At 49.2% G+C, this 216,509-nt stretch overlaps 12 protein-coding genes across 20 annotated transcripts; 7 read left to right on the top strand and 5 right to left on the bottom strand.

Annotated features, from left to right (window-relative positions):
* Nucleotides 1–17,513: 17,513 nt before the first annotated feature.
* On the top strand, nucleotides 17,514–43,063 carry WLS (Wnt ligand secretion mediator). The gene is made up of 12 exons (XM_058842420.1): nucleotides 17,514–17,750; nucleotides 28,669–28,941; nucleotides 34,078–34,202; nucleotides 34,622–34,783; nucleotides 35,553–35,689; nucleotides 36,008–36,176; nucleotides 36,343–36,440; nucleotides 36,920–36,983; nucleotides 37,196–37,339; nucleotides 38,624–38,707; nucleotides 40,161–40,314; nucleotides 40,924–43,063. Exons 1-12 carry the CDS (start codon nucleotides 17,645–17,647, stop codon nucleotides 41,031–41,033), a joined length of 1,626 nt encoding a protein of 541 aa, XP_058698403.1. The 5' UTR covers nucleotides 17,514–17,644; the 3' UTR covers nucleotides 41,034–43,063.
* A 4,279-nt stretch (nucleotides 43,064–47,342) lies between these two features.
* DIRAS3 (DIRAS family GTPase 3) lies at nucleotides 47,343–48,750 on the top strand. The gene is made up of 2 exons (XM_058842422.1): nucleotides 47,343–47,480; nucleotides 47,636–48,750. The coding sequence occupies exon 2, from the start codon at nucleotides 47,721–47,723 to the stop codon at nucleotides 48,315–48,317; it is 597 nt and encodes a 198-aa protein (XP_058698405.1). The 5' UTR covers nucleotides 47,343–47,480; nucleotides 47,636–47,720; the 3' UTR covers nucleotides 48,318–48,750.
* Nucleotides 48,751–57,501: 8,751 nt separating this feature from the next.
* GNG12 (G protein subunit gamma 12) lies at nucleotides 57,502–74,638 on the top strand. 4 transcript variants are annotated; one of them, XM_058842426.1, is made up of 5 exons: nucleotides 57,545–57,608; nucleotides 63,131–63,197; nucleotides 64,055–64,112; nucleotides 72,973–73,092; nucleotides 73,612–74,638. In XM_058842426.1, the coding sequence occupies exons 4-5, from the start codon at nucleotides 72,997–72,999 to the stop codon at nucleotides 73,735–73,737; spliced, it is 222 nt and encodes a 73-aa protein (XP_058698409.1). In that variant the 5' UTR covers nucleotides 57,545–57,608; nucleotides 63,131–63,197; nucleotides 64,055–64,112; nucleotides 72,973–72,996; the 3' UTR covers nucleotides 73,738–74,638. The 4 variants fall into 4 exon arrangements, with proteins under 4 accessions (XP_058698406.1, XP_058698408.1, XP_058698409.1 ...); XM_058842424.1 differs by having other exon boundaries at nucleotides 57,554–57,608; nucleotides 72,976–73,092; XM_058842423.1 differs by lacking the exon at nucleotides 63,131–63,197 and having other exon boundaries at nucleotides 57,502–57,608; nucleotides 72,976–73,092.
* Nucleotides 74,639–77,481: 2,843 nt separating this feature from the next.
* Nucleotides 77,482–78,917, bottom strand: GADD45A (growth arrest and DNA damage inducible alpha). The gene is made up of 4 exons (XM_058842421.1): nucleotides 78,751–78,917; nucleotides 78,567–78,668; nucleotides 78,281–78,494; nucleotides 77,482–77,758 (listed from the first exon to the last, which is right to left on the bottom strand). Exons 1-4 carry the CDS (start codon nucleotides 78,792–78,794, stop codon nucleotides 77,645–77,647), a joined length of 474 nt encoding a protein of 157 aa, XP_058698404.1. The 5' UTR covers nucleotides 78,795–78,917; the 3' UTR covers nucleotides 77,482–77,644.
* Nucleotides 78,918–93,279: 14,362 nt separating this feature from the next.
* SERBP1 (SERPINE1 mRNA binding protein 1) lies at nucleotides 93,280–110,553 on the top strand. Of its 4 annotated transcripts, none has more exons than XM_058842441.1 (10): nucleotides 93,280–93,781; nucleotides 96,784–96,946; nucleotides 97,992–98,129; nucleotides 98,268–98,339; nucleotides 98,909–98,983; nucleotides 100,695–100,872; nucleotides 104,738–104,785; nucleotides 108,147–108,320; nucleotides 109,246–109,284; nucleotides 110,127–110,553. In XM_058842441.1, exons 1-10 carry the CDS (start codon nucleotides 93,421–93,423, stop codon nucleotides 110,181–110,183), a joined length of 1,305 nt encoding a protein of 434 aa, XP_058698424.1. In that variant the 5' UTR covers nucleotides 93,280–93,420; the 3' UTR covers nucleotides 110,184–110,553. The 4 variants fall into 4 exon arrangements, with proteins under 4 accessions (XP_058698424.1, XP_058698423.1, XP_058698426.1 ...); XM_058842440.1 differs by having other exon boundaries at nucleotides 98,244–98,339; XM_058842443.1 differs by lacking the exon at nucleotides 104,738–104,785 and having other exon boundaries at nucleotides 93,288–93,781.
* A 4,273-nt stretch (nucleotides 110,554–114,826) lies between these two features.
* Nucleotides 114,827–130,316, bottom strand: IL12RB2 (interleukin 12 receptor subunit beta 2). Its single transcript, XM_058843081.1, has 16 exons — nucleotides 130,192–130,316; nucleotides 127,722–127,787; nucleotides 126,506–126,820; nucleotides 126,030–126,144; nucleotides 125,668–125,843; nucleotides 125,328–125,467; nucleotides 124,593–124,737; nucleotides 123,011–123,090; nucleotides 121,157–121,373; nucleotides 120,516–120,716; nucleotides 118,132–118,233; nucleotides 117,899–118,054; nucleotides 116,880–117,017; nucleotides 116,538–116,625; nucleotides 115,822–115,921; nucleotides 114,827–115,553 (listed from the first exon to the last, which is right to left on the bottom strand). Exons 2-16 carry the CDS (start codon nucleotides 127,777–127,779, stop codon nucleotides 115,218–115,220), a joined length of 2,367 nt encoding a protein of 788 aa, XP_058699064.1. The 5' UTR covers nucleotides 127,780–127,787; nucleotides 130,192–130,316; the 3' UTR covers nucleotides 114,827–115,217.
* A 5,546-nt stretch (nucleotides 130,317–135,862) lies between these two features.
* IL23R (interleukin 23 receptor) lies at nucleotides 135,863–152,856 on the bottom strand. The gene is made up of 18 exons (XM_058843080.1): nucleotides 151,983–152,856; nucleotides 151,760–151,900; nucleotides 151,187–151,657; nucleotides 150,551–150,740; nucleotides 149,507–149,583; nucleotides 148,434–148,721; nucleotides 148,224–148,347; nucleotides 146,998–147,167; nucleotides 145,919–146,064; nucleotides 145,295–145,454; nucleotides 144,629–144,708; nucleotides 144,255–144,462; nucleotides 142,438–142,635; nucleotides 140,452–140,520; nucleotides 138,983–139,018; nucleotides 138,530–138,623; nucleotides 137,406–137,496; nucleotides 135,863–136,806 (listed from the first exon to the last, which is right to left on the bottom strand). The coding sequence occupies exons 3-18, from the start codon at nucleotides 151,485–151,487 to the stop codon at nucleotides 136,210–136,212; spliced, it is 2,829 nt and encodes a 942-aa protein (XP_058699063.1). The 5' UTR covers nucleotides 151,488–151,657; nucleotides 151,760–151,900; nucleotides 151,983–152,856; the 3' UTR covers nucleotides 135,863–136,209.
* A 2,679-nt stretch (nucleotides 152,857–155,535) lies between these two features.
* SLC35D1 (solute carrier family 35 member D1) lies at nucleotides 155,536–164,988 on the top strand. The gene is made up of 12 exons (XM_058842173.1): nucleotides 155,536–155,776; nucleotides 156,413–156,446; nucleotides 156,519–156,605; nucleotides 157,073–157,140; nucleotides 157,531–157,602; nucleotides 158,242–158,310; nucleotides 158,575–158,677; nucleotides 159,088–159,180; nucleotides 161,644–161,711; nucleotides 162,029–162,107; nucleotides 162,286–162,368; nucleotides 162,883–164,988. The coding sequence occupies exons 1-12, from the start codon at nucleotides 155,562–155,564 to the stop codon at nucleotides 162,989–162,991; spliced, it is 1,080 nt and encodes a 359-aa protein (XP_058698156.1). The 5' UTR covers nucleotides 155,536–155,561; the 3' UTR covers nucleotides 162,992–164,988.
* A 321-nt stretch (nucleotides 164,989–165,309) lies between these two features.
* MIER1 (MIER1 transcriptional regulator) lies at nucleotides 165,310–197,164 on the bottom strand. 2 transcript variants are annotated; one of them, XM_058842172.1, is made up of 14 exons: nucleotides 197,013–197,164; nucleotides 196,795–196,887; nucleotides 185,039–185,063; nucleotides 184,059–184,204; nucleotides 180,692–180,859; nucleotides 177,957–178,089; nucleotides 176,242–176,306; nucleotides 175,848–175,920; nucleotides 173,965–174,116; nucleotides 173,275–173,356; nucleotides 171,626–171,720; nucleotides 170,887–171,014; nucleotides 169,199–169,335; nucleotides 165,310–168,347 (listed from the first exon to the last, which is right to left on the bottom strand). In XM_058842172.1, the coding sequence occupies exons 4-14, from the start codon at nucleotides 184,155–184,157 to the stop codon at nucleotides 168,022–168,024; spliced, it is 1,458 nt and encodes a 485-aa protein (XP_058698155.1). In that variant the 5' UTR covers nucleotides 184,158–184,204; nucleotides 185,039–185,063; nucleotides 196,795–196,887; nucleotides 197,013–197,164; the 3' UTR covers nucleotides 165,310–168,021. The 2 variants fall into 2 exon arrangements, with proteins under 2 accessions (XP_058698155.1, XP_058698154.1); XM_058842171.1 differs by lacking the exons at nucleotides 196,795–196,887; nucleotides 197,013–197,164 and adding an exon at nucleotides 195,983–196,495.
* Nucleotides 197,165–197,477: 313 nt separating this feature from the next.
* On the top strand, nucleotides 197,478–211,140 carry DNAI4 (dynein axonemal intermediate chain 4). The gene is made up of 17 exons (XM_058843373.1): nucleotides 197,478–197,559; nucleotides 199,058–199,175; nucleotides 201,406–201,479; nucleotides 202,151–202,233; nucleotides 202,395–202,542; nucleotides 203,181–203,320; nucleotides 204,031–204,180; nucleotides 204,719–204,883; nucleotides 205,182–205,390; nucleotides 206,467–206,550; nucleotides 207,205–207,356; nucleotides 208,235–208,380; nucleotides 208,563–208,684; nucleotides 209,270–209,368; nucleotides 209,714–209,940; nucleotides 210,564–210,717; nucleotides 211,004–211,140. Exons 1-17 carry the CDS (start codon nucleotides 197,528–197,530, stop codon nucleotides 211,046–211,048), a joined length of 2,148 nt encoding a protein of 715 aa, XP_058699356.1. The 5' UTR covers nucleotides 197,478–197,527; the 3' UTR covers nucleotides 211,049–211,140.
* A 529-nt stretch (nucleotides 211,141–211,669) lies between these two features.
* On the top strand, nucleotides 211,670–214,300 carry INSL5 (insulin like 5). The gene is made up of 3 exons (XM_058843167.1): nucleotides 211,670–211,721; nucleotides 212,525–212,830; nucleotides 214,065–214,300. The coding sequence occupies exons 2-3, from the start codon at nucleotides 212,656–212,658 to the stop codon at nucleotides 214,298–214,300; spliced, it is 411 nt and encodes a 136-aa protein (XP_058699150.1). The 5' UTR covers nucleotides 211,670–211,721; nucleotides 212,525–212,655.
* An 82-nt stretch (nucleotides 214,301–214,382) lies between these two features.
* On the bottom strand, nucleotides 214,383–215,968 carry DYNLT5 (dynein light chain Tctex-type family member 5). Of its 2 annotated transcripts, XM_058842917.1 has the most exons (3): nucleotides 215,926–215,968; nucleotides 215,723–215,847; nucleotides 214,383–215,263 (listed from the first exon to the last, which is right to left on the bottom strand). In XM_058842917.1, exons 1-3 carry the CDS (start codon nucleotides 215,960–215,962, stop codon nucleotides 215,060–215,062), a joined length of 366 nt encoding a protein of 121 aa, XP_058698900.1. In that variant the 5' UTR covers nucleotides 215,963–215,968; the 3' UTR covers nucleotides 214,383–215,059. The 2 variants fall into 2 exon arrangements, with proteins under 2 accessions (XP_058698900.1, XP_058698898.1); XM_058842915.1 differs by having other exon boundaries at nucleotides 215,723–215,966.
* Between the last annotated feature and the right edge of the window lie 541 nt (nucleotides 215,969–216,509).

Below are 216,509 nucleotides of genomic sequence, written 5' to 3'. Positions count from 1 at the left end.
TTTAATACCCAAAGAGCTTTTAGTTGGGTTCTGACCATGGTGGCCTGGAAATTGAGCTAAATTAAAGCAGGTTTTGTTTGTTTACTTAAAAGTGCTAACAGTCTTGGACAGTCCTGCAGCGTTTTTCAGGACTTAGATCATTCTAAAACAGATTTGATTCAAAAGAAATTTGATAAGAAGGTAATTCTCACTTGGTGTGTTTGCATCTAGGAAGAGCTGAGCCTGGGCAGGTGTGCTGAGGGAGAATCTGGATTTGATATGAAATATTAAGAAGCTTATTTATTTTAATTGCTGGAAGATCCAAGAGAACACAAGGAGTTAAATGAAGCAGTTGGAAGATACAGGAGAAATTGGGAGTCTGATCCTCAGTAAATAAATGGCATTTCCACTGAGGGTGTATCAGATGCTCCCATACTGCTCAGCTTCTTCTTTTGGGTGGTTTGAGGGTTCATAAATCCCCAGACAGAGAGCCAGGGATGTCTTTCCAAACTGTGCCAAAAGATGAGGGTGATCCATTGAGTAATGGAAGTTTTGTGCACATTTGTTCATCACAGCTGTGTGAGACAGCAGCTGTATTACAACACTTCTGAAAAATTATATATTAGCATCAAACCCTTAGCCACAATTATTTTCACAGAATTTAACAGTATCACAGTATTTTTAACTCTAGTTTAGCCTTCCCTGCTTCTCAGCCTGCTGCCACAAAGAGTTGACAAACCCAAGAAAAATCCCATAATAACCCCAAATGTGGAATCACAGCTGATTTGGGGAAGACAAACAATGTGTCCTGTCATTTCCATCACTGAGAGATGTGAGTTTCTAGTTTACCTTACTCCTGGAAAAAATGCACAGAGTAGAAAGAGAAGAATTATCTTAGAGGAACAGAATTATCTTCTGATAAAGGCTTAATTAATAACGTGTACATAACTAACAGTGTGTACATAATTAATAGTGTGTACAATTCCCTGTTGCAGGGCCAGTCTGTCCTAAATTGCACTGGTAAGAACTGAAAAGAACAGAATTTTATTCTGAGAAAGCAGGTAACTGGTGATGACACCCAAACCAGAAGAAAAATCACTTTCATGGGCCAAAAGCTGTTTGTTTTACCTGCACAGGTGTGTGAAACCTCTGAGCGCTGCTCTTGTACAGTTTGAAATGCAACAACTGCGTGCAGATCTGCTGCTTCCCGTTTCAAAGGCCTAACCAAGAGCGTTCTGAGGTAATCCAAAAGCTCTTTGTGGGTGAGAGGAGATGCAGATTCAGTTGCAAACTCCAGGAAAGCGCTGATGGATTTATTCCCCTGCGCAAACCCCTGGCACCGAGTGCTGACACCAAAGCCTCAGCCTGAGCCCGGCTGCTCCGAGTGCCTTGCCCATGGGTTTGTAAGGCCATTCCCAGCTAGTAATTGGTGACTGGATGTGGTCAGGGCAGGCAGATAAACACTGGAGGAAGGGGGTGAATCACTGAGTAAATATCCTATCGATGCTGTAGGAGCTGCTGTTACTCACTGCACCTTTGGGGGGATGTGACGTGTTTGTTTTCAGGAAAATGTTACTTGAAAGAGGAATTGAGGTTAGATGTGTTCCAAATCCGCAGCTCCACACCTTCCTCACGCACCTCTTGTCTCCTTCAGAGCGGTTTAACATCCCCCCTTCTTCCCACCCATCCCCTTGGAACTTGATCCCTCACCCTGAGGTCACAGCAAAGTTTTCATTCTGTAAATGCCAGCGTAGTTGCATCATTAAAAGCCCCCAAAGCAGATGGTCTGGGTTAAAGCAAAAAGACTTTTTTTTTTTTGCCAATGAAGCAGCATTATAGTGATTAGAGCAGCCTGTTGGCAGTTTCTGTCAGCGATTTTTGCAAGCATGTAATATATAAAAGGATAAAAATACCATTTACTGTGATTTGCTCACCACAGAAAGAGGCCAGAGTGGTACAGTACCAAATTCAGGGGGAAAAGCCCTGCAAGTAGTTTCCTGTCCTCTCTTCTGCACTTTTCCAGGACCCTGGTGGATAAATTAGTCTAATTGAAGAGCCTTACCCTCCTCGTGGGTGCTGGGGCACCCCATTAGCCCACAGCCCCACTCTGTGACAGCAAAGTCCTCAGCAAAACTGGATAGTTCTGGAATCATGGAGCACATTTTTGAACACAAAAACCTCATTTCTGTGCTTTGAACTCCATGAAATCTGCCATGATTTGTAAAAATACCTTGAGTTATGGTACAACATTTCAGCAAAAAACTGAATATTGACAAACAATACACAGAAAGCCACACTCAAGATGCTGCAGTGACACCAGAAAATCCTCCTCCAGTCCCTGCTCTCCTGATCCACTTGGCCTGAAATGTTTTCTTGACTTCTACTTACTATTCTCATAAAAACCACAGGGGTTTCTTCTCACTGCTACTTGTTTTGTCCAAGATCCAGTAATTGGTACCATGTGAATTCACATTTTGCAGTGGCAGAACAGAAATGGGGTTCCAAAAAATCACTTCAGCATCTCAGCCTCTGGCAAACACCGGGGCTACAACCCCCCAGCCTCTAAGAATCCATGGATTTACACATCAAGTAGCTTGTTTTACTCCTGCTGGTAACCCCTATGTGAATAATTACAGCTCAAATAGAATCATGATAAAAAATTAATAGTTTTTAGATTTTCGTGAAAATTCAGTTGCCTTTTTAAACAGGATTTTTTTTACCCTTGGTTTGCATGCGCTCCTTTGCTATATTAATAATAATTTTAGTTATTGGTAACATATCTAGCTAAGTTTGGTGCACTAAAAATTATGTCTGGGGTATGAACCAGTGAACAGTTAATGATGCCAGAAAAAGAGGGGAAAATTAAAATCAGAGTCAGAGCACCCTGTGAAGTGTTAAGGTACATTTTAAAGGCTTGGTGGGAGGGTTTGGTTTCTCCAGGGTTCTTGGATCATCTTCCCCCTGATAGCCTTGGTTAATTGAGCTGTGTGTGAGAAACATTCCCTCAGCAGGGAGCCCTTCAGCTGGGCTGGGATTCTCAAGGAAAAAAACCTCCTTGGAATCCCTAAGGCACGAAAGATCCTTTGATTCAAAGCCTTTCTGAGCTGGGCTCACCTATTGCAGCTCTCAGCCTTGTTGGTGCACAAAAGAGACTTTCAAATTTCCCCATTTGTCTGCCTGGATCCTTTCCCCAGCCTTGATGGCCACAACTGAATCATTTCAGGTGACAAAAAGCCCCTAACAGTGAGTTCTGTTCTTCCAAATCTTCCAACAGATTTCCAGCTGTACCGTTTCTAACTTTGAAAATACAACCAAAATTTTCATTTTTTTAGGTCGCTGTTATCTTCTGGTCTCAGCGGAAGAGCAGTGGTGTAATTAACTGCTTCATTAATGCCAGAGTAATAATTATGAACTGCGGGAATGGCTGTTTCATCAGGAATTCTTCTTGTAGAACTGCAGCAGCTTTTTGCTTCTTCAGAATTCAGGAGAAACACATAAAGGTAAAAGAAATAGTGGAAAATATTATTTAAACTGAATCTACAAATATCAATATGTTTAGAAAGAAAAAATATTGTAGGTGGATTACACACTGCCTGTACATAGATTTCCATTGTAACAGTGTTTAAAATGATTAATTTTCATTTATTTCCTTGCTACAGCATGATCATAGTGTGTCTGCTGTGAATTTTTTCAGCGCAAAATTCAGAATTGTGTTTCATATTTATAATTGGTCAAGTAACCCAGATGCCAGTTGCTGTTTGCTTTCTGTTTATTGCATTTATACTTATGGATGAATTATGTAAATATTCTCAGAGTCACCACACTAGGTTTCAGAATGAGCACCTTCACAGAATCATGGAATAAAATCTGGAATGATTTGGGTTGGAAGGGACCTTAAAGCTCATCCAGTTTCATGGGCAGGGACCCCTTCCATAGACCAGGTTGTTCCAAGCCCAGTTCAACCCGGCCTTGAATAATCAGAATTTCCCTGCACATTTCCACATAGTACCTGGTCAAGATTCCTGAGTGACTTTCCAAGCCTGAGATGAGTTTCTGGGGAGTTCAACACCTCCAGAGCTTTCCCACCGCCCCTAGATTTGCCCTCATTTTTAAAAGAACGCTATAATTTGATATTTAATTATTGGCCAGCCTGGAAAGGAGGGAGCCGGGGAGGGAGGTTTGGGGCAGCTGCTGAGGAGTTGGAGCCTGGAATTTCCCTGTTCCTCCGGAGCCCAGCCGGGAGAAGGAGCAGGGAAGCGGTGGGGCTGAGCTGGGGGGCTCTGTGCCCCCTCTTTGGGTCACTTCTCCCCAGCAGCTCCGAGGAACCAGCAGCGCTCCCCAGCGCAGCTCCGCATCCCAGCCCAGCTCATTGAGGCGCAGCGGGACCTCCGGGATTAATCCGAGCGGGAATGCTGCGAATTCCTGCCGGCTCTTTCTTCACCGGGCGCGGCTGGGGCTGGGGAGCTGCCAGAGGAGAGCAGGGCTGGCAGCTCCCGGCATTCCAGGACTTGGATTGTCCCCAGCGGCTCGCTCAGGTGCTGCTCCCTCTGCCAGGCTGGGCACAGGAGCGATCCGAGCTCAATGCGCCTCCCTCCTCCCTGCTTTTAGGTTGTTTTTTTGGAGTTATTGAATTCCCTGAGGCAAAATGAGAATGGAGATATTTTGGAATATTGGGCCTCAGCATCACAGAAACCAGGGCTTGGAGAATTCAGCATTGTCTTACCACTTGGGAGTTGCTCTTTTCCTGATCTTAAGGTCTTAAAGAGATTTCCATGGGGAATTCTGTTTTCTTTAAATTGTTTCTTTACTGAGACCCTGGCACAGGGTGCCCAGAGCAGCTGTGGCTGTCCCTGGATCCCTGGCAGTGCCCAAGGCCAGGCTGGATGGGTTTGGAGCAGCCTGGGACACTGGGAGGTGTCCCTGCCATGGCTGGGGTGGCTCTGGGTGGGCTTTAAGGTCAATTCCAACCCAAACCATTCCATGAGTAACTGCTACTCATGCAGCAGGAAGTAAGAATTGTTCATGGTCCAGGACTCCACCTGATAGAAAAGTCACAGAAATAAATGCTGCTTCCTGTGCAATGACATTTCCAATGAATTTGGCTTTTTTCTCCAGGTATATTCACCACTGATGGCACTGAATTGTTCAGCACAGTGTCCACCACAGTTAGTTCATTAAGTCTTAAGCTCAGCACTGATCTTTAACCCAAATCTCTCATTTTTTACCGTACTTGGTGTGTGCAAAAAGAGAAATAGGAATAGGGAAATTAATTTATTTACAAACATTTTAAAAGCTTATGATACTTAGTTTTGAAGACTTCATCTTCTGGGTCCTATCAATACCTCTCTCAGTCAAGAGGAAGAAGGGAAATGAATTTTTACAGTGGACATTCATCATCTTTAAAATAGAACCGTCACTAAGACAGACCCTTGCCAAGAGAGCTCCATTAAAAGTACTTAAGATTCATAAAACTTTCACAAGGAAAGAGCTCTAATAAGCCCAGAGAGGTCTGTTAAACAGGGAGAAATCAGAGCTCTCCTGGTCCATTTGCACCCTCAGCTGAGTTTCTGGGGTTGTTTCAACTTGCTGGTCCCTCCTTGAGTTTGAAAGCCTGCTCAGTTTTAATTAACATGTTGTCTGTTCAAATTTGGAACAAGATGGGAGGTTCAGGGTGAAGTTTCAGAGATGGAGAAACCTGATCTGAGAGATCCTTACTGGGAGAGGAACTGTTCCTCCTCCTCCAGCATTCCTGGAGCTTATCATGTGCAGGCTCTGCTTGGGCCCCTGCAGCTGCAGACCAAGCAGAAAACACAGTTTTTATCTGGCACAGCTGACAGCTCCTTGCCAGACAGAGAATTTTCAAAAACTCTAATGAGTGCTATCCTTGGAATATCAGAGTGGAAGCAGAGGCACACTGGAGCCCCAGGCACAGGAGACTGCAGGGCTTTCCAGATACCTCTGCTCCTGGAATAAGGAATTCAGGGCGGGCACAAATCCCTTCTGCGAGTTTTGCTGGGCTGGGAAAGCTCCTGGTACAATTGGTATTCCCCAGTGGTGGTTCCCACCCAGTGCAAAGCCAGCTGGTTCAGATTGCAGGAGGCTTTGTTTGTGCCAGAGGTCTCCTCCATCCCTCTGCCCTCAGGAACCGGAGCCGAGCACCAGGGCTGGGACATCCCTGTGCCTGCAGGCATCCGAGAGTGCTGAACAGGGAAAATGCTCCCAGCTGGAACAACCTTTACAGAAAAGAGGAGGAAAACAAAGCACAGTGGGTGCTGCCTGTTGAACAAAGCAGGGATTTCTGACTGATCCCCTAAACCCTCCCCAAACAACCCCCTCAGCTCATGCCAAGAGCTCAGAGGGCTGACGGGACAGCCCCTGAGCAGCCAAACCAACCTGCTCTGCATCTTTCCCACCATTTCTTATCAAAACACTGCCCTGATACAGGGAGGCTCTTACAAAACATAACAAAGCCTGCTGCTGCTGCCAGGGAATGATTGCTGCTAGCATTTATTTTTCCACAATTATTTTCAGGGTTGTCCTTTCGAGGCAGACCAGATCAAGGAGTGGTGCGTGCAGTACCTCATCCCAGGATAAATCCAGGGAGGCTCTATGACTCAGGAATGACTCACTGCTCCTCCTCTGTTCCTTCCAGACTCTTGGGGGTGTGCTAATTTATTGTCAGTCTGTATCTGCAGTCAATTATTCCCCCCAGCTCAGCTCTCCCGTGCAGAAGGAATTCGGGCACGTTCTGCTCATTCCTCACCTCCCAGAGAGGCAAACAGGTGAGCAGACAGTGTCACCTTCACCCTGGCATCCAGACAAAAGGGGGAGGTATTTTTCCTTCCTTGAATAACATGTCCAGGTTAATGATTTGGAACTAGAGTGTTCCTACCAAACCCCCCAAATCCCAATTACTAAACTAAGATTGACCTTTCAGAGAGTTATTTCTAAAAACTTGGATAAAACAAGGTGGGTATGACTCAAACAGCAGGAGGAGAGTGTCTGCATCACAGTTAAGGCCCACAAATTGCTTTCAGTGTCAGAATCAAGCATTCAGAAGAAAAAAAGCACAAAACAAGAATGATTAATCTATTTTTTCTCTTTAGCAAGACAGATTGAAGCATCCCAGTGGAGCTGCAGGGGAAGTGTTTAAACAATGCCTGCTTAGTCTCCAGCAAGTCCCCACTGGTAGGAATAGAAGAGAAGAAAAAATAACTGAAATATGAGATTTTTTACATGTGCATATATAAGATACATAAGCCCAGAGAATCAGAGAAGCATGAAAAACACTGAGTAGCAAATAGGCCTTTTCAGCTCTTCCCAGCCAAATTTTGTGAGCCTCAGGACACAACAGATACAGCAGAAATGCATTAAAAAATATTTTTCCAGCAGCAATGCTGATTTAAAAATCCCTTCCCCCACGTCATTCAGCTCACCCCCATCTGATTTTTGCACCTCCCTCTTCCCAGGCTGTTTTGTGAGACATTTTTCAGTGGCAGCACTGGCTGGAGATTCAGCATCTTCCAACTGTTTATTCCCAACCTTGTGTTATCCTGGCACGAGGGGCTGTGTGGTAAATGCTTGTCCTGCACAGATTGGGGCTGAAGTGGCCCTGAAGCTGGCCTTGCAAACCAAAGAGAGATTGAAAACAAAGGTGCAGAATGACAAAACAGCAATGAAATATAATTTTGGAATGATATACTTTAAAATCTAAACAAATCCCCACATCCTAAATTCACAGAATTATAGAATCCTGGAATGGTTTGGGCTGGAAGGGATTTTAATGATCTTGTCCCAGCCCTCTGCCAAACACCTCTCATTAAATGTTCTAATCAGCCAAACCTTCTGAGGCAGTAACGAGCTCTCAGAAACCACATGATGCTGCAACTTGACATTATTATATATTCAAATAATTTTATTAAGCACAGTGTGGGAAGCTTGGCTGTTTTTCAAAATATCTGCATCCAAAAGAAGTCCCTACACCTACAAAAATAGCAGTTGCAGACAGACTCCAGATCAGAGTGTTATTCACAACATCAGACTTGTGATCAATAGCTGGGAGAGTGTTGCCAGAAATAGTCCTGCCCTGGGAAACGCTTCCTGCTGCCTCAGAACAGGTTGTGCTCCTGTCCTTCTGCAGCTTCTCCTGGATTTTATCTCCAAGTACACAGAGAGGAGGCAAAGCTGCCTGACTCTGGAGCTGTGAGTCAGGCCAGAAGCACCAAAATCACCAAGAGCCAGCGCTCCCTGCGTATTTCTGACAGGGGTGAATCCCTCGTCCCGTTCCCCCCACTTGCACAAGAATTCACACAGCCTCTTGATGAACCGGATGGGAAATCGATCCAGCTGGAAAAGCAAAAATCCACATCCCCATTCCAACACAAAAAAGGCTCTCCCAGCCAGATTGCTGCTCAGTCTGTGCTGTGTGCAGACAGGACAAAGCGCTGAGTTCTGCCCCAAGCAACCCAGCCTGGGAATGCGAGACAGTCTGAGGCTCCACCTGGAAACAATTTTCCCCCCATCCCTTTTCCCCTCTCTCCTTCCCTGCAGCGTGCCTGGGTTCCCCTGTGCAGCACCACAAACAGCTTCAGCAGCACGGAGCAGGGACCGCTCCTGTGCCCAGGGCTGGGGAGAGCTGGGGCTGCTGCCAAGGAAAAGTCTTTGCAACTGGGGCCAACTAATCAGGTAAATGCTTCCAGTCTGCCCAGGCCAAGCTGTGTCCTTTGCTGTTCTCCAAATATTTATGTCTTGGTGAAACACATAAACATTTCATCAGAGGTCTCTTGTTCCCAGCATTTCATGTGAAGCTGTTGTTTCCATGCTCCTAAACCCCCTTTGACATGACTAATTCACTCTGGGGGAGTTCTTGATTTGGAAGCTCAATCCAGAGCTCCAAATCCCCAGAATCCAATCCCAGGGAAGGGATGGGAAGTGCTGGCAGAAACCTCTGCACTGTTGTGTGTTCCCTACCTGCAGCTGAAGTTCCTTATCCCTCTTTTTCCTTCCTTTTTTCCTCCCTTCCTCCATCAAAAAGTGTTTGCCTCTGAACTTTCCAAAAGGAACAAAAACACAGCAGCAGTTTGGGAAGTTCATGTAAATCAGCTGGTGAATGTAAATTTAGTCATTCACTTCATGTAAATTCAGCTGGTAAATGGCAGCTTGGTCTTTCCTCTACTATTTACTAAGAATTTACACACTTAGGAAATCTCATCTTAAAATTCTGAGCTCCCCACTGATCTACACCAGCAAACACATCAGAATTTTCCCAGTTAGGATGAGTAATTGAGGAGCTGAATTATTCAGCATTGTGTGGTCTGTGGCAGCCGAGAGATAAAATTCCCAAGTCTCTGTTACTTCATTTACTTTCTGCAAAAAGCCTTCCCTTGGTAATTTTAGAGCTCAGAGCACACTCCCCAAAAGTTTGCTGCTTCCTTAATGTTTATGAATATTTCAGGAACTCTGCTGAGAGGTTTTGGTGCATTCCAGGACAATGATTCCAGGTTTCTCTTCTGCCTGGAAACGTGGCTGGACTGTGCCACCCTCTGCATTATTCTTTTAGCCAGGATTGATTGCTATTACAGAATCAGATCCCCTGAAAATACATGAAATTATATGAAAATATAATCCTTGATATGATATGGACACAATTTTTGGCTGTTGTGGGAGCAGAGTTCTCTCTAGAAATTTGCTCATTACATTAAACCATGAGCAGTGCTGGAGTTAAGAAACAGAGTTTGCTTCTTTTTTTACCCTCTCAGCTCATTCTTTTCCATTGCTTGAACTGGTAAAAACACTTGGATAAAAATCTGAAGTGACAGCAACACACAAGGCCAGCAAATCAATCTTTTCCAGCTGAAATTTGATTTATTGTAAAAAAAACTACAGTGATTTGCATCAGCATGTGGTATAATTTGGGATACTCAATTGTGGTACAAAAGAATTGAAGTATTTAAATGTAAAGTTCCATTTATCTTCTTTTGCTTATATTGATGCACTTTCAATGTACCATAAGACTTCTTAAAAATAATGTCCTGTTTAACATTTGCAGGTCTGTGTTCTCAGAAATCTGAAGGAGCAGTTAAATAACATAAAAAATCCGTGTCAGGGTGTACAACACGTGCTTACCCTGAGTGCTTTGCCTTTAAAGAAATGCTGACAGCAAACCAAGGAAATTATTCACATTTTCAAGCCCAGAATGTGAGAGAAGCCAATAATAAAAACTATCTGGGTCATTTCCCTCTGCAGTTAGAGCAGAGAGCTCACAGAACCTGAGAATCTGAGTTCACAGATTATTCCCCCTAAATTCATGAGCTGCTTCAGACTGGGTGTGAGAAATAATTACTTCTTAATTAATTTATTTTTTTAAGTTTAATAAGGGATAAAAGGGCTGAGGTGTTTGCAAACTACCAGAGGCAAGCTTAGGTAGCTTAAAACAATTTTTATATATATATATATATATATATATATATATATATACTATTACATTGGTAAAATGCATATTTATGAGGATTATACATATTTAAATATCCTTGTGAGTTTACATGTTTTGGGAATTCTTTTGCTTGTTTTGAATTTTGACTCATTTTCTTAAAATATATATTATCTTGCAGATGAAATTTATATATTTTATTTTTTCAAGGCTTTGTTTTGTTGTTTGATACTTTTTGATAACTTGAGGGTCATTAGTAAATTTTTTTTTTGCATTTTTTCTCTTGGTGTTTATTTTCTTAGTTTTTGTTAATGTTATTATTTAGATAAGATATTCCATAGGTATATTAAATTAACATAATTTGAGTAATTCTTACTATTGTTACTTATATAAATAAATACATTTAACATTATAATGTACAATACATTGCTTTTATTTTAATATTTTAATATTAAGCTATAATATATTTATTACACGAATATATAAATATTTATATATTTATAAACACATAAATATAAAAATAGTATAAATATAAATATAAAATAATAGAAAATAAATAGAGATATAGATATAGATATAGATATAGATATAGATATAGATATAGATATAGATATAGATATAGATATAGATATAGATATAGATATAGATATAGATATAGATATAGATATAGATATATATATAGATAAATATAAGATTTTTTATATTTATAATATATAAAATACACAGGGAATTGGCTACAAAACCTGACAGATTATATTATATTCAAATAGTTAAAAGTGATCACAAATTACACTGTATTAAAATTGTTGTGATTAATAATCATTTGTAAAAGCTAATATATAGGGATGGAAAGATTTAAGAAACACAACTCAGTGAATGCTTCAGCCACCCCACCTCAAACCAGCTGCTCTTGAAGTACAAACCCACTCTCGAGCTCAGATGGAAAATGTCTAATAAGAAAACCATTTTTCTTTCGAATTTTTTAGCAAATTAGAAAGAAAATGTTTCATGCACATATTTTTATTTAAGAGGACAAAACCCCTGACTTGCTAATTTTGAATCCCCAGTCTGTGGGGCAGCTTGCCTTGATTACACTGTACTAAATTACTCATCCTGGACTGATCCTTCTCTTTATTTTCTCCTCCAAAGAAGAGCCAAAATATGATATTGCTTGGCAAGAGGAATGTGCATCTAAAATGTCAAATTACAGCTCGGAACTATTACGGGGTAGTTTTGGCCACAGCCCTCTGTGACTGTTCCAAAAGAGATTTCTCTTTCTAGGAGATCCTAAAAACTAATCCACGTTTCATGTTTGGGTTTAGGTGGCATTTGGGGCATGTATTGCTTTGGTAGAACTTGAAATTTCTGATTTCTCCAGACTTTCAGAGTTTCAGATTGCAGGAACTGATAACTCTGTGTCCACACAGTGCAGCCACTGAGAAATGCAGATCATTGCTTAGCAAATCCAAAATAGCCTCCTACAAAATGCATATTATTTAACATAACAGAAGAATAAAATTAGGTTCATGCTGGTCAACTTTTCATCTGAAACTTGATTAAATCTCTGCCATTAATTAACTGATATCAGCATTCACTAAAATTTAATGAGAGCCAGTTTCCTGGTGTTATAATTCTAAACCAGGTGCCACCAGTACAAACAGGCCCCTGGAGTTCACTTTTCATGGGAATATGAAGAAATGGCTTTGTTTTAATTGACTTTATTTTATTTTTTAGTTTAGCATCTGCTAATTTGGTCTTCAGTGCCAAATTTGGAATAGATTGGATTCATGGAAACATAAAAGCTTAGCAGAGAAATAGAATTCAGTCTCTGTATTCTGAGTGATGGCACCATGAAGATTTTGCTATAAATGTTTGTGCCATTCAGCTTTTACTTTTGCTAACCTTGCTGTGCTAAGACAGGATGCTGGACATAATTTTAAATATTAAAATGCTTGTTAACAATACAAGTTTCATTGCTTGCTTTTGAGGAGGTCGTGCTCCAGGGAAAGGCAGATTCCAGCCTGAAACCATCCTGATATTCCATGTTCCTGCTTGGGACACCTGGCTTTGTATAAATGGATTTTGTGGAGGTAAGAGGTGTTGGAGCCTGGGATACAGAGTGTGTGCCCTTGTTTCTGATACTTAGTTCTGAGATCCAGAAAAACACTGAATTTCATGCAATATGAAATTCATGAGCATGTTTTCATGGTGATACATGTGTAAGTATAAATATATATATTTATATATAATATATATAATATATAATATATAATATATAATATAACATAATATATTTATATATATATAAAGTGTAAGTGTGTAGATTAGAAAGTTTTCTTAAGTCACTGGGTGAAAAAGTTAGTTTAGAGAGCAGAAGACAAGATGGAGGATTTAGGGTGTTGTCTCTTGTCTTTCTTCTTTCTTCTTCATGTTCTTCTCCTAGAGGTTTTTGGGTGATAGTAAATGATTAGACAGAAAATGCCTCAGTGTAGCACAGAGGTGATGGGTCATTGGGTCATTAAGAAAAATAATATATGTGTCTATTGTTAATTGGGTAAAAATAGGTATAAAGATAAAAGCACTGTGGAATTCGGGGCCATTTTGTGCTTCAGACACAAGGTGAGCCACAAGGCCTTGTTTGTATCATCAGAAAAAAGAAATATATCAGATTATAGTGATTTGGACTTGTGCAGTCAGCCTGGAGAGAACTGCCAAGGTTTGTGATCACCTGTTAATAAACATGAGAAACAAGATTCTAACGAGCTGAGGAGTTTTCTTCAAATTATAAGAACTGAGATAAGCAGGGCTCCCCATGAGGGAGAATCCCAAAAGAATTCAGTCCAACGGAGGCTGAGAGGAAGAGAAAGAAAAATACAGAAGAAATGCAGCAGAATCAGAGAAAAAGGATTTTTTAGAGAAAAGTTACAAGAGGGACCGATGGGTGGAGAGGGGAGTGTTTGGAGTGGTTCTGATGAGACAGAATTTAGGGGCCTCCAGATGATTGCTCAATCAAACTGAAGGATTCAAGCAGAGCTGCTCCTACTGCCAGATGATCATTATGTTATGGAAGAGGTTTGGATGGAAGAACTTGGGAATTCAGTGATAGAGTAATGATGAATCCTCCCCAGACTTGTCAGATATCCCATCGCAGGAGCTCTGCCTGCTTGCTGATGATTGAAAAAGACATCTTGGCAGACCCAAATCAAAGATTTCCACAGCTTTGGAGGGCTTGAGCCTTTTAACCACATGGTAATTATAAAGACTATAAATAACACTGAAAAATCCAGTTCAAACAGCCCTCAATAAATTATTTTAATGTGCTGTTATTGGCCCCCTCCTTCAGGATATCACAAGTCTGCACTGTCAGTGTGACAGGATGAAATGTGCTCTGTCAAATCAACAGCTCAGCTCTGTCTTACAGACTGAGGGAAGCCTTGATTCCCTGTTTGTGGCATTTGGGGACACGGGGCACTTCTGGAGGAACATTTGGACTCAATGATCTCAGAGATTTTCCAACCTAAACCATTCTGTAACTCCATCAAAGCTTCACCCAACATGAGAAAAGCTTTGTCACCTGAAAGGATATTAGGGAAGAGCCACCAGGAGAGTTGTCTGGGTCTGTTCTCTCCGTGTTTGTCAGATGAAAATGATTCCAGGAACCCTTGAATTGTGGCTTTTCTTGCCCAGTTCCTTGCTGAGGGAGCCCAGGGCAGCTGAGAGCAGACAGTGGCTCTGAAGGACCTGAGCTGGGCAGTGTCACCCACCCAGTGCTGCTCTGGTGGTCACAGCTGGGGCTCAGTGGTCCTGGAGGTATTTTCCAGCCTCAGTTAATCTGGGATTCTGTGAAACATTAAGTCTAGCTCTGAGTTCCCAAATGTAGAAACAGTGGCAAAATCCAGCTTTCCTGCCTCCCAATCAGTGATGAATGTTTGCCTTGGAAATCTCTCCAAGTATTTACACTCTGGAGCAGCGCTGCTTCAGCTGGAGCACTGCAGACCTGTGGATTTTCTTCCTACTCCCAGCTGCTCTGCTCATTACCAGGTGTAAATATCTGCTCACCAAACTCAACCCTCCATGCTTGTTTTGATGTGTGCCACATTTGAGTATCTTTGCAAACCATGGAAAAGGTTTTTCTAACGAACAGAAAATGTTCCCCACTATCTGTGTGCTGGAAATGACATAAAACACCCTTTTCCTGTTCAGTGAGAAAATGTTCCATGTTGTCAGTATTTGCAGGAGAACAGAACTAAGAATTCACCTTTTACTGAGAAGTAAGCAGGGCTCTTGAACACTTTTAATCATCTTTAAACTGCACATTGGAGCATCTTTTTAATGTTTTAGGTGCATGAAACAAACAAGAACCTGCGTCAAGTAATACTAAAACCCATCCTGAAGACAGAGCTCACAGCGCCAAAATCTGGGAGTGTGTGGAAACCCTGCTGAGCCCTTACTGCACCTTTAGGCAGCAAAATCCTTTTGAAAATCTGGGCTTTAGGCCCAACCCTGCCAAGAGTTCTCTGTGGAAAGCTCCTCCTCCTGCCTGGGGCTGGCCTTGTAAGGGCTCAGCTTCCCAAACAGCCTAAAGCAGACAGGGAAAAATCATGTCAGAAGTGGCAAATAGATGAGTTCCCAGATGATTGATTCAGATCCTTTCAGAGACAAGAATTCTGATCTGTGAACAGCTGGAAAGCACTGCTGGCTCCTCTCTGGTGCCAGTCTGTGTGTGGTCACTGTGGAATGTGCTCCATATGCCCTTTGGACACGTGTCAAAAGTCACATGCCATTAATTTCTCCAAACCTCGCAGTATTAAAGGTGTAGAAAGGTTGTAGAAATGGAAAGTGCCTTATAAATGTGAAGAATTGTTTCCTGTGGTTTAGTTATTTTACTTTTTCCAGTGCAGATTTTTTTCCTGATGGCACAATTTGAGCTCTACCTCTGAGATTTTTGTCCCAGAATTAAATGGCTCGGAACAAAAGGGACTTTTAACAGAAGATTGCAGCGTGTAACTTTTGTAGAGTCGTTAAAGGCAGATTGGATTCAGTGGCACTCGTGGCTCCAAAGATGCTGCCCAGAGCAGCTGGGGCTGCTCCTGGATCCCTGGAAGTGCCCAAGGCCAGGTTGGACAAAACTTGGAGCAGCCTGGGACAGTGGAAGGTGTCCCTGCCATGGCAGGGGTGGCACTGGATGGAATTTAAGGTCCCTTCCACCCAAACCATTCCAGGATTCTGTTTGGTCACAGAGATCCCTGGATGGATAAGCAGGACCTCAAAGAGTGGCTGGGACTTGTCTGACTCTCCTTGTCAGCAGTGCTTACACACTGTGAGGGAACAAACACAATTCCAAGGCTTGTTCCATTCCCAACAGAGAAAAGAGCAAAAATCATCACTCAGAATCAACACTGTGTCAGACAGACATGCAAAAAATTATTATTAGATATTTCAAAAGAAGCCTTTTTAATAGCAATTGTTCTATGTGGGATTTTTTTTCTTTCCTTTTTTTTTTTTAATTTCAGTATAAAGTATTTGGTATTTGAAGTCTTTAATTGTGTTGGCAAAAAGCCACTAAGAGGCTTTGATTTTTGGAAACAAATCCATGTGACTTATCCGAGTGGGATCATAATGGCTACAAGTACCCATCCATTAGAAGCTATTTTTAACAATGAAGTCAGAACTGGAATGTGAAAGTAAAGCTAAGACTAAACTACAAAAATGTAAAACTTGCAATATTCTCAAAGATTAAACTGTTCTGCAGTTACAAAATAGCTAAAGTTACTCCTGGTGCCTGTATCCCAACTTATATTATCCCAAGTTACATTATTCCTAAACATCTACCAACAAAACTCTGGGTATGGACAGTGCTCCTACACTGAATGGTCAAGGTGTGTTGGAGCCTTTCCCAGCTTTTTCCCTGTTACTTTTTGCTTTAGTTCATTACTGGTTTGTGCTTCTGCATCTTTGACCTTTCATTTTGTTCCTGTCTGTATTTTTGTTACCAGTTGTCTCCTTTCATGGTTTATTTGTCCTCGAGTGGTTTTGGCAACTCCCTGTCTAGTTTTGATCACGCAGGATGATCTGCATCCATCATTCCATGTGCAACAGGCAGCAGAGTGTGGATGGATCCTTGATGTACCCAGTAAGTAAAACCAGACAGAATCCCAGACTGGTTTGGGTTGGGAGGGACCTTAAAGCTCATCTCATCCCAGGGACACCTCCCACAGTCCCAGGCTGCTCCAAACCCATCCAGCCCAGCCTTGGGCACTGCCAGGGATCCAGGGACAGCCCCAGCTGCTCTGGAAATTCTATTCCAGGTCTCTCCACCCTCACTGTAAAACTCTGCCTAATATCTGACTGAAATCTCTTCCCCTTCAGTTTAAATCCATTTCCCCTTGTCCTGCTGCTAGAAGGTGATGGCAGGAGGGGGTGAGCTCATTCTGGACCATGCAAGGACTCTGTGAGCACACGGAGCTCAGAGCAGGAGGCCGGCAGCTTCCAGAGGGTGGGATGGGTACACAGCATCCTGCTCTGGGAAACGGGGATTGATGGAGGGGAGCAGAACCGGGAAAAGTGCTCAGTGTGAGAATCCAAGGAGTGCTGGGGGAAGGACAAAGCATTGCCCAGAGCCATGGGGATGGGAGAGCAGTGGGGAAAAGGTGATGGTGAGCTCAGGTTGGAGAAGAGAAGGTTCCAGGGAGAGCTCAGAGCCCCTTGCAGGGCCTGAAGGGGCTCCAGGAGAGCTGGAGAGGGACTGGGGACAAGGGATGGAGGGACAGGACACAGGGAGTGGCTGCCAGTGCCAGAGGGCAGGGCTGGATGGGATCTTGGGATTGCAGGAATTGTTCCCTGGCAGGGTGGGCAGGCCCTGGGATAGAATTCCCAGAGCAGCTGGGGCTGTCCCTGGATCCCTGGCAGTGCCCAAGGCCAGGCTGGAAGCGGTGGAAGGTGTCCGTGTCACGGCTGCTGCCCGGGCCGGCGCCGCTCCCGGTGCGGTTCCCGTTCCCGGTGCCGCTCCCGGTGCCGTTCCCGATCCCGATCCCATCTCCGCTCCCATTGCCATTGCCGTGGCGGCCCGGGCGGGGCGCGGCGAGGGAGGGGCGGCGGTCACGTGTGGCCGCCCGGTTAAAGCGGCCGCGGGCGGCGGGAGCGGCACAATCACGGCTGGGGCGGCGAGCGGGGCCCGCCCGCTGCCCGCGGCCCCCGCTCCCGGCGCTGCGCCCCGGCCCGCACAGCCCCGCCAGCATGGCCGGGGCCATCATCGAGAACATGAGCACCCGCAAGCTCTGCATCGTCGGGGGCATCCTGCTCGTGTTCCAAGTCATCGCCTTCCTGGTGGGAGGGCTCATCGGTGAGTGCCGGGGGCCGCTGCCTTCCTCCTCCTCCTCCTCCTCCTCCTCCTCCTCCTGCCCGCTTGTTTAGCGCTGGTTACAGTATCGCTGACTCGCTCCCATGATCTCATTATCCGCTTTTGTAGCCGAGCGATCCCGGCTCCGGGCCCTTTGTGCCCGTCCCGCGGCTGCTGCGGGGGGAACCGGCCAAGGAAAAGTTTTTGTGTTGCTTTCTCCTTTTTTTTTTTTATTTATTTTTTTTTTTTTGGCCTGGTTTCAGCCTGGATTTAAAGAAAGAGGGAAGTGGGAAAGCTTCAGTATGGCGACGGAACGCGCAGGGAGCCTCGCGTTTCAAAGTTGGCTTAGAAAAAAATAATAATTTATTTTTTTAAAAGGATTTTTTCCTCCCTTCTTGGCGCTGCACCTCCCCGTGCCTCGGCCTCCGAATCGACCGCGGGAGGAAACCTCCCCCCTTACCAGAATGAGAACAAAAAAATATTAATGAAAAATCTAGGAGGGGGGAAAAAAGGAAAGAAAAAAGGGAATGACTGGTGGGAGGGGGGTGCCGGCTCTGGGGTTTTTTTAGGACTCGCGATTTGTCCGGGCTCGTTTCTGCGGGGGATCCCCTCCCGATCCCGTCCCAGGAGGGGTCCCCTGTCCTCTCCTCCCTCCCACCTCCCCAGCTCTGTCAGGACGGGTCCCCTCCCTTTCACCTCCCCATCCTCTTCCAGGAGGAGCCTCTTCCCCTGCACCTCCCTCTCCAGGAGGGACCCCCCATTCCCGACCCCCTTCCAGGAGCAGCTCAAACCCGCGTGGGCTCGGCCTGGGTTTGTTCCTGCCCGTGGAAAACCCTCGTGGCTGCCCAGGGAGGGATTTAATCCCTGTCCCGGGGCCCCCCGGCTCCGCACGCCAATCTCCGCACCGGGCACTTTAAAGCCCAGATTGTGTTTATTTACCCCCGAGCATTCCCAAAGGCAGGGAGATGGGAACTGGGTTCCCTGGGGGATGGAAGGAGGGAGATGGAGGAGAGTGAGTTTGGGGCAGTCCTAGGATTTTTAAAATATTTTTCTTTTTTTTTTTTTTTTTACTAGAAAGCAGCTGAGTTCTGCGCCGGCTCCTTGGAATGATGGGCGCATGGATGTGGCTGCTTTGGCCATTTCCAGGGTGGGAATGTTGCCTTTCTGTCCGGGAAGGACTGTCCAGCCCTGCGGGGCAGCCCCCACTCCCTGGGCAGGGCCATCCTTTCCTCCCGGGCACGATCCCTGCAGAGCTCGGGGGCGTTTCAGGAAGAATCGGGGTCAAATTCACTCTGAAACTTTGTTGTTCTTTGTTGGGAGAATAAAGTTGGGCTGTTCTGTCTGGGAGGGATTGAGGGAATAGCCCCAGCCACTCCTTGGGAAGCTCTGTGCTCCTGGTGCCTATCAGGGCTCTGCCTTCATGGCCTTGAATTATCAGTCTCTAATAACCTTAAAATTCCACTAAACAATTTTGGAAAACTTCAGTTTCCCTTATTCTCTTATTTTCTCAGCTCCATCACAAGGGAGTCACTGGCACATATAGACTAAAACTCGTTTTTCCTGCTCTTGCAGGCCTGAAACCACACAAAGTTTATCTGGATTCATTTTTTTCCTTCCATTTTTTTCCTCTTTAAGAGCTGGTTCAAGAGCAGGTTACTGAACCCGCTGCTGATTCCTGAGATAAAATGTCTTGGCCTGTGCTGTGCAGAGAAGCCAGACTTCATCTTGAAAGGGCTTTTCCAGCAGTTTCTTGCTGCTAAACTGAAATAGTTGCTTGTTCCAAAGGCTGGTGTGGCTCAGAAAGCCCTGTTTGTGCTGGCATCTGGGGACAGATGTGACAAACAGATGTTTATGGTTGGCTTTACAGGGAAAACACAAATGTTTCTGCTCAGTTCTGAAGGGATTCAGAGATTAAAGAATTTAAATTATGTTAGTTCAACTTTCCAGCTGGTTTATGCCCTGCTTTATTGGCTGCTGCTGCTGGGCATCCTCCTTGGGCCCTCCCATCCCGGATGGGTCTCCCAGGTGGGGCTGGAAAGCTGCACGGACAGGTTGGATGGGCTGGGGCCAGCATGGCCAGGGATTTGGGGCTGAGTTCAATGCCCTGCACAGGCTCAGTCGCTCCAATCCTGCTGGAGTAAATGCATCTTCTATCTGTGGTCAAGTCCCAGAAGGAGCTGCCCCAAAAGTTCTTTAATTCCTGGAAATCCCCACTTGGATCTTCCCTCAAATCAAACTGCTCTAATCAATCATCCAAACTGTTTTTTCCTCTGCAGCATTTACCCCTTCTGATGCATTTAAGGAGTTTAGAGGCTCCTCCCTGAGCCAGCAGCTCCCAGCCAGCCCTCCTGGGAGTGGAAATCCAGGGATATTTGGTGCTTGTGAAACATTAAGTTCCATGTGTAACCTAGGTGTGGTCCCCAACATCTGGCAGGGTGACACACGGCCTGGGAGGCTGAGCAGCTCTCCCCAGGAACCTGCCTTGCTTTGGGCTCCCTGTATCCCTGGAAACTGCTCCAGGGGCTTGGGACTGACCCCTTCAGTGATCCCCAAGCACGTGGTGTTTCCTCCAAGGAGACTCCTCGTGCTGAGCCCTGGCTCGGTGGCCGGCGTTCCGAAGGGATCAGAGCCGTGCTGGGAGAGCTCCCGGGGGTGACAGCAGGTGGGGAGGGAGCAGAGGTGGCACTGACACAGTGACCCTGCTCTGGTTTGATCCAGTGCACCCAACAGACACCAAAATCCAGTTATTTTGGTGTGCCCAGGTCTAGACAACCCAAAATACGTACACGAGTGGGACAGGGCTGCAAAGCCGAGCCAGCCTTTCCCCTCGCAGGCACTTAGGTCATGTTTCAAAACAATGACTAAGTGCTCTATTTTAACAGATCCCTCGTGCCAGTCCAAAACACCCAGATGCAGCAGGTTGGTACCTGATAAACCACCACAAAGCTGGTTTTCCTCACACTGGGGGCTTTCTGCCACTGCTGCTTCCCAGCTCGCTTTTGGGCAGTCAGTGTGCGATGCCGGAGTTTTAATGCGACTTCCACATTTCTCTTTTATTTAGCAGCAGGAACCTTATCAGCTCTCAGGTGGGATTTGCTCAGAGCTGTCTGTTGGCAAAGCATGAGATGCACATGGACAGGAGAAATTCCTGTGGCAGGAGGAAGCTCCAGTGGCAACAACTCCCTGACAGGAGCGTGCAGCCAGATGGGGGACAGGCTCTGCTCCCAGGGAACAAGGGACAGGATGAGGAGAAATGGCCTCAAGTTGTGCCAGGGGAGTTTTAGGTTGGATATTTGGGAAAATTTCTTTGTGGATAAGGTTGTCCAGCCCTGCTGCAGGCTCTTCAGGGCAGTGGTGGAGTCCCCGTGCCTGGAGGGAGCTTTGAAAGCTCAGAAGGGAGCAAACACCCCAAAAGCGAATTTTATTGGTTTGTTTCTTTGCTGTGCTATGGTGATGAAGTGCTGGCTCCAGAAAGTGGGGCTGTCACTACTTGAAACCCCACAGAATCCCTGGTGTCTGCTCTCTTTGTAGAAAACATCTTGTTTAAAGGTCACGCTTCTGGGCTGTGTGTGATGTGTTCGCTCGGGATGCAGCAGTGGGAGATAGAACATGATCCACAAAATTAATCCTAATGCAGCCTTGTCTCCACTATCCCGCTGTAAATGATGGCATGTGTGGATTACAGGAGAATGGGATCACCAGGAATGGTTTCTGTTATCGTTTGTGAGGGATGAGGCTGATGATGATTTACAGCCACGCCGGCATTCCCGGGAGCCCCTGCCTGCTCTGCCTTCCCTGGATCCAGTGTGGTTGTCCTGGGATGCCACCAGGCTGGAGCTGGGACAGCCCTGGACAAGGCATGAGGACAAACCTTGGACCTCCAGTCCTGGGGCAGCGTTGGGTCCCTCAGGACAAGACAGACTCTGAGGGGCTGGAGTGTGTTCAGGACAGGGGAAGGGGCTGGAGAATCCCTGAGGGAGCTGGGAAGGGGCTGGAGAATCCCTGAGGGAGCTGGGAAAGGGCTGGAGAATCCCTGAGGGAGCTGGGAAGGGGCTGGAGAATCCCTGAGGGAGCTGGGAAGGGGCTGGAGAATCCCTGAGGGAGCCGGGAAGGGGCTGGAGAATCCCTGAGGGAGCTGGGAAAGGGCTGGAGAATCCCTGAGGGAGCTGGGAAGGGTCTGGAGAATCCCTGAGGGAGCTGGGAAGGGGCTGGAGAATCCCTGAGGGAGCTGGGAAAGCTCAGCCTGGAGCAAAGGAGGCTCAGGGGGAATTTCTGGCTCTGCACAAGCCCCTGGCAGGAGGGGACAGCCGGGGGGATTTGGGATCTGCTCCCAGGAACAGGGACAGGAGGAGAGGGAATGGACTCAGGCTGGGCAGGGGAGGCTCAGGTGGGATTTTAGGAAAAATTCCTTCCTGGAAAGGGCTGCCCACCCTGGCAGAGATGGAGTTCCCATCCCTGGCAGAATTTAAAGCCCTGTGAAGTGGGACATGGGGCAGGGCTGGCCTTGGCAGTGCTGGGAAATGTTCAGTTCACTGGCCTAAAATGGCTTTTCCAGCCTAAACAATTCCATGATTCCCACAGCTGAACCAGCTGCAGCATCCACCTGGCTGTGCCTGTAGCTGGGAATTTTGACTGGGATGTTCCAGTGGAGTTCAGCACAAGTGCTCCAGGCCAAAGCTGACTGGGACACAGTGGTGTGTGCAGAATCTGACTGGATTTATGTGGGTTTGATGCCTCTTGGTTGTTTTGAAAACAAAACTTTTGATTACAAAATTATCTTTGTGGGAACCCTTTTTAGTTGCCTTTTCATCCTGAAATTTTTTTTGCATATAAAGTATTTTAAAAATGAATAAAAACCAAGCAGATGTTTGTGCAGCAACATCCTAGTTTTGGAAACATTTTGAAAGGGAATTTTTAATGACTTATTTTATGTGAGTTACTTTAAAGGTCCCTTTCCAACTTGAACTTCTTCTGCCTTATCCCAAATCACAAATCTCCTTGGTTCAGACAAGTGCAGGGAGTGCAGAAAAACTCTGAGCTCCAGGCAAACCCAGAGCAGGGAAATGCTGGAAGTGCCCACCCGTACACTTGACAAATTTAACTGATTGGAAAAGTGGAGGGATTTATTTAGCACATGAGTCCTCTGGGTTGAGAGGATGGATTTAAGGAGGTGCAGGTTCACTGCTCCCTTCCCTGGCTTAGGCTGGAAAAACAGAATTGTTGTGACTGGAGGAGCTCAAACTTCCTTGTGTGTCTGGCCCGAGAGATAATGAGTCATGTGTGGCCATGGCTGAGCAGCTCTCCACAATCCCAGCTCATTATCTAAATGTCTGATTTGGCTCTTGAGCCCCGAGTTTCCAGGATTTCATTTCCTTTCCTGGGATTTCATTACCTTCCTCGGGCTGAGCCCATCTTTTGACAGGGAAAGCGCTCGGATTTCCAAGGTATGGATAGGAAAGAGTGTTTCAGGCTGGGGACAAAGAACATTTTTGTGTGCCTGACTTCCTTTCATCCAGGGCCTCTCCAGGAGCTGCTCCGTGGCCATGAATGCCAATGGATCCTCTGTATAGACACATTCCTGCAGTGCTGCAGCCTTGGCAGAGGCGCTGGGAGCCCAGGAGAAAGCAGACACCAAAGGTCATTTCTGTTTAGCTTAGGTCTGCTCAATTCTTCTTTTGAAGAGCTGTAACTGTAGCTGAATGGGCAAAAGTGCCAGAAATGGAGAGTTCCCAGGCAGGAATGTCAGTGCTGGGGCCTGAGGAGCTGAGGAATCCTCGGAGGTGCTGGGATTTTATCTTTTCACTGCTGCATCACTTCCAAACTCAAACCTGGGATAGCTCTGGTGATGAGTTCAGTCCTTCTGCTGGATTTGGATGTGACCAAATGAATGCTCACATTTCCCAAGCAGAGCTCCCGCTGCCTCCCAGCCCTTTGGGAGGGAAAGCCCCTACACAGGAAGCCTTTTCCTTGGCAAATAACATTTATGGCCTTTGAAGTCAGGCTAGAACTCCCTGATAGCCTGGGAAAGCCTTTGAAGAGCTCAAGGTGTCCAGTGGGGAAGGGCCTGGGCCGACCCATTCACATGGAGATGAAATTCCTCACATATCTGAGCACAGTTTCCAAGGTGTCTTATCTTGGGGAGTGTCAGGCTCAGGAGAAAAGCTGCTGGATGCCAACAGCTCTTCCTGCTCCTTCGGATCTGTTTGCAGGGATTTCATACCTTGGCTGAGCATTGCAGGAAATGCATCTCATCTCACTGGAAAACCAATGGGGAAGAAGATCAGGCTCTCTGTGGCAATTAGCAAATCAGTCTTACCTCTTTTTTTTTTTATTATTATTCTTTTAAATAAAATATTTTTGAATATCCATTTCTGCATTTAGGGAGTTCTGCTCATGCTCACCTCATTTGTATTCGTTGCTGCTGTTGAATATGGATGTGAATTATGGAGATCATTCATTCAATTCTCCCAGCAAGTTGTGCCTCATAAGATTTCCCTGCTTTGTGACTTGCCTGGGGCTGAGGGAATAATTCCTTATCTCTGTTCCCCAGGAGCCCTTTGGCTGCTTCTCAGGGAGCTGGGAATCCCCTGCAGTTGTGCTGCTCTCAGGAGGCTTTGCTGCAAAAGGAGAACAAACCTTGAGGAAAAACACAACCCCTGGGACATGAGAGTGCCCAGCAATCTGTGACTGGATTGTAGAGCCACAGAATCCCAGGATGGTTTGGGTTGGATGGACCTTAAATCCCATTTTAGCCATGGCAGGGACACCTTCCACTATCCCAGGCTGCTCCAGGGATCCTGGGGCAGCCACAAACAGTTTTCTGTTCTGATCCAGCAAACTTGGGTTTGATGGTTTGGACAGGTTCATTCTTAGGGTCTAAAAAAGATAGAGAAAACCTGTAGTACTGAAAAAAACCATCTTGGAAATAACAGAAATCTGGGTGTTGCTGCAACAGGATATCTGGGAACTCCCACTGTAAATCAGGGTGGAATTGGTGCCCTGGGGCTTTAAAGGATTTTGGTCTGGGTAAGGCTTGAAGTCAAATATAAGGAAGAAAAACCTTTTCCAAGGGGAGTGGGCTTCCAGTAGGCAGTGTGGTTATTTAAATATACAATTATTCTGCATATAAAAGCTGCTGCAAAGCTTTGTGAAATAAGAACTATCAAAGAAATAGCAATTAAAAGTCTCTGTGTCACTCAAAATTTATTAAACAGCGAGGTCAGGAAAGAGGGAGGCAGAAAAATTCACGCTGCAATAAATACATCTTTATAATCCCGAGTGTATATATGGTGTTATCCAGGTTCTGGCTGTTCCAGTTGGAAAAGCTGGGTCTGTCCATGATAAATTAGCTTGTTTATTCCTACCCTGCAGTCGCTTAGGGTAATGAAGCAGAAGCCCTTTGTGTGTGCTCGCTGGGAAGTGCTGGCTGGCTCCGAAGGGGGTAATTGAGTAGAAAAGCAGAATGCTCCCGGTGCCGGGAGAAGTTAAATCCCCCCGAGGTCAGGGGGATTCAGGCTTTAATCAATGTGGACACAATGCAATTGAGAGTTTCCAAAGGGCTTGTTTATGGTGCTGGAGCAAGGGTCGGTGGTTAATGGGAGTGCTGGAGGTGCTGGGATGAGAAGGTGCAGGATGTGATTCCCAAGGTGAGGGTGAGAGGGGATGGAAATCCTGTAGGAAGGAGGTGATTGAGGCTTTTCATCACGGGAGCTTTGTGAAGGTCTGCTTAATTTATTGAAATTAAAATACTGAGGGATGGTGGCTCTTACCCAAACCTAGGTGTATGTAATATCCCCCCAAAAATGCTAAAAAATTGAGCTCACTTGTCTCAGTAATATTTCTTACCTAAAGATTTAAGTCTAAAACCAGAGAAGCAATGTGGTTTGTTTTTTTCCTTTGAGGACCAGCTCCTGAGGGAGGCCCCTTGGACTTTATTTCCCCCTGTCCTGGTGGGATCAGGCCCTGAGCACCTGGCTGGGCAGAAAGGATGGAATTGTGTGCAGGAGCTGTTTCAGTCAGTGAGACACAGCTGAGGTGGCCCTGGCAGTCCATGGGAAGCCCTCCCTGGGCAGTGGTGGCCACAGTGATGAAGGTGTCCAGCTTTCCAGGCACTTGCTGGCTGAATCCATCCCAGGGAGCAACAGGATCTGCTCTGCCCCGGTACTTTGGGATATGTTTGGGGTTTCTGCAGTGAGCTGGGCACCTTTGGAGACCCAGCTGGAGGAGATGCAGAGACAGAAATTTCAATTAGATATTGGGCAGGAATTGTTCCCTGGCAGGGTGGGCAGGCCCTGGAATAGAATTCCCAGACCAGCTGGGGCTGTCCCTGGATCCCTGGCAGTGCCCAAGGCCAGGCTGGATGGGTTTGGAGCAGCCTGGAACAGTGGGAGCTGTCCCTGCCATGGCAGGGGTTTGGAATGAGACAAACTTGAAGGTCTCTTTCAGTCTGTGATCCTGTGGCAGTGCTGGCAGCCCCAGCACCTCCTGCCCATGGCACTTGGCACTGCTGCTGTCCAGCCCCCTGGCTCCAGGGGTCTCTGCCCCATGGCTGCTGCCAGTCCTTGGGGCCAGGACCCCTCCTGGGGGCTCCCAGAGAGCTGCACTCCACTGGCTCCTGCCAAACCTTCCTGGGGATGCTCTGCTCCCCCCTTACCCCGAGTGGTCCCTGCATTCCTGCAGTTCTCACAGCAGCGAGCAGCCCGGAGCACGAGGCTGATCCACTGCCTTGTGCACACAGAGCTGCTCAATAATTCACAATAATTCACAATAATTTACAGGCTGACAGAGATCCTGGGATCTGGGGAGCTGCTGCATCCCGGGGCTGGGGGCAGCCCCTGGCACCGCAGCACAGCCCAAATCCCTCGCTGCGAGCTTTGTTTTGCATAGCACTTTGTAATGCTGTTGGCTGGCTTGGCTGCAGCTCCACAAAGCAGGTTTTTTGTTTTTTTTTTTCCACTTGGTTCAACGCTCACTTGGATTTAATGGGCCAGGAGCCAAATCAGTAATGGAAGCCAAGTGCCGACGTTTGTTTGGTGCGCGATTCCCGACGAGGAATATGTATAGTAATTGTCTCATGCTCCTCAAAGCTGTAACTTTGGCAGAGGGGAGGCTGCAGGGAGCGTGCCAAGTGTTTAAAATCATAATCAGGCAGTGATGAAAACATGTATTTATGGCTATAATGAGTTGCATCAAAGCAAGAAACATTCGGCTTCTCTGTAGAGGGAACGCTGTCTCTTAATTCAGAAATGCCTTCGAAATCACCCAGAATGTGTCAGAGTTAAAGAGCTCAGAGAGCTCAGCTGAAATGCCTGGCTTATTTCACAGCAATATTCCTGATATTCCCTTCCAGCTGCAGTTTTAGCTGTGGTTACTGGGCTCTGCATCGATGCACGGTGGAGGAATCAACATTTATTGCAGTGTTTTATGCACTATGGGCACGTCACGAGTGCTCTGTAACCCTGCGCTCGCAGCTTCGTTTGTGTGTGAATGCTGTGTTTTATTCCACTTTGCTGTTTCTTGATGCAGTATTTATGCTGGATTTTGGGAAAGGTTCTTCCCCCAGAGGCTGCTGGCACTGCCCAGATCCCCAGGGAATGGTCCCAGCCCTGAGGCTGCCAGAGCAGCTCCAGGAGGGTTTGGACAGTGCTGCCAGGGATGCCCAGGGTGGGAATGTTGTGGGGTCTGGGCAGGATCAGGGGCTGGATCAATGATCCTTGTGAGTCCCTTCCAATTCAGGATATGTCCTGATTCCGACATCAAGAACTCACTTAGTTTTGGGGTTGCTTTAATGTCTGAGTGTGGTGTGATTCCTGAGTGCAGCAAGGGTTTGGGATGCAGCAGTGCATCCCAGAGAGCTGAGATGAATCTGGGGGTACTCCTGGAATCCTTTCAGTGGGAAAAGCCCTCTAAGGCCAGCGAGTCCAGCCATTAACTCAGCACTGCCCACCTGCTCGTGCCAGTCCCCTGGAGCCCACCCTCACCCCTGTGCCTTTGGAGCTGGAAGAAACTCAGTGCCGTGAAAAAATGGAAAAAATGCGGTTTATAAACATTTGGCTTTAGAGCAACTTCCTCCCGCCTGGCGTTGAGTCACCTCTCCCTGCCCGTGGGAAGCCGTGTGGATGTCACCCTGTGCCGAGGTGGCACGCTGGGCAAGGTGCTCCACAGGGTTCCTGGCTGCCATCCCAAACAGCTCCAGAGCTGCTGGATGATCCTGCTGTGCCCAAATTACAACGGAGCCGGGGCTGAATCATCAGCGCGGGGCTGGGGGCAGCGGGAGGGTGAAGCTCCCTCTGGGGTCATGCTCCTCATTGGGATATTGGGAGTTTGTAGGGTGGTGTTATTGCTGCTGGAGTTTTTTTGGGAGGGCTGGGATCTGTCCTGGATGATCAGAATGAGGATGGTGACAACATGAAAACCTGCAGAGTGTCATTTGCCATGCCACTCACTGCCCTGGAGGAAAATCTTCCTGCCCAAAGAGATGTGTGGCCTTGCGTGGTGCAAATCCCCGTGGTAAATCCTGCCCTGCCCTGCAGGACCACGAGGTTTGGGATTAGTTTATCATTCCTGGTTTCTCTGGGCACATGCTTTCTGTGTGGATTTGCTTGAGTGAGCACAGGAAAAGGAAAAGATTTCAGTAAATGGGGATGATTTTGTGTGACTGAGGTATCTGAGACTGAGCCAGGAGATCCCAGCTCTTCAATTAATCCTAATTTGATCCCACTACAAAATCAGTAATACATCTGTGGATGTAATAAACTTAATTACTTGACTGTGAGATCAAAGAGCTGTGAAGGAGCAGCACTGGGTGCATTTGTTTTAGATTGCCTTCAAAGAGTGGAGCGGGGAGCTGCGAGTTTTGGTGGGGAAACCGCTGGGTCAGATGTCTGCAGATGCTCCAAGCGCGGTTCTCTTGCCTTCCCAGCTCCCAGCCCCACGACAGCCGTTCCCTACACGTCAGTGAAGTGCATTGACGTGAGGAAGAACCACCACAAAACCAAGTGGCTGATGCCCTGGGGACCCAACCACTGCAAGAAGCTGAAGGACTTTGACGAGGCCGTGAGCCAGCAGATCGAGGCCAACGACATCGTGTTCGCCGTTCACATCCCGCTGCCCAGCAAGGAGATGAGCCCCTGGTTCCAGTTCATGCTCTTCATCATGCAGCTGGACATCGCCTTCAAGATGGACAACGACCTCAGTAAGTGACTGGCACCGGGAGGTGCCTCCCCTAAAGGGATTTTCACCTTGTGCCCTGAGTTGTGAGGTGGTGCTGGAGCACTTCCTGAATCTGGGAATTGGTGATCCTGGGTTGGTTTGGGTTGGGAGGGACCTCAAAGCCCACCCAGAGCCACCCCTGCCATGGCAGGGACACCTCCCACTGCTCCAGCCTGGCCTTGGACACTTCCAGGGATCCAGGGGCAACCACAGCTTCTCTGAGCACCCTGTCCACCCTCCCAGGGAACAATTCCTGCCCAATATCTAACTTTAATTTCCCCTCTTTCAGTTTGAAGGTAATATATAAATACTAAATAAATATATAACACCCTTGCCCCCACACACAAAACACACAGCTCCCCCCACAAACTCAAAAATAATCCTGCAATAAAACCTGCAAAATGATGTTGAGAGCAGCAAGGGTAGAACTGCCCTGGCCCTTCCTGGAGGGAAGTTGTCCATGTGTTTGCATGTTTTAAAGTGTTTAGGGAAAATCCCTCTCTAAGCTCCAGTGAATAAACAATTTGCTTTCCAGACTGGTTGAGCTGGGGTGTGTGGAGCTCCTGCCCTGGCTCCAGCCTGGCTCCATGCTCAGGGATCCGTGGGGTGGGATCAATTCAGGGAGTTAGTTGGGGTTAGGAGCTTTTTTAGCCAGCTTTGTGTCCTTGACCCCCTTCCTGCTCAGCGTGGGACTGTTCCTCCAGCCATTTATCCCAGAATCCCAGACTGGTTTGCGTTGGGAAGGATCTCAGAGCTCCATGGGCAGGGACACCTTCCACTACCCCAGGTTGCTCCAAGCCCTGTCCAACCCTGGGCACTTGCAGGGATGATTAAATGCATTATCATTAAGATAAGCTGGAAATGAGATTGTAGAGAGCTTTCACCTGTGTTCTTATCCCTGTAATTATCTCTGAAATACAGAGAGAGCAGCTTTGTGCCTCCTTCCACTTGGATAGGTGATTGCATTAGGGAAACAGCTCTTTATTCCAAGGATTTTCAAGTTGAAGCACTGTGCTGGAGTGAGGAGCAGGCTGCTGGAATGCTAACCCAGCGTCTGGCAGCGTTTCTGCTGCACGAGCAGAGCCTTTGCTTCAGCTCTGTGCCCTTCAGGGACTGAGTCCTGCAGAGGTAGGAGGGGATTTTTGAGATCTCAAAGCAGAAAAGCTCATCTTGGGCTACCCCCTGGCTAATAAAAAGGAGGTTTGGGGGTTTCCCAACACTCTGTGCCAAGTTGAAGGCAGGTTAACTGTAGAATCTCAGGAACTGGTAACACATTTCTTGCTTGCTAGATTGTGTCCTAACAACTCTTGAAGAAATAAACAGAAGACTTGTTAAGCTGAATTAATTACGTGTGTGTCTGTCCCCTGCTGTTAAATGAAAGGGCCTCATTGATCAGGTGATTGGGATCAGCTCCTCTAAAGGCACGGTGACAAGGATGTGAAATAACCTCAGTTCTTCTTTTAAAGCAACAATTCAAGTTTCTTCTCTCTGGAGCCCTCCAGGTCTCCTGCTGCAGCTGGTGCCAAACCAGGGCCACTCCTGGAAGGTGCCACAGCTGCTGGAGCCTCCGGTCACTGTCCTGAAAACAGTCTTGGAGCTGCCTCAGATGATCCAGGAAGGCAGCCCTGCTGGGAACTGCACAGGATCTCTCCTCCTGCCTGGAGCACATGCTGCTCTCCCCTGGAGCTGCACTGCAGGCTCTGAAGGTGCTGTGCAGGGTCCTGGGCTCTGCCAGTTCCCCTTGGCCTTCACCAGGGATGTTGCTGAGCCACATCAAACTGTCTCTTGCTTTTTTCCTCAAAGGCCCCTGCCAACATACAGAGAAAACCTGCATTCGGTTTTTTTCCAGGGTGCTGGGTGCCAAAACCCTCCTGGGGCAGGGGCAGCTGGGCTGTGCCTGTTGGGAAATGTCAGTGACTCATGGCTGGCTCCTCATCCACTGAGAGCTGGAGTCAGCCCTGTGTCAGCTCTCCTCATCCAGAATCTGTGTCAGCTCTCCCCTTCCATGGCCTGGGTCAGCTCTCCCCTTCCATGGCCTGTGTCAGCTCTCCTCATCCAGAATCTGTGTCAGCTCTCCCCTTCCATGGCCTGGGTCAGCTCTCCCCTTCCATGGCCTGTGTCAGCTCTCCTCATCCAGAATCTGTGTCAGCTCTCCCCTTCCATGGCCTGGGTCAGCTCTTCTCATCCATGGCCTGGGTCAGCTCTCCCCTTCCATGGCCTGGGTCAGCTCTCCCCTTCCATGGCCTGGGTCAGCTCTCCCCATCCAGCCAGAAGGGTTTTGCTGGGGCAGAGGGGAAGGGCAGCCCTGCTAAGGTGCCCTGAGAGAGCCTGGCAGGGGCTGAGCCTCCTGGAATACCCAGTGGGATCTCACCTTTCAGAGGAGCAACCAGCCCTAATCACCTTCACCTTGGGAACCCCCTCTGGACTTGCAGTTGTTTTGAAATACAGATTTTTTGGAATGCAGATGTTTAGAAGCTGAGCTACTTCCCAGCGTTTATCCTTCCCAGAAAGCTGGGAGAGACTCAGACTGTTCCTCTGAGGAAGAGGCTATTTCTGTGCTGTCCCTTTCCTTTCTTGATGCATTGTGCACTCAATTATTAAAACCCCTTCCCAGAACAGGGAAAGGAGGGGGCCAGAGGAAGGAGATGGAGTTGCTTTGCAGCTGGAAAGCAACTGTGTACAGTGAGAGGGCAGAGTGCTGCAGCCTCCTTTTCTAATTCATCCAGCCTTGGGCTTTTTGGTAGGTTTTGTAATTTTAGGGAGTTGGTGAAGCATGGAATTGTAATGGAAATAATTCCAGCATTTCTGCTTGCCTGCCATAGGCTTCTCCCCAGCCAGCTGTGTTAGTGTGCAGCTGGCACAGAGCCCCCTCCTGAAACAACTCCACTATTTTTAGGCCATTGTAATATGAGCAAAGATATCCCGGGCAAGCATTGTCCTGTAAAGTGATTCATGGAAAAGCTCCTGGGCAGTAAAATGCCAGTGGGAAAAATGACACTGGTGGTGCTTGGAGCATGAGCAGGGAGTCCCTCAGGGGGAGTCACAGAGCTCAGGGCTGGGAAACCTCCAGGAGTGTGTCTTGTCCTCATCTGGGCTGGAAGGACCTCAAAGCCCATCCAGTGTCACCCCATGCCATGGCAGGGACACCTTCCACTGCCCCAGGCTGCTCCAGCCTGGCTTTGGGCACTGCCAGGGATCCAGGGGCAGAAGGATTTATCCCTGAGCACCAATCTGATCCTGCTCCCTCTCTGTTTAAAGCTGTGCAGGAAAAGGGCACCCTCCCCTCCCCAGAAAATTCTCTATTCACCATCTGATGAATGTGAATAAGGCACAAATCTTTAGATTTGGTTCTCTGTCACTGTCCTCCTTGGTTTCCCAGGGACAAAGGGAGTTGCTGATGGAGGGCTGGCGTAGGATTATCATGGAATCATTCAGGTTGGAAAAGACCTTTAAGATGGAGTCCAACCACTAAGCCAGCTCTGCCATCAGTCTGCTGTGCTGAGATATATGGGTATATGGATATGTCTGTATTTTATGTTGACAGCCCTGAAGGGTCTTTGCACAAAACTCATTTCCAAGGGGAGGTGTCGCCCCAGCGGAGAGACTGATAGAATTCCAGAGGGAGCCTCTAATCCATTGGCCTGGAAAGGCACGCAGCAGTTCATCTTCTGCCTTCTGCTTTTCATACTCGATGGCAGCAGCAACATTTGGACTGCAAAGATGAAATACTGAAAGCTGTTTTTCTTGGATTTAATCCCAAGCATTCCAGTTGGTTTTATGGCTTCTGAAATGGAGTTCATGGTTCTTTTTAGCCGGGCCAAGTTCAACCTTATGTTCCCATTTATCTGTTTTGCTGGTCTCCTAAACAGCGGATCTGAGATGGCAAATTCGTGTTTCATGGAAACCCAACTCCTGGCAGCTCTGGAAAGGGACTGGATGTGGATCTGGATGGTGCAGATCACGTGCACCAAAAAATGCTCAGAAAAATCCTGAGGTGTCCACATCAGATGCTCAACCCAGCCACCTCCGAAGGGCGTAAAAATAGAACCGCAAACCGCAGATCCCATCCACACCCCTTCCCATCCGGTGGGATGAGTGTGCCACCACCTATTCCCAACAAAAATACAGCTGAAGATGGGTTCTGGAGCCATCTCCCCACACTTCTCCACAGTGGATGGATTTGGAGCCATCTCCCCACCCTTCTTCACAGTGGATGGTTCTGGAGCCATCTCCCCACACTTCACAGTGGATGGATCTGGAGCCATCTCCCCACCCTTCTTCACAGTGGATGGATCTGGAGCCATCTCCCCACACTTCTCCACAGTGGATGGATCTGGAGCCATCTCCCCACCCTTCTCCACAGTGGATGGATCTGGAGCTTTTCCAGCAGCTGTGGCTGTCAGAGTTTGGTGCCCTACAACAGGAGGCTGGGCTGTAACATGCACATGCTCGTTTTGGAGCGTGTTCCTCGTTCAGCGCCTTCCCTGGGATCCGTGCCTGGTAATCAGGAGGATTTTCCAGCTGGTGGAGCTGGTAGAGACTTGCCTGGGGTTTTTAACCACGTTGATGTGCTGCTCCTTGGCAGCCTCAGCTGCAGCTCCAGTGCATGAACTTGCTCAGTTCCAGCTCCTCAGTGAGCCTGTCCCAGCCTGATCCAGCCTGTCCCATCCTGATTCCCCCCTGGCAGCAAGGAGCCCCCGGCAGTGCCCAGCAAGGAGAACCTTTCCAAGCAGCTACCCCAGGCTGTCACTGCACACACGGCCAGGAGGGGACGAGCTGCTGGCCCCACATGGGTGTGTGACCTTGTCAGGCCACGAGCTCTGCGTGTGTCACAAGCTGGAGCATCTGCAGAGGCAGGAACAAGTCAGGGCAGGTGTGGAGGAGCAGGGGAATGCTCTAAAATGTTCTCTAGGTGAGGAAAGGAGAGCTCCAAAAACTTTCTGTTGAACAACTGACAAGACGTGCAGAAAACATCAATGCTGTTGTGCGTGGTTGGTTCTGAGGTTTTTTCAGCACAGCTCAACTTCAGTTTGTTAACTGTCTTTGTAAAGGAACTTTGTGTCGTGTTTTTTAATTGCTCTGGGAACCTTCTGAGCCTCCTGTCTCTTTGCTGTTGCAGAGGAGAATGCAGAGATCACCCTGGATTTGTCGCTGGCCTATCGTGACGACATGTTTGATGACTGGGAGGAAATAGCACATGCCATAGAGATCAGGAAGCTGAAGTGCACCTTTGGCTCTCCAAAAGTAAGGAATTTGAATGACCCTGGTGGTGGGGATGAGTGGGAGTTGTCCTCTTCCAATCACAGAACCATAGGATCGCCCTTTCCATGAAAAAATATTCCCCAATATCCAATATATACAACCTGAGACTGTTTTCTCTTTTATCTGGGAGAAAAGGCCAATCCCCAGCTGGTTCCCACCTCCTGTCAGGGAGAGGGTTTATCTTGGAAGGTCCCATTAAAGCTTGAAATGTGAACCTGTTTGAGGTCAAACCTTACTTATTGATCCTAAACAATCAAAAACAGGGGAAGCATCCCTCAGCCACTGTCCCCACGGGCTGGAATTTGCAAACAGGCTCTGGGTGCTCCCAGTGCTCCCAGTTGGAGGGTTCTGTGGTGTGCTGGTCCCAGGGGCTGAGGTTCTGCTCCCTGTCCTTTCTGCAGACGGTGGAGTCCGAGGGCCGTCACTACGACTGTGACTTCCTGCCCTTCATGGAGATCGGCAGCGTGGCACACAAGTACTACCTCATCAACATCCGCCTGCCCGTCAACGACAGGAAGGGCATCAACGTGGGCATCGGCGAGATCAAGGACATCCGCCTCGTGGTGAGTGTCCTGTCCCTCCCCTGCCACCCAGATCTGTGCCTGGGCTGCTGCAGCTCCTCTGCTGGAGCTCCTCTGCCTCCAGGGGACTGTCCTCCTCCCTGGGAATGCCCTCTTTGCCTGCTCTTCTGAGGAGCAATCCTAAGCCTCCAGAGCTGGCCTCTTCCCAAGCCTCTGAGCTCCGTGTCCTCACCTCGGTCTGCCTGGGGTGCAGAGTCCTTATGGGCAGGAGCTAAGGAGGAGCAGGAGGGTTCAGAGGGGGCCTGGAGGGTTCAGAGGGGGCCTGGTGTGTGCTGGAGTTGGCTGTGGCCATGTCTGGGAAAGCTGTCAGTGATACTTGCTCTGCCCACCCTCGAGTATTGGTGAGCAGGGATGCTTTTCCCAGCTGGAGACGCTCCCAGCACGGCTGTGGTGGCTGCAGACAGCGGTGGGAGGACGCTGGAGAAACACATTAATGAGCCCATGCTCTTCCCACCGAGGGGCACTTGGCTCCATGAGGATCTCCTTGTCTGGGAGTCATTCCACCAGCTTTTCTCCATGCTGTGTCAGAATTCCCTCTCTCCCTCGCCAGGGAAGCCGTGTCTGCTGGCATTTGTTCTCAGACCTTCTGGAACCTGCCCAGGTGGCCTGGGGGCTCAGTGGGCACCCATTCTCTGTCCATCATTGGCCAAACCATGGTTGGGATGCACTTCCACGTGTGTGCCTCTCCTGACACTCCATGAGGAGAAGCACAGGGTGATGATGTTAAACCCTGTACCCTGGTTTTCCTCAGGGCATCCATCAAAACGGAGGCTTCACCAAGGTGTGGTTTGCCATGAAGACCTTCCTGACTCCCAGCATTCTGATCATCATGGTGTGGTACTGGAGGAGGATCACGCTGATGACACGCGCTCCCGTCCTGCTGGAGAAGTGAGTGGGGGGCCATGGTGGTCATTGCTCCCAGAGCCCGTGGTTGGGATATAGGAATTGTCTCTTCTCCATCCCCTCCCTCCACCCAGGCACTCTGGGAGCTGGAGACCTCCACAGCTTCTCTTTCCTTTCCTGTTAAACCCCTGGAGAAAAAGGAGCTGCCCTGAGGGGCTCAGTCCTAGGGGGTTTGGTGGCAGGAGGTGACACTTCCCAAACAGTGCTGGATTTCCTTCTGTTGCTCTCCATGCCCAGCTTTGGCTTTGGGGGCTCTGTCCTTCCCTTGCACACCGGACAGAGATGGTGTTTGTGCCTCTCCAGGGTCATCTTTGCTCTGGGAATTTCCATGACGTTCATTAACATCCCTGTGGAGTGGTTTTCCATCGGATTTGACTGGACTTGGATGCTGCTCTTCGGAGACATCCGGCAGGGCATCTTCTATGCCATGCTGCTCTCCTTTTGGATCATCTTCTGCGGGGAGCACATGATGGTGGGTACCACACCCATGGCAAGGTGGTTTCCAGCCCCGCTTCCAGGAAATCCTGGCAGCTCCCTTGCTGGTGGTTGGAAATGATGCTGTGGGGACTTGCAGCAGCTGAGGGGATTTCAGGCTAACTTGCTTTTCCTTTTTCTCCTCCTCCCCACCCGGTGATCAGGACCAGAACGAGCGGAATCGGCTCTCGGGGTACTGGAAGCAGGTTGGACCCATCGCCGTGGGCTCCTTCTGCCTCTTCATCTTCGACATGTGCGAGAGGTGGGTGCAGCTGTGCTCCCAGGCTCGGCCATCCCACAGCAGAGGTTCCTGCAGCAGGGACCCCATGGCTGGGTGCACAGCCCCATCTCCCAGAGCCAGGAGAGGCTCCTGCAGGAGCTCTGAAGTGTGCTGGCCGTGGAAACAATTCCCTCCTCACCCACATGGGAAAGCAGCACAGCCAGCTTTTCCCCTGCAGAGCCCTGGGAAAAGGTTCTTCCCCCAGAGGCTGCTGGCACTGAGCAGATCCCCAGGGAATGGGCACGGCCCCGAGGCTGCCGGAGCTCCAGCAGCGTTGGGACAACGCTCTCAGCTGCAGGGTGGGGTTGTTGGGGTGTCTGTGCAGGGCAGGAGTTGGATCAATGATCCTTGGGGGTCCTTCCAACTCAGGATATTCCCTGATTCTATGATTCCCAGGCTGCAGAGCGGACAAGGGGCCCTCTGAGCCCTCTGACAGTTGGTGTTGTCTCTCCTTTCTGCAGGGGAGTGCAGCTCAAGAACCCCTTCTACAGCATCTGGACCACCGAGGTGGGCACGGAGCTGGCTGTATCCTTCCCCTGCTTTGTGGGAGAGGGAGGTGCTCCCTCCTGCCAGGTCCCTGGGAGGGAGGTGTGAGCAAACTCCTGCTTTTAGGGGGCAGGGAGTGCCTCAGGCACTGCAGGAGACCACTGAGGAACTGAATATGGGAATCACCTGGATCACGTTTTCTAGGATTTCTTGTTGGTTTGTACCATTTTCCCTTAACTTCCTCTGCACAGATGGCCTTTATTATAGTAGCAGGGATCTGCCTGTGCCTCTATTTTCTCTTCCTGTGCTTCATGGTCTTCCAAGTGTTCAGAAACATCAGTGGGAAGCAGTCGAGCCTCCCTGCCATGAGCAAGGCTCGCCGCCTTCACTACGAGGTAAGGGTCCTCCTTGGGGCACAGATTATTTGTTTCTAAAACACATTTTGGACCTCAAAGTCTGTTCTGAGACCCCCCTTTAGCTATTTCCTCATACTTCCATTTCTCCTCTAATATTAATTTATGTGTTTAATGGGAGGTCTTGCTAAGACCATCTGGTTTTTCATGGTATAAATTTGGTATAAATTTGGATTTTTGGGGTTATCATTTCCTTATGAAGTTGCTGAGGGTCAAAGCACAACCCATTATCCCCATTTTTAGTCCATAATTTTGTATATTTTTCTGTCCTACCTGATTTTCCTGCTGCCAAGCCCAAGGGGCTCACTCTCAGTGCTTGACCTGCTTCTACAGGGGTGCAAATATTTATCCCCAAAGTTGTTCTGTTAAATTATGGTCACTTCTTTAAAGAAGTCCTAATCACCCATCAGAAATGCACATAAAAAATTAGAAAATTGGACTTGAAAGAATTTGAAGCAGATAGTGAGTGGTTTTTCCCTCTAGCAGGAGGCAGAGGGGTTCAGCTTGTGGTGCAGAGCTGCTGCTGCCACACTCCACATCCAAACACGTGGGGAGCACAGAACAGGTGTGGAAGAGTTAAATTAATAGTCCTTTGTTGTCGTGGTGTGGCAGGGTAATTACGCAGACACTGACATTTCCACCTAAATTCCAGAACCAGCTTAAAAAAACCCACGTGCTCGCCCAAAACCAAAAGAATTTGTAAGTAAAAATGTAAAAGCAGTGAAAGCAGGGGCGGTGGGCAGTGGGGTTGCCAGCCAAGGAGTTCATCTGGGAATCTCCATCCCGTGACAGCCAGCCAGGTTTTCCAGACGTTGGAATCGCTGCAGCTCCCTCCCAGCCGGGCTGGGGGTGAGGATGAGTGCGGTGAGACCCGAGCCCACGCTGAGACACCACCAGTGTTTGTTTTACCAGAGCTGTCGGGCCATCCCCCCCTGCAGCCCGGCTCACACCGACGTGCCACCTCTTCCACTTAATTAAGAGCTGCTCAATCAGTCACCGGGCAAATGTCATGGAAAGGCAGCGCTGTCCAGACGTGCCCACCCCGCGCGGAGCTTCCGGCAGGAGCGCAGACGTGTGGGGAGCAGAGGATATGGGCTGTGCTCAGCACGGCACAGGAGTGGGTGGAGGTTGTTTTGCTTTGGGGTTTCGTGGGTTGGACCCTTGTTTTATTTTTTATTTTTTATCCTCGTGTCTTGTCTATCCTAAAACCAAAAATGGGTTTTGTGGATTTTGTTAATGTGACCAGTGACATTTCTCTCTAAACAGGGGCTGATTTTTAGGTTCAAGTTCCTGATGCTCATCACCCTGGCCTGTGCAGCCATGACCGTCATCTTCTTCATCGTGAGCCAGGTGAGGGATGGCTCTGGGCTTCCCAGGAGAGCATCAGCTTCCAGCCGCTCCCGCCGCCGGCTCATCGCTGGTCAGGCAGGACTGGCCTGTTCTGAGCACCTTTGATAACAAGTTGCTTTTGAAGAAGTTGTTTTCATTTATTTGAAGCTCTGCCATGCAGTTGTTGAGGTTGGAGCCGGCACAGAAGCCCTTGGCTCCTGGGGAGAGTTGGGGCTGTGCTGTGGGAAATCGGCTTTAGTCATTTCTGGGAACACAGCAAGGGGAAAATGTTCTGTTCACACTGAAACACCCAGGTGGCTTTGTGTGCCCACGGAGACATGAGAGCATCCAACCTTCCCTGGGCTGACTGCAGCCCTGCTGTGGCCAGCAGCAGCTGTACCTGTTCGTCCTGAGCTCTGATGTCACCTCTGTACAAATGAGCTTTTATCGCTGCTTGAATCATGGAGTCGCAGTCTGGCTTGAGCTGGAAGGGACCTCAAAGCCCATCTCATGGGCAGGGACAGCTCCCACTGTCCCAGGCTGCTCCAAACCCATCCAGCCTGGCCTTGGGCACTGCCAGGGATTCAGGGACAGCTCCAGCTGCTCTGGGAATTCTATTCCAGGGCCTGCCCACCCTGCCAGGGAACAATTCCTGCCCAAGATCCCATCCAGCCCTGCCCTCTGGCACTGGCAGCCGTTCCCTGTGTCCTGTCCCTCCATCCCTTGTCCCCAGTCCCTCTCCAGCTCTCCTGGAGCCCCTTCAGGCCCTGCAAGGGGCTCTGAACTCTCCCTGGAGCTTCTCCTCTCCAGGTGAGCACCCCCAGCTCTCCCAGCCTGGCTCCAGAGGGGCTCCAGCCCTGGAGCAGCTCCATGGCTCTCTTTTTAAACTACTTTAGTTTTCTTCTTGGCCTTTCTGTTGCTCTTTAACAGAAAGCAACATTGCAGATTGAGCAGTCTGTGTATCTTGAAGGAATATTAATATTGATGATATATTCATGGATGTTGACAGCCCTCAGCATGTGGCAGGTTGGTGCTGTCAGCCTGGCCCCTGCTCAGCCAGCTATGCTCAGCACATCGATTCCCCCGTTATTCACGCTGGTTTTCCTGCTATACAAGGTCTGTTTTTAGCAGTGGGGTATTTTGGGATGTCAGTGGTGTCCCCAGGTAGGGAGTGCCCTTCATGTGCCAATCTGTGCTGTGGCAGGAGTACCGCAGAGCACAGAGGTTCAGTCACAGCAAATGAGACATCAGAGCTGAAGGAGTCCTGAGGGAATCATTTTCTCAGGAGCATTTTTTCCCTGCAGACTGAGACTGAAGAGGAGAATCCCAGCCTGACTTCTGCCTCACTGAACCTGCTACACTCCATTTTCTCCGTCCACTTGAATTGACTGTTCTCACTGATTTGCTCCAAGGCTGTGTTTTTATGGTATTTGCTCTTCCTGATGGCCTGTCCGTGTCTGTTTTCTCTGGACAGGTGACAGAAGGCCACTGGAAGTGGGGGGAAGTCACAATCCAGGTCAACAGTGCCTTCTTCACCGGCATCTACGGGATGTGGAATCTCTACGTGTTCGCCCTCATGTTCCTGTACGCGCCATCCCACAAGAACTACGGTGAAGACCAGTCCAATGGTAAATGTCCCCAAATGACCTGAGGGCTCTCATGGAGACAAAGAGGCACAAAGTAGGGGATGCCTTCTGTGCCTTTTTTTTTTTGGCCCAGGTGCACACTCAGTGCCTTGAAAAGTTTTGCAAATGATGGTTTGGGTTTCCAGGCGGGTATTTGAATTAATGGCTGGGTTAGACAGGTTTGACTTTTAGGCAAGGCTGGCTGGAGCCTTCAGGATGGTTTTTGTGCCTTTTAGCACTGCCCAGATGGAACTGCGTAGCTCAGATGGAGGGATGAGGAGTGGGGAAAATAGATCTTCCTGGCAGGGAGTTGTGCAGAGCCAGAAGGGCCCCCCTGAGCCTCCTTTTCTCCAGGCTGAGCCCCTTTCCCAGCTCACTCAGCCTCTCCTGGTGCTCCAGACCCTTCCCAGCTCTGTTCCTTTCTCTGAACATGCTATGTCCCCTCAATGTGTTTCTTGTGCTTCTGTTTAAATAACTGTATATAAAATAATTGATAGGAAAGTTGCTGGTCCGTGGCTGAAAAAGCTGGAGGGAATAAACTGGATCCTTTCCTTCCGAATAGTCCCATATTTTATTGTGGGACCGCTCTGATGGAACGCGTTTGTTTCTCAGGTGACCTGGGGGTGAACAGCGGGGAGGAGCTGCAGCTCACCACCACCATCACCCACGTGGATGGGCCCACAGAGGTCTACAAGCTGGCTCGGAAGGAGGCTCAGGAGTGACACAGAGGTGCCTCAGCAGGGACCAGCCTGGGGTGGGGAGCAGAGGACACACGAGTCCCTCTGGCTGGAGAGCTCTCCGGCCGCATCCGCTCCTCCAGCACCCCGTCCCTGGTGCGTTCACAGAGCAGCGACAGCGAGCAGAACATTTGTAACTCTTTACTATGGTGTAGTTATTCCTGGGGGGAGGGCTGTGTATATTGTGTTACACTCGGGCACGTAAAACCCTGCTGGAAGGGCACTGAGGTTGCAAAGTCGCACGTCGGGATGTGGGGCCGTGGTTTGATTTTGCTGGGTGTGCTGGTGCATAAAGGTGCTGCAGGCAGCTCAGGCAGGAGCACGTGCTCAGTACTCTGGGTTTGCTCCTGTGTGCAACTTACACAAGGTGTTGGTTGCAGGAGGGAGCCTTGTAAAAACATTTAATTCCACCACTGTAGCTGTACTGACCCTTGTCTGAGTGTTTGGTGCGGCCCTGCAGCCGCTGCCGCTGGATGAAGCGCAGCTGGGAGAGGAGTAGGCTGTTAGTAAAGCTTTAGTAGAAGCAGTGACTGCTTTCTCAGCAGGTTTTGCAGCTGTTTGCTGAATACAGGGAATGTCCAGCCTGGATGCTGAGCTGAGTTGCAGGAGAACAGAGCGCTCCTGACCCGAGTTCCCAGCTGGCTGATCCCACAGCCAGCTCCTCCCTGTTCTCAGTCCCTTTGGCTTCCCGTGCTCTCATGGCTTCCTCCACCTTCCCCTTTTGTTACAGCGCATCCCTGGGAGCTGGGCAGTCTCGCTGTGTGCACTGCCAGGCTGGAGCAGAGCTGGATTCTTCCAGGGATTATCAGACTTGAAAGGATCCGCTGGTCACGCACTAATGTGGATCTGTGCTTTCCCAGAGCAGATGCAGGCGCTGGGCTCGCTCAGCCCCGCGCGGAGAGGCCTTGGGCAAAGAGAGGGGAGTGGGAACTGACCCGGGGTGGAGGCTTGAGCTGAGCCCTACTGGGACCAGTTCACAGAAGTGAATGGTGGGGAAGGGCCTGCACTGCTCTGGGCACAGCTTCCATCACCTGGAGTGTCCAGGGAGCCTCATGAGCTGGCAGGAGTAAATGTCTGTGTTAACTGCTGGCACATATAACTCACCCTCCCAGTTCTGGCCCTGCAAGGTAAGAATCTGCTGCTGCTGTGTGTTGCTGAAGGGTTAGAGAGGAGGCAGAGAGGGGAAACTCATTCCTGTCAGCCCAGGTACCATCACAATTCCCATCCCAGAATTTATTCATTTACCCTCATCTATTTATTAAAGCTCAACACTATGAATTAAGGGAGGGTGGCACCACAAGGTCACCTTGCATGGGTTTGATTGCTGGACACCCCAAGTTGTGCACCATCACATGGGGCTCCTCCAGTCAGGATGTGCCACACCAGGCAGACCCCTCTGCCAAAGGCCTGCTCCCCCTGTATTAACTGGAGCTCCTATTGGATTTTTCTTAAAGCAATTCCATTTGTTGTGTTTGCCCTCCCTGGGATCCCCAGCTTCCCCTGCCCCTGGAGGCAAAGCAGGTCCAAGCAGTGTTCCTACTTGTAGTAGTTACTCCATTACAAAGTTAATTAAATCAACGCACATCCCTGTAACCCTGGAACGTTCCCAGCTGAACACTCGACTTTGCAACTTTACCATCCCTTTTCCCTTGGGTTCTTACGTGATATTTATGTTGTCCCCATAGCTGTGTCCGTGGGTTCTTTTCCAGCTTAGACTTTAGCATTGCGTTTTGTAAAGGCTCCCCACGAACGGGGAGCTGCAGCTTTCAAACCAAATTTTGTGTCAAACACTAACAATTTGTTTACGGGGCGCGTGTATGTGTGCGTGCGTGTGTGGGTTTTTTATTTCTTCCTTCCTCAGCCCTACTCATATGTCTCGGAAATAGTCCCTGGGTCTTATTAAAATATATCCTTTTGTTTTTTGTTTAGGTTGAGTTCAGTTTTTACAGAATGCTTTCAGCAACCTGGAAAACACGTAGTTTTGTTAATTTAAATAAAATATACAATATTGTGGATTTGTTGTTGGAATTTCCTCTCATCTCCAATCTCCTCTGGCAGTGGGAAGCCAGTCCCCCTTGTCCTGCCCTTCCAGACCCTCACCCAAAGTCCCTCTCCAGCTCTCCTGGAGCCCCTTTAATTGTGGGAAGGGGCTCTTAAGGTCTCCCCAGAGCCTTCTCTTCTCCAGGCTGAACAACCCTGCAGGGTTTTCCTTCCTGTCCCTGCTTGCCAGCCCTGGAGTTGTCACAGCTGTGCTGTGACCTTTGTGTGTTGGCCATCACCCCACTGCAGTGTTGATTTAGGCATCATCCTCCATCTGCTGCCCGTATTTCAGGGTGCTGCTGCCTGTCTTGCTGTCTATAATCCAGGGAAAATAAATTATTAAAAAAGTGTTGGTCTGTTCTCCCAGGGAACAAGTGACAAGACAACAGGAAACAGCCTCAGGTTATGCCAGAGGAGGTTTGGATTGGAGATGTGGGATTTTTTTTTCATGGAAAGAGTTGTCCAGCCCTAGCACAGCTGCCCAGGGCAGGGGTGGAGTGCCCATCCCTGGAGAGATTTGAAAGATGTGTGGATGTGGCACTTGGGGACATGGAGAATGACTGGACTCAGTGGTCTGAGAGGGCTTTTCCAACCTAAATAATGCCATAATTCTTCAACTGGCACTTAGGGAGTAGTGGAAAATTTGATGCAAACAGACAAATTTCAGTATCAAAGGCCTGCAGTCCCTTTGCAGGAGGGGCTGCCCTGATAAAACAGCACCTAACAGAGGGTCCGGGTGTGAGCTTTAGGCAGAACCCGTGGCTCCCTTCCCGCTGCAGCCTGGCCACAGGCACTGCAGCTCTTTGGGACCAAAAGGAGCGAATTAAATGAGATTTCGGTGCCTGTAGAGCCGCCAGCCGCCGGCACACGCTCCTCTCCCGGCTGCATCCCGTCCTGGCAGGGCTCTGCTGCCACCTGCTGCCACCAGAGCCCGGCCCCCGGCTGGACAACACAAACCAGCGAAATGGGGGGAATTCGGGGATGCGGAGAAACCACAATTGCCTGCAAGGTGCTGCTCGGGGTCCGGGCTGGCCCTGGAGCTTGGTGAGTCCGTGTCGCCGAGCGGGGACACAGCGAGAACAGGCAGCAATGGGCAAAGCCACCTGAGAGTGTCAGCGCTGGCTGGGGACAGGGAGCTGCCGGGTTTCCCTCCTCGTCCTCTTTAAACCCATTTCCAGCAGCCCCCAACCAATTCGTGTGTTGTGGGACACTGAGTGTCCCCTCTCCCACCCCCAATCCTGCGGCCCAGAGCTGTTTTCTGGGATTTTTTTAGGATGCCGGTGAAGGATTGGGTGCATTGCTGGGGACGGAATGGCAGGAGATGAGCTCCAGCTCTGCTTATAATGACAGTCACCTGCTCTCGACGGGACACTTTTTGGGGTAAAATAAGCAATGAGCAGCAACAGATTTATTTTTGGAAGGTTTTGATCTGTGGTGGGCACATGGAAGTGTCACGGGTCTGCTTCCCACTTAGCACCTGACACCACGCTGTGCGAGAGCTCTCCGAGTTCTTCCCTTGTCAGAGCCTATTATAGGAAATCAATCCCAGCTCCAGGCTTTAGATCTGGAGGTTTAAATAAAACACCTCTTAGAAAGAACCATTGGAAAGCTTGGGAAATATCTGAAAATGGGATAACCGAGCAAAAGTGGCTAGCGCAGAATTAGCTACTCATTCCTAACCAGCATTTCATTGTGGCTAATAAATACCTCATAAACACCAGAAATGATGGTTTAGAAATACCCCATAAACACCAGAAATGACGGTTTGTAAATCTGCTCTGAAAATCCCCAGTAATGATGGGATTTGGGCAAAGTCAGTGGCTTGCAGGTTGTGAGCCTTGCCACAGGCAAGTCAGCCAGCCTGGAAAGATGGGAACCCTAAAAGCAAATGTAAAATAAACAGGAATTTTTTTCCAACAGAACGAAGGTGAGGGGTGATCCCTGACCCCATGTTGATCCCATTAATGTTGATTAGTGGATTTCCACAATTCTGCTTTTTTCATTATTATTAATTCAGACAGGAACTTTCAAAGCATCTCAGGACAAATGGGCACCCTACTGGCTTTAGAGTTGCCATTTCTTTTTTAAGGTCTTGGGTTTAGTTCCCCCTGCATGGGGATGGATTTGGTCCAAGTTCTATCTCAGGTATTTTGGCCTCATGTCAAGATTGAAACTCCTCTGGATTTTTTGTGTTAGACAAAAAAACCTCCACAGCTATATAAAATAGATCTAAAGGGATACTTTTTGTTGGTCTGGGATAGGAGCATTAGAAGGCTGATAGAAGTGGATTTAAAACAGATACCACAGTGTTAGGAATGCAACAAGGATCAGAGAAATAAGAAAGGATAACCCAGAAAACCACAAATGGTTTGGGAAGAATGAGCTTGGGGAAGGACTGGGAAGTGTTCCTCCACAAGTGTTGATTTCAGCACAGTTACTGAGTTGTTTTTTATTAATTTCTTCCTCATCTTGGGAGTTCTGCCAGATGTCCTTGTGGTCCATAAATCCTGCATTCCCTGTACCCACTATCAATGGTTTATCCTTCTTCCCAAGCTTTGTTTAACTCCCCCAGGTCTGAGAGCAGAGAAACATGTCCAGCTCTAACCTTAACAATTCTACCAACAATTCATTTAAGGTTTTTTTAATACACGGGCGTCAGTTAGAGCTTGTTGATTGCTGCTTCACGGATTCATTCTCACTTCTTGTTGATTAGGTTTGAAGATCAACCATCAAAGAACATCCTTTCTTAAAGAAATTTTACACATTCCCCATTTTGCAACATGACCAGCCTGTAGATGACCCACAAACAGAAACACTTCATAAAATACTTTAATTTCGGACCGAGCCCCTCAGAGGTCGACGGCCATTTTGGGGCGTGAGGGCGGGCGGTGCCTGGGCGGGAACGCGCGGGCGGGAAGGGGCGGGAAGGGGCCGTGAGGGCAGAGCCGAGCCCGGGACGGGAACCCATGAACGGGAGGGGCCGTGAGGGCAGAGCCGAGCCCGGGATGGGAACCCACGGGCGGGAAGGGGCCGTGAGGGCAGAGCCGAGCCCGGGATGGGAACCCACGGGCGGGAAGGGGCCGTGAGGGCAGAGCCGAGCCCGGGATGGGAACCCACGGGCGGGAAGGGGCCGTGAGGGCAGAGCCGAGCCCGGGATGGGAACCCACGGGCGGGAAGGGGCCGTGAGGGCAGAGCCGAGCCCGGGATGGGAACCCATGAACGGGAAGGGGCCGTGAGGGCAGAGCCGAGCCCGGGACGGGATCCCACGGGCGGGAAGGGGCCGTGAGGGCAGAGCCCAGCCCGGGATGGGAACCCACGGGCGGGAAGGGGCCGTGAGGGCAGAGCCGAGCCCGGGATGGGAACCCACGGGCGGGAAGGGGCCGTGAGGGCAGAGCCCAGCCCGGGATGGGAACCCATGAACGGGAGGGGCCGTGAGGGCAGAGCCGAGCCCGGGACGGGATCCCACGGGCGGGAAGGGGCTGTGAGGGCAGAGCTGAGCCCACGGCGGCGGCCGGGACGGAGCGGGGCGAGAAGGAACCGGGGATGACTCTCTTCCTCGGCCGTGCTGGAGATGGAACAGCGGGGACACACGGCCGCCTGCTCCTGTCAGGCACCGGGTGGTGCGAGCTCCGGTGTACCCGCATGAGGGCGTTTTTGGAGAGACTGCGCTGGGGGAAATACCTAATAAACGAGGAGAAATACTTGTGATTGTGACACACAGCTACTCTATTTCATGCGGCGGTGTGAGAGAGACAAACCAAACAGTGGAATCACAGAATATCCCGAATTGGAAGGGATTACACGGATAAAGTCCTGAGTGGACCTTGCTGGCCGTGGCCCCAGGGCTCGGTGGCTTACCCGGCGAGGGCTGAGAAGCTGCTCAGGGCATCCCTGCCCCTATTAATGTCACTGGGGGCGAAAACCTGACCCGAATTTAAAGTTTTTAAATTAAATCAGCCCTAAATTTAAGCTGAGAGACGCGCAGGGCGAATGAAAGACGGCAGAGCCCGGCAGTTCCTGCGGGTCTGCGGTGCGGGGAGCTGAGGGAGGGCGAGACTCGCCTTTGTGCGTGGGGCGAGGGATGGAGCAGCACAGCTCGGCTGCGGCGGCTTTAATTCAGGCGGTTGTGTTGATTATTTATTTCTTTTCACGGGGAGGTTGAGTGGAAGGCTGGATTTACGGAGGTACGGAGCCTCCCCTCCCGCGGCGGCGGCGGCCCTCCGGGCGAGGGTGGTGCCGCTTTCCCGGGGGCTGGAACACGCCTTCCCGGGGGCAGGAGCGCGGCTTTCCCGGGGCTGGAGCACGGCTTCCCGGGAGCCCGGATACCCCTTCCCCGCGGCTGCCAGGCGGTTTCAGCCCCGTTTCGCTGCTCGGTGGAGCTGATGGCTGCAGGTGAATTCTTATTCTCTCCTCGTAGCGTTAAACGTGCATGGGCTGCATGGCTGAGGTGGGGAAGGAATAGTGATTTATTTCAAGGGAAAAGGATGGGAGTGATTTATTAATTGCTGATTTCAATAACGCACCCTTTCCCCCCTCCCTCTCCGCAGCCCACCTCTGCATAGGGCTGTGTAAACTTGGTGGAACTCGGGCTTTTTGGGTGAAAAGCTCCCCTGACGTCTCGGCGCAGCGAACATGCCTGAGCAGAGCAACGATTACAGGGTGGTGGTGTTCGGAGCAGCGGGGGTCGGCAAAAGCTCCCTGGTCCTGCGCTTTGTAAGGGGCACTTTCAGGGAAACCTATATCCCCACCATCGAGGATACGTACCGGCAGGTGATCAGCTGTGACAAGAGCATCTGCACCCTGCAGATCACGGACACCACGGGCAGCCATCAGTTCCCTGCCATGCAGCGGCTCTCCATATCCAAAGGGCATGCCTTCATCTTGGTGTACTCCGTCACCAGCCGGCAATCCATGGAAGATCTTCACCCCATCTTCGATGAGATCTGTCAGATCAAAGGCGACATCCAGAAAATCCCGATAATGTTGGTGGGGAACAAAAGCGACGACGCGCAGAGGGAGCTGGATGCCAGCGAGGGGCAAGCGCTGGCCAGCAAGTGGAAGTGTGCCTTCATGGAGACATCTGCCAAAATGAACTACAACGTGCAGGAGCTCTTCCAGGAGCTCTTGAATCTGGAGCAGAGGAGAACTATCAGTCTCCAGGTGGATGGAAAGAAATCCAAACAGCAGAAAAAGAAAGATAAACTGCAAGGCAAATGCTCTGTTATGTGATTGCCTTTGGCTGGACTTGCTGCACGGCACAGCTGGAGTGTGGACTCCCACAGAAAATACATTTCTGCTGGAGATTTTGGAGGAATCCACGCCTTGCAGGGTTGTTGCTTTCCTCTAAAATCCCAACTGGGTAATTGTATGTGTTGTTTTTAAGGAGGATGGCTTCTGCATGTTTATTTTTTTAAACCAATAAATGTTCCATGTTAGCAATTACCTGTGACTAGAAGTTTTTAATGTAAGAAGTTTTTCAGATGCAAAAAAAAAGTCTGTCAGAACAAGCCTCCCTATTCTTGTGAGTACATGCCAGTTTTTAAATATCTCCAGCCTGTTAACTCAGAGGAAATAATCTATAATGCGTAGAGTTAAGTTGTTTTCAAGAATCTATTGACCAGAGCAAATCTCTATCAAAGTGAGGCATTTGCTCTAAAAATGAGCACGTGTGTGTGGCTCTGGGTGCCTAAATTTTTGATTGACAGCCTGGCTTGCCCACCAAAACTGCAGCTTTTGCGTGGCAGAAGTGAAGTTTTCCTGTGTGCTGTGCAGTTCCCGAGGGCAGTTCTGGGACTGATTACAGCTGTATCTGTATAAAATCAGGCTTTCATTCCTGCTTTACTCCGGCTTCTTCTGTTCACTGAGGCAGGAGACTCCATGTGCTCTCATTCCCAGTCCAGCAGCGATCCTTGGTGTCCCTGAGCAGGAGCTGCCTCCTAATGAAGGTAACTGGCAGGTTCTAAGTGCCCACTGATGCAGAAGCTGCTTATCTTTTCCTTGCCCTGCCATTGCCCTGGTTTTGCTGTCTGAAGCTCCTTTTCTCCTGGAATTCTGTTAGACAGTTCTTTTCCCTGCTCCATCCAAGTCACCCACGGTCTAGTTGAGACCTGGGACGAGTCAGTTCAGATGACACTGCCTGGAGAAGGAGCATCTACACCTGGAAGCAAACCCCTCTCTGATGAGAACATTCAGCAGACACTTCATGTGAATGAAGGGACTGGAGGGATTGAAAAGCTGTGTTGATGTGGCACTGGGGGGCGTGGGTCAGTGCTGGGGAGCAGTTGAATTCCATGGACCTTAGAGGGCTTTCCAAAGCTAAATATTTCCATGATTCTGTCTCCTATTTTGGGTGTGTTTTAGCCCAAGTGGAAGACTGTAAGAACTCAGTGTTGCACCGTAGGTTTGGTTTTTACACAGCACCGTGATCTTGACGCATGAGACACGGGAGGAGTGGAATTGCTGCTTTTTATAGCACTTTTCTAGTGAAGTGATTTCCTTGTTGAAGGTGAACACAATATGGAGCAGGAGGTGCTGGAGGCTTTCAGGCTCTTACTGTGAAAGTGGGATAAGGATGAGCTTTAAGGTCCTTCCCAACCCAAACCAGTCTGGCTTTCAATGGAAGGTGCTGTAGAAGGACCTTTTCTCCCAGACCCCTTTGTTCCTTTTGCAGGCTAATACACAAACCCATGAAATTTTTATCCATGTGAACACAAGACATTTGAACAGCTCTTGGCACCTGGTGCTCCCTTGTCTCCTGTGCTATCCCTGAGCTGCTTTTCCAGTGTCCTTAGGCTGTCCCTACACACTCATGGGGTCAGATGGCTCCATGTGTGCCGGGGGTTTGTCCTGGTTTCATCTGGAGCCATCACACCATTTGATTCAGCAGGAAAACCTATTACTTATGATTTCAGAAACCCAGCTCCTGCAGGAGGGTTTGGAGCTGTCCAAAAGGTTAGGCTCACTCCCCAAAATCAGCACAGAGATTTTCCCTATTGGAGAAGGGACCCACCAAGCTCCCAGTGCTGGACCTGTGGTGCTGGCTGGTGTTGCCCCCTGTGTGTGACCTCTCCTGGGGCAGTCAGGGGGCTGTGGGAGCAGCCCTGATGGCTTTGCCTGGACAAAACTCTTCCTTTCTCCTCTCTGACTTTGTGCATGGATTTTCTCTCTCTGTTCTCTCATGTCCAAGCAGTTACACAAAGCTCCTCGTGGGTTGTTTGGTTATTATTGCAAAAACTATTTCAGTTCCATCGCAGCCTTTGAAACCCCCCAAAGACGTTTTCTGTCTAAGCCTTTTTAAAATGTCAGGAGACCTAATAATGTCTCTACAACTCCCACTGCCTTCATGGAGATGCCTGTGCGAAGGATCTGCAATTACTCACACAGCCAGGATGTTCTGGAATGTGTCATTAGCACTGCTGTGTGTTCCCTGTGCGGGGTGTGGAGGTCTCCAAGGGATCTGTCAGAGCAACAATCCACTGGAACAAAACAGGCCCAGGCATTCCTGCACCTGGGAGAATCCCTGAGGGAGCTGGAAAGGGGAGCAAAGGAGGCTCAGGGGGCCCTTCTGGCTCTGCACAACTCCCTGACAGGAGGGGACAGCCAGAGAGGATTTGGGATCTGCTCCCAGGAGGAGAGGGAATGGACTCAGGCTGGGGCAGAAGAGGCTCAGGTTGGACATCAGCAGGAATTTCTTCATGGAGAGAGTGGTTAGACATGGGAAGGGACTGCCCAGGGCAGGGGTGGAGTCCCCATCCCTGGAGGGATTTCAAAGCTGTGTGGATGTGGCACTTGGGGACGTGGGCCAGCGGTGGCCTCGGCAGTGCTGGGGGGATGATTCAACTGGACCATCTCAGTGGACTTTTCCAACCTGAACAATTCCACAATTCAAAGCTTCCTTTGCTTGCCACGGGACCAAGACTGTGTGGTAGTGGAGATGCTGGGGTGCTCCTGAGGGTGTCCCAGTTCAGAAACCCAAACCAGAAGGGGTTTAAGTTAAATTACTTGTTAAATCACTTGTTAGGCAACACCTGCTGTGTCTGCCTTTCATGCTCTGTAACTAATCTATGCCTGGGGTGTGCAGCTCAGTTGTACTGTATTAATAAATAAATTCTATTATTGGCTGTTTCCATATGAACTGAACTAACCTGGTTTGGGTGTGTGCCATCTATTGTTCCTATAGGAAGGGAATTTCATTGGAGTGGATGCTGTGTTTTGTGCTGAGGGTATATATTGGAAGGATTGAATAAGTGCAGTTTAGAAAAGCAGCAGACCTGTAGTTTTTCAGTTATCTTTTGATGAAGGACATTGAGGTGAAGCCGTCTGTCAGCGATGAAGCAGCAGCTCTGCTGTCTGAGGGAGCTGCTCTGGCCTTACCTGATGTTTCCAGCAGTGCTTTTCCCAGAGCTGGTGACAATGTGTTTTTTATGGAGCTATTCACTCATCCTGTAAACCTTTCATCTTGGAGACATACCCTGACACGCTGTCCGTGTCTGGAGAGCTGGATGGGAACTCACTAATAATTCTCAAGTTGGTTGTTTTATTCCCTTTTTCATTTTGTTCTACCCCAGAACTCTCTGGTTTTCTGGAAGTTTCTTCATGAGATCAGATGTGGTGAGACAAGGTGATAGAAGATGCTGACACAGCTTGTTGAGCTGCTTTTGATGCCTCCATGGTGTCTTCTTGGGATCATGAGTTGAACAGAGTGGTCTCTGAAAATTCCCTTTGGGATATCCTGAAGGAATCCTGAGACCCACGGCTGCCTGGGTGGCTGCTGAAGGCTGGGACTGTGAGGGCAGTGAGTGACTTTGAACTGAATCACAGAATTGTGCAATCACTGAGCTTGGAAAAGCCCTCCAAGACAATGAAGCCAAATCTGTGCTGAATCCCCACCTTGTCACCCAGCCCAGAGCACTGTCACTGTCACAGCCCTTCCTTGGATGGCCACTCCACCACCTCCCCATTCCAATGTCCAGCCTGACCACCCTTTCCATTCCAAGAGGAAATTCTTTCCCTCTCTGTGAAATTTCTCAGTTAATGCTCCTTATTTCCATACAACACTCGTTGACAGGCTTGAGGCAGTTCCCTTCCCGAGTTCCATGAACAAAATCAGTGTCAAGAGAAAACACTGGGGAGGAGAATCACGAACAGCTCTTCTTGCGAGAGAAAAATGTGAGCAGTAGCTGGAGTGTCCACCCACACATGTATTTTAAAAACAAGCAGACAGAATATTGCTGTATTCCAATTCCTCTTCCCAAAGCAAAGCAGGCTCATGATTAATGGAACAAACAGCTCGGAATAATAAGCAATATTGCTTTATATGCAGGGTCCGTAGCCACGAGGTACCCGGAGCACTCCAGAAGAGTAAAAGCTCATCTTAATCATTGTCTGCCTCCTCTGCAGTGTCTGTGGCATAAATTAGGGACATCAAAAGCTTTGGAGAGCTAATGAAAATGCTAAAGAGGCTCCAGACCAACGGCAGCGTAGCAGCCTCCTGCTCAATGGTGGTGCTGCGTGCCAGGCTAGACCTGCCTAATTGTTTTTTTCCTTTTTTCCCACTTTGGGGAAAAACTTTGACATAAAATCCTATTAGATGGGAGTACACTTAATAATGCAAAAAGGATGGAGGAGAAGAGGAAGGAGGGGAACCCAGCAGTGCCATGGCTTGGTTGGGTTTGTTCACAGTCCTGTGGTGGTGGAGCCAAACCTCGCTGGCAGAGCTGGGCACCAGAACAGGGTCTGGCTTGGGCTGCTGCCTCCATCCCATTTGCTGCTCTTTGTCCTCTTCACGCTTGCAGCAAGTCTGAAAATTAGAGGGAAAGGAATGATTGTGTTTTCCTGGATTAGCACAGAACCAGAGGCTTCCAAGCCAGCCATGCCAACTGCTTCCACCATTGCCCTCAGCTCTTATCCGGGTGGGAAGGGGCGTGTGGGGTCCCACCAGAGCCCATCTCTTCCTGGCAACTCGTGTTGAGAACTTTCTCCAAGCCTTGAGCAGAGGGCAAATGCAGCTGATCTGCTGAGAGGGGCTTTTCCCAAGGGGGATTGGATTTAAACTGAAGAAGAACAGGTTTAAATGGGATATTGGGAAGGAAATTCTTCCCTCTGAGGGTGGTGAGGCCCTGGCACAGGGTGCTCAGAGAAGCTGAGCTGCCCTGGATCCTTGGAAGTGTCCAAGGCCAGGATGGATGGGGCTGGGAGCAGTCAGGGATAGTGGGAGATGTCTCCTCCAGCTAAAGGGATGTGGTTTTCCTGTTCCTGGATACAGGTGCCCAGGCAGAACACTGCTCTGAAGGCTCTGACATGGAGAGCAGCGGGGAGCTTTCCTTCCAGAGCTCAGTGATGCATTTGTGCCTTTCAGACTAAAAATATCTAAGGATGGAGATACGAAAACTCTTCTCTCCTACGTTATGGTTTTCCTTTGTTCCTACATGTTTTCCTCCAACCCCTGCATCCCATTATCTGCCTCAGGCTGCCTGTGGGTGAAGGATGAGCAGCTCACACCCAGGCAGTGAAAATCCCTCCTTGGAGGGAAAAACCCACCCATCACACCGAGTCCTTGGATCAAGACCAAGGTCTCATCTGGGATGGGAGTGATGAAAAGGCTTCTTCTGCCAGTGCTGGCTGCCCACATCCTGCTGCCCACATCCTCCTGACTGCTTGGAGCATCCCTGGAGCAGGGATGGAGCAGATCCCAGCCTGCACCCACGTTCAGCCCTCTGTGGGTCCATATGGACCGGCTGGGATCGATATGGAGGTGAGGGAACAATGGAACTCACTCCTTGTGCCCCTGAGGGAGAGCACAGCCCAGCTGCAGCACTCAGGTCTGTCCCTGGGCACTCCTGCTGCGTCATTTCAACAACACAAAGCCCAAAAATAGGGAAGGAAATGAATAAATAAGGGAATGTTCATGCTCAGATTGTTTTAGCCATTCCTGGTGTCAGCTTTACCAGCTGGCCAAGCTGGAACTAGGGGAGAGTGGTTTTGTGATTATCTGGAAAGATAAACCAGAATATGGTTCAAAAATGGGAAATATTTCTATGAACTGTAGGAAATTACTCATTCCCACAGGCGTAATTCCAAGCATTGATTCATTTGGTTAATTTTTAGTGGAAAAATAAGTCTTTACACCCAAGAAAGAGGATGCTGAAGGGTGGCTGGCGTTTGTTATGGGGAACACAAGGATATTTGGTGTGTAATCGTTTTTGTTGTGTTAATGATTGCTCTAAACAGCCTTAGCAAGGCTCTTCCCAGGGGTGTCCACTCAAAATGTTTATCACACGTGCTCCTTTTGGGCAGCCTTTTCCAGGGGAGGCTGGCTCCAGCAGGATGGGATCCAGCCCCAGGGATGGGGATTTAAGTGAAACAGGGATTTAAGGGAATTAAATTCCTTCCTTTTTGGAAGGAATACATGATAAATAGTAAGGGAAAATAAACATTGGGGGGGCTCAGACCATATGCCTGGGGGTTGGTTCTTTGGGATAAGGGTGGGAAAAGCCAGGGGAGCCTGGGTTCCCATTCCTTCTCCAATGACATTGGAAGGAAAGGATGGCAGCTGCTGATGTAGCAGGGATGGAGCTGGGGGAGCTGCTCCTGGCCAGGGACACGGTGACAGGCACTGCAGAGAGGAGCCACGAGGGATGGCTCTCCTGGAAATCCCATTGCACTGGCTCCTGCACCTCCGCTTCTCCCACACGGAATTTGATCACTCCTGTGCTCCAGGGAGAGCCTTCCTTGGCTGCTGGCTGTGCACAGCTGGCTGTGTGTTTATGAGGTCCCTTTCTGTGGCTGTCACCCTGGACTCCATGCTCAGGGATAATCCCAGGGTTGCTGAAAGGCAGGACAACAACCTCCACCCTGCACCAGCCTTTAACCAGGAGCGAGCCCCTGCCTGCTCCCAGCTATTTGCAGGATCATTTTTTCCTGGTTTTCTGGTTAAATACAAGCTCAGTAAAGCCAAAATTCCCACCCTGCAAAGATCCTGGAAAAACCGTACCAAAATTCCGGCTCTGCACATATTCTGGGGAAAACTCATTGGGTTTGGAGGGGGAACATGGTATAATTTTGATGATTTTGTCCAAGAAGTGAGTTTTTCTGCTCTGCCTGCTCCTGTCTGGCTCCTGCCAGGATCATTTGGGCTGGAAGTGATGTGGCTCATTTTCTCCAGCATCCCAGATTTCCATGATCCATCTGGGAAAGCCCCCTGAGTTCAGTGAGTGAATTCCCCCCCTCCTTGGAAAGGGATACAGAGCATCCAAGGTGGGAAGGAGCAGCAGTGTCAAACAGGCAGAAGAAATCTGGATTTGCTTTCTCTGACCAAAGTGCACCCTGAGAGCAGAGCTGCTGCAGAACCTCCCAGGCTGTGCACTGCAGGCAGCCCTTGGCTGAACTCTGAACCCAGTTATGCAGGAAATAGCGAGAGTTCACAGAGATAAACGGTGCTGGGGGACAGGATTCCACCCTGGATACTGCTCCCAGTCCTGCTCCCAGTATCTCACCTCCAGACTGGTTTGGGTTGGGAGGAATCTCAAAGCCCACCCAAAGCCACACCCCAGCCATGGCAGGGTCACCTTCTGCTGTCCCAGGCTGCTCCAAAACCTGTCCAGCCTGGCCTTGGACATTCCCAGGGATCCAGGGATCATAATAAACATTTCCATATATATTTGTGTTTCTAGGAGACAGGGAAACCTGTGCTTATATCACCAGGATCCGAAGAACTCAGTCCTGCCTTCAGACAAAGGTGAGACATCCACTGGGTCAATGTCTGGGAGGGAACAAAAGGAAGGAGAAACAAGAGATCCCCTCTTGCCGAGTCTTTATCCCACCCCTGGTGGAAAGGAAAATAAATGTTTAATAGAGAAAAGACAAAGTTCAAAGCAGTGTGCCCTCCCAGTGCATGCACTGCATGTTCCCAGTATGCACAGGACAAGCCCCAGTGCAACCAGTGTGCCCAGTTCATAGCCCAGGGTGCCCTCCCAGTGTGTCCAGTGTGTGCCCTGTGGCAAACTGGAACGGGACAGGAGCCCCAGCAAAGCCCCTGGGAATCCCTGCCAAGCTCCAGGGAACCCAAGGAGGAGCAGGGTGCTGCACTGTGAGGCCACAGGTAGTTAATTAACGCCGGTAATTAAGCACTCGGTTAGGGCTGAATGGTGGGGAGCTGCTGCTTCAGCCCACGAGAGGGCAACGCTTCCCGCCTGGCTGGGGAAAACTGGGGAAAACTGGATTCCTGTCTTTTTAATTAGGAATGGAATGAAGAATTCCTTCTCTTCCTAAAGGTTTCCTTTGGGTTGTTTTTTTTTTATATTGGGGCATAAAGCAGGACAAGGTCCTCCCGTGCATCCCTGTGTTCCCAGCTGGAATGGCAATAAAGAGGAGCAGAGCAGCCTGGTGATCCCATCTCCTCTCCCATAAAAGCTGCTGTGGAGCCAGCCTGGAGCCAGGGACAGCAACAACCCGCCCGTGCAAAAACCATGGAAAAGAGCAAGGAGAGTTTTCCTGGAGCTCTCAGGGCAGGGATGCTCCGGGCAGAGGTGGTGATGGGGATGAGCACAGCATCTTCCCCAGTTTTCCTGGAATTTCATAGAATCCCAGACCAGCTGGAGTTGGGAGAGACCTTAAAGCCCATCCCATTCCACCCTCCCACTATCCCAGGGTGGAGCTCCAAGCCCCACTGTCCAGCCTGGCCTTGGACACTTCCAGGGATGGGGCAGCCACATTTTCCCTGGACAATCTGTTCCATGGCCGTCATTTTCCAGCCCTTCCCCCTCCTGCAGCTCGCAGGCAAGAACCCGCATTTAAATTTTAATCCACACCCTCCCCTGCCTCTGGAGACAAATCCCAGGTGATCCCAGGATCAAAGCCCCACAAGCAGAGGCTCGCCGGGCTCGTTCGGGCAGCAGACAAGCCTCTGCAAACACCAAACCTGCCCCTCCCTGGCGACACCCACAACCCCAAAATTCCCAGGATATTCATGCTCCAACCTCTCTGATTTAGATATGGAATTCCGCGTGGCCACGCCCACCCCCGGTGTGACCACGCCCACCATTCTCCTGGCCCCGCCCATCCCCGCGTGGCCCCGCCCCGCCCCGTTCGGGGCGGGGCGGGGGCCACGCGGGGATGGGCGGGGCCGAAGGAAAAGGGGCGGGGCCGAAGGAAAAGGGGCGGGGCCGAAGGAAAAGGGGCGGGGCTTCGCTCGGTGGGCGGGACCGAAGATAAAGGGGCGGGGCTTCGCTCGGTGGGCGGGGCCGGCGGAAAAGGGGCGGGGCTTCGCTCGGTGGGCGGGGCCGTAGGGAAAGGGGCGTGGCTTCGCTCGGTGGGCGTGGCCGGATGAAAGGGGCGTGGCTTCGCTCGGTGGGCGGGCCGAAGGAAAAGGGGCGGGGCTTCGCTCGGTGGGCGGGCCGAAGGAAAAGGGGCGGGGCTTCGCTCGGTGGGCGGGGCAGAAGGAAAAGGGGCGGGGCTTCGCTCGGTGGGCGTGGCCTCCGCTCCCGCTCCGGTCGCCCGTGGAGACACCGGGAGCGGCGCTCGGTGAGTACCGGGACACCGGGACCCCGGGATTCCGGGTCGGGAGGGGATTCCCAGCGGGAATACCGAGCTCTGCCTCCCGGGATAGCCCGCCCGGCCCCGCGGGGACAGCGGGAAAGCGCCGGCCCGGCCCCTTTGGCTGCCGGGCCTGGTGGGGCGGGCCGGGCCCGAGCGGTGCCTGGCTGGTTTTGGGCTTGGTTTGGAGCTTTTGGGGTTTTTTTTTTAATTAATTCATTTTTTTCCCCCGGTTTTTTTGTTGTTCTGAGGAGGATTCCCGGCGGGAGGCAGCGCAGAGCAGGTGTGATGTGGTTCAACAAGTGGCACGGGAATGAGGCAAAATCTGCTTAATTATGTAAAAAAACCCAATCTGTTTAATTAGGCAAAAATAATTCTAAAATAGGCAATTTTTTCTTCCATTCCTTCTCCTTCCCTCCAGACCTTCCCCATGGCACCGATGGATCCCCAGAGCTGGCAGCTCCAAATACATGGAGGCCACCCCAGTTTTCTGCTAAATCCTTTAAAATTTTATCAATTTTCCCATTCCCAGCCATCAGACCTTGGGTTTTCCTTGGAATCCCGGAGCTCTGCTTGACGGAGGAAGTTTCCCACGTGCGGGGAGTTGTGGGATGAGTGTGGGAAGGAGGTTAATTAGTGGGAAGCGTCATTATTCCAGGAGGTTTCGTGTTGATACTGAGATTACACACCCTGTTGCAGTAATAAGTTTGCTTGGAATTGTAGAATTGCAGAACATCCTGAGTTGGAAGGGATCATGGAGCCAAACTCCTGGAACTTTTTTAGTTCCTTTAGTAACTTTTAAATTGAGATTCTCTATTGCAAGCTTAAATTCTTTACTATTTTTTGGGGAGCTGGGGGGGAAGAGGGTTTTGAGTGTATATTGTGATTTTATCCTGGTGTTTTTAGGAAGGAGCTGTGTCAGGAGGGGTTTAGGTTGGATTTTAGGAAAGGTTCTTCCTGCAGAGGGTGGTGGGACATCCCCAGGGAATGGTCCCAGCCCTGAGGCTGCCAGAGCTCAGGGAGGCACAGGGTGAGAATTTGGGGTTGTCCTGAGCAGGGCCAGGAGCTGGACTTGATCCTTGTGGGTCCCTTTCAGCTCAGGATATTCTATGGTTTAATTAGTGGGGCACATCAAATGGAATTAACAGCATTTTCCAGGTGATTACCTGGTGTTTAACCTGGTTTAGAGCCCCCAGGATCAGGGACACGTTCCTTGTGTGTGTTTGGGGTGTAAATTGGTTTAGAAATGCAGTTCTGGGAGTAAAGGGCAGGATTCTGTGCTGCTCAGTGCTGCTAAATGAGATTGAGGGATTAGTATGGAGTTAATGACTCCTCAATCCCTCATTTCACCCCGGTGTGGGACTCACCACAGCGTTTGGGATATCTCTAATCAGGGAGCAATCAATTCCAGAGAGGAACTGTGCATGGGCTCATTCCATAATCACCCAGCTGATGGAGGATTTTTCCTTGGAAGATGAAGTTCTCTTGTTATCCTGGAGGAGTTTCTTGGGCTCCCAGGCAGCAGAGCAACTGATCTCTCACGTCTTGCTGGTGTTAAATCAAATTATTGAGTTGTGCTCTGGGCTTTAGACATCTTTCTATTTCAAATATAATGTTTCTTTGGCAATATGATGAGTTTTTAAGTACTGGAAGTTCTTAAGTTTTTAGGTTTCTACAAAGACTTGGAATATTTGAACCAGATTCACGTTGAGTTCTCTGTAGTAGGGCCTGGGGTGACACTGTAGGATTATGGAATCCCAAATGGTTGGGGTTGGAGAGGACCTCAAATCCCATCCAGCCATGGCAGGGACAGCTCCCACTGTCCCAGGCTGCTCCAAACCCATCCAGCCTGGCCTTGGGCACTGCCAGGGATCCAGGGACAGCCCCAGCTGCTCTGGGAATTCTATTCCAGGGCCTGCCCACCCTGCCAGGGAACAATTCCTGCAATCCCAAGATCCCATCCAGCCCTGCCCTCTGGCACTGGCAGCCATTCCCTGGCTCCTGTCCCTCCCTGCCTGTTTAAAAAGTCCCTCTCCCTCCTTTTCCTGTGGCTCCACCATCCCTGCAGGAGATGCTGAACCCAACAGCTCCATGGGGTTGGGAACGTGCTCCTTCCCTGGACACAGCTTCCCAAATCCCAGTGTATCCCTGTCTGAGTGTGCTGTGTTGCGAAAGCAAATCCATATTGCTGCAGAAATCCGTGCTGCAGCCCCATAAATCCTCCCCTCTGCCCTTTCCCTTTGTCCCCTTTGCCAGAGCAGAGATCACTGCAGGGGGTGGAGGGAATCATTTCCAAAGGTTTATGGATATCAAGGGAAACACCAGCACAGCCTTGGCCGAGCCACGGAGCCGTATTCCAGGGAGGATTGAGTTGCTGCAACTCCATCTGTGCTTACACAAACCATGGGAATGGGGGGAAGGCTGCTGGCTCCTGTGTCCTGGCACAGAAATATCCCTGTGCAGGGGCAGGAATTGGAGTGCAACTCCATTGATTGGGATGGAACACCCCCAGTTCTCGAAAGACTCGTTTTTTCTTGGAAAATGGGAGCTGCAGATGTTTGGTGACCCTTGGGATTCCTGCACTGCTGGAACTGTGCAGCTGTGTGGTGAATTTTGCAGTATTACACAGTTTGGGCTCATTTTCCCAAAGCTCAGTGTTCATCCTGCCCTCGGTGTCGGGAGCTCTTGGACCCACATCATTTCTGCTCTCAGGAACAAGCTGGGGGGGAATTGGGAAGGGTGAGACAACACTGCAGAAAGTTTCCATTCCGTATTTTGTGAGGATTGAGGAGAAAGAGCCATGACAGAAGTCCTCAGGGTGACTGGGCTGTGGTGGGGTTGTCCCTGGGATTTTAGGGAGGGAGGTGGGGGTGACACGGGGATCCAGCATTCCCAGGAGATGTGACATTCCTCACTGGGGAGCTGCTGAACCCCTTCCAGCCAGGTGGCCCTGGGGAGGAGAGGATCCACTCCTGGAGCTGCTGGGAGGGTCCAGAGGAGGCTCCAGGATGAGCAGAGAGATGGAGCAGCTCTGCTGGGAGGAAAGGCTGGGAGAGCTGGGATTGTTCACAGGAGAGGAGAAGCTTTGGGGTGACCTCACTGTGGCCTTGCAGGACCTGAAGGAGCTCCAGGAAAGATGGAGACAGACTTTGGACAAGGGATGGAGGGACAGGAGCCAGGGAATGGCTGCCAGTGCCAGAGGGCAGGGCTGGATGGGATCTTGGGATTGCAGGAATTGTTCCCTGGCAGGGTGGGCAGGCCCTGGAATAGAATTCCCAGAGCAGCTGGGGCTGTCCCTGGATCCCTGGCAGTGCCCAAGGCCAGGCTGGATGGGTTTGGAGCAGCCTGGGACAGTGGGAGCTGTCCCTGCCATGGCTGGGGAACAGAACAAAATGACTTTTGAGATCCCTCCCCACTCAAACCAGTTGGGATTCTGGGAAAGCCAAGGCTTGGGGTTCAGTGTGCCCCAAATCCCTGGAGCCCCAGGCAGCGTGGCTGGGGGTGGATCACAGCTTTGGGATGTTCCCGGGCACCAGCAGCCGAGTATTTTTAGTTGTGTTCCTTTGAATATTTGGTAAAACAGGCAGCGTGTTTATATTCAGCTTCCTGTGTCCGTATCAGCGTCTTGGCATGTGATGGAGTTCCAGAGGGAGGAGGGAAAGGGAAAAAAGTGTGTTGTGAGGATTATTTGTACTGCAGCAGCTGAGGCCGGCAGGACGTGTCTGCTGGGATCAGCTCCTTGTTTAAACATTCTGCTCAGCTCAGGCAGGAGCCAGCCTTGCTTCCCCTTCTTTTTTACCCCCTTTGTCTTCCCATCCACTCTCCTGTGTCTTTCCAATCCTGCTGTGCAGGGACAGGGTTTATTTTTTGGCACACTTTGTTTTGGGATGTGTGATCCAAGCCTTCCTGCCCGGCTCTGGCGTGCGGCACCAGCTCTGAGCCCTGGCTCTCTGGGTGGGTTTTATCCTCCAGTGAGGCTCTCCAGGGTGTTGGGAGGTGGAAAAGCCCATCTCAGTCCTGCTGGGAAGGGAGCATGAATTTCCAGCCTGAATTTCCAGCCTGAATTCCCAGCCTGCTTTTCCAGCCTGAATTCCCAGCCTGCATTCCCAGGCTGCTGCTCTGTGCCATCCCCCCTTTGCTCTCCAGAGCCATTCCCTGTGCAGAACCGGTGGGAGCACATTTTGTCTGGTTTTCCCTTCCAAATGAGGGCTTGCCTTGTGCCCAACCTCCCCCAGAGCACATAACCAGTTTTCTGCTGCTTTTAAGCTGAGGGGAGAAAATTCTCCTTCCCAGATTGCAAGAGATGCCAAGGGGATGCCCTGGGACCCAGCCCTTGCTGCCTGAACCAGGAACACATCAGGGACTGGTGGTTGTCACAGAAAGGGGAAAACAGGAGAGGTTTGGATGAGATTTTGGGGATAAATCCCTCTCTGGGAGGGTGGGCAGGGCCTGGCAGTGTCAGGTTGGGGTTTGGAGCAGCCTGGGACAGTGGGAGCTGTCCCTGCATGGGTGGGATGAAGTGAATTTTGAGCTCCCTCCCTACCCAAACCAGTCTGTGATTCTGTGGTTGCTGGGAATAATTTTGAGCAGATCCCAAATGACATTTGCAGCTCTGTTTGTTGCTTCAAGCCCCCTCCCAAAGGCAGGGGTTTTGGGATGAGCAGAAAGTGTCCCTGGCTTTTATGGGAGAGGAACCATCCATTTCCCAGCTGAATCTGGTTCCTGTTGCTGTAAAACTTCCCTGGGATTCCTCCTGCAAAGCAGGGATGCTCCAGCTGGAACTGGAACTCCTGCAGTGCAGGAGGACCTGCCTGGTGCTGCCAGCCTTGGCCAGAGGGACTGGGACCCATCCTGCTGTGGAATTTCCTCATCCCACGTGCCCTTCCCTGATTTATTCCTTCCCAAGCGTGGCCTGGCCTCTGAGTGGAGGCTTTTGCAGGGGGTGCATTACAGCAGCCTCAAACTATGCCAGCAATGCTGGCTTTGTGGGTTTTTATGGCTGCTTTGATAGGAGCTTTGATTAGGCAGGAATATCAGCGTGGCTCTGGGGTGGAGGGCAGCCCCAGGAGCTGGAATTACTCCTCAGATGCATTAAAGATGGGGTTGGACTGGCTGATCCCTGAAGGTCTCTCCCAACCCAAACCATTCCGTGTGCTCCGTGGTTGTTTTGACTGTGTTTTCATCCCCCTCAGGATGCAGGAGTCAGTTCTAAATTTCTTCTCATTTTTCCCTGACAATTGCCAGGGGGTGTGAGCTGATTTGGATATTGCACAGATAAGCAGAGCAGCAGCTTTTCCATCCCAGCTTTGATTTCGTGCAGCGCTCGCACATCCGTGGAGGAGGTTATGTGTCACATTTATTTATTTTGCTTTCCCTGCTGGATGTGGACAGGACAAGCCTGGCACAGGGACAAGGACTGTGGCAAGGCAGACTGTCCTTAACACAATTTATTTCCCTCCTCCACACAATGATTTGAGCAGTGTTCATTAAAAGCCTGATCCCGTTTCCAGCAGGGGATTATAACAGGAATACTGTGCTGCCTGTGCCTTGCTCAGGACCGGCCCTTGGGAATTTCAGGTGGGTTTTTCCCTCCTTGTTCCTTGGGAATGAGGGAAGGGGATGGCTGTGGCTCCTCCAGGGCTCGGTGCCAGAGCTCCACCAGCCCTTGGCAGCCGGAGCTGGGATTCATTCCAGTGGCAATCCCGGATCCGGCCGTGCCCTGGCTGTGCCCGCTGCTCCTGATCCCAGTTCCACACTGGGATCTGTCTCTGCAGGGCTGGGAAGATGCCCTGGGAGCTGGAATTGTCTGGGACTGGAATTGCCAGTCCCTGCTGGAGGTGCTGGAAGCTGCCACATCTGTTTGCACCCCTGTGTGTGAGCAGCCCTCGCGCTCCCCGCAGCAGCACAGCCAGGAGAACGAGAGCAGAGTTTTATGGTTTTATTTGTAAATCCACTCCCTGCTCACAGAATTCCCATCACCTGATGGTTTTCATCACCCTCACAGAGCTGGGGGTGCTCACCTGGAGAGGAGAAGGCTCCAGGGAGAGCTCAGAGCCTGCAGGGTTTGAGGACTGACACCATTCCAGGTTTCTTTCTGGGTGTGTGAGGTCTCCATAGGGAATGGGAGCTCTCAGATTTGTTTGGGCAGTGATTTAAACCCAGCTGTGAGAACCCATCACTGGAGGCTGACAGCTCTGAGTCTCCAGGGACAAAGTAACCCTGGAATGGTTTGGCTTGGAAGGGACCTTAAATCCCATCCATGGGCAGGGATACTTCCCACTTTCCAAGCTGCTCCAGGTTTGAGGAATTGAGATTTTCCAATCTCAAAATATGATTTTTGTGCATTAAACCACAAGTGCCAACCCCCCCTCCCCCAAGCTTTGGCTTTCTTGCACTGTGAAATCCTTATAATTTTAATTTTATTCTTGTTTCAGGATCATTGCACTGATAAAATCAAGGCAAGCTGGTCAGGGAGCAAGTCTGCCTATGTAGGTGAGTTTCCAGTCCACTCTGGTTCTTTTGTTTCGTGCAAAATGCAAAGCAGCACGACAGGTCCCAAACCCTGGTGATTTAATTTTATTCTGGAGCAGAACAAATATAAAGTCCTTGGCAGGATTGCTGACACTTTTCACCTCATTCTTTTAACTGCCTGACTGCTTTTGTGTTGAATTTAGGGGGCAGAAAACCTACTTTTCCCACAGAAATTAAGGTTTTCCTTGTTTATTGCCCTGATTGGGAAAGACCAGCCTGCAAATCTTCATCATTTCTGTCTTTGCTGTGCTACCTGTATTTTGTTTGTCCATCAAAAAATGCAAATTATTCTATATTCCCTTCCCCCATCCTTAAAAATAGGCACTTGGATAAATTTCTGCAGCCAAGGAGGTGAAATCCTTCCCACCTTCCCAGTTCTTGGAGCATCCTGAGCCAGTGTCCTGGGCTTTATCTGCAGCATTTTCAGCCTCTTTTGGCATTTGCAAATGTATCTTTGGAGTTTTTCCCCTTTTTTTCCCAGTGGGAATGAGGAGCAGGGATTTCTTCTGTGGAGAAACTGCCCTGCAGCTCGTTGCCTTTTCCAGTCACTTCAGGCTGGTGTCTTTAAAATAACGCTGCTCAGATGTTTTTCAAAGCAGCCTTGATCTGAAAGTCACTTTTTGTGTGTGCTAAAGGTACAAAAAGTGAAGGCAGAAGGAATGCAGAGGAAAGCAAAAGCAGGTTTTTCCACTGCTCCTCACCCAAAATGTACATTGGGCTTGACAGAACCCCACAGTGGAGGCTGAATTTGAAAATCAAAGGGAGCTGCAGCCCAGGTTTGATCAGCAGAAATTACTTCTGAAGTGCAGGTTATGAAGGAACAGAGCTTTAATTAAACACCCAGAACACCAAGTCCAATTGAAGATCTTGGGAACTGTCTGCTTCCTTCCATTTCGCATCATTAAGGATTTTAATCTCCAATTAAGACACTGGCAGCATTATTTATAATTAAAAAAAATTCTCCAGTGTAGAATCTCTCAGTGCTCTCAAGTGTAAATCCTCTGAAGGAGGAAACATCACAAATGGGATGTTCTGTGCTTTAAGGGGCTTTTATTCTCTATAATTCTATAATTCTATAATATGATTATATTTTGCACTGAGCCTGTGCAAGCCAGGTGTGTCTGCATGGCCAGAATTCCCATTCCCCATCCAGCCCTGGCTGCTGCACCTCCTCCAGGAGAGGCATGGGACCAGAGCTGGGCTTTGCTGCACCTTTTCTGCTGGAAAATTTGGTTTAAAATCTGAGCTGCCCCAATCCCTTCAGCTGTGGAGCAGCCCAGAGCATCCCCATTCTCCCCAAAACCACTGCAAGTCCTGCAGCTGCCAGGTGTTTCAGCTTTCCTTTTCCAGAGTGTGATCCTTGGGGGAGGATCTTGTTTGGGGAGGATCTTGATTTCTTTCACCAAAACCTTTTCTAGCACATGTAAAATATTTGTGTCACTGCTGTAAATCTCATCTGATTCCTGCTTAAAAACCCAGTCCTGCTTAAAAAAACCCAGTCCTATTTTATAAACCCAGTCCTGTTTTAAAACCCAGTCCTGTTTTAAAACCCAGTCCTGATTTAAAACCCAGTCCTGCTTAAAAAATCCCAGTCCTGCTTAAAAAATCCCAGTCCTGCTTAAAAAATCCCAGTCCTGCTTAAAAACCCAGTCCTGCTTAAAAAATCCCAGTCCTGCTTAAAAACCCAGTCCTGCTTAAAAACCCAGTCCTGTTTTAAAACCCAGTCCTGATTTAAAACCCAGTCCTGATTTAAAACCCAGTCCTGATTTAAAACCCAGTCCTGCTTAAAAACCCAGTCCTATTTTATAAACTCAGTCCAATTTTAAAACCCAGTCCTGTTTTAAAACCCAGACCTGATTTAAAACCCAGTCCTTCTCATGTGCCAGGAACCAGGGAGCTGCTTCTCACAGCTTGGTTTGGGGTAGGTGTGGAGAAATCCTTCTCCTGGCCACTGGTTCCCTGTGGTGGGATCAGGGAGGTGGTGGATGATCCCTTTTTTTCCTGGGAAGTTTGCCCTGTGCATTTTGTGTTTCCTGCACTGTTTGCCCTGTGCATTTTGTGTTTCCTGCACTGTTTGCCCTGTGCATTTTGTGTTTCCTGCACTGTTTGCCCTGTGCATTTTGTGTTTCCTGCACTGTTTGCTCTGTGCATTTTGTTTTTCCTGCACTGTTTGCTCTGTGCATTTTGTGTTTCCTGCACTGTTTGCCCTGTGCATTTTGTGTTTCCTGCACTGTGGATGTTGTGTTCAGTCTGCAAAGCGCAGGAGCGGCTCGGGGTGCTCCTGGAAATCTGGGGGATATTGCACCACTCGTCTCTCTGCTCGTTGTGTGGGGAATGAGGGTCCCAGATGGATTCCAGATGGATTCCAGATGGATTCCAGGATGGCTTGGGAGGGACCTTAAAGCCCACCCAGTGTCACCCCTGCCATGGGCAGGGACAGCTCCCCCTGTCCCAGGCTGTTCCATCCTTGCCTTGGACCCTTCTGGGGATGGGGCAAAAGCACCATAAAAAGAGAAACGGCCCCAAAGCATCTCTGATCCCCTTTTCCCTTCACTCTCAGTTCGGTTTCCTGGCTGAGGGCAGGACCCTGGTGTTTTCCTGCTGCCCAGGGTTTGTTTTCCATTCTCTTTGGCAGCGCAGCAGAAGGAAAAGGTTCAGCTCTTCCACTGGGTGTCAGCACGGCCCCACAGCGGGAGCTCTGGGCTTTCCCTTGGGCTGATCCAGCTGGAAAAACCAGGCTGGCCAGAGCAGGGATGGAGCTGCTGGCCTGGAATCTCCTTCCTCCTCCCAGCAGGACAGGCAGTGGGAGCAGGAGCGCTGTGAGCTGTCCCTGCAGTGCTGCTGATGGAGGTGACAATGGGGACAGAGGGTCCCTGGTGCTGCTGATGGAGGTGACAGTGGGGACAGAGGGTCCCTGGTGCTGCTGATGGAGGTGACAGTGGGGACAGAGGGTCCCTGGTGCTGCAGATGGAGGTGACAGTGGGGACAGAGGGTCCCTGGTGCTGCAGATGGAGGTGACAGAGGGGACAGAGGGTCCCTGGTGCTGCAGATGGAGGTGACAGTGGGGACAGAGGGTCCCTGGTGCTGCAGATGGAGGTGACAGCGGGGACAGAGGGTCCCTGGTGCTGCTGATGGGGGTGACAGTGGGGACAGAGGGTCCCTGGTGCTGCAGTGCTGCAGATGGAGGTGACAGTGGGGACAGAGAGTCCCTGGTGCTGCTGATGGAGGTGACAGTGGGGACAGAGGGTCCCTGGTGCTGCAGATGGAGGTGACAGAGGGGACAGAGGGTCCCTGGTGCTGCAGTGCTGCAGATGGAGGTGACAGTGGAGACAGAGGGTCCCTGGTGCTGCTGATGGAGGTGACAGAGGGTCCCTGGTGCTGCAGTGCTGCTGATGGAGGTGACAGCAGGGACAGAGGGTCCCTGGTGCTGCAGATGGAGGGGACAGAGGGTCCCTGGTGCTGCAGATGGAGGTGACAGAGGGGACAGAGGGTCCCTGGTGCTGCAGATGGAGGTGACAGTGGGGACAGAGGGTCCCTGGTGCTGCAGATGGAGGTGGCAGAGGGGACATTGGGTCCCTGGTGCTGCAGATGGAGGTGACAGAGGGGACAGAGGGTCCCTGGTGCTGCAGATGGAGGTGACAGAGGGGACAGAGGGTCCCTGGTGCTGCAGGAGCAGCCAGCACAGGGCAGGGTTTGCTCTGAGGTGGGGATGGGAAGGGCAGCGTTCCCATCCCCAGGGAATTCCCATTCCAGGGGTGTCCATGGACAGCTCAGGGCTGCTCCCCCTCCACGCCCACCCTTCCACTCCTTTTCCCACTCTGAATAAATATCCAGGCTTCCTGAGTCCATCCCAAAATCCTGGGGCCTGCCAGGGCAAGGCACCTCCTGCAGCCCCTGCCTGTCAGTGTTGGGGGGAGCAGCACCCCCAAGAGCCCTGAGGTTTCAGGTGGGCAGAGGCATCCTTTGGATGCTCCTTTCTCCCAGGAAAGGGGACTCTGTGCCTCTCCCACCCTTCCTGTTCCATCCATCTGCTCTGGGGTGTGCAGGATCTGGGGGGCCTCCAAATCCTCTGGCTGAAAATAGAGCCAGGCACCCCGAGATTCCTCCAACAGATCCTTCCATTGGAGGCCTAAAAACATCAAAAATCAAAGCTAGGGAATATCACAATTGCAGAGATTTTGTGATGCTGGTGGGGAATTGTTTTATCTGCTGCTGGAGCCGGCTGTGCTCCAGTGCACGCTCAGAATTGAGTTGTTTATTCCTGCCCCTGCCTTGAATGGCAGCAGTGGCCTCCTGGCTTGGACTCAGAGCATTTTCAGGTTCTGCAAGTCATGACAAACCTGCTCCCAAGGGTGCCCTGTAGGAAAACCGAGCTCCAGCATTCAAGTCCCAACCAGCCGCCGGCCCCAAGGCTCCCACGGAGCTCCTGGGAGAGGAGCACGTGCAGAGATCCAGCCTTGGGATCCATGGAAAGCTCTCCCCACGTCCTACCCTGCCCCTGGAGTGGGGCTGTGCCTCAGCCCAGCCTCTGCCATCACCCCCTGCTTGTGCCACCCCTCCAGGGTGGGCATTGTGCCTCTTTTTCCCTGTTCTCCATGAGGATTTACCTCAGCTTGGTGCCACTCCGTGCATCCCCCTCTTCCTCTTCCTCCTCCCTGCCCGGCAAATCAGAAGCAAAATTTTATTTTCAGAAGCAAAATTTTATTCTTTTTATTCCTGTGAGCTCTGTGGAGTGTGAGTGACTGAGAGGAGCAGCTGGATTTGGGATTTGGGGTTTGCTGTTGTTCCCAGATTGTTTGCCAGGTCCCAGCTGAAGGCAGTGGGATGAAGGGATGAGGAGGAAGCAGAAGGGATTTGCAGGCAGGGCTGTGGAGCAGCAATCAGAGCCTGTGTTAGTGCTGGTGACAAAGCAGATCCAGCTAAAAACTCTCCCAGCAAAAATTCCCAGGGAATTGGGAACTTGGGAACCTGCAGCACTTGTGGTGGAATTACCAAAACCCTCAAGCTCAGGGCTGGGACTGAGCTGGGAGCAGCAGCTCTGAGCTTACCCCGCTGCTCATTTCCCTCTTTTCCCCCTTTTCCTGAGTTTTTGGGAAAGGTGGGATCATTCCCATGGTGCTGATTGTTTCTGGTTTATCCAGAACATCCAAACATTTCCAGGCTGGAGCTGCTCCAGCATCGATTCCCTGCAGCAGCAGAACTTCAGATCCCTGCTGCCAGCCCTGGATCATCCAGGGGTTGGATCATCCAGGGGTTGGATCATCCAGGGGTTGGATCATCCAGGGGTTGGATCTCCAGGTCTGGATCCCCAGGGACTGGATCTCCAGGGGTGAATCTCCAGGGGCTGGAGGGGTTTTACACTTGTAGGTGCTGTTGTTGTCACTGGAGTTGGTTTGTGTTTTGCCCAACCTGCTCTGTCGATCCAAATTTTGAGTTATTCACCTCAAAATGTGCTTTATTTCAAAAGAAACAGTTCCAAGACACCTTTGAGCCTTTCTCCAGCTGCCAGCCAGGCTTTGCTGCTCCAGTATGAGCTGGCTTTGCATAACTGGAGCAAACTGGGAGCTGTTTTCCAGAGAGAGCTGCTGGGATTTCCAGCAGATCCCCAGCCCTGCTTTAGCAGTGCTGATTTAATTACCTTTCACTCAGCAGGTGCTTCACAAGTCCTGGATCTAAAAGAGTAAATAAGACAGTCCAGAGTTTAATTATCCCACTGGAGCTGGAGTTTGGCAGGCAGCCCGGGCGGATCCGGGGATCTGCTGCATGGCAACCTCCTTACCTAAAGCCTGAGGAAAGAAAATGGGGCAAGGCCTGGAAAAATGGAGCTTTTCTGTGCAAGAGGGGCAGCTCCAGCTGTTTGCAGGTGTTTCAAGAGAGGATAAAGTGCAGGTGTGTGGCTGCAGGAACCTCACTGGAGGTTTCCTGTGGTTTTGCCTTTCCCTGGCAAAGCGCAGCGGGTGGGAATCCTCCTGTGCAGGGCTCAGGGTTCAGTGGGTGAATGAGAAAGAAATTCTCCCCTGGCAGGGTGGGAAAGGGCTGGGATGGAATTCCCAGAGCCCCTGGATCCCTGGCAGTGTCCCAGGATGGTTTGGAGCAGCCTGGGAGAGGGGAAGGTGTCCCTGCCATGGCTGGGGGTGCCAGGGGAGGCTGCTCTGGGTCTGATCCTTTTGTCTGGTTTTAGGCTGAGTCAGACCCCAGGGAGAGTTGCAGCCCTGCCTGCAGCTGCTCTGGGCTTTGGGAATCTCTGTCAGCACCACCCTGCTGTGCCTTGTCACACCCAGGGCACCCAGGTTGTCACCACGTGTTCCTCCAGGGAGCCCCCTCCGAGCAGCAGAACCAGAAAATCCTGGGGTGCTTTGGAAAGGACCTCAAATCCCACCCAGAGCCACCCCTGCCATGGCCAGGACACCTCTCACTGTCCCAGGCTGCTCCAAACCCATCCAGCCTGGCCTGGCTCACCAACCACGTTTTATTTTAGGTGCTGAATGGAAAAACTTCTTGAAAATGGATTTTTGGGGCATTTAGGAAGGAGGAGCTTCTGGGACACGAGAGATCCCAAAGGGAAAGTGTTGGGATGAGGGAGGCTCTCAGGGCTGAGCACCAGGGATCATTTCCTAGAAATCAGAGCTGTGCCCTCTCCAACTGAGGGAGAAGAAGCAGCTTCTTCCTCTTCCCTACCCCAGAAAACCCTGCCCAGGGTTCAGAACCCCCAAGTTCTGCAGAATTCTGACACCTCCAGTTTAAATCTGGGGAGTTTTGTCAAGTCCAGGCTGCCCTGTGAGAAATCCCATGGCTGCAGCAGCTCGGATCCGTTGCCAGGAACTGGGAAGAAAAACAGATTTATTGGGAGCTGACCTAGTTGCTGTAAATCTCCCTGTAGAAGAGATTTAGTAATCTTAGGAGGGCTATTAAAGCTCGTGTTTGTTTGGAGATGGGCAAATGCAGCAATTTAATTTTCAAATCTTATGGTTTGGGTTGTTTTGGTTTGTTTTTTTCCAAACATCTCATTAATTAACAAAGCTAAGCAGCTGGGAAAATAAGCACTGGAACTTTCCTAAGGAGGTCAATCCATGTAGGGTGGGAATGGATCCAGAGAATCCAACAGCTCCAGTGGCAAAGGGGGGTTTGGGGCTGGGGCAGGCAAGGCTGAGTGTGGCCTTCCCCCAGTTAAATGAGAGGATAATTATTTATCTTTTAATTTTTTTAAGCCTTTTAACTTTTTTAACCCTTAAAAAAAACCCAAAAAGTACTAAAATTACAGAAACTCCTGAAATGTCCTCTCAGAGCTGCCGTCGTTACTGGATAAAAAATGAATTCCATTGGGTTGGGTTTGGAATATTGTGAGGGGAAACTGCAGGGACTGGATTGGGAATTTGGGCTCAGTTTGTGGTGGATCTGTGCTTTTGTGTCCATGATATTCCAGAGATGATGAGTTTGAACCCAGCAGCTCTGGCTGTGCCTGCTGGAGTTCCCTGCTTGGAAGATTCATTTTTCATCCAGAGGGGCTCCAGGAGAGCTGGAGAGGGGCTGGGGACAAGGGATGGAGGGACAGGACACAGGGAATGGCTGTAAGGTGAAATTGGGAAGGTTTAGGTGGATATTGAGCAGGAATTGTTCCCTGGGATGGAATTCCCAGAGCAGCTGTGGCTGTCCCTGGATCCCTGGCAGTGCCCAAGGCCAGGCTGGATGGGTTTGGAGTATCCATGGATCTGCAGGGGAGGATTCTCTTGCTGTTTACTCCAGGAAAACAGTTTTTAGTGACAGCAGCCCTAGGAGGGAATGTCCCTCCTGTGCCTGGACAGGCATTTTCTGTCTCTTGGGAATTGCTCTGCCCAGAGCTTTTCCAAGGAATATCCCCTGGAAGTGAGGACTCAGAGCAGGATAACGCTGCTCCCAGCTGGCTGGGCTGGCAGGAGCACCAGCTGGAAATCATCCCTGCTGCCAGGCTGGCTGAGGGAAACCTGAATCCTGCAGGAGCTGCTTGGAAAGGTCACGGAGCTGCCTTGGGCTCAGGGCAGGGGCAGGAGGGATCCGCAGGCAGCAGGGTCCTGCTGGAGACTGGGACACAGCTCAGGGACAGGGCTGAGCTCCTGGGCTCCCTGCAGACCTGGATCATTTGGAATCCCACACTGCCTTGGGTTGGGAAAGAGAAAATCCCACCCAGGGCCACCCCAGGCATGGCAGGGACACCTCCCACTGTCCCAGGCTGCTCCAAACCTTGGGCACTGAGGACTCAGCCAGGGATGCTGGGATCAGCCTGTGCCAGGGATTTTATTTCTCCCCAGAAAGGGTTTCCAGCCCTGGCCCAGCTGCCCAGGGCAGTGACAAATCCCCATCCCTGGAGAGGTTTAAAATCCCTGGGGATGTGGCACTTGGGGACGTGGGGCAGGGGTGGCCTTGGCAGTGCTGGGAATGCTTGGACTCCATGGTCTCAAAACACTTTTCCAACCTCAATATTGTGTGATTCCATCCCGGTTCACTCCTTGCTTTCACTCCCTGGTGGGCTCAGGACCTTGTCCCCTTCCTTGGGGCAGCTCACAGGGAAGTTGTGGCTTTCCAGCATCCTCTGGGATCCCTGGAATCCCAGGGGAAGCTGGAGATGGGGGGGATCAAGTGGCCAAAGTTGGTCCACAGGCTCAGAAACCTTCAGCTCCAAGCTTTTAGCTGCTTGGTCCTGTTGGATATAATAATAATAGTAATAATAATAATAATAATAATTTTTAAAAACCCCTTTTTGCAGTGTGTAGTGGCCACCTCTGTGTAAAAGCAGTTCAGGGTGCTGTGCTGCCCTCTGGAATAACAACCCCCCTGTCTTTCCAAGCAGAACTTCCCTGCTCCACTGAAAATGTCTGGCAAAACAGCCACCACCACCAACAACATCGCCCAGGCCCGCAGGACCGTGCAGCAGCTCAGGATAGAGGCCTCCATCGAGAGGATAAAGGTGAGGGCACAGCCTCCTTCCCCCTCCTTTTCCTTGTTTTTCCCCTCCTGGCTGTAGGACAGTGAGATAACGGAGTGTTTGTGTGTGTTTTGTGTCTCTGTGCACACACAGCTCAGCGCTTCCCCCTCTCAAAGCTCAACAAATCCAAATAAATCCACTTCTTGTGGCCCAATATCCCAGCCAACCCTGCCCTCTGGCAGCAGGAAGCAGTTGCCCCTTGTCCTGTCACTCCAGGAGGGATAAAAATTCCTCTGGAATTATTTTGAAGCCCCTCCTGTTGGTTTCCAGTTTCCTGTAGGAGCCAGGTGGAGCCTTTGCCTGGTGTGGGCTCCATCCTTTCCTTCACTCCCCGTGGATCAAAGCAGCAGACAGATCCCTGGAGAACGAGTCCATCTCCCAGCACCTCTCCCATCCCACCTGGCTCCCTCCCAGCCCTCAGCATTTTCACCCCATTTATGGAAATGAGGGAATTTATGAGGAAAACCCTTTTTGATTCCCATTTTCCCCCTGCTGCCTCAGGTGTCCAAGGCCTCGGCAGACCTCATGCTGTACTGTGAGGAGCACGCCAAGAAGGACCCTCTGCTGATGGGAATTCCAGCTTCTGAGAACCCTTTCAAGGACAAGAAAACCTGCATTTTGTTATAGGAGAGGGGCAGCTCCTCCTGGCCAGCCCCTGCAGCCCAGCGGGGCCGGGCCGAGCGCCGCCGCTCCTCCAGGTACCTGCACCCCTGGACCCTGTCCACACCATTCCCTGAGCTTCCCAAGGCATTCCTGCTCATCCCTGTCTCTGTCAGGAGCTTTCTGACTCAATCCCTGCCTTTCCTGGCCGAGGGAATGGGCTCCAGGGTCTCTCTGCATGGAGGGGTCCTGGTGGCTTTTGCCAACTCCATCACGACCAAAGTTGCCTGAGCTTTGCAGATAAAGCAAAGTTGTAGAGATGGAATCACTGGGTTTACATTTTTTAAAATTATGGATTTTTTTTTTTGTTTTTGGTGGGGGTGTGGGGGGGTTGTGCCTGTGCTGGCAGCACCTGTTTGTGCCCAGGCAGGCTTAAAGTGCATTTTCTAGCCAAAACTACCTTGCAAAATGGTTGTAGCAGCTGCTGGGGAGCTCCAGGGAGCTGTGCCTCAGCCTTCCTCCCGCTGGCCTCTCTTCCCAGAGCTTTGAAAGGATAAGAGTTGGGAATCAGAGATGCTTTCCTTGCTTTCCAAGAGTTGAAAAAGCAGAATTTCCACCTTGGATTCTGTTGCATTTTCTTCTTGGATAAAAAACCCTGTGTTGTTATAAAACACACCATGGAAGAAATGCCAGAACAGGAGGCTGGAAGTGCCCTGGCAGAGCTGGAGGAACGCTGCCCTCACTCCCAACCCCAGCTGGGTTCTGTGCAGGGAGGCAGAACTTGTTTTTATAAAAAAAAAATAATTCATTTTTAAACAGGAAAAATGCCAAATTATCTCCAGCTTGTGGTTATGCATTTATAATTGGAGGGCCTATCCATCTAGTATATATTTTATATATACACATAATAAAAAAGTCTTTCTGTGTGTGTGTGTGGAGATATATAAACCTTTATATATTAACAGTAAATTTTGAAGGGTTCAGAAATTGTCCTGACTTCAGCTGGCTGCAAATGTCCTTCTGTGCAGGCAGCTGAAGTGATCTGCCATAACCCTGCATTTCTGGGAGGATATTTGCAGAATTTATGAACCACTTGTCATTTACATATTTGTCATTTCTGTATGAAATAATAGACCCACTTTTGATATAGATTAAAAAAAAAAAAATTAAAAAATCAACTTTGTTTAACAAATCTCTTTGGCAGAGCTCCAAAAATCAGCCTGATAGAGAAACCTGCTGCTTATCCCGTGCTTGTTGTGCAAATTATTTTTGTAATCAGAATATTTTTTCTAGTGGCAGTGGAGAAAACCAACAATGTGGCTCTGCCCTGATTGTTTTCCTGCTGTGTCTGTGTCTGTTTGTCACACACCTGGAGAGAATTAATGAGCTCTGTTAATTGCTCGGTGCAGGGTTGTGGGGAGGGAAGGAGCCTCGTGCTGTTGATTGTTGTTTTTCCAGGAATCTGGGAAGGAGCTGGAATTTTTGTTTGGTTTGAGCTCCCTGTTCCCCAGCCCAGCTCCCTGGTGTGGCTGCAGGGATGTTCTTGGTGTTTGCCCTTAAATAAAGCTTGTGGTGCTGATCCTGGGTGGAGATCCAGCACCACTGCCCAAATCTGACAGCATTTTAATCCAGAGACTTTTGGTAAACTCATCATTTTTAAAATACAATTTAAATTTTTTAAAATGCAGCGGTTACGTTTGCACTTCACTTTTTGCCATCAATACCCCCAGAAAGAACAGGGATTGTAAAATCTGGGGGAAATACAGACTCAGAAAAAATTCTGAGAATTTTTCACAGAAAAATTTCACAGAATTTTTTACAAAAGGAGAAGTGAGAGCATTGCACCCACAAGTTCTGGGAGAAGCCCACGGTGAGACCCCATCACTGCACTGCCCCTCTTGCCCCTGGCCAAGCTGCTTTGGGGAGAAAAATGAGAATTTGTGTGCAGGGCCAGGTGCCCCCCTCCACTGTGTGGTGTGGGGACAGGGCTGGGGTGACACTGGCAGAGACCAGAGGGGTCTGGATTGGATCTGAGCTTGGAGAAATAAATCTGGTGCTGCTGCCGTGTCCCTGGGCACAGGGTGGGAGCTGCCTGGGCTGGGGACAGGGACAGGGACAGGGTGGCCTCTTTGGGACCTGCCTGTGCTGAGACTGGGCTGGACACGGGGACAGGGACAGGGTGGCCTCACGGGGACAGAGACAAGGACAGGGTGGCCTCATAGGGACAGGGATAGGGACAGGGATAGGGACAGGGTGACTTCACAGGGACAGGGTGACCACTTGGGGACCTGCCTGTGCTGAGCCTGGGCTGGACACGGGGACAGGGACAGGGTGGCCTTGTTGGGACAGGGTCACCTCTTTGGGACCTGCATGGGCTGAGCCCTGAGCTGGACACAGGGACAGGGACAGGGTGGCCTCATTGGAACAGGGACAGGGTGGCCTCGTTGAGAGCTGCCTGTGCTGAGCCTGGGCTGGACAGGGGGACAGGGACAGGGTGGCCTCATCTGAACAGGGACAGGGTGGCCTTGTTGGGACCTGCCTGTGCTGAGCCCTGAGCTGGGGACAGGGACAGGGACAGGGTGGCTTCTTTGGGACCTACCTGGGCTGGGAACAGGCTGGACACAGGGACAGGGTGGCCTCATTGGGACCTGCCTGTGCTGAGCCCTGAGCTGGACACGGGGACAGGGACAGGGTGGCCTCGTGCTGGAGCATCCCAGGAGCAGGAGAACAGGTCCAGCCTCCCCTCCCAGCAGGGCTGGGGACAGAGTGACCCCGTGCCACTGTCCCCAGAGCCCTGGGCTCGGGCTGGGTGCCCTGGGCAGTGCCAGCAGCAGCAGCAGAGGGTGTGGATGTTCCTGTCCCAGGATGCCACCTGTGCCACTGCCTGTGTCACTAAAGAGCCTGGCACCAAGAGCTGGGGGTGCAAACAAATCCCAGGGCTTTGCAAGGAAACACCGGGACAGGTTTTGCTCCTCCAGGGAATCGCCTTTCCCTGCCAGGGAGGAGCTGCAGGAGCGTGGAAACCTCGGCAGCAAAACCCTTTTTTTTCCTTTTTTTAAGCTCCAGTTGTGGCAGCATTCAAGCCAAATAAATAAATAACAAACATTCCCAATATTTCCTGCAGCACTCGGCTGCTTTGGCGTTTAATTGCTTGGGAGGGGCCGGGAATGAACCCACACTGGAGCTGCACAACAGGACCTTGCCCGTGGCCAGGACAAGGAAGCAGCTGCTGCTCAGCCCTTGTGCCTGTGCACTCCTGGAGTGAGGAAATAAAAACCTGGGCCAAAGGTTTGATTTTACACTTTATTTCAAAAAAAAAAAAAAAAAAGAAAGCACAAAACAAGAACACCAGAACCCCAAAAAACACTCGAATTTCAGACAATTATATTAATGGTGCTGCTTTTGCAGCCAACTGGGAGATTTGTGGTTGCAGACCAACTGCACGAGGGCACTTCGGTTCTCAGACCTCCAAGTATAAATAATTTTTTCCATCAATATCAGAAAATAACTTATTATTATTATATATCTTAGCATAAAAACGTGAGAATTAACATCCCAAAAATACAACAGCATTGCTGGCAAAAGGCCTCGATTAACCTTGTTTGCTCGTTAAGGTGTTTAAAGCAGGAACTTTAAGTGGCACTTAAGGACAGAAAGAGTGAGGAGGATTCTCGTGAGGGCACCCTGGGCACGTCGGGCTGGGCTCATCCCTTGTTTTCATCCCGACTCCCACGCTCTGCATCGCTCCACTGCAGCCAAACCCCCCCCCACGACATCAGTTTTAACTTTATTATTTTAGATCTATTTTTTTTTTTTTTTAAAAGTTGTTATTGTGTTTTATTTTTCCTCCCTCCCCCGGGGGAATCCTGGAGCCGGGGCAGGGAGTTCCTTCCTGAGCAAGTGGCAAAGGCTGGCAGCGGGGCCGGGCTGGGGGTCACCGCTCCGGGAGGTTGATCACCGGCACCCACTGGTCCAGGTACCGGCTCTCCCGGCAGAAACACATCAGCTGGCTCAGCGCTGGATCCTTCCACTGCGACGCCTGCGGGTTCTGGAAAAGAGACGGCAGAAAAAAAAAAAAGCTTCAGCACGGCAGCAAAAACAAGCCGAGCGTGGAACGAGGTGGGGGGAGGAAAAAGCACAGCAGAAAGCCCAGGAGTGTGAATCATCTTAAATTGCTGGCGAGGCGAACAAACAAGTCAGGCCTGGAAGCGCGTGAGGAGTTTAGCTTTGGACTTTGGGGCAGAGTAGGGAAGGGGGAAAAAAAAAATAAATAAGAGGGAGAGATAAAAGGGTGGAAGGGAAAGAAAGAGGGGGGGGGGGGAAGAGGAAAAATAAAGAGGGAAGGGGAAAGGAGGAAAACCAAGTAAAGAAAGAGCAGAACAAGAGGAGAAAGAGGGTGAAAACAAAGGAGAAGGGTGGGGAAATCACAGCGGAACGAGGGGAGAAGGCAGCCCCGCTGTCCTCGGGTCCACGGGTTCGAGCCCCGGGCGCGGCGGTTCGGGGAGCCCGCGGGAGCGGCGGGGTGTCCCCCCCCGGGGGAGCGGCGGGGTGTCCCCCCCCCCGGGCTCACCGTGACGAGCACGCAGTGCAGGTCCGCGGGCGGCTCGGGGCCTGCTGCCGGCAGCAGCAGCTCCGCCAGGCGAGCCGGGTTGCTGACGCGCAGGATGTTGATGTCGTTCTCGCAGCAGAAGGCCCGCAGCAGCGTGAAGTGGATCTGCAGCGCCGCGTCCCCCGCCTCCTCCTCCTCGGCCGCCAGCAGGCACAGCACCACGTTATCGGGGTCCCTGCGGGGCACCGCCGTCACCGCGGGCGCACCGGGCGCGGGGCACCGGGGGGTACGGGGAGGGGACACTCACACGTTGAGCAGCTTGGCCGCCTCGTAGACGCCGAGGGTGAGGCTCCGCTGGCTCAGCGCCTTGCTCAGCACCTCCTCGAGCGCGTCCCCCGCCTGCTCCATCCTGCGCCGGGACACGCGGCACCGGCCGTCACCGGCCACCCCGCGCCGCTCCCCGCCCGGCCCCGCCGCCCCCCCGGCCTCACCTCCCGGCGGCGCGGCGCTCCCCGGGCAGCTCCTCCAGAGTCATCACGGGGCCACGGCCGGACAGCGGGCTGGGACAGCGAACACCACCGAACACCGGGCTCGGACACAGCCGGACACCGGGCTCGGACACCGGACTCGGACACCGGGCTGGGGCCGCTCCGGCCGCTCCGGCCCCGCCGCCTGTGCCGGACAAAGGCGCCCCGCGCGCGCAGCCCCGCCCGCCCCGGCCAACCCGCGCCGCCCTTATTTGCATACCACGCTCCCATTGGCTCATGCAAATGAGACCACGCCCACTTGTTGCACGGCCCTGCCGGGCCTGAACTCGCTCGGAGCGACCGGGACCGGGAATGGAACCGGGAGCAGGACAAGGACACGGACACTGTCATAAACCAAACTGCTCCAAACCCATCCAGCCTGGCCTTGGGCACTGCCAGGGATCCAGGGACAGCCCCAGCTGCTCTGGGAATTCTATTCCAGCCCCTGCCCACCCTGCCAGGGAACAATTCCTGCAATCCCAAGATCCCATCCAGCCCTGCCCTCTGGCACTGGCAGCCATTCCCTGTGTCCTGTCCCTCCATCCCTTGGCCCCAGTCCCTCTCCAGCTCTCCTGGAGCCCCTTCAGGCCCTGCAAGGGGCTCTGAGCTCTCCCTGCAGCTTCTCCTCTCCAGGTGAGCACCCCCAGCTCTCCCAGCCTGGCTCCAGAGGGGCTCCAGCCCTGGAGCAGCTCCAGGGGCTCCTCTGGATTCTCTCCAGCAGCTCCAGGTCCTCCCCAGGGCTGGGGCAGCTCTGCAGGTGGGTTCTCACCTGAGATGAGAAGTGGGACACAATCCCTCTTTCGATGGATGCTGTTCTCTGCCTCCACAGGGATTGCTCTCTTGGAATGATTCTTGCAGGGAGCAGCGCTGCTCCCAGGACACAGCTCCACCAACCTTCAAACACAGGGACAGAGTTTGCCACAGGAAACAGCTGGGGCTGCCCCTGGACACCTGGAAGTGTCCCAGGCCAGGCTGGATGGGTCTGGAGCAGCCTGGGACAGTGTGAGGTGTCCCTGCCATGGCAGGGGTGGCTCTGGGTGATCTCTAAGGTCCCTCCCAACCCAAACCAGTCTGTGGCTCTGTGATCTCTCCCTTTGCAGGTTTCCAAGAACTCGGTGCTTCTCCGGGAAGCTGCTCCCGCTCCAGATGTCCCGTGTCAGCCCTGCAGACCTCCGGGGAGGATTTCTCCTGACGGCTGCTGTGTCAAAGCTTTCTCAGCTGTTGCACCCAAAGCCCTCCGTGCTCCCACAGCCGGTGCCAGAGCTCTTTCCCAACCTGGCTGGCACATTCCCAGCGGCTCCACGGAGCGGGGCTGTGCTCGGGACCCTTGGTGGTCCCTCACGGAGATTTTGGCAGTGTTTTCCTGCGGCTCCTGGATGGCAGGAGCCAATTTCCACAGCAGAAAGCACGATGCCAAGCTCCACGGCCCTCCTGCCAAATCCCTGAATTGGCCATTTGGGAAATGGGATGTCACAGAATCCTGGCACGGTCTGGCCTGGGAGGGACCCCAGGGATGGTTTTATTCCACCCCTGCCATGGCAGGGACACCTCCCCCCATCCCAGGTTTCTCCAAGTCCTGTCCAACCTGGAACACGCCAGGGACACATGAAAGCGTTTGTGCAGCCCAATAAAAGGGTGATTTCCTTATCCCCCTGTTGGGAACCTCCCGGGGGTTTGTTCTACAAGTGCCCCCGGCCCGGCTCTGCCGCCTGATGAGCCCCGACACGACTTAACGAAGCCCACGGCGCCGGGAGAAAGGGGGGAAAAGCCCTTTTTGCATCAGGTGGAGGGGTGGCAGATGGCCGGACCGCAGCAAAACAGGTGGGAGCATTGTGTGGTGACCCTCCGAATTAAGTTCGCTTAATTTGCTGTATCTCTATTAGCAACTGCAGACTCCGGCTCCGCCCGTGGCTCCGGCCCCGCAGCCCCATCTGTGCCGGCCCCAGAGCTAAATCTGTCTCGGAGGCAGCTGGGAAGCAGCTGAAGCCTCTTTTCTCTCTCCTGGGCAGCTCCCGGAGCGGGCAGGCGATGCTCTGGAACTGCGCTTTCCCTGCAGCTTTCCCGGCCGGCCGCAGTTTTGCTGTCTCTCGCTTTTCCCCGAGGAGCAGCAGGGCTGCTGGGGACCCTGGGGCTGCGGGGACAGTGGGTGGCCGTGCTGGGGATGTGCTGGGCAGCCCGGGATGGAGCCGGAGCCGCAGTTGTCCCTCCGTCAGCTCCCAGCTGGCAGCTGCTGCTAAACCTTCCTTTCATCGCCTGCCAAAAGCGGCCGGGGTGTTTTGCTCTCCCCCTGCCCTTTAATCCTGACTTTCATCATTCTCCGGGCTGTGCCTGCCCTCCCCTCCGCGTTCGGCATCACCGAGGGGTCGGGAGCTGGGCCGGGCTCAGCCCCCCCAGGCTCTTCCTCCCACCTGCCACATCCTCACCCCAAAAGTTCTCCGGGCTGCGGGGTTGGGCTGCCCGTGGTGGGAGGCGGCTCGGAGAGCAAGGGGTTAACCCCCAGGGATGTGGGAGATGCCCACTGGAGCCCTCGATGGGGGAGAACGTCTGGGCCAGCTGGGGAGGTGCTTCCTGCACGTAAGAGCATCGAGTTGTTTAATTTGGGTTTTTGGGAATGAGACCAAGCATCAAACAGTGCCGCTGAGGGGTGACAAAGCCCCGTCCCTGCCGGGGCAGCCGGCCAGGGCCCTTCCCAGAACTGCCTCCGGGTGGTCCCTGAGCCCCCGGGCCGGTGCCGGGGGCTTCTGCTCCCTTTCCCCTCGGCTGCTGTCCTTGTTCGGGTGTCCCTGGTTCTCTCTCTCGTTTCCCTGCCTTGGCCCGTCCCTTGGGACCTCTGTCCAGCCCCTCTGCTGCAGCAATTCCTCGGTGTCCGTGTGCCGGGACAGCCCAGCCGTGCCCCGGGCACCCCACGCTGCCCGCGGAGCGTTCCCGGTCCCCTCTGGATCTGCTGGATGCCGAGGGCAGCAAACGCCAGCTTGCACATTCCAGGGGCGGCCTCTGCTCCAAGAGTCGCTGTTTTCCCAGTGCCACCAGTTCCGTGTCACCGAGCTGACCCCAGCGCCCCAGCTCGCCGCTGTGTCCGGGCACATCCACCTGCCCCGAGCGGGACATCCCGCCCTGGAGCCCTGCAGGAGCGGACCCAGCCGGGAAACCTCGGCTTTGCCTCCCCGTGGAGCGGGGCAGGAGCCTGGGATTGTCCCAGGATCCGGGGCAGTCCGGGATTGGCACTCCAGCACTGGCAGCACAAGAGCAAAAACACATTTTCCGCCTGTTTTCCTTGGAGTTCCTCCATCCCCGCCGGAGCTAAAAGCGGGGTTCAGCTGCGGCCACCCCTGCTGCTGTTGAGGGTTTGACTTTGGCCAGACCTGGGAGCGCTCGGGGCAGCCGGGAAGTCTGGAGCCGGCTGGGTTTGGCTCTGGAGCTGGGCACGGTGCCAGCAGCTTTCCCAACCTCCCGGGTCACGGGAGTGCAGCTGAGCCCGGCTCGGTGGCACCGACCCCAAAACCCTCTGCAGGCTCCTGGCTGGGGGGAACCTCTCCCAAAGGTGGGAGGGGATTGGGGGGGATCTGGGATGTGTTTATCCCAGATTTATCCCGGCCGCTTTGCCGGCACTCAGCACATTCCTGCTGCCCTCCGAGCTGCTGGAACGCCGCTGGAAGGGAGCTGGGGCTCCCCGGCACAGCGAACACAAGCGGGAGCCTGGGAATGCTTGGATGGCTTTAAACTGAAGGAGGGGAGCTGGAGATTGGAGATTAGGAGGAAATTCTTGGCTGTGAGGATGGGGAGAGCCTGGCAGCTGCGGCTGCTCCTGGAAGTGCTCAAAGCCGGCTTGGACGGGGTTTGGAGCAGCCTGGGGTAGTGGAAGGTGTCCCTGCCTGCTCCCCAGGGAAGTGGGACTGGATGAGGTCTGAGACCCCTTCCAGCCCAAACCATTCCATGATTCGGTGATTTTATGGCTCTCCCACACCCTGGGTAGCTGCTGGAATCTCTTTTCCTTCCCCAGCCCGTGAGTTGCTGCCCCAGTAAATCCCTGCTCGGCTCCCAGCAGCTCCTCATGCCCCTGAATTCAGGGCAGCAGAAACCTGAGCTGCTCCAGGCAGGGACATTCCCTGTGCCTGCTGCCCCTGGCCCTGGGTGCATCCCTCCATCCCTTCTCCCGGCAGGATCAGGCGGATTTCCCAGCCTGTGCACGCCGGCCACACGTGGCTGCTGTGGGAATCACCCGGCCGGGCAGCGCCGGGCGAAGTCCGGGATCGGGGCACAGAGAGCTGCAGTAAAACGAAAACAAACTTTGTCCATTTAATGGCAGCGTGGGCCATAAACCAACGCACGAGAGGCATTTCCGTGAGGGAAATCTCCTACACCAGGAGGAATCATCTTCCCCCATCCTGCCTCCCGCGGGGAGGTTCCCAGTTCCCATTTCCCCGGGATGGGCAGGGGGAAGGTTGGACCCTCCCAAAGCAGCTCCCAGTCCTGCTGATGGAATCAGGGGTGGCTCGGCCTCCAGGCACTGTTACCTCCACTGGTGCTCCTGTGGGCAGCGGGGAGCTCGGGGGGGGATGTTAAATCATTAATCTGAATTAATTTTGTCTCCTGTAAATGCATGGAGGGGGAAGAGTGTTTGGAAAGCAAAGGGGAAGGACCTTGGAGTGAAGCCCAGAGTTTGGTGGTCATTGCAGTAAAGATAATGAAAGTGAGGTGTTTATTTGAGAGCAGATTTTAAAATATAAATCAAAATATAGAATTTAAAATGTATATAATGCTTATGAGACCCTATTTCAGAGCTGCCTCCAGCCCTGGGCTCCAACAGCAGCAGCACCTGGAGCTGCTGGAGAGATTCCAGAGGAGCCCGTGGAGCTGCTCCAGGGCTGGAGCCCCTCTGGAGCCAGGCTGGGAGAGCTGGGGGTGCTCACCTGGAGAGGAGAAGCTCCAGGGAGAGCTCAGAGCCCCTTGCAGGGCCTGAAGGGGCTCCAGAAGAGCTGGAGAGGGACTGGGGACAAGGGATGGAGGGACAGGACACAGGGAATGGCTGCCAGTGCCAGAGGGCAGGGCTGGATGGGATCTGGGGCAGGAATTGTTCCTTGGCAGGGTGGGCAGGCCCTGGGATAGAATTCCCAGAGCAGCTGGGGCTGTCCCTGGATCCCTGGCAGTGCCCAAGGCCAGGCTGGATGGGTTTGGAGCAGCCCTGCCTCGGTTTGGTCCCTGCTCACACACGGACACAGGGACACGGACACAGACGGGAACGGGGATGGGGACAGGGACACAGGGACAAGGAGACAGAGACAGGAACGCAGGGATAATAACACAGGGACGGGACGGGGACACAGGGACACACAGACACAGGGATAGGACAGGGACACAGGGACAGACACAAGGACAGGACGCGGACACAAGGACAGGACAGGGACACAGGGACACAGGGACACAGGTACAGGGACACAGGGACAGGACAGGGACACACGGACCCAGGGACACGAGGATAGGACAGGGACACAGGGATACACAGACACAAGGACAGGGACACACAGACACAGAGACAGGGACACACAGACACAAGGACAGGACAGGGACACAGGGACACAGGGACACACAGACACAGGGACAGTGACACAGGGACACACAGGGACACAGGGACAGGGACACACAGGGGACACAGGGACACAGGGACAGGGACACACAGACACAAGGACAGGACAGGGACACAGGGACAGGGACACAAGGACAGGGACACACAGACACAGGGACACAGGGACACACAGGGACACGGGGACAGGGACACACTGGGACACAGGGGACACAGGGACACACAGACACAGACACAGGGACACAGGGACAGGGACACACAGACACAGGGACACAGGGACACAAGGACAGGACGGGGACACACAGACGCAAGGACAGGGACACGGGGACAGGGACACACAGGGACACGGGGACAGGGACACGCTGGGACACAGGGGACACAGGGACACACAGACACAGACACAGGGACACAGGGACAGGGACACACAGACACAGGGACACAGGGACACACAGGGACACGGGGACAGGGACACGCCGCTGCCGCTGTCGCTCCGGTGCCCTCTGGCGGCCGCAGCCGGGAGCTGCCGGGGACATCGCGGCTCTCCCGCGGCCGGAAAACGCCTCGGGAAAATTTTATATTTTAAATGTAGTTTTGCAGTAAGGAAAAAGAGAACGATGCTCCAGCCTCTCATCCCGGGATCCTGGCGTGGAGAGCCTGGTGGGAGCAGTGGGATCGGGCTCCGTTTGTGCTGAGCCCCTGCCGCGCTGTGGGGCTGCAGGCTGGGGGCCACCGACACCCCAGGGACCCGCTGGGGATGGAGCAAGGAGAGGGGCAAGGGTGGGAAAACATCCCACGGAGGATGGAGGAGGCGGCAGGAGCGGTGGGAGCAGGCTGCGATGGAGCTCAGGACATCCCATCCTGGTGGCATCTGCACACCAAACCCGTCCAGCGGCGCAGGGAGCCCCGGGGGAACGCGGGGTTTGTGCCCAGAGCCCAGAAGCTCTTTAGGAGGAATTAGAGGTGATGAAAGAAGCAGAAAAATGCAGCAGCAGGTGCTCCGGGGCAGCTGCAGGGAGCTGCTTCCTGCCTGGCCTCATGGAGCAGCAATGTCCCGTGGGGCAGGAGCAGGGCAGGGGATCCCAACATCCCTGGATGTCACCGTGCCACTGGGATGGGGGTGACACTGCTTTCCACCTGCCGGGGAGGGGTGAGCACCTGCCAGGCCAAGCCTTTAACACGAACCTGTAACCAGGATGATTTCTATTTCTTGAGAAAATTCACACATTTTTTCTTTTTTTCCCCAGTTTTCTAATTCGAATGAGGATTATCTGGAACGAGGTGGCCTTTAAGGTCCCTTCCAGCCCAAACCATTGTGTGATCCAATGACTGCGAGCACGGATTTGTGCCGTGGATGGGATGGGATGCCCGCAGTTCCACTGGGGAGTGCTGCCCTAGCAGAGCTGCCAGCCCTGACACGAGGCTGAAGCACTCAGGGATGAATCCTCAGCGTGGGGAGGGCTTGGGTGGGGTCCAGGAGGGATGGTGGGATCCAGGTAAAGGTTCACTTCCCTGGCAGGAGCTCTCCCAAACACATCCCAAACCTTTCCACCTCCTCCTGAGGCATTTCGAGGCCGAAGCCTTGGGGACCGTGTGTGATGGAGAGCCGGGCTGTGGATGCTCAGCCTGTGAGAGCCTCCTGTGCTCTGCCCTGAGCTCCAGCCCCTCCATCCCCCCAGAACATCCCTGGAAAAAGCAGCTCTCTGCACCCCAACATTCCCAGCTGTCCAGCCCTTTATCCCCCTGGAACATCCCTGGAAAAGGCAGCTCTCTGCACCTCAGCATTCCCGGCTATCCAGCCCTTCTATCCCCTTGTAACATCCCTGGAAAAGGCAGCTCTCTGCACCTCAGCATTCCCGGCTATCCAGCCCTTCTATCCCCTTGTAACATCCCTGGAAAAGGAAGCTCTCTGCACCTCAGCATTCCGGCTGTCCAGCCCTTTCATCCTCCCGGAATATCCCTGGAAAAGGCAGCTCTCTGCACCTCAACATTCCCAGCTGTCCAGCCCTTTATCCCCCCGGAACATCCCTGGAAAAGGCAGCTCTCTGCACCTCAGCATTCCCGGCTGTCCAGCCCTTTCATCCCCCCGGAACATCCCTGGAAAAGGCAGCTCTCTGCACCTCAGTATTCCGGCTGTCCAGCCCTTTCATCCCCCCGGAATATCCCTGGAGAAGGCAGCTTTCTGCACCCCAACATTCCCGGCTGTGCATCCGCTCCGGGCTGAGGATGCACACAGAGCCTGCCCGGGCTGCAGGGCACCTCCCGGGATTTGGGATCCCCTGTGGAGGGCAGGGGATTGGGATGGGCTGGGGCAGTGGGGACACTTCCCAAGCTGCCACCCGAGCCCCAGCTGAGCCGAACGTGCAACAACAGCCCCGGGGCTTGTTGGAGACGTGAGGCTCGGGCACGCCGCTCGTTAGCTGTAATCAGCCTAATGAGTGGGTTCGTGGCGGAGCAGCAGCAGAGGCAGCTCCGTGACCTCCTTTGGGGCTGTTTGATCTGCCCGGTTCTGCATTTCCTCACCCGGGCCAGCTGCTGCTGCAGCAGCTCCGGCCGGGCACGCGTGGGGCCAGCGCTGCCGGGGACAGCCCGTGGGGCTGAGCCGGTGCCCTGCTCGGCTCCTGGGAATAACAGCCTGGGAATAACAGCCTGGGAATGATAACAGCCTGGGAATGATAACAGCCTGCTCCGTGACTGACGGCAGGGATGGCTCTGGCTCACGGCCCCAGCCGGGCAGGGTGGCACAGGCGGTGTCGCCTCCATGCCCGCATCGTGTGGGGTTTCTGTGCTGGAGCTGCCGCTCCTGCTCTGCCCCAAAATCCCACCGAGATCCTGGAGTTTGTGCCAAGCCCGTTTCAGTCGAGCACAGCAGAGAAAGGGGGGGCTCAGCTGAGTGCTGGGGAGCTGATGATGGGGTCACTCTGTGAACCCCTCGGGGGGATCTCCCCTCTTCCCCGGGGTCCTGCGGGGCCGGGCTCCTCCCAGAAGAGGCAGGAGAAGCAGGCGGGAGGATCAGGCTGGGTAAGGAGAGCTGGGGGCCCTGCCCCATGTGCAAACAGCACATGGCTGGGTGTTCCCAGGCCGGGCTGCTGGCTCGGAGGGCTTGGCTCAGGTCAGGTTTGTGTCAAACGCATCTGCAGGGACAAGAAAAACCAAACACCGGGGCTGGGTGGTGTTTGGGACAGGTCCTTCGTGTGAGGAGGGCTTTGGGTGCCAGAGGGGATGGGTTGCACTGATCCCTGCTCCAGGAGGGTTATCCCAGCGCCACGAGGCTCAGGGTTCAGCGGGTGCGGCAAAGAGCTCAGCCAAGCTCCGGCTCCTCGCTCTCCTGCAGCTGCCAGGTGGGAAACTGCATCTTCCTTAACTCAGCCCTGCCTTGGCCGTGCCCCAAAATAAACCTGCACTCCTTCCTGCCCTGCCTTGTGCTCCATAAAGCAAAAAAAGACCTTTTTTATTTGTGTGGAAGATGAACTCTGTGCTCCACACAGTCGCTGGAGGGGCAGGCTGAGGATGGTGAGGGTGAGCAGGAAGGATGAGGATGGTGAAGGTGAGCAGGCAGGATGGTGAAGGTGAGCAGGAAGGATGGTGAAGGTGAACAGGCAGGATGAGGATGATGAAGGTGAGCAGGCAGAATGAGGGTGATGAAGGTGAACAGGCAGGATGAGGATGATGAAGGTGAACAGGCAGGATGAGGATGATGAAGGTGAGCAGGCAGGATGAGGATGATGAAGATGAGCAGGCAGAATGAGGGTGATGAAGGCCGGGCAGGGTTGCTGTGGGGTGACTCAGGGCGCTCCAGCTCCGCAGCAATTCCCGTGGATCCAGCAGAGCTGCCGGCTCAGCAGCCCGGCCCAGCTCCCTTGGCCACCCTCCACACCCCGCGGCCGCTCGGAGCTGGGTGCACAAACAGGACGGGCTGGTTCCCAGCACGGAGAGAACGAGCTGGGCTCGGGGACAGCAGTGCCGAGCACAGCTCCATCCCCACCATCACATCCCCAGGGCCACCGTGGCTGGATGAGGGTCTCCTGCACAGCCCTGGTGGCGGTGTCACCATGGGACACATTGACACTGGTACCCCAGATGTTTCCAGTGCCGCAGGGACAGTGACAGCCCGGATTTTGGCTGGTGAGGGTCCAGGGCAGCGAGTCAGCCTGCGGCAGGTGCTGGAGCTCCTGTGCACATTCCATGTGTTCTCATCCCTGGCAGCCCCGTATCCCTCTCAGGGACCCGATTCCCTCAGCACCGAGGCCTGTGGCAGTGGGTCAGGGTCAGCAGGAGCTGCTCCAGGATGGGCAGTGGGGAAGGAGTCTGGGACTCCCAACACCGAACACGCACCCGTGGGCTGCCCCACGCCCGGCTGCGATCGCGGTTTAACGCGTTCCCTTTTCCTGCCGCCCACAGGGCTGCGACACCGGCACAGCCAGCCCAAAATAAAGTGACACGGGGGGAAAAACCACGGCATCTTTGCCTTTGGCAGGCAGAGCGGGCTCTGCTCCAGCCGGTGCATTCCCGTGGCCGTGGCGGTGCCGGTGGCGGGTGCGTGGGAGGTGGCAGCGGGCACAAGTGCCGTGTCAGCTGCCCCTGGAAGCAGAGGCAGCTTGAGCTGGCAGGGAGGAGCAGATTTCTGCTCAGACAGTTACCAGCCTGCCCAGCAGGCTCCACCTGGGCACGTCCCGGTCCTCCCAGCACTGCTGCTCTTGGCCCTTGGCTGTTTCGTGGAGACACCTCCTCGTTTTTCACCCCTAGCTTCCCCTAGGAATGACCCTGGGAAGAGCTGCTGTGGGTGCTGGAGGGGCTCGGGGGGAGCACCTGGTGCCCAACAGGAGCTGAGCCCAGCAGTGATGGGTGCTGGGATGTGGAGGCTCCCCTTGGTCCCACATCACTGTGATCCCAGAGTGCCTGAGCTCTCCCGAGCTTCTTAGGAGGGGAAACATAATTTTCTCTTTGTTTTTTCAGATTGGGAAGGCAAAGCCTCTCTCCTCCAGGGCAGTTTCCAAGGGAGGTGTTTGATCGCTGCAGCCAAGGAGGCTTCTGCGTGCCCATCCCTGGAAGTGTTCAAGGCCAATTTGGAGCATTGTGGTCTCGTGGAAGGTGTCCTTGCCCATGGCAGGGGGTGGAATGGAATGAGCTTTTAGGTCTTTCCAATCTGACCCGTCCTGTGATTCCATGATTCCATCCCCCAGCCCCTCCTGGCACCAGCATTCCGCAGCTTTGGGAGCCAGGGAAGGGGTGGCTGGAGCTCACAGGAACCAGCCCAGCTCACAGAAATAGCAGCGACAGAAGGAGTGTTTGGTGTACCCGACCTTCTGCTTTGTACAGCTCCAGTGCTGCTTTTCCAAACTAAAAATACCTCTTACCTTGACTGCTCCGAGGAGGAACACTTGCTCTGCAGGTTGTTTAGGATTCTGGGGAAGAAAGTTCAGGCAGAGCTCAATTAGTCTGCCTCAATTTACAAGCCAAGTTCTGTGTCTGCATGATTTGCTTCGCTTGTCTGTGCACATTTTAAAGCACAGAGCAATGCCGTGGGAGGGCGTTTTTCACTGCACGTACTTAGGGTAGAAATGCTGCTGTTATTCACATGTTTACAGCCTCCTCATAATGAAACTGCTGCGTTTTCTGCCATATTAAAACAAAATAAAACCTCAAAAAAAGTGATGTGCTGAAATGAGCAGAATATGTGGGAGGGTAAAGATGTGGATCTCCTCTTGAGCTCTGCCTTCTGCTCGTTCCTGTTGTCCAGCTGAGCAGTGCTGGTTGATTCTGGGAGTTCTTCTCAGACTGGATCCATGTGTGGATGTGAGCTGAGAAGTTGTTACATTTCTCTGTGATGTATGGGAATTTTTTCATACTCAGAAGTCATGGCCGTACTTGACTTTATTTGGAAGCAATCCCTGTATTTCCTGTGGCCTAGAACCATTAAAGTTGGAAAAGACATCCAAGACCATCCTAACCTAAGGGAAGATTCATGTCAAAAAAACCTCCAAGCAACATCTTCCTTGTCCTCATATTGCCCACGCTGACAGCGAAATAACCGAAACCCCCACAAACCAGATTTACAAAGTCAAAAAATGAGGAAAACCGTGGTTTTGGAATGGAACAAGGACCCAGTTGAATGCTTTTTCCCCCTGCTGTGAACTTGCTGCATTTCCTATTCCTGCTTATTAAGCAGGCAGCTGACAGCTGCTGGCAAAGCTTGGGAACAGCAGAGGAGTGTAGCGTGTCCGAAGGCTCTCCGGGCCTCTTTTGGGCAGCAGCAGCTCAGGAGCAGCTCCTTAGGTGGGATATCCACAGGCCATGGAGAGCTGCATGTCCCAGCCAGAAATAGCACTGGGAATCTGCTCCTTTGGCTGCTGGGAATGCTGCTTTGCTCCAGGGGGAAAGGAGAACACAGGAGTCTGCCGTGCAGGGGGATGGAAGAAGCCAGCCCAGATTTTGTTGGCAGCTCCTGGGAGAGCTCTGTGTGTTTTTTAATCACTGCCTCACTGTCTGCTGGTGTCTCATGAGCGCAGAGCTCGCCATCCAGCCTTCCCTCGGCTGGCTGATCTGTGTCCAGTGTGGGACGGGATTCCTGCAAGGCTGTGCCTGTCCACTGGGGAAAACTTATCAATTTCACTGTGCTAATTAATGAGTTGCTTTTCAAATTAGGCCTAAATAAAGGTGACTTCTGGTCCTTCACATGACCAAGGACTCTTGTGTGGGTACAGCGCTAGGATCTTCCCTTGGTGTAAAGGCTTCTTTTCAGTTCAAATATTTTAAACACCCTTTTTTAAAGTTAGGAATGGTAATGTTGTCTTGAGGCTGGAAGTGCCTGAAAACTGAATTATACCCACGGACAACGTTGTCTCGTGGAGTTTTGGCCGTTTTGACGCAAACAGGAACGTGCAAGCACAGAGTGTGACACCCCAGAGCAGGGCTGGAGCTTCCTGCAGGCTGCAATTCCTGCTTCCTGCTGCACAGAATGCACAGCCCTGGCAATTGTGTTCACGTGCTGATCCATTTCCCTGTTCCTGTTAAATACTTCGAGTCTGTTTTCATCAGAGTACAGAATGGTTTGGGTTGGAAAGGACCTTTCAGACCATCTGGTTCTATCCCCTGCCATGGCAGGGACACCTTCCACTATCCCAGGTTGCTCCAGCCTGGCCTTGGACATTCCAGGGATCATGGGGCAGACACAGCTTCTCTGGGCACCCTGTGCCAGGCCCTTCCCAATATTGGAAGATGGGATATTGGGAAGGAATATCCCTATCCCTGCCCTCTGGCAGTGGGGAGCCATTCCCCTTGTCCTGTGTTTGGCACGTGTTTAATTCAAGGTGTCCCCCCAAACCTTTTATGCCGTGTCTTGGAAAATGATGGAATACTGAGGGGGAGCCGGACGTGCACAGCCCTCCCAAAACAACAAAAGGCAGATGCTCTGGCTTCCCTTGGAGCTGCAAATCCCAACCCTTGGAGACAGGCAGTCCATTTCCCTGAGCAAATCCCCTCCCAGAAAGCTGCTGGTGCCATCTGGCAAAAGCTCGTCAGGGATCCGAGCGGGAATCGTTTGTGTTTTGTCCGTAAAGTGTGCGAGTGATGCAACGCGGCCTCGGAGCGCGTGATGGGGCAGCCAGGATTTTCCTGGAGTTTTAATTAAGTGCTGCTTGGTGCTGTTTGATTCATCCCTAAAAGGCTTTGAGAAGAGAATGTTTTCGGTTCTTAGGGTATAATTTATGGTGATTATTTGTATCCCGAGAAGGGTTGGGGGGTGCTGCTCCAATCCTCCCCAAATCTCTGAGGGGTTTCCTCGAAATCCTCCCAAATGTGAGCACAGGGACCTGTGGGACTGAAGGAAAATACAATGAGGAACAATCCATGAAACCAAAAATTTTCCATTTATGTGAAGAAACTAAACCATGGAGTTTTCCAAACCGGTTGAGTCTTGAACTTATGAGCAATACGTATTCAAGAACTGAACAAATGTAATTAAATTAATTTTTAAAGCAATTATTTCAAGCTTCTTGGAGCAGGCAGAGCAAATATTGGAAATAACATCCTTGCTGAGCACAAAGTTTATTTTATAGCAGGTGCCAAAATGTTCTGATGACTTGGAGATATAAACTGTGAGCAATCAAATTGTGTTTTGAAGGACATGGACAATCTGTGCCTGTTTATTATGTTTTTTATATATATGTAATATTTTATATCTATCTTTTGATATAAAGTCTTTTGGTTATAATCAGATACAAGTTTATATATATTTGTTATATTATGTCAATGTTATAATAGTGGTATGCTGAAATAATGACATAAATAAATTACTATTAATATACAATATTTATTAATATTAATATTGTGTTTTGCATGCCATGTATTATGCATGATGTGTTATGTTTTTATATATGATACGTTACCTTGGGTACTATACTATATATTATATATTATTATAGATAGCAATATGCAGTATTTATTTATACAGTATATTGCTATATTAATAGTATGCTAATACTTATTAATACCGCAAAATACCTCCACTTGACACTACCTGCTGCGCCTGTCCGCTAATTAGACGAGCAGAAATGCCCACGAAAGAGGGAAATCTTGTTCTAACTTTCAGATCAAGGCCTGGAAATCAACTTTTATTAGCTAATAACGGCAAATCTCTTAATTCCGTTTTATCTCGGTTTTATTTCTGAGGGAGCCCACACGCGGGAGGTACCATCGGCGGGGGAAGCGCGGGGGTCGACGGGGGAGGCGGGGGGGGCGCGGGGCGGGGCTCCGCCCCGCCCCGCGTCCCCCCCCCGCCTCCCCCGTCGACTCATTCCCCCCTCCCCGCTGTCGCCGATGGTAGAGTCCACGGCGGGAAACCCCGCGCCCGCCCGCCTCACACAATGCGCGCGCAGTTCGCGGCGCGGCCGCCGGCGGCGCTGCAGCGCCCGCCCGCCCTCCCCGCGGAGGTGCCCGGATGTGGCCGCGCCGGAAGAGAAGCGCGTCTCCTCAGGGCCCGCCATCTTGTGCGGCAGCGAGCAGGGCGCGGGGGGCCCGGTAGCATCCGCGCAGGATCCCGCCGACGGGGGCCCATCATGCCCGGACACCTGCAGGAGGGCTTCGGGTGCGTCGTCACCAACCGCTTCGATCAGCTCTTCGATGACGAGTCCGACCCCTTCGAGGTGCTGCGCGCGGCGGAGAGCCGGAGGAAGGAGAGCGGCGGCGGCGGCGGCGGGAGCCAAGCGGGCGGCGGGGCCCGCGGCCCGGCGGGCGCCCAGAGCGGCTCCTCGGGCGGGGCCGGCGGAGCAGGCCAGGCGGGCGGCGGCGCGGGCAGCGCGGCCAAGCAGCTGCGCAGGGAGTCGCAGAAGGAGCGCAAGAACCCGCTGCCGCCCTTCGCCGGCGGGGATCGCCGGGAGGATGGCGGGGGCCAGCCCGGAGCGCCGCTGCGGAAGGAGGGTGAGCGGGGTCGGCGGGGAGGGTCGGCCCGGCCCGCACAAAGGGGGCCCGGGCAGGGCCGGGCCGCACGTGGGGCCGCGCATGGCGGAGCCCGCCCGGGGCGCCCGCGGGGCCCGTGGCGGCGGCCCCGGGCTCGCCTGGCCCCGGGCTCGCCTGGCCCCACGTGTGCCCGGCCCGGCCCGCGCAAAATGGAGTCGGGCGTGCGGGGCGGCCCGAGCTGCCTCGGTGCCGGCGGGAGGGAGAGGGGTAACGCGGAATGGGGAATCCCAGCAATGAGGAGAATCGTGGAGTGGCTCCTGTTGGAAGGGATCTTAAAGGCCATCTCGTTCCGTCCCCTGCCACAGGGCACCTTCCACTGTCCCAGGCTGCTCCAAGCCGAGTCCAGCCTGGCCTTGGACACTTCCAGGCATCCAGGGGCAGCCACAGCTTCTCTGAGCACCCTGTGTCAGGGCCTCTTCACCTCACAGGGAACGGTTTCTTTCCAATATCCCATCTAAACCGGCACGTGGAGTCCTGGAATGGTTCGGGTTGGAAAGGCCTTTCTCGTTCACCCCCTGCCATGGGCCGGGACACCTTCCGCTAGACCAGGGTGTGCTCCAAGCCCCGTCCAGCCTTGTAGCCTGAACTTGACTCGTGTTTCAGGTGGTCCGATGGATTTGTCAGGATATCTGGAAGTTCCTGGCCTTTCCAAAATCTGTTTGGGTCATTTTCTAGGGGGACAGCGTTGATAGCAATTTTCTTGTTTTCATATATATTGAAATAACAACCTGCACGAATTCGTAGCTTCTGTAAATTTCGAAGACATCCTACACGAAAAAACTTTGGAAAAAAGACACGGAAGTGTAAACAGACCGAGGAATCTGCTTTGGGAATTAGGAGGCCAGGTCCCCACATGGGTAGGGAGGGATGTGGGCACATGGCGTCCCGTGCAGGCAGCTCCACCGCGCCCAAACTTCAGCGCTCGGCAGGTGGGTCACAACTCGGGTTCAGAGGAATCCTCGAAAATCATCAGAGTGTGCTGACAGCAGGTGATGTGGGAGCAAGGGAATAACAGGTTTACTGCGATTTCAGCAAGCTTTTCACAGGTGCTACGTGAGAGCATCTTTGTGCTTCCGCATTTGTGTTCCAAAGTGATGCTGGTTCTCCACTGTTTGGTGCTGTTAAAGAAAGAAATAGTTTTAATGTATTGTTTTCGAAAGTGGGTGTTATAAATGTTATTCGAAAGCACCTTGTGAGAAGACAAATTTAGGAGCTATGTTAGAAATATTCTTTGCTTGTGGGTCTCTCACTCATTAATGCTTAGGAGTGTTTTCTGTGGGAGGGATGCAGTGAGTGGCTTGTCCGGGGTCCCAGTTCGCTAATCCAGTGTCCTCTGAAAGCCTTAGTGAGGTTCGGGGTCCCGGTGCTGTCCCTCACGAGATGCACCTGGGACCTGACCATGTCTTTGGCACCGCAGGAGGGGTTTGGGCAGGGCTGGCAGCCCCTCTTCACCTGCCGAGTTTCACATCTTGGTGTCAAGAGCAGTGTGAAAAATAAATATTTTGGTGGTTTGTTATGGTAGTGAAAGAGAGAAAGTCGGGGCTGCTGTTGTAGCAGTGTAAACAAAGCCAGTTTCCACTTTGAAAATGTCTATTTTTGTGCGTGGCTGTTTTTGCAGTTCTGGCATCAGAAAGGTGCTCGATGCCAGGGTTTGTTTCCTGTGTGAATGTGTTTTAAGCTCTTCCACTACTCCATAAGGCTGCAAGAGATTTGCCTGCTGAATTAGCAGTTCAAAGCTTGGTGATGATGAGAAGTAACTCGTATTTTGGGTTAGGTTTCAGCAGGAACCGGGTTTTTCTGAGTGCAGGGTGTTGAACTCGAAATTCAAACTTGAATGGCTGTTCCATTCCAGTTCTGCAGCATGCCTGCTCCTCTCCCTGCTTCTCCTCCTCATATGGAATGCCTGTCCTCATTGGAGAGCCCTGCTCCAAGTGCTGAGTTTAACCCCTTGTTTCCTCGGGAAGTTGGGAATGCTTAGGGAGCTGTGTGTGCCATGCAAACTTCATGTTAAGTACAGCTTGGAAAGGTGAGGGAGACATTGTTCATCTGGGTGTGTTGGCTTGGATATCATTACAACTGCAACTTCTGTAGCCCCACCCAAATTTGACATTGCTTGCTAGGCAGGAACCTGGTTCTTTAAAAAAAATAATTAAAAATAAGCTTTGAATTTAAAAGCTGGTTCGATAGTTTTGAAGCCAAGTTAAGTTTTGGCAAGAAAGTGGTACAAGAAAACAGCAATGTGTCCTCATCTTTTAAAGAAGAGTAAACAAGGCCTGTCACATGAGTGGAAAAGAAGACTGTGTTAGATCTTTAAGAGGGCTTGGTAAAGAAGGGAATGTCCATGGGAGGTTTTTATTTGCAATAAAAACCCTTTTAGGAGGCCTAGGCAGGGAGGAAGAACGCTGGGCAGCTCGGTGGCACCGTGGATCCTTAAGCTGTTTTGAGAAGTGCACCAGAAGGAGAATCTTTGTCAGAGAATGTTGGGCTGGGAGGATCTGTGAAGGTGAGGACCCCAGAAGTGTTTCCAAGAACAGAATCACGGGATCATTTAGGGTGGAAAAGACCTCCAGGATCATGGAGTCTGTTGGAACAGCACTGTCTCAGGAGCACAGGACTGACTACCTTAGGGCCAGTGAGGTGATGCTCACTTCTTTTGGGTGTTCTTCAAATGAAACTCACTTGTTTTACCTGAAAAGCACCTTTCAGTGAAAAAAAAATAGTAATAAAATCTTGCTTACCTTGATCTTTGGAAACTGCCCCTGTCATTTCAGCAGGGATTATGTTTTCAGTCAAACACAATTTGAAATCCTTGGTAAAAATGTGACTGAGGAGAGTCGGGTGAAAGTGGAGCCACTCAGTTTCTGCAGAAATAAAACTTCTCTTCCCTCTTGTTTGCCTGGGGGGGTCGGTATCTGTCCTGGAGCACTCCACATTCCGTTGATGTGCCTGGCCTGATGTTTCAGGGATAAGGAGGATTGGCAGGAGGCCTGATCAGCAGCAGCAGCAGCAGCAGCAGGGCGAAGGCAAACCCATCGACAGGAGACCCGAGCGACGACCTCCCCGCGAGCGCCGCTTCGAGAAACCCGCCGAGGAGAAGGGCGAGGGAGGAGAGTTCTCTGTGGATAAGTAAGAGTTTTGTCTTGATGATAAACAGCTTTCCTAACTTGGGCAGGACAGGGCTGTCCTGCCTTCTGCTGCTCAGGCAAAAAAAAGCTGATTGAATCAAGATTAAATTCCTCTCATGGAGACAATAACACTTCCCTTTTCCATGGTTTTGTTTGCAAACTTTTAAGTTTTAGCCTGGGAGTGATCTACATGACCAGGTTCCCAGGTAAAACTGAATTATGGTTCAAATTAAGATACTCACCGTATTTCTGTGCATCTATAGCTCAGGAAGGGAACCCAAGCATAGCTGTTTCCTGCAGGATGAGATTTGTTTGCTGTTACAGCTGTAGCTTTAATCTGCACAGCTGAATTAAAGCCAGCTAAAGTTTGTCCAGTAGGTGTTTACACCCTGGCTGCAACTGGAAGTGGTGAAGCCATCTTAGATCTACATGAAATTTAAATTGTCTTGGGTATTGTAAGGCAGCCAGAATTCAAGTAATGGTCAAATATTAAAGTTTTAGTTGCTAAAGTTAAAATCCTTTTAAAAGTTGGATAAAAGAGAGTTTAGTTGAAGTTGCAGCATCAACTACATTCCAAATTTTGGAATTGATGGCAGAAGATGTAAACAAACAACAATCTTGAGCATTTGTTTCTGGATCCTAAAATCATGGAACTCACAGAATGGTTTGGGTTGGAAGGGAGCTTAAAGGGGGTCTGGTTCCAACCCATACCACGGGCAGAGACACCTGCCGTGATCCCAGGTTACTCCAAGCCCTTCCAACCTGGCCTGGGACACTTCCAGGAGTAGGGGAGTGACTTCTTTTAAATCAGAGCCTGAACCCAGCTACAAACCAATTATAAAAGGAAAACCAAAAAGAGTTCTCAGAGGGGAAAAGAACCACAAAACCCGCTGTACATTTTTGGAGGCGAATCGCTTGACCCATCTCAAAAACAGTAATTACCAAAGCAAAACCAAGTAAATAAAATCCTCAGAGAGGACAAGACAATGAAATGCTGTCCATTTTTGGAGTGAGTGAATCCCTGACCTGTGGCTGTTCCATGGCAGACCCATCCTGGAGCGACCCATGCGTGGACGTGGAGGCCTGGGCCGGGGCCGTGGCCGCGGGCGCGGGATGGGCCGAGGGGATGGCTTTGACTCTCGTGGCAAACGGGAATTTGACAGACACAGCGGCAGCGATAGATCGTGAGTCTTCACCTTTCCCTGTCCCTTTTCTCTGCCACTCTGACCCCTCCCATTTAAAATTGATCTGTTGAATTTCTGTGTCTGGACACTATAATGTTAACTCAGTTTTGTTAGTTCTGTTTCACATTCACATTTCAGCGGCCTAAAGCACGAGGACAAGCGCGGTGGCAGCGGATCACACAACTGGGGAACCGTCAAAGACGAGCTAACGTTAGTAACCTGTCATTGCTCACAAAACTATTAGCACTGTGTTAATCAGCCCTAATTATGGCTTGCAGAACAGCCAGATTTAGCTGCCTTTTTAGCTTTGATCTCCATGATTTTTGTCACACTTCTGCAGGGTTCTAAAACCCCAGCGATTTCTTGTAACATAAGAATGGCTTCACTGTTCAGGCAGAATTTTGGGGAAGTTTTGGAGGTCTTGTGCTGGTTTTGTAAAAATTCTTTGTTAAAGTGAAACTTCTGTTTCTAGTAAATTTTGATCAGGATATGCATGCATTTTGTATTACAAAAACTCAGCCATCCCATTGGAATCTATTTTTAATGTCCAAACCCATTTTGTGTTTTAAGGGACAGTGGGAGCCTTTCAGGAGGGGTAGTGGGAAGCATTGAGGAAAACCATTATTTAAGTGAAAAGCTGAGAATTTAAAAGGCACAGAGAGCATCAATCCTCATTGAAACAGTAAATCCACCGTAGACCTTGACTGTTAATCTTACGTAGCTTTAAGGAGGGATGAAGTTGTAAAAAAGCCCCAACTCCCAACATTATGTAATTGCAGTGAATTGGATCAGTCAGCTGTAACTGAGGAAACGCCAGAGGGAGAGGAGCATCCGCCTGCTGATTCTGAAAATAAGTGAGTACCACCCCTCTCCGTGCTCCTGGCTTGCTTCAGAGGTGCTGTTGCATTACCTTTAACCTCTGCTATTTATTCCCACATCTGTGTGGCCAAACTCAGATTATCAGTAGATCATCCACAGTGCTGCTGAGTGAGTCTCCTTAAAAAACCACATGTCTGGAAATGTTTGTCTTTAAACCATTCCTTGGTGTCCTGCAGGCTCTTTCAGATTTATTTACAGATAATAATTTCTAATACACTTCTGGTCTTGGGATTGCAGCTCCAAATTCCAAACCCAAAAGCATCTGTGCTTCAGACTAGGTAGAAACACCAAGTAAATGTGATAAAAATGCCAGTGGGAGGCAATTTTTTAAACTTCATTTTGGAAAACAGCCTTGGAGAGGGAGGTGACTGAGCTGTAGGAGAAAGGTTGTATCCCTCATTCTCCTGGCAGTTTTCAAAGTTACCTGGATCTCTTCCCATCACACTTGGACACTGTTACAGAAGCAACCAGGGACTGGATGAATGAAAGAGTAACCAGAGAAGCAGAAGCAGCCTGAGTGATACTGAGTTGATGTAAAAATACAATACAAATTTTTATGGTAGCCTAGTGTGACTAATGTCGTATTTTAATGAGGAGTGGGCTTTGTAAAGGACTCAAAAAAATTACCAAACAGAATTTTGAAATACTTGTTCCTAATGATTCCTAGTGTGGTGTTTGCTATGGCTTGATTGCTTCACTACAAACTTTATATAGAAAAGCATCTCTACGTATGTAACTTTTTAATTGTCTGGTTTTATGTGGATCTTTACCCTCAGTGTTTCAGCAGAGGATGTTTTACTGCAGGAAAATCTTTGCCTTGAACAAAATAAATTCTGATTACATCCCATGTCAAAAATCATCCTCTCCTACACAGTGAGAAAAAGCTGAAATACAGCAATTTTGACATAAAACCTTTGCATTATTGTTCAAAATTAGTGGCTGCCAGATGAAAACCTTTGAAATCGAGGCTTTCATGATCTCCTTGCTGCACATACACGGCATTGGTTTCCTATAAATCAGAAATTCAGTTGGATAAACACACTGAACAATGACCAGAGGCTTCCAGTAGCTGGAATATGATCCTGTTATTGAGCACAGGGGCTGTTTTACTTAAAAATAGCCTTTGGCACAAGGTAGAGCTGCTGTATCTCACAAATAAGGTGTGTGCTGTTATTTTTTCAAATTACCTGGAAGTAAAAGTTGTTTGAATAATTGTCTTTGGTTCGACAAAGGAAGCAAATTATCCCAAGCTGCTTAAATTCTGGTTTTTAAAATACCAAAAAGCTTGAAAAGTGTGGGAAGAACAAGTTCTCACTGCCTTGATTTGAATGTTTATGAGAGATGTATTTCAAAAAGCGGGGAAGGAGCTCCGAACGAGTCACGACAGAAGTTAGGCTTTCAGTTTTGGAAATAAAATTGACAGTAATATGGAGATTTGATGACATGGGTCAGTTTTAATTTTCACATTTTGCTGTGCTCAGAGGTGGCTGGGTGTAATTTTGTTTGGCACTCCCTCTAAAGGAGATGAATTTTCCTTTGAGTGTTTATATTTTCACCTCTTAACTGCCAAATCCTTGGTGAAGTTCGATTTATAACCTGGTACCAGCCAGCAAATGATTTCGAAATTGCATCCAGAGTGTAAATCCTCAGTTGTGATCATAATCTCCCTGAATTCTCTCATTACAGAGAGAATGAGGTTGAAGAAGTTAAGGAAGAAGGCCCTAAGGAAATGACCCTGGATGAGTGGAAAGCCATTCAAAGCAAGGATCGTGCAAAAGTCGAGTTCAACATCCGCAAACCAAACGAGGGAGCTGATGGGCAATGGAAAAAAGGATTTGTGCTCCACAAGTCAAAGAGTGAGGAGGTAAAAGTGCCTTTCCATACTTGGGAGTGTCCACTTTGTGAAGGTTTTGTTATTGATGAGCGTTTTTTAGAGTGGCAGCCCCAGTCTGGGAGATGCTGACCTGTAGCTGGAAGTTTAGAAAGTGGGAACAGCATTTTTTTTCAGTTTGAAGTTCATTCTTGTTTATTTGAACAATGTTCTTTTAGCAGAATTGAACTTCTGCAGTAACACAAGTGGCCATTCTGACTGTGGTGGGGTTTAGGAGCTGAGCTGTGCCCTTAGGTTTGTCAGAGCTGCCTCTTGGTGAGAGTTTTTGGGGGAATGTTGTCAAGTTTGCTTTCTAAAAAAGGCAACTCGTGTTATTTAGCATCTGTTGTGCAGTACACAGATTCATGGTGCTTGTTAAGTGATGTCAGCTTGAAGGAAGACTGGTCATGCCTCAGAGACCTTCAACCCAAACCGTGCATCTTAAATTGGAGACGTGGGTGTCTCCTCACTGAGAGCTGTGACACAGACAAGCTCTTGGGAAAGCTCTTGAAAAGGGTTCTGTGCTCCAGTGGCACTCAGCATAGCTGCTGTAGAATTGTTTTAAATTCATAGTTTCTCATTTCAGGCATTACATAATGCTCATTATTCTGTTCCAAGAGTGGCAAGGGGAGATGCACAAGGGAGGGAAGTGCTGAGAGCTCTTGTTTTGTAATGCAGGGCTGTGCTAATCTTTAGTTTTAATCTTTGTTTTTAACACTCTGTAATATGTTAAGTAGCTGACTTAAGAGATTGGTGGCTTCAACTTTGTGTATTGATGGTGCTGAGTCCTTTGAAGTGGCTGGGTAGTGTGTAATACTCTGTTTGCTCTCCTGAAATGTATTCCTGCTTTTTCACACCTTGCCAGTTTTTATCCTGGGAGCTGGGATGTAAAAGCAGGTGGGGGGCGCTGCTCAGTGCTCCAGTGAAAGTCCCATTTCTGTTCTGATTGAACTCAGAGTTTGACTTGGTCACAAATCAGGCTGTTTTCTTGCTGTGTGGGGTAGTTCAGTTCTTGAACTGATTGCATGGCTGTGTCTCCTTTGAGCTGTTCACTGAAGTGTTTGTTAAATGCTGAAATCCTTTATTTCATTTAATCTGAAATCCTTTCTCTGGCTTGGGTAGAAAAGGGAATTTGAGTTCCATTCAATGTTGCTGTTTACTGAAAGAATGTATTAAACAGAAGTATTTATGTACTTCACCAAGATTTACTAAACCTGTAGTTCTTCAAATTCCCTCAGTGTCTCTGAATCAGATTTATTTGACCTTTACTCATCTGAGGACACTTTTTTTTTAACATGTGAGCATATGTGATGGAAAAGGTGATGCTACTTGTGAGAAATTTAGCAGTTAGAAAGATCCAGCTTGTATTTTCCATTGGAAAACTGAATCAGTGAACTAAAAAAAAACAAACCCAAAAAAACAACCAAGCAAAAAACAAAGAATCTGAACAAAACCTGTGAATAATCAAATTACTCCCATGGAAGACCTGACATAATTAGTAGATTGTTCTATTTAAGAGGTGAACTTCTCAAATAAACAAGTTGGATATTTTTAGCACCATCACATAAGAAGGTAACAGCCTCTTGCTGTGTAAGCATGAAAGTGAGGTATTAACAAATCTGCCTTTAAATTGAGCTGCTTTTAGCCTGCTTTATTGTACATCCAGCAGATGTGTCTCCCCATCTCCCTTCTTCATTGTTCTCTGATCCCATGGGAAGCAGTGTGGGGATTTTCTCTCAGGATTATAGGAGAATAGCTCTATAATACAGGCGTTAGGAAAGCTTCCACTGCAGCTCCTTTGTGAGCAGCTTTAGAAGGCAAAATATTTTTAAAAAACCACCAATCACCTGCTGTTTCCTCTCTTTGTCCTCTTGGCTGTACTTTGGAGTCAAGAAATTAAGGTTTCTCTGATTCTCATTGGTAAGAAGGGAGATGATGATGTGTGGATGTGATTTGGTTTCTAGGTAAATTTTGGTTTTCAGCCCCAAATCTTCTGTACTCTTATGGCTGAGAAACAGTGTGTGCCCCAACAGATGTCTCAGAAATTCGAAGCATTGTGGTGAACACCTGCATTCCTGTAGCTTGAGAACTCCTGGGAAAACTCCCCCCAGGAGTCTGGGAGAAGGGAGAATGAGGAATCTGATGCTGCTCATCTGCCTCAGTCTTGGGAAAGAGCTGTCCTCCTTTTCCTCCTGCTTGTCCTCCTCTCTGAGGGCTGAAGTGCTTGGCCTGCCTGAGGCCTTTCCTCTTTTTCCTATTTACTCTGCAGGTGCTGGTAAAATTCTCAGTTCTGTCTCAGATTCTTGCTGCTTTAATCTGAAATCCAGGGGCATCAGCAGCCCTGGTCCAGTGAGCCTCTTCCCAGGGCACAGGGTTATGCCATAAACCAGAGTTCCTCTTCTTCTCTGCAGCTGGTTTGGTGGCTTCAGTCTTCAGTTCCTGCAAAAAACAGGAACAAGTTATACAGATCCTAAAATTTATCCCAAAAGCAGAATCCAGGAGTCCTGGAAAAACTGATACCCAGGAGATCTCTGTCCCTGCTGTGCCTCTCTAAACCTCCTCACTAATCCAATCCCTTCCTTAGAGGAGGTTGCAGTGGGAGATTAGAAAACATATTTTGGAAAAGAGTAATTCATCTCCTCGGAGTTGGGAGGAAAGACTCTTGAATGAAGGCTCTGCAGGAAGATTTCCATGAGCAGTGATTGAAACATCCCAGCTCTTGTGTCTGACGTGTGGCCACGCTGGAGACTGGCCTGCATGTGTGGTCAGCCAGGGCTTCCACACCTCCTGGGCAGCCTTTTGGTGTCCATCCGTCCATCTGAGCCTTTTTTTGGTGTCCATTCATCCATCTGGGCTTTTATGGTGTCCATCCATCCATCTGAGCCTTTTTTTGGTGTCCATCCATCCATCTGGGCTTTTTTGGTGTCCATCCATCCATCTGAGCCTTTTTTTGGTGTCCATCTGAACCTTTTTTTGGTGTCCACCTGAGCCTTTTTTGGTGTCCACCTGAGCTTTGTTTGGTGTCCATCTGAGCCTTTTTTTGGTGTCCATCTGAACCTTTTTTTGGTGTCCATCTGAGCCTTTTTTGGTGTCCATCTGAGCCTTTTTTTGGTGTCCATCTGAACCTTTTTTTGGTGTCCATCTGAGCCTTTTTTTGGTGTCCATCTGAGCTTTCTTTTGGTGTCCACCTGAGCTTCTTCTGGTGTCCACCTGAGCTTCTTCTGGTGTCCACCTGAGCTTCTTCTGGTGTCCACCTGAGCTTCTTTTGGTGTCCACCTGAGCTTCTTCTGGTGTCCACCTGAGCTTTTTTTGGTGTCCACCTGAGCTTCTTTTGGTGTCCACCTGAGCTTCTTTTGGTGTCCACCTGAGCTTTTTTTGGTGTCCACCTGAGCTTTTTTTGGTGTCCACCTGAGCTTCTTTTGGTGTCCACCTGAGCTTTTTTTGGTGTCCATCTGAGCTTTCTTTTGGTGTCCACCTGAGCTTCTTTTGGTGTCCACCTGAGCTTCTTTTGGTGTCCACCTGAGCCTTTTTTGGTGTCCACCTGAGTTTCTTTTGGTGTCCATCTGAGCCTTTTTTGGTGTCCACCTGAGCTTTTTTTGGTGTCCACCTGAGCTTTTTTTGGTGTCCATCTGAGTTTTCTCTTGTCTCCGCCCTTGCCCCGTCCATCCTGTGCTGTCTCTGGCCGCTTGCACGGCTGTTCCTCGTCCCTGTGCTCCGTGTGCTCGGTGCCATCTGTCCCCAGCAGCTCGTGTGACCTGATTACCTGGTGTTCCTGTACCGAGTTGAGTCTCATTTCTTCCTTTTGTTTTCTCCCTTTGTTCCTTTTGTCACTTTGGCGTGGACACACAACTGTCACCAGACAAAGGCGATGACAGAAATGCAGGGGAGTCTGCTGGATTCAAATGAGGTACTGCTCCTTTCTCTCTGATACCTGGGTTTTAACATCAGCCCCTTCAGCAGGGAACGTTTGGCTGCTAGAAACTCACCAAAATAGAGAATTTTATTAAACACAGAGCTTTTCTGTCCGTGCCTCTTGTCTCACTGTGCACCATCCAGCACCCAGCATGGTTTTAGAGTCCTCTTGCTCCTCATCCTGCTGATTTCAAACCTTATCGTAAAAGCTTCTACCGTGAGTCTCTGTATTTTTTATTGCTGCTGTTCTTCCATCTCTCACTGTCTGCTTTGGCTCTCTTGGTAGTTTGTTTGTAATTTTTGACAGCCTTCCCCAAGACCCTTAAGCACAGCACTGCCTTCAAGAAATGATCAGTTATTAAATCAGAGCACTATTGATTTATAGAAATTTAATGTTTCCCAGGATTATTCAGGATGAGCAACTTGTTCAGTGTGTCTGACTTATCACCCAAGTGATGGAAGAGGCTGAGGAGAATGTGCCAGGTCTTTTGTTGGATTTTTTTGAAAGAGCTTTAATTACTTTGGATAGAGAAATTATCAGGTTACACAGGGCATTTGCAATTTGTTGGTTCAGTGGTTATACCAAAGTCAAGTTGTGGAAATACAAATGATTTTTGGTAAACTGTAGCAATTTGTTTTTAAATAAAAAGAGCATAGGGATAGAAATGAACAGAAATCTTGTAGAAATCCACTGAACCCACCACTCAGAAAAGGGAATTACCACATGGCTACCAGTAGTTGGAAATAGATTCTCAGTCCCCTGCAGTGATAAAAACTGTAGATAAAAAATGAAATGGTCAGAAAGGAATTTAAAACATCTCTAAGGAGTTTTGTAGTGTTTTACAGAGTGTTGGTGTTAGGTTTGAGTAGTGCCATGTCAGGCTGAGGCGTGGAATGGCTTTTCTTTGTTGAGACAAACTTGCCAAGTTTGGCAGATGAGATTTCCAAGGGAAAGGTGTACAATGAAATGAATAAAATCAGGAGTGAATTAGGGAGCAGCTGTTCTGTGGGATACATCCCAGTGGAATGTGCTGGAAATCAATCAGCATGGAAAGGGTATTTTTAATTAAATTGGAGGGACAGGACAAGGGGGAATGGCAGGGATAGATGGGATATTGGGAAGGACCCATGGAATCCCTGACAGCAGCTTCAACTCCAGACCTCTCCATCCCCTGGCAGCCTTGTGAGGGCTCCACAAATGGTAATTAAAGAGTACAGGGCTTAATTGCACAATGTGTTGCTTTTGAAAGTCCAAATGTTGTGTAACTACAGCAGAAAAGTCAGTTGGAGTTGGGAAGCTTGAGCCTGCATGTGGCATTTGTGTAGGAAAACCAGGAAATTGCTGTGCCAGGAGTTGGGGGCTTGGAGGGAAGGAAAGTCTTGGATGTTGTTTCCAAAACATGGTTGAGCTGTAATGGGCAGGTTTTTACATATTTTATATTATCCTAGATGCCAAAAACCTGCTTGCACATGGGAAAAACACTTGTGTAAAATAAGAGGAATAATTGCTTTAAAAACACCCGGTGGGGTTCAGTGTGTAACTGAAATTTTCCAATGTTATTGAAATTTCCAATAATAACATTGTTGGTGTTTGTAACTCCTGGGAGCATCCCTTGCTCCTCCAGGCTCGGGTTTCCACCAAATGCACTGGGAGCAAACCAGTAAGAGAATATCATGGCAAAGGTGCTGAAATCCCCATTTTCCAGTGTCACTGGTGATGCAGTTCAGCTCCTTCCGTTGTGTTTGAGTTTTTTGTGTCTCATTTGATGTTAGTGAATGCAGAGCACTGAGGGATTGTCTCTCAGCAGATCCCTGGTCTTAAGGATTTATCAAGGGCTGAAGTAAATAAAGTGTAAATCCTCAGGGAGCAAAATAAGGATGAGTGATCAAGAGTGGAGAAAGAATGGAACTGATGGAAGAGGGACACAAAAATGAGAATTGCTGCAACATGACATTCTGTATTGGCTTGGTAATGTCAGTCTGGTCTGGGATAAGGACACACTGATGGAATTTTGGGAAGGATTTCTCCATGGAAAAGGTGGTCAAGCATTGGAAGGAGCTGTCCAGGGAGGTTTGGAGTGTCCATCCCTGGGGGTGTCCAGGGAAGGACTGGTGACAAGGTGGGGATTGGCTGCAGGTTGGACTCAGTCCTGGAGAGCTTTTCCAACCTCAGTGATTGTGTGAACTCATGAATTATCCTGGAAGGGCAAAATACTTGGGTTGCTGAGAAATTCCAAGTTCCCCCAGTCCCTCCAGGGAGCGGGTGAAGGCGTTGTGTGATGGGAGGCGAGCTGCAGTGGCCAGAGCTCAGGTGCACTAAAGAGGATTCTGGTGTTGTTCCCTTGGAGGATTTTGGTGGTGTTCCCTTGGAGGATTTTGGTGGTGTTCCCTTGGAGGATTTTGGTGTTGTTCCCTTGGAGGATTTTGGTGGTGTTCCCTTGGAGGATTTTGGTGATGTTCCCTTGGAGGATTTTGGTGTTGTTCCCTTGGAGGATTTTGGTGTTGTTCCCTTGGAGGATTTTGGTGGTGTTCCCTTGGAGGATTTTGGTGGTGTTTCCTTGGAGGATTTTGGTGTTGTTCCCTTGGAGGATTTTGGTGATGTTTCCTTGGAGGATTTTGGTGTTGTTCCCTTGGAGGATTTTGGTGGTGTTTCCTTGGAGGATTTTGGTGGTGTTCCCTTGGAGGATTTTGGTGTTGTTCCCTTGGAGGATTTTGGTGTTGTTCCCTTGGAGGATTTTGGTGTTGTTCCCTTGGAGGATTTTGGTGGTGTTCCCTTGGAGGATTTTGGTGGTGTTCCCTTGGAGGATTTTGGTGGTGTTCCCTTGGAGGATTTTGGTGGTGTTCCCTTGGAGGATTTTGGTGTTGTTTCCTTGGAGGATTTTGGTGTTGTTCCCTTGGAGGATTTTGGTGATGTTCCCTTGGAGGATTTTGATGGGTGTTCCCTTGGAGGATTTTGGTGTTGTTCCCTTGGAGGATTTTGGTGTTGTTCCCTTGGAGGATTTTGGTGGTGTTTCCTTGGAGGATTTTGGTGGTGTTCCCTTGGAGGATTTTGGTGATGTTTCCTTGGAGGATTTTGGTGGTGTTCCCTTGGAGGATTTTGGTGGTGTTCCCTTGGAGGATTTTGGTGTTGTTCCCTTGGAGGATTTTGGTGTTGTTCCCTTGGAGGATTTTGATGGCGTTTCCTTGGAGGACTTTGGTGATATTTCCTTGGAGGATTTTGGTGGTGTTTCCTTGGAGGATTTTGGTGGTGTTTTCCATGGAGGATTTTGGTGTTGTTCCCTTGGAGGATTTTGGTGTTGTTCCCTTGGAGGATTTTGGTGATGTTTTCCTTGCTGATGGAGAAATCCTCCTTGCAGGCTCATGCTGAGGACTCGGTAATGGATCACCACTTCCGCAAGCCCGCCAACGACATCACATCCCAGCTGGAGATCAACTTTGGAGACCTGGGCCGCCCCGGCCGCGGCGGCAGAGGGGGCCGGGGGGGCCGAGGGCGTGGGGGCAGAGCCAGCCGTGGAGGCAGAACTGACAAGGTGAGCTCTCATCCCCAGGGAAACTCATTTCCTGCTGGGATCTTCCTTTTTTTTTTTTTCCTGGGGGAGATGCTCTGACAACAAACAGGACGTTTTAAACACAAGTGAAAATCTCTTTGGGCAAAGTTTGCTTTAAAGCAGCCCATTAGGACAAAAGTATGGATGTTTGAGCAGTGTTGTCATCAAACACTAAAAAGGGAGGGTGGATTTTTTTAAAAAGTGCCTGTCTTTGTGTCTAAACCTGAAAAATGACTTTCCAGTGTGGACAGATGTGAATGTAGCATGAGCTGCCTCAGTTTGGGCCAGAGCAGAACCACAAGTGCTGGGCTGGTTATTCCCAGCCCCAGCCAGGACACTCTGTGTGTGCACTGTGACCTGCTGGGGGTGAGGGACTGGTTGTACAGCTGCATGTCAGATCTTGAACCTGAGAAATTCACATTTTCCAGTTGGAAACAGGGCTCTTCCTGGTTTTTCTCTAATGTCCAGTCATGTTTTTCCCTTCTTTGGTGATAAGGGGAATGCCCTGGAAAAATACTGAATGGGGTTTGGGAGAAAATACATGAGGTTCAGGCACTGTAGAGTAGCTGCAGTGAAGATTTGATTTACTATGAATCACTTTCTTGCCTTAAAGGCATCAATCAAATTGTTACTGATTGGAAAATGAGCTCAGTCCGTGTTCTGTGGTTTCCTTCACACAGATTTGCTCATTTTTGTCCCTTCCAGCAGACACAGACTTTACAAATTCTCGTTTATTAGTTGGGAAGCTCTCTCCTGACAACAATATCAGGATATTTTAAGGAATTGAAATTAAACAGTGCTGGTTTGCTCTGACTTGTTTCACTAATACTCCTCAAGAATGCTGCCATAAAGTAATTCCAAGCTTTCCTGCAGCTGATTTTGTGTTGTTGCCTTTGTTTCCTTGCAGTTGGTCAAGGAGTTTGATGTGATCCACACGCCCAACCAGGTGGGTGAGCTCTGCATGTGCATTCCCTGGGGTCAGGGATCAAAACTTCCCTCCTTTTCTTGGCTGTTTCTGCTCTTGTGTGCTGAGCACCTGGAGATGCTGAGCCTGTAGCTGAAACCCTGCTGTTCCCTTTTAATTCTGGTTTGTGGTCTGTGGAGTCCTAGGCAAGGCAGAGACTCTGCAGCTACAGGTGTTGATGCAACTCTCATTTTAAAATCTGTTTCTTGATAAATTAATATCACAGCAGGAAGTTTCATTATCTTGGCTCTTCCCATTCTTCAAGGACCAAGGGAAGAGTATGAAATTCTTAATTTCTGCACTGGTTTTTGGATGTGGTGCAGAGCCTTTCAGAAAACTCTGTTGGTAACTAGTGAGGAGAACCTTGGCTAATGCATGAACTTTTAGGGCTAAAAATCTGGCACAGAAATTACTTTTATTAACATCTGGTTTCTGAGTGGGAAAAATTAAGCACGAAAAACTTAATTTGTGCTCCAGACAGGGCCTTTTCTGTAACATTTCACTTGTGTCCCTCAGTAAGGATTGGTCCACAGGGAAGGATCTGCCCATGGCAGGAGGTTGGAATTTCATCTCTTCAAGGTCCCATCCAACCCAGACCATTCTGAGATCTCTTTAAAAAGAGAATTGTGCAATAACAATGCGCAAACATCAATTTGCCTACAGTTCCTCTCCAGATAGCTTGGTTTAAAACCAAAAACAATTATGGGAGGCTTTGTAATCTTTGGAATAAATAAAAAAAAGGGTTGTTTTTGTAGTAATTCTCCATCCTCAAAGTGCTGCCAGCTCTGTCTCAAGGCAATAACTCTGTGATGTTTCTCTTGCAGTCAAGTGCTTCTGCTCCTGACGTAGATGACCCAGAGGCTTTCCCAGCTCTGTCCTAAACTGGATGTCATAAAGCCAACCCTGCCCTGGTCGGGCCTTCCTCTCCGAGGCTTGCATGCTTAAGGATCCTAAAACAACTAAGAAATTGAAAAAAAAAACAAAACAAAACAAAAAAAAAAGAGACTGTCATTCATACCATTCACACCTAAAGACTGAATTTTATCTGTTTTGAAAATGAACTTCTCTCGCTACACAGAAGCAACAATATGGTAGTCAAGTTTTGTATTTAGAAATGTAATGGTAGCAGGGATGTTTTCATAATTTTTTCAGAGATTATGCATTCTTCATGGATACTTTTTTGTATTGCTGCTTGAAAATATGCGTTTCCAAACTTGAAATATAGGTGTGAACAGTGTGTACCAGTTAAAAGCTTTCCCTTCATTTGTGTTCATTTTTTTTAAATTCAGGATTTTAGACTTTTCCCCACCCCCTTCCTCCCCCCCAAAAATCCAAATTAGGTTTTAATTATTGCACACTACTTCAGTTTCCTTAATTCCTCTTTGGCAGGTTTTTCTCAGCCCATGGAATCTGTGGAATATTAATTTGGCAGACTGTTAGTGCTGTATGGAATGAACTCCCGGAGTACTTTAAAACAAGTTTTAATGCTTCATTTCCAACATGGAAAACCAGTCATTTTTGTCATCTCTGTTGGGTAGTTTTGTTTACACAAACCTTTCTAGAAAATTGAAAGCAGATACTTGAAATCAAGATTCAAAGCACGTTGGTTTTACGATTCAATACCTGTGTATGGATCCAGCAGTGGGTAACTGGTCTGAAAACCAGTTTTTTTTTAAAATTCCTGTACCCCACCTTTCACTCCCCCTTTGGACCTTTTATTCCTTCCTCCTTCCCTTCAACAGAACAAAATGCTTTGTTGGCAAAAAAAAAAAAAAAAAGGAAAAAAAAAGTTTTTAAATTACCTTTGCTTTTTGTTTGAGAGGATAACCCTGAGTTTGGGGCAATTCCTGTCCTTGGAACTGGGATACCCCAAGCTGGGGATAATTCCTGCTGTTGGAGCTGGGGTTGGGGGGTACCAAAACCATGAGTTTGGGGTAATTGTTGGAGCTGGGAGTGGGAGGAAGGTGGCAGCTGTGGCTCTGGAAGCCCACACGGATTCCAGCTGGGATGTGGGATTGCCACACAGGCACAGCAGTACCTGAGGCATTCCCAGGCTGCATTCCCAGGAAGGAGCAGGGCTGGCTCAGGAGGGAGTTGTGGCTCATGGCTTCAGACTGGGACAATGACCATCTGTGCCTGAGACACCAAAAATTCAACCCAAAACCTCAACACTTCACCTCTCAATCCAGATGCAGCTCGGGCTCAGGATCTGCTGGGGACAGCACCAAGGAATGTTTTTCCAGAGAATGATTTTAAGAAATTCCTTCTCTCCCATGGAAATCCACCATAAGTTCAATTTCATCCCCATGTATCCATCCCTTCAATACACAAAAGGAGTTGAGTGAATGACTAATAAAGAGGATTTCTTAGGGGTTTTATCCAGCATTTGTTAGGAGAATAGGAACAAATCTCTCATTTTATTTAATGTTTTCCTCTTTGGCCAGATTAGAACGTATTTGTAGTTTCTTAGGTAGTTAGAATACGAAAGGTAACGCCCTATTTTTATAAAAACTGTGCAGGACAGTCAAAAAGTGTTGGAGAGCTTGGAATATGGAATCCCAGCCTGCTCAGCTGTGGTGTCAGCAGCTGCCTTTGCTTTTCCTGAGCTGTTTTCCACGAGAGCTCGTGTCGTGACCCACTGTGAGTATCACAGATCAGTTCCCTGGCCTGGATTTCCAGCCCCAGGCGGGAGGAGGAGGCCAATTTTCCATCAGAGGGTGGGAAAAATCTCCTGCTTCACCTCTCCTGGCTGCTCTCAGTGTGGGGCTGGTGTAGGAACAGAGTTGTTCCTTTCCCTCTCCCGTTGTTTGGTGGGATGTGCTGCACTTCCAGCCCTAGGGACACCCTGGATAGCACAGCAAACAGAAACATGGAGCAGAGCTTTCCCTGGAGCACAAACCTTCCCTGATCCAAACTCTATTGGCTGTTCCAGGTGATCTTGCCAGCTGGATTTCCCCTTTCCCTGCTCTAGACCATTCCCAAGTGGCCCAAAGAGTGATTTTCAACACAGCTTGTAACTTAGAATTGGTCCTTCTGCTGTTCTGCCAGATGTAAATTTTCCTCTTTCATTCCATTTGTGTCAAGAACTAAAACTGTGAACATTTCTCTTTAATATTGGTGGGTGTTAACTGAAATAAAGGTTTATTTTCATGCTCTTTTAAAAAAAAAAAATGTCCTGAAAACACATGGAAGTGAAACCACTTGGGTTCCTTGTGGCTCATCTAAGGTCTGTCCCAGGAAGTCCAGCTTGCATTCCCATTCCCAGGATGGATTTTGCCTTGGAAATACGTCTCCCAAGTAGGTTATTTATGATTAATGAACTTGCTTTTACTAACACTTCTGTGCTCTTGCTCCTGCTGTCACACCAAATCTAGGGCACTACAACTTTTAAATTGTGATCCTTTGGAAAAGAGAGCAGGAAAAGTTGGAAGCACGGAGCAAATTGACTTTGGAATGACCAAGGGCAAGGTTTGAGCAGGGAAGTTGATCTGGGAGGGAGCAGGGGGGGACTGATTGATCCATTCAGGAATTAACTGTGTGGGAAAGGACATGGATTCTCCTGGAATGTCAGGAATCAATTGGAGCTGAGCCCAGGCTCACCTGAGCCAGCTCTGCCCACTGGGATGGGTTTGTGAGAGCTCTGCCTCTTCCTTCCAGCTGTGCCACCCTGCTGCTTTCCCAGAGTCATTCCAAGGACCAAACTCCCTGCCCTGGGCACTGCTGGCTGCTCTGCCTCAGCTTGGGCTGTTCTCAGGAAAGCCAGAGCTGACATTCCTGCTGGAAGGGGTGTCCTGAGGGGGAAACACTTCCTGGGATGCTCAGGGCCACTACTGGGAGACTTCACCAGGCTGGAGTTAAAAAAGTGTGTTCCTTGTCTCTTGGAAAGACTGGACATGAAACCCCACATTTTGATTGATCTGGAGATTTGCAGAGCAAGGAGAAAATGAATTCCAATGTTCCCTTATCCTTATGTGGAGATCAAAAATCAACATGCAGAAAAAGATGATTGGTAAAATAATGCTTTATAAATAAACTCCTTTTTTGGCATCTCATCTGCCTTTCTAGTTCAATTTGATTTGCAGAGCTGAGTTGTGGGGCTCAGGCAGAATCCTCTTGCCAGGGTGGTTCCCAGGCAGGGTGTGGAGAGCAGGCAGCAGGTTCTGCTTTTTTGGATGTGTGACCCAGTTGTGAGGGAGATGTTTTCCTTTGATGACACGCAGCCAGGTGACACAGGTGGGACCAGACCTCAGAAGCCCAAAGTGAAATGGCTGAGCTGGTGTTTGGCAATATCCAAATCTGCACTTGAATGGTGGCATCAGCATCCTGGGGAGGCAGAGGATGCTCCAGGTAAGTTCATACCTGGACTATTCCATCTCTAACTGCAACATTTCAGCTTTATTTTTAATTTTTAATTGTTCTGTGTAAAGCTGGAGCTTGACCAGAGAAAACAACAGGAAGCCAAGTTCAGATTTCCAACATTTTATTTATATACACACATCTGGTAAACAAAGTCATTAAATGTGTAACACCCTTCCAGCCTGTAATTAGAGCACTCCAATAAATCACTTAAATTCCTCTTGACAATCCATTTGGCTGAGTACAGATGCTGCCTGCTGCTTTTAGTTCTGGTCAGGAATTTTCCTGCCCTGAACTGAGGCAAGGAAGGTGCTGTGTCCCTCGTGGGTCTGGTGTCACTGAGGGCTCTGTGACTTGGTGCCAGGGGAGGAACAAGAGGTGCTGAGCTGTTCCATCCCTCCCTTTTGCCTTTCCATCCCTCCCTTTTGCAGTTCCATCCCTCCCTTTTGCCTTTCCATCCCTCCCTTTTGCAGTTCCATCCCTCCCTTTTGCAGTTCCATCCCTCCCTTTTGCCTTTCCATCCCTCCCTTTTGCAGTTCCATCCCTCCCTTTTGCCTTTCCATCCCTCCCTTTTGCCTTTCCATCCCTCCCTTTTGCCTTTCCATCCCTCCCTTTTGCCTTTCCATCCCTCCCTTTTGCCTTTCCATCCCTCCCTTTTGCCTTTCCATCCCTCCCTTTTGCCTTTCCATCCCTCCCTTTTGCCTTTCCATCCCTCCCTTTTGCCTTTCCATCCCTCCCTTTTGCAATTCCATCCCTCCCTTTTGCCTTTCCATCCCTCCCTTTTGCAATTCCATCCCTCCCTTTTGCCTTTCCATCCCTCCCTTTTGCAGTTCCTTGCTCTTTCAGGAGGAAATGATGATTTCCAGCTCTGATCCAGCCAGGCTGAAGCACTCATGGGACAGGGCTTGAGGCAGCCCAGGCTGCAGCAAGGGCTCCCAAAATCCCCCAAATCCATCTCTGGCATCCCCAGCTGTACCTCTGATTCCAGCTCTGGTGAGATGTGACTGGGGAAGGGTTTTGTCACTTTTTTGAGGTGTCACATGTGACTGGACTGGCTGTGCTGAAACACTGAAATATTTCGTAAAGTACCAAAATCCTGGCTGGGCTCATATCAAAACTGAAATATTCTGCAAAGTACCAAAATCCTGGCTGGGCTCATATCAAAAATGAAATATTCTGCAAAGTACCAAAATCCTGGCTGGGCTCATATGAAAACACATTGAAATATTCTGCAAAGTACCAAAATCCTGGCTGAGATCACATTGAAACACCAAAATACTCTGCAAAGTGCCAAAATCCAGGCTGGGCTGACTGGGAGCAGCCTGGGACAGTGGGAGGTGCCCCTGCCATGGCAGGAGTGGCTCTGGGTGGGATTTAAGATCTCTTCCAACCCAAACCATTCTGGGATTTAATCCCTCCCAACAATCAGCCCGGTTTTATCGGGACACAGCCGATGGATCCACTCACACTTTCCTGGCTGAGAGGATGAGGAAGCTGCAGACGAGCACCAGAATCACCCACAGTGCCCAAATTCCTGCCGGGCTCACATCGCCACCTGCCTACCTCGGGAAGGAGCTGCCGCTGAGTTTCACTCGATCCAGGCTCAGATTCCCTTGGCAGCCGGGGCCGGGAGGGAGGAACGCGGCTGGGAAGAGGGGAAGGGGCTCGGGCTCGGGCTCGGGGCTCTGTGCAGAGGGGCCGGGGCTGGAGATGTACTCGGGCTCCAGCAGCAGCCTCTGGTAGAGCTGTGGCCAGTGTCCCCTGCTGCCAGCGCTGCCCACCAGCAGCTTGTCCCCAGGCTCGGGGGGCTCAGCCCAGCTCTCCTCCACCGCTGTCGTTTCGGGCTCTTGGAAGCCGCTGGCCAGGAAGGGGCTGGAGGGAGCGCTCAGCTCCGCCTGCGGGGGGAACACGGGATAAATCCCGGCTCCCGGGACTCCACAGCCCCTCATCCAGATAAAAACAAAAGATCTCTGCTTTCTTGTGGCCTTTAATTTGCCCAGCACATCCTCCAGTCTCCTCCAGCGGAGATTATCTGCTACCAGAGATTGCTGGATTTGCTGCTTTAGGAGATTACTGCCTGCCGTGGCTCCAATTGCTTTTTATTTTTTTGGTTGTTTTTTATGAAGGTTTTGGGATTAGAATGAAAAAACCCCTCTAATTTACCTTGGTAGCCGTTAAGCTCTTGGCCCACGTGGCGTTGGCAGGGTCGGGAATGGCTTTGCTCTGCCACTGGGGCAGGAGGAGGGACAGGAGCCGCTGGAATCTGCAATTAAAAACATCAGTGGTGAGACCTGCAGCACCTTTGTTCTCCTTGGGTGTGGAATTAAACCAGGTGTGATCATGGATCTGCCCTCAGAGGGACCTGCAGAGCTCTTGGCTGGGTAGGGTTAATTCCCAAGGATTGCTGCCCTTCTGCTTGGTTTTATGACCTGGTTAAAAATTCACATTATCCGTGGACTGCAGGAGTATTTTAAGGTCAGAGCCTGATTTTACTATCATTCATGTACTCTGAAAGCTTCATTTTGGACAATCCTCACCGTTCCACGCTCATGAAGGGGCACAACCATCCCGTAGGACAAGGGAAAATGGCTTTAAACTAAAGGAGGGTTGATTTAGATTAGAAGGGAGAAAAGGTTTTTAAAATGCACTGGCCCAGGGTGCCCCGAGCAGCTGGGGCTGCCCCTGGATCCCTCCCTGGCAGTGCCCAAGGCCAGGCTGGATGGGTTTGGAGCAGCCTGGGACAGTGGGAGGTGTCCCTGCCATGGCAGGAGTGGCTCTGTGTAGGATTTAAGATCTCTTTCAACCCAAACATTCTGGGATTTAAACCCTCCCAACAAGCAGCCCGGTTTTATTGGAACACAGCCGATGGATCCACTCACACTTTCCTGGCTGGAGGCACAGAACAAACGCAGGCTGAGAGGATGAGGAAGCTGCAGACGAGCACCAGAGTCAGCCAGTCCCCAGCACCTGAAATGCACCAAAAAGATGAAAAAAACCTCAAATCTTTGTGTGCTCCATGAATAAACCACCCTTCAGCTCCGAGGAGACATCTCTGGGAGCTCAAAGCCGAAGAGATGCCACGTCTGAAACAACGAATCTTCAGCGACCAAGAGATCAGAAGGCTTGGGGAGCTCCAGGGATTTCAGAGGAGCAGGAAAAGCATTCCCAGAGTGTGGAAAGGAGGATCCAAGGGAAGGAGCAGCCTGGCACTGGTTCCTTACCCTCCAGGCAGACGCTGTCACTGTTGCCCCGGGGACCCTCCCCGGCCGCTGTCGCCGCTGTCATCCAGAGCTCGTGGTGCTCCCCGGGCTGCAGCGCCGGGATGTGCAGGGAACGAGGAACATTCCCAGCGGGAACGGCTGGAGGAAAACCGGGATGGACATGGAGAGCCTGGCACGGGGCTTTGCTGCCTTCAGCTGGGCTCTGGATAAAGGGAAGGAGGGGAGGAGAGGAGGAGGAGGGATAAGGAAAAAGAAAAGGAAGAAGAGGAAAAAAGTGGAGGAAAAAGAAGAGGAGGATAAAGAATAAGAGGAAAAAAGTGGAGGAAAAAGAAGAGGAGGAAGAGGAATAAGGAAAAGGAAGAAGAATAAGAAGAAAAAAGCAGAGGAAAAAGAAGAGGAATAAGGAAAAAGAAAAGGAAGAAGAGGAAAAAAGTGGAGGAAAAAGAGGAGGAAGAGGAATAAGGAAAAAGAAAAGGAAGATAGAAAAAAAAGGAGGAGGAGGAGAAAGATGAATAAGATGAAGAATAGGAAGAAGAAGAAGGAGAAAAGAAGAAAAAAAGAAAGGAGGAGGAAGAGAAGATGAGGAAGAGCAAGAAGAAAGATCAAGAAGAAAAAGAAAAGAGGAGGAAGAAAAGAAGCTGAGGAAGAGCAAGAAGAAGAGGAAAATAGGAGGAGGAAGAAGAAGAAGAAGAAGAAGAAAAAGAAAAGAGGAGGAGGAAGAAGAAAAAGAAAAGAGGAGGAGGAAGAAGAGAAGATGAGGAAAAGCAAGAAGAAGAAAAAGAAGAAGAAGAAAAAGAAGAAGAAAAAGAAGAAGAAGAAAAAGAAGAAGAAGAAAAAGAAGAAGAAGAAAAAGAAGAAGAAGAAAAAGAAGAAGAAGAAAAAGAAGGAGAAGAAAAAGAAGGAGAAGAAAAAGAAGGAGAAGGAGAAGAGAAAGAGGGAGAAGAAGCCAGGATGAATTCCTGGAGACCTTCAGTAATGGAAGGGGAGCAGGAGGAGCATTTCCAGCCCCAGGAACCCACCATGGAGCTCGGGCTGGCCCTGCCTGGAGCTCCTGTGCAGGTAGATGTGGTAGGCAGTGATGCAGCCCCTCTGCTGGGGAGCTGGGATCTCCTCCCAGGACACCAGGACACCGCTGGCCCAGGGCGTTGCGAACATCTGGGGCCCGGCTGATGGGGCTGCAAGGCACAGGATTGCGTTTAGAGCTGAGTTTAAACTGGTTTAGAACCAGCTGGGAGGGTGTTCTGGGGCTCACCTTGTGCTGTGGAGTTGGCCCTGACGGAGGCTGCCCGGCCAGCCCTGCCCTGGTAGAGCGCGGACACGCGGATCCCGTAGCAGACGTTGTCTCGGATCTGCTCTGGGAGGAGAAATGACACCTGCAGAGCTGCTCCTGCCAACATCTGCACAAATACTGCAGCAGCTGCTCTAATCTGAGACAAATCCAGGGATTATTTATATTATTGGGATTATTGATTGATCTTTCATAAAGAAATTTTCTCTGATTTACTGAGCTTGGCAGAGCCATACTGGGAATTGAACTGGAAATTAATGGTTTCCCAGTGCCAGAGGGCAGGCATGGGTGGGATCTTGGGAAGGAATTGTTCCCTGGAAGGGTGGGAAGACCCTGGCACAGGGTGCCCAGAGCAGCTTTTCTTTATTAGTAGTAAAAAATAATTAGTTAAGTTAATACAATAAATATAAATATAAAAATATATGAAATAAATAAAATTTATTTTATATTTTATATATAAATAAATATATACATAAATAAATATGTAGAATATATTAAATATATATAAATATATAAATATGTAAAATATCTAAAAATATCTAAAAATATATAAATATATATAAATATGTAAACTATATAAAATATATAAAATACATAAATATGTAAAATATATAAAATATATAATATATATGTATATAAAAATACATAAAATATATAAAATATATATATAATATAAAATATTTTATATATATTTTATATTTATGATATATATAATATCTAAAAATATAAAAATATATATAAAATATATATATTTATATATTTATATATAAAATTTATAGAAACATAGGAATATAGAATCACAGACTGATTTGGGCTGGGAGAGACCTTAAAACCCATCCAGCCCAGTGTGACATTTACCTGCCATTGCAGTGTGACATTTACCTGCCATTGCAGTGTGACATTTACCTGCCATTGCAGTGTGACATTTACCTGTCATTGCAGGTGACATTTACCTGCCAGCACAGTGTGACATTTACCTGCCAGCTCAGGGTGACATTTACCTGCCAGCACAGGGTGACATTTACCTGCCATTGCAGGTGACATTTACCTGTCAGCACAGGGTGACATTTACCTGTCATTGCAGTGTGACATTTACCTGTCAGCACAGTGTGACATTAACCTGTCATTGCAGTGTGACATTTACCTGTCATTGCAGGGTGACATTTACCTGTCAGCACAGTGTGACATTAACCTGTCATTGCAGGTGACATTTACCTGTCATTGCAGGTGACATTTACCTGCCAGCACAGGGTGACATTTACCTGTCATTGCAGTGTGACATTTACCTGTCATTGCAGGTGACATTTACCTGCCATCTCAGGGTGACATTTACCTGTCATTGCAGGTGACATTTACCTGCCAGCACAGGGTGACATTTACCTGTCATTGCAGGTGACATTTACCTGCCAGCACAGGGTGACATTTACCTGTCATTGCAGGTGACATTTACCTGCCAGCACAGGGTGACATTTACCTGTCATTGCAGGTGACATTTACCTGCCAGCACAGGGTGACATTTACCTGTCATTGCAGGTGACATTTACCTGCCAGCACAGTGTGACATTTACCTGTCATTGCAGGTGATATTTACCTGTCATTGCAGGTGACATTAACCTGTCATTGCAGGGTGACATTTACCTGTCATTGCAGGGTGACATTTACCTGCCATTGCAGGTGACATTTACCTGCCATTGCAGGGTGACATTTACCTGTCATTGCAGGTGACATTTACCTGCCAGCCCAGGGTGACATTTACCTGCCATTGCAGGGTGACATTTACCTGTCATTGCAGGTGACATTTACCTGCCAGCCTGGTGTGACATTTACCTGCCAGCTCAGGGAGACATTTACCTGCCATTGCAGTGTGACATTTACCTGTCAGCACAGTGTGACATTAACCTGCCATTGCAGGTGACATTTACCTGCCAGCCCAGGGTGACATTTACCTGTCATTGCAGTGTGACATTTACCTGTCATTGCAGGTGACATTTACCTGCCAGCTCAGGGTGACATTTACCTGTCATTGCAGGTGACATTTACCTGTCATTGCAGGGTGACATTTACCTGCCAGCTCAGGGTGACATTTATCTGTCATTGCAGGTGACATTTACCTGCCAGCACAGTGTGACATTTACCTGCCAGCCTGGTGTGACATTTACCTGCCAGCTCAGGATGACATTTACCTGCCAGCTCAGGGTGACATTTACCTGTCATTGCAGGGTGACATTTACCTGTCAGCATAGGGTGACATTTACCTGCCATTGCAGGTGACATTTACCTGCCAGCACAGTGTGACATTTACCTGTCATTGCAGGTGACATTTACCTGTCATTGCAGGTGACATTTACCTGCCAGCACGGTGGAGAGCCGGCTCGGGGGCAGTTTCCTCCAGGTGTTCCGGGGCTGCCGGTGCGGATCCGTCCGGGGCTCGGCCCATTCCAGCAGGTACCCCCCGACGGGCAGGGTGGGGGTGACAGGAGGGCTCCAGGTCACCAGGATGCTGCTGTTGCCCAGGGCAGCGCTGGACACTCGCTCAGGAGGGGGCAGATCTTCCAGGGGACAACAAATCCCACCCAGTTACCGCGACCTGGAGCCCAGCGCCGCCATCCCCGCGTGGGTTGTGCCACGGAGGGTAAAAATTAATTGGAATTACACAGAAGGGATGGAGAGGGGGCTGCTGTTGGGAACAGTCACATTCCCAGCTTTTCTCATGGATTGGGCACCCACAGCACGGCTCAGCTGTGCCATCCCAAACCCCCTGCCCCGATGGGACCACCAGGAATGATGTGGGGCTGCTGTGGCGATCCCAGAGGAACAACGGGGATATTCCAAGGGCTGGAGCCTCTCTGGCCAGAGCCAGGCTGGGAGAGCTGGAAAGGGCCAGAGGGAAAAGCGGATCCAAAGTTCTGCCGGGAGGAGCGTGAAGGGCAGAACCCTGAGCGGGAAGAGGAGCAGGATCCCGGGAATGCCGGGGCAGCGGGAGCCTTACCCAGGCTGCCCGGGAGGATGAGGATGGCAGCGGGGCGGGAGCTGCCCCGGGGACCCTGGGCAGTGACCGTCACCCTGTGGGCCACCCTGGGGGTCACCCTGGAGAAGCTGGTCTGGCTGGTCCGGTGGGATTGTGCCGGGAGCTTCCCCTGGCCCAGGGCTTCCAAGGTCACCGTGTATCCCAGGATTCTCCCTCCTGCCTCCGACCTGCTCAGGGCCTGCGGGGAAAGCGCAGCTGTCACCTGGGAATGCCAGAGAGGGGCTTGGGGTGAGGGATGGAGGCACAGGACACAGGGAATGGCTCCCAGAGGGCAGGACTGGATGGGATCTTGGGATTGCAGGAATTGTTCCCTGGCAGGGTGGGCAGGCCCTGGGATAGAATTCCCAGAGCAGCTGGGGCTGTCCCTGGATCCCTGGCAGTGCCCAAGGCCAGGCTGGATGGGTTTGGAGCAGCCTGGGACAATGGGAGCTGTCCCTGCCATGGCTGGGGTGGGATTTTAAGTCCATCCCAACCCAAACCATTCCAGGATTTCTTTTTCCCACTCAATTCCAGTTTAGTGAAGCTCTTTTGCTGTCAGATGCTGATTTTTCCAGCAGCAGCACAGCTGGGGAGAGCAAAACCCTTCCTGCCCTGAGGCTGAATTCAGGAAGGAAAAAGGAGGGGAAAAGAGATTATCAGCTGCTCACCTGGATCTGTCAAAATGAGCAGGGTTTGCTTGGGAGGAAAAACCTGGATTTTACTTAAAACCAGTGTAAAGAATTATTTAAACTGAACCACTCAGAGCACACATCTCTGACAGTCTGTGGAACACCACACCCTGCTTTTAACTCCCCTCTGGGTGCCTGCAGTTGGACTCCCAGTTTCAGTTTCCTGCTGTTTCTGTGACATTAATCCATTTGTTTGGCTGATTTTTGTCATAACAAAACAAAGCACGAAGCACAAACCAAAATGTTTGCAGCGCTGGAAACCTGCTGAAATTAAATTTTCAACCCTTTTCTGGTTATTTGTCAGAGAGTAAGAGCACAGCCTTGGTAGGAAGTGATCCTGAGTCTCAGTCTGGCTGTGAAACCTCTAAAGGCAGTTTATTACTCTGTTTCATGAATGATGCTGCAGGAAGTCACTCCTGATAAAGAAAATGCTGCAAGATAAAGGTCCTCAAGTTAAAGCCACAACATCTGGGCTCACAGAATCTCATGAGAATTTCTGCTTTCACTTGCATGGTGCCTGGTGGTGTGTGCTGGGGGGAGAGCACAGTGAATTTTTTTACCTAATTCTGGTGGGTTTTAAACCAAATTCTGTCTGGAATGTTCCCTGTGGGGTCCCAGCCCCCAGCTCTGCCCACCAGACCCCAAAAACGCTGTGGAATCTGGAGAGGGGTAAAGGGAGGGAGGGACAGGACACAGGGAATGGCTGCCAGTGCCAGAGGGCAGGGCTGGATGGGATCTTGGGATTGCAGGAATTGTTCCCTGGCAGGGTGGGCAGGCCCTGGGATAGAATTCCCAGAGCAGCTGGGGCTGTCCCTGGATCCCTGGCAGTGCCCAAGGCCAGGCTGGATGGGTTTGGAGCAGCCTGGGACAGTGGGAGCTGTCCCTGCCATGGAATGAGATGAGATTCAAGATCCCTCCCAATCCGAGGAATTCCATGAAATTGTAGGTAGAAAAATGGTGATGGATCTCCTCCCAGGGAGGGAGCCCTTGTTCCATGTCCCTGGGAACTGCTGAAACCCTTGTGCTCTCCCAAGGTTCAGTCCTTGCTGCAATCCTAAAAATCAGAATTGCTCCTTTCACCTGGCTCTGGTTTCCCCTCTCACCTGGCTGGGTTTTGCTGCCTCTGCTGGGGTTTCACCAAACTCACCTTCCAAAAAAGGGAGAGGTTCTGGTGCCCAGGGCCCAGCTCCTGCTGCCGGTACCAGACATCCAGGATCCCAGCTGGCACTGCAGGGGAAGGAAAAGCAGAGCAGTGGGCATGGCTGGGGCATAAAACCAACAAATGAAACAACAGGGAGGTAAAACCCCTGAGAAAAACTCAAATTGCATCTTTAAACTGTCCCTGAAATGCTGCAGAGTGGGATAATCCATTTCTGCTGTGGTTTGGCTGCTTTGAGGATGGGATCACGAGGAGGATAAAGCCAAGGAGAGGAGTTTGGATCTGCTGAAGCTTCATCCTGACCTCAACAATCCTGATGGCTCCCAAGGAAACCCACACATCGATGCACAGCATTAGCTCCTGCCTTTGCATAAATCTGAGGATTATGAAGGTCCTTGGGCTTGGCTCCATCAATCCCAGATCTGGATGAGGGTGTCTGTGGGATGTGTTGGATTTTCCTGTCAGGTTCTGGGCAGCAAAGGCCTTTAACAGCTCCTCTGAGGCAGCTGAAACCCCTGGTGCCTCCCACAGTTCTGACTGGAAACTCTTGCTGTTTTAAAGAAACCTCCCCAAATGACATTAAAGAATTCTGGAAATCCAGAATCAGAGATGAATAAGTCAGGAAAGTTGAGGTGACAGAGCTTGCCTCCTCAAGGACCCTGACCAGCATCAACTGATTAAATTAAATTAGCGTTTGCTAATTATTAACAGCAGGGGGCAGCTGATGGGACAGCAGGGCTGGAGCAAAGACACAAAACCTTTCACATCAGCGATGCTGGGAGCAGTTTGTCCTGCATTGACTGCAAAGAGTGACTGGAACACAAACAAGAAGCAGCAGCAGGAACAGAGCCAGAGCATTGAGTGTGAGCTCAAAGCAGCAAAATTCAAATGTGGGATTGCACCTGCTGCCCTCCAGCCTGGATTTGAGAGCATGTGAAGCCCATGAGCAAGGTAAGATTTTTGGCAGTTCACAGGAAAAGGAATTTCTCTGTGAACAGGTTTGATTGGAGACAATTTGTGGAGGATTTCAGCTCCTGCAAGGCAGAGTGGGGATGATGAACCCAGAGCTCCTCGATCAGCTGAAAACCTTCTGGGGCTGGTGATGGCCACAAACCCAGGGAGAAAGCTGTGGAGAGGGAGGGAGGTGTTCACATCTCCCCATCAATGAATGCAGAAAGTGCTGCTGTCACTGGGGAATGGGAAATGGGCTGATCAGAACAGCACCAGCCCCACCAGCTCCCAGGGATTCACAAAAATTCAAAAAAAGAGCAGCCCAAGCCAAGCAGAGAATCACAGAATTAGAAGAGTTGCATGGCACCTTAAAGATCATCTCATTCCAACCCCCAAATCCTTCAGCTGCTCTCAGTGAACTCCGGAAATTCCTGTTTCGAGAGAAACACCAACAGCTTCCACCTTTGGTCATTAAAAAAATGCAATTTTCTTACAGAAACCTCTGTCTCTCTCGGATTAGGGTTGGCACAAAACAAGGCAGCAGCACTTTGAGCCTCCAGAGCTGGAGTTTCCCGTGGGATGCAGAGCTGGGTTTAGGGCAGGAGGGTTCATTCTTTACCTGCTGCTGGAGTTTGGCTCTGGGTGCTGCTCCAGTCACTCCACAGCCCCCGGCCGGGCAGGATCCTGCAGCTCACCTGGAACTCGTAGGCTGTGTCAGGCTCCAGCCCCTGGAGATGATATTTCTCCCTGCTGAAGATTTCCACCTTTGGTGGGGATGAGGGAATTGATATTAAACTCCCAAGGAAATGAGAGGCTGGATTATGAATTCAGGAGAAACCCTGATCAGGGAATGATGTGAGGAATCATCAGGCCTGCAGGGCTTCAGCTGAGAAATCCCTCATTTTTGAGGGATTTGCTCAGCTCCCAGCAAAACCTTCTTTTTTCCACTTAAAGCAAATAAAACTTCATGGAAATATGGAATGGTTTGGGTGGAAAAGAACTTAAATCTCATCCAGAGCCACCCCAGCCATGGCAGGGACAGCTCCCACTGTCCCAGGCTGCTCCAAACCCATCCAGCCTGGCCTTGGGCACTGCCAGGGATCCAGGGGCAGCCCCAGCTGCTCTGGGAATTCTATTCCAGGGCCTCCCCATCTTCCCAGCCAGGAATTCCTTCCCAATATCCATCTAAATCTATCCATTTCCAGCTTAAAGCCATTCCCTGTGTCCTGTTCCCTCCATCCCTTGTCCCCAGTCCCTCTCCAGCTCTCCTGGAGCCCCTTCAGGCTCTGAGCTCTCCCCAGATTTTCTCTTTCTCCAGCAGGTCCAGAAGTGCCTCATTCCCGGAGGGAATTACCGTGCTCCAGGTGCTGCTGCTGAGGGGGCGATACCTCAGCCTGTAGTGCTGTGCTTGTGCCTCATGGTGCCAGGAAAGGCTGCAGCTGGTGGCAGAAGAATCATCAAATTCCACCAAAAAGTCAGGAGGATGTGGCTTCACTGGCACCAAAACAGAGAAACAAGGAGGGCTCAGAGAGGCAGCACAGCTCAGGACGGGGGGGTTAGGTGGAAAATAGGATTATTGGTTTAGGCTGGATGATTTTTCTGAGAGGTTTAATGTTTTTCCAAGAGGTCCTGAATATTTCCAGGTTTTCCCTGAGGATCTGGGGCTGACTGGGAGGTGAGGAGTGGTGCTTTACCTATGTCTACCAGCATGAAGGTGAGTGGCTGGGAAGAGGCATTTCCTAATTGATTGGAGGCAGAAACCACCACGGTGTAATTGGAGTTAAAATCCAGCTTGCTCAGAGCCCCAGAGCCAAACACCAGGTTGGGAGTTTCTTCTGGAAAGCAGAAGGTGTCAGTCCCATTGGAGAGCCTGGAGCAGAAGGAAAAGTTTGGTTGGATTTCTGTGGAGCAGGGAAGGTGTGGGGGGACAGGTTCCCTTCCCAAAGGGATGGATTGGCACAGCCTCTTCCTGACCCCCGAGGGAGCTGAGGGCACCATCAGAGAGCTGCTCCAGGGGATAATTAGGCATTAATTACATTTACAGCCCCTCACTTACTCTATTCCATAGGCAGTGTCGAGGTAGGTGAACCTTCCTTTGTGCCAGGTGCAGGTGGGACGGCCCCGTGTCCCAAACTGGATACAGGACACATTCCTGGGCTCGTCTGGAGGGTCTGGAACAGAAATTCCTGTCAGTCCTAAAACCACAGCCTGCTTTGGGTTGGACCTTTGAGGATCCTTCAGTCCAACATCCTCAGGCAGAGCAGATCAGAGCCTCATCCAGCCTGGCCTTCAGCGGTTCCTCCTCAGAGAAGTTGGCAGGAGACATTTTCAGGGGTGCTGGGTAGGGAGGACGTTGTTTACAGATTTAAGGAGCCTCTCTCCCTTCAGGAATAACAAAGAGCTGCACAATTCCAAGCAGGAATATTCCCAACAGGAAAATCCCCTCACAGCCAGCAGCAGCCCTGGCCAAAGCCACCCCTGGGAGCACCTCCCCTGTTCCCCAGCAGGGATGAAGAAGCGATTTTCCCTTACTCCCAGCCAGGATATCGATGCCACAGACGAGTTTTGCCTTGTCCCCACAGATGCTTTTGCACGTGAAGGTGTGTTTGCCGTGGCTGCTGAGCAGGAAGGTTTTGCTGACGGAGCCTCCCTGCCCTCGGATTTGCTCGGAGCTGTTGAGGAAGATCGCTGCCCAGCACCAGGAGGCTCCTGGAGGAGCTGCCAGCCTGCAGGACACGGTGATGTTGGTGCCAGGTGGCACGGCCTGGCCACTGCTGGCTGTCACCGTCCCCTTGGCGCACACCCCCGAGGCTCTGGGGGCACTCACAGCCTGAATCCTGCAGGATTCTGTGGGGGAACACAGAAAACTCCAGCTGGAACCCCCCTGGTTTCCCTGCAGCACGAGCTGTGCTCAGCCAGGGGGTCCCCAATGCCTGCTGGAGAAATTCCGGGCTCTGCACAGGAACCCCTGGGATGTTCTCTGGGAGCAGCAGCCGTGGGGCAGCTCCCAGTTCCCAAAAAACCCAGACAGCCCCAGAAACCTCCTTTCATCGGGGATTAGAGAAGTGCCTGTGGCAGCAGAGCTGTGGCAGGAGGCACAGGAAGGACCTGGAGCTGCTCCTGGAGCCCCTCTGGAGCCAGGCTGGGAGAGCTGGGGGTGCTCACCTGGAGAGGAGAAGCTCCAGGGAGAGCTCAGAGCCCCTTGCAGGGCCTGAAGGGGCTCCAGGAGAGCTGGAGAGGGACTGGGGACAAGGGATGGAGGGACAGGACACAGGGAATGGCTGCCAGTGCCAGAGGGCAGGGCTGGATGGGATCTTGGGATTGCAGGAATTGTTCCCTGGCAGGGTGGGCAGGCCCTGGAATAGAATTCCCAGAGCAGCTGTGGCTGTTCCTGGATCCCTGGCAGTGCCCAAGGCCAGGCTGGATGGGTTTGGAGCAGCCTGGGGCAGTGGGAGCTGTCCCTGCCATGGCTGGGGTGGCTCTGGATGGGATTTCAGGTCCCTCCCAACCCAAACCATTCTGGGATTCTGTGAACATGAATTTTTTCCTGTTTGTGAGCTCTGCCTGTCCCAGTGCCTTTGCTCACATAACCACCTTGAACTAAAACCCAAACAAACTCCCTGCATCTCTTGTGAACTCCAGAAAGGGAGATGCTCACTGGCACTTGGAGTAGAAGCTGGGAAAATCCTAATTAGGCTGAGTGCTTGATTAGAGAGCTAATTGCTCTGTAGGAAGAAACCCCTCTTACCTGCTGTGAAGTGCAGCACCAACCAAATTGCTGAGGGCACGACCCATGAAAATGCCATTTTGGTGCCTAGAGAAGAAGGATTTCCTGTTACCAGCTGCTAAAGAGTGATGTTATGTACAGATCTTTGTGTTTTTCTGTTTTACTAATTGAGAAAATCCCAAATGCTCGTTTTGTGAGACTTTTCTCATGAAAAGTTTCATTTAAATCCAGAGGCTGTGACTTTCAGGCTCTCAGCTCACCCAGAACTTCTTCATGTGGTGCCTTCTGTAGGTGACTCGTGAGTGCCAGGATGAGCAAGCTCAGGTTCTTCAGGGAAATGTTCTGCCTTCCACTAAATGGTGTGAACAGCAAACTGCCCTGCCCTTATCTCCCATACCTGGCTCTGACATCCAAAAAAACACTGAATTTTATACAACACCATGAAAACAACTGTTAAACTTCCATAGAACAATTAAGAGTGATTAATTAAGTGTAAATTAGAGAGTTTTCTTGAGTCACTGAGTGAAAAAGTTAGAGTTTAAACTAGTTTAGAGGACAGAAGACAAAATAGAAAATTTAAGATGTTGTCTCTTGTCCTTTCTTCATCTTCTTCTAGAAATTTTAAAGTAGTAGTAAGTGATTAGATAGAGAATGCTGCAATGCAGCTCACAAATATTGAGTCATTAAGTCACTTAAAAAAAATACATGTGTCATTAATTGAGTGAAAATGAGTGTAAAAATTAAAAAATCTGCGTATTTCAAGGCCATTTTGTGCCATTCCAACCAATTTGAGCCAGTCAATAATAAGTTAAGCAGAAAGTCCAAGTAAGACTGCCAAGTCTTTTGATAATATATTAATAAACATAAGAAACAGAAACCTAATGAGCTTTTAAAGTATTCTTCCTAACACAAAACTAAAATAAATGTGAAAGAGTATCCCAAAAAAACTCAAGATCCAGCATCACTGCCCCAAATACCTGGGACAAGGGGAAGAAAAACCTCACCCCAAAGCATCTGCTCAGAGCTGCCAGAGATTTAAACTGAGATGGGAGAAAAGGATGAGAAACTGCTGAGGAACCACCTCCAGCTCAGAGCTGAGAATGGAAAATGAATGGAAACCCCCTGGATTCCACATCACTGTGATGCCTGAAGTGTTTTAACTTTCATATTTTCCAGATTCTGCCCTGCATTGGTGCCTAACTCTGAACTTCACAGAAAGCCCCAGCGAGTTCTTCTCGCAGCTCAGGCAGAAAAAATTGCAGCTCCAGGCCCACAGAGTCCAACCAGCAGAGAATTGATGTGAGGGTGAGGAATGCATCACCTGGAGCTGGAATTGGACAATTAATTCATGGAGCAGAATTTATCAAAGTGTGAAACTCAGAGCCCAGCTCGGGTGGAGCCACGGCCGGGCTCTTGCACTGCCCAAGGTGCTCCTTGGAAGGGATTTTAATAAATCCCTGTTTTATTCCTTTAACCCAGCCTCTGCTCCAGGAGCCTCTCAAGGCATCAAGAGAGGGAAATCAGCACTGCTGGGTGTAGGGGATGAAACACAAAGGGAATTGTCCTGTGCCAGGAGGGGGAGAAGCCTCCAGGTGTCTGTGGGGTACCAACCTGCGCCTGGTTTTGTGTTTTCTTATCCCCCAAATCTCCTCTGGGAGCACCAGGCTCACAGGCCACGCTCTCTGTCACCCCATGGATGTGGCACAGGGATTCTGGCTGTCCCCTCACCCTCCAGCTCTGAAGCACCACAGCTCCAGGATTGGCTTTCAACCCCACTTCTCCCGAAAAACCTCCTCTGTGCTGTCCTGGAGCTGCTGGAGGAACATCTCGGACATTCAACCCCGCTTTTGTGCCCCAAATCTCCCCAAATCGCTGGCACTGGCTGAGGTTTTAGGGAAGATTTCCTGTACTTTGGCTGTCCCCAGGCTCTGTGAGGACAGTGACACCCCAGGTCATCCCAAACCTTATCAGAAATCCTGGGGGATTTCATCAGAGCCCAGGGAATGACGGGAGGGGTTGTTCAGGATGGACCTTTGGAGCTGCTCTCCTTGGGCTGCTCCATCCCAGGGTGCAGGGAATGTCTGGGATAGTGAGCATTTAACAGAGCTCTAAAATGAATTTAATCTTGCTGTTATTGTTCCTTCTCTTTTCAGGCCACCCATGACATCAACTCAGCTTTTCTGGCTGTTTGTGATCAGTTTTTCTTCCCTCGGACACCTCAGCACAGGAATTTCAGGCACAGCTTCAGAAATGAGCCGACACAAAAGTTTGCAGCTTCCAGGAATCCCAAATTTTACCTTTGAGCCTCCCTCAAAACCCCTCAAAATTTTGCTTTTGAGCTGCTTTTCCTCCCTCTCAATGCCAGGAGCAAGGCCTGGGCTCCTTTCCAGAGCTGTCAATAATTATCATTAATTAATAATTAATTTCCTGGGTGGGGAGGAGGAGAGGGAAATACCTCACAGAATTCCAAATATCAAAAACTTCTTTTTACCTCTCGTTTCTCCTCTGCCTTCATCGGTTCCCGTGACTCTTCCCCTTTTCCAGGGCCCTTCCCAGCTCCACGAGGCTGCCCCAGGATTGGGATGAGCTTCAGCCAGGACAGCACCAGGAGTTCTGTGGAATCCAATCCCGTTTTTCCTGATTTCCTGGGAATGTTCACTCGGTTCCCCTCATGCAGGAGGTGTTGAAGGGAAGATGCTGCTGGATGGCTCAGGGGATCAGAGGTTGTAGTGACAGGCAGGAGGAAATCACCCTCCTTTCACTTCTATTTTTTTCTTATTTCCTTTTCCTTCTTCTTTTAAAAATCTTTTTTTGTTTTTTTTTTCTGATTTTCTTTCCTTTATATATTTATTTTCCACTTTCCTTTTTTCTTTTCCCCCTTTCTCTTTTCTCCTTTTGTATTTTTTTCTTTGCTGCTGTCTTTTTTTTACTTTTTCTTATTTCTTTTTCTACTATTTTTTCTTCCTTTTTCTTTTTCTCTTTTTTTTGGTCCTTTTTCCTTTTTCTTTTCCCTCTTTCTTCATCCTTCTTTTCTTTTCCCTTTTCCCTTTTTAATATTTATATATTTATATTTTTTACATTTTTATAATTTTTGTTTTTACCTTTTTTATATTTTTAAATCCTTTTTATCTTTTTTATCTTTTCCTATTTTTTATTTTTATCTTTTGCATCTCTTTTATAGATTTTTTACCTTTTTAATATTTTTTAATTTTTTTTTTCTTGTTTATATTTTTTAATCCTTTTTATCTTTTTAATCTTTTCCCCTTCCTTTTTTCTCCTTTCCTCCTTCATTTTAAACACTGAACTCTGCTTTTCCCAGGCTGCTCCAAACCCATCCAGCCTGGCCTTGGGCACTGCCAGGGATCCAGGGACAGCCCCAGCTGCTCTGGGAATTCTATCCCAGGGAACAATTCCTGCAATCCCAAGATCCCATCCATCCCTGCCCTCTGGCACTGGCAGCCGTTCCCTGTGTCCTGTCCCTCCATCCCTTGTCCCCAGTCCCTCTCCAGCTCTCCTGGAGCCCCTTCAGGCCCTGCAAGGGGCTCTGAGCTCTCCCTGGAGCTTCTCCTCTCCAGGTGAGCACCCCCAGCTCTCCCAGCCTGGCTCCAGAGGGGCTCCAGCCCTGGAGCAGCTCCGGGGGCTCCTCTGGAATCTCTCCAGCAGCTCCACAACTTCCCCCTGGTGTCCATCTCTGCTTCCTTGGAGCCTGGACCATGGAATTGTGGCGTGGCAGAGCTGAACCCCAGCAGCAGGATGAGCCACCCCCCTGCAGGGTGGCAGTTTCAGGGTCCCCTCTGCAGTGGCTCCGTGTTTTCCATCCCTTTGTGTGCCAGGGGCTCTCGGTGACTCTGCCTTCCCCAGCAGGATGGGATGAATCCTCCAGCCTGGAAAATCCCAGTGCTCTGCTTCCTTCTGAGCCTCCAGCCAAAGCTGGAGCCACGGGGAGAGTTTGGTGCTGTCCCAGGAGAGTTTGGTGCTGCCCCAGGAGAGTTTGGTGCTGCTCCAGGAGAGTTTGGTGCTGCTCCAGGAGAGTTTGGTGCTGCTCCAGGGGAGTTTGGTGCTGTCCCAGGAGAGTTTGGTGCTGTCCCAGGAGAGTTTGGTGCTGTCCCAGGAGAGTTTGGTGCTGCTCCAGGAGAGTTTGGTGCTGCTCAGGAGAGTTTGGTGCTGCTCCAGGAGAGTTTGGTGCTGCTCAGGAGAGTTTGGTGCTGTCCCAGGAGAGTTTGGTGCTGCTCCAGGAGAGTTTGGTGCTGCTCAGGAGAGTTTGGTGCTGCTCCAGGAGAGTTTGGTGCTGCTCAGGAGAGTTTGGTGCTGCTCAGGAGAGTTTGGTGCTGCTCAGGAGGGTTTGGTGCTGCTCAGGAGGGTTTGGTGCTGCTCCAGGAGAGTTTGGTGCTGCCCCAGGAGAGTTTGGTGCTGCTCCAGGAGAGTTTGGTGCTGCTCCAGGGGAGTTTGGTGCTGCTCCAGGAGTTTGGTGCTGCTCCAGGAGAGTTTGGTGCTGCTCCAGGGGAGTTTGGTGCTGCCCCAGGAGAGTTTGGTGCTGCTCCAGGAGAGTTTGGTGCTGCCCCAGGAGAGTTTGGTGCTGCTCCAGGAGAGTTTGGTGCTGCTCAGGAGAGTTTGATGCTGCTCCAGGAGGGTTTGATGCTGCTCCAGGAGATGATGATGCACAGAAGACACAACATCTGTATCCTTTATTGGACTGTGATGTTTTCTGTGTCCCTGTGGCAAGGTTAACTCCTGGCTGTGAGGAGAGAATCTCCCCTCTTACATCACCTCTGTAATTCATTGCTCATTCCCTGTGTTCTGCTCTTCTCTTCCATTCCAGCCCTGCTCCCACGGCTTTCCCGGTGCCGTTCTCATGGGATTTATCCTGGGAAGATGACATTTGGGGCCCAAAGCACAGCCTCAGCTCTCACATCCTCTCCTTTGGTCTGTGCCCCTGAGCTCAGCCCTGTCAGGACTCCTCCTCCTCCTCCCAAAACCCCTCAAAGGCTCAGGGAAGGGACAGGCTCCCCCAAATCCCATCATTTTTAATGATTTCTCCCAGTTTTGTTGCGAGGCCGCCCCAGCTGCCGCTGCCTTAGCCCCACCACGTTTTCAGAAGGCTTCTGCTGACCCAGGCACTTCTTTGCAGCTTTGCACGAGCCTTGGCCACAATCTGGGCTTTGATCTCCTCTCAGTGCACTCAGAAATCCCCCAAGGTCTCGGGGTGTTACTGAGCTCTGTGAAACCTCCCAGCCTGAAATCCAATTTTAGCCCCTGCAGCGCCTTTGTCTGCCACCCAACCTCTCCCACAATTCACTGACGGGGCGAGCAGGGGGTAAAACCCAGCTGCAGGAGGTTCTCAGAGGATGTTTCTGTCACCTCCTGCTCCTGCTGCTCCTCCCCAGGGGTTTAAAGCACTTTTACCTTCCCTCCTGAGCCTTCACCAGCTGCAGACTCTGCAGATCAGAGGCAGATGAAGTCACACCATCAGTTGGTGACTAAGCTGAGCCTAAACCCAGCTCTCTGTGCTGCCAACCTGAAACCAGAATGAATTCCACGTCCTCCTGCATGGCAATGGCACAGAGGGTTCAAAAGCCTGACTCAGACGAGCGTTGAATGCGTCATTTATTGTGTGTTAAATTCATTTATTGTTTCTTTATCCTCGTTTCGCTTTAAATCATTTCCAAGCTGACTTTTTGAAGAGGTGAACAGGTCCCACAGGGGAGTCTCTGGCTGAGCTCTGGTGGTGGTGGGATCTCCTTGCAGCCCTGAGCTGCTCCCCATAGACACATCCTGCTCTGATGGGATGGAGCAGGAGTGGGTGGATCTCTGTTCTCCAGCCCCCCTGAACTGTCTGCACCCCATTTCTTGTTTCTTTCCATTTGTTCCCTCTTTCCTTTTGTATAAAAAGTCCTTTTTTTTTTTTTAGTGTGGTTTTGTTAGAACCTTGGCAGTGATGAGGCAGCACCGTGGAGCATCTCTGTGGGTCGTGAAAATCATGGAATTCATTCCTGAGCTGATCAACAACAAGTGGGAATCTCTGGCTCTGGATCTGACTGCCAACAGTAAAAAAAGAGCTTTAAACAGGGGATAGAAAAACATGAGAGCAAAAATACAAAGGAGTTTGTAATATTTGAGGGAAATGGGGAACCCTGAGATGTTAAATCAGTCCAGAGTGACTTTGTGATGGGATTCATGGGATGCCCCATCCCTGGAAGTGTTCCAGGTTGGATGGGGCTTGGAGCAGCCTGGGATGGTGTTTGGGATCACAGAATCCCAGAAAGGTTTGGGTTGGGAGGGACTTTAAATCCCATCCAGAGCCACCCCTGCCACGGCAGGGACACCTCCCACCTGCTCCAGCCTGGCCTTGGGCACTGCCAGGGATCCAGGGGCAACCACAGCTTCCCTGGGCATTTATCCCTAAATTTATCTCTCTCTCTGTGTATTTGTGCCCTTCCCAGCCCAGATTTTCCAGCTGAACCCATGGAAAACAGAAATATTTCCTTTTACCTCCCGAGGAGGGCTGGCACCGATGGCTCTCTGCCCATGGTGGGAGCTGGGATCGCTCCATCCCTGCTGGAAGAGCAGGAATTGTGCTCCTGGGGCTGCAAATCCAGCCAGCAGCTCCCTGAAATGCAGCAGCAGCTCTCTTTCCAGGCAAGAGGAGCATTTCCCCCCTCGAGGTTTGGCAGCACAAGCCTCAGGATGTGGACATTGAGAAAAAATAAAAACCTTCCCCACCTCACACTGATGAAAGCTGCTCATGTACAATTTCCTTCCTGCACGGGCAGCACTCACTAATTTTAGGCTCCCTGCAGTGCCACACTCACATTTCTGAACTTTTTGTGCTGATCTGAAGAAGAATCCTCACCCTCCTTGCCAGGTCACTGCTCCTCTGGAAGCAGGGACAGATTCCTGGGGGTGTAAAGGAACAGGCACAGCACCCACCAAGGTGCTTTGGAACTACTGAGAGGAAAAACAGCAAAATTAATCCATTTGTGCCACAGCTGGTGGAGAAATGCTCACAGTGCTTAGGAAAAATTGGGGGAAAAAAATATAAATTATTTGGGAATGTTTTCTAAGTCCCAGAGCACCTGGAAATGTTTTCAGGGCTGCTGGGGGAAGGAGGCTGCTGTGTTTCACCTTCTGGGTGTCCAAATTCATGTTCTTGTGCCTGATAAATCCCATTTTTCTCCCCACAGCGTGATGAAGAACTGTGGGATGAGAAATCCCTCACCCAAAGGGAAGGATTTGGCCAGTGAGAGATTCAGAGGGATTTTAAATCAGCCTGGCAGGTTTTTTTTGGGAATGGGAGGAAAATGAAGGACAGAAAAGGCTCCATGTTCTTGGCACCCGTGTGAGACAGAAATTGGTACAGAAATCCTCCTTGGTGCTGTGTCTGCTCCTCAGGAGCAATCCCAAAATATTTTCCACATCTCTGCCAGGATGTCTGAGGGATTTTTTTTTATCTGTTTTAACTGCAATTAGCTCCAGGAATGAAGTGCTCTGAACATTTGGGAATGAAATGGTTCAAATCTTTGGGAATGAAATGCTCCAAAACTTTGAGAATTAAATACTCCAGACCTTTGGGAATTAAATGCTCCAAACCTTTGGGATTGAAATGCTCCAAACCTTTGGGAATGAAATGCTCCAGACCTTTAGGAATGAAATGCTCCAAATCTTTGGGAATGAAATGCTCCAAACCTTTGGGAATGAAATGCTCCAAATCTTCAGGAATGAAATGCTTCAAACATTTGGGAATGAAATGCTCCAGACCTTTGGGAATGAAATGCTCCAAATCTTTGGGAATGAAATGCTCCAGACCTTTGGAATTGAAATGCTCCAAATCTTCAGGAATGAAATGCTTCAAACATTTGGGAATGAAATGGTTCAAACCTTTGGGAATGAAATGCTCCAAAACTTTGGGAATTAAATACTCCAGACCTTTGGGATTGAAATGCTCCAAACCTTTGGAATTGAAATGCTCCAAACCTTTGGGAATGAAATGCTCCAAACCTTTGGGAATGAAATGCTCCAAACCTTTGGGAATGAAATGGTTCAAATCTTTGGGAATGAAATGCTCCAAACCTTTGGGAATGAAATGCTCCAAACCTTTGGGAATGAAATGCTCCAAATCTTCAGGAATGAAATGCTTCAAACATTTGGGAATGAAATGCTCCAAACCTTTGGGAATGAAATGCTCCAAACCTTTGGGAATGAAATGCTCCAAACCTTTGGGAATGAAATGCTCCAAACCTTTGGGAATGAAATGCTCCAAATCTTTGAGGAGAGGACGATGTTGAGCAGTAACTGAAGTTATTGCACCCTGCAGGAATCTCCTGCTCAGCATTCCAGGAATCCAAGCTTGGTGGGTTCTTTGCTTCTGCCAGTTGAGCTGAGGTTAAAACTGGGATTTCCTGGCCCAAGATCCCCAGGCAGCCCCAAGAACCTGCAGCGAGGTAAGAGGGCAGAATTCCAACCCGGAGCTTTGCTCTGCTTCTTCCACTGGCAATCCCAGTGCTCCAGGGCTTTATCCCAGTTCCAGCCTCTCTCCAAACAGCCCTCCCATGCTCTGTGGGAAGCAGGGATTTCCATCCACAGGCTCCCTGTTGACAGCTCTGAGGCAGGACAGCAGCTCCTCAGGTACCAGCATCTGCTCCGGGACATCGCTGGGCGGCCTCTGCTCCCAGCGCTTCTCCGGGAAGGATCCGGGTCCCACCGGCTCTGGGAACGCCTGGCTGCTGTTCAGGACCAGGTGGATCTTCTCCAGCAGGCACAGCTGGGCTGGTCCCCCCTGCTGCTGCCACAGCTGGGGGACAGGGTTGCTGTAGTCCTGGGAGAAGATTCCCATCTCCGCTGTCGGAGCGGCCGCGGGCTGCGGGTGAATCCCGGCGGCGACGTATCCCGGTGTGGTCCCGATGGAGAGCTGGGGTTTGTAGGCTCCGAGCTGCTCTGGGTTTGGGCTGCTGGGGGTCACCACCACGCTCCTGGGCAGCTCCCCGTGCTCCTCCCTGTCCAGCTTCTCGCTCCGCTCCTGCGCCGGAACCTCCTGGAGCTCCGTGACCGCGGGGTCACCGCAGGCTGGGAACGGCTCCTGGGGGCTCTCGCTGGGGAAATCGCCCTGGTCCTGGGGAAAGATGATGGATGTGGCAACAAACTGGAAAAATCTGTTCTAGGAGAGATGGAATTAGGGCTCGGAGCAAACCTGGCCCAGGGGATGGAGTGGGATGAGCTCCAAGGTCCCTCCCAGCCCGGAGCTGTGGCCATACAGGGAATGTGGAATTAAGGTTTAAAGACCTCAGCTAATCCAGGCTCCCACACACCTCCAAATGCCTGGGAAATGATTCCTGAGCTGTTCCCAGCACCTTGAACCTCCTCCCACCCACGCTGCTCACAGTTCCCAGCGAGCTGCCCTCTCCCAGGGAACAAGGAATTACCGGGGGAAATGACCTCAGGGGAGGTTTAAGCTGGATTTTGGGGAAAATTTCTCTGTGGAAAGGGCTGGGCAGCGCTGGCACAGGGCTGGAGTCCCCATCCCTGCAGGGATTTAAAATCCCCGTGGATGTGGCACTTGGGGACACGGGCACTGGTGGCCTTGGCACTGCTGGGAATGGTTGGGGACTCAACGATCTCCGAGGGATTTTCCAACCTGGATAATTCCGTGATTGTGGGAATCCAAGCTTTAACCTGAGGGGAAGCAAAGCCAGGAGAAAACTCTGCCCTCACCTGGAGTGACTTCACCACTTTGCTGTTCTCCATGCGGGGAAAGTCTTCAAAGAGCCACTTGGGCAAGAGGGACACAAGGGTGGCCTTAGTCCTTCACCAGCAGGGAGAAAACAAACCCCAAATTTAAATCAAATTTATTGCCCAGATATTCCTCCTGCAGGATAAAACTGTCTGGGTAGGAAGGACAAAAACAAACCCCAAATTTAAATTCAATTTATTGCCCAGATATTCCTCCTGCAGGATAAAAGTGTCTGGAAGGACATGTGAATAACACCCAGCCTTTGAGAGGGGCTTGGAAACTCGGGGTTCCCCTTTCTCCAATCTCACTAATTTAATTTTCATTTTATATGAAATATATATATATATATAATATAAATAAAAAATAATATAGTATATAATATACATAAATATATATTATATATATATAATAATATATATTTTATTATTATATATATTGTATAGTTAAAATATATAATTAATATATATTTTAATATATAATATTTTATTATATTATGAATATAATAATATAATATAATGAATATAATATAATATAATAATATATATTTTAATATATAATATTTCATTATATTATTAATATAATATAATATTATAATATAATATGTAATATAAGAATAATATAATAATGTATAATATAATAAATATAATCTAATATAATAAATATAATAGAATAAATAGAATAGAATAGAATAGAATAATATATATAATAATATAATATAATAATATATTATATGATCAAATTATATATAATATATTATATTTTATATTATATATTATATTTTATATTTTATATAATTATAATAATATAATATATAATATATATAATAAAATTATACTAATTTTATTTTACTCTTGTGGTTGCTCTCTGCCTTACTGTAGAGCACCAAAAAGTCTTCATACAACAACCTGAAACACGTGTGACATTGACCCCAGGCTGAGGTGAAAAGGACCCTGTAGTTGATTTTAAAACATCCCAGAAGAAATTTTATATTTCTTCTACATAAAAAAAAAAAAAAAAAAAAAATTAAAAAAATAAGATGAATTGGAAATAATAATTAGTAAATAATAAGAAATTAAGAAGAAAGATATGGGGGAGAAAGGAATACCTTTTCCTGACTGATTTTTTGAACATCACAATTGCGAAAAGAACCGACAATCCCAGCAGGCTGAGGCTGAGTCCCAGGAAAACCCTGATGTCATCTGTGAGGAAGGGGGTGAGAGGGAGGAGGTCACTCCTGGGGCTCAGGGATTCACTCTCTCACAGGTTAATTTGATATTTTCCTGGTGCTGGAGGTTATATTTGAACCTCACTAGAACGCAAAACTCAAAGTTTTTGCTCTGTGGGTGTTGCTCATCCCCGAGAACACCGCGGCCTTTCCTGCACCACTGTCCCCACGGAGTGAAAATGTCTTTTTTTTTTGGGTTCTGACCTCCCCAAAGTATTTGGGAGCTCTCAATTCCCACAGCCAGGAGCTGCTGGGGTTAAACCTCCCCCCTGAGGCCAAGACAAGCTGGGCTTAGCAAGGCGGAGCTGCCCTCCTTACCCTGGGACATCTCACCTTGAGCGCTGCCCAGGAGCGGCTCCTCCGCAGGGACTGCAACACAGAGAGGGGAAAATGTCTGTGCTTCATTCCCAGGGCTGTGGCTGACACAAAACCTGCCCTGGCTTCATCATTTTAGGAAAATAAATAACGGCATGATGAGGAAAATGAAGCTCCCCAAAGCTGGAATGACTCCAGCTCTGCCTGGGCTCTCCACAATCTCCCATTTCCCAGAGATCCAATTAAACAAAATGTTGATCAATATCTGTCCCAGTCTACAAAACCTCTTCCCTGCACATCCCTCCCCTCAGCAGCCAAACCAAGGATCCAGCCCCTCTGGGGAGCTCCATGGTTTTTCCTGAGCACTCCCAGGCTGTGTAAAGGTTTTCCAGAGAAGTTGTGGATCCCTGGAGTGTCCAAGGCCAGGCTGGATGGGTTTGGAGCAGCCTGGACCAGGGGAAGTGTCCCTGCCATGGCTGGGGTGGCTCTGGGTGGGATTTCAGGTCCTTCCCATCCCAAACCCTTTGGGATTCTGAGATTTCCCCCAGTGCCTGAACCTGGGAATTAATTCCCCCATTATTTCCATGCAGAGAGGGAAGATCTGCAGCTGAGGACCCTGCCAAGGTCTTCTTCTTTCTGCTAAAATCAGTGGCCAGCTTGGATCCTGACCAGGTTCAGCAATTCCCTCGGGATCCCTCATCCTTGACAAAGTTTTGGTGCCACAGGGAAGGGTCCTGGCCTGAGGACAGTGCCCAGGAATGGCACAGCCAGCCAGCAGCGCCTGCTTCCATCCCTTGGGAAGAACTTCCAGCTCCCAGAGCTGCCGGGCAGAGCCACGGAGCCCTTTGGGCACAGGAGGAATCCCTGGGCAGCTGCAGAGGATCCATCTCCGAGGGCACCAGGGCTGGGGACACCCTCAGCTGTCACCTGCAGGTGCCTCTGGTCCTGCCAGCCCTCAATGGCCCTGCCCAGCCTCTCCTGGCCCTTCCACCCCCTGCCCTGGGGCTCTGGTTAATCCTCAGCCCTGGGAGGAACTCAGACCCTGCTCTGATCTCCTGAGGACACCCAAAGCCACCCCCAGCCATGAGGATGATGATGATGATGATGATGATTTTCCTTCCCTCAAGCCGTTCCCAGCGCTGATCCAGCTGAAGTTGTCCCTCCTGTGGCTCCCACTCCAGGCTGGCTCTGCCCAGCTGCTCCCTGGAAAAGCTCTTTGCTGGATTTTGCTTTATCCCCAACATTTCCTCGGGAATTCTGCATTTGCAGCCTCACTTTTCTGCCAGGGAAAGAGACAACGGCTCCACTGGTGAAGGAAAATGTTCTTGGGTGTTTTGGGTGTGTGCAGGGGAGCAGAGCCTGGCTAGAGATGGCTTTTATACAAATCCATGGATTAACCCCTCTATTTTCCAATCCTGCTGGCTGGGGAGGGTTTATCCTGTTCCTGAAGCTGAGGAATCCCTGTGTGAGGATCCCATCCTGCTCACCTGGGCTGGAGCCGGCTCTGCTGATCCCGTCGGGATACACCGCGTACAGCCACACGCTCAGGGGAGCTCCTGCCGCCGGGAAAAATGAGATTTACCCTCAAAATGAGCTTCACCCTCAAAATGAGCTTTTTTATCTCCTCTGAAGCCTCTGGGCTTGCTCAGGGGTTTGGGATTGAGCAGCCAGAGGATGCAGATGGATTTACCTTGGTGGGTCTGCTGCTGTTCCCGTTCACCTTGACTTCATTTTCCTCACCTCCTTTCCCTGTGTTCCTCACCAGAGACCCAAATCTCATTTTTTGCCCTCAAATCTCCGATTTCTCCCCTCCTCCTCCTCCTCCTCCTCCCCTCAGGGCTCTTCACAGCCCCACTCCCCAAAAACAAACGGGCAGGGGCTCCAATTCAAATGAAGCTGCCTTTATAATCTCTATTTTGGGGTTATAAATTATATTTTGGGGTTATAATCTCTATTTTGGAGTTTTAATCTCTATTTTGGGGTTACAATCTCTATTTTGGGGTTATAATCTATTTTGGAGTTATAATTTATATTTTGGGGCTACAATCTGTATTTGGAGTTATAATCTATATTTGGAGTTATAATCTATTTTTCGGAGTTATAATCTATATTTTGGGTTTATAATCCATATTTGGAGTTACAATCTCTATTTTGGGGTTACAATCTCTATTTTGGGGTTACAATCTCTATTTTGCAGTTATAATTTATATTTTGGGGTTATAATTTATATTTTGGGGTTACAGTCTGTATTTGGAGTTATAATCTATATTTGGAGTTACAGTCTATTTTTCGGAGTTATAATCTATATTTTGGGTTTATAATCTATATTTGGAGTTATAATCCCTATTTTGGGTTTATAATATCTATTTTTGATTTATAATCTATATTTTTGGATTTATACTCTATATTTTTGGATTTATACTCTATTTTTGGATTTATACTCTATTTGGATTTATAATCTACATTTTTTGATTTATAATCTATATTTTGGATTTATAATCTTTATTTTGGATTTATACTCTATATTTTAATATATACTCTATATTTTTGGATTTATACTCTATTTTTTAATTTATACTCCATATTTTTGGATTTATACTCTATATTTTTGGATTTATACTCTGTTTTTGGATTTATAATATACATTTTTTGATTTATAATCTATATTTTGGATTTATACTCTATATTTTTGGATTTACACTCAATATTTTTGGATTTATACTCTATATATTTGAATTTATATTTTTGGATTTATACTCTATATTTTTGGATTTATACTCTATATTTTAATTTATACTCTAATTTTGGATTTATACTCTATATTTTTGGATTTATACTCTGTTTTTGGATTTATAATATACATTTTTTTATTTATAATCTATATTTTGGATTTATACTCTATATTTTTTGATTTATAGTCTATATTTTTGAATTTATACTCTATTTTTGAATTCATACTCTATATTTTTGAATTCATACTCTATATTTTTGAATTTATACTCTATTTTTGAATTTATACTCTTTATTTTTGGATTTATACTCTATTTTTGGATTTATACTCTATTTTTTAATTTTTACTCTATACTTTTGGACTTATACTCTCTATTTTTTTAATTTATACTCTTTATTTTTGGATTTATACTCTATTTTGGACTTATACTTTATATTTTCGGATTTACACTCAATATTTTTGGATTTATACTCTATATATTTGAATTTATATTTTTGGATTTACACTCTATATTTTTGGATTTATACTCTATATTTTTGGATTTATACTCTATATTTTTGGATTTATACTCTATATTTTAATTTATACTCTAATTTTGGATTTATACTCAATATTTTTTTGATTTATACTCTACATTTTTGGATTTATAATCTCCATTTTGAACTTACAGTCTATATTTTTTGGATTTACACCATCTCGATGAGCCGCACCAAGGGGAACAGGGATTCCTGGGATGTTTTACCTTGGATGTAGGTGTGTGTTTGGTGCTGTGGGATTTTTTCCCAGAGGAGCAGCTGGTCCTGGCCGTGCTGGGAGCTGGAAATCCACTCCAGCACAAACCAGAGCGGGGAGCTCCGGCTGTGCCGGGGGCGCTGCCACCAAACCAGGAACCTGCTCTGATTCTCAGCCTTCACCTCCACAGCTCCTGGTGCCGGGAATTCTGTGGAGAAAGAGGGAAAGGGAATGTCAAAACTCATCCTTGGAGAATGGAGAGTCAGCCAAGCCCAGGGGAAATGTGATTTTCCTTCTAAGGGTGAATAGGAAATTACAGAATAAGGTGGGTTTATATATAAACAGACAAAAAAAAATAGATATTAATTTATCTTTATGTATTGATCTGTATTTCATGGAATTATTTAGGCTGGAAAAGACCCTAAAGATCAAGGGCACCTCTGATCTGTGGTCACACATCCCTGTGGCTTTTGAATTCCTCCAGGGATGGGGATTCCACCCCTGCCCTGGGCAGCTGTGCCAGGGCTGGAAAAGTTTTCCATGAGGGAATTTTCATGAAATCCACCCTGAGCTTCCCCTGGCCCAGCCTGGGATCGTTCCCTCTCCTGTCCCTGTTCCTGGGAGCAGATCCCAAATCCCCCCGGCTGTCCCCTCCTGCCAGGGACTTGTGCAGAGCCAGAAATTCCCCCTGAGCCTCCTTTGCTCCAGGCTGAGCTTTCCCAGCTCCCTCAGGGATTCTCCAGCCCCTTCCCAGCTCCCTCAGGGATTCTCCAGCCCCTTCCCAGCTCCCTCAGGGATTCTCCAGCCCCTTCCCGGCTCCCTCAGGGATTCTCCAGCCCTTTCCCAGCTCTGTTCCCTGCCCTGGACTCTCTCCAGCCTCTCCTGGGCTGGCACTGCCCGCGTGCCCTTGGCCCTCCTGGCCAGCTGTGCTCATCCCCAGCCAGATGTGGAGTTCTGTGCTTGCAAATCCCAAACATCCTCGGCTCTGTCACGTTCCTGAAATGTTTCACCTGTCCCTTCTTACCAGAAACGTGCACGGTTCTGATAAACACCAGAGCTTAGAGAATTTTTTCCACCTTATTTCTCTTCAGTTTCTTTTTAGTCATCTATTTGTCCTCAGCTCGAATGGGACTTTCCCCTCCCATTGCTCATTCAAAGACGTTTTTCAGACCTAGGAGAGCGTGGCTGTGGGGAAAACCACAGCCCGGGGCACAGGGAGCATGAGATGGTCCTAAAATGATTTAGAAAGGATTTTTTTTTTCTGTTCTTTTCCAGTTTGGAGGGGCCCAGCTCAGAGTGGGGGCTGGCAGAGGGAGCAGCTTTTGCACCCTTGGCTTTGCCAGCCGACAAACTGATTTTTTACTTTGCTGCTGCAGCCTTGGGAGGTGAAGGGCTGAGATTCCAGAGCCTAAAGGGGCTCCAGGAGAGCTGGAGAGGGGCTTGGGATCAGAGATGGAAGGACAGGAGCCAGGGAATGGCTCCCAGTGCCAGAGGGCAGGGCTGGACGGGATCTTGGGCAGGAATTGTTCCCTGGGAAGGTGGGGAGGGGCTGGGATGGAATTCCCAGAGCAGCTGGGGCTGCCCCTGGATCCCTGGCAGTGCTGGATGGGTTTGGAGCAGCCTGGGACAGTGGGAGCTGTCCTGGAACAGTGAAATGAGATGGGCTTTAGGGACTCTCTCAACCCAAAGCACCCCAGAATTCCTTAAACAACTGTGGAGCATCTCCGGGGGACTCTGGATTTGTCCGGAGGATTTTGTGCTCTCTCGGTGGCGCGGGCAGAGCTCTGCCGGCAGCATTTCCCGGTTCCCCGGGAGCTGCCATCCTACCTTCCCGAGCCTCCCCCCGCTCCAGGGGGATGCTGGCAGGGCTGGAGCTCCCTTTGGAATTGCGGGCGGTGACGAGGAGGCTGCGGGCTCCCGGCGGCACCAGGACCGAGCACTCGGAGCCGGAGGTGAAGCACAGCAGCCGCCGCCCCTCGGGGCTCTGCGCGGACACGGCGAAGCTCAGGTTCCTCCCCCGGGTATCCCGGGCAGGCTGCGGGACACGGACACGCGTGGGTGACACCGAGCCACCACCGGGACACCGAGCCCTCGGCTGGGCTCTAGCCTGGAGGGGATGGAGAGGTTTTGCTGCCGTCCGGCTGCTCGGGGAGGAGCGGCAGAGCCGAAAATTGGCAGAGGCTGCCCCAAAAGCGCCTTACCTTGATCAAGATCGTCACCTCGTGGCTGCCGTTCGGCAGGGCCGGACCCAGGCGCCGCCACACAGCGGGAGCGGCGGGGACTGCGGAGGAGGGGACACCGTGACACCCCCGGGGGGACACCGGGACACCCCCCAGGGGACACCGGAACAGCCGGGGGGACACCGGGGAGACACCGGGACAGCCCCGGGGGGACACCGGGACAGCCGGGGGGACACCGGGACAGCCCCGGGGGGACACCGGGACAGCCGGGGGGACACCGGGACACCCCCCGGCGACACCGGGACACCCCCAGGAGGGCACCGGGACACACCCGGGGGGACACTGTGACACCCGGGGGACACCGCAGGGCACCCCAGGGCTCCCACACACCCGCAGCCCCCGGGAAGCCCCTCCCGACCGGCAGGGGAGGGGACATGGGGACAGGGATTTGTCGCGGCCCCTCGACTGATGTGATTTTTCCACCCAGGGGAGCAATCAAGCCGGTAAAAGACCGCGGAATCTGCTCGGAAAAGCCCTCAGAGAACATCGAGCCCAACCATTCCCAGCCCCGCCAAGGCCACCGCTGTCCCTCGTCCCCAAGTGCCACATCCGCAGGGTTTGAAACCCCGGGCAGCCGTGCCGGGGGTGACAAACGCCACCCATGGGTGTCACCGGGGCTGAGCCCACCTGTCTCGGGGGTTCTGTAGAGGAAGGGGGGGCTCCAGGCGCTCCAGGGGTTGCGGGCGGTGCGGAGCCGGCACCGGACCTGGAACACGAACTCGGTGTCGCTCTGCAGCTCGTGCTGCCAGCGGGGACCCGCCGGTGTCACCGTGTCACACAGCTCCACCTGCGGGGGAAGGGAGGAGCTGGAGGAGCGGGTCCCCACCGCCCCCCTCGTGTGTCAGAGCCCCCCACCGCCATTCCTCCCCCGCCGGGATTTTGGGGCTCCTGGGATCCGGGCTCGGTCCTGCTGGAACTCGGGGATGCTCCCAAAGGGCTCCACTTGGAGCTGCCCCGCTGGAGTTGAGTGTCCCAGAGGATTTTGTGCCTTGTCCTTGCAGAGCAGAACGTCGGGGAATCTTTGGAATTCTGTTTTTTGGTTTAAAAAGCCGGGATAACCCTGCCCACGAGGCCATCTGCTCTCCTGGTCCCCAAAGCAGGATCTGCCTGGTGCCCATTCCCCACCACCCCCCGGCACAGGGGGCACCTTGGAATGACCCCAGAATGTTCCCATTGCCCAGGGGGTCTCCAGCAGGAACGGGACACCCATCTCTGGAACAGGGACGTGTGGGGGACATGTGGGGCTCTCACGTGCCACACTGGGGTGCCCATGACTCGGTGCCTCTCCTGGCACTGCACGTTCTGCAGCCGCGTCCGGCTCCTCCAGCGCGTGCTGGTGATGGCAGGGGACGTCTCCGAGGTCTCGGCACCGATGATCACGGGCAGAGCGGGAACCACTGCGGGGAAACACGGGAAGGGGTGGGGTGGGGACTGTCCTGGTGCTCAGGGGGGTCCCCAAAGTCCCCAGAGTGACACTGCAGGGCTGGGCAGTGTGGGTGGCCATGCACAGGCACAGCACACTGTGGTGATCATGGATGGATGGATGATGGATGATGGATGGATGGATGGATGATGGATGATGGATGGATGGATGATGGATGGATGATGGATGATGGATGATGGATGGATGGATGGATGGATGGATGGATGGATGGATGGATGATGGATGGATGGATGATGGATGGATGGATGGATGATGGATGATGGATGGATGATGGATGATGGATGGATGATGGATGGATGGATGGATGATGGATGATGGATGGATGATGGATGGATGATGGATGATGGATGGATGGATGGATGATGGATGATGGATGGATGATGGATGATGGATGGATGGATGGATGGATGATGGATGATGGATGGATGATGGATGATGGATGGATGGATGGATGGATGGATGGATGATGGATGATGGATGGATGATGGATGATGGATGGATGGATGGATGATGGATGATGGATGGATGATGGATGGATGATGGATGATGGATGGATGGATGGATGATGGATGATGGATGGATGATGGATGATGGATGGATGGATGGATGGATGGATGATGGATGATGGATGATTTATGGATGGATGATTTATGGATGATGGCTGATGGATGATGGATGAGGGATGATGGATGGATGATTTATGGATGATGGATGGATGGATGGATGATGGATGGATGGATGGATGATGGATGGATGGATGATGGATGGATGATGGATGGATGATGGATGGATGGATGGATGGATGGATGGATGGATGGATGGATGATGGATAGATCATGGATGGATGATTTATGGATGATGGCTGATGGATGGATGATGGCCATACCGATCTCCTGCAGGCTGAGGTGCTGGGGGCCCGAGCGGGCAGTGCCCAGCGCGTTGCTGGCCTGCACCCACACCGAGTAGAGGCTCTCATTGTTCAGCTCTCTCAGCGGCACAGGTGAGTCTGCAGGGAAGATCTTCTCTTCCTCATCCTCCTCATCCTCTGCCACCACCCTGGAAGCAGATGCAGCCCTGTCAGTGCCCATCCCAGCTCCACACACCCGCTGGCACCACCACCCCGGTCCTGAGGTGTCACCAGGCCATGGCCATCCCCAAACCCGGAGTTTGCCACCGCTAAACCAAACCCCTTCCCTTCCCTGCACTGCTGTTTGGATTTTCAGAGTGGGAAGGGAACTCTGCATGGTTGGATCCCAAGCAAATTCAGGCAGGAGCTTTGTCCCTGAGCTTCCAAATGATGGGATGAAGGTCTTTACATGGAGCCAGGGTAGCTGAGAGCCTGCCAGGCTGGTGCCGTGGGGACTGGGTGGCAGGGAGTGTCCCAGGGCAGGGCTGTGGAACAAAGCCAGCTCCTCTGCTTCAGCTTCACACTGGAATTTTGGTTTTGGGGTTTGGGCAGCGTTGGGCTCGTCCTCTCTTTATCTCTCTTTGTATTTAGAGAGCTCCCAAGCCGCTGGGAGCTGCTGGAATGTGAGCGGGGTGACCACTAGAGCTCTTGCGGTGGAACGTGTGGTTCTCGGGCAGGAGGTGACAAAACGTGAGCTGTAGGAAGTGGAACTGGGGCACGGCAGCTCTGCAGTCACCAGGGGCTGTCACCAGGGGCTGAGACCCAGAGCTGTGACCCTGAGCTGTCACGCAGGGCTGTGACCAGGGACTGTAACCCAGAGCTGTGACCAGGGGCTGTGACCAGGGACTGTAACCCAGAGCTGTCACCAGGGGCTGCGACCAGGGGCTGTGACCCAGGGCCGTGACCAAGAGATGTCACCCAGAGATGTCACCCAAGGCTGTCACCCAGGGCTGTCACCCAAGGCTGTGACCAGAGATGTCACCCAGGGCTGTGACCCAGAGCTGTCACCCAGGGTTGTCACCAGAGGCTGTCACCCAGGGCTGTGACCCAGAGATGTCACCCAGAGCTGTGACCCAGAGATGTCACCCAGGGCTGTCACCAGAGGCTGTGACTCAGGGCTGTCACCCAGGGCTGTCACCCGAGGCTGTCACCCAGGGCTGTGACCCCCCGCGCCCCCTCCCCTCCGCGCTGCCCCGGGCTCTCACCTGCGCAGGTGGAGGCTGTGGCGGGTGGGCAGGAGCGTGTCCTGTCCCTGGTCCCAGCTGCACTCCAGGCTCCCCGAGCCCTCGGGTGTGGCGCAGCTCAGGTTACCGGGGGGGTCCGGGGGGTCTGCGGGGCGAGGCTGGTGAGGGCACGGCCGCACCGGGAGGAGCCGGAGCCGGTTCTCCGGGGGCTCGGGGATCGGGGGCACTCACAGCCCGCCCGCAGCTCCGTTCCGCACACCAGCCCGTACCGCTGGCTGTCCCCACAGCGGGAGAAGCAGGTCACGGTGGCCAAGGGCATCCTGAAATCGCGCAGCTGGAGCCTCACGGTGCCGCCGGACAGCGGGCTGCCCTCAGCGTGGCTGTAGTTGAGGAGGATGTCGAGCTGGAGCGAAGGGCAGCTCAGGGAGGGCTGGCAGCCGATGGAGATGTTGGAGCCCATCCTCACCACCGCCGCGGGCTCGATCCAGACGCTCCCCTTGCACTCCATGTTTGCGGCACCTGTGCCAAAGCGGGGGGGGCTCCGGGGGTGTCCCACAGCAGCAGGGGCTGCAGGGATCCCCAGGGAGCTGCAGGGATCCCCAGGGAGCTGCTCTGCTCCCCGGGATGCAGCAGCAGCAGCAGCAGCAGCACGGCTGGATCCTGCAGCCGGGGGATTGCACCCTGCCCCGGTCAGGGATCACGAGTGATGCTGGGGAGAAATTGTTCCCCCCGAGGGCGGGGAGACCCTGGCACAGAGGAGCTGTGGCTGCCCCCGGGTCTCTGGAAGTGCCCAGAGCCAGGTTGGGTAGGATTTGGAGCAGCCCGGGACAGTGGAAATTGTCCCTGTCCAGGGCTGGGTGAGCTCTGAGGTCCCCCCTGGGATGAGCCCCCCGCCTGCAGCAGCGCCCCGGCCCCTGTGACTCATCCCAGCAGATCAGAAACAGCCAGTTCCTCCAGTTTCACCCATTTTAGGTTTTGCTGTAACGTTTAAATGAGTGCAGGGAAATAACCTGCGCTCTCGAGAGCTCTGATCCCCAAGATTAGGGCGGCGGAGGCGCTGCCCTTCCCTATCAGATGAGGCTCCGCAGCAGCCCCGGCTCTCGGGCGCTATCGGGCTCCATCTGCCCTTCCTGGAAAGGGCAGAGCCCAGAGCTCAGCACAGGAGCTGGAAACGGCCCCGCTCCAAGGAGAAGGAGCTGCAGGCCATGGCATTCCCCCTCCAAGCTCTGTCTTTGCCCGTTCCCACCCCGAATGTCCTGCAGGAGCTCAGGGCTCAGCGCGGTGGCCCTGGCGTGGTCACTCACCTCGGCACAGGACGCAGAGCAGGACGGGCAGCACCAAAACCTCACCGGACCCCGCCATGGCCCACGCTCGGCATAGCCTGAGGGATGGAAAAGGATGGAGCAAATCCCCCTGGAAAAGCAGCTCCAGTAGGGGCAGGGTGGGTTTGTGGCAGGGAAAGGTGAGCAGCCCTGCTCCGGAGAGGATGGAGCTGCCCCTCTGCTCAGAGCCATCCCGAGGGGCGGCTCCAGGGATGGGAGAGAGGTGGACACGCTGGAATGAGCCCACCAAAGGTGCCTGAGGGTCAGGAACACCTGGGATGTGTGGAAAGGTTGGGGGAGCAGCTCAGCCTGGAGAGGAGGGGGCTCGAGGGGGGCAAATCCTCGGGAATGGATGTCTGCTGTGGAGTAAAGGTGAGGGAGCCAAACTCCTCCCGGCGTGGCCCAGGACAGGAAATCAGGAAATTCCAGCTAAACTTAAGAAAAAGCTCTTTAAAGGTGGCCAGAGTGGGGCTGTTGTCCTGCAGTCTCCATCCCTGGGGATGCTCAGGCATGGTTTTATGGGATAGAAACTCCCTTTTTCCCTAATATCTTTCCCACAGGTCCTGCCCAGGCTGAGCCGCGGCTCTTCCCAGCAGTGAAGTCCTTGAGACAGCCCCAAAATCCCCCCTGTCCCCAACGAGTCACCCTTGTGCCTGCAACCAAAGCTGCTTAAATTTCCCCCCGTTCCCTTTCTCTCTCCACAGCCCCTTCGGAAGAATTCCCACAGTCCAGGGAAGAAAGCCCAGCCCCGTGGGACTCGGAATGTGGGGCTGGAAGGGCTCAGACTGGGGAGGGGAAATGCAGCTCCTGGGGGGAAATCGCTCTTTTCCGAGCAAAGGATCCTCCTGGAAGCATCCAGCGAGGCACCCCCAGCCCCCCGGAGATGGGGTGGCCCCAAAACCCCCACAGACCCCTCTGGGTGGGAGGTGGGCACAGGGAAGCAGCCCTGAACCCTTCCATTCACCTGTCCGGGGCTGAGCACCCAGGCAAGCCCCACTCTCCATCATTCCCTTCCCCGTGCAATACCTGCTGTCAGGAATGGCGAGATTCCTCTCAGGGAGCTCAGAGTCCACAGTAAAAGCTTCAAAATGCTGTTTTTCAACCCAGCAGCAGCGAGTGCTCGGGTATTTCTCCTGCAGGGTGAGGTGACCTGGTTTGGTTTTAGGGCTGATCATCATGAGTGAGTCAAATTTCAAGTGCCTCCCTATTACCTGACCTATAAAGAGAAGCTGTCGGTTCCCAAGTGCCCTGGAACCTTCTGCAAGTCAGAGCTAATGAAAAAATGCAATTGGGGTCCTCTGAGAAGAGCTGGAAACTCTAAATCTGCCCAGCTCTCCGAGGGATCGCAGGCTCTGCCTCCGCTGGGAATCACATTCCTGCTTTTATTCCAATTTAGAGGCGTTTGCCAACCCCAAAGCAGAAGGAACGAGGCAATTTGGAGATGCTGGGCTTTGATCTCAACTCTGGTAAAGCCTCCTCGTGCATTAAAGAAATGGGAATTGAATAAAGAGGGGAGAAGCTGCTCCCCCGAATCACACGGAATCTTCACCGTGGCTGCGCCAGGAGCGGATAAACGCAGGAGCAGCGGGTGAGGAGCAGGAGCTGGGATATTCTGCGGTTCCAGCAGGGGGCTGGGAGCTGGGGAAAGCAGGGAATCTTTACCTTGGCAATCCTCAGGACATGTGGCAATCCTCAGCAGCACTGGCTGACCCACACAGAGCAGCAGAGTTTCCCTCCCGGTGTGAGTCAGTCCATGGGAAAACCCAGATCCCTTCCAGCAGCAGCCTCGGGACGTCTCAAAGTCCTGGCAGGACCTGGAGACACTCCGGGAGAGCCGAGCCCGTCCCCAGGGGATTGTTACAGCCCCGGGCGCTGGCAGGGTGAGAACGATCCTGGCGATCCCAGAGGAATGAAAAGTCCTGGAGGGATGGGGGTGTTTGAGTGTCACCCCCTCTGAGCTCATCCAAGGATGTTACAGCATTCCCGAGGCTGGGAGATCCAGGGATGCTCCAGGGATGCTCCAGGGATGCTCCAGGGATGCTCCAGGGATGCTCCAGCGCCTTTCTGCTGCTCCCAAAGCCCGGCTCTGCAGAGCCCGGGGCTTCCTTTTTCGTGTCGCTTGAAGAGTTAAACCTCAAAAACAGTGTTAACCTCATTAGACACTGCAACCACAGGAAACCCCGCACTGCTCCCGCCTCTGCCTCGCAGGAGGAAATGTCGGGGACCAGAATTTACCTCCCTGCACCCCGGGGAAAGCAGAGCCTCCCTCTGCCAGCAAACCCGGGCTGCTCCGGGTTTTGACGGGGAATTTTTGTGGAAGTGAGAGCAGGAGCCGGCCGGCACCACGGGGGGAAGTGGTTCCAGTGTCCGGTGTGCCTGTAGGGGTGTAGGAACGGCTGGGTTTGTGTGGGTTCACACACCCCGAGCAGGGCTGGGGGGGTTTCCGTGGGAATTTCACCTTTGGGATGTCCTGGCAGTGTTTAATGCCCGGGACACACGGCTGGGGCTGCGCCTGGAGCCAGCTCATCTCATCCGGGGCTGGGCTGGCACATCTGGAGCCAGGGCGGCACATCTGGAGCCAGGGCGGCACATCTGGAGCTGGCACAGGGTGCTGGAAGGTGGAGCATTCCCAGGACAGGTGTGAGAGCCCCTCGGAGCTGCCGCTCCCCGCATTCCCCTGCAGGATCCCGGTGTCCTTTGGCTGCCGTGTCCTCTCCTCCTCCCTCCAGGGCTCTTCCCCACGGATTTCTCTTTCCCATGCTCGGGAATCTCCGAGCCTCCCTCTGAGGCAGCTGCACTGCCCCGACTTTCCAACCCCATCGTATTTGGGGCTCCCCGTGCTTTGTTCAGATATTCCTTGGAATATCCTTCAGATATTCAGATATTCCAACCCCATCGTGTTTGGGGCTCCCCGTGCTTTGTTCAGATATTCCTTGGAATATCCTTCAGATATTCAGATATTCCCATCCCATCGTGTTTGGGGACCCCTGTGGTTTTTTCAGATATTCCCTGGAGCCTGCTGGAAACCGAGGGCAGGGTTGGTTTTAGGGAGAAATTCCTCCCCGGGAGGGTGGGCAAACCCTGGGACAGGTTCCTGTGGCTGCCCCCAGACCCCTGAAGCGTCCAAGGCCAGGCTGGACAGGGTTTGGAGCAGCCTGGGACGGTGGGAGGTGGAACAAGGTGAGATTTGTGCTCCCTTCCAGCCCAAACCATCCCAGGATTCTGTGATCCCACAGGCAGAGGTGGAAACGCCTCTCCAGCATCTCGGTGCCCTGCAGAGAGCTGGCTCTGCTGCCAAGGGACGAGCTCTTGTGTCACCCCAGAGCTGTGCCCGGCACGGGGGACACAATGGGGACACAATGGGGACACACTGGGGACACACTGGGGACACTGGGGATACTGGGGACACACTGGGGACACACGGGGGACACACTGGGGACACCCTGGGGACACACAGTGACACACTGGGGACACACTGGGGACACACAGTGACACACTGGGGACACACACATGGCACAGGCACACGCTCGTCCCCTTCTCACCCCGCTGGCACCGAGGTGACATCCAGATATTCCATCCCAAAATCCCTGGGAGTGCGGGGACACTTCCCTGTCCCCCCGTGAGGCTTCCCAGGGGACAGGGACACTCCAGAGGGACCGGGAACCTCTGCTGGCGTCAGCCCCGCTGGCACCGCGCTCCGGGCAGGATCGGGTTCCCGGAGGAGTAAATATTCCCAAATCCAAGCTCCAGGGCTCGGGGCAGGAACAAGGAAGGTGATGCCAATGTCAAAGAGGGTTTGAGTGTGATTTTTGGCCGGGGTAAAAGGACACCCGAGATATGAGAAGGTTGCTCCCGGACTTTATAAAAGTCAGTTTGTCCTTCCTGTGAGCCGTGCCAGGAACAGCCTCTGCTCCTTCCCTGCGAGCACGGGCTCGGATCAGCCGGGAAAATGAAACTTTGGGCAGAGTTTGGTTTTCCCTGCGTGCCGGGACAAGCGGCAGCTCCTGCCCACGATGCCACATTTCCCTCGGGAGGCTGCGAGCCCTGGCTGTGCCCAGACAGGTCCTGGCAGCGAGAAAATCGGGAATAAAGCTCCCCAAAAGGGAGGTCCTGGCAGCGAGAAAATCGGGAATAAAGCTCCCCAAAAGGGACTGTAAACACAGCCACGCCACGGGCGGTGAATGTCCTTCCCTCCTCACTTTGGGAGTGATCCCCAAAGCGAGCCTGGAAGGGTTCAAAAGCCGTGGGGAGGGACATGGGGTAGGGGTGGCCTTGGCAGCGCTGCACTGGATGGGGTTTGAGGGTTTTCCAACCTAAAGGATCCAAGGTTTTATAGAATCGCTGCTATTTCCCGGCTGAAGCTGATCCCTCAGCCCGATGCCCACTCTCCATTCCCCACCCCTGCAGTTCTGTCCCTCCACGCGTGTCCTGCCCCTCGGGGGGCACATCCAGGTGGGATGGGGCTGATGGAATGTGATTCCCAGCGCTGCCTGTCACTCCAGCCCGGTCTGTTCCCTCCGCCGTGTCCCGTAGGGCGGAGGCGTTTTTGTGCTCCTTGTTTGGGGATTTTTCCATTTGGCAGAGCATAGCCCGGAGGGGAAGATTTAATCTCTGGAAGGGAAGCGCTGGTGCCAAAATCCTGCGTGCGGGGTCACCCGAGGGCGACAGGCGGCAGGGACAGCGGGGCCAGCCCGGGTGTGACCCCCCAGTTCTGCCGGGGGGACCCCTGCCCGCACAGGGGACAGCGATTGGTGTCCCCTTGTCCCTGCAGTGCCCGCTGTCCCCCCGTGTGTGACCTCCCCTTCCTCTCTTCGTGTCCCCCATGGTCATGAGGGGTCCCCTCATTGATGCTGCCCGTTCCAAACTCCCGTGAAACCCCCCCCTTATCGATGTCCCCATCCCAGACCCTGTGTCACCTCCCCACCACTTGTGCCACCACCCACCCCATCCCTGTCCCCTGTGCAATGTCCCCTATTCCAGTCCCCTGTGCGATGTCCCCATCCCTGTACCCCATCCCTGTCCCCTCATCCCACCCCGATGCGCTGTCCCCAGCCCAGCCCCGTGTCCCGTATCCTGCGTCCCCTGTCCCCTGTCCCTGTCCCCTGTCCCTGTCCCCTGTCCCGTGTCCCTGTCCCCTGTCCCTGTCGCCTGTCCCGTGTTCCGTATCCTGTATCCCCGTCCCCTGTTCCGTGTCCCGTCCCTGTCCCCTGTCCCCTGTCCCGTGTCCCTTGTCCCGTGTCCCTTGTCCCTGTCCCGTGTCCCTGTCCTCTGATCCTTGTCCCCTATCCCGTGTCCCCTGTCCCTGTCCTCTGTTCCTTGTCCCCTGTCCCGTGTCCCTTATTCCTTGTCCCTTGTTCCTGTCCCTTGTCCCTGTCCCGTATCCCCTGTCCCTTGTTCCTGTCCCTTGTTCCTGTCCCCTGTCCCTGTCCCGTATCTCCTGTCCCGTATCCCCTGTCCCTTGTCCCTGTCCCTTGTCCCTGTCCCGTATCTCCTGTCCCTTGTCCCTGTCCCGTATCTCCTGTCCCTTGTCCCTGTCCCGTATCCCTGTCCCTTGTCCCTGTCCCGTATCCCCTGTCCCTTGTCCCTGTCCCGTATCTCCTGTCCCTTGTCCCTGTCCCTTGTCCCTGTCCCTTGTCCCTGTCCCGTATCTCCTGTCCCGTATCCCCTGTCCCTTGTCCCCGTCCCTTGTCCCTGTCCCTTGTCCCTGTCCCTTGTCCCTATCCCGTATCCCCTGTCCCGTATCCCCTGTCCCTTGTCCCTGTCCCTTGTCCCTGTCCCGTATCTCCTGTCCCGTATCCCCTGTCCCTTGTCCCTGTCCCGTATCCCCTGTCCCGTATCCCCTGTCCCTTGTCCCTGTCCCTTGTCCCTGTCCCGTATCCCCTGTCCCGTATCCCCTGTCCCTTGTCCCCGTCCCTTGTCCCTGTCCCTTGTCCCCGCGCATGCGCACTCACTCCCGCCCCAGCCCCGCCCCAGCCATGTCGGCCCCGCGCAGTCCCCGCGCATGCGCGGTGTGTTCCGCCTCAGCCCCGCCCCAGCCATGTCGGCCCCGCGCAGACGCCCCGCGGCCGCTGCCGGGGGGGGGCCCGAGGGGGCGGCCGAGGGGGGAGCCCCGGCCGGAGCCCCCGAGCCCGGCGATGCGGAGCGGGGCATGGCGGCCCCGCCGCTCTGCCTGCGCCTGCTGGCCGCCGCCTTCTACGGCCTCAGCTCCTTCCTCATCGTCGTCGTCAACAAGAGCGTCCTCACCACCTACGGGTACGGCTGCGCCGGTGGGACCCCCACCTCAGGATCGGGATAATCCCCCCGGGATCAGGATAACCCCCTCAGGATCGGGATAACCCCCTCAGGATCGGGATAACCCCCTCAGGATCAGGATAACCCCCTCAGGACCGGGATATCCCCCTCAGGATCGGGATAACCCCCTCAGGATCGGGATAACCCTCTCAGGATCGGGATAACCCCCTCAGGATGGGGATAACCCCCTCAGGATCGGGATAACCCCCTCAGGATCGGGATAACCCCCTCAGGATCGGGATAACCCCCTCAGGATGGGGATAACCCCCTCAGGATCGGGATAACCCCCTCAGGATTGGGATATCCCCCTCAGGATGGGGATAACCCCCTCAGGATCGGGGTAACCCCCTCAGGATGGGGATATCCCCCCGGAATCGGCGTGGGGATCCCCCGTGGTTCTGGGTATCGGGACCCCGCCGTTCCCCCCCGTCCTTGGGCTCGGGTACCCCCCTGTGTCACCCCCAGCTTTGGGGTCCCGTCCTTTGCCCTGCCCGAGCCGGGGTGTCCCCATGGCCGGGTCCCCATGGCCTTGGGGCCTCCGGGACCCCCCCAGAGGGGTTTGTGGGGACCCCCCTGATTTGCGCTCTCCTCCCGCAGGTTCCCGTCCTCGCTGTGCGTGGGGCTGGGCCAGGTGAGTGGGACCCCCCTGTATCCCCCAGCTCGCCTTTTGGGGGGCTGTGGGGTGACCCCTGCTCTCTTGCAGATGGTGGCCACGGTGGCCGTGCTCTGGGCGGGGAAGGCGCTGCGGGTGGTCAAATTCCCTGACCTGGACAGACACATCCCCCGGCGGGTGAGACCCCTGCCCTGCACCCAGCACCCAGCACCCAGCTCCCTTCTCCCGACACGCGGCTCCCCTCCTCGGGCACCCAAATCCCCTCCCCAGCACCCAAATCCCCTTCCCCAGAACCCAAATCCCCTCCTCGGGCACCCAAATCCCCTTCCCCGGCACCCAAATTCCCTTCCCCAGCACCCAAATCCCTCCCTGGACACCCAGCTCCCCTCCCCGGGCTCCTTTCCCCGGCCCCGGGGTCATCTTTGGGATGCCCGTGGTTCCCGGGATCCTGCAGGCTCGGAGCAGCTCCGGGACACGTGTGTGTGTCTGTGTCTGTGTGTGTCTGTGTCTGTCTGTGTGTGTGTGTCTGTGTGTCTGTGTGTGTGTGAGGGTTTCCATGGCGGGCTGGGAATCATTCCATGGCTCCGTTAATCCGCGGAGGCTGCTCCGGGTCGCTCACACCGCCTTATCCCTCTTCTTTCCAGACATTTCCTCTACCTCTCCTGTATTTCGGGAACCAGATCACAGGACTGTTCAGCACAAAGAAACTGAAGTAGGGATGGGTTTTCCTGCTCGGGGGGGAGGGTTTGAGCGCTCCTTGGGGCTTTCCAGGATTGCCGGGGAGCCCTGCGGGGCCCCGGGGCTGTGCGAGATCCGAGCCGGGCGCTTCCCTTCCTCCCCTGCCCACGCCGGGAGGTGCCACGTGCGTGTTCCCAAATCCACGGGGCTGGCCCTGCTCCTTGGCTGGAGGGTCTGGGGGTGTCCCTGGGGTCCCCCATCCTGGCAGGGTCAGATCTGAGTGGGTGTGGGAGCGGTGCCCCTTCCCATGAGGAGCGATCCCGTATCCGTGAGGAGTTGGGGCAGGGCAGAGCCCGTGTCCCTGCTCCGTTTGGGATGTGGGGAATGGGGAACCCCTCTGACCCCCTGGCCCTTCCTCCCACAGCCTGCCCATGTTCACGGTCCTGCGCAGGTTTTCCATCCTGTTTACCATGTTTGCCGAGGGATTCCTGCTCAAGTGAGTGCTCCCAGCCCCTGCAGCTGGCAGGGTCCAGCTTTGGAGCTCAGGGTTTGGGCTGGGATGGGAGCAGGGAACGGGACAGGAGCTGCTGGCCCTGATCCCTGCCCGGGTTTCCAGAGGAGATGGGGCAGAGGAGATGGGGCAGAGGGATGTGGGGCAGAGGGAACTGGGGCAGAGGGAGCTGGGGCAGAGGGAGCTGGGGCAGAGGAGCTGGGGCAGAGGAGCTGGGGCAGAGGGATGTTCTGCTCTGTCTCCACTTGCAGCACTCCGGGAGGCTCAGGGTTCTGTGCCAATTCCTGTAGGGAGCCCAAAGCACTCCTGGAGTGCCCAGAGCCCCTTCCTAGGGCTGGCTCCACATGCTCCATGCCTGGCTGAGCCCTTCCCTGCCCCTGCAGCTCTCCATCAACTCCCAGCTCCTCCAGGCTGAGTTCTTTATCTTCCAAAAAATCGCAGAGATAATTGTCTATAAATGTCTTTACTCGCAGCTCCTGCATGGGGTGGTTGGTTAGGGGGCTGTTTGGGGTTTTTTCCCCCCCTTCCTCAGGAGGAAAATCTCCCTGCTCTGCTCCAAAGCCCTCAGAGTGTTCCCAGGGACTGAGCAGTGGCTGATGCCGTGTCCTCCCGCCTGTTTTCCAGGAAGAAGTTTTCCTGGAGCATTCAGATGACAGTATTTGCTATGATCTTTGGTGCATTTGTAGCTGCCAGGTGAGCTGTCCCCATTCTCCAGAGGGTCCATTCCAAGGGGAATCCAGTTCCCTGCTGTGTCCCAAGAGTGGAGGGATTAAACACAGATTTTTTCCCCCCCCCTCAGACGTGCTCTCTAGTAGGAAAGAATGTTTTCCTGACCCAAATCCCAACCCCTCCTCCCACCATTAACTTTTCCTGACAACTTGCTGCTCCACAGAAGCTGGAAGGAATCTTCCAAGCCTTTTCCCTGCTTTAACTCCTGTTTTTTTTTCCCTTTCCCAGTGCTGACTTGGCATTCGACCTGGAGGGATATATTTTTATCCTCATTAACGATGCCTTAACAGCTGCAAACGGTGCCTATGTGAAACAGAAGCTGGATTCAAAGGTGGGATGAGCTTTGGGATGGTGGGATTTGGGGCTTGGTTTCTGTGAGGGCCAAGGGGGGGAGGTTCCCATTCCCAAAATCTGCCCAGAGCTGGGGAAGGACTGAGACAGGGGATGGAGGGATGGGAGCCAGGGAATGGCTTCCAGTGCCAGAATGGATGGATGGGATATGGGGAAGGAATTCCTGGCCGGGATGGAATTCCCAGAGGAGATGGCAGTGCCCAAGGCCTGGCTGGAGCAGCCTGGGACAGTGGAAAGTGGCTCTGGATGAGCTTTAAGGTCTCTCCCAACCCAAACCAGTCTGGAATTCCATGATATTTCAGAATTCCCCCGCTCCAGGCCCGGTCCCAGCAGCAGTGGGAGCGGGGATTTGCGATCCCACTCAAGCCCTGGGGCATTTCCCATTTCCAGGAGCTGGGGAAGTACGGACTGCTCTATTACAATGCACTCTTCATGATCCTCCCCACCCTGGGCATTGCCTACATCACTGGAGATGCACACAAGGTAGGAGAGCCCAAATCCACGGATTCTGTGCCACAGTTGCACGGGCAGGGCTGGGGGAAGGGGCTGCTGCCCCACAACCACCTCAGCAGAGAGGAGCCTCAGCTTTTCCGTTGGGCTGGAACCCACAGGGCTGATCCCTCTGGTGTTTTGAGATGCCTGAGGATGGGGAAGTGGAGAGCAAGGAGAAAACCCAAATGTTAATTAAAGAGGTTGAGAAATTTTGCAATCAATGAGTTTCTTCACACTTTTTTTAACTGTCCTTCCCCTCTCTCTGGGGCAGTTTTGTTGAGGTGCTTGAGGTGCCCCACTGGGGCTGTGGTCCTGGAGATATGAAATAATATTTATGTTTATATTTGTATTTATATTTATATTTATATTTATATTTATATTTATATTTATATTTATATTTATATTTATATTTATATATAATAACTTTATATAAAAATTATTATTATTATTATTATTATTATTATTATTATTATTATTATTATTATTATTATTATTATTATTATCATCCTGTGGTCCTATATACATGAAATTATCTTTTATTATTATTACTATGATTATGATGGTTTACCTGTAGTCCTGTATAGGTGAAATTATTTATTATTTTTACTTTTATAACTACTAATACTATTAATAATTATCTATAATAAATAATATCTAATTATAATTAAGTTATTAATTTGATAATAGTAGTACTAATAATTATTATTATTTACCTTTGGTCCTGTATACATGAAATGATCTTTCATTATTACTTCTATGATTATGATTATTTACCTGTGGTCCTGTGTACATGAAATTGTTATTATTGCTAGTAATAATATTTATAATTATTAATAACAAATAATATAATTATAATTAAATTAATTATTTATTAATTCAAGTATTAAAGAAATATAATAATACTAATAATAGTAATGCTAATAATACTAATGCCAATTATTATAATTATAATATTAATAATAATTTACCTGTGGTCCTGTATAAATGAAATTATTTTTTATTGTTACTATTATTACTACTAATAATATTAATAATTATAATAATATTTAATTATTAACTTATCTATTAGCATAGTAATAATACGAATAATACCAATAGTAATAATACTAATGATACTAACAATAACAAAACAATAGTAATAATAGTAATAATAATAGTAATAATAATAGTAATAATAATAGTAATAATAATAGTAATAATAATAATAATAATAATAATAATAATAATAATAATAATAATAATAATAATAATAATAATAATAAGTTGTAGCAATCCTGCTGTTGCTGTTGCACTCAGTGATGTGCAGCTGGCTCTCCTGAGCTCTCCTGAGCAGCAGATTCCTTTTCCCTGCCTGTTTTTTGCCATCCTCTCCACGTGAAGGGAATTCAGGAATTCCCTCCCCAGAGGCTGGGGGTGTCTCCCACCCTTCAATCCCGGGCTGAGGAGCTGGGATTAGCAGGGCAGAGGGGGCTGGATTTGGGATGGAATCGCTCAGTGAGGATCAGGAGCTGGCCAGGAAAGCCCTGGGACAGAAATGTCCGTTCTTTATTTGCTTTTCCCTGAATAAACTCCTTTCTGAGCACAAAGATTCGCTCTGTGCCGGGGCTGCTGCCAGGAAACTCCGCCCCGGCAGCTCCGGGAAAGGCCCCTGGGGAAGGGCCTGGGGGCCTTTCCTGTGCCTGTGGATTTGGGAATTCTTGTGGTTCCTTCGGCAGCATCGCAGGTAACACATCCTGCTTTGTGTGCTGCTGCTGCTGCTGAATTCCCCACAGAATTCCTGCGGGAAGAGGGGATGGATCAGCTGCAGGAAGGTCCCTCCAAGGCTGGAATTTTGTGTCCCTGTGGGAAGAGCATTCCTGGCTGCTTTGGCATTCCCTGTCCAGCTGGGAAGGGAGTGAGGGAAGCAGCTCTTGCCCTGCCCTGCTCCTGCCTCGTGCCTGAGGCTCCTCTGGAGCTCCTCTGGATCCTGGGGGTCTCCAAGGATCCCTGAGCCTGCTCCGAGCTCTCCTCAGGGCAATGCTCCAGTCCCTGCAGGATCTTGGTGGCCCCTCTGGACTCTCCCTGTCTGTGGCACTGGATCCAGCACTCCAGATGCTCCCAAAAGTCCAAAAGCCCAGGAAAAAAATTCTTCCCTGAAATCCAGGCTGCCTCAGCAGCACCTCTGGATGTCACAGCTCCCTTGGGATGGGCTGGCTGAGTGTTCTGTGCTTTGAATTCCAAAATGATGCAGTTGTGGATCGCAGCCAGCTGGGAGATGCCTCTCCTGATCCCTCTGCCTTGGGAGACATTCCCTGCCTTTTCCAGAAGGGATGAGGCTGGAGGTGACAGCAGTGGGGAGCCCCAGCCTCGGGATGTCATTCCAGGCTTGGAATTGGGTTGGTTTTTCCTGGTGCTGGGGGGTTGTTCCTGGAATTGCTGGGAATTCTGTGCTTCCCAAGGCTCTGTTCCCTGCAGGCAGTGGAATACCAGGGCTGGGCAGACACGTTCTTCGTGGTGCAGTTCACTCTCTCCTGTGTCATGGGGTAAGGACTGGGATGCTGGGCTGGGAGCAGGAAAAGCATTCCAGAACTAGGGAATGGTGGTGGCCTTTATCATTTAAAAAATCAGAATAAACCCTCAGTCCTCATTCCTGAGAGTTGTGGGGGGTGGGAATTATCTCCCACCTTCCTCCAGTGCAGATTTAGCTAAAAAAGTGGGATAAAACTGCTGGGGAAAGGATGGGAATGGATCATGGAATCCTGGAATGCTTTGGCTTGGGAGGCACCTTCAGCTCACCTGATTCCATGGCCAGGGTGATGGGATGAGGTGATTCCCAAGGTTTTATCCCTCTTTTCCATAGGTTTATTTTGATGTATTCCACGGTTCTTTGCACTCAGTACAACTCTGCTCTTACAACTACAATAGTTGGCTGCATTAAGGTGAGTGGCATTCCCTGCTCCCAAAAAAACCAATTTATTCCTCATTATCCCTTGGGAATTGCATTAAACCCCCCCCATTCCAGCCCCCACATTCCACCCCCTTTTCCTTAAATTCCCTTTTCTCTACAATTCCCTTGGCTCAGGCTGCTTGTTCCTCCCATCTTTGTTCCTTTTGCAGAATATTTTAATAACCTATATTGGGATGTTTTTTGGAGGAGATTATATTTTTACATGGATGAACTTCATTGGTCTAAATATCAGGTAAGAGCAGTGGTTTCCTTCTGATTTGTAAATGAAAACTGGGGTGAAACTGAAAGGATTTGACTGATTTAATGGATTTTCTTTCCCCCTCCAAAAGAAAACCAAAACCCCACAGAATTGGGTTTTTGTGCTTGGTCTGTGGGACGTTCCCAGACTTTGTTTTAAAGCTGGGAGAATCCACAGGATTATTTTAACAGGAAAACTTGAGTTTTCCCTGAGTTGCCAAGCAGAGTTATGGAATTAAGGCAGCAGAAGGAGAATTTTTGGGATTATTTCACCTGGTATTTCTTACAATTCAGCTTTTGGAAAAGTCTCTCCTGTCCTGGATCCCTTTTAGGGGCGCAACAGGTCCAGCACTAGGCTGGGAACCCATTTGGCAGGGAATTAAACCTGGCTTTAGGAGGAAAACTGGGAATTTTCCTGGAAGTGGATGCTTCCAGCAGATCCCTGTGCCGCAGCTCCGGCTTTTCCTGGCTGATCCAGATTCCCGAGGTGTTCCCTGAATCTCTTGCAGTATTGCTGGAAGCCTGGTGTATTCCTACATCACCTTCACCGAGGAGCAGCTGAACAAGGAGTCGGATGCTGGCAGCAAGATGGATATTAAAGGGAAGAGCTCCGTGTGAGCAGGGAGAGGCTCTTTGTTTTTGGGAATCCACCCAGATCTGTTCGCTTGATCGCGGGCAGAGGGTGGGGAGGGATCCACGGGGATTAATTTGCACAGCCGAGATTGCTGCCTTCACAAATCCTTGGGAAGATCCACCCGGCCTGCACGGGGAAGGGTGAGCCTAATTGAGTCTGATCGGGAGCAATTAACGGGTTTCTAATCGAGCTGGGAGTCGGCAGCCGAGACGGGCACGGGCGGGGCTGGGAGTTGTGCTGGCAGGGATGTGCCGGGGGTGGCCCTGGCTGGATTTGCTCCATGGGATCCGTGGATCTGCTGATCCCAGCTTGGCTGGGAGGCTGGGGCTGGCTCCGTGCCCAGCTGCTCCCTCTGGAAGGACGGGAATGCCGAGGGCCCTGGCCAGCGTTCCCTGGAAGCTGCTCCAAAACCTCCTGGATGAATGTTCGGCGCTCTCTGGACTTTAATTTTTTAGCTGTTTTCCGTTTATTTTCAGTTTGTTTGGGCCATTAACCCACTTTTCGAGCCCTGCTGGGTTTATCAGAGCCCTGCATTCACCTCTGTCTTTCCAAGGCTTGGAGATATTCCCAGCAGGAAGGGTTTTCCAGCTGCTGCCGAGTTCTGCAGCCTCCCTGACACCAACCCTGGCTTTGGGAAAGCTGCTGGGATCACAGGAGAGCTGAGCTTGTCCCACCTGGAACAGCACATCCAGGGAATCTGCAATAATTCCAGCTCCCACCCCTGGAAGAGGCACAAGGACTTAAATCTTCTTTTTTGGCAAGTACAGGGAGCCCCATAATTCCTGTTTTCCATGGAATCAATCGCCCTGAAAGACCCACTAAAGGAATGGGAATTGTCGTACATTGGACAGTGTTCAGTGATTTTTAAAGGTTGTTTTACCCAGCACTCCTTTCCAGGGCTTGTCTTTTTTGGGTTAAAAAGAATTGTTTTTAAGCTTGGTTAAAAAACTTTTAGTAAAATAATGTATTTAGGGATTTTTTGGTACCCTACCAGCTTCTCTAGACACTGGCAGCAGGGTTTTTCAGGAACTACTTGCTTCAGCTGGAACTGCTCTTGGGCAAAGCTGCATTTGCTGGGATTTATTGGAAGTTTGTGGATGGGGAAGAGATTTTCTGTGAGGGTGCAGCTGCAGCCTGGCGTGCTGGGCAAGGTGTGGAGCTGCTGCCTGCTGCAACATCCTGCTCCTGGAGCAACTCCAGAGCCACAATTCCCCTTTTTTTGTGGGATTTTGTGGTCACTGCAGTGACAGGGGGCAGGGGAGGTGTCCTGGAGCAGCCCCTCAGAGCACAGCAAGAAAAAATCCCTGATTTTATCTCCCAAAATTCCAGTAAAACCTCGGCTTTGTGCCAGGGGAGGGAGGGTGACAAACCCTTCCTGCTGTGCAGAAGCCCCCCAGTCCCTGCACTGGTTCCTGCACTGGTCCATGCACTGGTCCATGCACTGGTTCCTGCACTGGTCCATGCACTGGTCCATGCACTGGTTCCTGCGCTGGTTCCTGCACTGGTTCCTGTGCTGGTCCATGCATTGGTTCCTGCACTGGTCCATGCATTGGTTCCTGCACTGGTCCATGCACTGGTTCCTGCATTGGTTCCTGCACTGGTTCCCAGTATCCAGGTGCTGCTGGGGCCCCTCCCACCTGCTCCTGCCTCTTGCTGCAGCATTCCCAAATCCCTTTTTTCCCCACGTGTGCTCCGACCCCGCCGTGCCAGGAGGTTGATTCTGCCAGAGGGGTTTTTGTATCATTTTCTCTTTAGTTTTGAATCTACTGGTTAGATTTGCAGTCCTAACAGGGAAGGATTTTTAAAGCTTATTTTGTCCTGGATCCTAAACACTGGGAAAGCCAAGAATTCCTCTAACAGTATTTTCTATGCTATGAATTGACTAAAAAAAATGTTTTCTATAGAGAATCTATTTACAAAATGAGCATTTTAGTGATGAAAATGTGAATGTATGGCAGGCTGTGGATGTGAGGAATGAGAGCAGAAAGGATTTATGTGCCTCTGTATTTTTGTATTTGCTTCCAATAAACCAATGAACCAAAGCTGCTCCTGCCTCATCCCTCTCTTCCTTCCCTGGCTGGAGAGGATGGGAATGCTGGGGGATGGATAAATCCGGGATTTATCGCCCAGCAGGGGGAGGTGGGAGGGAATATTCCTTGAGGAGGGATGTGGAGAACAGTTGGAAGTTGATCCAGAAGAATGGGTTTTGTTTCCATGGGTTTCACCGCAGGGTCGCTGCCCTGCCATCCTCTGAGGAGAAACATTCCACCCCTCTGGAGCAAAAAAAGGCAGGAATTTTGGATGCAGACAATATGTTTAAAAATATTTTAATAAGCTTTTCCAGAATTGCAGATGGGGAAGGGGAATAAGAGGAGGGAATTAATGACAGTGCAAAATACTGTGTGGAAAAAATGTATCAAACTAATCTGTAAAGGTTTGTGTGTGTGGGGATTTTATAGCACACTGAACCCTGTGGGAAGCCCAAGGATTTCCTGCTGGACTGGATTCCCAACTGTACTGAAAGCTTGGAAAATGAAAGCAAAGTTAGCAGATTTCCAGGATTTTCAATAGCTTTAGTAGTGCAATGATCGAGTTATAGTGGCTGCAGTTTGAAACATGAACAAAGTATTGTATAAAACACCAGCATAAACAAAAGGTAAATTAGAATTAAATATTCTTAAAGTCTAGCTGAGCATTACATAGTGGATTATGGAATGTCAGGTCTCTTCTAAGCATCACCAAAATAAAAATAAAAATAAGGAAAGATAAAAAACAAAGCAACGTTCCTGAAAATATACACAGTGCTGGATTTCACACACGAGCCTGAGACAATTCATTTGGAAACTTTCCTACGGATTTTTGGGAAGTGATTCCAAACAAAGAGCATCAAAATAAAACAGAAAACAGGATTCTGCTTGTGTGGAACCGTCTTTGAGCTAAGGGGAAACTTGGAGGTTGTGCTCATAACCAGAGGGGAGAGTTAACAGCAACCTCTGCCTCAAGGCATTAATCACTGCATGCCTTAATTAACACAGGCCTTAATTAACGAACCTCACCCAGAGGCTCTCCAGGAGCAGGGCTGGCAGGCAGAGCTGATTGTTCCCCACAGTTCTGGGAACAGCAGGTTCCTGCATCCATAACCCATCCTCATCCCGAGGTTTGCTTCATTCCCGATCACAAAGTCCAAGGAAAGTTCAGTGGAGAAGAAACCGAATCAGCCCAAGCCCTCAGCGCTGGGCTTTGGGTTGGAGCATCCATTTCAAACCTTTGATTTCAACTGGAACCAGAAAAAGCATAAACCTGAAGAGAAAATAACCAGTTAAGGGTGAACAGCACACCTGTGAGGAGGCCACAGCCTTATCAATGATACAAATGAACAATTACCCCAGATTTGAACAGAGCAGAAATGCAGCTGGGCTGAAAAAAAACCAACCAAACAAAACCAAAGTGAATTTGGATTTCAAATGTTCCTGGTTGCTGGATGGAAATGCTACACCCACAACTTTCCAGTGGCAGGGGGAGCATCACCCACTTCTCATTTCTTTATGAGGAATTTTTGGTTTTTGCTCTGAGATTCCTTCTCCACAGCTCAGCGTGAAATTCCCGCTCTCCCTTCACCGGGCAAGCGCGTCCCTGTGCGCCAATAGAGAATCCCAGGATTTTCTAGGTTGGAAAAGACCTTTGAGACCATCAGATCCAATCTGTGCCCTGCTCCCACTGAAGCCATCCCTGTGGTCCTGGGGAATTCCAGTCCAGCACCAGTTCCCAGCTGCATTCCCAAGCGTTCCAGCCGCGCTCCGGCCCTTGCTGTGCTCCCTGGAACGCGGCAGGGCACAGCCTGCAGATCACCCAGTGACTGCTGGAGCAGCTCAACCTCAAGAAGCTTCAGTAAACTCCAGATTTTGGCTGCTGTGAAATTTCTCTGAGTTCCAAATGGAGGGAGAAAGAAAGCAAGGAAATGTGTGCAGTGCAAGCAGCATGCTTAACAAAAACTGAAACATCATTATTTGCCATAAAACAAGAAAAAAAAACAACCCCACGTTTCCAAAATCAAACGCCTCCTAACCATTCTTATGTTAATTATTTACCAGTTTCTGGGAAGGAAATTAACATGTTGGTGATTAATTTTTAACTCCATTGGTTTGGTTTGGGTTTTGGTTTTTTTTGGTTTTTTTTTTTTGCTGTTTTGTTTTTTAGAAAAGACTTCAGCAAAATAAAAGGAAGCTGACATTAGACTCAGAGTATCAACTCTCTCATAAAAGTTTACCAACTGTACAAGGTAAGAAAATTATACAAGCTTTTGTTTTAAGAAAGGACAGTTCAATCAAGACATAAGTACTGTAAAAATCTTTCAAAGGCTACAAAGAAATCTGGAAAAATACAGAATGTATTTCTTTAGCCCAGATAAAGAATATGGAAAGACATCATTGATGTCAACAATTTTACATAGACAAACCTGACCTGGTTTATTTATTTACCTTTTAAAACTTCTATATATAAAAATAGTTGTGCTCATAACTTTCAGGATTCATGAGGGTTCCTTAATGATGGGATGACATTTTCCTCTCTCCAGCAGGAGTGGAAGTCTCTGTGCCTGCTCTGTCTTGGCTTTTCCTGTTTTATTTTAACTTCCTGCAAAACCCCAAATGCTTTGTTCACTTGTACACTGATTAAATGCTGTTTTATACATTAAATGTTGTATTAACACGTTCTTTAATGTTTTAGGCTGGGAATATTTTTGCAGCAACTCACTGCTTTGTTCCTTAAATATTTTAAGAGCTTTTTATCCCAGAACTGCAGTTGCCAGCTCTGAGAAATTCAATATTCTCCTGCTGCTTTTCAGCACTGGAAGAAACCAAATCATTGGATCTTTAGAGCCACCTAGAAGGTCTCAGGAAACGAAAAAAAAAATCTCAGATTGTTTATGGAACTGGATTTTGGAAGGTAACCCATCAACCCTGAAAATTTTAGACACCCAAAATTTACTCCAAGGAATAAAATCAGCTCCCAGCACTCAGTCATCCAAAGTTTCCAGTTCCTCCAGCTTCCCGTGGGAGTTGGTTTCCTGGAAGAACTCCGAAGCACCAGGACTCTCCTTCCCATTGCTGTTAATTCTTCTTCTTTTCAGAGGTCTCTCACTCTTTTCTTCCAGCTCAGGCTCGTTCCTTGAAGCTGAGTGAGCGAGTTTGGGGTCACTGGAGAGGTTTTCGGGTTCGTAGCCGTTTGTATCCAGCTCGGTGTGAGGGGTTTTCTTCCCACTGCAGGGTCCATTGGCGTGCAGTCCCTCCAGTTTGGCCTCCTCCTTCCCTGGCACCTCCCCTGGGCCGTTGGCAGAGACACCTGGGTTGGAGAGAAACGCCATCAGCAAAGCTCAGCAGCCACACAACAACCTGGGCTGGCTCAGCAGGGAGGAGTTTGAGCTGCAATTCGTTAAAATCCAGCGTTTTTCTCCTCGCTGTGTGCTGGAGGTGCATCCAAACGACACGGGGAGTTCATGGAAGTCCTTCAAAGGAACAGAGAATGTCCTGGAATCCCAGGATGCAGGAGCTGCACCTGGGCACTGTGTGCAGCTTCCAGGTGATTTCCATGCTCTGAGTCCCCAGCTCCTCTCCCATTCCCAGCTCCCGCCCCAGGGGCTCAGTGCCCTGCTCAGGACCCCCCACAGCCCTGCAGTGACGCCTCTGCACTGGCACAGGGCACACAGCAACTCTCAAATCTCACTCAACAGCAAATTCCAGCAGGGATTTATCTTCCAAAACAAGGCCCTAAATGCAAACACGGAGGGGTTTTTAAAAACCAGTTTTAACTCGAAATAGGCTGCTTGTCTCTGGGGGTGCTCACCTGGAGGCTTTGGGAGAGCTCAGAGCCATTCCCAGGGCTCCAGGAGAGCTGGAGAAGGACTTGGGATGATGCATGGAGGGACAGGACACAGGGAATGGTATTAAACTGGCAAAAGGCCAGGGATAAATGGGATATTGGGAAGGAAACAGGGGTAATTGGGATACTGAGGGTGGGGAGGGGCTGGGATGGAATTCCCAGAGCAGCTGTGGCTGTTCCACCCCCGGCAGTGTCCCAGGCCGGGCTGGAGCGGGCGGGGATGGTGGGAGGTGTCTGTGGCACGGCAGGGATGGGCTCTCCAGACCCAATCCCGGCTGGAATCGCGTGGCAGAGGCAGGCCAGGCCCCTCTCACCGTTCTGGTTGCTGCTGGAGGTGCAGTCGTCCCTCTCGGACTGGCTGGTGCTGCTGTTGGAGGCCGTGGGGGGCGGTGACGGGGCCCTGCTGGAGGCTGCGCTCTCACTCTCATCCAGGAGCCGATCCATGTAATCCCTGCGGACACACACACGGCTCAGCCTGCTGGAAACCGCCCGGGAATATTCCTGCACAGCTGCAGCTCTGTGGGAAAGGCTTCCCGGTGGCACAGGGCGGGGATGGATGGATATTGGGAAGGAGTTTCTCTCTGGGAGGGTGGGGAGGGGCTGGGATGGAATTCCCAGGCTGCCCCTGGATCCCTGGCAGTGCCCAAGGCCAGGCTGGATGGGTTTGGAGCAGCCTGGGACAGTGGGAGCTGTCTCTGCCCCCTGGGTGGGATTAAAGGTCCCTCCCAACCAAAACCATTCCATGATTCCAAACCCTTTATGTCTGGCCTGTGCTTCCAAGGTGATCCCTTCAGGCACTGAATTCTTGGAATTTGCTGAGTCACCAATACCAATTCCAGTAAATACAAATCCCATTTCTGCACCCCCGAAGGGGTGAAGGTAAAAACTCCAGAGTTCAAGACATTCCCATCTCTGCCATTTATTCCAGAGCTCCAGCCTAGGGCAGGAATGGAAGGTGGAAACAAAGGGAGCTGGTGGATAAAACCCTTGGATGTGGTGGGGAGGCTGGATTAACTCCAGAAACAGCTTCTCCTGACATGTAATTATGTTGGAATTACACCCTGAATTCCCTGAATTTATCTGCAAAATCATTCAAGAACAGACAAGTCCAGCCCTTAAAGACACTGCTCCCCTACGCAGCAGGAAGAGAGCTTTGAGTGACTAAACACCAAAAATTTAGGGAAAATTTGGGAAAAATGGAAAATTTGGGGAAAATGGAGGGAAATGGAAAACAGGGGAAAATGGAAAATAAGGGGGGAAATGGAAAATAGGGGGGAAAAGCCCACCAAGAGATGGAAAGAGTGGGGAGCCAGACAGTCCCTGCCAGGTAAGAAACTCTCTGTAACACCCACAAAGTCCCTGATGGCAACTCTGGGTGTCCCAGAGCCCTGAAATGTTTGGAGAAACAATAATATTCCAAGGAAAGCCAGGAAGAAATGAGGAATGAAAATAATAGTAAAAAAAAGCTTGGCAAGAGGCAGTGGAAAGAGCAGGACAGGGAAATCAGAGCTTTGGAATGAAGGGCAGCAGAACAAGCTGGGAATGCAGCTCTGCTCACACATTCCCTCTTTACCCAGCAAGGATGGGAATGGGAAAAGGAGCTTTGGATACCCCAAAATCTCCTGGGATTTGGTGTTGTGCTGGTCAGAATGATGGACAAAAGAGTGCACCACAAATTCCACCTGAAACTTGGGATTCATGCTTTTGTTGAGAACATATTTAATTCAAACAGGCATTTAAAAGAAAAACCTATTAACATTTAAAAAGAAAACCAACCAAATTCTAACAGAACTCAAGCTAAAACTGCTCCTCGGTGCAAACTGTTGGCCTCACTCCAAATAAATGTATTTTACAGATTATTTATACACACTAATGCCATTTTTTTTTACACTTTGGCTGTTTTCCTGCTGCAAATCAGGCTCTGAATCCCTGAATTTTCAGCTGAGAACAAGAAAAAAAATCAAGATTTAACCCCAAAATGGTGAAATCAGGCACATCTTACGTGACCCCAGGGTGCAGGTTGTATTTTTTCTTCCCAAAACGGGTCTGCTGAGCGAAGAAATCGTAACGTTCCGACTTTTTCCACATGTAATAAAAAGCCACACATTCCCCCACGGAGCGGGTCCGGACCTGGCAGCACAGCCAAGCAAGTCTTGGTGAATTTAAAGGCATTTTTCATTAAAAAAAAATTAAAAAAAACAGCATTTAGAACAAAAAGTGTGGAATTCCAAGTCAAAGCTGCTTGGAAGAGTGGAAATTGTTGGCTTCATATTTCAAAATGGAAATGGAAATTAAGGGCGTTTGTAAAAATATTGGAGATCTTTTGGAAGGAGCAGCTCCAGCAGGAAAATTCCAAGGGTGTCCAGAGTCAGGCTTCAGGGAAGCAGCTCCTTCCCACAGGATTTTTACAGGATTTCTGCACTTCCAATTACAAATTCTGGGCTTTGAGAAAACAATTTGGATGTAAATATTGGGAAAAAATTCCACCCTGGATCCATCCCTGGAAGTGTCCCAGCTGTGATAGTGGAAGTGGGATCTTTTAAGGTCCCTTCCAACCCAAACCATTCCAGGATTCTGTGATTCTACAGCAAAAATTAAATATTTTTTTTATTCTTTATGAAGAATAAAGAATTTTATTAATTTTTTATCTCTTTTTTATTCTTTACGAAGGAAATGCAGGAGAAAAATTTATTCATAATTTCTTTAAAATGTAAAAAGAGAGAATTACATTTAAAATTTACCTTATTTGCCTGAATCACATGGAAATCTTTGCCATAGACTTTCAGCCCTTGTTCAAAGTTCCTGCATTCCTCTTCTGTCCAGACAGATAATTCTTCTGTAGGAAAATCCAAAATAAAAAGCAATAAAGGAAACAGTTAATTAAAAAAGCCACTAAAAGGCAACTGAAAAAATCTGGGGTGAGCTGGGTCCCTCCTCCAGCTGCTGATTCTGCAGGAATTTCAGTTTTTAGTATAAAAATGGGAATTCTCCCTTTGAAGGACAAGGTGCTGGTTTGAAGGGATTGCTATGAACTGAATCTGACCTCATTGATCCTTCAGGTCACCAGGAAATAAAGTTTTAATAAAAATAAAATAAAAATAAAATAAAATAGTGGGATAAATAAATAAATAGATAAATAGATAAATAAATAAAATAAATAAATAGATAATAGATAAATAAAATAAAAATAAATAAAATAGTGGGAGAGCAAAATAATCTCATTTATTGGATCATTCCTGCCTTGTGATGCTCCAGGGAGCTCGGGAGAGGTTTGGAAGCACCACCAACAGATCAATGTGTGGGAAAACAACTCCTGAATTCCCTGAGTTTGTTGTTCCTGAGTGCAGGGATCAATATCAGCACAGGAAATGCTCAAGGCTCTCACAGCACCTTTGAGATCTGGGTTTTTAATGTTGTATTTTGTACAATAAAAGGTTTATTTGTTCCTTTATTTAGGATTATTTCGTTTCAGGTATTCAGGGTTTTTAATGCTACACTTTTGGAAAAGAAAAGGTTAATTTGCTCCTTTATTGAGAATTATTTCATTTTATGTATCAGGGTTTGTAATGTTATTTTTATAAAATAAAAGGTTAATTTGCTCCCTTATTTAGATTATTTCATTTTATGTATCAGGGTTTGTAATGTTATTTTTATAAAATAAAAGGTTAATTTGCTCCCTTATTTAGATTATTTCATTTTATGTATCAGGGTTTGTAATGCCATTTTTATAAAATAAAAGGTTAATTTGCTCCTTTATTTAGGATGATTTTGTTTTACATATCAGGGTTTGTAACGTTATTTTTGTAAAAGGAAAGGTTAATTTGCTTCTTTATTTAAGATTATTTCATTTTATGTATCAGGGGTTTTTTTAAAGTTATTTTTGTAAAATAATATTTCTATTTGCTCCTTTATCTGGGATTATTTAATTTTAAGTATCAGAGTTTGAAATGTTATTTTTGTAAAAGGAAAGGTTAATTTGCTCCTTTACTTGGGATTATTTCATTTTACATATCAGGGTTTGTAATGTTATGTTTTGCACAATAAAAGGTTAATTTGCTCCTTTGTTTAGAGTTATTTCATGTCTCATTGTTTGTTGAATTCACTTTGATGACTGAAAGGCCTAAAAGAGCACAATAAAATACCTAAAAAATGCCCAGTTGAGTTGTTAAGAAGTAATTTTCAATTTGAAGTTGCTGCTGAAGTCCCAGATATTTATATCAAATATGGCCAGGAAGTGAATTTCCACATCTGCTAATTCCATTCTCCCAGAGAACAATGAGAGATTCACTGAGGCTGCATTTAAATGAAGCTCAAATCAACCTCCTGAGCCTGCTGACAGCAATAAATGAAAATTTAGGGATATAAACTCATTTTTTCAGGGCATGCTCACCTCTGGCTGCTTTGACATTAAATCTCAGCCTTCGTAAGGATTCCTCAGTATCAAAATTGCACTTCACCAGTTCATACAAAGCCTGCAGAGAGGAAAATCCACATTTTTACCACTCCAGAGACCACCCAAATTCTGCTGTGCCACAGCAGCACGCTCAGAAAATCACTGATACCTCTTCAGATTAGAAATAAAACTCTTGGAATGAATGCACTGTCATTTAAGATGTATTTAAATTTCTAAATCTTTATTTACAGAACCAAGAAAATACCCAAGCAAAGCATTGCAACTTTTTCATCCATTACACACATTTGTAAAATTGCTGTGTAGGAGGTTTTTTTTGGGTATGAAGGAAAAATTAAATGTGCATTTATAGAGGATTTCATAATTGAAAAATTCTGAGAGAATTAATATAATACCTGAGAGAATTAATTCATACAGATTTATATATATAAAATAAAATCTGATTTTATTTATTTTCTATTATATATTTATTTTACATAAAGCAACATTAAACCCAAGTTAACAGTTTCATATTCACTGAGAGGTAAAAACCTCATCAAATTTCTATTTCCACAAGGAGCAATAAAGATGTTTCAAACCCAATTTTACCTCTTGGGAGTAAAATTAAATTTAAAAAAAAATGATTAATTCCATAAAAATCAACAGCATATTGTGGTTATTTTTCTATACCTGCTCATTGTCTTTAATATGTGACCCCTCAGGAATTGCATCCAGGCCTTTCTCCTCTCCCGTGCGCCTCGAGGCTTCGTTGAGGAATTCTATGACTTTATCCTCTGGTAAAAAGTCAGGATTCCAGAGCAGCTGGTCATCATTTTCATACACTGGATAAACCCCAGGGAGAACACAAAATAAAATTTGTAAAATAAATCATGATAAAATTAAATAATATTAAAAATATTTATATTAATTTATATAAATACAAATATAAATAATAAATATATAATATAAATTATACATACATAATTTTGTATTTATAGAAATATATATTTTATTTGTCTACATTTAAAATAAAATAACAACAACAACAAAACAACAACAACAACAACAACAATAATAATAATAATAATAATAATAATATAATTATAAAATATTCCATGTCTCTGATCAACCTTGGGGGATCATTAAATCCAGGTAAAAATCTCATGGATGCAAATATCCAAATGACTTGGATTTTGCCTTCAAATCCCTGGCTCTTGACTTCAGAACTCATCCTGCAACTCCAGAATTTTAATCTCCACCTTTTCCAGAGCTTTCACAGGAGTTTGAGAGCAGGGAAGCCCCAATAAACTGAAATTAATGGAAAAATGTGGAAAAAGTGAGATATCCCCTGATTATCCCCCAGTTTTATTTTGGGTTGTAGCAGAATAAAGTGAAATTCTGGCTATTAAAGTAGGAAAATATCCAGACTTTATTTGTGGGCTTCAACAACCTGAGAAAGAGCAGCAGGAAAGGAATTTGAACATTGATTCCAAGAGGAATGCTTGGGAAAACACAGGAAGGGAGGTGTGGGGGGAGCTCAGGGGGTTCAGAGATAATCTCTACTTGGAAAAGGTAATTTATTATGGAAATAAACACAAATAAAACCCCAGAAGTGATAAAGAAAATGATTAAATGTCTTGCAAAGAAAGAGGCTTCGTTTGACCCAGGACACACTTTGGGAGCAGCTCCCAGGAGTTTCCTGGGAAGTTTTTGTTTCATCATCAACTCAGCTGATGTTTGGCTGCTCATGGAGAATCCTGGAATGGTTTGTGTCCAAAAAGGGACCTTAAAAATCATCCAATTCCATGGATTCCACTGGGAGGAGGGAATTCTGCTATCCCAAGTTGCTCCAAGCCCTGTCCAGCCTGGCCTGGGAACTTCCAGGGGAATCCACAACCTCTCTGGGCAAGGAGATAATTGAGATTAAACTTGGACTCTAGGAAGGCTCCAGGTTTTGTGGTGCTTATTTAAAAACTACATTATACAAAACTACAAAAAAAAAATAAAAATCCATTCTCATTGACCTGAATTGTGAGCAAATTCTTAGGAATGGGCAAGAAAATTTCCTTCTTTTATGCTCCCAGCTGGGTTTAAACTGGATCTGCCTTTCCTGACAGCACCCAGCCAAAGCTTGGGAGGAGGGGAAAAAATTCTGGGGAAAGAAAAAAACCCCAAAAACCACAAAAGCAGAACTTTTTATTGCAGATTGAAGAGGTACAAAATGTGAAAACCAAAGCTGCTGGTACCATTTTGCCCTTTTTAATGTGATAATCCAGTTCCAGCAATACCATTTCTCCATTAGATGTTTTATTTGACATAAATCGAGGAGTGAAGAGGTTGCAGCTTGTGTGGATCACTAAATCAGAATCCAAGGGTTCAAGAGGCACCAGGCCAAGAATAAAATCCTTCTTTTCCTCTTCCTCCAGCTCTGCTGAAGTACAGGATGAGCTCCAATTTGATGATGTGATGCCTCTAATTGTCACTCATTTATTAAGACCCCTGACATCAATCAAATTTTTTCTTTCTTTTAATGAGACATTAATCTCAAGCAGCAATAAATGGTCAAATCTCACCTTTTTCATTCTCTTTATATTTGCAGGTGCCAGCTGGAATTTCAGCTTGAAACATAGAGCCCACCATGATTTCCTGATTGGAAAGAAAAAGAAGTGGTGAAGCAGCCCTGAGATTTTTTGTTAACAAACAGGAGCATGACCACATCATTTTTCCCTCCCCTTCTTAAAACTTTTGCTGTTTAAAATCTAAAAATGCAATTAACAGGTTCAAAACTGAAAACAACTCTATGGAAATAGATTTTTGACTTTTTGGAGAGGATTTAAAGACTTCTCATCACCAAAATTTCTCACATTTGTGAGGAAAAACTGCAGAGGATTCAGGTGCTCCACAGAGCTCACAGTTACCCAGTAACAAATGAATTAATCATTCATGAAATGTGGCCTGAATATTTACCTTTTTCCAGTCTTCTGAGGGAATATAATCTTCATCTTCTTCAGATTCCTCCTCTATTTCACTATCTGCAAGGAATTTTGCAGACATTTAAGCCCAGAAGAGCAGGGTTGGCAGAACCCAGCAGCCTCCAGCCCTTCCCTCCCTCCTTATCTCACCCCCAGCAGTGCCAGGGACACTTTTGGGGACAACATTTGTGGCTCAGCGGTGACAAGATAAAAAAACGACCCACCCACATTTGGATTAAGACACAGGCTCTGAGAAATTGAGACATAAATAAACACATCCCTAAATTTTGTGACTAAATTCGAATTTCTTTTCCCTCAGCTTTGAATGTTCCCCCCCCCATCCAAGTTTATTTGAAATTTTGGTGGGAATATTTTTGTGGGTTTCAAGCCCTTTTCCATCAGCTCCTGGCTTGGCTGCTGCTGTTCTTTTCCAGGGAATTTCAGGCAGATGTCAGCAGAAGGTGGGAGAAATTTGGGAGTGTGTCTTCCTGGGATTCAGGAGCCTGGGATGCACAGCTTGGAGAGGCCCAGCAGCACTTCCAGGAGATTATTTGGGATAAGGATTGGCAGGAATGTTAAGCTCTTTATGATACAGGCCAGCTGCCTTTCACAAGGTGCAGGATGTGATACAGCAGCACTGAAATTATTTATACATTAAATGACATTTTTTAAACAGCTGAAAGCTGTAAAAAACCCCAAACCTAATGCAATACACTTGAATTAAGTTAATTCTGTGCTTAAAAAGATGAATTCATTGAAGATACTTGCAATCCTCTGCACAGCTACACACTTGGCAATTGTTCATTTAAATTTAAAGGTTCCTTGGCAATTTTGGACTTTGTCCATTTAAATGTAAAAATTCCTTGGCAATTTTGGGTTTAAATAAACTACAAATTAAAAACTGCATTTCTACAGAGTCATAATTAATAATTATCCAGTGTAAGGTATGGTGAGGAACTTTTTATTTGTTTAAACACAGATAGAAGGAATTCAAACAGCAACAGCCACTTTCATTGAAGAAAGATAAAATAAGTATCTGCTGTCCCAAGCAGCCCAAAAGGGTCAGATTCCAGGGAAATCAGAGCTCAAGTGGATGTGGAATCACTTTGTAAACAAAATAAGAATGAAAATGATCAGTTCAATGCTGAATCAAAAGTGGAATTCTTGAAGCAAATTTTCTTCTTTGTGACCCTCCTCCCCCTCCATTCTTTCAGGGTTAACAATTCATGGCCTTTCCCAGTTTTTACTGTTTTTCTGAGGAAAACTGTGTTTTATTTATAGGAAATTTCAGTTGTTTTTTTTCATTTCAGGTGGACTGTGAGCTCCTCTGGGTGAGGACAGAGCTTTTGCTAGTCTTTGGCAAATAACCAGAGCACACCAATGAATTTTAACCTGTAAAATTTCAAATTTCTATTTTTCAATTTCCCACCAAATTTCATCCTTTCTTGTAAAATCAGAGATTATCTCCTGTCCTTCCACAGAGTCAGCAGAGCAGCTTTAGCCCTCAGCTAAAACCTAAAAAATAAAAAGCCATTTTTTTTGTTTGTTTTGAGCAACATTCTCATCACCAGCAGTGCCACAAAGAGGAAAACTCAATATTTTTAGGGATCAACATGAATTTCTGGCACAGAACACTGGGTTAAGTGGAGCTGAGCTTCCCAGAGCTCAGTGGTACTGGGATTTCTGGCCTCAGCAGGAAACTGGACTTACTGGTATCGAAATATTTACAGCGCCGAGGGCGAATGATCTCCTGGGGGTCTTGGGAAGCAACAGATGGGGCTGGGTCATCGTTGGAGGATTGGGTCTCATCTTCCTGCCCTGAGGAATCTTTGATGGTCTCCTCCTGCCCAAAAAGAAAATAAAAATCAAACAGGGAAAAAAAAAAAATTAGCAGCAGCTCAGTTAGCCCTGGCGGTGATAAATCTGATTTTGGGAATATTTTTGCCAGGATTATCAAGAGATCAACTCCAAATCTCTTTTATTTGTGGCTTGTCCAGGCTGAGCTACCACAAATGTGACTTTTTAATGTGTGAATACATTCTCAGGGTGTTTTTTTAAAGTAGATAAAACTTAAATCTTTGGTTTTTTTAATCCTCGTGGTTTTTAGTGCATTGCATTTCATTTCACTTGAATTTTTACTTTGGTCTTTAAAACCCTTTCTTATGAATTTTCAATAAAAAGGGGAGGGATTTAGATGGAAATTGTACTTTTCATAAAAATCCATGTGAATTGAGTGGTTCAACCTCACAGAACAGCAGGTTTAGCTCAGCACATTGAGTCAAGATCAAAAATTCAAATAAATTCCTTAATTTGTAGACAAACCACCACAACTAGGGGAATTATTACGAGCCGAGAAAATGAAAATTACAAATATTTTTTTTTTCCCAATGGATTTTCTGTGCTTGCAAGGCTGCTGTTTGTATATTTAGTGTTTTATGCTGTTTGTCCCCCCCCAGCACACATGGCTGTGCACCTCCAGCAGCCACCAGAGCATTGTCACATGTGCAGCTTAAAGCAGATTAAAAATAGAAGGCAGCTAAGTGCAGGGAGCTAAATGGGCCGAGCAGAGATGGAGCAGGGAAAGCTTCAATGATTTCTACAATTATTCCACCCCCACAGCTGCATTTGGTGCCTGCAGAACCTCAGAGAGCAGAAAGCCAGCCCAGGGCTCCCTAAAATCCAACTGGGATGGACTGGGAGGGTCTGATCCCAGTGCTGGGATGGGCTGGACTGGGATGGACTGGGAGGGTCTGATCCCAGTGCTGGGCTGAACTGGGCTGGGGAGGGTCTGATCCCAGTACTGGGCTGGGATGGACTGGGATGGGATTGGGGAGGGTCTGATCCCAGTGCTGGGATGGGCTGAACTGGGCTGGACTGGGAGGGTCTGATCCCAGTGCTGGGCTGAACTGGGATGGACTGGGAGGGTCTGATCCCAGTACTGGGCTGAACTGGGATGGACTGGGATTGGGGAGTGCCTGCTCTCAGTGCTGGGCTGGGTTGAACCAGTGTGAACTGGGCTGAACTGGGATGGGATTGGGGAGTGCCTGCTCCCAGTGCTGGGCTGGGCTGAACTGGTGTGAACTGGGCTGAACTGGGATGTGGGAGTTCCTGCTCCCAGTGCTGGGCTGTGCTGAACTGGGCCAGTCCTGCTGAGGGGCAGAAGGTGCCAGCTCCTGTGTGGGACACAGGGACAGCACAGGACAGCTGCTGCAGAGCCAGGAGGGGAGCGAGAAGGAAGGAAGTGACACTTCAGGAGCAGCACCAAGCTCAACAAAATGAACATTTGGGCCTCAGTTTGATTCTGCACAGGATTATTGAGGTTGGAAAAGCCCTCCAGGATCATCCAGCCCAAGCTGGGACCCGTCCCCACCTTGTCACCAGTCCAGAGCATCAAGTGTCACATCCAGGGGTTCCTTGGACACTCCAGGAGACTCCAGCCCCTTCCAAAGCCTGACCACCCCTTCCATGAGGAAATTCTCCTGAAATGATTTGCCCTGAAAGAATTCTCTCTGCACCTTCACATTACCTAAGTTTCTCCCCATCTCCTGAACCTTTCCTGATCCAATCTAACTCTGGATCTTCCTTTTGAACTGCTCAACGCCCACAAAGAACAATTTTCTCCAGCATCTGTCAAGGCAGCTTGTAAATCCCAGGAACTTCAGTTCCTGACTCAGATGTACCATTCCTCATCCCTGTGTGGCATTCCAGGGATTCTAAAATAGGTAAAGGTACCAAAAGCCCAGAATGGATCTTTTTAAATCCACATTAGGAAATGAAACCTCCACTAATGTCTCAGCTTTTGTGTCACTGACAATTCCAAGGGGTTTGTATCTTAATGGAATTCAGCAGCTGTGCCCATGACAGGATTCACATTCCAGGTAGAAAAACCTCTTCTTTAAAACCAGGAAATTTGAAGAGAACACAGAAAAGGCGTTTGAAGATGCTAAGCTCAAAACTAAACATTGTGCAAAGATACTTGAAGCATTAGGTGCAGTTCATTCAAGTACAACCAGGCTGGAAAAATACAATTTAAAAGGCTCAAGCTGGAAAACTTGTAGGATTTCCAAGACCCAAAGCAACGTTTAATCCAACTCCACACTTGTGCAGCTTCAATAATCAGCTTTTCTACTCAAAATAAATACCCAGTTGTATCTCTAAAGGTGTCTGCAGGCACTTAAAATGGGAGTGCTGAAGTTCTGAAGGACAATTCCCATCCCTGACAGGATGCTGCATCCATGGATTTTAAATTGCCTCAGTTTGGGATGAGAGAGACGGAATTAAGAGCAATTAAGAGAAATACAGATGGGTAATTAAGAATAGACCTTATTAGTAAAGGGAGGTTTATGAAATCAACTCTGTTACAAATCAGCTCTGCCACGACCTGGGACGCTGAGTAGTGAGTATGCAAATCATGGATTTGCATATGCAAATGAGCACACATTTACCTTGTTCTCCCCACTGCAGCCGCTGTTGTCATCGTTATCGACATCATCATCATCCTCTCCCTCCTCCTCTTCCTCTTCTTCCTCCTCCTCCTCCTCCTCCTCCTGCAGGGGCACGGTGCCATCGTAGCCGTAGCGGCTCAGCAGCTCCTGGATGGGCATGTCGCTTTCCTGGGCCAAATCCAAACAAAAACTGGGAATTAGCAGGGATATTCCCACTGCAATTCCTCCACAGCATCAAGGTTCTCCACAAACCACAGGGATCACAGCCACCTACACCAAGAATGGCCACTCCAAAAGGGATGGATGGGAAAAATTGGAAGTTTGGGATGCTAAGAAAAAGATGAGGGGGTTTTTCTACAGGATAATTTATTTCCCAATCCTTGATTTATTTCCAGCAGACCTCCCACCCCAAAAGGATCTCCATAAAGCTCATTAAAAGGGTTTGGTTTTATCAAACAACTTCAGTAGCCAGAGCAAATATATTCCTTATTGGAATATTTATTGGTATTCCCTCCACTGCCCAAACCAGCTGTAAAATGGTGGATTTTAGTATAAATTTGTGGAAAAAAGGGGTGAAATGTGTGTCAGCAGCAAGTGCTCCACACAGACAGTGAGATCCCGGGGGGCAGGAGCCTGTCCCAGTGCAAGGCAGGAATTCCTGCAGTGACTCCAAGAATTCAGCTCAAACACAACTTCCAACACCTGGCTGGAACACGGAAATCCATCTTTTAGGGGGAGTTGTGCTCCAGGGACAATTCCACAGAGTTTGACAATTTTGGAATATAAAATTCCACCCTCTCAGTGTGCCTGTACCTCTCCTTTTTCTGAGAGTTTGGATGGGGTGAGGGATCCCTGATATCCAGGGAAGGACAGCAGGAATTTTTATTTCCTGTTTCTTTTCAGCTGCTGGGCTCCAAACCCATCCCCAGCTGGAAGCAAATCTGCTAAAACCTTAAAATATTTTATTTAAAAACCATTAAAAAGCTGGTCCACTCTGAGGAGACATTTTAATTAATATTGTCAGTTCTCAAATTAATTCAAGTACAACAAAGACTCCCAAACTCTTACCTTTATTAATAAAAATTACTAATAAATACTATTAATAAATATTTTAAATTAAATTATATTAATAAATTATATTAATAAATAAAATTGCTGGCTCTGCTAATTAATTCCTTTATTACTTTTAATCCTCAGTGTCCAGCCTTCAGGACAGCCACCCCTAAGGAGATTTTTCAGAGCAGAATTTTTCAGGGATCATTTAAAAATTCCCTCTCAAAACATCAAATCCTTTGTTTATTATCTGTTTATTATATAATTATATTATATTATATTTATTATATTTATTATTATTTATTGTCTGCTGTTTTTTTTTCCTTAGTATTTAATGCACATGTTGGCTGATAATCAGATATTTTTAGTTATTGGCTGACCTTAGACTTCCTATCCTAAGGGCCTGCACTGATCTAATTTCTGGAAACATCCCAATAATCCCAATGACAAAAGTGGAGTTGGTTGTGCTCTGTAAAAACAAGAGTGACAGGGCTTATCAGCACTTAAAATCTGTGTATTTTATTTTATTTTTAATTTAATTTTTATTTTATATTTTATTTTTATTTTATTTTATTTTAATGTTATTGCATTTAATTTTAATTTAATTTTATTTTAATTTTATTGCATTTCATTTTCATTTCATTTTATTTCATTTGATGTTATTTTGTTTTATTTTTATTTCAAAGAACTAAGCCATTCTACCTCTTACTCCTCTACTCTTTGGTTAAGGTTTACACCCAGTCATGCAAACAACATGGAATTAAATGTTGGCTCCCTGGTCCCCATCACTTTATGGGGAATTAATATTTTACTGACACAGACAATATGAAAGGCCTTTGGTCTTAATTAAACCTGGCAGCAGAGCTAGCAGAAAAATCATATCTGAATTATCCAAAAGTTCTCCAGCACATTTTGGAATATTCTGTCTTTTAAGGACCCCTTTCCCATAGAGCTGAGAATTAAAAATTAAAATTTATAGATTTATACAAATTTATAATTCATACAAATTCATAATTTATACAAATTTATAATTTGAATACCTACCAAATGGAATTTGTAGGTATTTGGGAATTCTGGAACAGGAATATTCCTGACCCTGTGTTACCCAACAAGGGAGGTTTGTATTTATAATATTTTTTTCAGATAAAGCCTTTTAAAACTTCAAATAATCCACTGCAATCCCAAGAGCTCCAAGGACCAGTAACTCTCCAAGAGAAAACACAAATTGGGATTTCTGGATCGCTTCAGGGTATTTGCAAAAATGCAAAAAAAGGGAAAAAAGGGAAAAAATTGAATATATTTGTTTGTTATTTACCCACAAGCAGAGGTAACCTGGATGTGAGGGGATAAACTGAAGGGTTTTAACGTGGCGAGAGAATTACACAAAATATGAAGGGAAAAAAGCACATTTCCAATTCAGAAACATGTGGAGCTTCACTCCTCATTTAATCTACATGAAGCACATTTAGATCCACCAACCATTTATTTATCTTCATGATTTCCATTTAGTATCAACCTGGAAATCAACAGATTAAAAAAAAAAAAAGATCATTTTTCACTGGAAATATAGGTTAAATAGGGTAAATTAATTTCAAGTCCTATTGGCAGAATCACTTAAGCTAAATAGGATTTGTAGATCAAATATTCATCTGTGAGTCATTAATGATCTTTTCTGGAGGCCAACAAGGCCACAGACAGGATCTAAATTAGTTTGCATTTATAATGAACCTACTTGGTAATTTAAGAATATTATTCCTGCCTGAGAAATAATTGAAGACAATACAGAAGTGACAGCAGACCCTGGAATTACCAGAAAGAAATTAACATTTCCACTGGAAATATTGATTAAATGCACTAAATTAATTTAAAGTGCTATTGGCATAATCATTCATGCTAAATAGGGTTTAGAACATCATTTCCTCTGCATCTTCTTTTAAATGAAGATATTTCTGAGTGCTCCACTAGATTAGACAGATATTTGTATCAAAATGTGAATTATGAGGGGTTTTCTTTTAAAATAAAAATCTACAAGCATTACTCATGTGCACTTGGAATACACAAGTTTAGTCAGATGATATTTTAATTTGTATTAGCTCTAAAATGCAAATCCTAATGCAACTAACCAAGCAGATTTATTTATGTACCACTTATTTTCTCCAATTTTTGGAAAATTTATTCAGCCTTTTTCCCCCCCCTCTTTATTATATATTTATTAAGGAGTTTAGAGTGATTTTTTCTTTTAAATTCCAAATAGAAGGGATAAAACCCTGCATGTTTTTGTGGGTCTGCTTTGGGATTCCTTCAGGCCACCTACCCTGTTAAGATCCTCTATTTCAGATCTGAAGTTTGTTTCTCCTTCCATCATTTCCTCCTCTTCTAATGTCCGCTCATCATCGAAGTCGTGCACCAGCATATCAGCTGATGGGTCAAATTCATGGTCATCAGATGCTGCTGAACCTCCTGGTGGGAAACATTCCCAACAATATTTTTAGTTCCATTACAGCCTCACAGAGTTGTGGTTTTTTTTCAGTTGTTTCTTTAGGTGACGCTCGAAGCAGAATTGGGAGCGAAAATTCAAATTATTGTCCCTGGCTCCTTTGGTTCGTTTTTCAGGGGAATTTCCTTTGTGGGGGGAGATCCTGGCAGGGAGGGCCAGGTCCCTCTTTGTGCACATCACATCTGGAAAATTCAATTTGTGATCACAAACCTGCCTCAACTGAGCTCTACAGAGTAAAAAAAAAAACCCTCAGATAAAAACTCCTTTATTCTCGGGCACCTCCCTCGTTTACAACTGTAAAGACAAAAATGCCTTTCCCAAAATTTATACTTTTGCAGATTTTATTTCATTTTCCCCCAATTCTTTGGTTCCATTTGGTGACAATGACAAGTGAGGAGCAGAGGAATGGTTTGGCAGAGGTCACTCAGCAATATCTGATTTTTAATTCAAGCATTGCCCATCTTCTCACATTTTTCTTATTTTTAATCCCAAATTCTGCTCATTTTTCCCCCTTAATTCCAACCCTGCTCATATTTTCTTTTTTCTCCTGATTTTTAATCCCAAATTTGCTCATGTTTCCCCCCTTTTTTCCCTGGACAATTTAAATTCCACTTTCCATACCGTGCCACACTTGTGACAAGGAGGAGTGAATCTAAGGTTTAATTATGAAGCAATTAATTATTTCTCTGAAAGAAATAAAACCTCAAGAGGCAACAACAACCCAGTTGAAGGAACTCCTGGAAAGTTTTTCTGCTCATAGGATGTCAAAACCCTTGGAAATTATTAAAAATATTTACCTGGGCTTGAAGACTCAACAGAAGGCTAAAAAAAAAAAAAAAAAAAGAAAAGAAAGGAAATTATTTTTGCTGTCTTGAACCTGTATAAATCAAATTATTCAGCTAATACAGAACAACTCACTGCAGAAAAATATATTTACAAATAGTTATTAAAGCTATAAAGAAAGCACCAAGGTAAATAATATTTTAGCTGGGATCTAACTCCAGGTATTAATCCCCTTTTCCACAACCCAGGGATATCCCAGATTCCACTGCCAGGGAGTCCCAGCTTAAGAATTAAAGAATAATTCTTCATTCTGAGGCTGAGCACAAATTCTCTGTTCTCCTTCAATTCAGGGACACAGTTTATAAAGGAATCCCAAATCATAATTAAAATTCCTTACAGAATAAAAGAAAAAAAAAATCAATTTAATCTTAATTTCCAACCCAGCTGCATGGAAAAAACAAAAACCACCACCAGCAAATATTATTTTTGAGATAAAGAAAATGAGATTTCCCCAAGAATCCACATGCCAGAGCCCCTCTTTGGCCCAAAATTTGGTAACCCGGTCTTTCTAACCTCCACAAACAAATCCTTTCATAAAATCCTGCCTTCCCTTGCTTATCCCTTTGCCAATCTTTAACCTCCTGGGGGGAAATTTGCATGTCAGCCATTCAAAGCTCATTTGTTTTGATAATTCAAGCAAATGTTTCCACTCTTTTCAGGCACAGAGTAATGAAGTGTTTATTTCCAAGTTAGGAAAACTGAATTTTTCCCTGTGGTGCTCCTGTCACCTCCTGCAAACTCAGATATTGTTATATTAATTGTTATATAATGCTGTCCTCAAGGAAAAATTTGAATTTTCTAAAGGGTTTTCCTTCTCTTCGCCTCCTTCTCAACCCAGCCAAATGATGCAGCAAAGCAAAATCTAAAAGTGAAAAAATTCTGTCTAATTTGAACTTTTTTTGTATCAAAAGCTCCTCAAAGTGAGAAGAAAGGGACCTTCTTAAGGAATAATTTCACTTACACGTCTGCTTCCTTTTTGTGGGAGTCTCCAGTGTATAAATGAACTCAAAATGTGTCCAGAAAATGAAAATACAGAATATAACCAGTGAATTCCTTGCCAATATCTCATCCATCCCTGCCCTCAGGTAGTGGGAAGCCATTCCCTGTGTCCCCTTGTCCCAAATCCCTCTCCAGCTCCTCTGGAGCCCCCCAGGATTTCCACAGAAATTCAAATTAAATGGGTAAACACCACAAACATTTTTGCAGATGGTTGCACAACACCGGGGGAAGTTTTGCAAATCACTACACCAAAAAAAGGAAAAAAAAAAAGAAAAAAAATCTTTATTTGCAAAGATTATCTTAACAAATTCCAGAGTCCACTATGACTGATCTGGAGCTGAATACTGAATATCAGGATCAGCCAGCAAGGACTGGTCTTTATTTGGTGTTTTGTTTGCCTGATAAACCTGGGTAATTAATAGAACGCAACACACAATAATTAATACAAATTAACCAAGTTTTAATGTGTTTATTGCAGCAATCATTGGGTGGAAAGCAAATAAATTCAATTTTCCCAGGCTAGGAGAAAAGCCATGGAGAGCCTCCCCTGTTCTTCATGGAGAGGGCTGGAATCAGCATCCCTGGAAGTGTCCAAAAGCAGCGGGAGGTGGCACTTGGGGACACGGATTAGTGCTGGTGTTGACTGATGGGATGGACTCAATCATCTCAAAAAGTCTTTTCCAACCTTAATTCCACGAGGAAAAATGATTCCAGAAATGACTCTGCCCTCCAAGGAACAGAGCTGGATGGAAAGGCCTGAAAAGGCCCGAGGAGAATTTATTCTGAGGGATCCAAATATTTTCCTTAGTAAACAATAAATTCTGCAAATACCATCCTAGAGCTCAAATTAAAATTGTTAAAGCTTTAGCTCTGATTTAACTCCAGGTATAAATCCCCCTTTCCACAACCCAGGGATATCCCAGATTCCACCACCAGTGAGTCCCAGTTTAAAAGAAATTATTCCCATTTGAAGCTGAGCACAAATTCCCTGTTCTCCTTCAATTCAGGGACACATTTTTTAAGGAATCCCAAACCACAATGAGAATTCCTCATGGAATGAAGGAAAAGCCATTATTACAGCCATTTAAACCTGTTGTTATTGGTAGCCTCTTACACAAGTTAACACTCATTTTGCAAAAAAAATCCAAAACTATTTCCAAAATGTCTTTGCTTGCCTGGACACATTTTGATGTAACAGAGGAGTTTTGAGTTGGGAAACAGTTTATGGATTTATAAATCAGTAGTTTGATTTTGTGGTAATCCATGGGGAATTCTGGCTGCTCCATTCACCTCAGCTCCAGCCTGGGAAGGGAAGTTCTGGGGAAAGGCCTCAATTTGGAAGGAAAAATGGGATATAAAGCAGGGATAATGGGAGTTGAGGGAGCCGTGACTCCAAAATCCAGACCCAAAGGCTGGGTCTGCTCCTTCTCCCAAGCTTTGCCAATCACATCTGCCCTGCCTGGGGATTCTCCTGTCTGCATTTCCTGGCTTTCCAGTCTGGGATGAGCTGCCAATCATTTCCTGCTCCTATTTCCAGCTCCAAGCAGTGTCACATTCCAGCTCATCTTTATTAATGCCCAGCTGCTGCCAAAAGCAGCTCCCTGACCTCTTGCCACCACTGCTGTGCCACCTGGGCCAGCTCAGCATCCCCAGGATGAGTGGCACCACTTTTCCAGCCTCTCCCTGAATTTATCCCAGGCCTCTGTGAGTGCCAGATGTGCTGCAAACACGAGTTTGAGGCTGGAGATGTGGAAAAGGCAGAGCTGGAAAAGCCTTCAGTGCCAGTCTGGCAGCACAGAAGGTGAAGGAGCATCCTGTGCTTGAAGAGTTTTTCCAAGACAATCCCTGCAAGGCTTGGCCATTCCCATTCTGTGCCTCCAAGTGATGCTGGCTCTGGCCAGGGGAGAACAGATGGCTTTGGGGACATTTAATGATGAAAATTTTGGATTCCTAAGGATGGCACAGCCATGCAACAGGAATTCCTGGGAAAAGGACACTCCTGTTCTTCAGTGCATCTTCATTTTCTGCCCAGCCATTCCCAAGGATGCACAAAGCACTTTTTGCCTCAAGGGCACTGGTGGGAACAAAGAGCTGGTACCTGACAAAGGATAACGGGATCCAGGGAGAGGAAAACAGGAGAGAAAAATACAGGATACTGACAATCCACAGGCCAGACACACTGCAATTGTTCTGGAATTGCACCAGCAGCGAAGCTAGCAGTGAACAGGTCTGCTGGGAGCTCAGAGGAATGAAAAATCATCCAGGAACTCCTAACCCATGGACAATGAGGAAAAGCTCCAGTGGCTGAGGATTCCTGCTGCACAGATCCACCAAGGAGCACCACAGTGACCTGAGGGAGCCCCCAGCTCTGGGGGAAGGAGCAAACCTCATGGAAAGAGAAAAAGGAGAGACACTGAGCTCCAAACCATCAGCACTGCAGGAATGCCACTGCTTTATTCCAGGGGTATTTTCAGGAATCTCAGGAAACACTTCCCAAGCTTACAGACTCTTGGCAGCAAAATCAGCCAGAAGATCACATCCAATATATTTCCAATATGTATCCAATAGGATATGGAATAGGTGGGACAGATCCCATCCCACACATTCCCAAGAGTTTGGATATGGAATAGATGGGACAAATCCTATCCAATCCATTTCCAAGGGTTTGGATATGTAATAAATGGGATAGATTCTATTCAATCCATTTCCAAGGGTTTGGATATGGAATAGACTGGACAGATCCTATTCAATCCATTCCCAAGGGTTTGGATATGGAATAGATGGGACAGATCCCATCCCACACATTCCCAAGGGTCTGGGTATGGAATAGATTGGACAGATCCTATTCAATCCATTCCCAAGGGTCTGGGTATGGAATAGATTGGACAGATCCTATTCAATCCATTCCCAAGGGTCTGGATATGGAACAGGTGGGACAGATCCCATCCCACACATTCCTAAGGGTCTGGGTATGGAATAGGTGGGACAGATCCCATCCCACACATTCCCAAGGGTCTGGATATGGAATAGGTGGGACAGATCCCATCCCACACATTCCCAATGTGTCCCAGTCCATGGAATAGATGGACTGAGGCTGGTCAGTCTCCATCAGACACCTGTGACTGCCTAGGGGCAAACGCAGCAGAGATGTGTCAGACATGGAAACATCCACAGAGCTGCCCTGAAACATCTCCCTGGACTTTGGGATCTGTCTCACCCCATCACTTGGGATGGAAATGGTCAATCCCACTGAACTGGCACTACGACAATTTATGTACAAAGTTTACTGTGACAGTTTATTTACATATTTTTATGTACAAGCAGCCTTCAGGAGGCACCAGCCTTGCAGAGTTTACTCCAGGCAATTCCCAGCACTGCACGCTGGCAGGAGATGGCCAGGTCTTATTCCAACACTTGGAATGGACTGGGATACTCCAAGTGGAATGCACTGAGGGACAGGACACTGCAGTTTCACTTCTACCCACAAGTGCTGTCTTTGCTGACAGCTTTCACACTGTTTACCAGAACTGATGAATAATGAAACATCTGAAAATTTGCAGAATAATCTGCAGTGTCTACAAGATAAATACACATCCTGTCCAAATCGACTCAGTTATCTTTAATAGCTCTTGAAGTGTTACATAAAACAGTTAAAAACTAGAATTAAATTATCTTTATATTGATAGCAACATGCCTGACAAGCACATCAATTTGTTCAGGTCTTGAACTCTGCAACGGGAAAATATGCCAAAGTTAATAAACTCTCCTGCAAGATGGGCCTGGAGAAAACAACGGGGTAAAATAGGGAATAGCATCTTTTATTCCAGAGGGAATGTGTCCATTTCCATAAGGGGAAGGCTACAGTCCCAGCCTGCCCCTCTCTGTGTGTTGTGTTAAAAATTAACTTGCGTTAAAATGTATTAAAAAAAAAAGCCACATTTTTATCTTGGGGAGAAAATGGCAACATATTGAAGCAAGGAAAAAAGAAAAAACATGTCTGGTCCTCTTTTCCAGTTCTACTTGTGAACCCTTGCACAGCCCAAACCACAGTGGCATCCCTCAGATGGAAGCCTTCACATCCATGGATTTTTGCTTTTTTACTTTGGTGGCTAAATGAGAAAATTCCAGAAGTCCTTCCAGAAGACAAGGATCAGGTGCAGTGTTTGATCTCACAGATCCCAAATGTGAACATCAAAGCCTTGAAGCTTCTCCTCAGCAAAGCTGCCCTGGCTTGGCCATTCCCTTCTGAGACTTGATCCTTGTACCAAGAGGACTTTTTCCCAGTGTTTTTCCTTGGAAGTCTTCAAGACCAGGCTGGAGACAGCCCTGAGTGAGCCTGGGAGTCCTCAGAGCAGAGAAGGTCACACCAGAGACCTCCTGAGCTCCCTTCCACCTCCAACCATCCCATAATGCTGAGTTTTGAGATTTCTGAGAGAGCTGCAGGTGCTCAGCCTGGAGAAGAGACCTCAAATCCCAGCCCTGCCACGGCAGGGACAGCTCCCACTGTCCCAGGCTGCTCCAAACCCATCCAGCCTGGCCTTGGGCACTGCCAGGGATCCAGGGACAGCCACAGCTGCTCTGGGAATTCTATTCCAGGGCCTGCCCACCCTCACAGCCAGGAATTCCTTCCCAATATCCATCTAAATCTATCCACTTCCAGCTTAAAGCCATTCCCTGTGTCCTGTTCCCTGCAGGCCTTGTCCCCAGCCCCTCTCCAGCTCTCCTGGAGCCCCTTCAGGCCCTGCAAGGGGCTCTGAGCTGTTCTGTGGGGACAGGGCAGGACAGACAGGTGACAGTGACATCAGAGTCAGGACAGCAGCTGATCCCCCCTTGGATCCCTGCACTGAAGGACTCAGGTCCATCCCAGCCTGGAATCTGCTCCCAGGGGAGCTCAGAGCTCTGCACATCCTGCAGCTCCTGGGGGACAGGGATGTCCCTGCAGGATGCTGAGAATGGCTCCTCTCCAAGGTCCCACTCCAGAACCACCAGGCAGGGATTTTCCCAAGGAACTGCCCCCTCTGAGAAGTGCTGGTGCTCCAGGCTGAGGAAGCTGCTGGAGGGACAGGCCAGGATGCTCCCTACAACTTCACTGGGAGAACTTCCCATTCCTAGAGAATTATGGAGCACCACCCACAGGCAATCAGAACTCCTCCTGCCCTGCCTGAAGCACACAGTTCCACACTTCCCCATTTTCTATTTAACATTTATTTCCATTACAAACCCCAGCATTTTCCTTAACTTCTTGTAGTAATCTAAAATATTTTGCTAAGAAAACTGGGATTCTACGGAGTGCTTGGATCCTACCGCAGAATTCCAGAAGAAACCAGCCACAGCCATATGCCAGGCACCACAAGGAAACATTCCTATGGACAATTTATGACGTGAATGGATTAGGAGGGAAATATTAATGCAGCCTGGGGCTTCTGGCCAGGAAAAGGCTCAAAAAAGAAACAACTTTACAACAATTCCAGCCTAAATCCCGCTGCTGCATCAGGAAAGACTTGAAGTCATGACTGGAAGCCCACAAACATCAATGTTTCATCACATGTAAAAAATATACTCAAAATTCTTCTATTATGAAAAAATAACTGAAGGGCCACTCTCTTTTTAAGATTAGAAAGCAGAGTGCCACCCTGCAATTCCCTTGAGGGAATCCAATCAGTGCCTATAACCAACCACTTCGGGTTTATTCCTTCACCAAGGAAGGGAAAAACCAGAATTCCCAGCTCTCCATTGGGTTCACTGACACCTCAGTGCAGTACTCTACAAACACTGCTCAAAATGACACAAAACCCCCCAGTTAGCTACAGCTAAGATCAAACCAGGAAAAATACGATTGACTGATGTCAATCTCTGATTTTAGTCGTGATTTATAACAGTAGGAAACCCGGATTTCATCTATTTTGACCTTGTTCTGTATCCAGGAGTTTTTCAAAAACTCTGACTGTTCAAACATCTCGATTTGCAAACACATCAGTGACTGTGTGAGCTTTACTGCTGCTTCCTACTACACCTTAGTTCAATAAAAACACTAAGAATGTAAAAGGGTTACTAAGAACAGCTATCAGATCACGTACTCCTTCAGCATTCTGTCCTGAAGCTGTTTCAAAATAGAAATCAGAAAGTAATGTTCAAAATATGAAAACAGAATTCAGTGGCATTCCCAGAGTTTAAAATTCTTCAGCTGAAAGAAGTAGAATATTGAAGGAAAGGGAAATTTTTCCAGACAATAGGAATTTATAGATGACTTCTTAAAGCACATTGTGTTAATAAACTGATTTTTTGGTTGAAGACAATGAAACTTTCAAAATTCACAATCATTAAAGTGCACTCAAAGAAATTAGGTTGAGACATTTAATTGTTCACTGACAACACAGGAGAGCTCCTGCTCCAAGACAGCTCCTGCTTCTTCCCATACTTTCCCAACACCATAAAATGCCAATCCAGATTTTTAACCCCTCAGAAATTCACTCTGCAGAAGCAAAACTTTAAGTTCTTATTTCAGCAAGTCAAGAAATTGAGGAACCTCAGAGGTTCTGGGTGAGAACCACCAGGAGCTGCTCAGCTGCCTGCTGGAGGTTTGGGAGAAACAGGAATTATGTTCCAGCATCAGTCAGAGGGAAGGGAACCATGGAATCCTTTAGGTTGGAAAACATCTCCAAGACCATCCAGTCCAACCATCCCCAGCACTGCCAAGGCCACCACTGGCCGCTGTCCCCAGTGCCACATCCACAGCTCTGAAACCCCTCCTGCCATGGGGACTCCACCCCTGCCCTGGGTGGGCAGCCCTTTCCAAGAAGGAATTTTCCCAAATATCCAACCTGAGCCTCCCCTGGCCCAGCCGTTCCTTCTCTTCTTGTTCCTGTTCCTGGGAACAGATCCCAAATTCCCCTCTCCTGTCAGGGAGCTGTGCAGAGCCCTCCTGAGCCTCCTGAGGATCTGCTGATCCCCAGGGCTGGTCCTGCTGCCCCATTCCAGCTCCTCTGAGAGCTTTCCTTTTCCTGTCCTGCAGAAAGCTGTTAGGTTCTCAGCCAGAGATGGATCAACTCATGGAAGTTCAGGGACATCACACAAAAGCAGCAGGAGGAGCAGGATCTCCCCTTTCAGACCACCTCAACCCACAACTAAAGCAGCCTGCAGTTAATTCCAAGCCATGCCAACCAAAAATCAGGGATATTTAGTCCCTGATTTTAGACCACACATGCTCACCCTCCTTCCTATGCAGCAGCCCTGGTACTCCTCCTAATTCACTGAAGAACAACAGAAAAACCCCAAACCCTCATCTTTTTCCCTTTAGTTTTGCATGCTCAGTATCCTGGCAAGTGCCTGTAGCACCTGACTGGTGCATCCCTTCATGGAACAAAAGGAACAGCAGGAATTGGGCACTTCTGGAAATTACAGCAGGTATTGAGCTGCCTCTGTTCGACACAAAAGTCTGACCCCAGCTCTTCCAGTTTTGGGATCAGAAGATCTCATTCTCTCACTTACATTTCACTCCAACATTATAAAGGCTGAACTAACAAAAACCATTCTCTTTCAGCTGCTAATCAAGCTTTTCAGCCCCAATCTTTTCTTCTCAGGAGGCATTAAAATACTTATTTTGGAGAAAATCTGTGTGTATCAGCATTCCCTCCACCAAAACCACCCCGTAAGCAGCTTAATGCAGGATACTGTAACAGTCACAAAGCTTCAGCTGATCTTAAGTTAGAGATATTTTCTTTCCACTTTATGCCTGGAACAAACTTCTGACATGTTGGAATGTGAGGAATCATGCAAGAGCAAAAAGAACCCTAACAGAGGTTATTAATCCCAAATTTAATATATATTCAAAATATTTATTTTTTTTTCCCTTCTCCTTTGTCTGTCCTGTATTCAAATTGCTTCTGCAAAAGTGAAGCAGCACTTTTGGTGAAGTTAGTTTCACTTTCTGGCCTCCAGCCCTGCTTTCTGAAGGGCCTTCCTGTGCAACTCAACAAGTCTCAGAGTTATACCGGGCTTTGGGGGCTGTGTCTGTCACTGATTCTCTGCAACACAACGTTTTAGGATGGTTCCTGAGGGAAGGATGAGCTCCTGTGCATCCCTTCAGAACAGTCAGCACAAGGTTTTCCACTGGGAGAAGAGGATGAGAGCAAGAACCATTAGGCAGACACCTTCCCATCCATGTTGTGATCATCTGCAGCTCCTCCAGGCAGGTGGTTGACACCAGAGCCATGAGGAAAAGCCAAGCTAAGGAGAATTCCCACTCTGTTCTTATTCCCAAATTCATAAAACCCTGGGATGGTTTGGGCTGGAAGGAACCCAAAAGACCACCCAGTTCCAACTCTTTGCCATGGGCAGGGACACAAACTGAGCTGGGAACTGTATCCAGGACGCTGCTCCTGGTTACATCACTCAGAGTGATAATTTTTTACAATTATTACAGTTTCTCCATGCAGATGCAACAGTTGCCTGAGCATGAACTCCAGGTGCTGGTGCTCCTGAACTCATCCACAGGCGGATCAAACTCTCCCCCTGCCCCTTCTCCTCAGAGAGGCCAAAACAGGACAAGGAATTCACCTCCAAAAAAACAAAGATGAAAACTCCCTGTTCCTCTCTGAGCGCGATATCGAGACTGACACACAGCAAAGGCCTCACCCCCTGGAACAACATCCACAAAGGGAAAAGCCAAACGTGCCCAGCTCCACATCCCAGTGGGATTTCCCTGCCCTGGGCAGCACAAACCCCCAGCCCTCGGGGCTGACGTGGATGTGACGACGTGACACCGAGTGGGAAGTGACTGCAGCTCAGCCCCACAGGACGCAGAGCCCGCGGAATACCGGGATTATCACAGGATATTGGGGTTAATTAAGGAAAAAATGAACAATATGGACAAAACCTCCAGCCAAACATCCCAAATACTCTGATGCCCCATAGCAAAGGGCCCACTGTCTCTCCAACTTTGTAGAAGGCAGGCATTTAATAATTAATTTAATCCCCCATTTTTTGGAATCAGACCTGTGATTCCCTCTCGAGACACAAAACCACCCAGGCAGGTTCTCAGAACTTCTAAGATTAGCTCAGGACGTGTTGTCCCAACAACAGGAAGGCTGCTCCATTAAAGTTTTGATTTGGGAGGAAAAGAGAAAATAATTTAAGGAGAAATCTCCATATATTCAGGAATTTCGAGGGGAGAAGCTTCATCTGCAAAATCTAATCTTGACACTTCCAGCTCGCCCTGGAAGCAACACCTGTCCCACAAATTTTACTTTTCCAGTCCATACTTTTCAAATTTTCATTTCTGACACATTTGTCAATACTGTTGGAGCAGCAAACAGCCTTGAGATTGGGAACCTGGGATAATCCGAGGAAAACTTAATGGAATATCCATTCATCAGTCCCATTTCCCCTCCAAAAAGGGAAAGAGCTGATCTTATTGACACGGACAAATCCAACCCCCACCAACCCAACACTGCGATAAAGAGGCTTTTTTTCCATTTCCCCATTATTTTCCTATCATTATCATATTGCATCCCCATTATATCCCACACCATAACTCCCATTATCCCCAAATAACCCCCCCACACCCCGCAAATCCTGGGAATTCCACGAGAAAGCTCTCCCTGCCAGGACACCGCGCTACCTTTTAAGCAATTCCCCTTTGTCTTAACGACTACAAAAAAAGATATTTAAAGGAAATAAAGCGATGTTTTAGCATACGCGGTCCTATCAAAACCGGGAGGCGCCGCGCTCGGTCCCGCCCGCTCCCCTCAGGGCCCCTCAGCCGCCGGGACGGCCCCGCTCGGGGCTGAAGGCCCCTGAGGGGAGCGGGCGGCACCGCCGGTGCCCGCGGGCCTCCGGTCCCCACAACAAACTTGCGGCCCCGCGCAACAAGTTCCCGGGCAGGCCCCCGCCGCTCTCACCTCAGCCATGATCGCTGGTATTCCCGGGAAAGGGTCACATCGCCGGGAAGCGCCGCCGGGTCCCGGTGGGAGCGGCGGGAGAAACGGGGACGGGACCGGGAGCGGCGGCGGGGCGGGAGGGGCGTGGTCACGTTACGCACGACGTCACCGCGCACCGCGGGAAGCGGGCAGGGCGCGTGCGGCGGCTGTCAGTCAGGGGAGACCACGCCCACATTGCTTGTCAATCAATGGCAGGACACGCCCCTCGCATGTCAGAGAGCGGCTGTCCAACCTGTCAGTCAGCCTGGATGCCACGCCCCCTTCCTGTCACTTGGGGGATTGACCACGCCCTCGCCTGTCACTCAACGCACAGGCAAGGCCCCATCTGCCACTCAAAGTCTGAGGCCACCTCCTTACATGCCAGTCAAAGCGCACACCGCTCCGCACCGCCTGTCACTCAGGGCACAGGCCACACCCCTTCGTCTATCACCGGGCCCACAGGCCCCGCCTGTCACTCAAACCGCAAGGCCACGCCCCCACCCGCCGAGGCCCCTCATGCCCATATATGTAATTCGGCACAAGCCACGCCCCTCACGTGTCACTCAACGAGTAAGCCCCGCCCCTCGCATGGCAATCACGCGTAGGCCACGCCCCCCTCTCATTCGCTGCCCAGGCCACACCCCGGCCGGCGCTGAGGCTCCGCTCGCCGCGGCCCCTCACGGTCCCGAGGCCCTTCGGGCCCTGCCCGCCGCCGCCGCCACCGGCTCCGCATCATCGCCCCGCTCCGCGGTGCCGCTCCCCCCCTCCTGCCCGGTCGCGGCCGCCGTACTCACGCGGAGAGCCGCAGAGGCGCGGGGAGTGTCTCATCGGCCGTGAGGCGAACGGGGGGTCCTCGGGGAATGGGGGCTCTTGCTGGGCGTGAGGCTCTTGGGTGACACAGGAACAGCTTTAGGTTAAACACAAACCCCGAAAAAGCACCCCAAATAAACAGAGAAAAGATGCAGAAGCGGCGGTAATTCACCGTGTCCTCCCTGCAGCCCCGGTGCCTCACCTGCCCGGCTCAGCGCTGTCCCCGGGCCGGCGCGGGGCAGCGCCCGGCGCGCACGTCGGGCATCGCGGCTGTGTCACAGCGAGGACACCGCGGCCTCGCCTTGTGTTAAACGCCTCGGCTGTGCCCCCTCAGAGCCGCCCGGCTCACGCACGCCCGGCGCCTCCGCCGAGGAGCCGCATCCCCAACCCTCACACGCTCCCCGCGGGCGGTGCCGAAAGAACCCGGCGGGCGCGACTTTGCTGACTCAGGGGTGATTCCCCCCCGAGCGAGGCGCTGCAGCCCCGCGGGAAGGCCGAGGCGCCGGCGGGGCGGTGTCGCGGCGGGCGCGGACAGCGCTGGTTCGGTGACACGGGGCGGGGGCGGGACCCGAACCGGGGCCCGGGGACGGCCCGGGGCTGCGGCCGCGAGCACAGCGCGGCCCGCGCGCCGTTAGCGACCAATCGGCAGCGCCCTTGCTGGCGGCCAATCACCGCGCCGCGTCTTGGGAGGTGTTGCCATGGTAACGGTGCGACGCCATGCCGGGCCCCGCTGGGCCGCGGCCTCCGCCGTGAGTGAGACCGGATCGGCCTAAAACTCCAACGTTATTGAAATTAAAAGGCTTCAAAACCTTTGAAATGCCTGGGAATAGATGATAAATTATAGTAGGGACTCAATTGTAATAGATCATTAATTATGATTAATGATTGGGAAAATTTCCTTTATTATAAATGGATTATATCCCTTAAAATACTCAGTTCTGCATAATAATATATAATAAATTATATTCTGTAATAATAAATTATATAAATGGCCAAAATTCTTAATGATAAATGGTTTACATCCCTCAAAATAAAGGGTAACATTTAATGAATTAAAATATGTAATAAATTATATTCTATTTTAAGCCATAATAAATCAATGGTAAAGCACCTTTATTATAAATGGTTTACATATTTAAATTAATGGGTAATAGATAATGAATTGTAAGATATACTAAATTTGAATTGTGATATGTACTAAATTATATTCTATAATAAATTATATTCTATAATAAATTATAAGGCATAAGAAGTTATAAAAAATAGTCAAAAGCCCTTTTTATAAATGGTGGAAATCCTTTAAAACAATTGGTAATATGTAATTATGATATAAAATAAATTATAATAAATGGCTGCAGTCCTTTCTTATAAATGGTTTAAGTCCTTTGAAATAATTATTAATATATAATGAATTATAATGTATGATAAATTATAATCAATAAAGGGCCACAATCCCACAATCTTGTATTATAAATGGTTTACATCCCTTAAAATAATTGGTAATACATAATAAATTACAATATGTAACACATGACATTCTATAATATGTCATAATATATAATAATTTATGATAAATAAATTAATGTTTTAAATCCTTATTTATTATTATTATTTATTATATTATTATATTGATTACAAAGGGGTTTATACAGCCTAAAATAATTTGCAATATATTATACATTATAAAAATCCTTTATTATAAATGGCTAAAATCCTTTCAAATAATTGGTATTTTATAGTAAATTATAATATATTGGAAATAGTAACAATCCTTTGTTATAAATGGTTGTAAATGGTTAAAATCCCTTACAATAATTGGTATTTTGTAATAAATTATTATACATTAAAAATGGTAAAAATCCTTCATTATAAATGGTTATAAATGGTTAAAATCCTTTCAAATAACTGGTAATAATAAGTTATAATATATAAGAAATGGTAAAAATCCTTTCTTATGAATGGTTTGCATCCTTTAAAATATTTGGGAATATAGAATCAATTATAATGCATTAGAAATTGTAAGAATCTTTTATTATAAATGGTTAAAATCCTTTCAAATAATTGCTAATAGTAAGTTATAATACATTAGAAATGGTAAAAATCCTTTCTTCTGAATGGTTTGCATCCTTTAAAATATTTGGGAATATAGAATCAATTGTAATAAATTGGGAATTGCAATAAACAGTCAAACCTTTAGTATTAATTTGATATTTCATAAATATAAATATTATAATGTGGTGATTCCAGGGCAGCAGCTGGATATGCTGGAGCCACCAAAGCCCCGAATTCCCGGAGAACTTCCAGGGTTTTCCAGGGAAAACCCACACGGAGAGGGGTCCTGGTGGGCAGTCAGGGAGCTGTGCAGGTGAGATGGTCCCTGGGACATCCTGGGGAAAAGTGGGAAAATCTCCAAACACACCTGAGGGAAGGATCACAGAAACCCTGGAATGGTTGGGAAAAGTGGGAAGAGCCCCAAATCCTCCTGCAGGAAGGATCACAGAAACCCTGGAATGGTTGGGTTGGGAAAGGTGGAAAGGATCACAGAAACTCTGGAATGGTTGGGTTGGGAAAAGTGGGAAAAGCCTCAAATCCACCCGAGGGAAGGATCACAGAAACTCTGGAATGGTTGGGTTGGGAAAAGTGGGAAAAGCCTCAAATCCACCCGAGGGAAGGATCACAGAAACTCTGGAATGGTTGGGTTGGGAAAGGTGGGAAGGATCACAGAAACCCTGGAATGGTTGAGTTGGGAAAGGTGGGAAAAGCCCCAAATCCACCTGGGGGAAGAACCAGAGAGCCCTGGAATGGTTGGGAAAAGTGGGAAGAGCCCCAAATCCTCCTGCAGGAAGGATCACAGAAACCCTGGAATGGTTGGGTTGGGAAAGGTGGAAAGGATCACAGAAACCCTGGAATGGTTGGGTTGGGGAAAGTGGGAAAAGCCCCAAATCCTCCTACAGGAAGGATGACAAACTCTGGAATGGTTGGGTTGGGAAAGGTGGGAAGGATCACAGGAACCCTGGAATGGTTGGGTTGGAAAAGGTGGAAAAAGCCCCAAATCCACCTGAGGGAAGAACCAGAGAGCCCTGGAATGGTTGGGAAAAGTGGGAAAAGCCCCAAATCCTCCTACAGGAAGGATGACAAACTCTGGAATGGTTGGGTAGGGAAAGGTGGGAAGGATCACAGAAACCCTGGAATGGTTGGGTTGGGAAAAGTGGGAAAAGCCCCAAATCCACCTGGGGGAAGAACCAGAGAGCCCTGGAATGGTTGGGAAAAGTGGGAAAAGCCCCAAATCCTCCTGCAGGAAGGATCACAGAAACCCTGGAATGGTTGGGTTGGAAAAGGTGGGAAGGATCACAGAAACTCTGGAATGGTTGGGTTGGGAAAAGTGGGAAAAGCCCCAAATCCACATGGGGGAAGAACCAGAGAGCCCTGGAATGGTTGGGAAAAGTGGGAAGAGCCCCAAATCCTCCTACAGGAAGGATGACAAACTCTGGAATGGTTGGGTTGGGAAAGGTGGAAAGGATCACAGGAACCCTGGAATGGTTGGGTTGGGAAAAGTGGGAAAAGCCCCAAATCCACCTGGGGGAAGAACCAGACAGCCCTGGAATGGTTGGGAAAAGTGGGAAAAGCCCCAAATCCTCCTACAGGAAGGATCACAGAAACCCTGGAATGGTTGGGTTGGGAAAGGTGGAAAGGATCACAGAAACCCTGGAATGGTTGGGTTGGGAAAAGTGGGAAAAGCCCCAAATCCACCTGGGGGAAGAACCAGACAGCCCTGGAATGGTTGGGAAAAGTGGGAAGAGCCCCAAATCCTCCTACAGGAAGGATCACAGAAACCCTGGAATGGTTGGGTTGGGGAAAGTGGGAAGAGCCCCAAATCCTTCTACAGGAAGGATCACAGAAACCCTGGAATGGTTGGGTTGGGGAAAGTGGGAAAAGCCTCAAATCCACCTGAGGGAAGGATCACAGAAACCCTGGAATGGTTGGGTTGGGAAAGGTGGGAAGAAGAGTGGAGCCCTGGAATGGTTGGGTTGGGAAAGGTGGGAAGAAGAGTGGAGCCCTGGAATGGCTGGATTACACTTCCAAGCTCATCCCATTCCCAAGGGCAGGGAGCTCCCACCACCCCAGGGTGCTCCAAGCTGGCCTTGGACACTTCCAGGGATGGGGCAGCCCCAGATTGGGAATAATTCACATTTCTAATCCAAGATTTGTTACTGGAGCAGCTCCTGTCCTCACCCCAAATCCAGAATATTCCCCAAACCTAACCTGGGAATCATTTAAGAGCCTTTCAGACCTTCCTGAAAAAGATGTGTAATTGCTCATCTGATTTATTTGGCTGCCCTGTTAATTGGACTGGATTAATCAGAATCAATAATTCACCCTTGGTGCTCGTTGTGGAATAAATGAGCTGGAAAAGCCACAGGGAGGAGCAGAAGTGGGTCTGACAGTGACGGGAATGTGGCTTTTCCCAAAGAATCCCAGCAAACTGGAGCTGATCCCTGCAGGAGAACAGGAATGCAGAACCTTTCCAAGTGCTCTCCCTATTCCTTGGGTGGGAACACAAGGAAATGATCCTGATTATTTCAATTTTTCTTCAGGTTTTTGATGAAGAAGGGAAGAACGTGACACCCCATCCCCTGTTCCAGCCAGACCCAAACGCTGCTGTGCCCAGGCAAGAAAAGTTTTATTTTAAATTGTTTTATCTGTTTTAGTGATATTTACTAAGTGCAGACAGCCCTTTATGCAAAAAAAAAAAAAAAGAAATATATAAACCAAAATATTGAACTAAAAACATTAAAAATATCAGTTAATCTATCAAAATATGTTTAACATAATAAGAATTCTAGGCTTTAATAATATTTAAGCAAGTTACCTCTGTGTGATTATGTGCATCCATCTCCAAAAATGCTCTTAAACAAAATAATTTGGAGTTGAAACTCGTAAATTACGTTTCACCACACTTTGATTTGCAAAGCTCCAGCACAGAGGGAAAAAAAACAAAGACTTGGGGCTGACAAACTCAATTAAATCGTGCAAAGAATGTAAACAATTATTGGTGTTTTAAACAAAAAATCCTGAGCCACAGCATTAGCAAAAGGCAAGGAATAATTGTAATTATTTCCAATCTATAATTACAATTGTAACCATTGATTTCTGAGAGGAAGAGATGGCTTTTTTTGGCCATGTTTCCATGCTGGCTGTTCCCAAGGACAATCCCAGGGGACAATCAACCAGGATCAAATATACATTAAAAAAATGACTTAAAAATACAAAGTACCTTCAGAAAAGAAACACTTTTTGTAGTTTTTTGAGACAATTTCTGCTTGTTTCTTGTTCCTGAAGGACACATGGAAGCAGCACATCACCAACCAAGTCTGGCTTAGATGAAACAGAACCTCAACAAGACCCAGCTTTGAGCTTGTCTGGTAAGGAATGCACCCAAAAATTAGAAATTTAATATATAAAGTTATATATTCTGGGCTTTGTAAGACCCTGAGCCAGCCCAGGGCCTTCCAGCACTTCCAGAATTAATTTCCCCATGAATTTAGAGCAGCCAAGGTGTTGTTTGTTGCCCTGGTTTTTCCAGCTGTGCGGGAGGAGGGGGAAGCAGCCCCGACGGAAGCGGAGCTGGAGCAGAGGGTGGATATTTTCCTGTCAGAGACAGACACGCTCTGGATGTTGGATCTGCCGACTGCTCTGGTGTCCACGGAGGCAGAGGAAGCTGTGAGAGTTCTGTAAGTCAGCTGGCACCCATTCCTCTGAGAACAAAACCTCCATTTCTCACAGCTCCGTGTTCTCACTGAAATTCTTCCTCCCTTCCACTGAAAAATGACGGCAGGTTAGGAAAACCCAGGGCTGGAGGAGGGTGATAATTTGATTTTCATGAAAACAGGAAGACATTTCAAACTGCTGCATTGATTCTTGTGTGTAGCTTCTAATTAATTAATATTAATAATAATATAATATTAATTAAGAAGAGTTAAACATAGCAGGCAGCTCCCCTTGATTATCCTGGACTGCCAAAACTTTGGTGGAAATGCTGAAGTAGAAAAGGAGAAGTTTCCTTTTTGTCTCTTGATGCTCTGCCTTTCACTCCCAAGTGATGAGAGCTCTGAATTCCCCCAAAGTTCACAGGCAGCTGGAAGAGGGAAATTTGCTTTTTTTTGGGCTGTTCCTGTTCTAGAACAGCACCACAAAGATCAGAAAGAGCTGCTGAATGACACCAAGGCTGAAATAGCATCCAGCAATCCAAAAAGCAGGAAATTTAAGCCATGGAAAAACCTCCCCTGATCAACTCCTTGTTAAAGACACTGAGAATTCCAGGCACAATTTTTCCAGGGAGTCCCCAGCCAGTGTTTCCTTTGTTTTCCAGGGAGAGGAATAAGATTTATACAGAGATTTGCAAGGCTAAAATTGGCAGTGAGTACTTTGAAGAAAAAATAGTGCAAACCTTCTCTGGAGCTGCCAAAAACAAGGAAATGCAATGTGAGACAATCACCGTGGCAGAGAAAGGTAAACCAGGGCAGGAAACTGAGAAAAGGGAATTTTTTACTTCCAGCTCTAAGCAGGAGGTGTTTCCTCAAATTCCAGAGCTTTCAGTTCAGACAGGACAATGTGGGTTGTGGTGGCCTTTTCTGCCCCTCCTAAATCTTGAATTTAGTGCTGGAACACTGAATCCATTGCAATAAAATTGTTATTAATGCTCCCAGAGAATGTTGCTTTTGTGTGTAAAAGGCAAAAAATAAAATAAAATAAAAAATGGGGAATGCTATCCCAAACACTTTTCCTAAAATGAGGGAATGAACCCCAAAAGTAGATCACCATCTGTTTTGAAAAGCTATTTGCCACTTTTTTTGTGTGGCTGGAGCAATAGCAGGGCTCATTCCGACCCCTGAGCACATCAAGGCAAATTTTGGGTGCTCAAACCCCCAAAAAACCCTGATGGAGCTGCAGCAGTCACACCACACCAAGAACTTTAAAGTTATTTTATCTTCTTTTAATGATTCTTATTAAACACAGGCCACCTTATCTGTAAATTTGTAAAAGATAACACTTAAAAGATGAAATTAAAATATGGAATCAAAAACATCAGTTCAAATGTCAACATCTTTGGAAGCAGAGCTGGTTCCAAAGCCCCCCAGCCCAGGAGTTGGGGTGTGGGGAGCTCCTTGCAGTAATGGACCAAAACACGAGCCCTGTGTGAGTGGGAAATTCATTCCCAGGGATGATGGTGACTTCCTGGGATTTGGATCATTCCCTGAATGCCTCAGAACCTACAGAGACAGAAGAACCCAGAGCTCCAGCAGGGCAAAGCAGCAAATCTCCCACAGCTGAAGAGCACACTCAGGCTGTGCCTGTCCCTTCTGCCAGAGGTAACATTTTCCATTTGTTTTCATCCTCCTAAACCAGACCCATCCCTGGGATTTGTGGGGAAAACTTCCTAAAAAAACGCTGCCTGGAACCTGCAAGAGAGTTTTCTAAAAGAATCTTGGACAGGGCTGCCCTTCTCTGCACACTGCCATCAGAAATGATCTTAAATAAAGACAAATACTCAGGGATGAGGTTTGATGGTACTCACTTAAAAAAAGTAGAAGCAAAACACCACTTGTGAAAAATTCCAGAAGTATCTGAAAAAGATAAGAAAATTATAGAAAAGAAGCTAAGATGATAAAATTATAAGAAAAGAAAATTCTAGCAAGAAACAAAAAATCTTAGTGAAAGTATTATTTTGAATTCTCTGCTTTTTGCAAGTGGAGAATTCTCATCCCTTGATTTTATTGTGTGAAATTTTATCCCATTTATCTCTTATCAAGCAGCATGGGCCTGTTGGACTCTATGATCCTTGTGGATCCATTCCAACTTGGAGTATCCCATGATTCTGTGATCCAACTTTTTCCATGATCATTGCAGAGCCTGCTGTTCCTGCCAGGAGCCACGAGGAGAAGGAATGCCATTCAGAAACCATCTTAACCTCAGCAAACCTGCAGCAGGATTTAGTTGTCATGGAGAGGATTCTAATGGAGAACATTTTTCAACCCAAACTCGCAGTTTATCGGCAGATTCCTGTCCTCATAGGTTTGTTCCTTGCTCAGTTCCTCTTTCCAGCCAAAAATTCCTCATTTTCCACAGAAATTCCTCACTTTTGGCTGGGTAGCTAAACCCACCTGCAGCAGAGCTGGCTCGCTCCAGCCCAATCCAGCTTCCAATTTTAGTCACAGTTTTACAAGTTAGGATATCTCAATTCCTCAAATTTAAACTTTTTTTTTTGGTTATTCCTGCAAACTATTTGCTGAAAGGGTAAATTTTTCCCTTGGTGTGAATAATTAGAGTAAGTGAAATGTTCCTACTCAGATTCCACACCCGTGCGTTTCAGAACCTGTCATTACCTCAGACACTGAGGCAGAGGAGGATGAGGAGGACGAGGAGGAGGAAGAGGATGAGGAGAAGCAGGAGGAAGCATCAGAAGCAGATGAAAGCCCAGCAGAAGATGCAGGTCCCAGGCTGGAGCAGCTGTGGTCGTACAGGTGTGATTTAACCAGCGGCCACAGCGTGAGCAGCATGGCTTGGAACAAAACAAACCCTGTGAGTGCACAAATCCTCCCTGAGCCACTCACAAACTGGGACCAGCAGCTGCTGCTGCCAAGAAACTCCTGGTTCTGGGCTGCTTTGCTGGGAGGGATCTCAGAGGTGGATCCAATCCCTCTTGCTGCTCTTCTACAGAAAAAGATGAAAGCTTTCATCTACAGGCTGCACTAGGCTTGCCCTACACATGGATCATCACGGATTTAATTGGCCCAGAATTCCATTAATTGCTCCAGTTTACCCTGAACAGCAATTTTAATAGATGTTTGTCTGCTCTAAAATTGAAATTTAACCCCTCCTGCTAAACTTTATTGTCACTGATAAGAGTTTATTTGTGGTAGTGTAGACACCACGTCTTTGTCTCTAACAGGAACCTCCCAACAAAGCAGAATTCTTCAAAATTTATGGGTAAGATGCACAATAACAGCACAGAAGCCAAAGCTCCTTTAATCTGGTCATGTAAAGTTCTGTTTTCCCAACAGAACTCACTTATTAAACAAAAATAATGAATGGAAGAGAGGTAGAAAGCAGCTGAGGGTGAGAAACAGAAACCCAATGAGGGGAAAAAAAAGAAAGAAAATAAAACCATTCCATATTTTTAGTGCACCAAATCTCCAGATATTAAAAAGTTAGATACTTTTAGAGAGTTCAGTCTTAGAATACAGAAACAATCAGCTACCTTTAAAATGTGACTTTCACAAACTACTTGTTGAGTGAAAGAAAAGGAAAAATTAACAGAGATGAAGGCTAAAGACTTGCTGCTGGGTTTTATTTCTGCCTATGGAAAGGAATGAAGGGAATTCCCTGTGGAAAGCTAAAAGCCAGGAGTTTGAGGTGTTCTCTGAAGCTTCTTTTACAGCTAAACCTGATGAGAAAAAAAATGAGATGTATTCTTCTGTGCTCCATTAAACAATGCACACAAAAATATGATTCTAGAACAATGTATCTCCTGTTCCTCCCTGCATAGGACAGAAATTTTTTAATTCCAGACTTCACCCTGACAGAAAGGTGCCTTTGGAATTTCCCTGCTGAGCTCCAAGAGGATCTGAGATATTGCTGTTGCTCTGTGCTTGCAGGATCTCCTGGCAGTTGGGTACAGAGAGTTTGTTTCTCTCAAGAAGAAAGGCCTGGCTTGCTGTTGGTCACTGAAGAACCCCATGGTAACGAGCCCCTTTGTTTGCTTTTCCTGCAATCTGCTTTTCTCTGGACAATTTCTGCTTTATTTGCCTTTGAACTACAATTATTTACTCTTTAACTTCTCCCAACACTAGCAATAAAAGAGGAAATTTCATAGATGTAACATTTACACCTCTGCAGATCCATCTGAAAAGGGATCCTTTTAAAACCAGCCATTAAAAAAAAACCAACTATTTGGAAATCTGAGTTACAAACTATCCCAGTAAAAAAAATTCCGATTGCTGTAAATGACAACATTTCAGTTTGATTTCTACTACAAACTTCTCATGGCCAAAACTGTATTAGACTAATTTAAACCAGGCAGAGTCAAATCTTTGATGCGTCTTTACCACACCAAATACTCTCATGATTCTCTGCTGTCACCATAGACACTTTTAGGTATTTGGTTTGGAGCAACCCTACCTAACTTAATTTCCAGTGTCACATTTCTGCACTTTTTCCCAATTTTATCAGTTGTAGCAAGAAACACACAAAGCCAGTCAGAAGAGAGGATCATTTCTGCTCACTGTGGCCACCACCACTTGAGTTTCCCAGCAGACATTTAGGGCTCAGAGTTAAGAACAGAGAGGTAAATAATAACCCAGCTGACAGCCTCGCTGTGTTTCTATCCTGGGCAGTGGCCAGAGCGCATTTTCCGCTGCGAGCACGGTGTCACAGCTGTGGATTTTTCCCTGGCAAGGCCCAATCTCTTGGCTGTTGGGATGGCAAATGGACGCGTGGCCATCTACGACGTGCGGAGCCGGAGGGACGCGGCGCTGCTGGACAGCAGGTCAGCCTGGCAGCTCCTCACACCCTCTGATTGGCCTTGGAAATACAATTATTTACTCTTAACTTCTCCCAATGCTGGCAGTAAAAGAGGGAATTTGATAGATGTAACTGCTGGACAGCAGTTCAGGCTGGCAGCTCCTCACACCCTCTGATTGGCCTTGGAAATACAATTATTTACTCTTAACTTCTCCCAGTGCTGGCAGTAAAAAAGGGAATTTGGTAGATGTTTACACCTCTGCTGATCCATCTGAAAAGGGATCCTTTTAAAACCAGCCAGAGGCAAATTACAATTATGGAGGCAAACTTTGGGAAGGGGCAACAAGGCAGTGACACTCCCTCACCCTTTAAGCAATTGCAGCTCTTTACCCCCAGCTATAATTTATATTCTCTGTCCTGACTAGGACAACCCAGCCCTGGATAATAAAATCCTTATGGAGACCAGTGGTAGCTTTTGGTGCTTTCTCTCTGATCCCTCTTCAAAAATGGAAATCTCTCCAAAAATGGAGAGAATATCAGAATAAGTGAGGGGTGAGCAGGAATTATGAAGAAAATGAGAGAGGGGATGGGTGGTGATGAGGGAAGCACCTGCCCTAAGGGCAGCTCCCCAGGTCTCAGGCACTCTCCTGCAAGGTGCAGACTGATTTCATGGTGCAAGCACATAAACAGTGCCCTGAAACTGATTATCAAGCATGTTTAATAAAAGAAACATTTTCCTGGAGAAAACAACCAATGGCCAGCCCATTTCTTTAAAAGAAGAGCTAAACATTTCTGTTATAAGACTTAACACTTGTTATAAAGCGGAAGCTTAATTATTTTTCAAACACATTGTCTTGTCTTTGCTGATCTGTGATTAACCACGTGTATTTTTTTGTGTGCCAGTGCATCCCTAAATAAACACAAAGGTCCTGTGTGGCAGCTGAGGTGGGTGCAACAGGACAGAGGTGACAAAAAAGAGAGGCTGATGTGCATCTCGGGAGATGGGCGAGTGACCCAGTGGTTCATCCAGCAAAGGCTGGATTGCTTTGGTGAGCACCTGAAACCTCTCCCTTTGGTTCCAGCTGCCATCCTTTACACCAGTTATCCCACAAAACACTTCTGTGGATTCTGTGACAGTTCTGTGGCACTTCTGTGGCCAGAGCTGCTGGCCATCCCAAAGCAGCACCAGTTCCTCACAGCCTTTTGACAAAACCTCCTGTTCTTTGCACAGATGTGATGAAAATCAAGAGAACACAAAGCGGGAAGAAAAAATTACCAGGTGAGAGAGAAAGGAAAAGTGAAGCTCCCATATCACAACAGGCAGCTGGGATGTGCTTTGACTTCCATCCAGAGGTAGGCTCAGAAAGCCCATCCTGGCTGAAGTGTTAGCCAGGAAAGCTCTGCAGCACTGGTGGGATGCTCAGCTGGAGCTGCTTTAGTGGGAACCAGCCAGGGACTTGGCACTGCTATTAAAATCATATTAATTTTGAAATAAATTGCTTTCAAGCTACTAAGATTTACCCCAAATAGGTGAAAAGGTGAAACAAGCCCTGTCCTTCCAGCCACATTACTGACATTTCCTTGGGCACTGGCTGGGAGAATCTGTTCAACACCTCCCACATCCAGGACCCAGCTGAGCTTCTCTTCAGCCAGCTAAGTACTTCCTTTGGAGTTTTCCTCCCTAATTTGCCCTAAACTGGGACATTCCTCCACAGAGCACTCCAAGAATTCATGTGTTTTCCACATGGATTGCTGAAAATCCAAGATCTTCAAGCCCCAGCATGTTGTGAACACACCCAGCAGATGTGCAACGTTGTGGTTCCACTTCAGCCACTGCTCACAGGAGCTCCTCCTGGGCTCTGAACTCATCCAGCCCTGGATGATTTCTGCAGCAGTGAGAAATTCATCCAACCTAGGCTACTTTTCCCTTTCTTTCAGGATTCTGATATTTTTCTTGTTGGAACAGAAGAGGGCCACATCCACTGCTGCTCTTGCTCAGGCAAGGAGCAGATTCTGGGGACTTACAGAGGCCACAAGGTGAGTGACACACTGTAAAAAAAGTAACAGTTTCTTTGTTTATATTTAGGGAATGTGTGCAACAAAAGAATCCTAAATTTCTCCTATATTAGGAATGAATTCCCATAGCATAAAGCATCACAGTTTTACAGGATTATTTTCTATGCTGTCAGGATATTTATTAAAACTGGGACTGTAAACTGGTTTAAAGCTTTAGCTCTGGCTCTATTTTAAGACAGCAATCAGAAATCTGATTGTCCTATAGAATTAAATAGTCTTACCTGTGGGAGGAAGGCTGGGTAGCTCTGGAATAGATTCTGTAGCCCTACAGCAACACCAAGTTCTGGTTTGCTTCTCTCCAAACAGGGCCCTGTGTACAAAGTTGCCTGGAATCCCTCCAGCACAGACATGTTCCTCAGCTGCTCTGCAGACTGGAGCATCCTTTTGTGGCACCGGGATTCCTTCACCCCCCTTTTAACCTTCACTTCTGTCACAGCTTTTGTTCACGACATCAAGTGGGCTCCAAAATCCGCCTTCATCTTCGTGGCGGTGAACGAGAGGAGGGTGGAGTTTTGGGATCTGAGTGTCAGCATGTGAGTAATGACCCTTCTCAAGGCAGAGTCTGAAATTTGAATTGTCACACATCGTTACCTCATCAGTGTTTTTATCACATCGTTACAGCTCCACACGTGGCTTGCTCAAACCACTGCGTTTTGAAATACTCGTGGTGTAAAAGCAGGTGGTGGTTACCAGAGATTTGGGGTTAGAAGAGAAGGAGCTGGATGCCTCATGGAGCTGACAAAGTGCAAAACTGCCCTTTTTCTGCAGAAATTGTGGCAGAGTTAAAAGGAAAAATAACAAAACCGAGCTACTTTGGTAAAGATTGGATGGTCTGAAGTTGAGATGACTCAGTTACCTGTGACCTTGTCCAGCTGCTCAGGGTTTGGTGTTACTGACAGTGTGAAGCCCTGGTGGATCCAGAGCCCTGCCACATCCTGCAAATTACTCATCTAATAAAAATATTACCCACCATTCTCCAGGATAGGACAGATTTTAGGCAAGCAGGATCTCTTAGTTAACAGCAGCTGGGATTTTTCTTGTGGCAGAGCCCAAACCAAGCACCGCCTCACTTCCCAATTTTTGAGATAACCCAGAAGCGAAACGTGCAGTTTTTCAGCTGATAAATGCATGGCACCCATTAATTTCTGGATTGCAGCTTCCAGCCGGTGTTCTCCTGTGCTGCCATCCCCGAAGGGAATCTCAGCTCCATCCTGTTTGCCAGGAACGCCGAGTGCCTGCTCCTGGGGGACAGCAGTGGCCAGGTGGGGGTGTGGCAGCTGCACAACCTGGCTGTCCCCAGCACAGAGCAGGTAGGGCTCATTCCTCAGCCAGGCAATTCTGGGAAACACCACCCAGCCAGGGGATACTGGAATAGGTGGGATCACAATCCCAGAACCAGGTTAAAAGGTGCTGGCTCCTGCTCTCCTGCTGCCACACCACTGGGAATTAATTTCCTTTAGAAACAAGAGGAACGTTTGCATGCTGCCAAACGTGACAGCACAAATGCAACTGTGCTGTTTTCCAGCATTAACAGAATTCCAAAGAAGAATCAGGAATTCCAAGGAAGAATCAGCTCTTTTTCCTCTTCTTTTCCAGGTTGGTTCCTTGTGTGACATTGTTGCTCCTGCTGGAGCTGTTTAACAGCAGCTGATATCCCTTCTCCTTCAGGAAACACTTGCTGTAGTATGAACATAAATCAGTTATCCTTTTTTAATCAATAAAGTTTCTCTTTGAGGCTGCACTGCTTAGAAACTTCTTCCAAATGCCCTCAGTGTCCTCCTGGAAGTCCTCTCCTTGCAGGAGTGTTCACACATGGATGGCTTTCTCTGGAATCCTGACCATGGAAAGGTCTCCATAGTCTTTTCTCCTGGGGCCTTTATCCCTTCCTGCTTTTCCTCCCATGCTCTTTTCTCCTTGGGTTGAAAGCAGGCAGTGTTTGGCTGCCTAGACTGGCTTTTTTGGGGGGCAGAGCAGAAGAAACAAAAAAAATTACCCAGCTGGAGGATTTCCAGGTACTTCCTGCCCACAGGAAATAGGGAGCATCTCCAGAGGGGTGATTGAGCACAAGTTGTAGCCCTGCTGCTGAGCACATTACGTATGGAAAGGTGTATTTTATAGATGCAGAACATCCAGCCTCTCTCATTATCCTGACAATAAACACCCAGCACTCAAACACATCACTGAATTAAGGATCATTTGTGCTGCATTAACATCCACTTCCTTCTGTGTGCTGCACATCTGACAGGGGACATGCAAACTTCCCCCTGACATAAAATTCATCTTGGTGTGTTTCAAAGAAAAGAAACTCGTTAAGGTGAATCATTTGTTAATCATTATTATAAATCTGACCAAAATACACCCTATATTTTCCATTCATGCCCATGACTGTTTGCTTACTGCTAAAAAACAAGCTTTCTATAACCCACCCTGCACACAGTGAAAATTAATTACCTGTAACATTATGGTGCTGGAAAATCCTTGTGGTGCTAGGAAGGGCTCAAGATCTCCCAAGTTCCTCGTGTATTTTGTCCTTAAATATGGAATTTCTGACAATATAATTGAGAAATTCCCTCCTACAGGCATTTTAGTGCAAGGATTTTTTTTTTATAGAAACTTAGATACACTGAAGCCAACATTAGGAACCAATGAACTTCTGCTCCCAGAGCAGAGAATCCTGGCTGGGATACCAATACCTGTCACAAACCCCCTCGGGGGTGGATTTTCTCAGCAGTGCTTGGCCCTGCCAGGGTTTTCCCCACAAGCATCCACGGTTTAGCTGTAAACAAGCTGGGGGAGTGGAAAGGAGCATGGGAAGGAGTTCATTCCATTTTTCTTTGGGGTCACCAACAGAAGATGACCCCCATCAGGACTGGGCATCAGGTGTGTAGGGGACACAGACACCAAACCCATTAAGTAGAATCCATGTCACAAACACCCTTTTTTCCTGGCAGAACACACATTAACAGCATCCACCTAATCCATACCCCATAAACGTGTTACACCTCAGCTCTTTCCAGTAAAGCAGCTCCGTAGACTTCAGAAATCTTTAATTTAACCTGACTGAGATCCCAAAGCACTTCAAACACGACCAGGAACAAGCAGTTTATTTGTTTTCAGCAAACATCACCACCCTCAGAGCGAGCTGGTACTCAGTGGAGTGGACAGACCGTCGGTATAAATGGGAAGGCTCCAGCAGAATTCCCCACTGGATCCCTTCTGCCCAGCTGGGAAAGCACCACGCTGGCAGTATGAGGGGCACGCTGCTGGCACTGGGCTGCCTCATCCTCCTGCTGCTGGCACGGGAAGGGGAAGGGGAAGGCAACAAGGTGAGGCTCTGTGGCAGAGATTTCATCAGAGCCGTGGTGTTCACCTGCGGCGGCTCGCGCTGGAAGAGGAACCTCCCTGAGCAGCACGGCCTGCGCGGTGAGTACCGGCTGCAGCACCCCAGGCTCTTCCCTGCCTGCTGCACCTGGATCCAGGGCATCCCAGGGCATCCCAGGGCATCCCAGGGGATCCCAGGGCATTGGGAAGCAGCACATCCCCTTAGGCTGCCCTCAATGCCCACAGCTCCAGCCCTGCAGCTCGGGCCGTGCCGGGAGAGCCAGCCAAGAGCTGCGGCTCCTCGTGTTCCCTCTCCCTGCAGCTTCCCTGGCTCAGCTTCCTGGGCTATTTCGCTAAAGAATAAGAATTTAGACCAGGGTTTTCCAAGCTCACCTGAGGAACGGGATTCAAGGCAAGAAAATCTCTCTGCCATCACATTTCTAGTGGCAGTGACAAGTTTTGCTGAAGTCAGTGCAAGTGTCTTACTGTGGTCTTCAGTTTCCCCACTAGAAACCAGAAATGTTCTAAAACTTTGTAATTAGAGCATGTTGAGTTTCCACTCTGCAATTTAAGCACCTTCCCGTGCTTTTGTGTATATTTATGCTTCTCAGCACGTTTCTTGATACTCAGAAAATTTTGATTTGACAGTCAGAAAATTCAACCATTACATGGGCAGTTAGAAATCTGTACTCTGACAGATTAAAATAAATAGAGAACAAGAAAATAACTGAGGCAGGTGACAGCAACAGAGGCTTTCTGCACTTCCTAAATCTGCAATTTGGGCAAATTCTCTTGTAGCAGCAGCTTTAAACAAATACAAAAGCAGTAACATGGGCAATCCCCTCCCCAGAATCTGTTGAAGAAACTTGCTTTTAAAAAGTGAGAGCTGCTACACCTTTACAGACTGCACTAGGCCCAGCTGTTGAAATTGAGGTGTTTCAACTGCAGCTGGATTGTAATTTCCATGGGAACACCCAGAACTCTGGCGTAGCTGATGCCTTAATACAACACCTGCAATTCAGGAAGCCCCCAGGTCCTGCTTAACGTGCTGGTCAAGAGCTTCTGACACATCAAATCTCAGTTTTTCCTGGAGAATCAAATATCTCAGTGTAAGACTCAAGGCAACACAGGACACTCCTCAAGAGAAATCCCTAAATGATTCGTTTTTAGTATGTTGATCACAGATTGTCCCGCACAGTGAGGAGTCTGTGACGTGCTGCTCACATCAGAGGGTAACACTCAGCTCCCTGGCTGCAGCTTGGTCTTTCTAGTAAAGATAAAAAACATAAATTACTCATCTTCCCATGACTTTTAACTTCTCATTTTCCTGTGGCAGAGAGTGAAAACCCCCAGCATTTCCCACACGAGGACGAGGGTGATGCTGACTTCTCATCACAGCCAGAGCCGAGGCTGGGGATCCACAGCGAAGAGCCCCAGGATGTCAAACCTGAGCAAGACTCGCAAAACACCAGCAAAATCTCTGTGCTAAACAAGCGAGAGGCAGCCAAGCTGCTCACCACATCCTGCTGCAACGTGGGCTGCAGCAGGGCAGAGATCAGCTCCCTGTGCTGAAAGGCAACAGCTCCGTGTCACAGCTCCCAGGGATTAAAACAATCATGATATAAACCACAATCCTTTCAGTTGTGTTCTTTAATTGTAGCTTTTTGGGTGTTAAATGTCACAGGGCACACCAGCAAGTGGCTTCAGGTTGTCTGCATTTCACAGTGTTTACAGTGGGTTAAACTTTCAGTCATGAGTACATGAAGTGTTTCTACCCAACTAACTACTGTTCTGGGTTTCAGCTTTGCACCTAAAATGTAATAAAATAAGCAATTTGTGGTAGATTTGTTCTCTGACTCAGGAAAATCTAACAGCAGGTTTCAGCAGAGAAATAGGGGTGGCAAAAAGTCTGGTTTCAGATTCAGAGCAAGGTCAGCCAGACCCCACCTCAGCAGGGGACGGCTGCAACAGGAGAGACTTAGAACCATCAGCACCAGCCCCAAAACCAGGCAGGAAAAACTTAAAATTCCGTTTATTTCCTACTCCAGGAAGGTTTCCTGGAGGAGAACAGGGAAAATATTACTTACAGGGAATATTCTGAACATATTTCCCCGACAGGGCAAGTTCTGCAAGCAGCAATCAGCTGCAAAACTGCACCTTAGAAAGTCACTCCCCAGAGAAAACTCTGGGAAAGACCCTTATTCCATTTGCCCAAAGGCTTATGTTGTAAAGCAGGTGAGAGTACCTTGGTCTTCCACAGATATTTTCAACAGAAAAGGGAAGAGTTAGGCTGAATATCCATTTCTCCTGCTGCTAAACTCCACCACCTCCCTACTCAAAATACACACCATAGACGTTTGCCACAGCAAAAAGCGAGGTGTTCTTGAACACGTAGGAGGAGAAGGTGTCAGTGTGGGGGTCCCAGAGGCACCTGCTGCTGATCTGCAGGCTCTGCTGGCCCAGCTGCCCGATGTGAGCCACCACCACGATCTTGTACCTGGGCACCTGCAGCGCTTTCACCCGCGCCTTCACAACCTGCGGGGAAAAACAGATTTACTCCTTGTGCGATCAAAGATGGGGATGGATTTACAGCAGGGGAAAGGGGATGGTATTACGCTGACAAAGAGGGCAGGGCTGGATGGGATATTGGGAAGGAATTGTTGCCTGGGAGGGTGAGAAAGGGCTGGGATAGAATTCCCAGAGCAGCTGGGGCTGTCCCTGGATCCCTGGCAGTGCCCAAGGCCAGGCTGGATGGGTTTGGAGCAGCCTGGGACAGTGGGAGCTGTCCCTGCCATGGCTGGGGTGGCTCTGGGTGGGCTTTGAGGCCCCTCCTCACCCAAACCAGTCTGTAAATCTATGTATTAACTCCTACACCTCGGTACTCCCAGCTGAGCAACCCTTGTCGGCATCTCGACAGCCACCCCCAGCCTTCATCGTACACTTTATCGGGCTTTTGGGGGGATATTTGGAGCACCCCATGGGCAAATGTCCCACCTCGGCGATGTCCTTGGCCGCCTCCCGGCACGGCCCCGGCTCGTAGCGCTGCTCCCTCAGGGCGCTCCCCAGCACTTCCCTCAGGATCTCATCCACCGCCGCCACCGGGAAGCGCCCGCCAGGCCCTGCCAGGCAAAGCTCGGCTTTATCAGGGGAAAAAATCCCAGCGCTGAAGGGTTTCTGGAGGGGCAATCGAGACCCACCCGGGCCGGGCTCGCTGGGAGTTTCGCCGCCCTCCATCGCCCTCAGCTGAGGGGGGGAGGCGGTGCCGGCAGAGGGGCCCGCCCGCCGCATTCCCGCTCCGCCTCCATCCCGTCACATTCCCGGCTTTTATCCCCCCGCATTCCCGGCTTCCATCTCCCGCATTCCGGGCCTCTATCCCGCCACATTCCCGGCTTCCATCTTCGGCATTCCCGGCCTCCATCCCCCCGCATTCCCGGCTTTTATCCCCCCGCATTCCCGGCCTTCATCCCGCCACATTCCCGGCCTCCATCCCAGCACATTCCCGGCCCCCGGCATTCCCACCCTCACGGCTGACTGTTCCTGCGGCTCCCACGGTTCTCCATCGTTCCCACAGCTCCCGGTGTGTCCCCATGGCTTCCACATATTCCTATAGTCCCTGGTGTCCCCACAGGTTCCCTCACATGTCCCCGTGTTTTCCACAGGTCTCTGTATTCCTTCACAGTCCCCAGCGGTTCCCATGGATCCCATGTATCCCTACAGCTCCCACAGGTCCCTCTGTGTCCCCACAGCTCCCACAGGTCCCTCTGTGTCCCCACAGGTCCCT

This window comes from Poecile atricapillus, chromosome 7 (genome assembly GCF_030490865.1).
Source record: "Poecile atricapillus isolate bPoeAtr1 chromosome 7, bPoeAtr1.hap1, whole genome shotgun sequence".
In the NCBI taxonomy this organism is placed as follows: domain Eukaryota; kingdom Metazoa; phylum Chordata; class Aves; order Passeriformes; family Paridae; genus Poecile; species Poecile atricapillus.
The sequence above is the reverse complement of the archived record's forward strand: the minus strand, read 5'-3'. Positions and strand labels throughout refer to the sequence as shown.

Bases quoted from the DNA above. Each gene is read 5' to 3' on its own strand.
- WLS (XM_058842420.1), top strand. From the start codon at position 17,645: ATGGCCGGGGCCATCATCGAGAACATGAGCACCCGCAAGCTCTGCATC. The intron at 34,784-35,552 runs GTGAGTGTCCTG...GGTTTTCCTCAG, and splicing joins TCAAGGACATCCGCCTCGTG to GGCATCCATCAAAACGGAGG. The intron at 35,690-36,007 runs GTGAGTGGGGGG...GTGCCTCTCCAG, and splicing joins GCTCCCGTCCTGCTGGAGAA to GGTCATCTTTGCTCTGGGAA.
- DIRAS3 (XM_058842422.1), top strand. From the start codon at position 47,721: ATGCCTGAGCAGAGCAACGATTACAGGGTGGTGGTGTTCGGAGCAGCG.
- GNG12 (XM_058842423.1), top strand. From the start codon at position 72,997: ATGTCTGGCAAAACAGCCACCACCACCAACAACATCGCCCAGGCCCGC. The intron at 73,093-73,611 runs GTGAGGGCACAG...CTGCTGCCTCAG, and splicing joins CCTCCATCGAGAGGATAAAG to GTGTCCAAGGCCTCGGCAGA.
- GADD45A (XM_058842421.1), bottom strand. From the start codon at position 78,794: ATGACTCTGGAGGAGCTGCCCGGGGAGCGCCGCGCCGCCGGGAG. The intron at 78,669-78,750 runs GTGAGGCCGGGG...GTCCCGGCGCAG, and splicing joins GAGCGCCGCGCCGCCGGGAG to GATGGAGCAGGCGGGGGACG. The intron at 77,759-78,280 runs GTGAGCCCGGGG...TCTCTTTTCCAG, and splicing joins TGCACTGCGTGCTCGTCACG to AACCCGCAGGCGTCGCAGTG.
- SERBP1 (XM_058842440.1), top strand. From the start codon at position 93,421: ATGCCCGGACACCTGCAGGAGGGCTTCGGGTGCGTCGTCACCAACCGC. The intron at 98,130-98,243 runs GTGAGTCTTCAC...CAGTTTTGTTAG, and splicing joins CACAGCGGCAGCGATAGATC to TTCTGTTTCACATTCACATT. The intron at 108,321-109,245 runs GTGAGCTCTCAT...GTTTCCTTGCAG, and splicing joins GTGGAGGCAGAACTGACAAG to TTGGTCAAGGAGTTTGATGT.
- IL12RB2 (XM_058843081.1), bottom strand. From the start codon at position 127,779: ATGGCATTTTCATGGGTCGTGCCCTCAGCAATTTGGTTGGTGCTGCAC. The intron at 125,844-126,029 runs GTAAGTGAGGGG...CTTCTGCTCCAG, and splicing joins GACACTGCCTATGGAATAGA to GCTCTCCAATGGGACTGACA. The intron at 125,468-125,667 runs GTAAAGCACCAC...TTTTGGTGCCAG, and splicing joins CTTCATGCTGGTAGACATAG to TGAAGCCACATCCTCCTGAC.
- IL23R (XM_058843080.1), bottom strand. From the start codon at position 151,487: ATGAGCTCAGAGGGGGTGACACTCAAACACCCCCATCCCTCCAGGACT. The intron at 149,584-150,550 runs GTATTGCACGGG...TCCATCCCTCAG, and splicing joins CTCGCCATTCCTGACAGCAG to GCTATGCCGAGCGTGGGCCA. The intron at 144,463-144,628 runs GTAAGGCGCTTT...CGTGTCCCGCAG, and splicing joins AGGTGACGATCTTGATCAAG to CCTGCCCGGGATACCCGGGG.
- SLC35D1 (XM_058842173.1), top strand. From the start codon at position 155,562: ATGTCGGCCCCGCGCAGACGCCCCGCGGCCGCTGCCGGGGGGGGGCCC. The intron at 155,777-156,412 runs GTACGGCTGCGC...CTCCTCCCGCAG, and splicing joins AGCGTCCTCACCACCTACGG to GTTCCCGTCCTCGCTGTGCG. The intron at 161,712-162,028 runs GTAAGGACTGGG...TCTTTTCCATAG, and splicing joins ACTCTCTCCTGTGTCATGGG to GTTTATTTTGATGTATTCCA.
- MIER1 (XM_058842171.1), bottom strand. The intron at 180,860-184,058 runs GTAGGTGGCCTG...GATTTGGCCCAG, and splicing joins AAATAGAGGATCTTAACAGG to GAAAGCGACATGCCCATCCA. The intron at 178,090-180,691 runs GTAAATGTGTGC...CTTTTTGGGCAG, and splicing joins GCTGCAGTGGGGAGAACAAG to GAGGAGACCATCAAAGATTC.
- DNAI4 (XM_058843373.1), top strand. From the start codon at position 197,528: ATGCCGGGCCCCGCTGGGCCGCGGCCTCCGCC. The intron at 206,551-207,204 runs GTAACGAGCCCC...TATCCTGGGCAG, and splicing joins GGTCACTGAAGAACCCCATG to TGGCCAGAGCGCATTTTCCG. The intron at 207,357-208,234 runs GTCAGCCTGGCA...TTTGTGTGCCAG, and splicing joins GCGGCGCTGCTGGACAGCAG to TGCATCCCTAAATAAACACA.
- INSL5 (XM_058843167.1), top strand. From the start codon at position 212,656: ATGAGGGGCACGCTGCTGGCACTGGGCTGCCTCATCCTCCTGCTGCTG. The intron at 212,831-214,064 runs GTGAGTACCGGC...TTCCTGTGGCAG, and splicing joins TGAGCAGCACGGCCTGCGCG to AGAGTGAAAACCCCCAGCAT.
- DYNLT5 (XM_058842915.1), bottom strand. From the start codon at position 215,962: ATGGAGGGCGGCGAAACTCCCAGCGAGCCCGGCCCGGGTGGGTCTCGA. The intron at 215,264-215,722 runs GTGGGACATTTG...TTTTCCCCGCAG, and splicing joins CGGCCAAGGACATCGCCGAG to GTTGTGAAGGCGCGGGTGAA.